General features: G+C 41.9%; 13 protein-coding genes across 17 annotated transcripts; 9 read left to right on the forward strand and 4 right to left on the reverse strand.

Moving 5' to 3' along the window:
* Positions 1-1,449: 1,449 nt before the first annotated feature.
* Positions 1,450-16,664, reverse strand: LOC308287632 (ephrin type-A receptor 2-like; the record flags this gene model as incomplete). The annotated part of the gene is made up of 17 exons (XM_080728864.1): positions 1,450-1,558; positions 2,569-2,724; positions 3,135-3,328; positions 3,653-3,802; positions 4,495-4,704; positions 4,889-4,950; positions 5,102-5,290; positions 5,703-5,828; positions 5,938-5,990; positions 6,253-6,355; positions 6,801-6,978; positions 7,331-7,458; positions 7,721-8,050; positions 8,199-8,354; positions 12,822-13,461; positions 15,248-15,315; positions 16,589-16,664. The coding sequence occupies 17 exons, from the start codon at positions 16,662-16,664 to the stop codon at positions 1,450-1,452; spliced, it is 2,928 nt and encodes a 975-aa protein (XP_080584990.1).
* An 11,918-nt stretch (positions 16,665-28,582) lies between these two features.
* On the forward strand, positions 28,583-37,800 carry h6pd (hexose-6-phosphate dehydrogenase (glucose 1-dehydrogenase)). Its single transcript, XM_080728867.1, has 5 exons — positions 28,583-28,715; positions 30,499-31,165; positions 31,941-32,058; positions 32,563-32,832; positions 32,985-37,800. Exons 2-5 carry the CDS (start codon positions 30,518-30,520, stop codon positions 34,331-34,333), a joined length of 2,385 nt encoding a protein of 794 aa, XP_080584993.1. The 5' UTR covers positions 28,583-28,715; positions 30,499-30,517; the 3' UTR covers positions 34,334-37,800.
* Positions 37,801-40,160: 2,360 nt separating this feature from the next.
* rbp7b (retinol binding protein 7b, cellular) lies at positions 40,161-44,393 on the forward strand. The gene is made up of 4 exons (XM_080728873.1): positions 40,161-40,386; positions 40,855-41,033; positions 41,125-41,226; positions 42,861-44,393. The coding sequence occupies exons 1-4, from the start codon at positions 40,314-40,316 to the stop codon at positions 42,912-42,914; spliced, it is 408 nt and encodes a 135-aa protein (XP_080584999.1). The 5' UTR covers positions 40,161-40,313; the 3' UTR covers positions 42,915-44,393.
* An 877-nt stretch (positions 44,394-45,270) lies between these two features.
* gnb1b (guanine nucleotide binding protein (G protein), beta polypeptide 1b) lies at positions 45,271-65,799 on the forward strand. The gene is made up of 11 exons (XM_080728870.1): positions 45,271-45,692; positions 54,651-54,759; positions 54,887-54,925; positions 55,021-55,127; positions 55,233-55,296; positions 59,826-59,988; positions 61,001-61,067; positions 61,158-61,359; positions 61,728-61,944; positions 63,045-63,160; positions 63,839-65,799. The coding sequence occupies exons 2-10, from the start codon at positions 54,703-54,705 to the stop codon at positions 63,149-63,151; spliced, it is 1,023 nt and encodes a 340-aa protein (XP_080584996.1). The 5' UTR covers positions 45,271-45,692; positions 54,651-54,702; the 3' UTR covers positions 63,152-63,160; positions 63,839-65,799.
* Positions 65,800-69,554: 3,755 nt separating this feature from the next.
* tardbpb (TAR DNA binding protein b) lies at positions 69,555-74,365 on the forward strand. 5 transcript variants are annotated; one of them, XR_013962146.1, is made up of 6 exons: positions 69,555-70,334; positions 71,046-71,209; positions 71,714-71,866; positions 72,009-72,179; positions 72,273-73,351; positions 74,028-74,365. XR_013962146.1 is itself a non-coding variant. In XM_080728869.1 (5 exons), the coding sequence occupies exons 1-5, from the start codon at positions 70,094-70,096 to the stop codon at positions 72,762-72,764; spliced, it is 1,221 nt and encodes a 406-aa protein (XP_080584995.1). In that variant the 5' UTR covers positions 69,555-70,093; the 3' UTR covers positions 72,765-73,979. The 5 variants fall into 5 exon arrangements, 1 of the variants encoding a protein (XP_080584995.1); XR_013962147.1 differs by having other exon boundaries at positions 71,714-71,854; positions 72,012-72,179; XR_013962148.1 differs by having other exon boundaries at positions 71,714-71,854; positions 74,028-74,364.
* Positions 74,366-75,384: 1,019 nt separating this feature from the next.
* cenps (centromere protein S) lies at positions 75,385-79,127 on the reverse strand (the record flags this gene model as incomplete). The annotated part of the gene is made up of 5 exons (XM_080728874.1): positions 79,001-79,127; positions 77,165-77,288; positions 76,200-76,233; positions 75,720-75,786; positions 75,385-75,501 (listed from the first exon to the last, which is right to left on the reverse strand). Exons 1-5 carry the CDS (start codon positions 79,028-79,030, stop codon positions 75,385-75,387), a joined length of 372 nt encoding a protein of 123 aa, XP_080585000.1. The 5' UTR covers positions 79,031-79,127.
* Positions 79,128-81,022: 1,895 nt separating this feature from the next.
* Positions 81,023-140,505, forward strand: dnah3 (dynein axonemal heavy chain 3; the record flags this gene model as incomplete). Its single annotated transcript, XM_080728202.1, has 59 exons — positions 81,023-81,087; positions 81,702-81,864; positions 83,287-83,458; positions 84,923-85,121; positions 85,461-85,586; positions 86,740-86,935; positions 87,564-87,743; positions 94,192-94,322; positions 94,430-94,535; positions 94,844-95,022; positions 95,350-95,534; positions 95,811-95,934; positions 97,285-97,438; positions 98,114-98,258; positions 98,556-98,767; positions 99,513-99,604; positions 99,749-99,863; positions 100,028-100,144; positions 101,247-101,426; positions 101,840-101,976; positions 102,231-102,432; positions 103,469-103,561; positions 103,701-103,811; positions 103,941-104,055; positions 104,853-105,051; positions 105,198-105,306; positions 105,729-105,842; positions 107,262-107,438; positions 107,877-107,968; positions 113,340-113,559; positions 113,910-114,044; positions 114,272-114,383; positions 115,889-116,130; positions 116,571-116,671; positions 117,444-117,549; positions 117,823-117,952; positions 118,559-118,795; positions 119,434-119,537; positions 120,275-120,569; positions 122,107-122,286; positions 122,903-123,026; positions 123,773-123,929; positions 124,046-124,189; positions 124,911-125,577; positions 125,925-126,090; positions 126,497-126,713; positions 127,127-127,309; positions 127,418-127,616; positions 127,996-128,509; positions 128,877-130,504; positions 130,805-131,030; positions 131,617-131,861; positions 132,875-132,991; positions 133,704-133,861; positions 134,303-134,470; positions 138,651-138,793; positions 139,231-139,435; positions 139,695-139,832; positions 140,152-140,505. The coding sequence occupies 59 exons, from the start codon at positions 81,023-81,025 to the stop codon at positions 140,503-140,505; spliced, it is 11,805 nt and encodes a 3,934-aa protein (XP_080584328.1).
* A 30,423-nt stretch (positions 140,506-170,928) lies between these two features.
* LOC308287082 (uncharacterized protein) lies at positions 170,929-219,173 on the forward strand (the record flags this gene model as incomplete). Its single annotated transcript, XM_080728203.1, has 15 exons — positions 170,929-171,075; positions 173,990-174,135; positions 174,238-174,319; positions 174,933-175,071; positions 175,361-175,563; positions 180,794-180,933; positions 183,252-183,393; positions 184,126-184,407; positions 187,765-188,299; positions 188,725-189,084; positions 189,697-190,674; positions 191,664-191,729; positions 207,675-207,857; positions 214,708-214,890; positions 218,158-219,173. The coding sequence occupies 15 exons, from the start codon at positions 170,929-170,931 to the stop codon at positions 219,171-219,173; spliced, it is 4,602 nt and encodes a 1,533-aa protein (XP_080584329.1).
* Positions 219,174-219,482: 309 nt separating this feature from the next.
* LOC308287083 (calglandulin-like) lies at positions 219,483-225,560 on the forward strand (the record flags this gene model as incomplete). The annotated part of the gene is made up of 5 exons (XM_080728204.1): positions 219,483-219,542; positions 221,577-221,751; positions 224,628-224,772; positions 224,888-224,988; positions 225,517-225,560. The coding sequence occupies 5 exons, from the start codon at positions 219,483-219,485 to the stop codon at positions 225,558-225,560; spliced, it is 525 nt and encodes a 174-aa protein (XP_080584330.1).
* Positions 225,561-229,420: 3,860 nt separating this feature from the next.
* Positions 229,421-234,311, forward strand: cUnh3orf18 (chromosome Un C3orf18 homolog). Its single transcript, XM_080728512.1, has 4 exons — positions 229,421-229,786; positions 230,194-230,219; positions 230,724-230,841; positions 234,109-234,311. Exons 1-4 carry the CDS (start codon positions 229,511-229,513, stop codon positions 234,187-234,189), a joined length of 501 nt encoding a protein of 166 aa, XP_080584638.1. The 5' UTR covers positions 229,421-229,510; the 3' UTR covers positions 234,190-234,311.
* Positions 234,312-240,640: 6,329 nt separating this feature from the next.
* LOC308287555 (uncharacterized protein) lies at positions 240,641-256,067 on the reverse strand. The gene is made up of 6 exons (XM_080728772.1): positions 255,779-256,067; positions 250,887-251,092; positions 248,797-248,877; positions 244,110-244,160; positions 243,237-243,275; positions 240,641-241,799 (listed from the first exon to the last, which is right to left on the reverse strand). The coding sequence occupies exons 2-6, from the start codon at positions 250,989-250,991 to the stop codon at positions 241,719-241,721; spliced, it is 357 nt and encodes a 118-aa protein (XP_080584898.1). The 5' UTR covers positions 250,992-251,092; positions 255,779-256,067; the 3' UTR covers positions 240,641-241,718.
* Positions 256,068-260,501: 4,434 nt separating this feature from the next.
* On the reverse strand, positions 260,502-281,252 carry mst1 (macrophage stimulating 1). Its single transcript, XM_080728710.1, has 18 exons — positions 280,952-281,252; positions 280,244-280,388; positions 278,627-278,742; positions 278,093-278,207; positions 277,622-277,758; positions 276,067-276,187; positions 274,277-274,395; positions 273,500-273,671; positions 272,631-272,761; positions 271,141-271,243; positions 270,302-270,438; positions 270,106-270,138; positions 269,837-269,951; positions 268,541-268,618; positions 267,534-267,680; positions 266,276-266,382; positions 264,426-264,565; positions 260,502-262,121 (listed from the first exon to the last, which is right to left on the reverse strand). Exons 1-18 carry the CDS (start codon positions 281,004-281,006, stop codon positions 261,939-261,941), a joined length of 2,154 nt encoding a protein of 717 aa, XP_080584836.1. The 5' UTR covers positions 281,007-281,252; the 3' UTR covers positions 260,502-261,938.
* Positions 281,253-281,968: 716 nt separating this feature from the next.
* On the forward strand, positions 281,969-287,512 carry abhd14b (abhydrolase domain containing 14B). Its single transcript, XM_080727914.1, has 4 exons — positions 281,969-282,051; positions 283,468-283,741; positions 284,563-284,804; positions 286,071-287,512. The coding sequence occupies exons 2-4, from the start codon at positions 283,522-283,524 to the stop codon at positions 286,248-286,250; spliced, it is 642 nt and encodes a 213-aa protein (XP_080584040.1). The 5' UTR covers positions 281,969-282,051; positions 283,468-283,521; the 3' UTR covers positions 286,251-287,512.
* The last annotated feature ends 846 nt before the right edge of the window (positions 287,513-288,358 follow it).

Here is a 288,358-nt window from a genome sequence, read left to right on the forward strand (position 1 = left end):
TGTCATTATTTATGAAGGAGCATAAATGACACAGAAGACAGCATGCTAGTTGACCATTGACAGAGGTGGACAAAGTACAGTGGTGTAAAAAGTACTCCAATCTTTTACTTAAGTAAAGGTATCAATATTGCAATATAGAAATACTCTGTTACACAAGTGCAAGTTCAGAATTCAAAATGTACATGAGTAAAAGTATGAAAGTGTTGGCCTCAGAATGTACTTAAAGTACCAAAAGTAAAAGTATGAAATGTTTGAAAATAGCATATCTACAAGCTCACAACGCGTTGCGATGCGAATTACAAAGTACATTTTAAGACGTTTTCGGAAATGTTCTGAAATTCTCAAAAATAGTGCTATTTTCACTATATTTGAAATAGGGTTTAAGTGGTTAATTCATAATAGTTTAGTAATTTTGAGTGCCAAGAGTCCATTCCTAGTAGAAATGTAGTAGTTAAAAGTTAATTATTTATATTTAATAAAATGTAGTAGAGTGTAAGTCATCAGCTTGCAAAAACGAAATAAAAATACTCAAAAACTTTACTTAATAAGTAAAGTACTGTCCAACTCTGAACATTGAATACAAGGAAACAACTCGGTGATAAGGCAACACTGATTTTTTTTATTCAAAAATACAAAATAAAATACAACTCCTTGAAAACATGTGCCGGATCAGTGTTATTTCTCATTTAACAAAAAATGACATAAATACAAAATAAAAATAAATATTAAATAATAACAATAATGACAATGACAGGATGTGAGACAGGATGTAAAGTAAACAAGCCGTAACAAAAAAACAACCTCTGGAAAATGCATTAGCAGATGAGGTCACAACAGACAAAACTACCAAATATTAACGAGAGTATCTGATCCTTTGCCCTGAGCGTAAAAATTACAACCTTAAAAGTGACTTTAATTTTTATCAAAATTGTGTACAAAATCCCACACATTTTAAGAGTTCCGGAAAACACAGGCGGAAAAAGTGAGTGCTTGAAGAAGTCGTCCATATTCCCGGAGGACCTTAAATATATTTTTCTTTTAAGACTTCCTGTTTCTGTCATAAATACAAAGCCAAGCAGCCTGACAGATTTTACACATACTTTTTCATTTTTAAGGCTTCTGTTTCCTGTGTTACAAGACCTCTTATGTTCAATAGTATAAAACTCTTATTTATTTTATTTTCTCTCTTTTTTTTTACAAACTAAATACAAATATCTCTCTGTGTCTGTTGTCATAAAGTACTTAATTCATTTCAGCGTAGGTTTGTTCTGAGTAAAGACTGGAGGGTCCTCTTCAGTTCAGTCATGCCACACTTTGCCAAATAAAGGCAGTATATAGTTCAGTTCAGTGGCAGTTTAAACCCCCCACTGGGTTCAGTCCTCTTGCTCGCTGAGTCAGTGAAATGGCATGGTCCAGTCAGTGCATTCTGGGCGGGTGGAATGCTTTAAGTCACACTGCAAACACACTGAGCGAGCCGCTCTCGTCTTTCAGACCCAGGATGCTGTAGGCTATTCTCTTCATGTGACCTGGCAACCGCACACCGACATTCCTGATGTCCCTGAGAAGAAGACAGAGTTCAACATTAACTGCTTGAACTGTAGCACTGCTAGCGTCCCCTCTTCTGTGCATGACATCATAGGCGAACATTCGGTGAAAGTAGCAGGTCGGCTATTTTCGTTGAAGAGATTTGGTGTGGTGGGAAAAAAGGAGGGGACAAGTTTAGAGCCCTGGTGGGGAAAAAGGAGGGGACAAGTTTAGAGCCTATAGGGTACCCCAGTCAACAAAGTATATATAGGGTTTAAGAGGTTAAGGGGGGGGGGGGGGGTGTAAGTGATACTTATGTGTTGAAATAAGTGTTAATAAGTGATAATAAATAGGTCTGTATTATAGTGTTCGTTTAGTAACAGGAGTCTTTCCGTCCCTCCAGTGGTTGAATAAACAGAAAGTACATTTTGATCTCAAGATACCAATTTAATCCAATCAGGAGACAGACATTGGAAGTGATGAAACAAATTGGCAGACAAATTGGAACAGTATACACACTATAAAAGTGATAGATGTTAAATTATCTTTCTGGGGTTCTCTCTACTGATTGGATAAAATTGGTATCCCTACCTGAAAATGTAAGGATTTGTATTTACTGAAGAGCTGGAGCAATGGGGAGACCCCTGCTACTGAACAAATACTCAGTAATGACTATTGGAATAGAGAGCTTAAACTTTTTAACAAACTTTTTTTTAAACATATACTATACATATTACTTACTTACACCCACTTTAAACCTGATACTGAACATGCACAATAGTCAAGACTCTTGGACTATATTTAGCCGAAGGAGACACGGCAATTGTGCTTGAGAAGGAAGGGCAGTGGAGAATGATAAGAATGACTTGGGCCTGAGGATAAGGAGGAGTGATGTAATCCCGCAGAAACACCGGATAACAAATGTTTAGCTGAGATTTCAATGCCCTCTCTGTCTTTTCCAAAGAGACTGGCAGTGAGCCAAATGAGTTAGGGCTGTGCGGTGCAGTGGTGGCATCTGTGCCCGGACATGTGTGGTGGACTTACTCATGCCTCATGGCCAGCACCTGCTCCATGGTCGTGATTCCTGCCCGGGCGAAGCTCTCTGTGTACTGGCTCATCTTGATGGACTCCAGCCACTCCGGCACCGACCGGAACATGGTGCCGTCGCAGCCGCTGGTGCTCGGCAAGCGGATGGAGACGCTGTGGGGGGACAGCAGATGTTCGGATTGGTCATTATTTACATTCACACAATTCTTCTCAAAGTGGGTTCCTTGAGGGGGTCCCTATAGCATACATTAGAAAATGACAAATCTACAGGGTTGTAGATGTGCTATTTTCTAAAAATCGAGAAGTGAAATTTACATATATATATTTAAAAAAAAATATATATATATATATATATATATATATATTTTTTTTTTTTCTTAAACAGCAGACATAAATCTTGAATCGCGGTCCCTGGCACAAAATATTTTCAGATGTGTGTCCGGCTGTCCCCAGCCTAATACGTTAATTTGGGGGTCCTTGACATGAAAAGGTTTGAGAGCCGCTGACAAATTGTCATAATTACGGTTTCAACAAAGGGCTTGTTTCCTTTCCGTTCGACATACCGTGGATCAAAGTCTGCGATGGTTTTCAAAGACTCTGGGCTTTGCAGCAGTTTGTCCAGAATGTTGACGATGTCTGGGAAGCGTGGTCGCTTGGAGCGGTCGTGCAGCCAGCACTGGAGCATCAGCTGGTAGAGAGCAGACGGACAGTCCATCGGAGCTGGAAGCCTGAAGGCCTCGTTGATGGCCTTCATTACCTGAGAAAGAGAACAACGGCATGGATGGTTGGTTGAAGGTTTGCTTCCAGACATGTTTATGTAATGACACTAGCGCTGAACAGGTTTAAACAGGTAAAAAACTATGAAAGAGCTATTTAAGACTGTGTTGACATGAAATGTTTTATTGGAGGACGATGATGGGAACTGGAGTGAATATAACACCCATGGCAATTCTCAAACTCTAGACGCCAACCAGGAGAAATGGCATATTGGAGGCCTTTCTGTTGATCTAAGCTTAAAGTCAACACAGTTTTTTTGTCTTGCCAGATGAGGAGTTCTAGGGGTTTGACAGGTGAAACATACCTCATGGTTACTCATATCCCAGTAGGGCCGTTCGCCAAAGGCCATGACCTCCCACATGACAATGCCGAAGCTCCACACATCACTGGCCGAGGTGAATTTTCTGTACGCTATAGCCTCCGGGGCAGTCCAGCGAATTGGGATTTTCCCTCCCTGACAAAGTAGAAACAAAAACAAATCATATTTAATGGGGGAAAGGGAGTGGAAATACAAGGCGCTGAAAGAGCAACAGTTTTAAATTGGACGCTTGAGAGTGATCTTGCCTTTAACAGTCTGCAATTTTCCAGTGGAATATAACCCAAGGGTTGATTTAAAAGACCCATTCCAGTCTAATTTAGGCGTCTTGCTAATTTGGATTTCTTGCCATTAGTAGAGATTGCCCCTGTCTTTAGGTAGCTCTCAGTCTACATATTTAAACGTAATTCACTGCCATTCATGTTGAACCGGTGTGTAAGATTTTACAGATGCTAGGTATAGGTAGTTCACCCTTTTGAAAATCTCTGTTCTGTTTATTTTGTTCTAAAATTACTGTATTACTTTAGTACAGGTCGTTCAAATTTTTCTCACTGACTATGTCAATACACCTGGCAAAATGATGTGCTGCATTTCAAACTAACATTTTAGTTTGAAGAGGTACAGTGACTAATACTACTAACGTTGACACAATATTTCATGTACTTTTTGTAATATTTAGAGTAGGCAAAATCTAACTATTCAAACACATTTTCTAAAAAATAAAGCAATTTGTTCAAGGTTTGTTTAAATTATATGGCTGATGCTGACGATGTACAATGAACGCCGTAAATGCCTCTTTTATGGTTCTGACAAGTGGCTGTGAGACTTACCCTGGTGGTGTAGGTGCCCTCTGGCTCATCCTCAAGGACGCGTGACAGTCCAAAGTCAGACACTTTGCACTCCAGGCTGCCGTTGACCAGGACGTTACGCGCAGCCAGATCACGGTGGACGTAGTTCATATCTGAGAGGTACTTCATACCAGCAGCTATTCCACGCAGCATGCCCACTAGCTGATAGGATGGAATCTCCCCGTCATGATCCTAGAGGAAATAAACATAAGTGTCTCGAATTTAGTTTTTTTAGTTAAGCTTATGTTGTTGCAAAAACAAAACGCTATCACAATATCTATGAACAATAAACCCAGTCATAACACGGAAACAGCGTCGGAGACTAATGAAGACCTACAATCCAACAATCCAACCTTAAGAAAACAAGTGCACTTACCCGTAGATATATGTCCAGAGCTCCGTTTTCCATGTACTCTGTCACAATCATGGCATGCTTGACTGTAAAAACAAAAACAAATAAACCATAAGTGAGTGAGTGAAAGAGTGGTCATTTTAATACATTTTAATAACAGATGAAGCAGTAAAAAAAGCAGCCAAAAAAATATAAAAATAGGACACTGATGTCTGTAGTGTTTCATTAACGACTTACATTTGGTGACGACTCCCTCTAGGCGGATGATGTTGGGGTGCGAGAACTGACCCATAATGCTCGCCTCGCTCAAAAAGTCCTGCCTCTGTTTCTCTGTGTAGCCGGCCTTCAGTGTTTTGATAGCTACGGCCGTCTCTCCTTTTCGCCCCGGAGCCTTCATCACCCCCTTGAACACCTCGCCAAACTCTCCTGTGGGGGCAGCCAGAAAGCAGAGGAAAATTAGAAACAATACCAGGATATCATATCATATCAATATCAATCTAAAGCAAGCACACGCTTAAACCACTTAAGCTTACTGCCGAAATGTGGAAACAGCCGATCTAAAAACTCACAATGTGACACATTGTGAGCTTGTCCCTATTTTCGTTTTCTTTGGGGGGGGGGGGGGGGGACACTTTTGACACTTATGGGCGGTTCAGACTACACAAATTCAGCATGATTTTAGGTGAGCATCATGAAATGATTTCATGGTGATCATCGTGAAAGACAAAAAAGGTGTGTAGTCTGATCCCGGCTTTACTGTCTGACGCCGTTAACGACATGCCCCAAAGGGCACACGCCATGTTGAAAGTGGTTTACGAAACATTTATTTCAGTCATACCTGCACCGATGACTTTTTGTTTGGTTATGGCACCGGGAGGAATCTCTGTGGCAAATTTAAGGATGGCAATGTTGGGATCCTCGTACATGTGTGGGTCGACATAAGTCTTGAGAGGCTTCAGTTGATCTAAGGAGGGAAGGTGATCAGAAAATTAGTCATGATATTAAGGCTGGTCTCAACAAGTTTTGAGTAAATACGTAATAGTTTGAGTCATATTCTCTACTGCGTTGTGTACCTGTGGAGAAGTAGGGATCTTCAGGCCCTCCTCTGCCATGCGAAATCAGTCTCCTGAAGAGGAAAACACATAATCACTATAGAGCCAAATAACACCAAGATTGTAATGGCAGGTCAGTCACTGCCCAAAGAACAGGGCTGTTTTCAGTGGCAGCACCGGCTATTACAGATAAACCCTCCATCAGACATCACAGCACAGCGTCCTTAATTTGATTACACTTGTGGCGTATAATCACAGAGTGGGCAGGTCTGCAGACTACGTTTATGGCAATCACATAAACCATAGAGGAGGGACACGAGGAGTGTTGTTACTAACCGTTTGCGCAGCAGCAGGAAAGCCACTACGACGACCAGCATGACTGCCCCTCCTACCACCGCCCCCATAACCACTATGGAATTGTTCCCGATTTGAGACTCCGCTGTAGAAAGAAAAAAGAAAAAGAGAAATGTCAGTATACCAAGAACATAGTACATGGACATAAAGTCAAATCCAAAGTTTTACACTTTTAAATACTTAAGCCCTATACTGTATACTCCATTGACCAGGGTCCCCCAGGGCCCTGTACTTGGTCCCCTCCTTTTACCTCTCTACACCGAGCCCTCTACACCAATCTCTTTGCCAAACATAGCTAATCTACAAGCTCATATAATGCGCCACAACACGCTGCGAGCTTGTAGATCTGCTATGTCCACCTAATGTTTGTCTATTTTCGCCAAATGTTCACCTACACAGTTTTATGACATGCCCAGAATGGGGACTCTAGGGTTAATGTGGTTAAACTAACACTCAGGATTCTTCTGTTTAGAACTGAAAATAGAATGAAAGACAAATGTTACGTCTTTTCTCTCTCTCTCTCTTCTTACCCATAGGTAAGGTCTGGAACTCATGCTCCAGGCTATAGCTCCCAGCGATGCCTTCAGCACTCAGCGCCTGGACCCTGAACATGTAGATGGTGTCGGGGTGGAGGTCATTAATCTGAACTGAACTTTTCTCCAGAACCAGAACGGTGTACGTGGTGACATCTCGCTCAGTGTTGTCGTCCTGAAACAAGAAACAAGGGCATGTTAACCACCTAAACCCTCCTATATACAGTACTTCTTTAACCGGAGTCAACCCAGGAGTCTATACCTGGTCCCCTCCTTTACCCCCCCCCCAAATACACCAAATCTCTCAGGCGAAAATAGATGATCTACGAGCTCACAGTTGTTGTGAGCTTGTAGATTGTCTATTTTCACAGAAGGTTCCCCTAGTATGCAATTCCCAGAATAGGGATTCGAGTGGGTTCAAGTGGATAAAATTGTGTGGATTTCATATTTTCTCTATTTTAGATCTTACTGTCAGTTGGGCGAAGGGGCAAGAGAGACCCGAGGAGGAAGAAGAAGAGGAGGATTACCTTTCTGCGGTACATTAACTCATAGCGGTGGCTGATGTGGGCAGGACTTCTGCGCGACAGCGCCCAAGATAGAGACAGACTAGTGGGGCTGCGCTCATCCAGGCGGATCAACGTCACTTTGGGCGCATCTGATGGTGGGTGGAGGAAGGAAGGCAAAATAATAGTTACTACCTAATAATAGCCCTTGGAAGATCATTTGGAAATGAGAGCCTATGGGATGCACAGGCTCTTCCTCCATCAAAGCCTTTCATGGTTAGTGTAATAAGCCCTTGAATTGTAGAACCCATGCTCTATTCACATTGCGAGAGATACTGTAAATAAAGGCTAATTTAAGGGTGTATGAGCCCTCATTATAGAATCACAGAACAAACTGTGCTCCAGTGTGCTAACCTGTATAGTGCAGAGCAGTGGTGATGGAGGCGGTGGGCTTCTGCGTGCTGTACTGGGACACGCCGCTCTGCGCCTCCACGGTGAAGGTGTAGTTGAGGTGAGAGTCCAGCTCGCTGGCGACGACCGTGGCGTCCCGCAGGCCGGACGCCTGCGGCTCAAAGCGGACCTTGTCACCGCAGGGGACGCAGGAGTCCTCGTCGCAGCGCTCACACAGCACACTGTAGGTGAGGTCACTGCGACCCCCTGTCACCAGCGGAGGGCTCCAGGACAGCTGCAGTCTGCCCTCAGCTAGGGTGGCGGAGGACAGGTCACGAGGGGCACTTGGTGGCGCTTTAGAGAGGAAGCGGAGACCACAGCTGTTAGTGGACGACTGCATGGGGAATCTTGTAAAAGTCACTAATGAGGTGACGGCTTTGGTTGATTAGGCTTGACTTATGGGCTGTCGAGGTAAATGAAGCTGTGTGAACGTGTTTCTTACCAGAACAGGCCGACGTAGGGCGGTCCGAGGCGGAGCGGTAGAATCCCTCCTTGCAGGGACAACTGACAGCGCTGGCTGCCGAGGCCTCCGTGTTGTCGGGACAAACTTGACACGACCCGCTCGATGTGGACGACTTGAAGTAGCCCGGTTTGCAAGCTGTGTGAAAGAGACAAGTACACAGGTTTGTTAGTTGAAGCGTGACATGTCAGGACATGCGGCGCACATACACACACCGCAGGAAGGAATGACTCATTCATCTGTGAAGAATTCAACTATATCTCAAATATCAGTCCTCTGGGCTTGGCAGGAAACATTTGTTGTGGGAAGTCTATAATCACAGAAGCTTTGTATCAATGGAAATGATATGGGATTTCCCTGGCGATTCGCCTCCACTTGTCCTCTTTGCCTGGAGGTCCTGTTCTCCAGTCCCGCCGATCGTGTTAACCGGATGACTTTGAAACAGTAAATCTATCAGGCAATCAGTGCCCTTCCATCCTTAACTCTCAGATGAAATACCCTGGCTTAAAATGTGTTTTCGCAAAAGGAAATAGCACCTTGGACACTGGAGCGGAGGTATTTCAATTGGCTGTTTCGGAAACAGAAACAAACGTTCCATTCCAGGGCGAGGAAGGTTAATGAACGTGTGGATTAGACAGAGACCAGGATGCAAAAACCACAAGTCTGTCTGGGGCTGTGCTTCCTTCTATTCTTCCTTCCTCCCATTCCGCCCACCAGTGGCGTGAATGACAACATGTGAGGACGAAGAGTTATAACAGTAAGAACCAGGAAGAGGACTCTGATGTTTGCTGGCTGGGATGATGGAGCACAGATGCACTTTAATATTTTCTCAGACGGAGCAACGTTGTCTTGAAAAAACATAGAACAATACGTCATCTTGAAAGATCTAGTCTCGCCTTCCATCTTAACGTCTCCCCGGGGGAGCGGTCTTTCATCTGGCCCCTGTGTGCTGGTGGCTGACTGTCCAACAGAGCTCCGCTAGGTGGTCGGTTACTTAACCACCATGGCAGAGGGACCTTTGCACCCCGGCCTATCTCCACACAATAGAGGGGAGGAGGGAGCAGGTTTGAGTTGGACTAGGATAGAGATGAATTGGCATAGAGGTACGTATGGGGGATGGGTAGAGGTCTGAAAGCGCCAACAGAAGTTCTCCCTGGGGAGTCACTTGCGGAGTGTGGGGGTGTATAGGGTCCTTTCGCATAAGAAAAGGGGGCCAGGCTATTTCATCTTGAGCTGAAGCAGCAGGACCTCTGTCACGTACCATAGAACCCCCGTCCCCATTCATCTATTGTTTCTGGGATTGGTGCCATAATATGTTGAATTAATCATTACAGCAAGCTAACTGCGGCATGTGTGTAGTGTGACGGCCCCAAGCTCTATTGATGTTTTTGTAATATAACTTTAAATATAATCAGTTCTTACAATCAGACAACTTGGGAAAAGTTTTGAATTAGTAATGATATTGTAATTGTATGTGATAGTTACTTTTAGTTGATGTACTGTGATAAAAGGTGTAAAAAAAAAAAAAAAGAAGAAAACTAAAACTTTGGAAATGTTTGGCCTGCAATGACATGACCAAAATCCTGAATAGGATGGGATGTGGTCAAATTACGGTAATATTTTTCAATTCAATTTATATCTAACGATATTTTTGCCAATATACAAATCTTTGTGAACTGAAACCTCTACAAATCAGAGGTTTCTGGAACAAATTCACAGAGTCTAAATCTTTGCACTCACATTTTGGGAATGTTGGCGGAAATAGTTTAATCGTCCCATGCCCCCTTTGAATTTGAAAGCCATGTGAATAGGACTTCTGTTCCACACTAGTGCATCTGTTAATTGAATCTGTTTTTTTGCTCTTTGTCTTCCCGCATTGTGCTAATGAGTGAGAACATGGATTAGGCAGCTCATTGCGTGTGTTTAACGACCGGATGAGAGAGCAAAGAGAAGTAAAGCGGGGCATGTCATTGGCTAACAGCTGTCCTGTTGGACTACTAATCCTCTTGACTAAATTACACTCCTCACCTAACTAAGCAGCCACGAAACTAACCACCCTCATGCGCCAACTGTCGACTCACTCCACACCCTCTGCACTCCAACCAAGAGCAACCTGCTTATTTGTGTCAGTCAGCGTTCCTCTTCAAATTCTTGTTCCCACAACATTTGGGTGCCAATTGGTTGGTGAAATCCATATCGAGACCAAGAGACTATATGTAGCAGACTACTTGCACTGGTGCACGTGTGATAAAACAAAACCCTGAATAACTCAAAACAACCGATAAAAGGCAGCTTCCTTCTTTTATAGAGTTGGAAAGAAATCTGATAAGAGGCCACGGAAAGTGCAGTGAAATAATAATGTTTTTACTTTAGTGGACAAAACATGTTTCCTGTATCCTCATAATAAGGTCATCCTCCAGACTAAGTTTTTCCTGACATGAATGTTTCCTCGTTTCCTATGTACAGCACGCTGGGAGCTTCCGTTTCAGGTGCATAGTTCGGGGTTTGCCCGTGGTCAGGAACTGGCCTGGAAACATTCCTGAGCTCTGCCTTCCTTCCCTGCCGCCCTGACTCCTCTCCGGGCCCTTTGAAGTCGTTCTCCTGCGGTGGAGAATCACTCCAGCAATCTTAAGACACAATATTCACTCTTTGAAGTGTGTTATTATCCGTGAGTGGTGCGGTGACTGTCCACCTGATCCGCTCACTTCATAGGAAAGGATTCCACGAACTTGAACAACCCAGCCATTCAAAGGTGACTTGGGCCGTCAAGGGACCCTACAGTCATAAACCACAAGCTTGACTCAGTCTAACCTAGGCGTGTCACGACCATCCCTGTAATCTGAGGTTTCCGTAGCCGTAGCAACTGACACACACACACAAATACTTTGTGCCGTGGGGAAGACACACCGGTCAGGTACACTTCCTCCCTCCTGGCGCTTATTTCACACCACTCCTTCCCCTCAGTCAATCAGTGCTGTAGGTGACGTGAGGGCGAAAGAATTCCTTTGAGAAATCCCCACGGCTCACTGAGCACTTTGCCCTTCTCTTCCTCCCCTCCAGTGGTGTAGAGTAACAAAGTACATTTAATAGTACTAAGTACATTTACTCAAGTACTGTTTTCAATCTCCACTACAACTCAAATATTGAACTTTTTTACTCCACTAGAATTATTTGACAGCTAGTTACTTTGCAGATTTAGATTATTAATACAAAACATGCAGTACATTAACCACTTAAGCGCTGTTTTGTACTTCAGCTATTCAAACGCAGATCTACAAGCTCACGACGCAAATCGCTTCGCGCCACCTTGTGAACTCGGGTATTTTTGAAAAAGTTTGACAATTTTAAAGTTATCGTGGTATATTTTGATGCCAATATGTTTGTACTTTTACTCAAGTAATATTTTGAATACAACAGGTCTTTTACTTTACTTTTAATTTTATTGAGTACTTCTTCCGTCACTGCCTCCTTTCCTAGTCTGTCTTTACCCTCCCTCCACTCCCACACTTCCTCCAGATAGCTCTGCACACCACCACACCCCGGAATGCCAGAGACAGGCCAACTTCCACACAAACAATGAGAGCAAATATGAATACCGTCCTTTACAGTACACAGTCCCTGCTGTGTTTTGTAAAGTCACACACACTTCCACACTCTCATAAAGGTCTCACTTGAGGGCAACACATGCTTGTGAAATGGTTGAGCAAGCGAGGGGACCCAAGAATGAGCACAGAGGGTGATCATTCTCGGGTCCCCTCGCTTGCTCCCATGTGTTTTGCCCGTACTTAATTTATTTGTTAGACCTGGGGCCGTTTCTGAAAATTCCATTTCAAAAATGTTCAAAAATAGCAGGTGTACAAGTCACTTCATGCAGCGCTGCGAGCTGGTAACCTGGTCAACGGTGTATATAGAGTTTAGACAAAATAAAAAAAAGCTTCTTAATTATTGGTGGTTAAAGTAATCAGATAGTTAACATTTGCATCCTTGTATCCCCAGATATGTGTCCCTCATATACTGTACATCTTTCCCTATCACCCCCCCAAGCTATTTTCCTCAGCCATAAAACAGTGTCCCTCCCAATGTCCCTACCCCACCTCATTCCTGAGTGCGCACTGCGAAATCCCAACTGTTAATTTAACTCGAAGAGTATGAAAGCGGTTCCTTACAGGAGCTGCTTTTACACTCTCTCAAGAGTTTCGCAGTGCAGAGAGACAAACAATGGAAAGAATGTATTGGCCAATAGGTAAGAAGATGATTCATTAGGAGTACATTACACCATTTCAAAATGCATCCCTCTGCCAGGACTGCCTGCTTCCATAGTGACCAAATCAAAACAAAAAGTTTTAAACCCCTCCCCTCATTTATACCTTTCTCTTTAATTACACAACAAATACGCTGCCTTGGTTTTTGTGCGACGTGTTTGAAAGGATCTCCAAACAAGCTAACTGCAATTAACATTCCTGTGCGCTCATTTCTATAAACCCAGCCAGAGTGGTGGTTATGTGTTATGCTTTCATAAATACCACTAGCAACTCTTAAAATACCAGCGTGCACAAACTCAGCCATTACATACTTCAAAGTTCTGACGCTGCTGCTGCTGCTTACCTTGGCAGGAGTCACCCGTGGATTCATAGCCGGCGCGGCACTGGCACTGGCCCACTGGAACCACCCACTCCCCGTCGGCTGTGCAGTAGATGCGCGGGGTGGCCTGGCTAACGGCGTTCTCCACGCACAAGCCTTCCACTTCCTTCAGGGCATCGGCCACCGTCTCCGGGAAGGTTGCCAGGCTCTGCACTGTGGACGGGCAGGTCTTGTAGTACACTCTGACGCCGAGCAGTGCCACACAGGCGCCCATGTCCTGGAATGCCAGATAGAACCCCTTTAGCGACAGGGGCCCCACGGTCCTCGTCTCCACGTTGATCTTGAGCGCGCCTCTGCCCCTGGTGATTTCGTCGGGGGCTATGGTGGCCACTTTGCGGAACTGGCCCTTGCGGAAGTTGGTGCCCACGTCCGCGTCGGCCTCCGAGATGAACAGGTTGAAGGTCTCTTTGCAGGCCAGCGAGGCGCCGTCAAAGGTGTTGCAGTCTCGCACGACAAACCGGAGCTCCACGGAAGCCCGCACTGTCCCCGGGCGTCGCTGTATGAACGTTGTACGCAGCCAGTTGTCCTGGTCAGTGGCGTCTATGTTACATACACTGTAGGTGTAGAAAAGTGAGCCGTTGACCACCGTCTGGACTATCTCCCACTGCAGGACAGACAGAGAGAGAAAGGAGGGGGGTTTCGTTAAGGGGGCAAGGGTCACGGTACAAAGTCATGATAATGAAAGACAAAAACCCAGGGTCTTTTTCCTGAGACTTAAGTGTAGGGTTGAGAGGTTTTGTTCTCAGCCCAACAAGTGGTTTTTATTGATGAGACAACTCTTTTTTTCATGCTGAGTGAGAGAGCCATAAACAGCAGAAGCTCGGCTGCTACCATTTTTCCGCACATTAACAGGGGAGTTGGCCTGGACGTGTGCAGCACTCGCAACGTGTGTGGCTTTCCCCTGACTGACGCGGGTGCATGTGTGCGAGACAGACATAACCAAAGAAAATAAATACCACGGTGGAATACCGACTGACATTAAATGCCACTTAAATGAGCTTTACGAGCTTAGAGCAGAGGCATGGTGGCGATATTGGCAGCAATTAAGTCTTTTTATGAGAAGGAAGTGATGACGAGTAGAAAGACTAAAGGCTTCCATTAACCATTACCAATTCATCTAACACCTCAGTTGGGATGAATGAAAAAGTTAGTTTCAGGGATTGAAACAAAGAACAGATTTACTTTACTGAACCTGGTACGTTTAGTTCAAACATATGATTTTTTGGGGAAAAGTAGTGGACTACTAGTGGACTACTTGTATAGTATAATGTTAAAATATGAAACGTTATGCAGTATGTCATGTTGCGATCTTGTAGATCTACTGTTTTTGCTATTTCTTTTGAAAACTAATGAAAACATTTTTAAAATGTTAAAAAGTGATGCCAGGTTGAAACTTAAGTGGTTAGAAATCGGGACACATCGGGCTGCAAAATTGCTAATACCAATGTCGTCAGAAAAGTCAAATAATTACCGATATCAAATATCAGCCTGGCCCTAATTCAAATCCACATGCGGTCTCCCCATAATGTATACAGTCAGTGTATGATGATCTCTAGTCTAGCCGATACAAGTTTGGAGATACTTTGCAAGTTTGGGAAGTTGGAAATGAAAACAGCAAACATCACATAAGAGCAGAGGAAATCCTATCCAATACAATAAGAGCTGCTGGATGTGTAAAACCAACAGCCACACACTCTTCCAGAGCTCAGCCTGGGCTCTGGAACTGGCCACTGGCCACGTCCTGTTGCTTTTTTTAGACGGAAAGCCACAGAACTATAGATAGAGGGATACTTCTCTCTCCCACACACAACCAGTCTTCCCTTTCTTTCTCTTTTCCTCATGTCTTGTGTCCTACCACAACAGTCCGGATCGTCTCACTCTTATAGATATACGTTCTTAGCAGGAGGGGGGGATTGTTCGGGTTTTGTGGCTTTGGGCTGGAATGATAACAACCTGTTGGGTGTTTGTGAAAATGCACTCCTGTATACGATACAGTGTGATGTAGCTTGAACGTTGACATTTCAATGGCATTCAGTTTAAAACCACTTTTAACCCTGGCGTCCCTATTTTGGGGGCGAAAACTTTCAAACATGTTCTACATGCCTTCAAAAATAGCAGATCTACAAGCCTGGAGTTGTATATCTCCTATTTTCTTTTCTTTCTTTCTTTCTTACACGTTTGAAAATAGTGCTTAATGAGAGGGCTGCCCTATAACACAAGAGTTGATGACAAATCCTGACTCAGCTGACAATTACCGTTCCATCCTTCCCAGAATGGAATGCAAAAACGAAACCGTTGCGCTGGCTGCCATAAGACACGAAGACAAAGACGGAAGGACTGTGAAATTCTAGTGGCTTTTTAAAAATGTGTGCTGAGGAATAAATACTGACCCCGTCCTCATATGGCGAGGTCAGCCACCCCAACTCTCCTCCGGAAGCTTTCATGTCCAGCAGTACTTCTATAGGAGGGAAAGAAAAATAATGTAAGAAAATGGAACAACATAATTATCTACCAGAATATAGGCCTTCAGGAGTGATTCTCAAAGTGAGGTACGGGGAACCCCAGGGGTCCTTGAAGGGGTTCCAGGGGGTCACCAACAACACAAGGACCTGTTTAACCACCTGTAACTAAACTTGCTAAACTTGTCACAAGTTGCAGAGAAATTGTGATATTGATCTACAATCTCACTGCAACACACTGTGATCTTGTAGATGTGCTTTTGAAACATTTCACATATCTTGAAAAAACACAGATCTAAACACTTTGGGGGACCCTGGCACAAAATCTTTTCAGATGGGGGTCTGCGATTAAATACATATCAATTTGGGGGTCCTTGACGCATGGAAATGTATGATTAGACACTGGTGTACAGAATATCATTTACTTTTAGTTCACAAAGAAAGATAGGGCATGAAAAAACAGTTACACACCATAGGTCTATAATTATCCAGTCGATTGTAAAGGCCTGTATAACGTGTGGGGTAACACTATAGAACTCTATAAGTCTATTCAAACAATAAATGACCATGGTTTTATTGCAGGAGGCAATACAATAAAAACGGGGATATCGTCTTTCTCCGGTGCCAACAACTTTTATGGGGGACACATGCTTTGCCTTGACATTTTAATCAAGCATGTCAGTCTGATTCAACGTTTTCATTGACCGTGTCCGGCTCCGGCCTGACTAATAACGGTTGAGAAATGCGGGGGCAGTTTAATTGTAGGACGGACGAAAGTGCATGAAACCTTTGTTCCACATCATATAAACTTGAAACGTAAACGTTTGTCAAGGTTTTGTCATCACATTGGCATTCTCACTCCTTCAGCACCTCACCCCGAGGCGTGTGAAGCAACACACCGGCAGGGACTCAAATCCCGGCACTAAATTGCTTTAAAAACAGCCAAAGATCCGTCCAAAAGTAAATTATACGGCTAGTTATAACGAAACACAAACATCCTTATACAATCGTTTCTATTTTGAATTAAGAAAACGTTTCAATTTAGTAGGATTGGAGTCATGATAAATAGCCTATACACAAATAAGTTCAAGATTACAATTAACTTGACTCACTTTTTAGCCTTAAAAACAAGTAAACTATAATCTAAATCACTTTAACAGTCTACATATTATAGCCTATAATATATAATCATCATGAAAAGAATGCGATGAAGTGTAGCCTACAATTCCCAGCAAAATAAAACAACATTAATAGGCTATAAAAATCACTTACGTTCTTTTGACTGGAAGCTGAGGGAGACGTGAGTAATAAATAAAAACAGGAATAAGTTGACACGAAGGAAATCCATGGTTTGTTCTTGAACGTTTAAAAAATCATCTATATTAGTAGAGGTAGTAGATCCGTTTAGCTCCGCGTGCGCTTATCCCAATGTCCCGCACCCAACTTCTTGTACTGACTGACTGTAGCGGGTCTGGGACGCACAGGACGCACCAGTGAAAGACCATTGAGAAACAGGTGGCGCACCACTCGCTCCGCCCCCAGAGCCTTTGGAATGCAATGATGTGCAAGTAGTGGGGGGTGGGGGGGAAGTCTGTGACCCTACCTGTTCTTTGAACGGATGTATATTGTCTTGTGTGAATGGACAGAGAATTAGAGATAGACAACAAGACACAGTTGAACAAGTGGGAAAAGTTTAACTCGCGATAATGAGAAGCTGTCAAGTACAGTGTTATTGGCACATGCCCCATGAAACATGCATTGTTGTCCTGCAATCATTTTTTTAAGTATTCAAATGACATAATATGCTTCAACTTCAATTTGGCAGGAGTAAAATACAGAAAGTATTTTTTTTCACCTTGCAAGCTTCCATAAATTGTAGTTTCACAAGATTATCATGACAGGACATAAAACATTGGCTACATAAAACATATTAGAAAATAGACATGAATCTATAAACTCACAAGTCACAACACATTGTGAAGGCACACATTGTGAGCTTGAAACCTTTTGAAAAAACGTGTGTGCTTTTGCCAATAGTTTTTTTTCTTTTACTCATAATTTGAAAACAGGACTCTTACTTGTAACAAGGTATTTTTATGTTGTGGTAATTCTACTTAAGTAAAACAACATAGTAGGCCTACTTTTTCCACCACAACCATAGCTATTTTTTTCTGGTTTGCATGTATATCATCAGTGAATATACAGTATAAGGAATTCTAGGCTTCTGTTGAGTGAAAGGGCCATTATCATTAGTAGTACTAGGAGGATATGAACTCACCATGACCTAACTGTTTCCTTTGTTTCCAATGTGTATTTAGATGTGTTTAGATGTAAATTCAAGATTGAAAGGGGGCTTTATTTGTCACTCTCTCATACAGGTACAAGCAGTGAAGTGTCTGTGTGGCATGCTCTGCAAACAACAATAAGATAATAGTGGATACAAGAATATATAGATACAAGTAGTGTACAGAATATGTATGGAGAATATAGTTTAACAGCCGAATAATATAAAATATGTATACATAGAAAATGTAAACATTTACATGCTTAAAGTGCATGCAAATACAAGACATGAAAAATTTAATATTTGCAGGGGTTTCTGTCCCAATAGGAAGGATAAATGATGTCTCTGTTGTGAGCGAGAAGGGAGTGTTTACAGATTGAAGGCAGCTTGTACCTCTATTTTAGACACAATCTAGATATGTTATCTGCATTGTGCCAGAATGGGATCACAGGAGATGTGGTGCACAGGCACTAAAAGCAATAATTATTCCATCAAGAAGACAGATCAGTAAACCATTTAGAATTTATCATGATAGATCTCATTATGTTATGGTGGTATTTGATGTTTAAACAATGGCCAAATTTGGCAAGCCTTGTTTAACTGTCTTCCAAGTAATTGGCTGCATCTTTCTAAATATCTGATCCAGGACTTATCTTTCCCACGGCTGGGAAAGGAGGGGTCAAGTGAGGGGGTAGGCTAGTATGAATATATGACTACTAATGAGACGGTCTTCATAAAGAACCCCGCAATTTGGGTATGAATATGTGAACACACAAAAAAGACCTGACAATAGCATCACCTAGCAACGCTTATCTGGAGGAATTTCAGAGTCAAGTCTTGTCTGCGGAGCAGCGTGTACTTGGAAAGGAGAGCCCCTCGAACCGAGAGCAGGCCAAGACAGCCGCCCACCCAGACAAAGACACCCCAAAAATCTACTGAAGACGAGGACATTGTCTTGTCCTACGGTACCATACATGGACATTAATCATACAACAGACACCGTGAATGATGTTGGTTAAAAAAAAATGGATTAACAAGTTAAGTGTGCTTTGGACTATGCCTTCTTGACCTACAACTGACAATCATTTCATTTTCTTACAAACACAAACAGCAGTTAGAAATATAAGCGGAATTGTATAGCAGCGTTTGCCTCCTCTTCAGTCAAATGTCTTCAGTCAAACTGTTTATTTTGCTATGTATTTTTTTATTTTTTTAAAGACATATGAGATTAAGTGGGCCAGTGCATTTCCTGCCACATTTCAACGATAGCAAAACAATATTTAATACTATAATTATTATGTCTCTTCTAAAGCAGTTTGGTATTTTTCAACTCTCTAAAACTGCTCGTGAACCACAGAGAAGCCTATATCCTCATCCTGTTAGAAGATGTAGCAATCCGCACTTTCAAAGCGTCCAACACACTTTGTTTTGAGTGTGTACTGGCACTTGATGGAATGTCCATCGAAGCATTCAAGAGCCCTCTGCTCTAATTGTGTTTATTGGGCTTCATGCACCCTGAGGTATGCTTGAAGGTGTTATACCCTACTTTCAAGCGCCTTGAAGCTTCAATTCTGAGGAGTGCTTTCTGTTGTCAGCCATTTCTTGGAGGTGTCAAAGGTTAACACCCTCTCTAACGCACAAGTATGCAAATGCTTTCATTACAATACAGGCTTCTTTTTTGATTCACCTATAGAGCACACATCCTGCCAGAGTGTGGACTGTGTGGCCATGGAGTGTCTGGGCCCTCTGGGTACCCAAACACCTCCTCTGTGCTGGTCCTCCGCTTCTTAGGGGAGTGACAACACAAAAGCACTCCACACACTGGGGACTGATCCCTGCAGTTTGAGGGTCAATGAGCAGCAGTGGCAGCCACGCCATGGTACGCGCACCCCCCCACGTTCCTTGCACCTCGTATGGTATCAACAAACAGAGAGGTGGAGCGCCATTGTTTGAGCGCCAGGGAGTTTTTGTGTAATGCCGACATGAAATGTGCCCACTGTTTTCTACTGTTCTCACGGTTAGGGCCCCAAAACCTTGTTAAGGAGTGATGAATGGCTGTCTATGTAAATACATTTGAATTGGGAGTCATGTGTCCGTAATTGAAGTTTACTCTGGTTCTTGTTCCTGTATCTACCTGTTATCTATTATCATAATGTGTAAATTGTGGTGTGAAATATGGAATAGGGATGTTATTACACTGCAGTTAGCACAATCAACTGTTAGTAAACTTAGACTGACATGTTTTGTTGTCTTATAGAGACTGGATCATATGACTATTGTCTATTTAACCTGGCTCCCTGTCTGCTAAAGAATACTACAATATACTACTGATAATTGTGTTTTAGGGACAAAATAAAGGTCTGATCTTCTGCTATGTTATGAACCATCCAGACCTCTCAGGTTGTCAAGGACATGTCTGCTTTACATCGTACAAAGAAGCAGCGTTCAACTTTTAAGCTCCACAGACATGTCTGGAACAAATTCCCAGAAAACGGTTCTATTAAATCAAAGCTGAAGACTTTTCTCTCTTTGTGGTTTTTGATACTTTTCTTGTGTAACACTGTCTGTAACTTGTATTATGTCCTTCCTTTTATAATTGTGTTTCTTTTTAATTACATTATTGTTGACATGTACATGTCAACAACAGTTTATTTGTCTAGCAAGTGCTATACAAATAAACTGACCCAATACAAATAAACTGCCATATAGCAGTTGTTCCTGAACTTTTCCATGCCCACCAAGGACCCCCCAATTTTGAAATGGCTTAAAATTTTAAATTCATGTTTTAATAACGGATGAAATACAGCACCAGTAAACTTGGTTTTGAAGTTCTCACGGATTCATCTGCATTCTACTCCTAACCATGATAGATTAGCTTTTCAGAATGAGGTAAGCAGACCATGTATTGTTCTGATTTGTCTGTTAGATGTCTCGTACCGGCGATGATTGTGGCTTGCTTGCCACCTCTCACAACACTACCTCTTACAATTGGAATTTGGGTGGGCATTTATGTCTTAGGTGGGACTTTTTGTGTGCATTCCATAACAAAAAGAAGATGAACATGTCCTGGCATGTTTTCGCCTTGTGAAGAAGGGAAATGTGAGAATGTGGTAAAAAACAAAGAACATTACTCATACGTGAGTTAAGTCCACTTATGACTTCACACTTTGAACTGTCATCCCCGTATCAGCCACTGACCTCAGGTGGATCGGTTGAAGATTGAATTTAAAAGACTGGGAGGTTGAGTAATGTCACACCAACATTATGCGGTATGTACTTGTATGAGTGACTGACAAACAGTCTACACCCCCTTTGACTCTTGAATCGTTGCATTTGAATCTCTGAAATGAATGCATAGTTCAGCATAAATTGGATTAAATTGGAGTCTTCCCTAAACAGTAAAATCCTCTAAAAATGTACCTGTAAAGGACCCATTGGGGTCAGAATTATTTTATTTTGTAGGGTTTTTGATTGATTGATTGATTGATTGATTGAAGAATAGTTCATTAGTCCAAAAATTTAAACAGCACAACGGTACAGTAAAGCTTGGAGGCTAAAAGGATAACAAAAACAAAAAAAACATGTTTTCATTGTGGTCCTATGTATTAAATTCATCAGGGATTCAAGTTTTTTCTCTCGATGCAATGGGAATTTATTAAGCAGAAGTATTCAGAAGACTTTGTTGTCGAAACATTGGTTTCTGCTTAATGAAGTCACATTGCATCGAGGTTACAAGTGTGTGACTGTTTCGTCTTTTAAACTAGATCATGGGTCTTCAACAGGGGGTTCGGAACCCTAGGGGGTCCTCAGAGTTACTACAGGAGGTCCTCCGAAATCTTTGAGTGAAAGAAACTTTTTTTCTCCTTTTTAATAACCATTTGAACCCTAGCGTCCATATTCTGAGAAATTTAGCCAAAAATAGCAGATCTACAAGCTCACAACGCCTCAAAGAGCTTTGGTGTAGAGGGGAAAAAGAGCAGACTGAAAGTACAGTGAAAGGTCAAGTTTATCAAGTATTGCCGGTTCAAGTGTTAAATATCTGAAAACACAAATTGACATGAATCCAAAATACACTGATGATTGTGCTGTCAAACAATGAAACTATATGGAATCTATGATAAGGTTGTCCCTGCTTCATCTCTCTCTCTCAAGTTGGGGTCCTTGTCCTGAAAACGTTGAAGACCCCTGAACACACACACACACACACACACACACACACACACACACACACACACACACACACACACGTTTCTATTATACACCAGCGTTGCACACCCATAATAGCGATCAACAAGCTCACAGTCACAGTGCTGTGACACGTGAGTTTGTAGAGCATCTATTTTTGGGTGAGCGACAGCATATACAATTAGTATAGTCTAAATCTAACATTTCTATAACCATAAAACTTTTATTTTATTGTGAGGACCAGGACCATGATCCACACAATATCAATTCTACTACTTGTGGGGACATTTGGCCCTAGTTATACAAGTACACACGTACGCACGAGCGCACACACATATGCACGAGCACACGCACACACGCACGCACGCACGCACGCACGCACGCACGCACGCACGCACACACACACACACACACACACACACACACACACACACACACACACACACACACAAAGGACGTTTTACTATTTACATTACACAGTGGCTGCCAACCTGGGAGGGCACTAAAGTGTGATTGCAGCCGTTACCACTATTGTTGTGTGGTGTGTGTGTGTGTGTGTGTGTGTGTGTGTGTGTGTGTGAGCTTATAATAGGCTACTTATTTGTTTTAATCTACAGATCCATTGAATCTACATGTATAATAAAATAATCTGTTGTAACCAGAGTAAAATAGTGCCATGATTTAGCGATTTATAGTCAAATTTATGTTTTTTTAAGGAGACTTTTGAACTATGTCATTAATATACCTTAGAGGAGTTGTGTGAAAAGAAAAAAAAAAGTTCCCCCTCTTCTGTGTTGCCTAAAACTGGAGGATTGATTTGGGGGTTTGTATTGTAAAGTACAACTTGATGACATCACACCGTTGTACTTTACAATACAATCAATCTTCCAGTTCTAGGCAACACAGAAGGGGGGGGGGGGCTTTTTTCTATTTCCACACAACTCCTCTAAGTTATATTAGTGACATAGTTCAATATTGAAAATGGGTGGTCTTCCCCTTTAAGGACATTATTTAAGGTGTAGCCTGCACAAAAATATTAATAACACATGAATAAACCGTTTAAACCTGAGGCCGATTCAAAAAATGCCTTTTAAATCCTGACCTAAGTTTTCTGGAAAACGTCAAATATTAATTCAAAAATTACAGTGTTGCTCTGTGTTGGCTACTGTATTTAGCAACAATACCCTAAAAGGGATTCCCGTCCTGTCCTAAGTGGGATAAATAAAGGTTGATGGAATTGCTGTTACATGAGTCATGACCTTCTTGTGTGGCAACTGTAGGTTTGCCCCAGAAGGGGTAACTTGCAGTGTGGTCCTCAAAAAAAATCTATGTTGCTATATACTGTACACAGAAACAACTACCCCAAAAGGGGTTCCCGTCCTGTCCTAAATGGGATAAATAAAGGTTGATGGAACTGCCGTTACATGAGTCTCTTGTGTAGCAACTGTATTTGTCCCAGAAGGTGTAACTTACAGTGTGGTCCTCAACAATGAGAGCCTGTTTGGCCAAAATGTATGGCACCTGCTCTGTTTGAGGAAGGCCTCCTGGCTGATGGCATGAGGCAGCTGATGAAGTGCAGAGCAAACACAGGCAAATGTTTAAGAATTTAAAGTCAATACCTTCCATCATAATCTGTAATTGGTTATGTATTCATGACACAGGTACAAAAGAATGTTACTTGTTGACATTATGAATTATGTCTATAATTGCCAACTGTTATTTCTCCGGCAATCTGGGAACCCATTCAGTTTAACAAAATGTCTTGAGAGATTATGTTTCAGGAAACAGGTGGGTCAGTTCAATTCAATTAGGTTGAAGTTGAAGTTTGAGTTGAGAATGTAGCTAGCATGGCGCAAGCTTTTACTGTGTATTTTACCAATAATTCCTCAGAAATTGCTATTTATTTTGTAGATGTATACGAACGAAGCTCTGTGATTGTATTGTGGTTTTAAACAGTTGCTTGGTTTTAGATGTAAATCTACGAAGCCACATAGTGTTTATAGTGTTTTATACTTGATATTGATGATATTGAATGTTTGTTTGTGCTCTTTTGATGAATTGAATACCTAGGACTCCAATGGAAACACTTTTTTTTAGTGCAGTCCTAGTTTTGACTGCACTTTGCATTTCTGTCTAATAAAGTATTCAATCAATCAAAGTTACAAGACTGTAGAACAATGCTGCTATCTAAAAATTGAAATATAAATCATGCTACTCTAAATGTATTTTCAATACAGCCATAGCGCACAGAGGCCAGCAGGTGTCCCTCGTGTTCAGAGTCAGACCCAGACCAATACAGTCCACACTGATTGATTGAAGACTTTAGGAAAGGGTAGGCTACAGTTTCATGACAGTAGGCTACAGTTCACTGGTACAAGGTCAACTAAAAGGAGATCCTAGTAAGCTTTTCGGCTCATTTACACAGGAAACCTTTATGTATCTCATCTCATATAACGTTGAATGACAGACGGGTAGAACACACCTGCCCCCAAGTGACAATTAAGTAGAAGACAAAACATTATCCAAGAAAGACTTACTGTTTAGTCGTCTTGCAAGCTTTGTTATGAATAGTCTAGCAAAGATTTTAATCATAGGCTATTTGTTTCGGTGCAATTATTACAGAATGCTGTGTTATTTAAAACATTTTCAGTGGAAACCACAGAGTTGGATGAAACTGAAGTAAATAATTTTTTATTTTATTGTTTGATATGAACGACCAGAGAGAGCGGGAAGACAATTTGCATCCGCTTAATTCATCTTTCGTATAAATTAGCTGACGAATTAGACTTAGAGCACATCCAGGAACTGTAGATTATTAAAGGATCCTTTATCAGACTGTTCAGACATTAAAAGTGCCCATGCCTGCCCTACCGCATGACCGAAACAGCCCGACAACCACAATATCCATGTTATGTCACGTGACTGACTTCCCTAGGAAGCGTAGTGACCAAAATATCGCACCGTGTAAAACGTCGGATCGTTCATTCAACCACAGGTTAGTAGATATTAAAACGTTTTTAAAAGATAGTTTTGTTTGTCAAAATATGACCGAATACCTGGAGAAAAATATTAGTTGATATGCTTATTGCCAAATGTGAAAGAAAGGGGCCCTAGCTGTCTGTTGAAAAGTTAATAGACATTTCAGATGTTGTGGAGTTTGACAGCTAGCAGGTGGACCAGTCCTATTGAATGCCACTATTGTGACAGTAAGTGATGGCCTTGCACATCAGAGCACATGGGTTTCAATGGGACCTTTACACAATGTCGCCCCTGTCACGCTATAAGCATGACACCAAACTGCTGTCTTCATATGACCGTGGTGACATTATTTTGGCTTGCAATGGGCACATTAATGACATTATTTTGGCTTGCACTGGGCACATAAATTTAAATATTACATTATTTCGATGACATGTGTTTTACAGCAGCATCTCTTGCACAGCTAGTCATGTGGTAAGCGGAAACATGTCTTAACATTTAGTCGAGACGTGGTTTTCTTTCTCTTCCATTTATTACCAAACCTCAAAGGTTATTTTTAATAGATTGTTGTGCCCATGGATCATTACCTTTTCTTAATTCTTGCTGATAAAGGGTTAGGGTTAGGGGTTTGAGGTAAATTGAATAGGTAAATAATAGTTGATTTACATTGTGAAAGTGAAAGTAGCAATGTCTACTCACTGAATTAATGGATGAATCATGCTGAGTTACAAACACAGGAATCCTGGAAATGTTAATAAAAGGAAGGCAAAGTAAAAATAAAAAATATGTTTGAAATGTCTCTTGTGATCTACACATACATCTGACACAATTCAATTCAATTCAAAGGAGCTTTATTGGCATGAGAAAACATACGTTTACATTGCCAAAGCAAGTGTTACAAGTAAAATAAAATCACACCCGTGTGAACTGAGCGGTGGTTGTGTGTGTGTGTGTGTGTGTGTGTGTGTGTGTGTGTGTGTGTGTGTGTGTGTGTGTGTGTGTGTGTGTGAGAGAGAGAGAGAGAGAGAATATTGCAGTTGATGCTCAGACTAGACTCAAGAGCACCCTCTATGGTCACTGAGTGGTAGTTCAGGCTACATACACACATACATACACGGATACACGGATACATACACGGATACACACACGGCCATGCTATGGAGCGGTCTACCACCGCTCAAAAACAGTTGAAAATGGGGAACATATCTACAGTTGGAGGGGGTACAGCATTGTGTAAACAGAGCTATGTTGCATTGTGACATTTTATATACTGTACATACAGGGTACACTTTTGGAACAAATAGCAGCATTATTTCTTCTCAAAATGCATTTAAAGGTAGCAGCTCTGTTTCATACAGTTTATGCATTAGGTCTAGATGTCAATCCATGGTTTGTAGTCCAACAGTTCACAAATCTTGCTGCTGTTTTCGCGCATTGTTGTATTTCTCCCAGTAGTTATGAGAGTTTTTCATCATAGGCCTAGTTTGTGAGATAAATGTGTTATCTCACATAAGTCACATTTATCGAGGACCCAGTTTATTTACTATATCAATAGAAAATAGTGGAATAACAGGCATTTGCTATACACTTTGTACCTAAGATATTATCTTTTCAAGTGATCTTTTGGGCAATATTGGCCTTTAATTGATTTTAGACAGAAAGCATACTGAATCAAACTCAGTCTATTGTGATTATGTGATCTAGGCACTACATCGTACCTAATGAATTAGATATTATCTACCTAGTTGTCATATTTATTTTCTTTTTGAGGAAATATATAGCCGTAGTCACATTGATCCTGTAGCCTAGTAAACTGACTCCTCCTACCTTCTGTTCGAATTTGAGAAAGGAGAGTCTGGTTTACGAGCTAGGCTATTGATCCTGTCCATTTAGTCTAGATCCTGAAATTCTTGCATCAGTATATCCAGCAGACACAGTTCAAACCCGGACATACTGTAGCTCTGTGACCTTTGTTGTTGACATTATCACTGTGTAAACTGTGTGCAACACTGGGAACCCAGATGTTACGCTGTTATTTGAAAAGCCCTTTACCTTAAATGATGAGCTGTTGCTGAATTTGAAAAGCCCCTTACTGTTGTGTAATCGATCAGCTGTTCCTGTATTTGAATAAAGACCCTTAACGTAATTGAAATTGATCAGCTTTTATTTGAAAAGCCCCTTACCGTAATTGATCAAAATAAAATAGTACACTTTTCAAATTCCATTTAAATGGCACATAAAAGTCTCTTAATAATGTACTTTAATTTAGCACACTTTCTGTTGCGATTTCGGTTGAACAACCATGTGGTCTGCATGGTTCTCAACCTATGGGCGGGACCACAGTTGAGAACCATTTTTGGGGGGTCCCCAGCCCCACTCCCCAGATGACAGTAAAGTGACAATTTAAGGAAAGACCATTACTGCAAAAGTAATCAACAAACTATACTATATAAGCTTGTCAAACATTGTCCAAATCGTCAAATAATTTAAGAAAAGGCGTTGTGGGTGTAGTGAGTTTATAGATCGTCCTCGTTTCAAATATGATTATTTTGGGGGCCACGGCCTGAAAAGGTTGAGAACCACTGCTTTAAAGAGTCTCCCTCTAAGGATGGCGAGTGATGTTTCAGTGGATTAGCGATACTCAAACCCAGTTCTGGCCCGTGGCACAATTTTGACTGACCCACCAATTAATCAATCAATAAATAAAAAATAAAAATAAATAAAAAATGTCTTAGACAGAATGTCTAATCTTTAGCCTAATTACATTACTATTACATGAATAATCATCCAGGAAGGGGAAACTGGATGCACTCTTTCAGAGCCTAAGCAAGCGCTGAAAAGTTGATGCAGAGAACCGACACGTAAAGGAGTAGTTCACCCACAAAATGACCTTTTTTCTATTTATTACTCACCCCATGGATACTTGAGATCAATAATATGTTTTGTTTTTTGTCACATTGCCAAGACAATAATTTGATTAAATTTACTACAATCAAATTTTTGTCTTACGAATGCCACAAAAAACGAAAACAAATATTGAATTCTAGTCTCCATGGGGTGAGTAATAAATAGAAAAAAAGTCATTTTGGGGTGAACTACTACTTTAAGCCCCAAAATGGACGGATGCTTTCGCTTTCATTTTACCATCTCATGCAAAAATTCGACTCGCCCCCGGCCCCTTGCCATTTTTGTAATGTGGCCCACAGGTCCCGCTATTTGAGTATACGCGTAGCGTACGAGCAGAACAAAATGACACCAACCAGTGTCACATGGCAAGTTCTGAAGATTATTACACACATAGAGAATATACTGTATATATGGTATTGGACAGCACGTGACATGACCAAAAGATATGAGACATGGACAAGAAAGAACAGAATGAATAGGAATAGAACAACATGTATCTCATATCATTGAGCACAGACCTCAGTCACCCTGATAAGCACTTAGAATATAGTAGTTGAGGCATTTAATTTAGTTTACTCGGTTCCACAGATAACAAATGCAAGGCCTTGTGAGCTTGTAGATCTGCTATTTTCGAATCTTTTCCCTCTTTCTTATATTATTTGACAATTTGGCCAATGTTTGACCAGTTTTTATAGTATATTTTGTTGACTACTTTTGATGCTACTACTTTCTTTAAAAAAATCTTTAAATCGTCACTTCACTGTCATCTGGGGACCCCCCCCCCCCCCCCCCCCCAAAATCACGTCGGGACGCCCCTGGGGGTCCCGACCCACAGGTTGAGTACCACTTGAGTAGAGAGCTGGTGTACTGATTTACTGGGTGGGAGTTCCTTCCAACTCAAATCCATTGATCTTCGGTCAGTCCAGAAACATAGATAAGTTGCTCTTCCAGTCCCGACAGTTTATTGTTAGGTTAACACTATAACACTATTCTGACAGCACTTGTGAGAGATTTCAAAGGAAGGGGGACAGAATCTATTGCTAAGTAAGTAAATCTAGTTTAGTTTTAAACACAGACTGTATAGCAACATATACATGCTGTTTGGAGGGTGTTTAATGTAAGTTTTATGGTTGCCCTGCTTTTCAGTAAATTGATTTTATAGTTTGTTTTCCACTCTGTGTGTTACCAATAAAAAACAAGTCAGGTGTAGTTTAATGTACAGTGTACCATTATAGCAACATTGGATTGGCTCACAGAATTGTTGGACTCATTTTCAGATAGCAGGTTTTCTCCTATATACTGTACCACCTGAACAACTAAAGCTGAAATAGAGGCTGTGCATGGAATATTTGTTTAGGTCTCTTTCTCCCAGCCTGTAAACGGTCATAGCCACTTTAAAAGAAAACTCCTAATTTCTATGCAGTGGTATAGAGTAGGTCAAACATTGGTTAAGAATTGATTGATTGATTGATTGATTGATTGATTGATTGATTATTTTATTAGACAAAAATGGAGAACAGTACAAGACAAGTATAGTCAATACAATGAAATGTAGTTCAGTACAAGTACAGTAAAACACCCTGCCTAAAAGGAACATACCAAATAAGACCTTTTTACTGTCTTTTTGGAGCTGTGTGAAACACAGGCTCCCTATACGTGGCTGTGTGGGTCTGTGTGTGTGTGTGTGTGTGTGTCTGTCTGTCTGTCTGTGTGTGTGTCTGTGTGTATGTAGCCTGAACTTCCTAAACTTCGGCACGCCACTAGTCCCACAGTTTTGCCACCAAACACTCGCGCCATATGTCAAATCGACCGTCTTACTCGGGAATCGTGGGCTATTACTTTTCTAAGAGAAAGGTTCTATAGTTTAATTGATATTAATTTATTAGTGAATTAATTTTCCCCATTGACTTAGAATGGGAATCGCAAAAACTCACATTCAATTATTTGTCTCTCGCAAACCACAGGGGCTACAGTTTCAAGACTTGGAGAGGAGGTTCATAATGATTTCAAGGATTAAATAAAAAATAATTGTGTCATTTGGCCTCATGGTGGCGCTATAACACCCCACTTTACGTTTTGGCCTGTAACTCTTGAACCGTAGGTCGGAAAATTAAAAATATTTTTTCCCTGGATTCCTTGGGTCATGAGGCATCTCCCCATATAGGCCACGCCCATTTGCGCCATGATAGATTTTCCGCCATCTTGAATTTTCTCCAAAACACACTTTTTGCTCCTTTTCCTACATATTTTCTTCAAATGTCACAAAAATCGGTACACATGATCCACACACACACACACACACACACACACACACACACACACACACACACACACACACACACACACAGCTCCACTTCACACGGGTGTGATTTTTACATTGGAAGCCCTCTGTATTTAATTCATGGACATAATAAATAGCAAGCAAATAAAACATTCAATAATAATCACAGTTATAAAAACAGTAAACACTATATGTACAGGATAGGGGAAACACAGGGGTGGGGCTAAGGTAAGGGGGGGGGGGGGGGGGTGCTCACTTCTCGCCTGTCTCTGAAATTACTCTTCTACTGTGACCTGTTTACCAGATCCAGTAATCACAAAATGTATGTCTCATATCAACACAGAAATTGTTGTTTTAAACATACAGTAGCAACCATTGTTCCTTCCTACATAGAGGATAAATGGGCTATTCTGTGCATTCTGTGTAAGGCCTCTATTGACTCAGTTTAATTTAATTTAGTTTAAGAGAAGAGATGATCCAATTGTTTGTATTTAAGAATGTTTTGAGACTTAACGTAAACTTTATTTTATTGTTATTTCTTTATAGGAGCTGAGCTCATCTGAGTATGTGGCATATTGTGAGGTTGTCTCTGCTCTTGGCCTCTCTGTGTGCCCCCATGTGCCATGGCAAGGAGAAGCAAGAGGGACGGAAAATGGGCCACGTTTCAGTAGTCATAGTCGGAGGAACAGGTGACTTGGCAAAGAAGTACCTGTGGAAGGGCTTCTTCCAGCTATACACCAAACAGATTAGTAGCGGGTACACTTTCTCCTTCTATGGTGGAGGACTGTCACCTGTGGAGAAAGGCACACCCACCTTTTTTGAGATTCTGAAGGGTGTGAACTGCACAAAGGAATTGTCCCCAGAGCGCTGTGCCCTGTTGAAAGGGCAGTTCCTGCATCTAGCACAGTACCATCAGCTGAAGACCATAGAAGACTACGAGGCTCTGTGTAACCATATGGAACAACAACTGCAGCAAGAGGGGATGAGAGAGGCCGGGAGGCTCTTCTACCTGTCAGTACCCGCCTTTGCATATGCAGACATTGCCGATAAGATCAATAATACTTGTAGACCGCCTGACGGGGCGTGGCTGAGGGTAGTGCTGGAGAAACCTTTTGGCCACGATCTCACCAGTGCACAAATACTAGCAACTCAACTTGGGACCTCCCTGACGGATGAGGAGATGTACAGAATTGACCACTACTTGGGGAAGCAGGTAATGAAACCCAACATCTCTCTACACTTGGCACAACACTCTGGGTCTGGGTACAGGGGGTCCCCAGCAAAATGTGTTAACAATTGTTAACACAGCATAAAAATTTAACAAAATATTTTCAAATAGGGGTCCGTTTTTGATTTTTGGCATGGAGTTAGGTATGGGCATATGGTTTCCAAAAAACATCGAAAATGAGTTGGGCTCGCCCCCTAGTGGCCTGTTTGCATAGCTCCCACCCGCCATCTTGGTCGCCATTGTGAAAATGATGCCTTTTCTGTTTTGTTTTTTTTTTCTTAAATTTTTAGTATGTTATTTAGCATATACCCAACAGTAACAGAATCCATTGAAAAATCTCTTATCAATTATTTGGGGTTTCAACCATACTATTCGATTCATTGCAAACAGACCACTAGGGGGCGATCCCAACTTATTTGCGATGGTTTTTGAAAACCTTATACCTATACCTAACAGCTAACACCATGCCAAAAATCAAAAACTACTCACCAAGTGCATAATTGTTATATGATTTTTTACATAATTATTAAATCCCAGGTTGTAGGCATTTTAAGCTCCCGGCAGCCATCGTGGACACCATCTTGAAAATGGTTATTTTTCCCTACATGTTATGTAGCATACCCAATTGTAACAGAACCTTATACCCTTACCTAACACCATGCATGCCAAAAATCAAAAACTACACAAACTTTAACAATTCCTCCCCAGCTAATAGTAAAGCATTTAATTGAATAATACATTTTGTTTTTTTTATTAAAAGGTTGTTTCAAAGATACTGCAGTTCAGAAAAGAGAATAATAAGTTTCTCAGTCCCATCTGGAACAAGCACCATATTGAGAGAGTGGAGATTGTATTGAAAGAGACACTGGATGCCAAAGGTGACCACAACATTCAAGTACATAACACTAAGAAATCGTCCTGTCACAATTATTACATAATTGTCTAATGGCAATTATTTTGTCATAATCGTTTCCATATAAAAAAAGAAAATCATATATTTTCAAACATTTTCAAAAATAGTGGAAATAGCAGATCGGCTATTTCCACTATCAATGTTCTTTTTTAAGTATAAAGTTGTCAAATATGTCACTAATTTCTGCCATGTGCAACTTCAAAGCCTACAAGCCAAACAGAAATGTAAATGTCAACGACAAAAACAAAATGTAATCATTAATCGCAATTATTTGAGTGACAATTAATTGTCATGTAAAATGTCATAATCGTGACAGCCCTACTAAGAAAGTAAAGGAACAGAACTCCACATTCATACATAATCTATCAGAATCATGCACATTGAGTAAAATATTTTATATACAGTCTTCAATTATTTATCACTTAATTATAATGTTGCGCTCTCTTGTCCTCCTCACCTGTCCCCAAAGGTCGTATTCCATTCTATGACCAGTATGGAGTGATCAGAGACGTGCTACAGAATCACCTGACTGAGGTCATGTCTCTGTTGACCATGAAGCTGCCAGGGAACCTTAGCGATGCTAAAGAGGTTCTCCGGAACAAGCTGCAGATCTTCAGTGTCTTGCAGCCCTTAGGAAAGAACCGGGCTGTTATAGGCCAGTACCAAGCGTACACCAAAGAGGTTCAGACTGAGCTGAATATGACAAAGGATTACTTTAGTTTCACTCCAACCTTTGCTGGTAAGTGTTAACGGTTTTATTAGTTATGTTTCATTTCAAATTGTACTGGTTTTTCTATTTTGCCACACTGTGAATCTGAAATATATATCCTGACCCATTGACTATTTATACACTTGTGCAGAAGTTAAGCGTGCTTTTCCCCCTTGTTTCAGCTGTTATGGTACACATTGATATGGCGGAGTATGAAGGAGTACCAATCATTCTGACATCAGGGAAGATGTTAGATGAGCGGGTCGGGTATGCACGCATTGTCTTCAAGAATTACATTTTTTGTGTGCAAAACCAAAACAGTATGCACTGTAAGCCCAAACAGGTCATTTTTTACTTTGGCCATGGCAGCCTTCAATATCCAGCCATTCTTGTCACAAAGAATCTTTTTAAGCCATCTCTAAAAGACAAGGAATGGAAGGACGTGACAAAGCATAAAAATGTCAGTGTTCTAGGCATGCCGATTTCAGACTATTACGTATTAGCTCCAGCAGAGCAGAAGGAAGCTTATCCAGAGCTCATCAGACAGATTTTCCAGGGACGAAAAGATAGCTTCATCAGTGCAGAGAACCTCCTGGCCTCCTGGGGCTTGTGGACGCCCCTTCTAAAGAGCCTGGCCAACTCTTACCCTCGCGTCTACCCTGGGGGTGACGACAACGGAAGCCTGTTGGACTTCTATGTGAGAGCAAAGGAGATTAGTTTTGTCAGCGAGGCTGTAGTAATGGCCACCCCCGACCACGTGGGTGGTATGGCAACAGACAGCTTCCAGGTGATGCAAGGTAAGTATCGCAGCAATGACATGGTGTCCGCCTGGGCTGAGGAGCTGGTCCAGAGGCTAGCCGCAGACCTCCAGGTGGCGGCGGAGGCAGCAGTGAGTGAGGGAGGCACATTCCACCTCGCCCTGTCTGGTGGCTCCTCTCCCCTCGCCCTGTTCTACAGGTTGAGCCAGCACCATTATTCCTTCCCCTGGAAGAATACCCATGTGTGGATGGTGGATGAGCGCTGTGTTCCCCTGACAGAGGCAGAGTCTAACTTCCGTAACTTGCATGAGCATCTGCTGCAGCACATCAGGATTCCCTATTACAACATCCACCCCATGCCTGTGCAGCTCCACCAGCGTCTGTGTGTGGAGGAAGATGGCGGGGCACTGCTCTACGAGAGAGAGATCACCCAGTTAGTTAACAGCTCCAGCTTCCACTTTGTGCTCTTGGGCGTCGGCTACGATTATCACACAGCCTCCCTGTTCCCTGGTGGTAAATTAGATGGCCACGGGGACAGTCTGGTGGCCCTCACCGAGAGCCCTGTTAAACCTCACCAACGCATGAGCCTGACTTTTAGGGCCATTAACAGAGCTCGTAAGGTCGCCGTGCTAGTGATGGGGAAAGGAAAGCACGAACTTGTCACCCAACTGAGCCGCGTAAAGGACGACCTTAACAAGTGGCCGGTTACCGGGGTGCGGCCAGATAACGGCAGGCTTCTTTGGTACATAGACTATGATGCACTTTTAGGGTAGGAACTGCACATCAGACTTTTAAATCAATGAAACCATAGCAACATGTCTATGATTTTACCTAAGTGCTGAATTTTGACCAAGAATGTATTCACGAACCAGAGCCGAGGTGGTTTGTCTCTGAACATTGCAAGGCAATGTAAAAAAAAAAAAAGATTTTCTCCCACTTGTTTGAATGTGTTTGTGTGAGAATGAGCAAGTCAAAGACACTGTCCTGAGAGTGCTGGTGCAAATAATATATGATTATATGAGAAATCTTTTACTGTACTTAGCTGCTTTACGAGTGGTGTTTTTATTGGACATTAGTGAGTGCAAGAAAGATTGACAATTCAAGGGGCATTATTTGAGTAATGTTGGTACTCTTTACAACTAAATTGACATAATTCAAATATATATTGCTGATACAACAGATTCCCTCATCAGTTATAAAGAAAATCCAAATGCTATTGGTGTTGACAACAGCTCCCCGCAGAATTTAATTGGGGGGGGAAGTAACATAACAATGTGTGCTATGGTGTTCTGATACCTCTATGATAATCTGTGGTGTCATTTACAAACACTTGAACCATATCCAATTTTATAAAAAACCATGAAAGGGAAATGGCTGTCTAAGCAAGCAATCACATATCACCACTGTGTTGTGAAAATGTGAGGATTTGTAATGCAATAATTTTAGGGCTACTCTGTGACATGTTACCCTATTAAACTTTGTCCCAGATGTGTGTGTTTGTGTGTGTGCGTGCGTGCGTGCGTGAATGAATACGTGCGTGCGTGTGTGTGTGTGGATTGCAAAGGACATTTTCTGATTATAGAATTGTATTCTGTCAACCAAATGATCTCAGGTGAATAAAATAAATCTAGTTATGCTGTAGTAAATAGTAAAGGACTATCTTTTAATTTAACTTTTGGTTTAATTTACCAAAAGTACAATTACAACATACTCATACCAATTAAGAGATTTGAGTGCCTAACCAGCATACAGGCTGAGATGAGATATTAACTGTTATGCTGCATGATGTGACCAAAAGGTTAATTTCCATTTTATTCTAACGTTGGTTTTGACCTACCAAAATATGTACATAGAAAATAAATGGTTAAATGATTGAAAGAATGAATATTCAGTTAATTTCTTGACATACAGTAAGACTAATACATAATATATAATTTCTTTCTTTATTTTTTAAGTTTGGGCTGGCCCTGGAATGTACATAATGCGACCGTAGGTCGCCATTTATTTAAATTGATGTCTGACATCATAGACCACATGAGACTGACACATTATGTCCATATATGGGCATCTGACATCATAGATGTCTGATGTCATAGACCACATGAGACTGACACAATATGTCCATATATGGGCATTCTCAATAGACCACATGAGACTGACACAATATGTCCATATATAGGCATTCCCAGATGATGCCCTGTTAGGGAAACCACACTAATACAATCCTTTTATGCCATATATGGAGATCCCTGATGTCATTCATTAACATTAAGCCTCATGTGGTCTATGACGTCGGTCATCTCCATATATGGCCAAGACACTTGCAAATTAATTCTGTCCTTGTCATATCTGGGAATGCCCATTTCAACGCATGCCAGTGCCACGTCCCCAGCCACCCACGGACATGCCTGCATTTTTTTGCCAAAGCGCCAACGCTCGCCCAGCAGTCTGCCGTCACCCAGGCGGATGCACGCAGCCACGCACACGCCCATGTGCACGCGCCGTCGCGCCCATGTGCGCTTCTGGCCCTTTAGGACATCTTACTAGTTAATATGTACATTCCAGGGCCAGCCCAAACCTTTTATTATCACCACACTTTGGAGGTATTACAGATCAATCGAATCAAGACAATGCTGAGGTAATATAAATTACATTTTATTTTATTTGCTTTGGGGGGCCCCTTGTGCCTATAGCCTCTCAAGCCATGGAGAACTATTCCACAATCTTCAAATGCTGTAATACACTATACAATACAAACTTTCGGGACCTTTTATGGATCGCAAGTAAATAGCCCTTTATTATTTCAAAAGATTTTCAAAAATGTCCAAATGATATAAACTCAGCACAAAAAGAAAGGAAACATGTTAATAATTAATTATATTTCCCCTTTAATAATACCAAATTGTATTGTGTTTTATATCATTTTTATCATTGATTCGTCACCTTTACAATGAGGTACAGCTTGTAAGCATCGGCCATTCGAGGCATGAGCTACACAGCCAAACGTTTGCAATGCAAAATTTTCCAACATTCGGTCCATTATTTCCCCCCTTATTATGCTTAATGGTATTGTGTTTGATATCATTGTTATTGTTGATTTGTCACCTTTACAACAAGGTACAGCTTGTAAGGATCTGGCATTCGTGGAATGAGCAACACAGGCAAACACCAGAATAACAGTATTGCAGGCCTGCCAGGCCATTTTGACCATTTTTTGGAGGGACGCTACCCACACGTTTGGCTGTGTTGCTCATCCTTAATTATGCCAAATGGTATTGTGTTTGATATCATTGTTATCGTTGATTTGTCACCTTTACAACGAGATACAGCTTGTAAGGATCTGGCATTCGTGGAATGCCGGAGAGACATCACATTTTTTGGGGGAGACTTGAGCTAAAAGGTTTGGGAACCACTGCAATAGGTACACAGTATGTAGTATGACGGAAGCATTTGATTTGAAAATGGTGTGAGTCAACAATCTTGAGAGACTATAGCAGGGCCCTAACCCTCCGCTCATGTCTCGGGCTGGCTCTGATCATTCTGTTTCTATGTTTGTGAATCTCATTTGGATGTAAAAGTCCATGATAAATGTTCTATATATCGTTGCTGTCGGGCAGAAACCTTTTTTATGTTTTTATTTGTAAATTAATGGCTTACTTCGTCATACAACAGTGTGCAAAACTATATCGAAAATAGGCGATCTGTAAACTTCTCTTGTACATCACCATTTTTTTTAAGTGGTTAAATCTGTCTGTGGGTTTCATAAATTCTTAACCAATGAACATTATTAGCAACTAGCAAGATCTTGTAACTAAATAACTACATTGGATCCATTGGAAAACAGGTTCCTTTTTACATTTCCTGAAAGGTTATGGTTTTGGACACGAAGGTTTCCACCCGACAGTGACAACATAAGAAATGTGTTTGCTGTTCAGTGAGCAGTGAGGTCCACTGCTGGTGATATCACGGACTAGATTCTTTGTTCCCTTTGTTCGTGTTCACATTATCAACCTTAATACTCAAATCAATATGATTCTGATTTGATTCTGATTCTGATATGACTTACATTGATAATGTATTTCTCTTGTGACCATACACCACTTTCAGGACTGTACAGATTTCACGTGTATAGTTTGTATTTCTTTTTGATGGATCTCTGAAAGTATATAAGCTATAGACTCCTGGAAATCTTTCTTGTGTGTTCATTAACAAATTATTAAACACCAGCACCAACGACCAATAGCCTACTGTGTTCTGTGATACTGCTAAATGTTCATTAGAACACTGTTTCTCAAACTTTCACATTTCAAGGTCCCCCCCCCCCCCCTAAAAGAACCCACAGAGTCCCTGGAATCCACTTTGGGAACCACTGCATTAGAAGATGATAACGTCATGAACCCTAGCATCCTTATTCTGGGCATGTCGTAATAGACAAACATTTGGCAAAAGAAAATAGGCAAACAATCTGTTTGACATACAACTAAGTAGGGTTTAAGAATTATACAGGTACTTTCCCTTTTGTAATCACTGAGTTTAGAGTTACCAGCTGCTGGTGGTGTTGAAAGCACATGAATGTTTCATGTGTGAGTATTGAGTGTCAGCCCAGGACAGCTGGAATGCTTTTACTGCTCGTTGTTTTCTGTGAAGCTGAGCCATGCAGGCAACCTTTTGGATGTCCAGATTCCTCCTTTCACCATGAAGAAAGCTGAGGAGACACCCACACTGATGTTAGTCCACCTAACGGATGGGAATGATGCTGCACAGGCTCAGCAAAGATCAGAAAAGTTTAGGCTGACTTTCAAGGAAACTCTTATTATTATTATTTAATAACATTAACACAGTCATTAAATGCAGGTGAAAAATTTCTGAAATCACAAAAAATTTAGTTTATTTATTTATATTCAAAATGAGTGGAAATAGCAGATCTACTAGCTCATAACATATCCCATCGAGACGAGCGTTGTGAGCTTGTAGATCGTCTATTTTCCCTATTTGTCATTCAATACTATATTGGGCTTAAGTGGTTAAAATGTTTATGCAATTCGTGGGTAGGTACTAAAATGTATGTCACCATTATTTAACATCTGTACACTTGTGCTTACAGAATACAGCGAATGTTGGAAATATTTCCAGTTTACCTGTACTGAGGACACAGGCCACTGTAAGGGCAAGGGACATGTAGTATAGATCTGGGGTCGTTTTGGCCTGTGAATAGACATACGGTAGACTCCTTGGTTATATGGTTTCTCTCTATTGCGGTCAGAAATTGTTTTAATCCAAAGATTATATTTACAGTCCTGACTGAAAATTGGACACCTGTGTGTATGATTGATTGATATGTTTATCTTACACATGCTGTCGCTGTCAGAGTCAAGATGATGGTACACAACCCCTGACCACATGACAGCAGCCCAAACACATGGTAGGCAGCCCTGAAGATCTGTGGAACCGGGTCTATCAGTGTAAATATTACTGAAAAGCCTGCAGAAGAGATGGTCATTTGGTTTGGGTTTTCATACTGTACAGTAAGTCATGTTTCTTAAATATCAAATGTTTGTTTGGGAAAAGCCATTACTGTACACTCAGTTATAGTATGTATTTTTCAGTGTGGGTTGTGATATACCTGAGGCTATTAAGGATAAGGCGATGAATGCTGAGAGGTTGTTCAGAAGTGGCTGTCTGCAGTATCTGGAGGATTTGGGCCTTAGAAAAGAAATATCCAATGTCATATCTGCTATTAGATGATCCAAATGAAGATGTCATGGACCTACAGTATAATTGAGTTACCTTGCCATGACATAGAACTGAGGGACCAGAATCACTGCCATGAAAATTACATGTACAATTTGACTGCAAAACAACCATATACACACAACTTATTACAAGATAAATACAATCAGAATGACATGAAGGAGCCTTTTAACTCATCACAAAACTGCAAAATAATAAACTATGATCAAGTCAATTCCTACAATTACGAAAGATTTAATCACAACAACACTTACAATCTTAACCTTTGATCCCTTGGTAAACTTCTGCTAGTATTATATGCCGTGTATACTAGCATGTAATGAAACATCATGTTTATTATCCAACTCCGTTCCAACAACCAGGTCCTGTCTGTGGTATTACCACCTGCTCCAAACATGCAGCAAGTGGAAGGATCATATTTCTGTTCACAGTGACGCAGAATACATTAACCACATGAACCCTTCCTATTCTGAAGAAAGCATAACAGATCTAATAACTCACAGTGCTGTCGCAACGCATTGTATAGCTTGTAGATTGCCTATTTTTGTCAACGAGATTTGTTGAAGAGGGAAAATAGGAGTGGACCTAGTATAGAGCCCTGGGGGACTCTGGTCAACTAGCTATAACTGTTTGATGTAAGCCTTTGGAGAATTTCCTTAAACTTCCAGTTTTTCTCTGTAAAATACAAGGTGTAGTGGAATTTTATATAATGTAACCCTAAATGGGAAATGTTTAATCAGTCAACATGCGTTGGTTGGATCATTCCATTTAGTGGTTCTATTCCCTGTAGGCTTAAAACATTATTTCCTCACATTGTGTAAAAGATCACGTTCCGCCCCCAGTGCTGCAACAACAACAGCATCACCCTTGCTCCATTTATTGGATTTCTAATCTCTTTAAAGTCTTTAAAATCTCTTCACTCAGAATATTTCTGTCAGTAGTATTTTTTTTGTCAGCAAGTCAAGATCGAATATAGAGTTTGTAGGAGTCAAATAACCCAACATGGCTATCAACTACAGTGGAACATGGGACATGGTCAGCAATGATAATTCTGAGGGATATATGAGTGCTCTTGGTAAGTGTCTTGGTGTTTGTTACAGATGATCCATCCATTATTATTTATCTTTTTATAATTAAAAAAAATGTTTTTGTAGTTTTAATTATTTGGGCTGGAGTGGGCCTATGATCACCAATCAAGTCTGCATGTTTTGTTTTGTTTTTCTGCTTAAACATAAAACTAATATTGGTCTCAAACAAAAGGGTGAAAAATTATCAATTAACCTGCATGTTTTGTTTTTCTACAAAAACTAAAGAACTACTATAGTCTCAAACAAAGGGGCGAGAAATTGTTTTGTAAAATCGTACATTTTAGTAATGGTGTGAAAAATTATGAAATGTCTGTTCCACTTGAGACCTGTTGCTTGCTGTCTGATGAAACCAATTTAAAATAGGATATTCAGTTAAAATATTCTACAAGTGCAAAGTACTGTACGTGCAAGAAAATAGTGAGAATATAACATGTATTTCTCTTATCCACACACAGGTATTGATTTTGCAACACGAAAGATTGCCAACATGATGAAGCCCCAGAAAGTGATTAAGCAAGATGGAGATTCTTTCACCATTAAAACGCTGAGTACTTTTAGAAACCTTCTGTGTTCATTTACAATTGGAAAAGAGTTTGAAGAAATTACCAAAGGAATAGACAACAGGTCATGCCAGGTAGAAATGTTTTCAACAGGCTATCACTACATACAGACTAATACCATAGAATAAAAACAAATGACTTATTGATCATTTCATTTTATACCAGACAGTGGTTAATTGGGACAATGACAAGCTGGTGTGCGTTCAGAAAGGAGAAAAGAAGAACAGAGGGTGGATCCACTGGATACAGGGAGATGAGCTTCATCTGGTATGACTTTATTCCTCAAAACAAATCCAATATTTAATGCCCCATAAGAGACCGAATCATTAGAGCAAGCAATTCAAAGATCAATCCTGCATAATGCTCCTCCACCAAACTGTTTCCTTAATAATGAAGTTTCAATCTTATAACCTTCATCAGAGTGACAAAGATCAATAGGTCACTCATACTACCTTGTACTGTGCCATATATTAAACCTATAACATCTGCAGAAACAGCTTCAGTAGAAATGTTATTGGGTGTGGGGCGGTATTGCATTCCTGAGATTTGTATACCAATGTAGTGTGACTGGATTCTTTCGTTGAAAGGAGTTTTAACACGTCTACTGGGTGTGACCATTCAGTGTTTAATTGGTAAATGTCAAGGTACCGGAACACTGATCCTGTCAGGGGTAGGGAATGGTGATAGAGTGGTAGTGTAGTCCTGACCCTGATACATCACTGATGCCATCACGCCATATATATTACAATAGCTTTACCAAATTGTAATATAGTTATACTGTGGGTTCAATGATGAATAGGAAAACTCTTTAGTTATTGCGCGATCAGTAAACAAATGACCAAACCAGTTGAACTCAAACCAAACCAGTTGAACTTCAGGCAAATGGTCACATTCAGGCAGGTTGGCATGGGTCATGCCAACTCGCAGCTCGCGGCTCGCAGCGTGGCACCGAGTGCCGCGCTGCGAGCTTGTAGATCTGCTATTTTTGATAAAAATTGTGAAAATGTGTGCAAGAAACCTATGTTTCCATGTCAGTGGCGCTCAAACTTTTTCATGTCGAGGACCCCCAAGATGATATGTATTTGGCCACGGACCTCCATCTCAAAATATTTAGTTCCAGGGACCCCCCCAGAAGCAAAATTTGAGTTACAAAGTTAAAAAATACATATATTCAAAGATTTGCACACATTTTCATGACTTTTCAAAAAAATAGCAGATCTACAAGCTCGCAGCGCGACACTCGGTGCCGCGCTGTGAGCTTGTATATCTGCTATTTTTCAATAGCTAAAGTTACTAGGGCCCCTCCACCTTGGGCCCTAGTAACTCAGTCCCACTTTCCTACCCCTTGTGACGCCCCTGCCGACAATTTCCCTGCAGGGTTATGGATTAATTCTCAAGGAAACATGATGACACAACAATAGAACAATAATAAATGTGCCCCCAAGGCATGCTGGTAAGTCTCTCCTCCGCCACATGACAGCCCAGGGCACTACAATATGTGTCGCCATAGGTTTTTCTTTTTCGTGGGTTTGACCTTTGGGTAAACTTGTCTCACCTCTCGCCTATTTGTGATGCATATGACTGTATATGTAGGCTACATGAGTACTTAAAGCTGCCTATTTCTAAACAAACTATTTGGTTCGCACCATATGTCTCATCTCAGGTACAGTGTGTTAATATTTAGATAAATGTTTTTGTTTCTTATTGATTGATCTCTCTTCCCACTGCTGCCCCTTCTTCTTCTTCCCTAAGTTCCCTTTCTTTTTTTATGTAAATAACAAAAACAATGGGGCTTGCACAAAAACTAATTTCACCCACTGTTTTACACCTGTAAATCTGTGACAACAAAGTTGCTTCTGATTCTGGTAGGCTGAATGCATTCTTTTTTTTTCTTGTTTCAGGAGATTACTTGTGAAGATCAAGTCTGCAAACAGGTTTTTAAAAGGAGTGCCTAATTTCCACTTTCCGGGGAACAAATCTGACTTGGAGGAAAGGACTTTCATATCATTCTGCTCTAAATATGGAAACAAACAGATCTTAAGCATGCACAATTTGTGCAGGCCTACTTCATGCCACCAAGGTCTGTGGCTCCCTCTAGGGTCGAGTCTCCAACCTCAGAGTTATGTATTAAGTTAATTCAACTGGGTGCCTTTGAAATAAATGGTGCATCAATATTTACTAACACCACATCAAAACAGCAACTTGAGTGGAATGCTTTTCTCTTCGCAGATGAGTATAGGCCTAAGCCTAGCTGGCTAAGTGGAATGTGTCTTTAACCCAGCATTATTTGAAAATTAAGACAATTATTTTCAGTGTTACTATCATCACCAGTAAGCCTGGAGAAACACAGCTAATGCATACTCTGGTCTGTGGTTCTCACATTTTTTAAATGTAAAATGTATTAGGTTACGGAAGCCCATAAATCTGAGTGTACAATTCCATGTGTACGCTTTCTGTGTTACAGACCTTAAAGGGTCCATTTGGTTCCTACTGTAAACTAGATATCATTATTAGTTGGGGAACCCTGGGAACCTTATCAAGGGCCCCATGGGGGTCCCTGGATCTCACTTAACCACTGCTCTATAGAGCAGGGGTCTTCAACAGGGGGTCCCCAGAGTTACAACAGGGGGTCCTCCACATCTTTGAGTGATAAAACCTTTTTCTAGTTTTTTATATTAACCACTTGCTTGAACCCTATAGCGTCCATATTCGGAGAACTTTAGCCAAAAATAGCAGATCTACAGATCTTGTAGATCTGCTATTTTTGGCAGAGCTTTGGTGTAGAGGGGAAAAAGAGCAGACTAAGTACAGAGTGAAAGGTCAAGTTTATTAAGTATTGACAGTTCAAGTGGTTAAAAATCTGAAAACACAAATTGACATGAATCCAAAATACACTGACGATTGTGCTGTCAAACAATGAAACTATATGGCACCTATGAACAGGTTGTGGGGGTCCCTGCTTCATCTCTCTCTCAACTAAGGGGTCCTTGGCCTGAAAACGTTGAAGACCCCTGCTCTAGACAGAGACATGTACTCTGTACTTCTACATGTTCACATTGATTTCCTCTGTGTGCTGTCTGGGTTTCTTGCGTTGCATATCAAAGGCCTGTAGCTGTAGGCTTGAGCTGAAGCTGGTCTCTGGTTGCTCTCAGTGGTTAATAGTTTAGGATGTGTTATATGCAAGTGCAAATCAATTAAACAATTACTATTGGAGCTGCTGTATTTGTATTTGATTTTATGCTTTTTTTGCTTTTGAATTTGATATTATCCTAGATAAAGTACTATGTTCTATATCTGTCTGTCTTTCAATGTTATATGAGATACTTAAAGTGTGGTTCCTGTGGAAATAAGCCTCGGCTTTCTAGGATCTCCTTTTAGTTGACCTTGTACCAGTGATTTGTACTGTCATGAATTTGTACTTGTTTCTATTGCAATCTTCTAATAAATTCTTCAATCAATCAATCAATCCTCAATATTGTTGCCCCAGTAAAGCTGTAACATGGGGTGTTGCTCTATACTGGAAACTTATGAATGACTAGGCAAACACTAATTACTCCAAGCCTAAATCACATGAGGTCCTTGAGTATCTACTTATTCTGGGTCATCATGTCAATTGTGATTCTTCCAGCTTTCCTGAATTCTCAAAGCAGATAATAAGAAATGGCTCAGAAACCTACTGACACATATTTCAAGACAGGTGGTTACCAGGGGGTTTCTATAGTGGAAGTGGGATTTTTAATTAGATTTGTAATACTGACATACTGACACTGACTGACATCTCTTGCATTAGCCTACTGCAATGTGAAAATTAATTAGATAATACTGTCTCACACACACACACACACACACACACACACACACACACACACACACACACCTGAATACTATATGCCTATATAATAGGCTATGTCATTTTATATAAAATGCCGTTTCATTTAATGAATGCTTAACACCTGAACACTATATAGACCTATGCATATACTTTTATATAAAATGTCGTTCCTTTTAATGAACGCTTACACATTGGGCCTAACTCCATATATGATTTTATGGTTGCTTGTAAACGAACAGCATTTTCTCTTTTCTATCGATCAAGTAGACTATAACAAAGCATTGAATCTAAAAAATAAAAATAGGAATAGCAAAACAGATATAAAAATATAGTTTGGGAGATAATGCACATTGGCATCTTCATCATTTTTGGATGTGCTCTTCTTCCCACCGCTGCTGCAGGCAGCGTGGGGTTTCCCACAGCTGATTGCAGGGAGGGTTACCGCGCCCATCTAGTCGTTCGTTCGTTCGATGGCCGGATGAGCGTTCCAAGAGCAAGGACACGGGTTAACAGTCTGACAAAAAGGAAACAACATCAGGCTCCCTCGGTTGAACCAAGTGCATCGTTGAATTCGGAAAAGTACAGTTTTGTCTCTCTTCGGCAGGCTGCCTCTTCCATTGCCCCATAGAAGCCGTTGTGGGTGTGATTCCCCCCTGCCTTGCCTGCCCTCCCCTCTCCGGTTGGTTGACTGAGGTTGTCAAAGCTCTCCAACCGTAGCTCCGCTCGCACCCCACACACACATACACACGCACACACATACACACTCAACTAGCTGGCTAGCTAGTTTCACAGCTAGCTGCTCGCTGACTGTTCGTTGATGCGTGCATTGGAGGGATACGCCGTTTTTTCCATTTTCACTAGTCAATGCAAAAGACATCAAGGCAAAGGCAAATTGAAACAGGTAAGTTGGAGAAGGAAACACGACGGACGTTTAGCCTTTCTTTTTTTACCCCCCGTAGTGAGAGTAGCTTGGCTGTGTGTGGGGATATTGTGTCAGAATATCAGTTGCCCGGGGGTGGGGTATCTGTCGTCAGCTAGCTTGTTAGTTAGCGAATTGTAGTTGGAGGAGGGGGGGGGGGATACCTGCTTAATCGGTGTGGGCAAATATAAAAGCAATAATATGGTTGCAAAGGGGGAAAACTAAACTGCGTTCTGTTGTGATTTGTTCTGGATGAACATCACTGTGAAACCAAAATGCTGCTTCCTTGCCCTATTTAATGAATGTCAGTGAGTGGTGCTGCTAGCTGAATGCCGCTTGATGTCAATGATGAGGGGCTGTTTGGCCTAAATCAGCTTGAACCAGCTAATGCTATGTGGCTAATAAGATTTCCCATTTACTGGTATTATGTTACGGGAGCTGCTAATGGAAAGTGGCATTTAGTGATTTCATTAAAGCTCGCAAGCTTAACATTGCGAGAAAGCCTGTATCTAAATGGAAAATGTTGATTTTAATATTCTAAGATAGGCTGGCTGCCAGTTGATGACACAGCCCCTTCATTGCCTGACTGGAGCAATAAACCCCCGATATAGGAGATGTAACGATGGTGCAAACGTTACTTTTAACAACAGTGACACTTATTTCTTAACGGCCGTATTATGAATGAAATGAATACATATAGCTGTAGATCGGTATTAAGAAAATGCTGTTGCAAGCCATTCTGTCTTGTGTCACCAATACAATACAACGGCACTTTTCAGTCAGCCTGGGCGTTCCAGTAAGTGAAAATGGTAAACGAAGCAGGTTATGCCAGTAAAGTGCCTTTTTGAAGAAGTAAGCTACCTCTCTAGTCTCCACCAAATGATGAAATGTACTACTCGTACCCTTTATACATTCCTTATTGCACTGCTTCTCAAAGTGGATTCCAGGGACCATCTTGGTTCCTTTAGGAGGGTCTAAATGGACCCTTACAAGTATGTAACTCTGACAGCAGTATACAAATGCAACCAAATGGTAAAATTTGTAATTGTATACAGTCAGAGTTAAGGAGAGACCTTGAAATGCAAAGGTTTGAGAAACACTGCCTTGGCTTATTGCAATCTGACTGCAAGTCAAGCTGGCCACCACCCGACCTTGCAGTTTCTCCAGTAGGGAGTAGCGGGGCTGTTAAGGAGAACAATACTTCAGTTCTGGAAAGAAGCACCACAATTTTACAGAGTGTACCTCTTGGGTCATTCTTTAGAAAAATCACATTAGACACTTAATTTTCAAAATGTCCGCCAGTTTTAAAGATGGCCGCCTTTTCGGATATGTTTTACAGTACGCCAGCCAGTTAATATCGAATTTTCATAATATTAGAGTTGTTTTGTAGGTTTTAAAACATCCTGAGTTCATTTATTACACTTTTAAAGCAGCCAGAATAACCTTTCTGACTTTTGGTTGGGGTCTTTCCTCACCTGGGACCCCCCAGACAGACCCCTGAGCCTATTTCAGTAATCGCTCTGCTCCTGCACCAGAACAATGTTAAATTAGATCTGAAATATGCTCTGAAATAAAAAATGACTAGTAGCAAATAACAGAGGTCTTCCACGGGGGGTCCGGGACCCCTGGGGGGGTCCTCAGAGCTATTACAGGGGGCCTGCCAAATCTCGATGAGATCTTTTTTTTTCTTTTTTTTTTTACATTTGAAACTTTGAATGTTTTTATGTATCCTGGTTTTATGTATTGTACTTTGATGGTTTATTAGTATTCTCAGTATTATTTATAATGTTTTTTGTGTTAAAACAGTTATGGTTGACAGCTGTTACTGCAGGGATTGCAATAATGAAGGTATTGCAACTTTTCACTTTGGGTGCAGAACAACATTTCCATTTATTGCACTGCACTCACACTGACAACACATACACACACACACACACACACACACACACACACACACACACACACACACACACACACACACACACACACACACACACACACACACACACACACATACACACACACACACACACATTTTAACCATTTATTTATGTCCACACAAAGGAGATGCATACAAGGACACAAATAGTATAGGTGCAGTAGAGTAACATTTACAAAATCATGGCATTATGTCTTCATGATACAATAGCAAGGCACTTGGTACTCTACGGGTATAAGTAACAGCGTCTCCGCCATATGTGGCGGCTGCCGATTATAGCGGAGGCGGAACAATACTTTGCCAGCCTTTTTGCCTCTTTTTTAGGCACTCCAAGTTGTTGAAACCCTCTAACAACCAGCCTGTGGGTATGTCCTAGGCTGCCAAATATGAAAACAAATAGTCTGCACCTGTACCCCAGCTCTGAGATCGTATTTAGGAGAGGTTGGTATTTAATGACCTTGGTCATGAAAGCTTCCTCTAGGCTAGGGTCAAAGGTGCAGGCCATCTCCAATACAGACACTTCCCTGGACTCTTCATCAACCACAACAACATCTGGTGTATTAGCTGTCAAAGATGCAAACATTTCCAAGTTATCACAGAGATGAAACATGGATGGAATGACACGGGAATGTTTGTACACACACACACACACACACACACACACACACACACACACACACACACACACACACACACACACACACACACACACACACACACACACACACACACCTCTTTGTTATTGTCACCCCAAAACCCTCACCTTATCCTCTTATAGAGCCCATGGTTAATTACGCCCAAAGAGATTCACTACACTACAGTAATTTCAGACATGCAAGATATATTCGTCTTCATCATCATCATCATCTTCAATGTCCAACCTAATAGTGTTGACACAGTCTCCACCATAGCATAGAGTGAAAGGCAGGTTATTTGAGCAGCTGCACCGTCCCTTACAACCTGCTTTGCAGACACATTTGATGGGCTCAAGTACTGCCTTTGGAGCAGGGAGAGCAAGAAAACTGAAACCTGGAATATACCCTCCACTCTCTGAATTCCATCTATTTTCTTCGATTGGTGGAAGCACAGGGAAATTTGTCAGGTATGATTTATCCTGCATTGTGACGGAGTTGGCACGGAGGTAATGTGGTAGCAGTGCAGCACGAGTTGGAGGTAGCATCTCACCCTCCAAGTTATTTGACAGAAATAGTTCCCATCTGAGTAATCCCAGGGTTGTTGGACCTTTTGAACTGTAAACATGGCATGCAAAATGTTCGGACTGCAATGTTGATGGAAGCTCACAATTTATAAGCTCAGGAGGAATGGCCAATGACCTTGCCAAGGTCCTTGAAGCGGTTAGTGGCTTGGTCATCATCATCATCATCATCATCATCATCATCATCAAGTAGGCATTGACCCATGTCTTTTTGGTGATTCCAACAAATGTTCTTCCCCAGTCAACACCTGAAAAACGCAAAGGAACCCTTGACATTTGTAACATCAACTTGAACTCACTCGAATATATCAATTTCCTTTTTTTGTACCGGAGGCAAGGACTTGATAAGGAATCGGGGTATCAGCCTCTTCATGTGTTTGCACTTCCTCAAAATCATGTCCCTTGATGAAGGTATCGTATTATGATGCCTACTTCGTCATACCTGACAAATTGCCCTGAGCTTCCATCAATTGAAAAAATAGATGGAATTCAGAGAGTGGAGGGTATGTTCCAGTCAGGTTTCTTGCCATCCCTGCTGCAAAGGCAAAGCTCATCAAATGTGTTTGCAAAGCAGGTTACAAGGGACGGTGCAGCTGCTCAAACAATAACCTGCCTTGCACTCTCCTCCCTGCAAATGATATAGTGGAAACTGTCAACATTATTAGGGAGGACATGTATAGTAGTGAATTTCTTTGGGTACAATTGACCGTGAGCTCTTTAAGAGGATAGGGTGCGGGTTTTGGGGTGACGATAACAAAGAGGTGTGTGTGTTGTGTTGTCAGTGTTAGTGCAATGCAATAAATGGACATGTTAGACTGTGCGCCCAAAGTGAGAAGTTGCAATACCTTAATTCTTGCAATACCTGTGAACCTGTCTGTCTAACACACACATGTTATAAATAATACTGAGAATACTAATAAAAACAGTTTCAAATGTAAAAATATATATACATATAAAAAAAAGGAACTTCCCCATCAAGATTCGGCAGGCCTCCTGTAGTAACTCTGAGGACCCCCTAGGGGTCCGGGACCCCTGTGGAAGACCCCTGGGTATTTGCTACTACTCATTTTTGCTTTCAGAGCCCAGTTACAACAACTTTAATGCTTCAGTTATGATCTAATTTAACATTGCTCTGGAGCAGGAGCAAAGCGACTACTCAGATAAGCTCAGGGGTCTGTTTGGGGGGTCCCAGGTGAGGAAAGACCCCAACCAAAAGTCAGAAAAGTTATTCTGGCTGCTTTAAAAGAGTAATAAATGAACTCACGATGTTTTAAAACCTACAAAACAACTCTAATATTATGAAAATCGGACATTAACTGGCTGGCGTACTGTTCAGAGGCAGCCATCTTGGAAACATGGCAGCCATTTTGATTTTTCAGTGTCTAACGTGTTTTATCATAGGAACAACCCCTAAGGAGTACTTGTGAAAAGTTTTAGGTTTCTTTCCACTTGTGAAGTATTTTAGTGCAAAAATGCATTTACCTGCCCCGCTAGAGGAAGGATTGGGACCGATCCTCCTCCTCTTCTAGATCACAGAGAGACAGCTATAACTGTACACATACGTTGTAATCAAATCAAAAAGGCACGGTTGACAGTTAACAAGATTGCAAGTATCTGAGTAATTGGATTACCCATAGGCAGGCAAACAAACAGCCCCGGAGTAGCCATAGTTAAACCCACCTCCTACCGACCGCCTTCACTTGAACGGTGTTAGCTACCTAGCAGCAGCAGTCAGTCGCGTAATTGCGGAAGAACAGCAGTCTTTCTGGAAATGTAACGTTAGCAAGCGATATGTGACAAGCGGCCCTCATTGACGTTCGGGCACGAGTTAATGTCGACAATGGAAGGGATTTGTTTGGGTTATAAGAGGGAAATTGCTCTATTTAAAGTGCTGAAATGTCTTGGCTATATGCCCTGCCTACAGGCCTACACACCGACCCAGCTTGCTAGCAGGCTAACTACCGGGCAGCAGTGTACAAGATGGCGTTAGCTGCATCTTCTCGGATTTCCATCAGTGCAAGTCAGATTAGTATTGCATTGCACGGCTTTCTGCCAATTTCGAAAATGATATACCCCGGATAGCATCACTAAACTACAACATTATTGCCCTATTTTATCCAGTTGTGGTAATGTAATATTTATGAGTGGTGTGATTGTAGTTGTAGAGTGGGAGAAAGGTGCTGAACCTTGCAATCTATTTAGGGTAGCAAACGGACCTACTGCTGCTACAGTTTTTTCCACAACAGATATTCAAACACGATGCAAACAGTCCCACGGTTGTAGGCAAATCATAGTACAACATGAACGCCCATGTTACTGTTAAGCAAACTAGTGGGAACTGGGAACCGAACAGCACAATAGTTATATCCTGTAACTATTATTATTATTATTATTGCAGTATTATTGCATTTTTATAAGATTGATCTTTAGTATCGGTGTCAACATGACTACTACACTGGGTACATGTGTGTTTAGCTGTCATGATGCTCACGAATGTGTATTGATTCTCTGCAAAAAGTGCAAATGCAATCTATACTGCAATTTGGAATGGTGATGGCACTGTTGCTTTCAAATTAAATTTGAGACTGACAGAAAGTGAGAGCAGTGAGAAAATCCAGGCACTTGCTTTAAGCACGTTAGATGTAACATAATTAAGCTTAATCTCATCCTATTATTTTATGAGTGGAATAGCATATTTCCGACTCGTGCACAGGGTTCGCCAGCTGTTTTTTTCATGTTGGTGGACATGGATATAGGATTAGAGACTTAACTGAAAGGGTTTTAGCTTTTAGGATTATGGACGTGCTCAGTGATGGTACTGGTTATGATCCTTTCTCTGATCCAGCTTTAGGCCGGTGAAACATAGATTTATCAGGGCAATATTTTAAACTAGACTCCCGTGATTAGAAAATGTTTTGCTCCACAATCAAATATTATATTAGGCTTACTGCCGGTTTCATAATCATGTTGTCATCTCTTTATACTGCAGATGTTGAGTAAGGGAAGGGTAGGCACACGTAACAATTACTATGATAATGCAGCGGCACAGGCTAAGCTGTCACCTGAGAAAATACATTTGTGTAGCTTTTTGAAGGCCTGCAAGACATACCATCAAAACCTTTATTTCAACTCGGAATACAATTGATGGCCGGGCCCTCATTTTCAATGTAGCCGAGATGCAATAATCAAGTCAGGAATATATACATTCATATAGGCCTACACTATACAGCAATATTAAAACAAATCGAAGACAGAATAGTCAGAAAACTAAAACTAATTAACTAAAACTAATTAAAGTTACAATCTAGAACAAGGGTGTTGGAAACCATTACAATTGATACTCCTCAGCTGGAAATGTAGGAACTGTCTTTAAGCTTCAGGAGGCAGCGCAGCAGGCAAGGGACTGCCCTCAAGAGACCTGAGAACAGTCAGTAAGCCACTACTTTAGGCTATTTGCCACAACGCAGTTTATCGTGCAGTCAGCTGACCCTGATCAGGCGCTTGGAAAGGAGAAGTGATGAGATGGAGGAACTCCAAACTAAGAATCCACAGACCTTCATAGGCAAACAATGTTTCTGAAAAGGGAAAGCTTAATGACAAGTTATTTACAGTATTTAGGCTACCCAAATATTCTTGATACATGAGGGGTTGTTTAAGGACTAACCCTAACAGATAGCCTATTTAACCACAGTTGGCCTATTACCACATGAACCCTAGCTTCTCTATTCTGGGGCAAGCATTAGCTGAATTTCTTTTCTTTCCTTTTTTTCCTCAAGATACTTTGTGTAGAAGGAAAAAAGTAGTATGTTGACCTCTGGGGTCTCCATTCAATAAAGTACATACATAGGATTTAAGTGGTTACATGAGTCTCTCTTTTCTAATTTAACTAAGCTAACAACACTGTAGAGCTCAAGAGCCTGATGCTTGATAGGAGAGTTTGGAGGGCAGTGATTCAAGAGTCCCGAGTTGGTGTTGGTTGGCTAGACCGCACTCTCTCATCGCAGGCCTAAACAAGTGAAATTCAAACTTGTTTTAAAGATCAGATCCTTACAAGGCAAGAATGACAGCATTCCATGAAATGTTTAAATGAGCATTTGTAAGAGGATAACCTGTTAAAAACGGACTCCTGAGTATGTTGTGGTCAGGTAGAGAAATTGTTTTCATTCTTGCCCTGACGCCTTGTGTGACATAGATGGAAGTATGCTGACTGAACTAAGCAGTTATGTAGGGGTGCAATAGTTGATTTATTTATTTTCACCCAAATTAAGCTTGTTGCAATTTTTGCACTCTATGACAAAGTGTAAAATAGGGCTTAAGTGGTTAATCAGACTAATCAATTTGTTTACACTGCCCTAATCTTTTTAAAAGACATACATTCGCTAGATGGATCCATCCAAGCAAAAGGTTGGTGCTGGAAGGACCAGGCAGACACATTGGTGTTGCAGGGATCATGCCAATGTCCTTAAGATCCCTAAACAGAGATGTGAACACTAGCATAGCATCGCTATTCTGCGCATGTCATAAACGGATGAACATTCTGCAAAATTGGTAAAAACGAATTATAATCTACAAGCTCACGTGTTCAGCTACGCTGTGAGCTATGGATTTGCTATTTTTGGTGTATAGGGAAAGACTCCTGGGGCACCCTGATCAACGAAGTGGTTAAATGAGTCATGATTAGTTGGACAATGCTGTCAAAGTTCTGCTTATTTATTTTACTGTAGATGTATTACTATTACTTTATTATTGTACGGATCAGTTTTATTCTGAACTTTGTGCAGTAGGTCAATGTTACCTGCACATTATGTTCAAGTGGCATTTGGTTAAAATTCACAATATCTGAAGGATTGTGGTCCCAGGAAAAAATGCAAGGCGCTCTTATGAAATCCAAGAGATCCAAACACCCAGAGTTAAATATTTTGACTATGCGACCAGATAAAAAAACGCTCTTAAACGTGAACGCACAATGCAGAATAAATGCTCAGTGTCTTGTCACACTGCAGGTGTTTACAGCAGGGGTCATCAATGTTTTCAGGACCCCTTAGTTGAGAGAGAGAGAGAGAGAGAGAGAGAGAGATGAAGAAGGTACCCCTACAACCTGTTCATAGATTCCGTATAGTATCATTGTTTGTTTGACAGCACAATCGTCAGTGTATTTTGGATTCATGTCAATTTGTGTTTTCAGATATTTAACCACTTGAACCGTCAATACTTAAATAAACTTGACCTTTCACTCTGTACTTAGTCTGCTCTTTTTCCCTTTTTAGCCGAAAATAGCCGATGCGAGGCGTTGAGAGCTTGTAGATCCGGTATTTTTGGCTAAAATTCTCAGAATATGGACACTAGGGTTCAAGTGGTTAATATAAAAAAGGAGAAAAAAAAACTTTCTATCACTCAAAGATTTCGAGGACCCCCTGTAGTAACTCTGAGTTTACATCATAGCGCTCCCATCGAAAGCAATTCGAAACATGCGTCAGGATAAATGACACACTGCGGTGGACAAAGCATTCTAGTATCATGGGCATGATTTGTCTCACTATCTAATAGATTAGTCTGATTAATGACGTAAGCCCTATTTTGGCCTCTGTCGTACAACTTGTCACAGATAAATAGCGAAAATAGCCGATCTACAAGCAAACCTTTTGATAGTAAATGGAGTATTCTATTAAAATGTATTATTTTATAACTTATAAGTTAAATTAACTGTTGCACCCCAATATAAAGAGACCGCTGGAAGAGCCAGGTATGGGAAGTAGATGTTGTCAATGCTCTCTTTCTCTTCCAGATCAACAAGTGTCCCGGCAGCTGGAGTAACGTAATTCTAAAAGCTGTGGAAAATGAGTGAACTGGACCAGTTGCGCCAAGAGGCGGAGCAGCTCAAAAATCAGATCAGAGTGAGTGACACATTTTTGTTTACCTCACCTTTACCATCAATAATCTAGGAAAGAAGAATGCTGCACACTAAAAACACGCTCTTCAAATTGATATCAGAAATTTAAATATATATATTTTTTTCTTCAGGATGCCAGGAAAGCATGTGCAGATGCCACACTATCACAGGTAACATCTTTATTAATAATTATAGATATCCATTGAAAAAACAATGGAGAACATTTAGTCTCGTACTGAACAACCTCTTGCATTTTTCTTCCTAGATCACAGCCAACATTGACCCTGTTGGCCGAATTCAGATGCGTACAAGACGAACACTGAGGGGACATCTGGCTAAAATCTATGCCATGCACTGGGGGACAGATTCGAGGTAAAGAATATGCTCAGCTAACTGTGTGTCTGTACATATTTCTATGAGAGCCGTGACTCAGTTATTTTTCTATCTGTTTTTTTTCTTTTTCTGTCATTCGTGTAGGCTCCTGGTCAGTGCCTCCCAAGATGGCAAACTCATTATTTGGGACAGCTATACCACAAACAAGGTACAGTTCTATAAGTAAAGTATTATCTCCCACTACTGCCAGATCTCAAAATCGACTTTTAACTCATTCGCTGCATTTTAAAATGCAAATTCTCCATATACTGCCATGTAATCCATAGTGAACGGATCATGCACGCCCATGCACAGATAATGCACCACGTGTGTGCATGCCGTTCACATGTAAACAAACATGGCTGCCATGTTTGAAAGATGTGGTTGGTCTGGGGGTCAAACATGCAATTTCGCAATCGCGATCATGCCTAGTAGATCCATCCATCCATCTTCAACCGCTTATCCGGAATCGGGTCGCGTGGGTAACAGTTCCAACTGAGACCTCCAGATTTCCTTATCCTGAGCAACTTCGTCCACTCCCTCAGGGAGTATACAGAGGCGTTCCCAAGCCAGTTTGGAGATATAATCCCTCCATCTGGTCTTTGGTCTGCCACGGGGTCTCCTCCCAGTGGGACGCGCATCGAGGACCTTCCTAGGAAGGCGCTCGGGGGCATCCGTACTAGATGCCCGAACCACCTAAGCTGACTCCTTTCCAAGTGTAGGAGCAGTGGTTCTACTCCAAGTCTCTCTCGGGTGACTGAACTTCTCACCCTATCTAAGGGAGATACCAGCCACCCGTCTGAGGAAACCCATTTCCGCACCCGCGACCTTATACTTTCGGTCATGACCCACACTTCATGACCATAGGTGAGAGTAGGAACGAAGATTGCTCGGTAGATAGAGAGCTTTGCCTTCCGAAGTAAATAATAAATAATAATAATATATTTAATGAAAATTCGGCCCCAACTCAGGAAACTCGGGCGTGGTGGTGTCAAACAACGGGAATAACTTGGGAAATTCGTGATAGTGCAGTCAATGAGTTGACCAAAAAAACGCTTGCAAAACGGTGCTTCCGGCCCTCCGTTGCCGAGTTAGCTGTAGCTTTATTTACACAGTAAGCAAAGGGAAACAGGATCAGGAAGTGGCTATTCGGCTATGTCCCGCCTCCGCCGGAAACGGATATGGTCCTTCCTTCAGGCTTCATGGTACTTTTGGTTAATTCTTAAATAAATGCACAACTCAGAAAACTCGGGTTTGACATGCAGGACCAACCCTTAAAACTCAGGATCTGGCAGGGAATGATTGATTGCACTTCATGAATGAAAGCAATTACATTATGAGAAATAAGCTCCAAATATAGATGCCAATATATTTAAATAATATAATTTGCTACAAGAGAAGAAACTTATTTGCAAGTTTGAAATGTGCTACAAAACAGCCAAAGGAAATAAGTTAACTCTTGAAATGCTGCAAAAGTGAACAAATGTTTTCTGGAGGACATCTTTAGGGACACATTCATGTGGTGCAAGTGTCACGTTCCTGTTCAGGGGTTTGAATCCTCTGCAGCAGGCAGCTTGGTCCATATGAGCCTATTCGGCCGTGTATGTGGATGGGAATGGAAACTGTTCTTGCTGCACCGCAGGCTTTGGCAGCGCCGGTCAGCAGGGGATGTTGAATGGTGAGGAGTAGGGTGAATGTCCTATGTACTGTATGCACCTCACTGGCAGCACTGACAGGATTATACAGAAATGTGTGTGGAATTGGCATATAGACTGTGAGAAAAGTTCAAAGTAGGGTGTACCGGTACCTCAACTGGTAGAGTGTCATGTGGGGGTTGTCTTTCCCCCAGTTGGGAAGAAAAGTTTGCAGGACAAGAAGCGAAGTGTGGTATCATTGTGGTATCGTGGACACGTTCGCGCACAAAACGCACGATATGTCTGGGGATCATAATCCAGGCGTGTAGAGACTGGATCAAAGTTTCCAAACGCAAAAATCGGATTGCAAAACGAGCTTTCCATTGCCGAGTAGCTTCCTCTTCTGTTACAATGTAAACCAATGGAGGAGGGACTATGGCCCAGGCTCAGAGCGGATACGGAAAGCTAGATCTGGTCCAGACCGGATACAGTTAGGAGGCGGGCCTAAAGAGCCAGAGTCAGCGAAAATCAGCGATAATACTTTTAATCCTTTCATAATGATTAAAGCTAATTAAATTTCCGGGATCGACGGGCATGGCACCGCGGTACAGCGGGAAATCTCCGGTTTCGACGGGGATCGCAGAGTATGAGTTAATTTGTAGCATTTCTGAATTTGCAAAACGTTTCATTAAATTCTTTTGTTAAATTTGCTTTAGCTTTCTTTCAATATTTTTTTTTGTGTTTCTGAATTGTAGCATGTTTCTCTTTCATTTATTTGCTTTCGTGATACAGACATTTCTGAACTTGGATTTGCTTTGTTTTAAAGTTATACGTTTCTTATATCGCAGCAGTCTTGCAGGTTGCTTTTGTTTGTGTAGGGTGAGCTCAATGGCTCTGGGGCCAATGCTTCGTTATCCCCCTGGGTCCTGTTGTTATGCTGTGTTGAAATCCCTATAGGGAAATCTTAGATCACCTCATATAAGAACTGTAAGAAAAATAAACACACCAACCCGGCGATTGTATTACTATCGCTATAAAGCATCGACTGAAGGTGGAATTGTACAAATGTACCCAAAGAGTAACACAATAAACGCTTTTCCCATGAACGCTAATGGGGACAGTGATTTCAGACCCGGAAGTGTCCCTGAAGTGTAGTTTCTGACTTTTAAAGCAGAATTAATAACATTTGCTCCAGAAACGGGCTATATCAAATATGAATGAATATCCTAAACGATGCAGAGCCACCCCCCTGACAGAAATGCCTAGATAATTTGTTTATTTTTGCAACACAGTTCTTATGACGTGATCCAAGATTCCCCTATGGGGTTTTCAACACAAAAAATATATTCAAATAGCCGTTGTATGTATGTTTTCATGCCAAGGACCCCTTAGCTGAGAGGGAGATAAAGCAGGGACCCCCACTACATATTGTATGAAATTGTGTTCCAGATTTTCATCGACTTCACTTGTTTTACAGCACTGTCATCAGACATTTAACCACTTAAATCATCGACACTTAAATTTGACCTTTCACTATGTACTTGGTCTGATCTTTTTTAACCTCTACACCCAACCTATCTGCCAACAAGCTCTCAACGCCTCGCAGTGCGTGATTCTCCTCAGATTCTCCTCAGAATAGGGATGTGAGGGTTCAAGTTGTTCATTTAAAAGAATGATCCTATCTCACAGCGATTTTGCGGCCCCCCTGTAGTAACTCTGAGGACCCCCTAGGGGTCCCAGACCCCCTGTTGAAGACCCCTGCCATATAACATTTAGCTGGGGACTCGCTGGAAACCCCTTAAGGATCCCTGGGGTTTTTCTGCACCCCACTTTGAGAACCAATGTTTAGAAGAGATCTTTTGGCTTTCTGCAATGACTTGATATAGTGGCGAGAGACGGAGAGTGATACACAGCAAAGGCCTTTCTTCTGATTATCGACATGTTTTTTTATGTAGTATGTGTGTTCTGCAAATGAATTGCACACTTAAAAACAGTCACAAGGCAAATCTCATGAGTGTATGCAACGTTGCATGTTTTCCAATTCCATACGTGTAAAATGTGGCATTAAACAAAATCTTAGTTTTGATGTGGCATTGGTTTTGAATTTGGAGGACATTTTTCTTAATATAATTGTGACTGACCTATATATATCTTGTCTCTTTTATACTTCATATACACGTACATACATACACGTACATACAAGGTTGCAATGTCAGGCACCGAAACTATCATCTACAAGCTAGAATACGTTGTGTGCTTCTAGATCTGTTTTTGGTGTGCAACACTGCACACTAACTATGTATAAACCAGCATTATTTACTTGTGGGCTCCGTGTTGTCCAAGTGTCAACTTCCCTTATGTTGGGGGTGTTTTTGATTTGCACTTTGTATTATTAATGTTGAAACTGGGGTGAAAATGGCAGTTCACAATGTGTTATACATTTCTTGTAACGCCATGCATTGTGACCTTGTAGATTATCTGCTTTTTGACCAAGAGATTTGGTGTAGAGGGAAAAGGGGAGGTGACCAAGACAAGTAGAGACTCCTGGGGGGCCCTAGTCAATGTATATACTCTAGGGTTTAAATTGTTAAATTGTCCATTCATAACTTTAACCATAACGTAATTATCATTAAATGACAACAATGACATAGTGAGCTGTCATATTTTGTCATCTTGTCAGAGCAGAGGATGAGAATATTCTGAATTGGTATCAGAAAATGTCCTTGATAACAATCCTGTACTAAGGGCAAATTGTTTGCATGCTTCAGGTACGTTAATCAGAGAAAGCTTCCCTGTGCTTTGTTTTAATCAGGCTTTAAAACCACTTGAACCCTAGCATCTGGGCATTTCATACACTGCAAATATTTGGCTAAAATGTTTATGGCAAGAGATTTGGTGTGTAGAGGGGAAAACGAATGACGGGCCGATATGAAGTATATAGGATTTAGGTGGTACATTTCATTTGCTCTACAAATGTATGATCAAAAGATGAATATGGATGTAAAAGTGAAAAAGGCATCATGTTTTTAACATTAAAATGCATATCTTGTGTGTTCTTTTTTAGGTCCATGCCATTCCTCTTCGTTCTTCCTGGGTCATGACTTGTGCATATGCACCTTCAGGAAATTATGTGGCCTGTGGAGGCTTAGACAATATCTGCTCCATTTACAATCTGAAAACTCGAGAGGGGAATGTACGCGTAAGCCGTGAGCTCGCTGGACATACAGGTATTTGACCCAATCATTTCCATTTTTACCATTTTAATTTTCACACCAGGAAATATATTGGTACACATTATTTCTGCTAGGTTTAGGATTCATAAAACATGTACGAACTAGTCTAATAGCATTATAATTGTCATTTATGTATGTCCTTATGGCCAGAGAGGTACTATATGCCTGAAAGGTGATGAGTGTAATGACTTGCTAGGTGTCTGCACATGGGTCTCATATAAACTTTTTTTTTTTTTTTTTTTTTTACATTTTTGTGTGTATTGCAGTATTTTACTCTTATGACGAGTTTCTCCAATGGGACACAAATGAAGTGAACCCTGAATTATTTCTGAAGTGATTTGATTGAATTAAGACCATCACCTGTCATGCCTAAATTAAAAACATTCTTAAAATATATTTCACAGTTCACACGAGTAACACAGGAATTATACCAGACCAGTTCAGTATAGGCGCAGAGATTAGACGTCAGACTAAATGTTTAAAATAAGAGTGTAACTGATCTGTAATATGCTGTTCTTTGAAGAATGGTTAGTTTTTACTGTTGCTACACTAAAACGTATAAATAAGTGTGAACCCATAGTCATATTGTATATTGTATTGCTGTTGAGATATTTGGCATAATTCGAGGTATGACATTTTGTCCATAATGTGCAGCCTTAGCGTTCATGTGCAGGTACGTGCATCCCCCTCCAGTAGCACCTAGACTTAATTTTATCCTGCAGGACACCCTGACTACTATAGCACAACAGCAGCAATAACTATTAGTTAAATGCAGCTAGATGAAAGTTAGTTTTGAATTGCTTTAATAGAATGCATTTGAAACATTTGTAAACTATTTCATCAGACTTGGTGAGTTTAAGGGCTTATATTGCAAATTCATGTTCTCTTCATCTTACAGTATATACAGTGAAGATGTACAGATAAAGCATGTTCTAAAAACAAAGTTGAGTTGGAATATATTACAATTATTTTTTAATGACCGCCAAATTCATTCTTTGAAAACCAGGTTACCTATCCTGTTGTCGCTTTGTTGATGACAACCAGATTGTTACAAGTTCTGGAGATACCACTTGGTAAATATAAGAATTACAATCCCACAGTCATACAAGTGGTACAAACTGGTATGCAGATCTGTCTCATTCAGATTTCTTCTTCTGTGACAGTGCACTTTGGGACATTGAGACTGGGCAGCAGACAACCACATTTGCTGGACACACGGGTGATGTCATGAGCCTGTCCCTGGCCCCTGACACAAGGTTATTCGTCTCTGGGGCTTGTGACGCCTCTGCGAAGCTCTGGGATGTCCGAGAGGGCATGTGCAGACAGACATTTACCGGTCATGAGTCCGATATCAATGCCATCTGTGTAAGTGGTTTACAATACCATATTGTTGCTGTCAGGCAGAAACCTTGTAGCATCTCCATATGATAGCTCTGATGTACAAGCTCAATGTGTCACATTGCCACGAGAGATTGTAGATTGTATATTTGAAAATATTCTGAAAGAGGTTGAGCCTCTGAGTTAATGAAAATATTGGACCAAAGAAAAGTATTAACAAGAACTTGTGACTTGTATCTCCTGAAAAGTAATAGTTTTGGGCATACAAGGTTGAAGGTTTCAGATTTACCCTTTCAGATAATTCCTTTCCCTATACAACTTCTATAGTGTTTTTCCACATTTGGTGATTACACATAGACGTATGGGCGTTTCAGTTTATTTTCTCTCATTTGCAGTTCTTCCCCAATGGCAATGCCTTTGCCACGGGCTCCGATGATGCCACCTGCCGGCTCTTTGATCTGCGCGCTGATCAGGAACTGATGATCTACTCGCACGACAACATCATCTGTGGCATCACCTCTGTTGCGTTCTCCAAGAGCGGTCGTCTTCTTCTGGCCGGCTACGATGACTTCAACTGTAATGTGTGGGACACACTAAAGGCTGACCGTGCAGGTTAGTTCTTGGAGGAAAATGTTCAACATGGCATCTGTATTTTGAGCATGTCATAATAGCCGGGTCATACATTTCAACCTTTGGCTGAGGTTGTAGATATGCAAGCTCACAACAAGATGTGTAGATGTGTGCTGTGAGTTTGTGGATGAAATATTTTTGTACAGCATGTTATACGTGTACTGGGCTTAACCACATGAATGCTAGAGTCTCATGTCTGAGAATGTTGGCCTTTAGCGCACAATGAATTTCACTTGCCTTTTACATGTAACTGGTATTGTTGACAATAAAGTTGAACCTGAACCAAGTACAGATGAACAGAGTATAGAGTTGTGTTAAAGGAAAACTTCTTTTTTTTACCACAAGGGTTCATATTTTAGATTGTAATTAGAGAAAAGATGAGTGTTCATTTACTGCTTTCTATCGTTTTAGCGATTTTAGTATTTTGATTTCAGTGGCTAAATATGTCTTTTTAGACAAAATAAGCCAGCAATTTCTTTTTTAGGCTACTATTTACACCAGCCCCCATAAGTCACATTCTGGCCATGAAAGATTGTGGCGCATCTTAGGAATGGGCTTATTGTGTCTATATATTTAGCCACTTGCAAAATCTAAATTGTTAAAATCACTAAAACAATAGAAAGAAGTAAATGAAAACATTTTAACACATCTTTTCTCTAATGACTATCTAAAATATGAAATATGAAAAAGTTGTCCTTTAAAGGAGTAGTTCATCCAAAATTACACACCCCATGAAGCTTTGGATTCATGGATACACGGAAAATAAGCACATGCCCTATAGATTACTACAGAGTGGTCAAATGAAAGTAAGTGTATATTCATACAGCAGTATGTGTAGACCACTGGCTTCGACTTGCAGGCTAGTAACACTGAACCAAAGGGACCTAACCAAATGGACCTCTACAGGTCCCCTTTGGTCCATTTGTACCCTCTGGGTTGAATTAACAGTGAAGCTTCTCCTAGAGATAAAAGTTGTATGTGTATGTGTCCATGGCTAATGCATTACAAACTTGGGGTCATTGAAATTAAACAGTTTGAGAATCATTTCTGTTGACCAAATAGCTGCTCTGGTCCTCTCCTAGGTGTGTTGGCTGGCCATGACAACCGTGTTAGCTGCCTGGGGGTTACTGATGATGGTATGGCAGTTGCAACAGGGTCCTGGGACAGTTTTCTGAAGATCTGGAATTGAAGCCTGAAGGTGATCCTCTTTCTTTTGCAATTCAGACTTTTACATTAGCCAACATTGTGTTGAGCGTCATTCCTATATTTCTCCAATTTTGTGTTTTATTATCACCATTTTTGCTGTATTGTCTTTTCAGTAGAAGCAGTCGTATTCAGTTTATAATTGTGTGTATAATCAAGATTTAAAGGAGAAAGTTGGTGTTCATTCGAATGGATAGGTGCAGAATGGGGATGCACTGAATAAGATCAATTTAAACTTGTATTCTAGAGAATCTTTTTCAAACAGGGTTTTCAATTTAAACACGACTAGGAATGGAAAAATATCACTTAGGACCAAATAGGTCAATATCTGATGATCTGCAAAGTGAAAAGTAGTCATCAGACGCCTGAAGCCAACAAATGGATTTAAATGTTTGTTTTTGTAAGCTAATTGTTGAGCTATTTGTTGGCTTACTATCAAACTGGTTGTTAATGGGACTACGCCGCCCCCACACACACCATTCATTTACTATAGCTGACGAGATACAATTCACTTTTCAGTTCCCATCTTGGTCAGTTGCACATTGATTAGCCTTAGTATTCTTTCCATGAGTGCAAATTAGTAAAAAAAGTAAAAGTAAAAAAAAAGTACGCTTGACAAAATGTGCCGTTCTGGTGAGTCAAATTCTGACATTGATCTGTCTTGGCTCCTCAGATGTTATTTTAACTCCAAAGTTGACTGGAAGACCATTACAACTTCAGAATGTTATATTTCACAGCATCCTCTTCAACACTGTTTAAACTGACTTGGACACCACATAAACGAAGGGAAACCAATGCCTTTCCTACACAAAGAAGAGCACAATTGTTTTATCACCTAGCTAAAAAGAGGATTTCCTGTGGTATCAAATCAGAAACTTGTGCATTCCTTCTTGGACCATTTTATGTTACCTTGAAAGAGAAAAACAACACTATCATCCCATGCAAATGTATGCGTCTTGAAAGCAAAATGTTGGAGTGTAATTGTACAAATTATTTAACTTTTTTTTTCTTTTTTCTTTTTTTTTAAAGAATTCTATTCTGATGGTTTGTTATTCTCGATGGCTCGATGGCTTTCTTTTCTTTTCTTGTCATATTTCCTCAGTTGTTTTAGACATGTTTGGAATTAAAGCTTGTCTTTCTAATCCAGTTTAATCATGTAAGAAAGATGAGAGAAAATAAACATGCAGAAGCAAAAGCTTGATCAGATTACACGAGCAGCTTTCGAAACTGTCCATGATGTATTTATATACTAGCTGTTTTTGTTTCATCACAGCTTTTTGCACATGAAGAAGCTTTGCCTCTCAACTAATACTATGTTAACTAACCAAGCACATGCTATAAGTTGTGATGAATGCTCATTCCAGTACAAAAGGAGTTGTTATGAGTACCTTTATCCAGTTAACCCCTTAATTCTTGTACATGCCTTTGACTTTGGGTGGGGAGGGATGGGGTAGAATACAGTCGGGTTGTGAGATGGTTGGGGCATGGCTGGATTTTATTATATGGATGGGGGAATTGTGTTTATTATCCACTTTGAGTGAGACACCTCGCCTGATTAAATAGACAGACACTTTCTTTGCTTGGGACTGCAGTTGCAACTCTGTGAATGAAATGTACAAATCAATGTCTGAAAATAATGGTCTGAAATTTTAAGTTAAGACATTCTCATTTTGTCTGCCATGAGTTACTTTAGATGTGCATGCTGTAGACTTGCTTTCAATGGTGCAAAGATCCTAGATCTGTTTTTCTCAAAAGGAGAGTAACCTATTGACTATAATTTGATCTCGATAGGAGCCAATTTTCTTTTGGCTCAACTCTGCATACATCATGTACTAATACTGGTAATGCTATGCACCAGAGTGAGCAAGAATGGAGAAAGGACTTAATATTGACTGCATACTTAGTGTAAATTATGCTTACCAGTTCTAATGATGCCAATTTTTTGTAATAATTATAACAATCATTGTGAGAAATCTATCCTTCTTAACCAGTCCTCTTCCTCCTTGAAATGTCCACACTCAATGGAACAAAAACATCTTCACATACTGTCCATATTAAACACTTTTTGTACAATTTTTTTCGTCTTAAATTAAGTCTGAAAGCATCTGAATGACAGAACATTTCACTGTATACAGAAGCACTTTGTTAACCATTTAAACCCCAGCATCCGTATTCTGGGGGAAACTTTCGCAGGAAAATAGACTATCGACAAGCTCGCAAAGCATTGCAATGTGACACTTTCTGAGCTTGTCGATCGGCTATCCTCAGCAAAGCTATTCAAATGTAGAGCGAAAACGGAAAAGTTACAAGTATAGAGCCCTGAGGGACTCCGGTCAACCAACATTGGGGTATAAGTGGTTAAAGTTGTGATATATTTTCACTTTTCCTTTTTTCTGCGATGATGTACAATAAATGTGATGTAATTGTGTGTGGCCACAAGTGAAAATGCAATTCAGTTGACAGATTCCCTTTTCTCTTTCCATTAATATGATAGAGCTCTGCACCCTTATGTACCTTTTCACTTTTTGTATTTTATTTCAGTCTGTTGGTGTTCCACGGTGAGCTGGATGCAAGATAGATACTGTACTAAATTGTACTGTTATTGAACATGTAATAAAAAGCTGTTTAAGATGTCTTATCCTTGTTGACTTGTTGAGTTGAACCAGAATACTTGTTGTTCGATGATGTCATGCTGTGCTAATGGCCGATCTACAATCTGAGGGTGTTACATAGTGAAGTGTGCGGAGCTTGTAGATCTGCTATTTTGTAGATCTGCTATTAGGGCTATTTACTAGACTAGAGGTTCGAGCCAGCTATGCAGCCTTCACACCTACGTTGTACTGCCGATATGCCTATATATGGAGATCTTGACATTCTCCCATGCCCCTCTTTTGTGCCCATTGTGAAGCTGACTGATTTGTTGGTGCCTGATGGCATGCAAGACTCGCTGAGGTTGGACAACGCGTTACTCCATATTCGTGCTTAGCTGCATGAGTCCAGTCCAGTACTCCTATTAGCCAATTTTTATTATCGGATGACGTGCCCATAACGGTGATATCAGGTTGAAAGTGGTTGAAGAGTCTTCACAACCTTCTATGTGACAAAATGTAGGCCACAAACATGGACAACATACTCTATAAGACCATGCACTTTTAAAAATGATTGAATTCAAGTGATTGCTTTAATAATTGGCGATTAAAAACAAATTATATGACTTGACTTGGTAACTATGGTTGTATATTATAAATTAGTAATTTGTAACTGCTCCACTTGATTTAAAATAAAGTAAGGCATGAGATGAGTCATGTTCTATGATGTGAATTACTGCCATCTACTGATATTGCAAACAATTACAACGCTGGCTGCAGGTCTCCAATGTCAACCTCTGCTTTCATTATGAAAACCCTTCATCCTGTTTACTCCCAATCACTAAATCCCTAATTGACTGATAATTCTAGAATCTAGTGTCTAGATCAGTGGTTTTCAACCATTTTCATGTCAAGGTCCATTATTTATTTGGGATTTGAGCCACGGTCTGGACCACCACTCTGACCCAAAACTTAAAATAATATATATATTTTTTTTATTGTTGGATAAGAATAGATATTGTCCACAGACCACAATTACATTGGTGTGGTACCAATAGGAGATAGAACAGGCAAATGTTGACCAAAATAAAACCAATTCTGCATTCTTTGTGTAGAAGACTTCTTGTAAATTAAGTAATGCAGAAGTTTAACAATGATTTAACTCATAACATCTTAGAGTTAAAATTCTATAAGGGTCCATTTGGTTACCAACTCGATCATTTAGCTGGGGACCACCTGGAACCAAGGACCAAGGTCACCAGACCACTTGTTGAAAACCACTGGTCTAGATTATTGACCCATGTGGATAAAATAATAGGAACCGCTCACCAAGCACATAAGCTGTGGTCAGCTAGATTGGTGTGGAAAATTGTTGAACTGACTGATAGTGGCCCATATGTGGCTTGAGCTGTAGGCTACTACTGATAAAGCAAATGTTGGAGTGTAATTGTACAAATTATTTAACTTTTTTCATATCAGTCTATTCTAACATGACATGCCCTGGCAGTTTGGCGTACAAGTCTCTCCTGCAAACCCTTCCTCACATTAATACTGTATAGCACTCACCAAAAACCAATATAACAATACATTAAATGACCTATAAATTAGAATAAAGTATCTATCACAATTATCACAAACAAAAGGAGACTGATTAAACAAATAAATGCAAACAACTATACACAATACGTAGGACCTGACATACACATTATATTACAATTTAGGCATTTAGCAAATGGCCTTAATTGTCCAGAGTGACTTATTAATAAACAAATCAAATGCAGAGAGACCGTGTAGTGTAGTGCATCGAGAAACTAGGATTGTGCAGGTGAACTTGGGTAGTAAACTGACACTGACTTTGTGTAACCAGGATTACAAAATTAAATTACCAAAAGTATTCTAAAATCAGTTGAGATTACATTCAGAAAATGTGTAAAAGTTACATTACGAGGAAGCTTGATTACATTTTTGATTACGTATTTAAAAATATAGTAGTTTTTAACCCCCATCCCAGAGAACACAGCAGGACAGTGAGAGGCTGAGTCTGGGTCCCTTTTCTCAATCCAGACCCCTGCTGCTACTATCCCAATCCACACCTGAGCTTCTGCCCCCCTCCCCCATGCCCCACCTGAGATCTATGTAGGTTGGAAGGATGCATGGTGGGTAGATGAATAATAGATAAAGGTACTAGGTAGGTAGCCTCTCTGTTGCTCAGCATGTGGTGGTGGAACATGGCATTCATTGTCGTAGGCTGGGGGGTGCGGTTCACTGGGGGAGGTGTTGGGGTAATTTTATTATGGGGAGAGAAAGGTGTTTATGCATCAGTAGAGGTGGGGTTGCCACTGACTGAAAAGGTGGCAGCAGAAACCTATTTTCATGGTAATGCCAAGGATTCATGAAAAGCCAAGCCTGTCTGACATGAGTGACACCCACAGGTTTTTCCTAAATTCTTCTGTGTTTGATTTTGTAGTAAATCCAAAATAAACCTTCTTTGGGAGCAAGGGGAAAGCTGGAGGGGATTATCTACAAGAAGCGTGGTCCACAATACTGTGTAACAACCGCGTAATATCATTTTATTCTATATTAAATAGATGAAATGTAAAAATAAAATGTAATGCTATTTTTGTAATTCCATGTTGCTTTGTAGCCTTGTAGGCCTATTCTTTTTTTTTTTTTAAATGATTGCAGTGTTGAGGAGCCAAAAATAATTGTGCTCTCTCTCCTTAACTGATACATAATGAGAAGGTCGCTGTTACATTAACAAGAAAGGATCTTAAAAACAAAAATAAATATTTAAACAATGTAAACCCGCCATCTTTTCTCCCCCAGCCAGCTGTCCGTAGCAGCAGCTGTTGTGTCCTCTCAAGCCAAGGCCTCGTTCCAAAAATAACAGATCTACAAGCTAACGACGGTAGCTTCGCTAACGCGAAACTACGCGCTGTTAGCTTGTAGATCTGTTCTTTTCGATGGCTTGTAAACGATACACCAGAACACCACGTCCGCTTGTAAAACGAGATGGTCCAAACCAGGGTTGCCATGTCCGCGCATTAGAAGTGACTTTAAGGGCTTGTTTTTGTGTGAAGTTGTTTTTATATTGATTGATTGAAGACTTTATTAGAAGTTTGCATAGGAAAAGGTACAGTTTCATGACGGTACAGTTCACTGGTACAAGGTCTACTAAAAGGAGATCCTAGAAAAGACTAAGCTTATTTCCATAGGAAACCATTGAAGTGCCTCATAACATTGAATGGCAGACGGATAGAACACAGTACTATGCAGTAGATATAGTCAGGAAAAAAAGTGGAAAACATTTGTACACCGTAAGGGGGCTGTATATGTCCCCCCTTTTCAACTTTTATTATATTATGACACTTGCTTTGGCAATGTATGTTTTCTCATGCCAATAATAAAGCTCCTTTGAATTTTGTGTGGGGTGCCTTCTGGTGTTGTATCTTATTTGGACTTTCTTTAATATTGATTAAACCAGTGGTTCTCAAACATTTTCACGCCAGGGACCCCCAAAATAATATGTATCTGTCAGGATCCCTATATTGAAAATATTTTGTGCCAAGGACACCACAATGTCCACACAAGATTTGTGTCGTTAAAATGTTAAAACATTTTTCTAGAAAAAAGCAGCTATTTTATTTGGTGTGACTGTGTGTGGTTGATTTTTTTGGGCTTGTTTTTGTAGACCTGGTTGCTTGTTTCTCACGCAGAATCGCGAACAACCTGGCAACGCTGGTCCAAACTTGCGATGACGTACTTCCTGCCTGGATGTTAGATAATGCCATTTTGATCGCGACAGACGCTAGAATTGTTTTTCCACTCTCAAGAAACATTCTTAGAACGCTCGCTTTTACAGCTAACAAAAATATACATATAGTTTTTGCGTCGACGCCGATGCGACCGCTATTCCGCACACTTTGTGTGTACTAATTTCCCATTTTTCCCAGTTTTTTCATTTGTTGGAGGAACAACTACGCAGTTTTCATTCAAAACATCGACGGAACAAAGGAAACAGCGCGAGGACAGAGAAGGAAGGCCGGCCACACTCCGCTGAGCGCTGGAACCGAACCTTATAAAACAAACGGGAAAAGAAAACCACAGCCTTTAATTACGCTTAAGTTACATTTTGGACGTTTTATTTATCCGCAGTTAGAGGGGACAACACATATAGCCCTTTGCTGAAAGGAGCAGTCCGTAGTCTTTGCTACCAACGTTAGCCTACAAAGAAAGCGTGGTTAGCAAGCTAGGAAGCTAACTGAACCGGAGTGACCGTTGTTTTGTTTTTGTTTTGATTCGTTCATTTTTTCCGTCGGTAATTAACAACGACGACAACAATGGCCGAAGTGTACATTCGCGTGGCGGAGGAGGAGAACGAGGAGCCCATGGAGATCCCGTCGGAGGACGACGGCACCATCCTGCTGTCCACGGTGTCCGCTCAGTTCCCCGGGGCCTGCGGCCTCCGCTTCCGCAGCCCCGTGTCCCAGTGCATGCGGGGCGTGCGCCTGGTGGAGGGGGTCCTGCACGCACCAGAGAACGGCTGGGGGAACCTGGTGTACGTGGTCAACTACCCGAAAGGTGTGTGTTACGGTTACCGGAGGACTCGGGGACACTTTGTTTTGTGGAGTGTATCGTTACACACTGATGGTCACTGACTGTAATGCATAATTTATGTCTTGCTCTCACCGCGTAAGGCCCGTTGATTCTCAACCTTATTAATGTCAAGGATTGATTAATTGAATACGCATTGACTTAACGGCTATTATAGTTAAAGATAATTGTGATTAAGGATAACACAAAATTCCCCAGGGGGCTTGTTTCTAATGTGGCCCATTGTACTCAATTCGTCAGTAATACATGCCATTTCCCCACTTGATTCGATTTTTGTCTTGAGATGATGTGGGTCTCAATCTACATGGGTACAATGGTTAATTAATAGCTAAACCTTCAATTGATTCTGCAAGGGGTAGGGAAATCGGTTGCCATAGCAGCACTGCAGCAAGAAACACAGAACCAAATAAAACAACAGATATTTGGAGTAAATAAGTAGTATTGTACAGTAGTAGGAATAATTGAGACTAGGCATGTATCAAATTTAGCTTGGGAGTGGGGAGCCCCTCAAGGACCCTTGGGGTCCACTCACTCCATTGAATTCCACGTGAGAAAACAGTACATTGTACTGAACTCCATTGAATTCCACGTGAGAAAACAGTACATTGTACTGTTTCTTATGCTACTTGTCAGTTAAAGACAGATTAACTGACTTATGTTGTGTTCATCCATCTCCAGATAACAAACGTAAAATGGAAGAGATCGACGCTTCATCAGCTGTGAAGATGAAGAGGGGAGACATGAAGACGTCTGACTTGATAGTATTGGGGCTGCCTTGGAAAACAACTGAGCAGGACTTGAAAGACTACTTTGCTACGTTTGGAGAGGTCATCATGGTCCAGGTAAGATACAAAACATGGAAAAAGAACAGGGTCACATTCCTAAACCTCGTTTGATGACTGGTGGAGTATTTTACTGACCGATGACCCTGCATCAAATTATTGGCTTAGGAATGTGGCGCAAACAAAAAAGGCTTCATCGGGTGTGTAATTGATAGAATATAAGTAATTTTTGGGGGGATGAATTGAATTACTCCTTTAACGCAAAGTAACAATGGGTGCTTGGCCAAATAAATACTTTAAAAAAAGTAGTGCCTGCACTTGGTTTAACCTTGAAGCCGATGTGCAGACTGCTGTTTTTTCTTTTAAAGAACATGGTTTACTCTTGGAGAGAAAACCAGTATAATTTATTAATCTTGCATGATTTTTAAAGCTGTACAGAGAAATGTAGCATCTTGGGTTTATTTTTTTCACCATGGTCCACATTATCAGTGGAAAACTGACCTAGCTTTTTATATGTACTTAGAAACAAGACAATTGTTGATCATGTCATTATCGCCCATGCAGGTAAAACGTGACGCGAAGACCGGAAACTCCAAAGGATTTGGCTTTGTGAGGTTCACTGAATATGAAGCTCAAGACAAGGTAGTCGCCCAGCGTCACATGATTGACGGAAGATGGTGCGACTGCAAACTCCCAAACTCAAAGGTTGGGTTCGAGGTTAATATCCCACCTTTATGCATGACAGAACAGAATATACAATATTATATACAATATATAATGGAGGTCTGAACTGAAAGGCCTGCATCAGTAATAAGCTTTATGCTGTTTTATAACCTTGGCTGCTTTTTTGCCCACACAGCAGGGCGTTGATGAGCCAATGAGGTGCAGGAAGGTGTTTGTTGGCCGCTGCACAGAAGATATGACCACAGATGACCTGCGACAGTTCTTTATGCAGTATGGCGAGGTTACTGATGTCTTTATCCCCAAGCCATTCCGTGCTTTTGCGTTTGTCACCTTCGGAGATGACCAGGTACTTAATCAATTTTATCGGACAAATGCAAATCTGAATTTTACAATCCCTTTTTATTCCTCATAGCTGACCCGCGTATGTCTTTCTTTGCAGGTTGCCCAGTCTCTCTGTGGAGAGGACCTAATTGTCAAGGGGGTCAGCGTGCACATTTCAAACGCTGAGCCTAAGCATGGCAATAGGGGGATGGATCGTGCAGGGCGGTTTGGGAATGGTTTTGCTCAAGGGTTTGGTGGTAGCCGTAGTGGGTTAGGGAGCAGCACGAACAGCAATCTGGCAAATTTTGGTTCTTTTAGCCTGAACCCTGCCATGATGGCTGCCGCTCAGGCTGCTCTGCAGAGCAGTTGGGGTATGATGGGGATGCTGGCCAGCCAGCAAGGGCAGACTTCCACCTCAGGAAGCACTGCCACTGGAACCAGTTCCAGTAGGGATCAGAGTGGGTTTTCCAGTTCAGCCAACAGCAACTATGGCACCAGCTCAGCCAGTCTAGGTTGGGGCACTGGATCAAACTCTACAACCAGTGGTAGTGGGTTTAGCTCAGGATTTGGGTCCAGTATGGAGTCAAAATCATCTGGGTGGGGTATGTGAGTTATATACTTTGTATGGTAAGTATTGTGAGAAAGATGAGTCTTTTACGAATTTATTTCTGGTGTTATGCGTATCTGAACAACTGAACACTTTTGTGAAAGATGTTTTGTACATTTGGGGAAAAAATGCTAAAGATTTAATTTAGAAAGTGAAGTGAGTTGTTTACAGGATGTCTGACTTTAAGTGCTATTTTAATGTCTCCTTTGTCAAGTTTTTATCTTGATTGATTTCAACTGGATTCTCTAATGCATGCATTGTGAAACGTGACATTTGGTCATTCTGAAAATGCATGAATAATGTTTGTGGGCCACTGTCATCCAACTGTCATCTACTTGGAATGCAATCTTGCATTGGAAAGAATCTGGTTGAAACGTAAATGTTTAAAGTGCAACTTTATTTGCCGTCAAGTTCCATGGAAAAGCCTTCACTAAAATTTCTTCTGCAGTTCACCTCTCTTCCATTTTCCTGGGAGGAAGCTACTCTTTGGCAGCATTGTTGTGGTGATATCAGTATCACAACTCCCTCTTCCCATCTGTAAATGCTATGCCATCAAACAACGGCTTCACTCCGCATGTTCTAAAGAGACGGTGGGTGTTTTCATTTTTATCCACTTTTAAATGGAAAGAACTGCGCAACTGACATTTTAAGAACTGATGAGTGCGATTGAGGATGGCTTGTGACGAAGAGTGGAGCGATGAGTGAGCGAACGGAGAGAGAAGAGTGCAAAAGGACTGGTTGTGCGATGAAAGGGCCCAATTTGACTGCTTTTGAGTGTGTGAATGGAAGCTGCGGATGCTACAAGCGCCTCCCCTAACATGGACATTCTTTAATTAGTACTTCAAGATTCTCCTTTTTTTATTTTCATCTTTGCAATTTTTCCTATCCTTTAGTATACCAAGTGCAAAAGTAGTATAAAAATCTTGTAGTGGAATGTTGTGATGAATATTTGTCTTGCTTATATAATCTGATCTGGATGCTGTATGGTGTGTGCTTTCTTGTTTATTGAACTGATCTGTAAGTGTGAACTTGATGTGGATGACACCTGCTGAAGACACTTGGGGGACGTGAGTGTTGGTGTGAGAACGTAGAGTGGTGTGGTTGTAAATGATGCTCAGTAGCTCTTGATGTTTTAAGAGGTGTTTAAAACATGTCAAATGAAGGGAGTTCTCTAATAAAGCTCATTTGAATTAGATATAATTAGTTGATGTTGATTTGTGTCGATTTTTGTTTATCAAAGAAATCTAATTTGATTCACATATTTAGGGACCTTGGGCTCTGCTGGTCGAGGTCTCCGTCTGAACCCTGACTGAAGTCACTGTTCTGAAGGACGAAGACTGAAGTTCCAACACTTGATTGTGTGGCCCTCAGACATGACTTGGGGTTGTACCTGTCTTTTTGCCACTTTTGATAGCTTATTTGAAGGTGGGTCTTTCTATTTGTAGTCCTAGGTACACCCAAGAGGCTGGATTTGGCAATGTGTTATTGATTACAATGTTTGATAATGTTAATGTGCGTGCACAGGTTGTATGCCATGAATGTAGGTTTTAAAGGAGTAGTTCACCTCCAAAATGACTTTTTTTCTATTGATTAGTCACGCCATGGAGACTTAAGTTCAATCATTTTAATTTTTTTGTTGCATTCCTAAGACAAAAATTTGATAACAATAAATTTACCCCCATTCGTTCCGGATGGGGACCCAAATCGATTCGGGTCCCCATCCGGAATCAATGGGGGTAAATGTACTCTAATCAATTTTTTGTCTTGTGACAAAAAACTAAATATTATTGAACTCAAGTCTCCATGGCGTGACTAATCAATAGAAAAGTCATTTTGGGGGTGAACTACTCCTTTAACGGCACTCTGCCTTTTTTAATTTAAAAAGAATTGCAGGCAAATTAACTTGAAAGAAATCTATTCAGAATCAGAACCCTATTCTGGCCGTGTTATATATGCTTTGATTGTAAAAACCCACGGTTCAAGAGAGTGGCATGTCTAGTTTCTGTTAGGTTTCCTAGCTTTTTGTTTGGTCGGCAGCATATTTGAACAGGAAACTCATATGAAGGTGTCAAGTATTTTCAGTTCAAATCTGATGCTGAGCCCAAATCTGCCAAGCTATGGGAAACAGTTGTGCCACCTTGTTGAAAATGGGGACGACAGTTGAGCACAAAGCCTATATGTGAACATTTTGACTGACATGCATTAGCTATTTTCGTTGTGGGGGGAAAAAAAAAGTATAGTCCCATGTTGGACCCAATCAAAGTAATGCGTAAAACCTTACTTGGTCAAGTTTTGCCGGATAGATTTATTCAATGTGAAGATGTACTGATCTATGGATAAGTACATCTGAACCGCTAATAGAAAGGAAAAGGAAATATTGTGCTTGTAAGGCAATGTCAGAATTCTAAATATCCTTGAACTGAAAGTTGACATGGACATTCTCAGGGGGCTGTTTGCCACGCAGTTTTATTTATATTTGCTGTAAATGGAGATTGTGCATCACAGGGTAAACAATACTGGAGGCCAAAGGCTCCTAGGCAGAGGTTATTGCAAACTTGTGAAAAATAGTATTTACAATATTTAGGTAAGTGTTTTTTCCGCCCCCAAACCGGAGGCCATCTCGCTATTCCATGCTTTCCTCAGTGTCTACATTCTTCCTTTTCACAGTAGTCTTCTTTAACTCCCTCTTCTCCTGATTCCTACTGGAAAGCTCTTCACTCTTCTCCTGTATGTACTTCTCCTGTTTTAAAAAATAAAGAGAAATCAAATACAAAATGGGTTGTCTGTATCAACATTATGTTTTGATGTGAAGGTGGAACAATTTTCATCCAAACTTATTGTTTCTGTGAATAAGTTGAAACTTAATGTATTGTTATGAAATTATAAACTAGCACTTAACACATGGGCATAGGCTAATCCCTGAAGACAATTCCAAATGATGGGAGATGCCTAACTCACCAGTGCTCTGCTGCGACGTGCTAGGAGCTTCACATCCTCCACATTTATTGTGGTTCTCTTTGCGTGGCTATGGTTTAAAAGTATAAATGACATTTCTTAAACATTACAGATCAAAACATTTTTTATAATGAAATTGCAAAATGGCTATCCAGGGCTTCTTTGGAGAAAATATAAAGGTGTTTTTGGTAAAATTGTAGACCATTCAGGCCCTGTGTTGTACTGAATTTTAATTTCACAGCAAATTTGTTCTCTTCACTGCACAAAATGTGTCGGGAGGGTAACAATTTGATGCAACAACTGACCATAAGAGTTAATGAGTTGTCAATATTGAAACGAACAATATGAACTCAAAGTAGCAATGTTAATTACGTTTTTCTGAATAGTCATAATTCACCAGGTCACAAATCTGTAACACCTGATTACCCATACCTACTAGGCCAGAGTAACAATGAAATTGCAATGCTGCAAACTAGTCCTTACCGAGCAAAAGCCTCCAAATCCTTTGCAAATACATCTAGAAAAACATAAGGAACAACATAGATGTTGACATTCAGTCAATGTGCAGCAGCCAGAGATACAGTATATTTATTCACAAAGTCATAACGGCACATCAATTTTAATATGCTTTGAAAAACTGTTAAACTGCAAAGCAGAAGGCTGGACCATAGTAGCCTTTTTCTTGTGGGTCTTTTGTCACTTGGATAGGATTGAATTCATCAAAACGGTTCCATTATTGAGATATGTCTTGCTATTTATTATTTGTATTGAAGTCTGAAGCCTCTCAAAACAAATCTTAACACATCAAAATCACAAAAGAACTTTTTGGTGTGCATATTCTTATGCTGTTCTCACTCAAATGTGTCATGATGGGCCAATGACCCAGCCTAAATTAAGTGAGATTATGAACATCACTGTGGTGTGGTTACATTTTGTGTGATTGTTTAGAGAGGAACCACTGCAATAAAAATGAATATAGGTAAATGCTGTATATATAAAAAAATATATAAGATTTTGAAGAATTAAATCCTAAAATAAAATGGACGCACATTTTTAAAAGGCTAATATGGTCCTAGAAAGCCTCTGATAACAACATAAATCTTATTTTCTGAGAGAGTACAGATGGAACCAGGGGTGTTGCACCAAATTCTGGGCCCTGGGTGCTTTAACCATTGAAAAATAGCAGATATAAAAGCTCACTGCGAGCTTGCAGATTTTTGAAAAAACGAAAAATGGCCACGGACCCCCATCTCAAAATATTCTCATATCTCATATATTCAAAGATTTGCACACATTTTCACGACTTTTTCAATAGCTAAAGTATAAAATAATTCCAAGCCCCTCCACCTTGGGCCCTAGTAACTCAGTCCCACTCCCCCCCCCAGTGAGTGTACAGAGTGTTGCATTTGCTTTGAGGAATTTGATTGTGTATCTTAGTTAACACTCACCACATTGCCTGAATGTAGTTTCAGCTATTGCTGCAATGACATGTCGACTGAACTCCTTCTGACTCTTCTCTCCGATCCCCTGACATATGCGTCCAACATTGTAATGAACCGCAGCCTTCAGTCTCTAAAAAGAAACACACACAAATAGTCGATATTATATACAAAAGTATATCTAGACTAGTGGTTTCATGTAACCAAGTGCATTTACTACAATAGTAGTGCCCTTGTACTGTACTTGTGTAGGCTTCCTATTTGAGTCATCCACTTTTCAGTGGGAAATATTTCACCTTTTGTGGTTTTGACAGGTTTTCCTATGGAAATAAGCTTAGTATTTTCTAGGATCTCCTATTAGTAGACCTTGTACCAGTGAACTGTACCGTCATGAAACTGTACCTTTTCCTATGCAAACTTCTAATAAAGTCTTCAATCAATCAATCAAAGTTAGGCTACCTGTTTATATACAGATTTAGATTATATTATAAATCAACTATTTAATGGTCTCTTTTATTGGTTAAACTTCTCACACTACCAGAGAATAATGAAGCCATTATAATAATATGCTATACCTATACCAGTTGCAACATTAGTGCACTGCAGCATTAATATGATGAACACATTTATGATCAATATAATGAGTTATTGTCTCCACCAGCCGAAGGCTGAGGGAGAGTATGTTTTCCCCTCCGTCCGTCCGTCCGTCCGTCCGTCCGTGCGTGCGTCTGTCCGTCCGTGCGTCCTCGCAGTTTGTGAGCAGCTAATCTCAGTCACCGTTGGCCCGATCGCTGCCAAACTGAGCACACACACTCCCTGGATGCCAATCTAGAACCTCTGCCCCACATTTTTCAAATCAGCCTCATGGTGGCGCTATAACAGGCCGATTTGTGTGGCCTGGTTGTTACCAGCTAATCTCCGGCGCCGTTGGCCCGATCGCTGCCAAACTGAGCACACACACTCCCTGGATGCTAATTCAGAACCTCTGCCCCACATTTTTTAAATCAGCCTCATGGTGGCGCTATAACAGGCCGATTTGTGTGGCCTGGTGGAGACCTGTGCTCGGAAGAGCACTGCTTCTAGTTACAGTCTGATTTTACTTTAGCTAAAGTATATTTTGACGTGTAAGATTTTGAGTGCAGGACCCTTGAGTGCAGGCTAATTGTAACAAAGGTATTTTTACACTGTGATGGTATCTCTACTTTTTAAATCAAAGATCTAAGTAGGTATCCTAGTAGCCCTGAAACATACACCAGTCGCTGATAACATGACGTTTACGACCGTCATGGATGAAGATTGACCTGGGTTTGCGGAGGCGAATTCGTCAGCCTATACAAACTACACAAACATTAAGATTTCACAAACAAAGTGTTTATAAAGTCTCAAACCTGTCTAAATACTGTCCGGCATTGTATAATTACCCAGAACCTCCGTGTTCTTTAATAAGAAGCCTTTTTATCCGATATTTGTCTGTTTCCCCATGTATTTCCGGACCCATTTTGCAAGGACACGCCCACATGTTGGCGCGCATGGGGAACACCAGGAAATGCGTGGGAAAACATAAAACGATCGGATAAAAAGGCTTCTTATTAAAGAACACGGAGGATCCGGGTAGTTATACAATGCCGGCCAGTATTTAGACAGGTTTGAGATTTTAAAAAGCACTTTGTTTCTGAAATCTGACTATTTGTGTAGTTAGTATAGGCTGCCGAATTCGCCTCCACCAACGCAGGTAAATCCTCATCCATGACGGTCGTAGGCTACGTCATCGACCGTGATGTTTCAGGGCTATTCTTCCACTATGAGTGTATCTTTGTGAGATAATAAAGACTTTAGTATTCTCACCTGGTGTGTTTCTTCCCTTTCCGTAGACATTTTGTTAATAAAGCAGTAAACAACCAACACTCGCTAAATATTACGTGAACTGCCTTGTTTCTAAAACATCCTCTCACTAAAACAAAAACAAGTTTAGCGGCTCAAATCTGTCATCCATGTTGTCGTCAAATCTGCATTTTAGTGACCAAAAATCACAGCACCACCTGCTGGGTTGGAGTGAAACAAAACGTCTTCAAAATTACATCACACTGCGAGAGAAGTGGGGCCTTTGAAAAGTGGGCACGTGGGAGGATACAGCCAGGTCGAGTTGTTAAAATAGTTATTTTATAAATAAACAAATAAAATCACAACAACAACAATAATAATAATAATAAAGACATGACATACATAATATAATGTGGAAAATTATAATAAAAGTAAAGGGTCTACATTCAAAACGTTTGCTGAGCCAGGTTTCGTCTATGTCAGGGATCTTCAATAGGGGGTCCGGGACCCCCAGAGTTACTACATGGGGTCTTCCAAATCTTTGAGTGATAGAAAGAGCTTTGGTGTAGAGGGGAAAAGAGCAGACTGACAGACTTAGTACAGAGTGAAAGGTCAAGTTTGACAGTTCAAGTGGTTAAATATCCGAAAACACAAATTGACATGACTCCAAAATAATGTTGATTGTGCTGTCAAACAATGAAATGTTAAGTTTGTGGGGGTCCCTGCTTCATCTCTCTCTCAAGGGGTCCTTGGCCTGAAAACGTTGAAGACCCATATATAGACTGTAAAAATATAGTGAAGACCCTTGGTCTATGTGAAAAGTTCATCTTGAATTTCAAGGAGGAAGTACTGCTTCTCCACATATCAAGTTGCTTGTTTACGAGATTGTTGCCATGGAAGTGAAGTTCCCGGATGGACAATACTCTGTCACTGTAGCAACTTTAATACAGCAACGTCCTGCGGTGGCAACATGCAGCTCTGTTGGCATTTACCTAGTGAAGTTGGTTAACTACCCGAGGGTCACTGTTATCACAGGAAAACCCGACTAAACGGTGGCAAAAACAACTACCACATGGCAAAAGTATTGACAACAGGAAAGACATCCAGCGCCCAAGTGAGTAAAACGTCTTTGGACAAAATGATAATATCCAAACAAGAGAACGTAGGTCCCATGCATAGGTCCCAGTCTCGCGCTTGTGCAGTGGCTGCATAATTAAACGAAATACTGTCACACAGCTGGTCTTCATCAGGGAATAACAAGAGAGGGCACTCACAGCGATGGCATTTATTTTATTATATATTTTTGTGTGTGGGAAAAAAAAACAATAGATACAGAAATGTTAATTAATTAATAAAACAAATAAGCAATTAAGCTAGAAGGATAAATGGAAAGAAGAAACAGTAGACCTAGCATGTGGATGGCTTTTTCATTAAGGCCAATAATATAGCCTACATTAATTATGTGATGATGTGGTAAATAGCCTACATTATTTATGTAAAATAAGTTAGTCTATAATATTTGTATGTATTTGGGATATTTAGCATTTTCTGCATTTACACTTGCACAGGCATTTTCTTAATTTGCTTAAAGTAGAACCAAATGGTCCATGTTATTTTGGCCATCAAAGATTTAGGCAACATTATGCTAATAAGTCTTTTATTGTCTCAATCTAATAGTGACTAATAATACGTTTGTTATTACATTTCTGCAATCAAGCAAAACTGTGAGCAACACCTTCAAGTATACAGAAAAAAACTGTAATTTCAGTTCCATCATGGATCATGATAAAATAGTAGGGCTGTAGGGATACCACACAACGCATTATCATCATTAGGCCTATAAATACTATGGACAAGGCATGGATGTTTTCCATTACATATTCCATATATTCCGTAGTCTTTCATGTGCAAGTGTGTAAGCTGGAAAAATACAGTATGACGATTACGTCACCATCAGTGTAATGTTTGATGGAGAAAGTGTCCTGCATGCCTCAGTGTTTGCTTCTGAATTGCAGATTGTTGATGATAATATCCAAAATATGAGGCATGCCAGAGAGCCTCCAGCTCTGCCAAAGACATGGAACGAGGAACCTTCAGAGTGCCTTTATCAAGTAAGATTGAGTTATGCCAGGTTACACTAAGATGATTTAAATGATATGATTCACAAATATCTGTCACCACCACAGCATGTCAACATATTTTCCTCTGTTTTTATTGGAATCACAGTGAAGACAGGCAAATTCTCTTCTCTTCTCTTCTCTTCTCTTCTCTTCTCTTCTCTTCTCTTCTCTTCTCTTTTCTCAGCAGTGATGTAAAGTAACTATGTACATTTACTTAATTACTGCACATAAGTACAATTTTAAGGTATTTGTACTTTACTTGAGTGTTTCCAATTTCCTATACTGTTACTTCTACTCCACTACATCTCAAATCCAAATATTGTACTTTTAATTACTTTGTAGATTTGGATTATTATTACAAAACATACATTATCCACTTCAACCCTATACATTTATTTCACAATGCATCACATTTTTATATATTTGAAAACGTCAAATTGGACATTCTGTATAACGAGTATACTTTCTACTTTTAGTACTTTATTAAGTACATTTTGATGCCAATACTTTCATACTTTTACTTGAGTGCATTTTGAATTCCGGACTTTTACTTGAGTAAAGAATTTGAGTACTTTTTCCACCACTGCTCTTCAGATTGTTTCTAGGCGTGGTCAACACCCACCAATCCTCCAGAACAACACCTGGACACTGGCGGTGCCATTCAAGGAGCAGCGGCATCATCGTACCCCAAGTGAGTCCATCGGCAACAGCTTCAGCCCCCAGGCGCAGGACCTGAAGATTCATAACCTTCAGCACAGATCCAACCATGTCCACGGATCCATTAGAAACGTGCCTCGACACTGTATCCTTTCAAACTTTTCCAGTTCTTGTAATCTGAGGATAATTTATTTAAATATTTAACCGTTTCCGCGGAGCACTTTTTCACTTTGAGGAAATGTGTCCACCAAAAGGGAGTTTAACTTAATTCAGTCTTTCAGCATCCCTGCCATCTAGGAGACAAAAGCTTCCTCCAGTAGGAAGGTAAACATGAAAAGAAAACGACCCATTTTGAACGCAATACCAAATAGCATTTTATTTTAATTGCTGCATCCCATTTGTGTTTGTGTTTTTTCTTTTAATTGAAGCACCTTGTATAAATGTATTTTTCAAGGGATTCAACCTCACCTGGGACAAAGCCCAATCCAGGAGACCCCATGAGACCCAGCAGCCCACCGTTGACCCCTGAAGAGCAGCTGGAAATCATGCGCAGACAGGAGAAGTTGGTGTGGACCACTGAGGAAGAACCTAGTGAGAGAGATCTGGAGGCAAGCATTAGATTTAATTACCCACATGAACCCAAGACTCGACGGCAGTGGCTCAGGGGTAGAGTGGCCGCTTGGCAACCTGAAGGTTCTCAGTTTGATCCCAGGCTCCCCCAGAGATACTGTCGAAAAGTCCTTGAGCAAGACGCTGAACCTCTAATTGCTCCCAATGGTCTTGGCGTGGGTCAGACGCATTTTAATGATTCATGGTCTGACGTCGATCCGGGCTGGACAAAAAATTGTCGGACACGGGTTCGGCACGGACTGGAAAAATTGGCCCAATCCCAACTCTAACACACTGACACACACACTCACACACACACACACACACACACACACACACACACACACACACACCCACACACACACACACACACACACACACCCACACACACACACACACACACACACACACACACACACACACACACACACACACACACACACACACACACACACACACAATTTAGGCATATTCAGGCTTATTCAGAGTGACTTAAAAGTGCAAGATCGGAATAAGCAGAGTAAGCATGAACTCTAACAACAAGTAAATAGACAAATAAGCAGAATGCAGAGAGAATAATGTATTGCCTCAAAGAAACTAGGATACACGGTAAACAACAAGAATCCATTCTCGTGAATAAAATATATTAAAATGCAAAAAAACACCTATTAAATAACAACTGCCACCATTTCATTTATTTAGATATTGACTGTATGGAGTCATACATGTACATAATACAACATGTATAGCCTGTCTCTATTGTAAAGCTTGGCCCCACCATGCTAAATGTGATCTCTTGTTGGCCCTGTAACAATGCGCAAGTTGCTTGCGCATGTGCTACACAAATGTCACCAAGACTAAATGCGAAAAGAGTTTCATAGTTTCAAAATGAGTTAACTTTTTTTTTTTACTTTCCTCACCCAGAGATATGTGCACTACATTGCCCATGGCATCCACACTTCCATGCTAGCCCCTCAGCCTCCACAGCAGAGCTTCTCACATCTGCTGCCTTCCATCTCGGAGGTGGACAGTACCAGGAGTGACCTGCTGGAGGAGGTCAGCCGTGACTATGACTTCAGTATGAAGAAGAGCATAGGTAACTAGAAAGATGCAATTGTAAATTGCAAGTGTCACAAGTGTTGCCGTGATGCAGGTCACACTTGCAAATATCTCTGTCAGTCCTTGTCCCTTTTATGCCCATATATGGAGATCCCTAATGTCATCAATATATCTGGGAATGCCCATATATGGACCTACTGTGTCAGTCTCATGTGGTCTATGATGTCATGTGTCTATGATGTCAGTCATCTCCATATTTGGGAAAAGTTAAAATTTTAATTAAAGTCAATGGAGAAAATTAATTAACGAATACATTTTTATTAATTAAATGATGTAACGTATCTCTTAGCAAAATGCAAGGAATCGATTCCCGATGAAGCCAGTCTATTTGACATATGGCCCAAGTGCGTGCCACCAAAACTGTGAGGAGTAGCGTGGCAAATATATATATATATATCTACGGGGGAAAGATGGATGGATGGATGGAATAAAGTCAGACAAGTACTATTGTCTGGTTTCCTTGCAGGGACAACCACACTAATGATCTTATGAATCACAGTACCGACTATGTAGTCTACTTGCCAGCCCATAGAGCCCCATTGTGAACCCGGACATGTTGAGTACACCAATGTTTTATGTTAGAAATGTTGAGTAAGGGTTGATTTCGATTATGAATTAAATTATAAATGTGGTTATTTATATGCTAATCTCTCGAGACAGCCTCAGAGAACGCTACAGAGACAGACCGATAGGTGTCGCCCTTTCTTCTTTGACGATGGGTTCCCAGATTGTTTATATGCTTATACATTATCTGCATTTCAAAAGCCAAATATAGACAATCCCACCCTAAAAAATCAACAAAAAAATAACAAAATCATCCCACTTTAAGTTGGTATATGGCCATTTCCGGTTTAAAATGGACATTTTGAATTTAGAAAATGTCAGAAATGGATTCAGCATCCTCAATAACCCCCAAAACCACTCCAATATGGTTCAAATCGGCCAATCCGTTTTTTTCATATTATCCATTATTATAGGTGATTACAATACTAATTAAAGCTAATTTTGCAAATTAAGAAAATTGCCCAACATATGCAAGTTAGCATTCGGCAGTTTCTACATGCTGGGGACCCTTACTCAACATTTCTAACATAAAACCTTGGTCTACTCAATATGCCAGGATTCACATTCTGGCAAGTGGACTAATGGAGTTATTTAAAGTATACATTTTAGACCAGTGCTACTTGAATCAAGTCAAGTGGAATTGTGTGGAATAGGCTTCCTAAAAGTCTTAAATCCATAGTCTCAAAGAACAATTTTAAATCTGTTCACAATGAATGAATACAGTACCTTTTCATCACTATGCCCTATTTGTAAACTAGATATCAGTTTTATATTACTGTTGTTTATGGAACCACAATGGAAATGGAAAAGAGTGAACTCCCATTGTTGACTGAGTATCACACCTCCACATTTTGGCATCCATCTCTCCTCCCTCCAGTGGACTACGTCCTGATGGACCCGTTGGAGCGCCAGCGTCTGTCCATCTCCTGCATTCCCATCAGGCCCTTTCCCAGGAGGGTGATCCGTGCGCCGGTGCCTTGGGCCGCCAGCTACATGGATGCTCGAGACTGGCAGAGCCTGCACCTGTTCACTGTCAACCACATGATGCAGCATCTGCAGGATGCCTGGCTCAACAGGTGACCATCCAACAAGAGACTAGTGCTGATCTCGTACAAATCACATTTAAACACATGAACATCCTAGTGTCCCTAATTCTGGGGTGAACATTCAGTGAAAATAGCCAATCTAGAAGCCCACAATGCGTCACAATGCAACACTTAGTGAGCTTCTAGATCTGTTATTCTTGTTGACAAATCTCTTATGGGGGTCCCTGGCCAAATGCATATCATTTTGGGGATCCTTGACATGAAACTGTTGTAATGCTGTATCATGTGCTTGCTTCTGGAGGCCAAGCATCTCAGCCACCACGCCACTGCTGGCTCTGCCACGTCTTCTAAATCTCCATCTTCTTTCAGTTTCTCCTCCTTGCGGTTCGTGCAACTGGGGGATCTTTTTTCATCCAACCTTCCCCTTCTTCCATCTGAGTTTGAAGAGCTGATCCGGAGTCAGTGCCAAGCCACCCGAGAGCAGTTGATCCACAAGTAAGTGTGCTCAGCGAGTAATTTAACAAACTATTAACAAACTAACTACTGTATTTAGTCTGTCAGTTAGTCCAGTGGTTCTCAGCCTGTGGGTCGGGACCCCCAGGGAGTCCCCACAGGATTTTGGGTGGGTCCCCAGATGACAGTGAAGTGACAATTTAAGGACTTTTAACACCTCAAAAAGAAACTTACTTATTTTACTGCATCAGAAGTACTCAACAAAATATACTATAAAAACTTTCAAAATTGTCAAATAATATAAGAAAGAGGCAAACATTGTGAAAATACGGATATTTTCACAATGTATATATCACTATTTATCTGTGGAACCGAAAATATAATGCCCCAACTCATACATTCCAAGTGCTTACCAGGGTGGGGTCTCCATTTCAAATATAATTATTTTGGGGGTCATAGCTTGAAAAGATTGAGAACCACTGAGTTAGTCAATGGCACTTTTGGGGCTTAGACCCTAGTGTCAACTAAGAGATCAAGAATGTGATTAATGTAAAGTTATCACAGAAGAGACATTACAGGACTGAGGAACGGCATGTCCAATATGCTGGGAGCAGCGTTACTCATTTGAAATCAATCCTCAATAATAGGGGAACCACCTCCCATTTACTTGTGCGTCCTATAATTAAAAAATAAATAAAAAGAAAGATGAACCCATCTCATTGTAATTAGTTATGGCCACCAATTTGTTGAATCCCTATTCACGATTAGATAAGCTTCTGCTTAGATGCCATTGTTATTGGTTTGTTCAGTCAAGCCAAGGAGACACAACCAATTGCCTGTATAGCTGTTGACCATATTCACACAGCAGCCATTTTGGTCTGACTGTCATGTCTTTCCCAAGTATGAGCAGAGATGGTACATGAAATCGAGATACAATAACTTTGAGTCATTTCCTGTATCCGTTTTCTACTCCCCTGTAGCAGTTTTCTACATCATCAAATAACACAGCATAGCAAGCTGCATAACCTGATTCTGTATCGCACTGGACGATAAAGACACAAGCCGTTGTTTATATACAGTACCACCATTGACCCTGTCCCACAATTCATCTTCGGCTTAGAGCACACACCATTGCTGAGCCCCATTGATTCCACAAACAAGCAATAAAAAAAGTTTTATTTTATTTCTGTCTCAGGTGGCTGCCACACTGTGCGTCCCTGTTTGTCACATACAAGGAGCTGTGGCTTCCCCTGGTGCCCCAGAGTGACAGAGTGGCGCCGGTCCGCGCCCAGGAGTTCTTTTCCTGCGTGGCTGCACTCATGTCTCTGCAGTTGCGTAGCATGGTCATAGCGTCACTAGAGGACCTGTTGCACTTCTTTAGCATACATCAGGTTTGGACTCAATGCTCACTTGTTTTGCTGTTGTGTGTCTTTGTCTGTGCACACTAGGGCATTCACCAAATATTCGAATATTCAAATATCAAAAAGTATCAAATATCAAAGTCGAATATTCGTTTTTTTTTTCTCTCTTTAAAAAAATATATAGTTTATAAAACCTGGCTAGATAGGAAGTCATAAGAATGAGTTGTTTATGCTCTATACCAGGGGTTCTCAAACCTTTTCAGGCCCTGACCCCCAAAATAAACATATTTGAACTGGGGACCCCCACCCTGACAAGCACTTGGAATTGTAGGTATTACATTTAATGTGACTCGGTTCCGCAGATAAATATTGTGAAAATAGCAGATCTACATGCTCACAACGCCTCGCAACGCGAGGCGTTGTGAGCATGTAGATCGTCTATTTTCACAATGTTCGCCTCTTGCTTACTTAATATTTGACAGTCTGGCCAGTCCTGTCGAATACTTTGAGGTCGAATAATTCGAATGCTAAAAATCACTATTCGTGAATGCCCTAGTGCACACTGCCAGAGGGCCAACTTTGTACCTCCATCCTTCTTTAATCCCATTCTTATTTTGTATTCATCAGACATAGAGCCTGCTCCTTCCATCTCTTTCAGGAAGGTAATGACTTTGGCGAGGTGTTTGATGACATGAGGTACGTGCAGCCCCAGGTGCTGCTGGTCAAGCTGGAGGTGGAGGAGCCACGCATCGTGTTCAACCCCAGTCTCCAGGAATGCTGGGAGCTCATACGCAGAGCCTTCCTGGAGATCATCAAGAGTGCCGAGATGCTCCCTCAGGTACATGGGTCAGCATCTGGCAACGTTTCAGCTCCTTCTTTATGCATCGGGAGCCCTTGCGGATGTCTTGCCGCATTTAGGACAGTTGTGTCCTGTAGGTGACGCAAAATGTTGTCATTATGGCAGTTAATTCTTCCCAATTTATTATTTAGGCATTTAGCAGATGCTCTTAATCCAGAGCAATGAGTACCGGTACATAAAATGCATAACAATTTTAATCGAGGAACAGTAAACCAAGAACCTACCAGTAAGACTCCCTAATCGGGAGATAAGCGACCGTAGGTCACTGAGATTCATGTTGATGGGATGAGTGTAGACATACTGTGTACCCATTTGCGTGATTTTAGGGCAAAAATTGTAGGAGCAGTGTCCAAAAATGTGTTTTGCAAGAATCGGCCTCATGGTGGCGCTAGAAGAGGGGCATGTGAGAAATGAGGGGTGGGGTCTCCGCGTTGCCTTGACGGACGAATAGGTACCGGCCCCGGCTCTCCCGGACGCTCCTAGCCCGAGTTACGGCATTTTATGTGAGCTGCAGTGGAGGGGGTCCTCCACTGGGGGCGCCACCACTTTTGCATCCGTTCTGGAGCACCAGGAGTCGGTGGTCCCCGGGAATTCCCCGTGAGCAGTAGGCCTGTGCAAAAAAATCGATTCACTATATTATCGTGATGTTAATGCTGGCGATTCAATTAATCAAGTTCAGAATCGATTTTCCCGATTTTATTTATTTATTAAAAAAAAAAAAAAAAAATCTTTTTTCTTTTTTAGGCGAAATTAGCCTGAAGGTGAAATAACCACTTTCAGTCAGAGTAAGCACAGGTCCTAAAGGAACAATTTTAGGCCACGAGGATGTCATGTTATGGCTAAAGCTAGCACAGTGCTGTAGGCCTGCAGCACAGCGATTTCTTTTCTGTGTTTTCTGGCATCTTGACCAGGAACATGTTGTTGTAATGTTGTAGCCTACCACTGGCACTTTGGCTGAAATAAATGCCAGAAAGATTGACTAACTTTATTTGGCTGCATTGATTTGAAGTATATGATTCAACTTTTAATGTTTTATATTGTTTAGAATTGTTTTAAAATGTTTCAATATAAAAAAGCTGTAATTTTGGGGAAAAAATCGCAATAATCGTGATTCGAATCGCAAATCGCAGGAAAACGTGATAATCGTGATATAATCGAATCGTCACCATATGAATCGAAATCGCATCGAATCGGGAAAAAGTGAATCGTCACAGGCCTAGTGAGCAGCCCCGTTGGGTTGGTCATTTGGTCATTTTTGCACATTTGGTCATTTTTTACATCTGGGGGTCCCCCAGGGACCTGGGGGTCCCTGGAGCTCTGGGGGTCCTTGGAGGTTGTAGTTTGGCAGGTAAGGAGTGTGTGTGCAAAATTTGGCATGGATCGGGGCAACGGTTGCGGAGATATGAGCAGGGCAAGAGTGTGACGTGTGAGGTGTGACAGACAGACTGACGGACTTACACTTTGTGACAGACAGACTGACGGACTTACACTTTGTGCAGGGTTTGATAGTAAATGCGACCTACGGTCGCAATCATCATCTGCTCATTTTGGATGCTGGGTTTACAAATAAACCTAGCTAGTCTACATAACATGCTATATAAATTACATTTTATCCTTTGCATTGATTGTCACAAGGTCCCCACACACTATTGTAAAAAAATAAAAAAATAACATCTGTAAATGTATTGGAAGAATTACTCACGTGTAAAGGCCTGTCCATATAGTCTCTCCAAAACCGAACTTTTCTTCTGAGAGTTACGACTTTCAGATTTCAGACGTGCAGATTTCCAAACTCTAATTCGGTGTAATGTTTTTCAGAAGTTAGGCCGGGGGCCAATTCTGAAATTGGCACAAATTGGTACCACCCAAGGTGACCGTAAGTTTTTTACATTTTCGTCTTCGTACATGTCTCTAGTTTACATTTTGGTATGATAACTCTTCCAATCGCCCAGCTTATTGACAGTTATCACTCCCTAAACAAACCAATATCCATATGAAACAGTGATGAGTATATAGTGTGGTACGATGTGTACTTCCGTAGGATTTTTGTGCTAAAATTGATGCAGATCCTGGTTCTATAGAGTCCAAACTATGACAAAATGATGGGTGTCAACTTTTCCGGACCCCCACCCCCTATCTGGGGGTCATCTAGTTTGGGGCCTGCCAGTACGCCAGCCAGTTAATGTCCAATTTTCTTAATATTAGGGTTGTTTTGTAGGTTTTAAAACATTCTGAGTTCATTTATTACAATTTTGAAGCAGCCAGAATAACCTTTCTGACATTTGGTTGGGATCTTTCCTCACCTGGGACCCCCCAGATGGACCCCTGTGCCTATCTCAGTACTCGCTCTGCTCCTGCTCCAGAACAATGTCATATTAGATCATAATTGAATAAATGTTTTTGTTGCTGGACTCTGAAAACAAAAATGAGTAGTAGCAAATACCAGGAGTCTTCCACAGGGGCTTCGGGACCCCTAGGGGGTCCTCAGAGTTACTACATAGTGTACTTCTAATGATTCTTTTGCGTAACTTTATTGCCAGACCCATGAAATGGGTAGGCCTACATAAGCAAATGTCGGTCTGTCTGTCCGGGTTTTCTATATAAAGGGTATATATGATGATGACATGATGATGACATGCCTACAAAAGGCATGATGTCATAAATGATGATGACAGACAGGGGGTCTGGCACAACCAGGTTGACCTGGTCTAGTTTTTTTTACTGCTTTGGCTTTTATAGGGACCAAACTGTCAGAAAATGATGGGTGTCAGATTTTCCCAACCCCTGCCCCTTTTCTGGGGGGTCATCTATTTTAGGACATTGCAGAACAGTATGCCAGCCAGTTAATGTCCAATTTTCATAATATTAGAGTTGTTTTGAAGGTTTTAAAACATTCTAAGTTCATATATTGCACTTTTGAAGCAGCCAGAATAACCTTTCTGACTTTTGGTGGGGGTCTTTCCTCACCTGGGACCCCCGGAATGACTCCTGAGCCTATCTCAGTACTCATTACAGTCCTTGCTCTGCTCCTGCTCCAGAACAGTGTCAAATTAGATCATAATTGAAGCATAAAAGCTTTTGTAGCTGGGCTCTGACAACAAAAATGAGTAGCTAATACCAGGGGTCTTCCACAGGGGGTCTGGGATCCCCAGGTGTCCTCAGAGTTACTACAGGGGGCCAGCCAAATCTCTGGTCACCCCAACCTCCCAGTCAGCCAAGACATCTGACTGGAAAATACCCTCCACTCTCTGAATAAACCCTTTTGCAAATCCCGCCCCATTCTGCCCTGTTACTATGATGGGACATTAACCCTGGGCAGATTGTTTTTTTATAGTGGAAGTGGATGGTTTTTTTTCCCCCTTCATAGCCTCATTACAGCTATATAAAGTACCAAAGGAAAAACACCTAGGTGATATTAATAAAAAGGGAAGACAAAGGTACAGTAGTTACATTGCAAAACAGGGGATTTACCCGAAAATATATGTTTTAATTTGTTTAATCCCAGTGGGACAGAATCCTCTTTGCAGATTCTTTTATAGTGGTAGTGGATGCGATTTTTTTTCCCTTCATAGCCTCATTACAGCTATATAAAGTACCACAAAAAACACATCTACGTGATATTAATAAAAAGGGAAGAAAAAGGTACAGTAATTACATAGCAAAACAGTAGTTTTCCCCCGAAAAATAAATGTTTTAATTAGTTTAATCCTCTGGATCAGAGATAGAAAGAGAAGCGCATTGCATCTTGGGTACTAGGAAGAGGACAGAGAGAATGTTTCTCCTCACATAATAGGCTGGCTTTTCGTAATTCTGCCCATTTAAATTATATGTACCCAATCGTGACTCTTAGACCATTGATAAGGTACATGTGAACTAGTTTGTTGAAGCTTATTCGTTATGATGAGCGAGATCGCTTGACGCTTGCCGTCGCTATCACCGTACCGGCCGATCTCCGTGTCGCGCACTGCGGACAGTTTTTGAAAGGCTGAAGCAACATTCTCCACTGCACAAACTCCACCCCCGATAGCAAAAAGTGAATGTTTTTTTCTGGTTGGCCAGTCAGGGAGTCTCAGGGACCAATCAGAAGGCTGACAAACGGTCTATTCCATCCATTTTCTTCAATTGGTGGAAGCTCAGGGCATTTTGTCAAGTATCATTTATACTGCATTGTGATGTAGCTGGCATGGAGGATATGTGGTAGCAGTGCAGCTCCAAGTTCTTTGACTGAAATCCCATCCCATTACCCTGCATTATCACAGATGCAGGGTTGTTGGACCAAAGTGTTCCAATGACTCCAATGTTGATGGAAATAAGTAAGCCTTGCCCAGCCCTGAGGCTCATAGGGCAGGAGTCTATGTCCTGTTTCAGTGAGGCAGCTTGATGGACAAGTACCCCTGGACAGTGGACATGATAATAGTTTGTCACAGGGACATACCACAATCCAGCCTTTCATGCTGAGGTCATACATTCAAGATGTATGACAAGATGACTGTGTGTGTGTGTGTGTGTGTGTGTGTGTGTGTGTGTGTGTGTGTGTGTGTGTGTGTGTGTGTGTGTGTGTGTGTGTGTGTGTGTGTGTGTGTGTGTGTGCGTGCGTGCGTGCGTGCGTGCGTGCGTGCGTGTGTGGACATGTTTTGCGTGCCCGCTCTGACATCACACTCTGGCTTCACTGTGATGGCACACTAACAGAATCCCTTTTATGACCATATGGAGTTCCTTGATGTCTTCAATATTAAGCCCATATCTAACAGGACTTCATATGGGAATGCCCATATATGGAGGCCACATTGGCCACATACCACACTAACAGAATCCATATATGGCCAAGACAGCTGGCCAAGACAGCCCATATCTGTGTGGCTGGTTCTACAGACAGGGATCTCCATGAAGGGTATGATGTCAGTTGTCATAACAAATAACTGAGTACGCATGTTTGGGCTCTCACAGCATATCTCAATATACAGTACATGGATCTGTACATCTGTACACCGATATACATCACTGGTCAGATGGCAAAGAATTGGCGCTGAGGCATCTAGTAAATAATACTGAGAATACTAATAAACCATCAGGTACACTACATAAACCCAGGATGCATAAAACTAACAGTTTCTAATATTAATCAAAAATAGTTAGCAAATTGCAGAACTGGTTGCAAGAATAGGGCCAAAACTGGAATAGTCATTTGGCTGGCCCCCTGTAGTAACTCTGAGGACACCTGGGGGTCCCAGACCCCCTATGGAAGACCCCTGGTATTAGCTACTCATTTTTGTTGTCAGAGCCCAGCTACAAAAGCTTTTATGCTTCAATTATGATCTAATTTGACACTGTTCTGGAGCAGAAGCAGAGCAAGGACTGTAATGAGTACTGAGATAGGCTCAGGAGTCATTCCGGGGATCCCAGGTGAGGAAAGACCCCCACCAAAAGTCAGAAAGGTTATTCTGGCTGCTTCAAAAGTGCAATAGATGAACTTAGAATGTTTTATAACCTTCAAAACAACTCTAATATTATGAAAATTGGACATTAACTGTCTGGCATACTGTTCTGCAATGTCCTAAAATAGATGACCCCCCAGAAAAGGGGCAGGGGTTGGGAAAATCTGACACCCATCATGTTCTGACAGTTTGGTCCCTATAAAAGCCAAAGCAGTAAAAAAATAAAGTTACGCAAAAAAATCATTAGAAGTACACTATGTAGTAACTCTGAGGACCCCCTAGGGGTCCCGAAGCCCCTGTGGAAGACTCCTGGTATTTGCTACTACTCATTTTTGTTTTCAGAGTCCAGCAACAAAAAGATTTATTCAATTATGATCTAATATGACATTGTTCTGGAGCAGGAGCAGAGCGAGTACTGAGATAGGCACAGGGGTCCATCTGGGGGGTCCCAGGTGAGGAAAGACCCCAACCAAATGTCAGAAAGGTTATTCTGGCTGCTTCAAAATCTATTTTAGCACAAAAATCCTACGGAAGTACACATCGTACCACACTATATACTCATCACTGTTTCATATGGATATTGGTTTGTTTAGGGAGTGATAACTGTCAATAAGCTGGGCGATTGGAAGAGTTATCATACCGAAATGTAAACTAGAGACATGTACGAAGACGAAAATGTAAAAAACTTACGGTCACCTTGGGTGGTACCAATTTGTGCCAATTTCAGAATTGGCCCCCGGCCTGTCGTGAGTGATGTCATTTTGTAGTCGAACCGGACCTTTCTGACGAAAAGTTTGGTTCGGAGAGACTGTGGACAGGCCTTAAGGATGGATGTTTTACTTTATTTCTTGAATCTGATTTATTGTTTTATTCATCAATCATATAGACTAGAGCTTTATGCCAGTGTTGTGCGATTCACCATGTGGCACGGCCCATGGCAAATTATTAATAAGCCAGGCTTAATTAATTCATAATGTTGTTTTGGTGTCCAGGTGGAGTGCAGCCTGTTCCCAGACATCCAGAACCTGTTCCTACACACTGTCAGACCTGATGAGTGTCTGGTTACTGAAATAATCAACAAAGCTGAAGACATTTTCCACAAGAACTCAGTGGGACCCAAAAAGTAGGAGGGCATTACTTGACGCTATATGACCAATTTTCATGTACAATGACAGGGGTGGTATTATGACTAAGACAATGCAGTAACAAGTGCTACATTCTTATGTTCAGGTATTTGAATGTCTATAAGAAATACAGCCATCTTCTGGATAACAAGGCTAAGCAGGACATAACAGCATTCCTAAAGGAGAAGCATTCCCTGGAAGGGTTTTCCAAGGTAAAATAATTTGTGTAGCTGATGCTCTTCTATTCACACAGCTAACCCCCTTGTACTTTGAAGTAATATTTTTAATGACAAACTAATTGTTTTGCACCTTTTGTACAAAACTTGCAACTCAAAGTGCTTTTTAGTAAAGAAATAACACACACACACGCACACACAGAAAACAAGACACATGAAATATAGCTAAAATTCTTAAAGCATTCTAAAACAAATTTTACTGTGGGTGGATATTGTTGCCTCGTATTGCCATTTTGCTTGTCTGTTTAATGGCTATTTTGGTGGTGTGTGAATGCGTTTTTCAGAAAATTGAAAGTTTCAAGAACTCGTGGAAGGAGATGGCTTCTCTGCATGTCACAGTGCCCTTGTCCATGTTCTGTCTGTATGCTGGCAAGCTGAACGACGACCTGTGTGAGCTCGCGGAGAAACTGAAAGACAGGATTGTCACATTCGAGGTGGACGAGAACCGAGAGCTCAGTAAGAGGTGAAGAGACTATCCTGAGTCTGAACTCTCTGCAACGTGACGTATGGAGGGAAACAGGAGGGGTGTTGTTAGTATACAATGATATTCTTCTACCCCCATTTTCTTTACAAAATGTTTAATGTTACTCCTATCATGATAGCTGCCCATTGAGTGTGACACCCAGCACATTTTACTCTTGAGTTATAGACACAGCTGATTATCATAATTATTTTGTGGCATGCTTGGCCATTGATGCAATGTGGTTAGCTTGAAAACTAGTCCTTGTCAGCAAGTGACCCGTCGTACGATGGAGTATAAATTAAGCTTGACTCTTTTGTACTTTCTCAGGCTTTGTCAGCGTTATGAGGAGATTGTGGAGGCCATCTCGAGAACCCCGACTTCTACAGAGGACCTGGTGTCTCTCAACCAGTACCTGAAACTGTCCAGCGAGGTGACTGTCCACAAGCTGAGAGACGAGATTGATGAGGCGGCCCATCGCCTCAGCTTCTTACTGGACTATTCTACCCTGCCTGGTGCGTTAAAAACCTTGACAAGCTCCAATCACATTATGTACTGTAAGGCTTGATTTATGCATTGTGCAATACGGGTGTTGTGCATCAAAAACAGCAGATCTACAGGCTAACAATGCATCACAGCAAGACCCGTTGCTAGCTTGTAGATAGGAGTTTCCTGACTGAACTCGGGCGTTAGTCATTCAGGAGAAATGCTGGTGCCGGTTAAAGTGTCAGATGAAAATCTTGGCTGATCTCTGTAATTTATTTTGTTTCTTCTTCCTATTCCCCACCCAGCCGATGACATGAGACTGAACAGTAAAGTATTCCAGTGGCCCGACCAGATCCTCACTGTGTTTGACCTCAACAAGAGCTGTCTGGCCACCAGCAAAGAACAAGCCGAGGACCAGCTCCTTAAAAGGTTACTGTGTGAACCCGCGAAGACATGACATCATAATGTCCTCCCAAGTGCCTCAGATTGATCCCTCTCCCTTATCTGCATGTTTTAGGGCAATATTTTAATTTAGAAAACAGATGCTTGTAACATGTATTTGATCAAATCTCACATGTGCACAAGTTGTGTTCTAAAAAAAGTGTCTGAATTTGTTCCTATTGGCCATTTTTAAGGTCATATTATTGTCACTTTTACGGTGCGTATTTCTCTCAGCAAATAATCACAACAGCATAGGTGAACAAATTCAGTCGTGGAAATTAGGCTAACTAAGTACATTAGGAAAGTTACCAAGTAGATTTACTCAAGTACTGTGCTAAACTATTATATAGCTTTTAGGTATTTTAAACTTTAAACTTCCACACTACTTCAATCTCAGAGGCAAATTTATATGTTTGCTCCACTACAGTTTGACAGCTTTAGTTACTAGTTACTTAGCAGACTTAGCCAATACAAAATATGCATTAATATCTTATTAAGGGTTTATTAAGTGACCCGTTTGTTTCATGTTATTGCTTCCTTTTAAGACCGGGAACGCATTTGTGTCACATAACCACTTTAACCATTCTTTTTTATACTTTGGCTATTAAAAAATAGCAGATATACAAGCTCATAGTGCAGCGCTGTGAGCTTGTAGATCTGCTATTTTTGAAAAAACTTAACTCAAAATATTTTGAGATGGGGTTCCGCGGTCAAATATACATATAATTCTAGGGGTTCTTGACATTAAAAATCACACCCAATGTGAAGAGAGCGGTGGTCGTGCTTGCATAACGTCTTCAATTGGTAATTGGTGATGTAATACAGGCTACACACACGCACATTGCTATGGCAAAACGCTGAGGAAAACACATTGCTATGGCAAAGCGCTGAGGAAAAGTGGCTACAGATAGGTCTAGGATGTAATTGGTGATGTAATATGGCTACACACACACACATATTGCTATGGCAAAACGCTGAGGAAAACACATTGATATGGCAAAACGCTGAGGAAAAGTGGCTACAGATAGTGGCTACAGATAATTGGTGATGTAATATGATGTAATATGGCTTGGCTACTCACACACACATATTGCTATGGCAAAACGCTGAGGAAAACACATTGCTATGGCAAAACGCTGAGGAAAAGTAGCTACAGACACACGCACAGCCACTCTTAGGAGCGGTTTACCACCGCTCAAAAACCTTGAGCACCACAGAGAAAAACACTAGGATTTAGAAGACATTTTTAGGTATTTTTCAGGTCTTATTGGTACAAAAGTACTTCTTCCACCACTCTGCCTGCCCTGAACGTGCTCTGTCCCCACTCCCCACCACCAGGACGGACCAGCTGGAGCAAGCGCTGCAGGACGTCAGCAAGGAGGTGGAAGCCTTCAAGAAGAAGGAAGTGATGCACCTGGAGGAGATGAAGAAGAACGTGGAGAAACTCAACCAGCTCACTGCCACCCTGGACGCTGCTGTCACACAGCTAGAAGTCAGAGCTCACATACTATGCAGCAATAGTGTCCAGAACACATGCTGTACAACAGTGGTTCTCAAAGTGGCATCAAGGGACCCCCAGGGGGGTCCCAGAGGGGGTTTTCCAGGTGGTCGTCAGCAAAATGAGTTTAACCACGTTTAATACTTAGGCTATTCATAAACAGACGATCTACAAGCTCACAATACCTTGCAATGCAAAGTGTTATGAACTTATAGAGCATAGGAAAACTTGTGGAAAAATGTGGAATCATTTTGGAAAACTTTAACAACACAAATATTCTGTTATGGGGGTCCCTGGAACAAAATCCTTTTTGGTCTGCTGCCAAATACATAGCAATTTGGGGGTCCTTGACATGAAAATGTTTCAGAACCACTGCTGTATACCACAGCACCTCCTGGCATAAAGTTGCTGTCAGGCAGATGTTTTTCTTTTTGTAAATTAACGCCCTACCTTGATCGTCAGTGTATCAAGAGTGTCGCACAAAAGTCGTGAAAATAGACTATCTACAAGCTCACAATGCGTCGCATCACAATGCGCTGTGAGCTTGTTGATTGGTTATTTTTCACTTTTTATCACATTCAAGGTTTACACCCGATGGCGACAATATGCTGTACCGTAATATACAGTATGATAAAGAATATCTTCTTGGTTGCTCCCTCCCTCCCGCAGGGCATCAACAGAGAGCAGTCTCTGCTGGAGAAGGAGCTGACTCAGTTCCCCATGCTGCAGAGTGTGATGGCCACCAAGCAGCCCTACGACCACCTCTGGACCACTGCACTCAGCTTCCAGGTCAAGTCAGAGCTCTGGATGAATGGTGGGTATATTTTAACCACTTTGAACCTGGCAGCACTATTTTGAGAAAGTTATTCTTTCAAAGATTTTCAAAGTAATAATGCAAAATAAAAAATAAACACATTTTCAAAGATAGCAGGAATAGTTGATCTACAAACTCAAATAAAAAGGTTATTTTCGCTATGAATACAGGTATGGACTGAGATTTTGACTTGGCTGTTGGTGTGCCTTGAGCACAAAACGTTTGAAAACCATTGGTTTAGAAGGAAGGAATAGACACACAGCTCCCTTGACCACGCTGTTCCCCCCACCCCAACAGGCCCTTTCTTGCACCTGACTGCCGAGAAAATCTCGGATGAGTTGGAGACCATGTGGAGGACCATGTACAAACTGACCAAGTCCTTCTCTGATGCCTCTGGGCCGTGCCGTGTGGCTGAGAGCTTCAAGATGAAGATAGACAAGTTCAAACAACACATGCCTCTCCTCACCACCATCTGTAACCCTGGCATTAAAGAGCGACACTGGGGGGAGGTCAGTGGAGAGAGTCACCGTTCAGCGTCATGCTCCATTTGTCAACAGATATACAATACATTAAATTAACCCTTTATGTTCTGAGGCCGATTGTACAAATGCCTTCTAAATCAATTTTGGGGCTTTTATGCCTGGAGTGAGAGATGGGGAGTGACACGCAGCAAAGGCCATCGGGAATGGGACTCGAACCCGCAAAACGCTGTCAGGCATTCTATGCGGTATGTGCCTGGACAGCTAGGCCAGCAGGCGCCCCAATTCAGTAGTTCTCACACTTTGTAGTTATGTTAAAAAATAGCAGATTTACAAGCTCGCAGCGTGGCACGAAGTGATGTGCTGTGAGCTTGTACATCTGCTTTTTTTTGGGCTAACCGCTCCTACACCTGGCTTTGTCCGCTTGTCCCGAGAAAATGGTCGCCCAGGGTCACATTGGCCACGTTTGCGGGACGCTTAATGAGATGAACTTCACACTGGGTGTGATTTTTAAATAACCAATGCTAAAATCGAAAATGACACGGAAGCTTTCCTGGTTTTAATGGGTTAAAAAGGAATAGCCATTGAAATAATTCTATGAATTCTACTCTTTATGCATCTTAATGATATTGCCTGCACGTTGAAAAGCCAACTGCTACACAGTATAATAAAGAAAATGGCAGTGTGTCTCCTGGTATAATTAATGCCTAGTCTTGATCCTCCTCCCATCAATGAAAAGTCGATGACCAACTGATGCCACAGGTCTTGTCCACAGATCAGCAGCATTGTGGGCTTTGATGTTAAACCAGATGTGGACACCTCACTGATGAACATGGTGGACCTGGGACTCTCCAAGTTCTCTGAGAAGTAAGACCCTTTAATCAGCAAAAAACGACAATCTATGCTCTAAAATTGGAGGGGTGAACAGTAACGTTGTGAGGAAAGTGAGACGACTCAGTCAGTGTCTGTTACGTGTGAATGGCGGTTTATATTAATTGTCCTCTGCTCCAGGCTGGAAGAGGTGGGAGCTTCAGCCTGTAAGGAGTACTCTCTGGAGAAGGCCATGGAGAAGATGAGGACAGAATGGGCTGAGCTTCGCTTCTCTTTCACCGCCTACAGAGACACAGTATGACAGCCTACTTACACATGAATGCATGCACACACACACACACACACACACACACACACACACACACACACACACACACACACACACACACTAAAGTTGATTTCAGCACACTGCGCAAAGTATTGACAAGGTATGATAATGTTCTGCACTTCTGCTTTTAGGGCACAAGCATCGTGTCAGCGGTGGATGACATCCAGTCGCTCCTGGATGACCATGTCATTAAGACTCAGACCATGCGAGGCTCTCCTTTCATCAAACCCATAGAGGCTGAATGCAAGGTAGGACATGACAACACGTATCATGTACTGTAAACTACTAGACCATGTAGGCACAAATACTGGACATGGATGGGATAAATGATGTACTGTATATGCTGCTGTATGCGGCTTTGTCCTTGGTGACTGTCTGCGCTATCTGTGTCATTTCATTTCCATACTACTTAGTAAGATTCTGACATGGCCCAGAAGCAGTGATTTCTTGCTGCATTTTGCTGCTGAATTGGTATCTGAACATGTGTGACATGGACCTTCATGGATACACCAAAGGCCATGCCTTTTTCAGACCACAGAGCTTCTAGCTGACTGCTGCTCTGTCTCACTAGCCTGGCTCCAGCCAATAGACCCGCCCACTCTCTGAGTGAACTGCATCTCTTGGTCTGGATGTGTCATATGACGTGTCTCTTGCTACCGAAAGCTTCTCAAACCGACCGAAACCGACCAATGAAATCAATGCAATGCGGAGGAGGGGCGCGTCTAACTTTTGAAAATCAACAGAAACAGTGGAGGGAGGGGTGGCTGCGTGGCTCACCAGAGTTCTTAATTGCTCCCTTTGAACTTCAAAAGGGCTCCGAACTGCAGTCATTGATTGAGCCATACAAGTGTCGAATAGCTTGTTAGTGATTCTATAATCAATGAAACATCAAAGACAATGACCTGTTTGGTGCATGTCATTGAGGGGAGGGGGAGGAGGGAATGTTTTGTGTGCAAAAGTCAAACACAACCCCTCCCACCAGATCTCTTGTGATTGGGAATTTCAAACTTTAAATCCCCTCCCCTTTTCAATCAAATAGAATGGCCACAACTTCAGACTCAAGCCCCAGCGTAGAGTCTGAAATCAGGCTACTGTCTCACCGCACAGTGGCAGCAGCGAAGTTGAACTTTTCTCAACTTTGCCACACCGCTTTTTACTGCCTCTGAAGCTGTCGGTCGCTCTCCATAGACAATGCATTGAACTGAAAACGGCAACTGCACACTGCTGGTGTGAATTAGGCATTAGACTGTACTAAGTCATTTTGATTTGTGAGATAGGGGCACATTCTCTACATGATTCTTTTAGACAAGGTCTTTCCTGATAACCACTCTCTTCCTCTCTCCCTCCAAGCAATGGGAAGACAAGCTGTTGACCATGCAGGACATCCTGGACGCCATGTTGAAGTGCCAAGCTACCTGGCTCTACCTGGAGCCCATTTTCAGCTCTGAGGACATCATCGCCCAGATGCCAGAGGAGGGCCGCAAGTTTGCCATTGTAGACAGTTACTGGAAGGACATCATTGGCGAAGCAGTGAGTCTATTGCAAGAGCAGCTTTCATGTTAGAGAAACAGGAATGTGATCTGGGAAAGTCACAGACCCAAAGGGGGGGATCTGTGACAGTTTAAGTGCATTTGAGCTAGGCACTGAACCCCTAGTAGCTAGAGTTGTTTTGTAGTCAACAGTAAAGCTGTGCTTGTGCATTTGTGTACCTGAATGAGTAAGAAAAATCTAACCCAAGTTTGAATTGAGCGGTGGTGCATGGTGGTGGTAAGCCTGAGCTACTCTGTTGCATTCCATTATGTTCTCCATAGATAACATTGGACTTGTGTTCACATTCATTGGCTTCAAACTGTCAGTGGTCATTGTGAATCTATGTGAATCTATGTGAATCTGTGTGCGTGCGTGCGTGCGTGCGTGCGTGCGTGCGTGCATATGTGTTTTAGCTCAAGGATACTCGGGTACTGGTGGCCACAGATCAACGCAACATGCTGGGACGGCTGCAGGAGTCCAACATGTTCCTGGAGGACATCCAGAAAGGCCTCAACACATACCTGGAGAAGAAGAGGCTCTACTTCCCCAGGTGAAACCTTCTGAAAATCATCAAGTCTGTATTAATGAGTGTTTCACCTTGTGTTATCAGCACTATTTTGAAGGTGATCTGCAAGAGGAAAAGCTTATATGGACTCTTACCTTTCATGCCAGTTATTGGCTTTTCAAATGGTTACAGGCTCAATGTTTCTAATTAAAGTACTTGCAAGAAGTGAACACAATTTATCATCTTTACCGATCAACATCCCTTAATTTCTTCAAAACGCCTCCGTCCTATTCTCCAAGGTTCTTCTTCCTGTCCAATGATGAGCTGCTGGAGATCCTCTCGGAGACCAAGGAGCCCATGCGGGTCCAGCCCCATCTGAAGAAGTGCTTTGAGGGCATCGCCAAGCTGGAGTTCACAGAGGACCTGGAGATCACCGGCATGATCAGCTCAGAGAAGGAGACTGTGCCTTTCACTGGAAAGATCTACCCAGCCAAAGCCAAGGTACAGACATACTGGACCATCACACAGACCTATGCAGCCATGCTGTGTCAAATTCATGGATAGTACCATACAAATATAGTTACATACGTATAAAATAATGCAAGATTTTCAATTTTTTGTTATTCATCACTCAAAATGTTAATATAGAGGGTATGCGCATGAATAAAGTGAATGGCATATCGAGTGGCAAATCGAGTGGCAAAGTGAGTGGCAAAGTGAGTTTAACATAGTTTAAAGCTATACTGTGTAAGATGCTCAACTAGTGGTCAGTAGCCCTATAGCAAACCGCGGTCGCGTCCGCGTCTTTCGGCCGTTTTTCGGCCGTTTTTCGTACCTTCACACCCCCGCGTCTGCCTCCACCTCGCCGAGAGCTATCTTTAGAGGGGTCCCTGGTTCCTGTGCGTTCAGGCATTCCGGAGAAACGGACTCCTTCACCCTGCCTGGTAGGCGAGATTACCTTTTGAGTATAGAGACACACGGGCGACTACAAATATGGCCGCCATAGCGACCCCACTTCAAGATGCGCTGTGATTGGCCGGCAGTGTATAACCTCGCTGTGATTGGCCGGTAGTGTGATGACGTAATTTTGCCGGGAAATCCCGCCCCTGTCACGGCTAAGTAGAAAACATATAAAGAGAAGGCTTCAGAAGCTGAAAATAACGGAGTGGGGGTTCTAAAACTTTAGCGATTTAACAGTTAGGACAATTTTAAGATTTGTTTTATAAAAAAAGTTACATGGTATAACTTTAATGCAATCAGTTAGCACTTTTCTGTTTGGATGTATTAGCTTTCAAGGCTAGAAAGTAGTTCTTTGCCATTCAGTAGGTGCCTGCATAACTTCCTGGAATGATGATGATGTCACACGCATACCCTCTAGAGTCTATACAGTACATATCGCTACAAATAAATTGGTTGCACTGGCAGGCACATGTCCTAAAATATATTTATAAATTCATAATAAGGTGTTTTTGAAATCTAATTTGATTTTGATCTGATTTAACTTTGTTGTTGCGGTCTGTTCCTGGTTGACTTTCAGGGTATGGTGGAGAAATGGCTGCTGCAGGTGGAGGGCATGATGCTTAGGAGTGTCCAACACGTAATCCATCAAGGACTGATTCAGTATGCTGAGGTACTTTCATCTCACCTTTATATGAGATAAAGTCAAGTCTGTCTCTTGTTCTACTTTGTTTGAGTTTCTGCAAGTATACAATGTATTAGAACATTTAAGAGGCATCACCTCTGGTGTGTGATGCCGGCATCCTCTGTAGGTGCCCAGGAAGAAGTGGGTGTTGCAGTGGCCAGGCCAGGTGGTCATCTGTGCTTCCTCCATCTTTTGGACCAGTGAAGTGTCCCAGGCCATCCAGAGCAACTCCCTACCAGTCAGTCTCTTCCCTGTCCTACTTCACACTAATTTACACAACAATACAGCCACTCTGCACCTCAATAACTGTTTGCGCATGACCTTACTGAACCTGTTATGTGTGGTGTTTGTCCATGTCCACTGAAAGGCTTATGTGGACCAGTGTAATGCCCAGATTGCTGACATTGTGGAGCTGGTGCGCGGGAAGCTTCCAGGAGGGGCGAGGATGACCCTCGGTGCGCTCACTGTGATCGACGTGCACGGTAATGTCTCTCAATGACAAGCACTTTGTATGCTCAGCCCGAGTGTGCAACGGTATACTAACAAAGGTTATGCCAGGTGCAAGGAGAAGACCAGGTACTAAAATCCACAAATGATAATGTGACATTCCAACCGGGGCTTTGTCCATGCCAGTAACTGAAAGGATAATTGATCAAAAACAAAACAATAATGTGCTTTGTTCGATTCTGGTCAGCAGGGGTCATCAATGTGTCCCTATACACGGACAAATGTGTCTGTGGCAAATTCTACATTTTTGTTTTGACATAATATCACATTGTTCTTATTTTGATCATAAAGACCCAATTACTGAATGCCAGTGTCCAGGTTTTCTTCAGAATATGTATGACACTGATTTACACTATGTATGACACTGATTTACTATGACACTATGGCACATTATGAGTCCACTAGTACAGTGGTTTCTCAAACTGTTTTATGTTCAAGGACCACCCTAACTCTGAGAGTGTACACATGGAATGGATTTGGTTCCATTTGTACACTCTCAGAGTTATAGACCTGGTAATGTTGTACTGTATGCTCATTTGCATGTCCGTGGCAACAATTTAATTTTGACCAAAATGTCCACCACAAGCCAGCAAGGCGATGACTCCTGCTGTTCGGAGACCGTTGTTGCATGTCTTTCTGCCCTCAGTTTACATTTTCTCTATTATCCTGTGAAGAAATAATATGAGTTTTTTCCACCTTTAATCTCGATCAAATACATTTTGTAACTTCTAATTTGAATCTGATCCATCTTCATTGTTTTTCTCCCACGAAGCTCGAGACGTGGTGGCCAAACTGGCGGAGGACCGCGTCTCCTCGCTCAACGACTTCACCTGGATCTCTCAGCTCCGATACTTCTGGGAGGACGGAGACGTGATGCTGCGCATGATCACCACCTGTCTGAAATACGGCTACGAGTATCTGGGCAACTCATCACGTCTGGTCATCACACCACTCACCGACCGCTGCTACAGGTTACTCATAGTGATTTAGTCAATTCCTAGTACTACTTCCACCACCCCCAATCATAATGTAAAAAAACGAAACAAAAAAGGTGTATTATAACAGTATCATAGTATCACTTAGTCAGTACAGTTAACACTGCAGATGTGTATTCCAGGACATTGATGGGAGCCCTGAAGCTAAACCTGGGAGGAGCTCCCGAGGGACCTGCAGGAACTGGCAAGACGGAGACCACAAAGGATCTGGCCAAAGCCCTGGCCAAACAGGTACCGAAACACAGCGTCAACCTCATAATTAACATCAATGTATTTATTAAGCAGTCCCACTAGGGTTTGGCTAGGTTTGTTTTGTGATTATTCTGGCTTAAAAGCATTTGCAGTGTCTTTTTTTGGGGGCCAAAATTACAATGCAGTATGCAACAATTTTGTCTTTTATGGCAAAATAGCAAACGTTCAATTATTGCATGGATTGCTTTAATTCATTCTTCACAAAACCTGTAGGAACTGATTAAGTTATATATTCATAATGTCAAAATACACAATTTGGCTTTAGGACACACAAATACGTTGAAAAAAGTATACATTTCTGTCAAAAACATCAACATGTATTGCTGTTTCCTTTGATAGCTAGTGTATGCATTTGAGTCGTTTTTACATTTGCTAATTTTTTCCCAATGTATTTTTATTAGTGTGTAGTGTTCAACTGCTCTGATGGTCTCAACTACAAAGCCATGAGTAAATTCTTCAAAGGACTGGCTCAGTCTGGTGCTTGGGCCTGCTTTGACGAGTTCAATCGAATCGAGGTGAGTCCCTCTGTTCACACAGCAAACAGATTTGCTGTTTAGTTGAGACGATAGGCAGCAGAATACTATCTTTTAACCTATGTCCTTTCAGTAATGGGACCAAAGCTTGAATCACAACGTTAGCCCACAACTTTTTTATTTTCATACAGTAGGCCAGGGGTTCTAAAACCTTTTTAGGCCGTGACGCCCAAAATAAACATATTTGAACTGGGGACCACCAACCTGACAAGCAGGTATTACATTTAATGTGACTCGGTTCCACAGATAAATATTGTGGAAATAGCAGATCTACATGCTCACAATGCCTTGCAGTGCGAGGCGTTGTGAGCATCTAGATCGTCTATTTTCACAATGTTCGCCTCTTGCTTACTTAATATTTGACAGTTTGGCCAGTTTAGCATTAAAACGGTCTTGAAAGTCCTTAAATTGTAACTTTATAAATGTGCAGATACCCTGTATACACTTATTCTGTGTGTTGGTTTGTTTACCATTGAGTGAAAATCCCCACCCCAAGTTTGAGAATCACTGCAGTAGACCTTTATTAATGAATCCCACAAGGGAATTCAGTTTCACCTTTATCCAGCTGATGACTGCTCAGGTGATCATGATGAGTGCTCAAGAGGAGCCATTAGTGGGTTAAGTGTCTTAAGGGCCATTTATAGTTACGTATGGTTGATTTTGTGAACGTTTTTGGGTGAGACAGTACGTACGGTAGTTATGTCGACATACATAGTTCCTCTATGCGTTATGTACGTGCCGACGCGCTCTCCGCTCCAATTCTGCTCCCGCTGGGGCTGCGCACCACATGGAGGGGATCTTCTGCACAGCACACACCGAAGCATTTTTAGCCAAAATATGTAGAACCACAGAATTTCTTGACCCGACGACCGACGTGATGTTTTTTAACAGTCTGGACTGGTTCTGCAGCTGCTGTCTGTCGGCCACATTATCGCGGTAAATGCAACTCCGCGAGGGTACAGATTTAACCACCCGGACTGATAATAACAAAACACAGTGCACTGCACCCATCTCGCTTTTGGAGGAGAGGCGACCCGACGACGTGATGTTATAAGTGGTAACAGTCTGGACTGCAGCTTCTGCTGTCTGTCGGCAAAGTTGTTTCGCGGATTCGCGGTAAATGTAAAACTCCGCGAGGGTACAGATTTAACCACATATGGATCAGGACCCGGAGTGATTATAACAAAACACACCCGTAACTGATGCTGCATGGATGTGTGTGTGTGTGTGCGCGTGTTGTGTGTCTGCCTCTCTGTGTGTGTGTGTGTGTGTTTGTGTGTGTGTGTGTGTGTGTGTGTGTGTGTGTGTGTGTGTGTGTGTGTGTGTGTGTGTGTGTGTGTGTGTGTGTGTGTGTGTGTGCGCGTGTGCGTGTGCGTGTGCGTGTCTGTGTGTGTGTCCTAGGTGGAGGTGTTGTCCGTGGTGGCCCAGCAGGTGCTGAGCATCCAGCAGGCCATCGGCAGGAACCTGAAGACCTTCCTGTTCGAGGGGATGGAGCTGTCACTCAACCCCACCTGCTCTGTCTTCATCACCATGAACCCGGGCTACGCTGGCCGGGCCGAGCTTCCTGACAACCTCAAGGTGCTGTAACCCAGTGTTAAAACCCTTCATGACCCGAGGAACCCATTCTACAGAATGTCCTCTAAATCCTAACAGTTTTCTGTAAAGTGGTTCTCAAACTTTTTTAAATCAAGGACCCCCCAGAATTATATGTATTTGGCCGCCGACCCCCCATCTCTAGATATTCCAGGAACCCCCCAGAAGCAACGATTTTAGTTACAAATGTTTGCTTTAAAATATATATATATTCAAAGTTTTGCACAAATTTACATGATTTTTCTATTTTTGAATAGCTAAAGTTTAAAATAATGGTTGAAGTCGTTGATAAGATGTAAAGTGATACAGATGTTTTCTTAAACAATCTGACTGAATATAGAGCAGAATGTATCTGATTTTATTCTTATTTTCTGACCATACAATAGGGTTGATAATAGAGCAAAACACAATGCTGTCTTGCAGGCTCTTTTCCGAACGGTGGCTATGATGGTGCCAGACTATGGCCTTATTGGAGAGATCTCACTATACTCTATGGGCTTCATTGAATCTCGCAGGTACTGTACATACAAAATGCATGTGACATTATGATGCAGTAATCACAAATCATGGACACTGTCTCCTAACCACTCAAACCCTACTGTATATAATTTGTTGACTGGCATCCCCCAGGGCTCTTTCCTTAGCTCCCTCCTTTTCCCCTCTACACCATATAACAAAACAATATAAAAATAGCTGATCTTCAAGCTGTGATATTTTAGATGTGCTATTTTCACAGATGTGCTAATTTCGCTTCAAGTGCTTAAGCTACAGCCTTATTCGGCTATTGGTTTGTCCCAGCCTCTGCCAGTTCAAACATAAGTAAGTAAGTACTTGAGGCTACTGGAGGATAATAGCAGTGCTATGCAAGCATCTATTTAGGCGAGAATTAAAAACCTATTCCAGTATGTTCAAACTTCTATTACTCAATTTCAGTTGCACATTGAGTTCATTCTTTTTGCTGCCTGGGGAAAAACCTCAAAGTGTTACCTTCAAATGATCATTTATTCCGAATTGTTTAAGAACAACAATCAATTTACTTTGGGTGTGCTGTTTATAGGCGTTTTATTTGCAAATTATACGGGATTGTTAACAAGTATAAGGGACAGTTTTCAGCAGCAGCAAATAACTTGGTGCTGCACATGATTTAGCATTTTGTCATGGCCATTGATAAATGACCACTGCTCATTCTTTCTGCCAAATGAAAAAGCTTACAGCACCTGGTATTCCCAGGCGGTCTCCCATCCAAGTACTAACCAGGCCCGACCCTGCTTAGTTTCCGAGATCGGACGAGATCGGGCGTGTTCAGGGTGGTATGGCCGTATAGTAAGCAACAGTAGCTGGGTCTGGTAGGTCTTATATAGATGACAGTGTCAGTGGCCCCACGAACCATTAATTAATGGGCCATTAATTTTTCCCATAAAGATCTAAAAAAAACATTTACATCAATTATTTTAAGGCATGAATCAAGCCATCCAGGCTACTGGTGAAGCATGACCATAACACATTTGATTCTGTGAAAAACCCAATTTGAAAACCACAAAACAACAGTATTTATTACATATAGTATATCATATCATATCATATCATATCATATCATATCATGAAATATTAAATGTTTTTATCTATATATTTTTTTCTTCTTCACAGAATCAAACGTTTTATGGTCATGGGCTTGATAAGAATTCATCCTGTTTCCACATTGTGTTTTCCAGCTCATATATGATAATAGCAGTGTTATAAAGCATGTAATTATAAAATATTTAGGCGAGAATTAAAAACCTTTTGTTCCAGTAAGTTCAAACTTGTATTACTCAATATCAGTTGCACATTGATTACTTTTGCTGGGGGAAAAAACCTCAAAGTGTTACCTTCAAAATGAGACCATGCCCATGCATTTATTCCCAATTTTTCAAGAACAACAATCAATTTACTTTGTGTATCCTGTTTATAGGCACTTTTTGCAAATTATACAGGATTGGTAAAAGGTATCCTATAAGGGATTTTTTTCAGCAGCAGCTAATAACTTAGTGCTGCACATGATACAATTTAGCATTTTGTCATGTCCTTTGATAAATGACCATTGCTCATTCAGTCTGCCAAATGAAAAAGCTTACAGCACCTGGTATTCCCAGGCGGTCTCCCATCCAAGTACTAACCAGGCCCGACCCTGCTTAGCTTCCGAGATCGGACGAGATCGGGCGTGTTCAGGGTGGTATGGCCGTAAGCAACAATGGCAGGGTCTGGTAGGTCTTATATAGATGACAGTGTCAGTGGCCCCACACGACGAAAGGAAGGAAGAATGCCTTGCTGTGGAATGTGTTTATTCTACTTAGGCTCAACTATAAACCGGTTAACAATTTTGGTAAGAATTCATCCTGTTGCCACATTGTGTTTTCCAGCTCATATATGTTAATAACAGTGTTATGCAGGCATCTATTTATAGAAAATATTTTGGCGAGTATTAAAAACCTTCTATTCCAGTAAATTCAAACTTGTATTACTCAATATCAGTTGCACATAGAGTTGATTACTTTTGCTGGGGAAAAACCTCAAAGTGTTACCTTCAAATGATCATTTATTCCCAATTGTTCAAGAACAACAATCAATTTACTTTGGGTGTGCTGTTTAAAGGCGTTTTATTTGCAAATTATACAGGATTGTTAACAAGTATAAGGGACAGTTTTCAGCAGCAGCAAATAACTTAGTGCTGCACATGATAAAATGTAGCATTTTGTCATGTCCTTTGATAAATGACCATTGCTCATTCAGTCTGCCAAATGAAAAAGCTTACAGCACCTGGTATTCCCAGGCGGTCTCCCATCCAAGTACTAACCAGGCCCGACCCTGCTTAGCTTCCGAGATCGGACGAGATCGGGCGTGTTCAGGGTGGTATGGCCGTAAGCAACAGCAGTAGGGTCTGGTAGGTATTATAACAGTGTCAGTGGCCCCATGCACAAAAAGAAGGAAGAATTCCCTGATGTGGAATGTGTTTATTCTACTACCTGTTAACAATCCGTGGTCCCGACGGCGGGACCTCTGCCGTTTTTTAATTTTTCCGACAGACAAATAAAAGTGTACACAAGTGTGTGTGTGTCACCTACCTAGGCAAGTTATATACCATTGAAAATGATGCGGACAATTCCAAGATAGCATCAAAACTGGCTCTACAATCAAATCAACAGCGTCTATTTTGTGGTTCCACTCAAAAAAGGGTCATTAATTTTTCCCATAAAGATCTAAAAAAAAAACATTTATATCAATTATTGCGACCGTCAGGTCGCAGTTACTACCAAAACCTCCACCGGCTGTCTGTCAGTCAGTCTGTCTGTCATGTCACACTTTTCCCCAACTCATATCTCCGCCACCGTTACCCCAATCCATGCCAAACTTTGCACACACACTCCTTGCCTGCCAATCCACAACCTCCACCCCACCAGGGACCCCCGGAGCTCCAGGGACCCCCAGGGACCCCCTTCCACCGCCGCCAAAAAGTGCAAAAATGACCAAATGACCACCCAAACGGGGCTGTTCACGGGGAATTCCTGGGGACCACCGACTCCTGGTGCTCCAGAATGGATGCCCCTAGTGGAGGACCCCCGCCACTGCAGCACACATAAAATGCCGTAACTCGGGCTAGGAGCGACCGGGAGAGCCGGGACCGGTACCCACGCGTCCGCCTCGGCGGCGCCAAGAGAGACGTCAACATGAATCTGTCCCATATAGCGCCACCATCAGGCCCATTTTTTCAAACACATTTTGTCTTTTGTCTTACTGGTTTCAAGGCTACTGGTAAAGCATGACCATAACACATTTGATTCTGTGAAAAACTCATTTTGAAAACCACAAAACAACAGTATTTATTACATATAGTATATCATATCATGAAATATTAAATGTTTTTAATATTCTATATATTCTTTTCTTCTTCACAGAATCAAAAGTTTTTTGGTCATGGGCTTGATAGGAATTCATCTTGTTTCCACATTGTGTTTTCCAGCTCATATATGATAATAGCAGTGTTATAAAGGCATGTAATTATAAACATATTTGGGCGAGAATTAAAAACCTTCTGTTCCAGTAAGTTCAAACTTGTATTACTCAATATCAGTTGCACATTGATTACTTTTGCTGGGGGAAAAAAACTCAAAGTGTTACTATTAGATAAATTATTAAAGATAAATATGGATCTATAAATCCATAGATAAAATAAGACAAAGAGCCAAAGGACTGATCTTAGATTGCTGTATTGAGGAGAGACAGACAAGGTAGACAGACAGTTCTAAATCTCTCCCCACCCTAACGGTAGGTCGAGCATTCTCTCTCTCCTCCCAGATGGAGGAGAACAGTATATAAAGAGTACAGTTATGACAGTAAGAAGTCGTGGAACTTATTGATTCGTTCCCATATCATAACAAGGAAGTAACAGGAAGAAAGTGACACGTAGTGTTGGTAATTTTCCACCACTCGTGACTTATATCATAGTATCACAGTATATCAAAACATGATTACAGTCGGGGCAACCAAAGTTACTATGACCCGTAATCTATTAGCCTGAGCTTTACAGTATCCACAAAATGTGGTCTCTATACTGTGAGTTCAGTTCATAATATATAATCCTTATATGGTCATATGAGCTTCATACACCAATAACATAATTATGTAACATAATTTATCCTAACAGTTACCTTCAAAATGAGACCATGCCCATGCATTTATTCTCAATTGTTCAAGAACAACAATCAATTTACTTTGGGTATGCTGTTTATAGGCGCTTTTTGCAAATTATACAGGATTGTTAAAAGGTAGCCTATAAGGGATTTTTTTCAGCAGCAGCTAATAACTTAGTGCTGACATTTTGCATTTTGTCATGGCCATTGATAAATGACCATTGCTCATTCAGTCTGCCAAATGAAAAAGCTTACAGCACCTGGTATTCCCAGGCGGTCTCCCATCCAAGTACTAACCAGGCCCGACCCTGCTTAGCTTCCGAGATCGGACGAGATCGGGCGTGTTCAGGGTGGTATGGCCCCCCCGCCCGCCCGCCTGCCCGCCCGCCTGCCCGCCTGCACACACACACACACACTCCCCCCCCCCCCCCCGTGTGTGTGTGTGTGTGGGTTTGTGTGTGATTGTGCATGGCCTGAACAACAGCGCCCCTCCCTTAACATGTGTGGTCACAAAAGGTACTGTAGGCTAAATAGATATAGATACACCATAAAAATGCTATTATACAGCATACGATTTGTGAAAGTGACAAACGGGCTTCACAGTTATGTCAGGTGTGTTCATATGCTGATGGTGATGCGATTTCAGATCAATTGCTCCAGCCACCGAGGAGAAACGCTGTTTCATGCAGACAGACACTCACTCAGACAGACATTCGCAAAATTATAGTATAGATGACAGTGTCAGTGTCAGTGTCAGAAACGAGGAAGAAGAAAAGTAAAAAAAAAAACATATATAACAAACAATATAAATAGTGTTGAGAAAGGGCAAAGCCACAAAAAAGTCACGACACAGCACAAATTGTAATACTTAAAGTACCCTACTATGATAATGGATTACAAATTTTTGCGCTTTTCTAAGCAAGTTGCGAACTCAAAGCTCTTGTGGTCAATGGTCCATTCATTCATACATTGGGTACTAGCGCCCTATCAATGCAGTGCCAAAAAGTTATACACATATACTATATCACAGGCACTTAGCCCCCAATCTAACTCTTGATGCTGAATGTCAAGCAGGGAGGCATTGGGAACAATTGTTATAGTCTTTAATATAACTTGGCTAGGGATTGAAGCCTGACTTCCCAATCTCATGGACACTCCAACCACAAGGTCACTGAGCTGTTATAACTCTAATGTCCTATTCCTCTCTGTTTGTCGGTAGCCTCGCCCAGAAGATCGTGGCCACCTACCGCCTGTGTTCTGAGCAGTTGTCTTCCCAGCACCACTATGACTATGGGATGCGCGCTGTGAAGTCCGTGCTGACCACGGCAGGCAACCTGAAGCTGAAGTACCCCGAGGAGAACGAGAGCGCGTTGCTGCTCAGGGCGCTCATGGACGTCAACATGGCCAAGTTTTTGGCACAGGACGTTCCGCTTTTTCAGGTAACACCGCCCTACGGTGGTGGAAAATGTACTCATATGTTTTACTTGAGTAAAAGTATTAATACTGCAATGTAGAAATACTCTGTTACAAGTAAAAGTCTTAATAATGAAAGAATTAAAAATGTACTTGAGTATTAAGTACAAAGGTATTGGTATCAAAATGTATATAGGCCCTATATACATTTTGATACCAATAATTTTGAAGTGGTTAATGTACCGGTATGTTTTGTAATAAAAATCTAAATCTACAAAGTATCTATAGTAACTAAAGTTTTCAAATAATTGTATGTACATATCAGTGGCTTTATGTTCAATCATTGTGTTTATTTTGTCTTTGCTGTTATCCACAGGGTATCATCTCTGACCTGTTTCCCGGAGTGGTCCTTCCTAAACCAGACTATGAGGTCCTCCTCAATGCAATTCATAAGAACATTGCCAAGCTCAAGCTCCAGCCGGTCCCGTGGTTCATTTCCAAGATCATCCAGGTACTAAGACACACGATCACTGTGTACTGTACTGATCACTGTGTACTGTACTGCTTATGGGATGAATTACCTTACTTAGTTTAGTTATGGTCTTGGGTGCCCCCCAGTGGGCAACGCCACTCTCTTTTGCAACCAGTTACTATATACTTCAGCTGCTGAACACTCTCTGCGTGGATATGGCAGCCTCATAAATACTGTAAGAGTCACATTCCTGTCTTTGTGTGCAGGTGTACGAGATGATGCTGGTGCGACATGGCTTCATGATAGTTGGAGAACCTCTTGGGGGAAAGACCTCTGCTTATAAAGTACTCGCCGGCGCCCTTCGAGACCTCTGTGAAGGTATGCCAACAAGAACTGTTGGCAAGTGACACCTTCGTGCAACAGATTATAAATGAACCACTTAAAGGGATATTACACTTTCAAAAAACTTTTTGTCATTGTATGGTCTAATCAGGCTTGTATGAACACCCTGAACAGTTTTTAATTTGCTTCATTCAGTATTTAGATATTTGATGTAAATGTTACCAGCTCCAACACGCCCAGGCCCTCTCCACATACACACCCATTGTAACTTCAAACTTCATTTTAACCATGATAGATTCATTAAAAACACCCATTATTTTTTCTGGTGACTCATAATACCCTCCTAATACGTGAGCAGACCGTGTTTTTTCAATAACCTTTTTCTTTTATTTTTAATAATTCTTTGGGAAAATGGAAAACATTAAATACAATAATATTTTATTGAAAATAAATGAAAAAGGTTATTGAAAAAACACGGTCTGCTCACGTATTAGGAGGGTATTATGAGTCACCAGAAAAAATTATGGGTGTTTTTAATGAATCTATCATGGTTAAAATGAAGTTTGAAGTTACAATGGGTGTGTATGTGGAGAGGGCCTGGGCGTGTTGGAGCTGGTAACATTTACATCAAATATCTAAATACTGAATGAAGCAAATTAAAAACTGTTCAGGGTGTTCATACAAGCCTGATTAGACCATACAATGACAAAAAGTTTTTTGAAAGTGGAATATCCCTTTAAGCCAGTTTTCATTGCTGTCGAGTAGAAACCTTTTATCTCCATATTTCAACTTTTTTTTATGTTTTCCCGTATAATTAACCGTAGATCATGCGTCAAGAGTGTCACACAAAGGTATTGAAAATAACTCACAATATGTTGCAAAGCGGCTATTTAATAATAAACGGCTAAATGATAATAAACAAGGAACGGTTTTGGACATACAAGGTTTCCACCCGAAAGCAACGATCTCACAGTGGAGTTCAGCATTGGATCAGCTATTTCATGCCCAAATTAGAGACACCAGGTTGAAAGTTGTCAAGCTTCAGACTCATTCCACTCATTCCTTCCTTCCAGGGGTGTTGCACCAAATACTGGGCCCTGGGTACTTTACTATTGAAAAATAGCAGATATACAAGCTCACAGCGTGTCACCGAGTGCCGCGCTGCAAGCTTGTAGATCTGCAATTTGATTTTTTTAATCGTGAACATTTGTGCATTTTTTTTGAAAAACCTATGTTTCTATGTCAGTGGTGCTCAAACTTTTTCATGTGAAGGACCCCCAAAATTATATGTATTTGGCCATGGACCCCCATCTCAAAATATTTAGTTTCAGGGAGACAGGGACCCCCCAAAATTTGAGTTACAAATGTTTGCTTAAAAAATACATATATTCAAAGATTTGCACACATTTTCACGAGCTTGTATATCTGCTATTTTTCAATAGCTAAAATATAAAATAATTCCAGGACCCTCCACCTTGGGCCCTAGTAACTCAGTCCCACTTTTCCCCCCCTTGTGACGCCCCTGCTTCCTTCCATCTCAGCTAGCCTGATGGAGGAGTTTGCGGTGGACTACTGCATCATCAACCCCAAGGCCATCACTATGGGTCAGCTGTACGGCTGCTCCGACCCGGTCAGTCACGAGTGGTCTGACGGCGTGCTGGCCACCTCCTTCAGGGAGCAGGCCACCTCCACCTCAGACAACCGCCAGTGGATCCTCTTCGACGGGCCCATCGACGCCGTCTGGATCGAGAACATGAACACTGTGCTGGACGACAACAAGAAGGTTGAACGAAACACCATGTTTACCATTTATCAGTGCTGGAAAAAGTACTCCCATGTTATACTGAAGTAATAGTATCAATACTGCTATGTTGAAATACTTGGTATCAAAATGTACTCAATGTACCAAAAGTAGAAAGTACTCAATTGAAGTATGTGTGATTGTATGTGTGATTGAAGTATGTTTTGTAATAATCAATAATCAAAATCTACAAAGTAACTAGTGACTAGTGACTAGTTTTCAAATAATTGGGTAAAAGTATAATATTTGCCTCTGAGATTGAATATTTGAAATACTCCAGTAAAGTAAAAAATACCTCAAAACTCTGCCATTTATGTCAGGAGGAATAACTTTGTCCTAATGTACTGTAATGTATTTGCTAATGTGTTTGTGTGCCATGTTTTAGTAACACTTTAACAATCTTTCTTGGCGTTCCTTGCTAGCTGTGCCTGATGAGTGGTGAGATCATTCAGATGAGCTCCAAGATGAGCTTGATCTTTGAGCCGGCTGACCTGGAGCAAGCCTCGCCAGCTACTGTCAGCAGGTACAGGAGTAGAAAGCACTGCCTTGTAATTTATTTATTACAATAGACCCTTTGCTAAGACCGGTTCCAAAATGCGTTTAAAAAAAATATTATTCAGCCAACATTCTGTCGTCCCGTTGGTCCGACTGGCCCCAGGGATGTTGGGATTTATGAGCGGACCCCGCCATGGATAATCAAACAATAATTAAGAATATGTGTACTATAATAACGCTATGGTGAAACGTTGCTGCTACAGGTATCCAGAGCAGGTATCCAGAGCAGTTGAAGGGGGTATTTGTCATTACTTTCCCCGACTCTAAACTGCACTGAGAAATGCAAGTTGTGGCTGTGTTATAAGACGCACGCACGCACGCACGCACGCACGCACGCACGCACGCACGCACACATACAGCTTAATGTTGGGGAAATTACACACATCACCTGCACAGGTGATGACAATAATACTAATGATTATAAAGACATGAATCGTAATAAAGACACTCGTATAAAGCAAATGTTAACCGTATTGACATCATGGTTACGTTGGCATGTTGCATAGTGAATCACTCTTTATTAGAGTTATGTATTTGTGATGGAGACAGTCAAGTGATTTCCAAAAGAAAGTGTTGGTGTCTGTTTTGAGATTAGCTCTACGCACCAGAATCACAAAGCAAAAAAATATCTACTTCTTTTATGTTTACAGGTACCTTTAGTGCAGATTTAGCATCTGTGACTGTATGTTTGAGTGTTGCGTTGGTCTGTTTGTTGAGGTATTAATATCTATGTGATGAAGGTGTGGTATGATCTACATGGAGCCTCACCAACTGGGCTGGACTCCTCTGAGAGACTCCTACATGGACACACTGCCTGAAAACCTGAATGCTGAACACAGAGAGCTGGTGAGCACGCACACACGCATGCACGCACACGCCTTGTCAACAGTACCGTTGGGATCACTTTCAGAGCGATTTGATGAACAATAAAAACACTGACAGCCAAAATCCCATTCAACATCATGTATGATAACAGATAACAGAACAGTTATTCATCACTGTGGATGCTCACATCATTGTGGTTAAAGTTATCTTTAATAATTATTATTCTTGCCCTTTTACTGCCAACAATGATATATGATTGAAGTAATAAATGATCATGTGTCTTCTGTGTTACAGATTGTGGACATGTTTAATTGGCTGGTTCAGCCCTGCCTGGACTTTGTTGCCAGCGAGTGTCGCTTCCTGGTGCAGACCTCCGCCATCCACCTGGCCTACAGTTTGATGAGGCTTTATTCCTGTCTGCTTGGTCAGTAAGACTGTACTATACATAAGTTAAAACCACTTAATCCACTTAAGACATTGTGCCGGGATTTCCCCCCTACAACATAATCATCAGGTCATCCCTTTCTCAAAAAAGTGTACAGAAAGTGTTAAAATTATGTTTTTATGTGGCCACACCCACCTGTTCATTAAGGTAAGTATGCCTGGTTGTCAGGTGGGTGGTGACCCAGCTGAAGTTAACCACACCCACAGTGTTGTTGTTTGGTAAAAAGGGGAAGGGATGATTTTACAATGTCATTAAATTAGTGTATTTCAATTGGGCCTTTTGACTCTGAGGCTTTCAGCTTTAGGAAGTAACCAAAATACACAGGGTATGACATATTTGCATATTATAACCACACCTGGGGGTCTATTAGAGTAATGTTAACTCCACAGACACATACAAAACAGAAAAGGCTCAAAACTATGGCACCACCTCTTTTAAAATCTACAAGCTCACAACACGTCACAATGCTATAGCGTTGTGACCTTATAGATTCATTATTTTGGCCAGGGACACCAGGGTAAAAGTTTAATTATCAGACATGGTTTGTCAGTGTGTCACCATGGCGATGTTCCTGTCCGTGTCTAGATGAAATCGCTGTGTCAGGAGACAGCGGTGGAGAGGCCATGTCCAGTCAACAAATCACCATGTGGCTGCAGGGCTTGTTCCTATTCGCTGTCGTGTGGACTCTAGGAGGGACCATCAGTGGAGACAGCCGTAAGAAGTTTGACACCTTCTACCGTACGCTGGTCATGGGCATGGACGACCAGCACCCTCGGCCGAAAAGTGTCAGACTGAGCAAGAGCAACGTCTTCCCCGACAGAGGTCTTCTTGTCTAATTCTAATCCTTTGTCTTCATAATAATTTCTTGCATGTAGCATTGGATGAAGCTTCTAGCCTGGAAAAACTAAGCCATGGGTCTTCAACAGTGGGTCCGGGACCTCTAGGGGGTCCCCAGAGTTACTACAGGGGGTCCTCCAAATCTTTGAGTGATAGAAACTTTTTTCTCTCCTTTTTTATATTAACCACTTGAACCCTAGCGTCCATATTCTGAGAACTTTAGCCAAAAATAGCAGATCTACGAGCTTGTAGTGCTTGTAGATCGGCTATTTTTGGCAACGAGCTTTGGTGTTGAGGGGAAAAAGAGCAGACTAAGTACAGAGTGAAAGGTCAAGTTTATTAAGTATTTACAGTTCAAGTGGTTAAATATCTGAAAACACAAATTGACATGAATCCAAAATACACTGATGATTGTGCTGTCAAACAATGAACTATATGGAATCTATGAACAGGTTGTGGGGGTTCCTGCTTCATCTCAATTAAGGGGTCCTTGGCCTGAAAACGTTGAAGACCCCTGAACTAAGCCAATATGGAAGCATCTCAAACTGGCATTCTATCTCCACTTGTTGCAAAAATTGAACACACTTTTACTTATCAGCAACTGTATCCATAATCTTCTGTAGGCACTGTCTATGAGTACTACTTTTACAAGCAAGGACGTGGACAGTGGAACACATGGACGGAATCAATCTCAAAGGAGGAGAGCATCATTCCGCCTGGAGCCAATGTAAGCTCGCTTCTGTTCCAGAAGTCATGGCTTCTATAGAGCAGTGGTGGTTCTCAACTCTTTTAATTCAAGGATAGTTTGGACAGTTTGATATACATTAGACCACTGGTTCCCAAGCACTGGGTCGGGACCCATTTGTGGGTCGTGGACACATTTGTATGTGTCCCTTATAATCTTTTGTTTCCTACAAAAAAAACTTTCCTATTTCGTTTTTAAAAAACTTTCCCAAATAATCTAAGATTTTCATGAATAAAATCAAATGTAAGTAATTTCATTAAAACATAAAATAAATCTAAGAAATTCCATAAATTTGAAAACAAATGTCCAAGAAGTAGTGAAAATAGTCGATCTACAAGCTCACAACGCGGTGCAAAGCGACGCGTTGTGAGTTTGTAAATCTGCTGTTTTCACTAGTTTGGGTCCCGGGCAAACGTCTAACTTCTCTTTTGGGTCTCGAGCTAAAACGTTTGGGAACCACTACATTAGACCATGGGCCCCATTTGATAAGATTATTTTATCCCTAGACCACCAGTCTACTGTATGTTGTTAAATTTTTCTGTCTTAATGTAACTCTTTGAGTGTACAAATGGAACCAAATGGACCCGTACGTACGTACGGTCAATGTCACTTGAGAAAAACTACGAAAAAACATTGTCATCGTGCAACATGTCACAATGAAACGTCAATTAATTAAGCTTGTCGCCATGATAATAATAATCCTTGTGTGTCCTCACCAGGTGTCAGATCTCATCATCCCCACCACAGAGACGGCGCGTCAGCTTTTCTTCCTACACACGTACCTGACACACGAGGTTCCCATGCTATTTGTGGGGCCAACCGGCACCGGGAAGTCAGTCATTAACAACAGCTTCTTGATGAAACTCCCCAAGGAGCGTTACAGCCCCATCTGCATCAACTTCTCCGCCCGCACCTCTGCTAACCACACCCAGGACATCATCATGGCCAAGCTGGACCGCAGGAGAAAGGGCATGTTTGGGCCTCCCATGGGAAAGAAATGCATCGTCTATGTCGGTAGGGATGATCATTTGCTTTGGATAAGGTGTACTGTACTACAGTACTGATACCTCATCCACCTAGCCCTTCTTGTCGTGCATGTGCAGTTGTCGCCGTAGACAGTCACACAGCACTGCTGTACAGACAGTTACTAAATGAATTGAATCATTTTGTTTATAAATGCCTCCTCATTGACCTCATATCACTTTATTAAAGAAAAACACATTATTTGATAACTTTTGCCCCTACGGTCGCCACTCGCCATTATGGTGTTTTACTTGTTCAAATAGGTGTATATTTGCTTGTTCACAGATGCTACTGTATATTAATTACTGTAGATAGATGTGTGGTTGATGTTTACTTACTCTCCGTATTACCTTGTACTTACAGAATGATTTTTTTTTTTTGTCTGTCTAACAGCTCATCAGCACTGCCCGCGACGTGAGCTACGTGATGCAAGCGATGGAATCTCATTAAAATAAATTTCTTTCAATGAGACCGTCCTGACCTACTGCGAGCGACAATGCGTCATGCCGCAACGTCGTCCACCCCTCCTTTTTTCGCTCGCAGTCTCTATTTGAGCGAGGTTTCGCAGCCATGTCCATAGAGGTAAATGGCCATGTCCCGCCCCCAAACACTTTTTATTATTTATTTTTTGATTGGTTCAGGCTACATCGCAAAGCAATGGACAATGCTCCATCTGAGTACGGTTTTTCACGTGACATCGCCGTCAGAACGCTCGCTCGCGGGCAGTGCGGATGAGCTGTTAGTCATGGGATGGTGTTTTAAAGCAAAAGCAGCCAATGTACACAGGTCACAACACGTTTCACCTATAGTTGACTAGGGTTCATGCCACTTACTCTGACCTTGTGCTTTGTAATTCAAGTCTGGATAATAATGTCTGCGAAATGCAATTGTAACATTGTGGTTGTAAGTTAACACGCTTATATTATATTGTCAGACCATTCTAAATGTTTTCAAATCCAGTCCTGGGTACCAAAACTACTGCTAGTTTATTGATACGCTGTTAGTCTCTGATTAGACTGCTAGAAGCTGTGCTCTGGGTCCTGAGACCCACAGAGGAGAACAACTGGACTAAGCAAAGGTTAAAGGTAGGGTAAGTGATTTCATTTAATTCAAATAATAACAAAATTAGTCTATGTTCTGATAGTACTACGTAGTTACCAGTGCTAGTGTTTGGTCCATATAAGGACTTCCGCCAATCAGGATAGAGTGGGGGCCTTCCTCCAATCAGGATAGAGTGGGGGTGGGAATTGGTGTGCAAGTAACTAGTACTACTATCAGAACATAGACCCATTTTGTTATTATTTGAATTAAATGAAATCACTTACCCTACCTTTAACAGATGATCTCTTAGAATAAAGTCCACACAGTTACTGTAAATAAATAAGCTTGAAGTACCAGCATGCAGACATTATACTTTCTTTTGCGTGAACTGTTGCTTGTCCTGCACCTGGGCATTTGGATGCATGCATGGTGCACTACCCTTTCATTTCATGCATACAGTAACAGGTGATCTCTCTCTCCCATGCAGATGACCTTAACATGCCAGCTAAAGAGATCTACGGGGCTCAGCCCCCCATTGAGCTGCTGAGACAGTGGATTGACCACCGCCACTGGTACGACAGGAAGGATAACTCCAAACTGCACATCGTGGACGTGCTGTTATTGTCTGCTATGGGGCCCCCTGGGGGTGGGAGGAATAATATTACAGGTATTGTTTAACCCAGTGGTTCCCAAACCTCATAGCCTGTGAACCAAAAGAGAAATTTGCCCTTTGTCTGGGACCTAAATTAGTGAAAATAGCTGATCTACAAGCTCACAACGCGTCGCTTCGTGCTGCGTTGTGAGCTTGTAGATTGGCTAGTTTCACTTATCAAACATTTGTTTTCTAATTTATGGAATTTCTTTGATTTTAGATTTATTTATTCATTAAATCACTTGGAAAAATCATTGCATTTATCATGAAAATCTTTGCTTTTTTGGGAATGTTTTTTGAAAATGTTTTGAAATAATAATAGTTAAAAACTAAATGTAGGAAACAAAAATTAAGGGACCCATAAAAATGTGTCCACGACCCACAAATGGGTCCTGACCCAGTGTTTGGGAAACAGTGGTTTAACCCCTTAAACCCCACACTTGGTTGACCTGTACCTCACTATACTAGTGAGGCATAGTTTTCGAATCTGCATCTTGATCGGCTAATTATCTGCGATGGTTTTACCCAGAATACAGATGCTGGGGTCTAAGTAGTTAAGGGTTTACTCTCCTGTAAGGTTAATGTTATTAAGATTAGTGTGACGTTACTGACAAACTGTTATGAATTCTAGGCCGCTTCACTCGTCACCTGAACATCGTCTCTATTGATTCCTTTGATGACGAAACACTGAGCAAAATATTCACCTCCATCACCGACTGGCACTTCAGCAAGGGCTTTGACGCTTCCTTCTACAGGTAACTCATTAACTGCTCTAATTGTCCAGATGTCACTCAAACATTTTATTTGTTTTGGTTCTTTTGAGGTTTCATCAAACTGCAACAATGTCTTTGGCTCTGGCTTTAAAATTTTGAAAATATTGCTTTTCCATTTTGGATGAGAGAGGATTGAAGCTTGTAAGTGTGTGACTTACTTATGGAGAATTGTTTCAAAAGTACTGGCTTGATGTGGTCAACAGCATTCATGTGCCATGGTTGTTTCATTTTCACCTCTTGTCAGCAAGACTTGTGGATATTTTTATAAGCTTGTACCATTGTGAAGAAATGAAGAAAATTGTCAGATTCCCATGAGAAAGGTATTAGCATGTTAAAGTTAGTGATATGTTTTTGTCATTACTATGTTTGTTCAGTAACTCGCCAGCTCTTTGGCAACGTGTTATCCAATCAGGATACAGGATAAACAATTGAGATTGGAAGTGATGAAGCGAAACATTTGCATACAAAATTGAAACAGTAACCCTATTAAATTTAACCTGATACTGTACATGACCTTTGTTCTCATTTCTGATTGGATAACATTGGTGTCCTGACATGAACAGTTATTTTCTCTTATCTAAAAAGCTGGAGAGACTAAAAACATCACTTGCACCACCTTTAAAACCAAACATCATGAGCCTGTTTGAATGTATAATTACAGTGACATTGATATTGGACCAGGAAGTGTGACCTTTTAGGTCAGAGAATGAATGTTTTTCTCTCTCTAGACTGGGTAAAATCATGGTGCAGGCCACCATGGCTGTCTATAAGGACACCATGGACAGTTTCCTCCCCACCCCGTCCAAGTCCCACTACATCTTCAACCTGAGGGACTTTGCCAGAGTGATCCGCGGTGTCCTTTTGGCTCCGCACACACACATGCAGGTGAGCTTGACCATAAGACAGAATAAATGTTGTGACCATTAGATTTCAATCAGCTTGATTTTGTGTTTGAAATGTGTTGATTGATTGTTTCGAGTTATTGTGCTTTGTGCGACCAGGAGGCAGACAAGTTGATCCGTCTGTGGATCCATGAGGTGTACCGTGTGTTCTATGACCGTCTCGTCAGTCCTGAGGACAGGGCAACTTTCTTCAACATCATCAAAGGGAGAACACTGTCTTTCTTTAAGGAGAGCATTGATAAGGTAAGATAATAAAAACACACGTTGGATTACTTTTGAGATATGTTCAGACTGGCAGCCCAAATGTGATTTCTGACAGTTTACAGTTTACAGTTTAGGCATTTAGCAGATGCTTTTAATGCTTTTAAAACATCACAATAATAAACAAGATAATATGTCAGTACATCAACAGCAATATAACAAATGCAAATGAATATCTATCTAGAAAACAATATAATCTGTCAAGAAAAAAAGGTTCTAAAAAAACTAAAAACAAATGCTAACTAGCTTCATGTATGGTCATGGTCATTGAGTGTTTCAGTAGTGGTAGAGGGTTTAGGTGGAGTCTGAAAAGGTGAGTCTTCAGTCCACGGCAAAAGACATATCCAGATTGGAATCAGATTGGGTTTATCAAGTCTTTAAGAAAGTGAAGTATGATTTATACCTCATCGTACGATGACGTCTAGATAGCCATTCTATTAGCTTGTAGGATAGGATACGCATTAGGCATAATACACTACTCACACCTATGTAATTATGTTGTTACCACAACCAATGCAGATAGCAGAAAGGTTGGCGATGTCTGAATACACAAATCCCACTTGCAAATAACAGTGTGGACAGTCAGTCTATAAAGATCAGATTGGGGAAACAAATTGGATTTTCCTGCAGTCTGAACAAAGCCTTGGACTGACTACTGCCTGTGGTTTTATTCCTATACTTGTCGCCCATCACGTTCGACCAGCTGCTGTGCCATCTCAGCCCAGATGGCAAGGTGGTGGACGAGAACATCCGCAGCTTGTTCTTTGGCGACTACGCCAAGCCCAACACCGACACCAAGGCCTATGATGAGATCACGGACCTGCGCGCCCTGCAGGAAGTGATGGAATTCTACCTGGACGAGTTCAACAACTGCAGCAAGGCACCCATGTCCCTGGTCATGTTCAAGTTCGCCATCGAGCACATTTCCCGCATCTGCCGCGTGCTGAAGCAAGACAACGGGCACCTGCTGCTGGTCGGCATCGGTGGCTCAGGCCGCCGGAGTGCCACCAAGCTGGGCACCTTCATCAACGACTACGACCTGTTCCAGATTGAGTTGACCAAGAGCTACGGCGTGGCGGAGTGGCGTGAGGACCTGAAGCGGGTGATGCTCAAAGCGGGCGTCGAGGGCAAGCGTCTGGTGTTCCTGTTCAGTGACAGTCAGATCAAGGACGAGGCGATGGTGGAGGACATCAACATGCTGCTGAACACGGGCGACGTGCCCAACATCTTCCCGGCCGATGAGCGTGCAGACATCATTGAGAAGGTGCAGAGCATCGCCCGGGTTGGGGGCAAGAAGATTGACGCCACCCCACTCTCCATGTACAGCTTCTTCATCGACCGCGTCAGGGCCAACCTTCACATTGTGCTTGGTGAGCATCTTAGATTTCTTTTTTTTTCTTTTTTTACATTTTGATCTTTTGCAGAAGAGAGAATGTACTACTACAACACAGTCAAGTTTTATTGACCACTTAAACCTTATTTACTTCATTGACCAGGGTTCCCCAGGGGTCTGTACTTGCCCCCCTCCTTTTACTTTCTACAGCAAATCTCTATGCTGAAAATAGCTGATCTACAAGCTTGTAGAACAGCTATTTACGTGGAATATTGGCCTATTATGACATGCCCAGAATTAGGACATTAGAGTTAAACCCATAGAGGGTTTACATAGTCCAGATTAAGCTATGTGTAATTTGGGAGGGCGATTGTCTGTCAACAGCCATGAGTCCCATCGGTGATGCGTTCAGGAACCGCCTCAGGATGTTCCCGTCCCTGATCAACTGCTGCACCATCGACTGGTTCCAGGCTTGGCCCAGTGATGCCCTGGAGATGGTGGCCCACAAGTTCTTAGAGGACGTGGAGCTGGAAAGTGATGTCAGGCTGGAGTAAGGATGGACATTTTTATACCTTAGTAGCATTTTAGAGCAGACATAGATTGCACTTTAGTGATCAAATCAGTTCGGCAAATGTTTTGTTTATTTTGGATTGCCATTGGCTGTAGGTATTGTAGCAGCTATTCTACCCGGGGTCCATGATTAACATTTCATTCTGACAGTGTGCATAACAGTAATAAAATAAATGGAGTGTAGGGGTCGAAAGAGAAATCAGAACTATGAACATGTATACATAGCATTAAAAAGTAGCAGGTATGAACTGCACATGAGATTAGACATAAAGCGCAAAAAATAGAGAGAAAAAAGTAGTGAGAGGGGGAGAGAGAAAGTGAGGAGAGAAAGTGAAAGGATCTTGATTTCATGTAACGTACTGCATATTTCTTCTTGTGATCCTCAGGGTGGTGGAAATGTGTAAGACATTCCACACGAGTGTCAGGGACATCTCTGAGAGGTATTACTGCAGACTGAGGAGACACAACTATGTGACCCCCACCTCCTACCTGGAGCTCATCCTCACCTTCAAGAGCCTGCTCAACACCAAGAGGAGTGAAGTCAACACCATGAGGAACCGCTACCTTGTTGGCCTACAGAAACTTGAGTTTGCTGCTTCTCAGGTGATGTAGCTTGACAAGCCTTTTCAATATAATCTAGGGCAGTGACTAATGCCTTGGATCCTTGACAGTGCGGGTAAGGAGTTTGTTGAAATCATGGCAGGTGCTGCTGGCTGCCAGCCATCAAAGGGTGAAAGTGATAAAGTGACAAGTGCCTTGCACATGAACATAATGTATAATAATACATCAATTTGCTCGAAATCACCACGACGTGTATAGGATGACTGCTATTCATTATATTATTTCATTATTAATAAAATTATAATATATGGTCTCCACTCGCAATGACCAAACTGTATATTTTGTAAAGATGGTGACACCTACACACATAGGCACAATGATCACAGACATTGACGTTAAACTCTATACTCAATGTCTTATTTGAATTACTGAACGATTCATTATGTTGTCCACAGGTGTCAGTGATGCAGCAGGAACTGACAGCTCTGCAGCCAGAGCTCATCCGGACCTCGGCCGAGACGGATGAGATGATGCTGAAGGTGGAGAAGGAGACGGTGGAGGTGGATGCCAAGAAGGAGCTGGTGTCTGCTGACGAAAAAGTGGCCAATGAAGCGGCTGCAGCGGCCAAAGCTATAAAGGTTAATTAGACATGGACGTTATTTCCGGATCAATAACATGCCGGCAGTGGTGGAAAATAAATTAAGTGCTTTTACTCAAGTACTGTACTGTGTGCTGGTTGTGTTCAGGATGAGTGTGAGGGCGATCTGGCCGAGGCCATGCCCGCTCTGGAGGCGGCCCTGGAGGCTCTGGATACCCTGAAACCTGCAGACATCACAGTGGTCAAGTCCATGACCAACCCCCCGGGTTTGGTCAAGCTAGTTATGGAGTCCATCTGTGTCATGAAGGGCATCAAACCCGAGAGAAAACCTGATCCCAGTGGCTCAGGTATGATCTTTTGAATATTGGAGAAGTAGGCCTATGCTCACATACAGTTGGGGCGCCCACTGACCTACCGGTCCAGGCGCATCCGCGCATACCACATAGGCTCAGTGTAGCCTGACAGCGTGTCGCTGGTTCGATTCCCGATCCTGACTACCATTGCTGCGTGTCACTCCCCATCTCTCTCCCCATTTCCTGTCAGTCTGTCCTATCAATAAAAGCCCAAAAATATATCTTTAAAAAAAAAGAAGAGCCGTAGAGACTCCTGTTACTGAACACGGAAACACAATTAGAATACAGAGCTATCACTTTTTTAAGAAATATTGAACTTATCTAACATCAACCTTGGCTCATCAAAAAGAAATGTGACATGTTTGTGTTTCAGGCAAGATGATTGAGGACTATTGGGGCCCCTCTAAGAAGCTCTTGGGAGACATGAAATTCTTGGAGGGTCTCAAGGCCTACGACAAAGACAACATCCCCGCTGCCTCCATCAAGAAAATCAGAGAGAAGTTCGTCGAGCACCCCGACTTTCAACCGTCCATCATCAAAACCGTGTCCTCCGCCTGTGAGGGTCTCTGTAAGTGGGTGAGAGCAATGGAGGTGTACGAACGGGTCGTCAAGGTCGTGGCACCCAAGAAGGAGAGGCTCAGGCAGGCCGAGGCTGAGCTCGCCGTCCAGATGGACATGTTGGCAGTGAAGAGAGCAGAGCTGAAGGAAGTGGAGGAGCGACTGCAGAGCCTGAATGACACCTTTGAGGCCATGAAGGACAAAAAGAGAGAGCTGGAGGGGAACATTGAAGTGTGCTCCCAGAAGCTGGTCAGAGCGGAGAAGCTGATTGGGGGGTTGGGTGGCGAGAAGGACAGGTGGACAAAGGCTGCAGAATTGCTTGGAATAAGGTATGTTGAAAAATCTACAATTATAGTGTTATTATTATTCATGTTTTGTTTAGTTTTTAAAGATTCCTGCCTTTATTGGATAGTACAGTTGAGAATGACAGGAAAGGGAAAGAGAGACACGCAGCAAAGGTTGTCGGACTCGAGAATCAGACTCGCAACTCTCTCTCAGGCTGAATTAGTGATGAAATAATATATATATATATATATATATATATATATATTTGTAATATATATATATATATATATATATATATATATATATATATATATATATATATATATATTTTTTTTTTATGGTTCCTGAACCACTGATTGGGAAACAGTGCTTTAACCTCATAGGCTCCATCTCTGTGTCTCCTGTCTGTAGATACGCCAACCTAACCGGTGACGTACTCCTCTCCTCTGGCATCGTGTCCTATCTCGGGGCCTTTGCAGTCGACTATCGCGTGGAGTGCCAGCGGGAGTGGCACATCCTATGCCAAGAGAAACAAATACCATGTTCGGAAGACTTCAGCCTCAGCAGCACCCTGGGAAACCAGGTGGCCGTCAGACAATGGCAGATTGCTGGGCTTCCCGTGGACTCCTTCTCCACAGACAATGGCATCATTGTGTCCAACTCCCGCCGTTGGCCGCTAATAATTGACCCCCAGCGTCAGGCCAACAAGTGGATCAGGAACATGGAGAAGGCCAACAAGCTAGTTGTCATCAAGCTCTCAGACAGCAACTACATGAGAACCCTGGAGAACTGCATCCAGTTTGGAACCCCGGTTCTCTTGGAGAATGTCGGGGAAGAACTGGATGCCGTGCTTGATCCTGTGCTGTTGAAGCAGACCTTCAAGCAGCAAGGTGTGGAGTGCATAAAGCTAGGGGAGAACGTTGTGGAGTACTCCAAAGACTTTGTGTTCTACATGACCACCGGCCTGCGGAACCCTCACTACCTCCCAGAAGTGGCCATCAAAGTTTGCCTGCTGAACTTCATGATCACCCCCCAGGGCTTGGAGGACCAGCTCCTGGGCATTGTAGCGGCCAAGGAGAAACCCGAGCTAGAAGAGAAGAAGAACCAGCTCATTCTGGAGAGTGCTGCCAACAACAAGCAGTTGAAGGAGATTGAAGATAAGATCCTCCAAGTGCTCTCCTCCTCTGAGGGGAACATACTAGAAGACGAGACAGCAATTAAGTTCCTATCCTCCTCCAAGGTCCTGTCCGAAGAGATCTCGGAGAAACAAAAAATCACCAGTGTCACTGAGGAGGAGATCGACGTCACCCGCATGGGTTACCGTCCTGTGGCTCAACACTCGTCCATCCTTTTCTTCTGCATTTCCGATTTGGCCAACATTGAGCCTATGTACCAGTACTCGCTCACCTGGTTTATCAACCTCTATCTGCAGTCCATCGCTCAGAGCTTGAAGAGCGACGACTTGGCTGAGAGGATTGGCAACGTTGTCGAGCACTTCACCCGCAGCATCTACAACAACATCTGCCGCTCGCTCTTTGAGAAGGACAAGGTGCTCTTTTCCCTGCTGCTAACCGTTGGCATCATGCAAGGCAAGGGCCAGGTGGACGACCTGGTTTGGCGCTTCCTGCTCACCGGTGGCATCGCTTTGGATAACCCTCACCCCAACCCTGCCCCGGAGTGGCTCTCCGACAAATCCTGGTCAGAGATCGTCAGGGCCTCCAACCTCATCAACCTGGGTGGGCTCTTCGCTCACGTCCGAGACAACATATCCACGTGGAAGAAGATATACGATTCGGGAAAGCCCCACGAGGAGCAGCTGCCAGACCAGTGGAGGACGCTGGTGGGGATGGACCGCTTGGTGGTGCTGAGGTGCTTCAGGCCGGACAAGCTAGTGCCGGCAGTGCAGGAATTCATAGTAGGCAACATGGGGCGTGCCTACATCGAGCCACCCACCTTTGACCTGGCAGGAAGTTATAATGACTCTAACTGCTGCTCTCCTCTGATCTTTGTGCTGTCTCCGGGATCTGATCCAACAGCAGGTGATGTGTCACACTAAACGTGTCTCTTAAATTGCATTGTACAGAGACTTTGACGCATTTTGTTGCTACCGGGCAGAAACCTTGTTTTTTCGTAAATTGATGCCCTACTTCATCCTACAACAAGAGTGTTGCACAATTGTAAAAATAGCAGATCTAGATTATTATTATTTAATTTTTTTCACTAATTTACTAAATAACAATAAAAAGGAAAGTTTCTGGACAAGGTTTCCATCTGACAGTGATGATTTGCCCTTGCAGAATTGCCTAAAAGTACGCCATTAACTAATTGTGTTCCTTCAGGCTTGCTGAAGTTTGCTGATGACCTGGATATGGGTGGCAGTAAGATCCAAACCATCTCCCTTGGCCAGGACCAGGGGCCCATAGCAGCCCGCATGATAGAGAGCGGCCTAAAAAAGGGCACCTGGGTGTTACTACAAAACTGCCACCTGGCCACCAGCTGGATGCCCAAACTAGAGAGGATCTGTGAGGAGACGATCACTCCAGAGAACACCCATCCCAGCTTCAGGTCAGTGATCAACTAGCCTCGGGATCCAGGCATTTCAAGACGAAAAGCCTGGGCTAGCCCCCCTGTAACTGTGGTTCACAACATTTTATTTGTACATAAATATATGTAGCCGTTCAGACATCTTATTTTACATCAGTATTGTTCATGTGAACTGGTTTGTTTAGGCTTATCCATTATAATTATACAATCGCTATGATTTATCACTCGTTTTCCACCGCGGATCACTTCCTCATTTACTCAAAGCGGACAGCTGCGGGAGTCATGTCACCCTCCACGTCCATTCCAGACATGAGACTATAGTGATCAACATATATAAAAAAAAAGGTTTTAATTGTGATGCCGATAAATAGGAACTTGAAGTATACTTCACTAGTTCCATTGATCAAGCTAGGACACATTTGATTGAGATTGATTATTAAAATAAACATGCTCTGAAAATGCACACGGCCCACCCTTCTGACCACAACTTTGCTGCTGCGTTTAGTAGTCAGATGGGTGGGCCCACAAACACCTTTGGCATTTTCAATCTTAATCTCTGATCCAGATAGAGAAGGTTGAGAACCACTGAAATAATGCCTCTTCTCAGATTATGGCTGACCAGTTATCCATCGGACAAGTTCCCAGTCAGTATCCTGCAGAATGGAGTGAAGATGACCAACGAGCCTCCCAGAGGAATGAGAGCCAACCTGCTGCGCTCCTATTTGAGCGACCCCATCTCCGACCCTGCCTTCTTCTGCAGTTCCAAGAAACAAGTCATATGGCAGAAGCTGCTGTTTGGGCTCACCTTCTTCCACGCTCTGGTGCAGGAGAGGAGGAACTTTGGACCTCTGGGTGAGGCAGATGTACTTCTATGGACCACATGTTCTCAAGGTGGGCTCTGGGGACCCTGGGGTTGTAGGTGGTGGTCCCCAGCTTAGTGATTCATAATTATGAACCAAATGGACAGTTATAGGGCCTGTAACTCAGAGGGTACAGAAGCATACATTTGTACACTCTCAGAGTTAGATTTGCACTGTGGATTTTACAGTCAAATCATATGAAATGGTGGTCCATGTCCTAATGAAACCAAACTGGGGGTCCTTTTAATCACTGCATTAGACCAAAGACCCCCATTCGATTTAAATGAATAATCTCTGGGACCCCATTCTACACTGTATAATGCTCTGAGTAAACTCTGTGTAAAAATGTTACCAAATGGAGACAGATGTTGGAGCTTAGCTCTTTCCAGGAGCACCGCTCAATTAGCTCCTTATACAGTGTATTGAGCTTATGATTTTCTGTGCAGCACTGTGAACCTCAGTTGTGAAATGTGCTATATAAATGAAGTGGATTGGATTGGATTTGATTCTAGGAGCGCTGCTCAAATATATATTCTTGTGGATCTGTGGGATAGTACTTCTGTGGCCTACTGGCAGTTGGCGCAAGAAATGTGTGTGCTGATCGGTTGAGAGGTTTGCGAGATTAGCTCCGGACACACAGACAAAGACACAGACTCTTAAACACAGCTAGACGGCTGCAGAAATATGCAGTAAAAAAAAATATTGTGTGGATCTTGTGATCCACATAGGAACGGAGTGGCTCCAATGTGGATCTTTAAGTACACGTGGCCAGCTTGTGACATCAGTCATCTATGACATACAGTAGGCCTATCTATGATATGAACCCCCATAACCTTCCCTCAAAAAGAAATGTGTCTCTCTCTGTCTAGCTAGCGGTTTGTGAGATTTGCTCCTGATACACAGACAGACACATAACACAGACGGACAGAGAGAAAGACCCTCTAATAGACTGCTAGACTCGTACAGAGTCACACCGTACCAAAGTGTTTTCTGTTTTGTGTGTAGGTTGGAATATCCCCTATGAGTTTAATGAGTCTGACCTGAGGATCAGTATGAGGCAGATTGTGATGTTCCTGGATGAGTATGATGACATTCCACTGGAGGCCCTCACTTACCTAACCGGTAAGCCTATCCTATTTCTTAACCACTTAAACCATGTCCCCCCAGAGCTCCATACTTGACCCCCTCCTTTTTTATCTCTACACCAAACCTCTTTGCTGATGGCAACCTATCACATTGAATTTGGATATTTGCCTATTTTTGCTATTTTTCAATTTTTGCTGAAAATTATCACATTCTGTGAATAGGGGACACTAGGGTTCACTTGACATTTTCTCAACCCGATATCCATAATGTTGGTCCTCCTTACTATTGCTCACTACAGAAGTACTGTACTATTTCTGACTACTGACTACTAAAATGAATCTGCTGTTGGTATATCGTCTGCGGATTTAGTCATAGTCATTCACTCACTGCACCAGTTAGAAGTTATCAACATTCAAATTTTGTTCCTTTTTCCAGGGACTATTGTCGGGTAGAATGTTCAAGTCACTCTGCTCTTTAAACGATCCAAACCAAAAAACCAACAACCGTATGACACAGTGAAATTAGAGTATATTCCATTAGCTATTCATAATCTCAGGTGTGCCTTGATATTTTGACTTGCTCTTTGGTCAATAAATTAAAGTATCTTGAATATTTACAAAACATCATCACAACCCTAACCCTAACCCTAACCCATACATACATACATACATACATACATACATACATACATACATACATACTGTACATACATACATAATTTTTCTTTCTCTCCTCAACTCTATCTTAGGTGAGTGCAATTATGGTGGCAGGGTAACAGATGACAAAGACAGGCGCCTGCTGTTGTCCCTGCTGTCAGTCTTCTACAGTCAGGAGCTGATTGAACAGGAGCGTTACTACCTGAGTGAGGAAGACATGTATTATGTCCCTCCTCACGGCCCCTACCAGGTAATATTATCAAGGCCCCAGTTGCTGCATACATAAAACATGCAGTGTTATCATCATTTCATAGTATGTAATACTGTAAGAGTATCCATAAATACTACTAATCAAGTAAAGTACATAAACTAAAAAAGAAAAATACTTATGAGAATAGTTCATCCCCAAAATGACTTTTCTTCAAACGATTACTCACCCCATGGAGACTTGGGTTCAATAATATTTTTGTTTGTTTGTTTTTATAGCATTTCTAAGACAATAATTAGATTTTTAATACATTTACCCCCATTGATTCCGGGTGGAGACACAAATGCATTTGTGGGGTAAAAGTAAATACTTTGTTATTGTCAACCACTGTTGACAACATGTAAACTTTGTGACTACATGGACAAGTTCTGACACTAATAATAATTGAATAATTTCCATTTATGTCTTTTTTTATTATTCCAGACTTATGTTGATTACATACGCAATCTGCCAATCAGCGCAGACCCCAGTGTGTTTGGGCTTCATAGCAATGCTGACATCACTAAAGAGACTCAAGAGACCAATCAGCTACTGGATGGAGTGCTGCTGACTCTGCCTAGACAGTCTACAGGCGGGGCTAAATCCCCTCAGGTTAGCATCTAATCTAACGGTCTGGAGGCTCGAAAACATGTTTTCACTTAACATATCGTTACCTCTGTCCGGAAGGACTTTAACTCCCATACCCTCGTGGCCCACCAGTGGTGGAAACCCAGTTCCCAAACTGGGTTTCAGGACCCCCATGGGGGTCTCCAAATTATTTTTGGCGGTCCCCAGATGATTAGGTTACCAATTATACTAACGCGGTGGTTCTCAACCTGTGGGTCGGGACCCCCAAGGGGGTCCCCAAATTATTTTGGGGGGTCCTCAGATGATTAACTTATTGTGCAACATTGTTTTCTGACTCTACAGTATACAAACCAACATACAGTATAAGTGTATCCTGGGTATCTGCTGCACATTTCTAAAGCTACAATTGAATGGCCTTTAAGACCTTTTTAACATCAAATTGGCCAAATTACCCAGGGGGCAAAGGAAGGTGTGCTGCATTTGCCCCGACATACAAAGTTGTCCACCAGAAATATTATCTATGACCCAGTAGGATCACAACCTATATGGACAACCCGGTCAATTTGTACAACAAAGTCCAATATGGCCGCCTTTAGTTTTAATGGGAGGGTGAATAGGGCAAAATTTTAAACTGAGGGATATTTCCACGAAACTTCACAGGTTGATCAATGGTATACATATGAACATTTTTTGTATTGCAAGTTTCCATGAAATCCAATATGGCCGCCACAATATGGCCGCCATAATGTAAGGACCCAGAAAATAGGTTTTGCCTCTAACTTCTGAACCAGATGAGCTAGAAACACAAACTTGGTGTCTATTTCATGGTGTCTGACCATGGGAGACTCAATGGAATAGCTAATTTTATTATTGGGTGTGTCTGGACCTTTATTGTGCATATTTGCAAGATGGTGGACTCCCAAAATAGAGCTTTAACATAATTTCTACCATGATTGTTGACTGCTTTTGCAAATACAAGCAATATGAATCCATTTGCTAAGATTTATGGCGCAGAAGGGACTTATACCTGTATTATTCTTGAGTTTGCATGTTGTCAAAATGGCTGTAAACGAGATATTATATTTCCTGTCCGATTCTACTGTATGTAGTTGTAGCAATGACTAAATGATAAAATCAGAGACCAAAACAATGTATCTTAATGCAACTGTCTTTTTGGGTCTTTCACACATAGACATGCACATGCTTTCCAACAACTTCAGCTTCAGGGAAATTATAATGAACACATGATTAAAACAGGCTGCATTATAATGCAAATAATTGCTAGTCACTATCACTGTCATGTGTACCTATCCTGCTGCATCTTGTCTCCAGTCCTTGGCAACGACACCCCAAGTAGCATGCAATTCCCTTCTTCGCACATGAACAGTTTTTCTGGCAGCCTTTGATACAGCTACATGATATTGCCTTGTCCATTGATATAGGCCAGGCTGGCTCTGTAGATGGACAGGGGACTGCCTTCCCATCACTGAGAGACCATCCATATTCAGTGAAGCAAGGGATGTCTGGCTTCGCGATGTGTGCAGTTTTATCTATTATGGCTGCTAGAGCAGCTCTTTTCAGGTGCAGGCCAAAGGCATTTTCTGTAGGTGGCAGCAGCTTCAACAGGGTTGATCGGTTATTTAGGAACTTGTACACTCTCAGCTTTGCCAGGTCAAAGTCCTCCGAATGGTCAGCTTTTGATGCATATACAGCTACTGTATTGTGAGGTCTCTAGCCTGATTCTTGACATCCTCTGAGAGGGAATAAGAGGAATTTTCACCAAACTCCTGAAGTGCAGGGAGATCTATACCCATGCCTTCTTTCCAGCATGATATAGGCACATCCTTTAACAGCAGACGTTGGTACCGTTCAACGATTGCTCCAAAGGCTTCACCTTTCTGAAAGGACCAATGTCATACACTTTTGCTGCACAATATACAGCTCCTGATCCTCAAGAGTTTTTTGCTGTCTCTGAAAACAAAGCAAACCTTCTAAGATTCCTCTGTGAAGAATGGTGTCAAAATGAGACACTTAAGTCTGCTCTTGGTACAACCCATCTTTACCTGAGTGGAGGATTTAAAGATGAGACAAGGAGTGTGGTGATCAAGGAGGGGTGTGTTGTTGATGTCCCTGCACTAGAGTCAACACAACAGGAGGCCGACACAAGGGTAATTCTACACACCATCTACAGTGTCCAGGCTCACAAAGTTGACAGAGTTGTCATCCATGCTAGTGACACAGACATCATCACCATGTGCCTATATCATGCTGCCACCCACTTCCTAGACCTTCCAGAGCTGTGGGTGAGAACAGAGCAGGATGCATATCTTCCTATCCATCACTTGGTCTCAGCCCTTGGACTCGCACAGTGTCGTGCCCTGCCCTTTATTCACAGCCTGAGTGGCAGAGATACCACCAGCTATCCCTTTTTCACTGGAAAGAAGGCATGGTTCAAGACCAGCATGGGTCTAGATCTCCCTGCACTTCAGGAGTTTGGTGAAAATTCCTCTTATTCCCTCTCAGAGGATGTCAAGAATCAGGCTAGAGACCTCACAATAGCTGTATATGCATCAAAAGCTGACCATTCGCAGGACTTTGACCTGGCAAAGCTGAGAGTGTACAAGTTCCTAAATAACCGATCAACCCTGTTGAAGCTGCTGCCACCTACAGAAAATGCCTTTGGCCTGCACCTGAAAAGAGCTGCTCTAGCAGCCATAATAGATAAAACTGCACACATCGCGAAGCCAGACATCCCTTGCTTCACTGAATATGGATGGTCTCTCAGTGATGGGAAGGCAGTCCCCTGTCCATCTACAGAGCCAGCCTGGCCTATATCAATGGACAAGGCAATATCATGTAGCTGTATCAAGACAAAGGCTGCCAGAAAAACTGTTCATGTGCGAAGAAGGGAATTGCATGCTACTTGGGGTGTCGTTGCCAAGGACTGGAGACAAGATGCAGCAGGATAGGTACACATGACAGTGATAGTGACTAGCAATTATTTGCATTATAATGCAGCCTGTTTTAATCATGTGTTCATTATAATTTCCCTGAAGCTGAAGTTGTTGGAAAGCATGTGCATGTCTATGTGTGAAAGACCCAAAAAGGCAGTTGCATTAATTTCATTGAGATAATCTCTCTCTTTTTTTCTTTTTTTTTTTAATTAAAAAATAATTTCTAAGATGCATTGTTTTGGTCTCTGATTTTATCTGAAGTCATTGCTACAACTACATACAGTATAGAATCGGACAGGAAATATAATATCTCGTTTACAGCCATTTTGACAACATGCAAACTCAAGAATAATACAGGTATAAGTCCCTTCTGTGCCATAAATCTTAGCAAATGGATTCATATTGCTTGTATTTGCAAAAGCAGTCAACAATCATGGTAGAAATTATGTTAAAGCTCTATTTTGGGAGTCCACCATCTTGCAAATATGCACAATAAAGGTCCAGACACACCCAATAATAAAATTAGCTATTCCAATGAGTCTCCCATGGTCAGACACCATGACATAGACACCAAGTTTGCGTTTCTAGCTCATCTGGTTCAGAAGTTAGGCAAAACCTATTTTCTGGGTCCTTACATTATGGCGGCCATATTGTGGCGGCCATATTGGATTTCATGGAAACTTGCAATACAAAAAATGTTCATATGTATACCATTGATCAACCTGTGAAGTTTCGTGGAAATATCCCTCAGTTTAACATTTTGCCCTATTCACCCCCCATTAAAACTAAAGGCGGCCATATTGGACTTTGTTGTACAAATTGACCGGGTTGTCCATATAGGTTGTGATCCTACTGGGTCATAGATAATATTTCTGGTGGACAACTTTGTATGTCGGGGCAAATGCAGGTTTCCTAAAAAAAGGCTGGTTTGCCCCCTGGGTAAATTGTCAAATATTACATAAGAAAGAGGCAAACATTGTGAAAAAGCTCATTGTGAAAAAGCAAAAAAAAAAAAGAAAAAGCTCACAACGCCTTGCACTGCAAGGCGTTGTGAGCCTGTAGATCGGCTATTTTCACAATATTTATCCGTGGAGCTGAGTCAAACTAAATGTAATGCCTACAATTCCAAGTGTTTGTCAGCGTGAGTGGGTCCACAGTTCAAATAAGATTATCTTGGGGGGGTCATGGCCTGAAGAATATGGGAACCTGTGTCATGGACCATTATGAATAAATCCTTTTGTGTCTTAAAGGAAGTGGTGGATGAGCTGTCAGAGGACATCCTGTCCAAGCTGCCGGCGGGTTTTGACCTGCAGATGGTGATGGACAAATACCCAGTGATATACCAGGAATCCATGAACACCGTCCTGAGGCAGGAGCTCATTCGCTTCAACAGGTGCTGACAGGGTTTCAATCACAGCTTTATTTTTTTTTATTGGAATTCCCATAGGCAAATCTTAGATTGCGTCATATACAGTATGAACTGTGTTCCAGAAATCAACAAATCACCCCCGAGACTTTACTCATATGGCGGTGGAAAAGTACTAATTTATCCAAAGATAATGGTTGAATGGGTGTTGTGAGCTTGTAGATATGTTGTACTGTACAGTATGTACAATAACTAATGAAAAAATCACAACTAGTGTGAAGTGATTTATGTGGTGCCCCTGGAAAGAGCTAAGCTTCAACAAAAACTATGAAAAAACTAATGAGCCTTAATGAGGACTAATTATATGAAGAGACGGTTGAAAATGAGTGAAGCGCTCCTTTAATAACACAGGTCTCTTGGTCATGATGAATATTCAGTGAGGTGTTTGTCTGCCCTCGCTCCAGGCTCACTCAGGTGGTGCGTGTCAGTCTGGTGAACATGCGCAAGGCTCTGAAGGGTCAGGTGGTGATGTCATCCGAACTTGAGAACGTCTTCAGCAGTATGCTGGTGGGCAAGGTGCCCGCGATGTGGGCAGCCAAGTCCTACCCCTCCCTCAAGCCGCTGGGGAGCTACGTGGCTGATCTCCTGGCCAGGCTGCAATTCCTACAGGTAATAATAATGTTACTGACCTGGCTGAACTTAATAGAACATACTGTATGATGAGTAATACAAGTAATAATTTAACTTAGTTGTGTGGCCACTTTAAATGTCTATTTAAAGAGGGTGGGGGATTGATAAAGTGTTAAATAGCTCTGTATCCTGATAGTAATTATTGCTTACAAACATGTCATGGGATCCTTGACATGAAAACATTTGACAACCACTCGCACTGGTATAAATACTGTATGTGCTTTGTATGTTTTTACAGGAATGGATAGACCATGGCCCACCTGCAGTCTTCTGGGTATCTGGCTTCTACTTCACCCAGTCCTTTCTTACTGGAGTGTCTCAGAACTTTGCCAGGAAGTACACCGTCCCCATTGACTACATTAGCTTTGAGTTTGAGGCAAGTAATAAACTGTATGACACTGGATCTCAAAGTGGGTTCCGGGTACCCTAGCAAAATGTGTTAATATAGCATCAAAAATAGGTTTATCCTTATTAAGCTTTCTTAACAATCACAAATCTTCTTTTATGGGGTCCCTGGCACAACGTTATCTTACAGACAGGATGATGTGTATTTGGTCTGCGGTCAAATATATCTCAATTTGAGCGTCCTTGACATGAAACAGTTTGAGAACCTCTGCTGTATGACTCCCCATTTCCTCTGTGTTTTCAATAATCCATTCATTTTTGCAACATTTATCCCATATTGAATGATGCAGGTGACCAAACAAGAGACCCATATGGATGAGAGACCTGAGGACGGGGCCTATATCAGGGGCCTGTTCATGGAGGGCGCACGCTGGGACAGAGAGAAGATGGTCATCGGAGAGTCTCTCCCCAAGATCCTCTTTCACGCTATGCCCATCATCTGGCTCAGACCTGGAGACGCGTCCAAGTTCAAGCATCAGAACATGTACGTGTGCCCAGTTTACAAAACCAGCGCCCGCAGAGGCACCCTGTCCACCACGGGTCACTCTACCAACTATGTCCTGTCCATTGAGCTGCCTTCGGACAGGCCACAGAAACACTGGATTAACCGAGGAGTGGCCTGTCTCTGCCAGCTAGATGACTAGGAACCCAGAAGTAGGGCTGGGCATCATTCACAGGCTGAATGCACAGCAGCCATATTAGAAAGACATTGGGCCTCTTCCTCTCTTCCATCACAGGTCTTACCAATTATACTAATCAAGCCTCTGTTCCATTCTGGTCAAACAGAGTCAGGGGTGCTGATATTGTAGACTCTGGTCTCTGGGTCTCAAAGTGTGGCTCTTCCAAATGGCCCCTTACCCGTGAGCGACTATGAGAATTATGGGTATCCTTGAAATTAAAATGTTTGAGAACCCCTGTACACTCTCAAATGGCTGCTTTGCATTGAGCCTATTAACCGTAAATGTATCAAAACCGATCTTTAGAACCAATGACCGACAATCTTGCTCATGTAAATCGTTTAAAATGTCTTACTGTATATATATAAACAAATCAACACGAATGGATCTTTTTTGGTAATCAGCTAAATCGATTTGTCTGATTAAACACTTAACTAAGGCCAAAGAAGACATGGCACCCTTTTCACATTGGCATATTATAGCGCCTATAACCTATAATAACCTACCTGACCTTGCGGAGACCTGTGCTCAGAAGAGCAAGTTTTCTAGTTTAATTTAATTTGAATAAAAAAAGGAAATGGGGGATTATATTTGGAAATTATATACTTTTATTTTTTGTAGATAAATTATGCTTTGTTTCGTTGTATCTCAGGTTCATGCATTAACATACAATTGATAAATGCATGTGTGAAGATAACAACGTCCACGTTTTAAAGACTCAAACATACCTGAGTTGCAACTGTACTGTACTGACTGTTTTTTTTCCTCCACACAAAATGTCTTCACCAAAAATACAAGCTCTACAGCTCGCATTGCGAGTTTGTACATTTGTTATTTTTGCTATTTGCTATTGTTCCCGCCAGAATATGTATGCTGGGTGGGGGCACGGTGGCGCAGTCGCCTCACAGCTAGAAGGTCCTGGATTTTATTCCCACCGGGGGATGCTGGGGGTGTGTTCTCTCCTCCGTGTCATCAGTGCCCACACCCTAGGTGGGGTTGGCGAAAAGGCCCTTTTGTGTGGAGTTTGCATGTTCTCCCCATGTCCCCTAGGGTAGGTACCCTCACAAAAAACATGCAGTAATCCTATAGTAGTCTCTAATGCCTCCCCCTGGCCAGCCAGGGCGCCTGATGGAGGGGAAAGTAACTGGTTGGAATAGCGTGTTCCTTCCCCACGTTACATCCAACCGGGGAAGCTCCCCCCTGTCAGGTGATAAGAAGCGGCTTTCTCACTCCTCATGCACTGAAGGAAGCATGGGCCCAGTTCGAGGCCCCCCCAGGTTGGCAGAGGGAGAGCAGCACCCAGGATTAAGGCATAGGCAATTGGCACTGGGTGAAAAATGGGTTACAAAATCGTGGGATAAAATTGTATAAAACAAGTATTTAAAAACTCACACCCAGTGTGAAGTGAGCGGTGCTATTTATTCATTCATTAAGCGCCCCACAAAGCTTGGCCAATGTGTGATAGGGCGGGACATACGTACAAACAGACAAAGCCAGATGTAGGAGAGGTTAGCACCGCTCAACAAGGAGGTCAGATTATGTGAAACTGGATTCTCTGCCAGCAAGCAGTGGGCAAAATCCAGGACATGCCTGCGCAAATCAGTGTTGATTGTAAATGTTTGTGTTTTAGGTGACGTCAGACCACAGCTTGGTTGGCCTACATATGGATGTTGAGCTCTCTATTGTGTACACTTTATTACAGTGCGATGCAGCAAGAGCGTGCACTGTGAGACCTTAACACATATCATGGATATTAAAGTGAAAGGTTATTTTCTGGGACATAACAATCTCCCACGGGAGATTCGCTCCTTTATGATAGAGTGCGATGTAGCCACAAATTACGAGTTTCTGCTCGCAAAGGTTGCTGATAAATTCTCCATCCTGAAGGGTATGGAATTTGCGATGTTCTACAAGGACAAGGATGGTGACCTAATCCATTTCTGTACAAGCGAGGAGCTGACTATGGGATACAGGGCTATGAGGGACCAAACCTTTAGAGTGTTCATCAAAGAGGTCAGACATTTTATCAGATTTTTAAGACAAATTAAATGAGCGCCTTTAGACGTCGACCTCGAGGACGACTAGTCAGACATTGAGACATTAACCGTGAAAACATGCAAGATCCTTTTGTGAGAACCCCCCCCAACCAACCTCAAAGTGAAGGTTGAGCCAAGTGAACACCTTCGACATTGACAAATATCCCCCCCGACCAGCAGAGCATATGACCCTTTCTGACAAGCAGCTGGAAGATGTCCAGAGAGAGTCCACCCACCCACCTTCTGGGCATCGTCTTGAGGGGAAACAAGCAAACCTTTGTAAAACCCCGTACTGCGAAGGCCATCACCCTGGAGGTAGAACCAAGACGTGAGACACCATGAAGGCAGCCACAGACCCTTACCAGATTCTGTTAAAGACTGAAGCCAATGAACCTGCTAAGTTCAATCCAATCCAAGTGGACTCCACTTCTGGCACTGAAAGTGAAGGCCTCAACAGGAGAGAGACATACACAGACCCTACTGTAGATCAGTGGTTCTCAAACTTTTCATTTCAAAGACCCCCATAACTCTGAGAGTGTACAAATGGGTCCTTTTGGTTCGGTTTACAGACCTGTGAGGGTCCACTTGGAACCCCTCAAGGAGCCCTTAGGGTCCCTGTTCTCCACTTTGAGAACCATTCCCCTAGATCCTTATTATTGTATGTATGTCAGTGCCCACGCCAATGTTTTGATAACATGATATCCACAACACAGCATAAGGTTAATGTTTCTCCAATTATTTTTTAAATACCTGAATATACATACACAACAGTATTTTTTTTTGTTAATGACAAGATATCCTCAACGCAACAATGGTTTTTGATTTTGTTTTATAAAAGAATATCCACGACAACACAACATACGGTAACATCAATGTCTTTTTTATTTTTGTCTTTTTTGATATTTGTTGGTCTTTTTTGCCTCTTTTTTTTAACCACATGAACTCTAGCATCCAGATTCATGTCATGATAGGTGAAAATAGGTGAGCATTTTGCAAAGAGAGCAGTTCTACAAGTGAACTTGTAGATCAGCTATTTTCACTATTGTACAAGGACCTGTATAGCATAGGGTTTAAGTGGTTAAAACAGAATAAACTTCAATGTCTTACGGCATCGCCCCTGAGGGGAGATCCGTATAGCACACCTGCCAGCAGGCCACTGACCTCAACTCCTGAATATTTTTTATTTTTCTCCCAATTTATTTATGAGTGTATATATATGTAGTGTATATACTGTAGTGACTAGAGTAGACAAGGGACTAAAGTGTAGTCCCTTGTCATTGAGGGAGCATGTTCACATCTCGGTCTCCTCCGATATGCGTGACGTCAAGGCCTCTTTTTGATCCTTTGTTCATTCTGTTTCGTTTACTTTTAAGTAATGTTCTCAAGTAGAAAACACAAGTTACAGGAGTGCTACTGGTATGCTTCAAATCACCAGTGCTCGTGGGAATAATATTCAGGAGGGAGGAAATAAATATGTTCAAAAGAAAAGGATTCCAGGTCCAGGCACTCAATGTACATTTTATTAGTATTATATTTGGGCTAGAGGCACAAACACGTGTCGGCTTGTCTCTATCCCAAATATAATAAAGCATTTTGCTTGTGAAATCCACCCAGATTCTTTATGTTTTATGGATTTCTTTCCCCTCTCTCCTGAATAATGTTCCAACGTGTTTACTGTTTTCCTTTGTAGTGTTAACTGTCTTGTCTCTCCACCCTGCACCTTTTCACCTGCAAACTGTTAGCTTCGGCCTATTCTGTGTTTATTGTCCTTAGTATTTAGCCTGGTAAACCATTCTGTTTGAGTGAATTCATGTGGCCGGGATGCAGGTTACTTAGCATTCACCCTGTGTCTAATTAGTCTTCCTGAGCATTATATAGGCTACTGGGTGTTTCTTGGATTGTCTATTATTTTTAGCCAGTTTTTTTGCCAGCCCTGTGAATGATAGTAACCCTGTTGGTGAGCCTGTAACCTGTTGATCGTCCTTCCTTGCCTGGTTAATAAACCAGACCGAACACAACAACACCCCCTGGTGGTAGTGGTGTTGTAGTACGGTCTGGCACCGATCCATTGAGATTCTATTTCCTCAACCAGCTTCAAGGGTTGGCCAATCAGGGTTGTATGCTTGGGGCACGTGGTTTCTGTAGGCTTGGGGCACGTGGTTTGGGGCAAACCCCAGAAATGAAAACTCTTCCTGAAATCCCAGACTCTCTTCCCAAAGCGAATTGTGTGATAGAGGCTGGCAACGCCAGGCAACGTCCTTCCCGTAGCAGCTCCACACTCCACAGTATTTTGTGTTTCCTGCCTGATAATCCATGCACTCTGTCAAGCTGGAGTAACTTTGTGTTCCACTCTGCGGCTGGCCCTCGGCCGCGCCACTCTAGCCTGGCTTCAGCCCGACTCGCTATTCAGGGTCTGGTGACACTTTAGAAAGGCAGGGTTTTCTCTGTTGAAAATCTAACCGGCAGTCTGGCCCAACCAGGACAATCTCACCCGAGAGTCACACTTTGGCCTCACCCCATCTCAGAAAACGGCTGCACTGAGAGTACTTTCAGACTGACTAAAGGCCTGTCAATACTTTGACCGAAACCGAACTTTTCGGTCAAAAGGTCCGGTTTGACTACAAAATGACGTCACTCGCGACTTCTGAAAAGCATTAGACCGAATTAGAGTTCGGAAATTTGCACGTCCGAAAGTCCAACTCACCGAACATTTCGGAGATACTATGGGAAGGCCTTTATGGGGTGAGTGTCAGGCTAGTTCCACTATAAACATCTGGCTGCATTGCAAAATCATGACATGAACAATGTGACCATGCGTATTGGACCCAGCAGGAAGAGATGCCACCTGTTTGCCACCCTTCTTGCACAAGTGACCCCACCCAAGGCCCCTATTTACCCTGAGCATTAACATTCAAGACCCTGATTCCTGTGACTCCTTTCTCGTCCAGTGTCAGGCGGTTTTCGAGGACCAAGACCCTGCTTTCTTCACAGAACATTCCCACCTGGTATCACAGTAGGCCACATGCTCCATCCCCTATAGGTTGAAAATGAATCTGTCTCATTGTTTGCTGCCTACACCAGGCAGGGAAAATAGTGTAGCGCTGTTTAAAACTATTTTTGAGCGGTACTAGCCGCTCCAATACCTGGCTTTGAGTGTATGACTATGGCTTTTCCCATGGTATCAAATACTGATGATGTAGGCTTTCCAAGGGTTTCCCCATGGTATCAAACACTGATATTTGACCCCCTGTACCATCATGTGGGTCTATATATCTTCATCGTCTTCATACTGTACTTGGTGTGCTACTCCAACCAATAGTGTTTCTTCAGGAACAGTATTTTCTAGTGTGATGGGTGTGATTTTTTGAGCGGTGGTAAACCGCTCCTATACGTGGCTGTGCGTGTGTCTGTAGCCTTTTTCCTCAGCGTTTTACCATAGCAAAATGTGTGTACGTAGCATCATGTTTGTCTAGTGATGTCATATGTTGTATGTCTGTAGTCTTTTTCCTCAGCGTTTTGCCGTAGCAAAATGTGTGTACGTAGAATCATGTTTGTCTAGTGATGTCATATGTCGTATGTCTGTAGCCTTTTTCCTCAGCGTTTTGCCATAGCAAAACATGTGTGTGTGTAGCATAGCCTGTACATCCTAGACTCAAATCCTAGTCTGAAGACGTTATGCAAGCACGACCACCGCTCACTTCACATTGGGTGTGATTTTTTCTTTTATTTATGTCATACAGACATAGTTTTATGGCCCTATCAGCTTAAACTGATATTACCGGTATTACATGGACAATAATATCAGTTTATTGTCCCTGTAGTGACCAGTTATACAGGAATAAACACTGAGTAGAAAATGTGTCTGCTTAAAGTTGTAACATATGCATGCCTTTATCTAATTAACCATCATAAACATACCCAATAGTTACACTGCGAATATCCTAATATCTGAATGGGCTGAAATATTCTTAATTTACCACAAAATAACCAAAACATGAAATGATCTAATTAGTGTGGTTGCCCAACAGGGCAACACATTATAGTCCTGGGGAAACTTTATTTACTAACTAGGGTAACTTTTCCGCTGCCATTGGAAATTGACAGACAGACTTCTGTCCGGGAGTGGGAATCAATAGGGAATCAATGGGAGTGGGAATCAATAGGGAATCAATTGGCCGAGCTTCACATGACAGTTAGCTTACTGCAGAATATAGTCACATCAGCAACCACACTTGTAATTTCCAATCTGTTCTAGTTATTACATTATTATGCACGATACAAAAACATCTACAGTAGCAGAAATGGATTCTAGATCAAAGAAAAAAAAGATTTTAGAGTGTCTCTGTCCATGGTGCTGAAGGGCAACTATTTTATTTATATATTTTTTTTATCTAGGCACCACAGGCTGTTAAAGGGGAAATCCAGACCATAACATATCCCCCCCTAAATGAGCCTTTTTGCATAGATGTTCCTACCTGGTTTTGTGGATTTCTGTTATTGTTGCTCCTCATCTGAGTTTTGACAACCATTCCTCACAGCTAAAATGGGGCTGGTGCGATTCTCCCAAAATCACTTATTTCGGGCGCTCCAAAGTTACTTTTTTTCTTTATGAATCGTATATTTATAGTTCCCTGAGACCACCCGAAGAGTTGTTAGTCCACCACATATTGACCCGGATGAGAAACGGGCTGTAAACAATGACGCAGTTTCCAAAGCGAGATTCTAGCGCATCACACGATTTCCGGTTACTATAGCGTAACTTCTTTAGCGCAAAGAAGGCTTTGTCCTGGAGTTATTACAGCCAGTATATACACAACAAGGCATTGTCGTATAAATAAATAAGTACCAGCAAAAGAATATTATCTAGTTAGTCTGTAATCTAGTAAGCTTCTAGAATAGCGTAGCTACATTTAGCGTAGCTACAATATTCTAGAAGCTTACTATGCTAGAAGCGTACGTTATCTGTTGATCAAAACAGGTTAAGATGAGATGTGGAACTTTTTGTGTTTTTGTTGTGTGTGACGTGACGTAAGCCCAGAGCTTGGTAAGCCCAGAGCTCGGTAAGCCTTTATAAAGTGATGTGCTAACCATTTCCTGTGAAAAGTTTTTTTAAACTCTTCTGTGAATTGTCATGGATGTCTATGTCAAAGCCTGACTTATGGGAAAGGGAGATTCCACAAGGAGCTTCACTGCATTGTTCTTTGCAAGGATTTAGTCAGAAGTTATGCATTACTGAAGTGGAAAGTTGTTATCCCTTCAACACGGACATCAAGCTAAAGTTAGGACTGATCTATATGACAGACCAAACCTTTAGACTGTACCTCAAAGAGATGAGCGGTTCTAAGGCCAGGTCTTATTACTTATTAAGAGACAAATGTGTCCAGTTAAGAATTCCATGGTTTTAAGCAAGATTATTTGAAACTCAGTTGTTCCCCCAACAGCAGCAAGTAATACAATGTTAAATTAAGGACACACCTGCGAAAATTGGCCGCTTTAGGCAATGGTTTGTGTTAGGTGTGATGTCAGACCAGAGCATATATAATGTTGTGCTAGGAATCTACTGTGTACAATTTCTTAACAGCTGCATGCGTTCAACTAGTGTCTAGATTCGAGTTAAAAACAGCAAGCTATCATGGACATACATGTGAAAGCTTTTCTTATGGGGCCTGAAGATGTCCCAAGGGAGATACGTTCCTTCACTGTTGAGAAAGATGCAGTCGGAAGGTTTGAGGATCTGAAGGAAGCTATTATTGACATTTTCTCCAACCTGAAACATTGTATCATCTTTGCGATGTTCTACAAGGATAGAGATGGAGAACTGATCTCCTTCTCTTCAGACGAGGAGCTGAGGATGGGACTATACTCTATGACGGACCCAATCTTTAGAGTGTACCTCAAAGAGCTGAGAAGTATTAAGTCCTGGACTTACTGTTCTCCTCAATACCCTTGAATGCAGAGTAACACGCTATTATTTCAGGCTGTTTGCACGAACGCTGACCTTTTTAAGGCTGTGCAGAGTGATATAGAATGGGGGGTCTCTCTCAACAATATAATAGACCTACAATTATAGTCATTGTATGATGCCGACTTCGAGGATGACTTAGAGCGAGAGACAGTAATAAAGACTTCAACATTGCAGACCTTGTGAAAACCCTAATTTTCACAAGGCCATCCATCACCGTGAAGGTTGAGCCAGAGGCTGATCTTTGCTGAAAAGCAAAACTGGAAGATGGCCACATCCTCTCCAACTATAACGTCCAGATTGAATCCACCTTCCCCCTTGTCCTGCATCACCTGAGCGGAGAGGCATGCAGACTGGAAGATGGTAACACCCTCTACAACTGTAATGTCCAGAGAAGAAAGAGTCAGTCCCCCTGCGTCATGTGAGGGAAGCCATTCAGATCTTTGGGAAAGCCTTCACTGACACGTCCATCACCCTGGATGTACAGTATCTACAGCGTGGGTCCTAGGCGGCAAGCGGTCTAAAATAGGGTCTGTGAGTCTGTCTCGGGCCAATCTCACGAACTGATGTACGGATAAGCACCACAACTCTTGAGCACGCTGCCGGTAGGTCACGGAATTACACAAATTATTTGAATATTTTGTAAATATTTGCAACTAATTCTCTATGCTGTAAGTCCATGTGCTGAAACCTTACCTGAATCTGCAGACTGACGTTATGGATGAATGACTTCGTAGACCTGCCTTCTGCAGTCTGAGATCCACATGGAGTCATGCTGAATTTAGACCTCATCTTTTTTTATAACATAATATCCAGAACAATTGTTTATTTTTTATGACAATATCCACAACGCAACCATAATATTCATTTTTTAATGTCTTTTTCCTGTTTAATTTTTTTTATGAGGATACACAAACAATGTCAATGTTATTTTTTATGAGAATATACACAAAAGCACAAGGTCAATGGGATTTTTTTCTAACTGAATATCCATAACACAATATGATGTCATATGTTTATGCAGTCCTTTTTTATTATATAATATAATATATATCCACGACACAAAATAATGTCAATACTTTACTGAAACTCTTTTTTACAGCATGGATCTATTATGGGGTCTCTGTGAATGGTGCCAAGTAGGCCACAGAAGTATCGCCACAATTTTATCGACTTTCATTTATTCTTATTTTAAACTTGACCTCAGTAGAAAGGAGCTCACCTCTGGTGCAGTATTGTGACTTTTTCAATTTCTTCGTAAACTCAGCCAGAAGGATGTGGAACTAGAGAGATGCATTTGGAAATTGCAAGTGTGGTTGCCTATTTATTGCCTAGATAGTCGGGGACGTCATGTGAAGCTCGACAAATCCTCACTAGCACCAATCCCCTAATGAACTCAACTACAATCAGAATCATTGAAATCACTTTCCATCAATTTCCAATGGCAACGGAAAGTTTATCCAGAATAAAGTTTCCCCAGAACTAACTACACTAATGAGGACTAGAAGTTCGCGGCCCTTTGGGCCGCTCACATCTAGAGATCACGCCTGCTTTGCAGCTGCGTTGCAGCAGTGATCCAACTGATACGGCCCTGCAACACCTACTGCGCGGGGGCCCAGTCCGGCCCTGCACCGCCTACTGTGTGGGGGCCCAGTCCGGCCGTGCAACGCCTACCGTGTGGGGGCCAAGTCCGGTCCTGCAACGCCTACTGTGTGGGGGCCCAGCCTTACACCGCCTACTGTGTAGGGGCCCAGTCCGTCCCTGCACCGCCTACTGTGTGGTGCCCCAGTCCGGCCCTGCACTGCCTACTGTGTGGTGGCCCAGTCCGGCCCTGCACTGCCTACTGTGTGGTGCCCCAGTCCGGCCCTGCAACGCCTACTGTGTGGTGGCCCAGTCCGGCCCTGCACCGCCTACTGTGTGGTGGCCCAGTCCAGCCCTGCACCGCCTACTGTGTGGGGGCCCAGTCCGGCCCTGCAACGCCTACTGTGTGGTGGCCCAGTCCGGCTCTGCACTGCCAGTCCGGCCCTGCACCACCTACTGTGTGGGGGCCCAGTTCGGCCGGTTCGAAGTGGAGTGGTGAATCTGAGCAGCTATAGCCTGTGTGTGTGTGTGTGTGTGTGTGTACTGTACTGTACTGTACTGTACTGTACTGTACTGTACTGTACCGTACCGTACCTTACTGTACTTTACCTTACGGTACTTTACCTTACTGTATTGTACCTTACTGTACAGTCCCTTACTGTAACTTACTGTACCATACCATACTGTACTGTTCCTCTATTGTACTTTATCTTACTGTACTGTACCTTACTGTCCCTTACTGTACTGTACCTTATTGTATTTTACTGAAACTTACTGTACCATACTGTACCTTACTGTACAGTACAGTATTTACTGTACTGTACCTTACTGTACTGTGCTGCACCCTTACTGTACTGTACCTTACTGTACTTTACTGTACTCTACTGTACCTTAATGTACTGTACTTTACTGTACTCTACTGTACCTTACTGTACTCTACCTTACTGTACTCTATTGAACCTTACTGTAATGTACTTTACTGTACTTTACTGTACCTTACTGTACTGTACCTTACTGTACTGTACTTTACTGTACTGTACCTTACTCTACTGTACCTTACTGCACTGTACTTTAATGTATTCTACTGTACCTTACTGTACTGTATTGTACTTTACTGTACTCTACTGTACCTACTGTACTCTACTGTACCTGACTGTACCTACTGTACTGTACCTTCCTGTGCTGTCTGTGTTCTAGATCTATGTTTTTGATTCTGTGTGCTATATCTATATTTTTACATTTGTGTGTGTGTGTGTGTGTGTGTGTGTGTGTGTGTGTGTGTGTGTGTGTGTGTGTGTGTGTGTGTGTGTGTGTGTGTGTGTGTGAGCGTGCCTATGGGGCTCTTAAGTCTGACATCATTTTGTCGGCAGAGGAGAACTTTTGGGGCCAAAAGGCCCCAGCGCCCATGAATCTTTTTACTATTTTCTAATTTGTCTTCTCTTTCTTGTTGACATGCAGGAAAGTGGTAGAATTATACTTTAGTCGTTATTTTTGTCTCGGATCTGTTGAAATAGCGAGGGACACATATTGACAATAAATCTGCGTGGAGGTCTGACAAAATGATGTCACGGCTTAAAGCCCCATTGTGTGGTGCCCCAGTCTGGCCCTGCACCGCCTACTGTGTGGTGGGCCAGTTCCGCCCTGCACCATCTACTGTGTGGTGGCCCAGTCTGGCCCTGAAGTGCCTATACTGTGTGGTGGCCCAGTCTGGCCCTGCCTGTATTGCCTGGACATTTCTCATGGTAAACTACGACCTTCGGTCGCAATGAAACTATGTATGGCACATTAGGAGTCCACTTGTAGGCCTACAGTGGTTCTCAAATGTTTTATTTTCAAGGACCCTATAACTCAAAGAATGTACAAGTCCACGGGTCCAAATGGACCCGTATAGGTCCATTTGGGCTAGCATGGCGATGACCCCTGGTTGTGGGGAAACAACAGTAATGGTACTGTTACAGTACTACTGCTGAATGAGCTGAATGTAGAGATGTCAGTACCCAATCAGCAATCTGAGTTCCCAGAGGTTCTTTTTCTCGCCACTAGGGGGGCGAGAAGAACCTCTGGGCCAAAACTATGATATTCCTGGGCAGGAAGTTGTCCCAGGCTCAGAATCTGAGCTGGGACAATACAGGAAGTAGAGCCCTGTGCAAACCTTCAAAACATCCAGAACAGAAACCAACCAGAAACACTACAACAATATGCAGCCCATGTTTCAAGGTGAATCCTACCAGACTACCCAATCAGTACTACTGTAACAGTACATCTATGATCATGTAAATCATCACCATGTAATAATAATAATAACTAGAGCTGCACTCTGTCGAGGTGCCAACTTGCGCCTCACGCTCAACCAGGCCACACTCACGTTCAAGCAGGCCATACGCTCAGGCAGGCCACACATGGCCTACTTGTGCGCAAGCAGAGCGTGCCACGAGGTGTGCGCTGCTGGCTTTATGTCCCTAATGTCTTTGCCCGTTAATGAAGACATTACCAAGAGCGCTCTTATACCGGTATACCAAACTCTGCTGAAATCATCACCAGGAATTGCTGTAGGGGGACACCTACATTGCTACGGTCTTCAAAAATCCCAGTCACCTACACACTGTACATACCAAACCGAAAACAGTACTTGCGCGCTCTTCTTGTACAAGTAACTAGAACTGCACTCCGTCGAGGTGCCAACTTGCGCCTCACATACAGCAGGCCACACATGGCCTACTTGTGCGCAAGCAGAGCGCGCCACGAGGTGTGCGCTGCTGGCCTCATTGGATGTTAAAGGGCAAGTTCACCTCTGGGACAACCAGATCTTATTTTATTGTTGTTCGGGACAAGATCAACACAATACCGAGTTATTTTTTTAGTTCAATCTGTGTTTGAGATATTTTAGTATTTCAGCATGAATGATGATGCATTTTGCATCATATGAGTCATCATGCTGCATGTATGTATGTATGTATGTATGTATGTACTGTATGTATGTATGTATGTATGTATGTATGTATGTATGTACGTACGTACGTACGTACGTACGTACGTATGTATGTCGGGGTCTCCTCTTGTTGAAGACCGTAGCCCAATCAGGGACCAGCATCTCTGGCAACGTCATCATTAATAGCCAATGAGGGACCAGCATTCCTGGTGATGCCACTGGTTATCTCTCTGATTGGGCTGCGGTCTTCAACAATAGGAGACACCGACATACATACATACCCAGCCGATTACAGTACTTCATGCGCGCTCTGCTTGCGCAAGTAATAATAATAATAATGTTGTTCACTCTTATTCACAATTTTTATCACTGTATTTTTGCATACAGAGAAATTTAAAATCTGCATTTAACCCATCCTGTTTTTCAGGAGCAGTGTGCAGCTATGAGGGCAGCGCCTCTGGGAGCAGTTATTAAAGGGTAAAACATATATGGGCATAAAAGGGATTCTGTTAGGGATCTCCATATATGGGCATGAAAGGGATTCTGTTAGGGATCTCCATATATGGGCATAAAAGGGATTGTATCCCAGATGATGCCCTGTTAGGAGATCCACACTAACAGAATTCATATATGGTCCTACCGACAGCTGCTATAAGCCAACCCTGGCGATAAGGTCTGAGTCGAAGAAATGCTTCTTTCCTGGCAAGAATTGCCCCTTTATACTGTAGGGCTCGTTTGTGTATTGTATGACATCACGCCACATCATCGGCTGAGGACTGTGTGATGTCATCATATCTCCATATATGGAGACATAAGTTGCTCATGCCCAAATATGGGCTGGTGAGGTCAGACTTAGTGTGATGCGTAGGTTATCTCCATATATTGAGATTCAACTTCAATGAGTAACCATGGCAAACTGTCAACTGCCCGTATGTCTTGATAATTGGTAAAACAAACTTTTGGCCTATTTGTGGAGATAAGCGACCAACGGTCGCTTATCTCCCGATTAGGGAGTCTTACTGGTTTATACTGATGCATTGTGAGCTTGTAGAGCTACACCATTTTATGATGGGATATAGGGTATATGGTCACACATTCGCAAACACGTATACTTCTAAGCCTGCGTGCACAAAGGGATCAAACTTCCGGGCCATGTGCATGATTGCGACCGTAGGTCGCACTTACTACAGAAAGCTCCACCAGGTGTCCGTGCGTCAGTCAGTCAGTCAGTCCGTCCGTCACACGTCAGACGTCACACTTTTGCCCTGCTCATATCTCCGCAACCGTTGCCCCGATCCATGCCAGATTTTGCACACACACTCCTTACCTGCCAAACTACAACCTCCAAGGACCCCCGGAGTTCCAGGGGGACCCCCAGGTCCCTGGGGGACCCCCAGGTGTAAAAAAAATACCAAATGTGCAAAAATGACCAAATGACCACCCCCACGGGGCTGCTCACGGGGAATTCCCGGGGACCACCCACTCCTGCTACTCCAGAACGGATGCAAAAGTGGTGGCGCCCCCAGTGGAGGACCCCCTCCACTGCAGCTCACATAAAATGCCCTAACTCGGCCTAGGAGCGTCCGGGAGAGCCGGGGCCGGTACCTATTCGTCCGCCAAGGCAACGCGGAGACCCCACCCCTCATTTCTCACATGGCCCTCTTCTAGCGAGACCTACGGTCGCTTATCTCCCGATTAGGGAGTCTTACTGGTGTATGACGTAAGACACCAGAGCTTGGTGGATTATATAAGGCACAACACAGCGCTCACCTTCCAATCAAGCAACTAAGGGAAAACTGTATAGGTAAGTTGAATATAGTACATATCATGGATATACACGTGAAAGCTTATCTTCAGGGGGCGGACACTACCACAAGGGAGATTCGGTGCTTTGTTGTTGAGAAGGATAATGTCAGATGTTTTGAGCACCTGAGGAGAACATGTATTATGGTTTTCTCCAACCTGAAGGAACAGATCATCTTTGCAATGTTTTACAAGGACAGAGATGGGGAAATGGTCTCCTTCTCTACAGATGATGAGCTGTGGATGGGACTGCACTGCATGTCTGACCCAATCTTTAGAATATACCTCAAGGAGATGAGAAGTATTAAGTCCTGGACCTTCTTTGAGTAAAGACCTTTAAGGGCTTGCAGGCAGCCTATATTAGCGTAATCTATCAGAATGAATTCTGCACCTCAAGATGAGAAGTATTAAGCCCTTGGACTTTCCAAGAGTAATAAAGACCTCTAAGGCCTAGCAGACGGCCTGTAATTGAGCAGCCTAGCGAAAACTGTATAGATAAGTGGAATATAGTAGCCTACATATCATGGACAAACACGCTTATCTTCAAGGGGCGGTCAATACCACAAGGGAGATTCTGTGCTTAGTTGTTGAGAAAGATAATGTCATGATGTTTTGAGCACACGAGGAGAACATGTATTCATGTTTTTTCCAACCTGAAGAATCAGATCATCTTTGCAACATTTCACAAGGACAGATGGAGAATAGAGGATGCTATTTCAGGATTCCTGTGGTATTCTTGTGGGATCGAAGTATGTTTTTTATTAATCCCGTGATTGGGATGGGACAGGAATGCAAAGTCAACTGGAGCGGACTGGAGCGGAAATCATGACAATGGACCAGTTTTTATATAAGAATCAAACAGCAGAAATAAACGCCACGACTCAGCTGGTCTTGCATGTCAAGGTACACACCCATTTCCTACTGAAGCCTGATTTTTTTCTTTCTCTCTGGCCCGGGATTGGGACTGGATGGGGACCACCAGTCGCTGATCTTTGCTGGCAAGCAACTGGAAGATGTCCACACAGTCCACACCCTCTCCGATTACAATGTTCCAGAAAGAATCCACCACAGAATGAGTTAAAAGAGTTTCTCTGCATTTAACATTTCTCAAGTGAAGTGACACCATTGATAATGTTAAAGCTAAAATACATTCCCCATTCCCCATTTTACAGTTGCTGGCAAGCAATGTAAGATGGCCACACCCTTTCAGACTAAAGTGTTCCGGTAAGAATTCATCCTCCACCTTGTCCTGCATCTGAGGGGAGGCATGCACAATTGCACATTGTGAACACTAACTGGCAAAACACAATGTTAATGAATCATTTTTTATTTATTTTTTCCCTGTTCCATTTTTTTAATAAGAAAGTAATGTCAATGTCTTTTTTAAACAGAATATCTATGAAACAACATAATGTCATTTGTTTTTGTTTTTAAATAACAGAACATCCACTTAACTAATCTGCTTTTCCCTCACATGAAGATCATCAAGCTGCAGAACCCGGCAGACTTGCATCCAGCTGCTACAACCCTGACTTTGAGAAACTAGCCTCCCCTTGAGAATCTAGCCTCCCCTTCTCAGTGCCAGCGGTCCCGCTAAGGTAGAGGACATGCATTTCTACTTTTCCAGTGCAGAGTATAATATAGTGTGTGTACAAGGCTGGCTTAATGCAAGGGCTTTAGGTGCTGCAGCACAGGGCACCAGGCTTGGTGGCATCAAATGACGGGGGGAAAGTTAGAAGCAAAGCACCACAAAGGTTTAATCTGGCACTGTCTGTGTATAGTGTTTATTTTCTGTTTGTCATGTGTACATTGAATGGGTATTACAGTAATATTTTCAGACTGGGTTTCTTGAAAAAAGCTATATAGGCCTATAGGTATGCAAAACTTGGGTTTGGTTAATAAGGCCATTTCAGAACTGATCCAATTGTTTGGGCCCATGCAGTCTACATAGTCTACTCTACAGTCAAGGTTTTGTGATTTCTCAGAGCAGAGATCGATATATTGTTATTTTTTTCCTTAATCCGTTGTTGAATGTCAAATGTAGGCTTATGGCACAGTTTCTTCTAACATTGGCTCCATCATTGTCTGTACTCTGGATAACCACTCTTTTTGGAGAACTCAGTTCCACCATCTGCTTGTTAGGTCTTTTTTGAGCCGCTCCTACATCTGACTGTCTGTCCCACATCTGTTTGTACGTATGACCAGGGTCACATTGGCCAAGCTTCACGGGACGCTTAATGAAATTAACTCATAAATAGCACCGCTCACTTCACACTGCGTGTGATTTTTATTTTGCCTATAGGAGGAGGGAGACATATCCTTCTCAAACATTCAGCAATATGTACACTAATCGGTTGTTGCGTTTATTTTTAGGGTGGGGTGGTGAAGGTAGATCTACCAATGACAGGAGCAAGTGGTTCAGCAGAGCATTTTAGTTTTACACCATGGACACATTGGCCCCAAAAGGACTTTGGATTTGCAACCGTAGTTACAGATTTGTATATGCTAAGAGAAACTGACTATTTTCTCTGTTATTGAATGTGATTTTTAATGTTTTATTGTCTCCGCCATGACGAAAGGCATGTCCTTGATACAGTAGACTATAGGTTTTACACCTTGTCCGTCTGTGATCAGCTAATCTCCAGCACTGTTTGCAGTGAAATTGTGCACACACTCCCTGGATGCAAGAGCTACCAAAGAGCGCCACCAGGAGGCAGATTTTTGCAAAACATATTTTTTGTCTGTACTCCTACAGATTTTGTCCAAACATCACTCATATCGGTACAGTATCTCTAAAACGAAACAGGTCTTTCATATTTCTTCACTGCTGTTTCACGTTACCATGGGCTCTTGATGAGAACGCCGTTCACGCCATGTAGCTTTCCATGTTTGTATCATAGAGGTATGGTTGATATTTACAGACGTTGAAGAACCTGTAATACGTATTTATTTTATTTATTTATTTTTGTATTTGGAAGTACTTTGAACACAGAAGCGTAGCCAGCGCTGTGCAACGCGGGCAGCTTGCCACCCAATTAAAGGAGTCGTTCAGACCAAAACACATATAGGGTTAAATCTGCCTTTTATCATACCCCTTCATACCTGCTTTAGTTGATTTATTTCATAGCTGCCCCTGTTGCTAGATTTCGTCTGCCCCTGTCGCTAGATTTCGCGGGCCCTCTCATAATTAACAGAGTAGTTAGTCTTTATTCTAGTGTGGTTATTTCTTTAGCTTCAAAGTTAGTATTCTTTTATTGGATTGTGTTTACACAACGTCCTGAGACAAACCAAACCGCTGTTTTGACCTGACAGGCACCCTTACCTGTCAAACGGCTTCTGGCCTGCACCAGAGCAGGGAGAGGAGAGCCTAGAAAGGGAGAGGAGGAGCAGAGGATCTTGTCTGTTTGACAGGTAAGGGTGCATGCCTGTGAGGTCAAAACAGCGGTTTGGTTGGTCTCAGGACGTTGTGTAAACACAATCCAATAAAAAAATACTAACTTTGAAGCTAAAGAAATAACCGCACTAGAATAAAGACTATGTACTCTGTTAGTTATGAGAGGGCCCGCGAAATCTAGCAACAGGGGCAGCTATGAAAAAAATGGACTAAAGCAGGTATGAAGGTGTATGATAAAAGGCAAATTTAACCCTATATGTGTTTTGGTCTGAACGACTCCTTTAAGCCCTTGCCCGCTAATCAGGATTTTTATTATAATCAGGATGATTAATTATTATTAGTGTGGTTGCCTATAGGGCAACCACCGCTCCAACTTTATGGAGGAATTTTAGCCAATGAGGGGCCAGCATCTCGGTGATGTCACCTTTATGCTGCTTCCTCATTGGCTAAAAGTTCCTCCCAGACGTCACCTTTATGCAGCTTCCTCATGCAATAAGTTCAGTAACCCTGTTGACGTGAATGGGAAAATGAAAAGAATTTCATCTTTCTAGTTATTATTTGGGGGCCCGCTTTAGCGAGCTAGTTGTCCCCAATTTGTATTTATTCTTCTTTATTCCGCCACTTCTTTTTGGCATCCTATACTTCCACATTCTTCGAGCTAGACATTTTGTTCAAAATTCAAGTTGTTCAGCCTTAAGCAGTTATTATTGCTTGTACTCTTCTCTTTACATATTTTGAGACCGAGGATGGTTGTCACACGTTTTACTCTGACGTGAATTGCTCATCAATAACACATCTGACTACCAGTCCCAGAAGAATGTAGACAACTAGCCCCACCTGATCGACCATGTGACACCATGTGGCATGGCTAGCTGCCACATGGCTAGCAAACAAATGACACATGGCCTAAAGATTTTGCTATTGACTTCCTCTTGCAAACAAGTGATTCGTTTTTAAATGTTTAATATCCTACACTTTTATTACAAAACCAACACAAAACATACATTTTACTCCGACCTCTAAAAAACAAAATATCTTCTCACATCACTTTGATGTCTTCAGCGCCCTCTTGTTTGGCTGTATTACGCAAAGCACTGTGACAACCAACCTGTGAAACAACCAGCCCCGGTCACCCCTACCTTTGGAGACTTGAAAAAACAGTTTCCCAGTGGATTCCTCTGGGAAATGAATTCTGTCTTATTAATATATTTATTTATATTACTGCTTGGGCTTGAGCTGAATCGAAAGTCTGTCTGAGGAGGGATGTGTACATTTCCTACTGTTCATAATATACGTTGTGCGTGTAAACTTAGTAATGTTATGGGTTGGGCGGCTGCATCCGCATTGGGTGGCTGCACAACAGAATAGTGAAGCTTTTGGTCATGCTTCGCTTCACATAACAATATACAATAGAAATAGTAAGATGGAATACATTTCCCAGTGGATTCCTCATCCCGACTCCCTGAATTTCCCATAATTGCACAATTCTAGTTATTGCCAGACCCATGAAATGGGTAGGCCTACATAAGCAAATGTCTGTCCGGGTTTTCTATATAAAGGGTATATATGATGATGACATGATGATGACATGCCTACAAAAGGTATGATGTCATAAATGATGATGACAGACAGGGGGTCTGGCACAACCAGGTTGACCTGGTCTAGTTATTATATTCAAATATTATTATTATTATTAGTGTGGTTGCCAGTAGTTCTATTCCGGCCATTAATTTAAGTAATAATGTGAGCAAGTACTGTGTTCGGTGTATGTGCATCCAATGGGAAACCCCTTGAAAAAACACAGGGTGACGTCACCAACAACAAGTGCAACCTGATATAAATAACAAGGCGCAAGTTGGCACCTCAACAGAGTGCCAACTTGCCCACCCACATACAGTATATACAGTACATACAGACAGCACCGAACAGCACCGATCATAGTACTTGCTCGCTCTGCTGGCGCACAAGTAGGCCATATATGGACACGAGTTCACAAGGAACAAGTTGGCACCTCGACAGAGTGCAGTCTAGTTATTATTACATGCACCAGCAGAGCGCGCAAGAACTGCATTCGGCGGCGTATGTATGTACTGTATGTCGGTGTCCTTCTTTGTTTAAGCCTGTAGCCCTATCAGGGACCAGCATTTCTGGCAACGTACTTTATTAGCAGTTTGCAAAACAGCACAGGAAAGTAAAGGATAATACAGTTCAATACAAGGGCTTTTTCTGAGCGGTGCTCCTGGAACACCACTCAAACATCTGGCTTTGTCCAGTCAAAAAACAATGGGAAAACACATTCAAAAATGTCCAGGCTTAAGTAAACTGATGAGCGGCTACATCAGGCCTACATCCTGACACAAACGCCTCAAAGTTTGTTGTTCAGTCAAGAACTGGGGCGAGAAACGTGTGCATTATTGGTCACTTACTCCCCTGCTGACTTTATTTTACCCTTACGCACATGTAAGCTGTGGGCATACAATGACATATTCAGAATACAACTGCACAAATCGTTTGCATTAGGCACCAGTTGGTGTTGTGTGACGTCAGACCAGAGCTCAGTCAGCCTTATATAAGATACAACACCGGGTCACACCCAGTGGACAATTTTTTACGTGTGTCAAAGACAATAGTTATTTACAGCCAGAATAGTTATTTACAGGCAAGTGTGAGAAAGATATCATGGACATACATGTGAAAGCTTATCTACTGGGGTCTGACGAGCACCCAAGGGAGATTCGGTGCTTTATTGTTGAGAAGGATAACGTCAGAAGTTGCGAAGACCTGAAGAGGAGAGTTATTCAGGTTTTCTCCAACTTGAAAGACCAGATTGTCTTCGCGATGTTCTACAGGGACAGAGACGGGGACTTGGTGTCCTTCTCTACAGACGACGAGCTGTGGATGGGACTTCACACTATGACGGACCAAACCTTTAGACTGTACCTCAAAGAGATGAGAAGTATCAAGTCTTGGACTTTCCAAGACTAATGCAGACATTTTAAGGCTGTGCACAGCTCTGTTATCTAGGAGGATGAGGTGAGCATTTAACCTTTCTCAACAATAAAGAATATTACAATCCTAAACATTTGTATAATATGATGTTGACTTTGAGGACATCCTAGAGAGACAGCAGATCTTGGTGAAAACCCTCACTGGCAAGAGCTGATCTGGGAAAGTGATGGGGAAGATGACCACACTCTCCCCAGCTAGAACGTCCAGAAGTAATCCACCCTCCACCTTGTCCTGCATCATCTGAGGGGATTCATATGATCTTTGTTGGACCTTTGAGAAAGGCCTCACTCGCAAGACCATCAACATCAAGTTTTCATTTTTTTTAAAGATCAGAATATCCACAGCAACAATATAATGTCGTTTTATTTTTATAACTGAATATCCACAACATAATTAATGTTTTTAGTTTTCTTTTTTTACGGAATATCCACAACACAACATGTCATGTTTTCTTTGGTATATCCACCACAACTCAACAGTCAACGTTTTATATTTATATTACTGAATATCCACTATAAAACATTGCCTGTTTTTCTTTTTCTTTTTTCTTTTTTTTTATAACAGATTTTCCATAACACCACGCTATAAATGTTTCTGCAATTCATTTTTATAACAGGAGAAAAATATCCACAACATAGCCTCTTGAAGATACTTGTATTACTTCAAAAATAATATAAGTAAAAATGGTGAGCTCAATGAGCATATCTCCGCCAGGCCAGATGGCCAAACCAGGGTTTTGTGAGTCATATTGTCACCATCAACAGATGGGTGAACCCAAACGTAGACTCAGAGATCGTGGGGAACCAGACAACGTGTCCGGTGAGTGAGTAGCAGCGGAGGTGAGACTAGCTCGCATGCAGGCATGCAAGCAAGGCAGGGATGTAGTTAGACAAGCAGGAAAGACAGAAGGTGGTCAGGGGAACAGGTATTGTAGGTGATCAATGGTTCTATGGTTCTATGAGAGGGTAAGGGTTACACTGGGAACAGACTAGACAGTAGGAATTAACTATCTGAAAAGACGTGTGATACTGCCACCGTAATAACAATTTGGACATGAGTGCAAGGAGAAAGGGTTGATATACCGAGAGGCACACAGACAGACGGGAGAGAAAAACACAAGGGACACATACTGGGTTGTAGACGTCATTTTGTTGTATTTGTGTGCCCCCTACGGCCAGAAGTGGCCGGCACCGGGGAGATCACTAGGTCCCGTCATGCATGTTGAGCTTATTTGTGTGAGTTTCAGATCAATACTATTTTTTAGTTTTGTTAGTTTCAGTCATTAGTGATTGATTGATGTCAACCTTCCTGGCTGCTTGGTGCTTAGAAACTGCGAACGCAAACACGACAGCGGCCTGTTTGTTTCAGACCCCTCTGAGACCAATGCTGAAATTGCATCTTTGACTTAGATCTGAATCTAATATCAATGACTACTGTGGGTGGAGTTTGCTTTGTCAAATCAGAGGTAAAATCAGAAATATGCACCCAAGCCGTACACTCTGCACTCACCTACTTAGACAAGGGGAAGAACAGATGTGTGCGGATGCTTTTTGTGGATTACAGCTCAGCCAGACTGGACACGAAGCTTAAAGATCTGGGCCTGCACCCGACCATGTGCAGCTGCATTTTGAACTTTCTAATGGGCCGTCGTCAGGTGGTGAGGATGGGTAACATTGCGTCGGACCCCCTAACCCTCAACACAGGAGGCCCACAGGGCTGTGTGCTGAGCCCTCTCCTCTACTCGCTGTACACATACGACTGTACAGCCACGCACAGCTCCAACATCATTATTAAATATGCTGACGATACGACAGTGATGGGCCGGATCAAGAATGATGATGAGACAGCCTACAGAGCCGAGGTTGGGACATTGATGCAGTGGTGCAAGGACAACAGCCTTGTGCTCAACGTCGGAAAAACAAAGGAGCGGATCGCGGACTTCAGGAGGACCGAGAGGGAGAACGCACCGATCCACATCAGCGGTGTTGCTGGGGATCCACATCTCCAGGGACCTGAAGTGGGCCAAACACACCACTCAAGTTGGGGAAAAGGCCCAACAGAGACTCTACTGCCTCCGTCGCCTGAAAAAGTTTAAAGTGGGCCCCGCATTCTCAGACCGTTCTATAACAGCACGATTGAGAGCATCCTGACCAGCGGCATCACTGCGTGGTTTGGGAACTGCACTGCTGCGGAACAACACTGCAGAGAGTGGTGAAAACAGCGTAGCGCATTGTGGGAGGGGAGCTTCCCCCCCTGCAGGGAATATATGAGAGACGCTGTGTGGCGAAGGCGAAGAGCATCATCAAGGATGTTCACACCCCAGCTACAGCCTGTTTGAAGCACTTCCGCACCCACGGCCGGGAAAACGGTACAGGAGTATCGGGAGCAGCACCACCAGACTTTTGAACAACAGTGATGAGACTGTTGAACAAGTCTGGTGACACTGCTCAGACTGAACTGTGTTGTAAAAGGACACATTTATTTTTTAATTTATTATGCACGTAGTCATATATTATTGCATTAATATGCAGATTGTCATTTATGCACTTTATGATCCCCTCTCTATGAGAACTTTGTATCTTTATCTTTTAACTGCATTTTCACCCACTTTACTTGTAATGTGATGTGACAATAAAGATTGAGTCTGATTCTGGTTCTGATTCTCTCACTCTGCCAATATACGAATCATTGAAGCTGCAGCCATGGCAGCATTAGATTCCTCTGTGGAAAGTGAGGTTAATTTGACTGTCCACTGACCTGTGAGTAATGCAACAGAAGTGCAAGGACTTGGATTTCAGATATAGGAGAATGTTTTTATTTTTAATTTTTTCAATGTTTGGACGCCGAGTCTTATTTGATACTGAGCTGGCCTTATTATTATTATAATTGTTATTATACTAGGCTATTACAACATTGTTTCTCATGTTTAAATAATTCCAGGCAAATGAAATACGGTCTATTGCTTCTGGCAGTCCATTTTGCTGGACCATTGTCACTGACTGTTGAATAATGTATGCACATTTAGAATGCCACGTAAGGCTTTCTTTAAATCATACTATTAGATTTTGTTGTTTTGTTTATGTTTTTGTTTGGTTTTATCCCACTCCTTGCATGTCAAGAATCGTTCTTTTGTTTTGTTTGATCCAGGTTGAACTAGGCCACTTGTTTTTTAGGTGACGGTTGATAGGTTACAAAGCCTGTCCGTTTATCCTCATCCCTCAGATGTCAATATGCGGTTGCCGTGTCAAACGTCCTCTCGCTCACTCTGAATGTCTGAATCGTCTCTTGGTCGCACACCACTCCTGCCACCTCACTCCGACAGCCGTAATCATCATCTAGATAAATACCAAACAAATGAATATCAACAGATCGTCTGTGAGCAAATCGGGAGGTTTAAGATTGGATCTTTGGATGGCTCACACTAGAGGATAATCTTGCCTGATAATCTGTCCCTATAACTCCTGAGTCCTTATATACTGTATATAGGCTACTGCATACAGTACCTCCCCTCACATGCAAAACAAGGTGGAGGGTGTATTCTTTGTGGACGTTATATTCAGATATACCACTTTTTAGACCACTGGTTTTCAATGTCACGTCCAGGGGACCACACGTGTCCAAATGGACCCTTATTTTGACCAATGTTTATACCCCAATTGGAATGATACCAGTTTCATTTCTTCCTATTTATCCATTATCCCCAACATAAATTCTCATCTAGGAGGTTTCCTGCTCTGGATAGGTCCTGAATGAAATCATTGATCCTTCCAAATGTGCTTTATTAATTCGATCGTTTCTACAGACATGACTTGTGGCGTATTTGTCTATTCTTTGGTCAAACAATTCATTTGACCACACCAGGCTGTGGTCCACCTCAGCTCGTAGGTGTGGTTGGATGGTGTTGAAGGCGCTGGAGAAGAACAAAGAACATGATTCTTACAGTGCCCCCAGTGTCCAGGTGGATATAGGCCCTATTTAGCAGGTAGATGATATCCTCTACTCCAATGTTCTCCAAGTACGCACAACTGTTTGTCAGAGCGACTGGCCTTAAGTCAATGATGGCCGAGGACATCCCTTCTTGGGTACTGGTACAAGGTCTCCAGTCTCAGGAAAGAGGGCCCGGAGTGGGGAAGCTACAGTAGATGCTCAGCGCACACTTTCATTACAGGGGTTGATGTCTGCATCACCCCACTGCCTTTGCACGTTGGTCGTGACGTCTCACTTGGTTGGTTGTGAGGATCATCGGTGAAGGGCCTACTGCTGCAGAGGAGCAATTGCTGTAGCTTTTTCCTTGTTTTAAATTTGTATTTCATTTAGAATCACCTTAATTCTAAGTTTACAGGTGTAAAACGGAGTTGAAATTCGTTTTTGTTGTTCTAAGAAATAGAAAGAAGGGGCGGGGTGCAGGGAGAGCAAGGGGGAAAGAATGACAAATAAAGACAAAGGTATCTATATATTTATAATTTATATTTTATATATTATTTACATGTAACAGATCGAGCACGAGCGCTCTGTATATCAATATCAGGTAGTTTTAATACATTTTTTGTTTTAGTGTTTAGTTTCTTCATGTCATGGGCGAGAGAAAAAAATGTCAGAAACAAGTTCGATCCCAGGAACTGTCAACTCAGAATATGAGTAGCACGGCTTGGGTACAAGTCGTGCGGTAAGTACTGGGAGCTGACGGTAGGTGTTGCGCTCCACCTCAGCAATCCATCTCCCAGGGGTCTAGCGAGTTGTGAAACGGATAGACTCCCGCACCCTTCTACCGACAATAAACCTCTCCGACATGCTTACTTTATAAGGTCTTCACCAACTGAGGCCAATGCTGTCTGTCTTTTACCCAATGCTGCATTTGGCCCAAGGTCCGGCCAAGCTCTTTCATTTCTTTCTCTACAAATTGTCTGTTGTCTCCATGTCTCTTTGGGCTTACCGCTTTTCTTTTTCCAGGTGGGTGCTTAAGATGTCTAGTTCTAATGTTCCTTTCCACGTGGGAGACCTGTGTTAGAATCTCAGACTTTACATTGGTGCCATGACCCAGAAAGAGGACAAGGCTATTATTCCCCAAACTGCTCCTATGTCTGGCTTTGTGTGTGTAAGCACGGATTTGTGCATGGGAGCATGGCTCTCAATTTATGGAAACTGTGTATGAGCACGGATCTCTGACTGACGTTGCGGACAGGACGGCAAATACAAGGAGATATGTACGTTTGTTGTGTTTGATACCATGCGCACAGGTGCGATCTTTTTAGGTACTAACCTCTACAATGCATGTCCACGTATGTGTGTATGTCCATGCAAAATCAACACCCCCTAAAATACTTATTACGTATCCGTATGTCCCTTTTCTGATTGGACAATATAACGATGAGACATCATGTGGTCTATCATCATCATCAGCACCACTGACCACTCACTTGATGTGAGGTGTGATTTTTGCTTTCCACCCAACACTAGGTGGCAAAATGGTTCCAGTAATATTGCTAGATATGCATACAACACACATATGGCTATTTTGCCCACTTTTCCATATGTATGTTGTCTCTTATCAATTATCACTATCATTATTTCTTTGTTATCTTAATATTTTGCCACTCAAATGGGTTACCTGACATTCCAACAGACCTGACGGACAGGAAAGCATCACAATATCTTTTACCAGTGATGAATTAGAATTTAGTTAGAACGCAGTCTATGCATTTCCTACCTGGCGCGTTCAAAAACTAGGGGGAAAATGTTGGTGTCATTATGCTCGTTACAAAGGATGAATAAAACAAAAAACAGAAAAAAGAAATATGGGGTTAATTAGACTGCATTTGATGGTTAATAACTTGCTATTAGAATATATTATAAGAATTACAATTTAAGCATTTAGCAGACGCTCTTAATCCAGTGCGATTTACAATAAGCAAGGTAATACATCAGTACATCATCATCAATACATCAAAAGGAAAGAAATAGGCAAATCTAAGAAAACATGTAGACCAAGCAACTATTCAGTAAAAACTTCATAACAAATTATAACATAATAACAATTTAAAATGCGATGTAAATTACATTATTGGTTATTGAGGGTAGGCAAGTGCTACGGTAAGTGCTATGGGCTAAGGTGGAGTCTAAATAGATGAGTCTTCAGACCACGGCGGAAGCTGCAATTCTAAGTGCAACTGGGAGTTTATTCCACAGTTTGGGGGCCAGGAGGGTGAAGAGTCTAGGGCTAGAGGATTGTTGTCCTGGGGTTTTTAGAGAAGGTTCTGTCTGCATCCCTGTGTTAGCTGACCTTAGTTCACAGGTGGGGTTGTAGGGTTCAATCAGGGTATGGAGGTGCCATACCTTTGGTGTCTTTGAAGGACAGCATCAGTGTTTTTGTTTTGTATTCGGTGCGGGCAGCAAGGGAGCCAATGGAGGGAGCGGAGAAGGGGGGAAACATGTGAACATTTTGGCTGGTTGAAGACCAATCGTGCTGCTTCAAGAATCAAAGTGATACCCATTTAAACCCAAGACTTCAACTGATATCTTTCACTAGTATATTTTTCACACCGGACCAACAAGCAACCTGGGCATGCAATGCCACATTCAGGATATGCCTGCGCAAATTGGCATTGTTAGTGTTATGTGTGATGTCAGATGCCAGCTCGGTCAGTCTTTATTATGTTCACTTACACAGTACTGATCATTAAAGCAAGAAATATTTAATAGCATATATCATGGACATAAACGTGAAAGCTTATCTCCTCGGGCCAGACGGCAAGAAAAGGGAAATTCGTCGTTTTATTGTCGAGAAAGATTATGTCAGATGCTGCGAGGAACTGAGGAGAAGAATTATTGGTGTTTTCTCCAACCTGAAAGACCAGATTATCTTTGCGATGTTCTACATTGACGCAGACGGTGACATGGTGTCCTTCTCTACCGATGATGAGCTATGGATGGCTATGCACTCAATGATGGACGGTACCTTTAGAGTGTACCTCAAAGAGATGAGGGGTATTAAGTCCTGGTCCTTTATAGATCAGTAAGACATGTTAAGGCTATGAACAGCCCATAATAATGGAATCTATGAGAGTTTCTCTATTTAGTCTGACTCAACAATACATTTTAATTAGAAAACCTACAATTCGAAACATATATCGACTTTGACGATAATATGGACTAAGTGATTCTCAACCTTTTTTGTTTCAAGGTCCCCCAGTTTGATATGCATTTGGCCAAGAACCCCCACGTGAAAATATTTTATCTCTGGGACCTTACGGTCCATTAGGTTCCATTTGTCCACTCAGAGTTATAGACCTTTAAGGGTCCATTTGGTTCCTAACTATCAATCAGTTAGCAGAGCACCACCGCCCAAAACCCCCTCAAGATGCCCTGGGGTCCCTGGACGCGACGTTGATAACCACTTATTTATAGAGAAGAGAGACAGCTGATCTTTGTGAAAACCCTCCCTAGCGTGCTCATCTTTGCTGGGAAGCAACTGGAAGATGGCCACACCCTCTCCGACTATATTGTCAGGACTAAATCCATTCTACATCTTGTACTGCATGCAGCTTAGAGTAGAGGCATGCAGACTAGAGTGATTTTCTTTTCAAGGACCCTTGTGAACATCTATAATCTCTGCATGGGACCCTCATCTCCACTGTAAAATCATCAGCACACACTCTGTGAGTTACAGGCACGTTAGCGTCCATTTGGAGTTGGGCCCTTAGCGGTCCCCGGACATGATGTTGAAAACCATTGGACTACGACAGTTATTCACAACCTTGTGGACCCCAATCTACCCCAATATCTGTGAAATATTTAGTGTTTATTTAACTCGGAGGGTGTACGCTCTCTGAGTTACAGAACCTGACCCCGACATTGAGAACCAGTGGTCTAAAAGATGGCCATACTTCTGACTATAACATGCACAGAAAATACACCCTCCACCTCGCCCTGGATGTTACAACCCTCACTGGAGCCCATCCCCTTTTCTTTAGAATAGTAGTAGGTCAGTAGGCCAGAGAGGCTTAGGCCTACTGTTGGTATCAGCCAGAGTATCCACAACAAAATCAATGTTAGTATTAGTTTGGTTGCTATAGGCAATTAGGCATCACAATATTGTTGTGGTTCTGAGATTTTTTTTTGCCAGCAAAGTGAACTTGCTTTTTTGTTAACCTTTGTACAGAAAAGTGAAGCTTTTGGTCATGCATCACTTGACATCACAATATATAACCGCTCCTAATTAACTCAGCACCGATCACTTCACACTGGGTGCAATTTTTTTTATTACTATTCTATTTTAAATAATAATAAAAATAGCAGAATATCCACAACACGTACATTTTGTTTTTATGTTGGCAAGCCTTCTACAGCCTTTCTATTTGTTGTCTGTCTGTCTGGTGTTAATATTGCAAACCACACTGGACCGATAACTGGAATTATCGCGCACACTTCGGCTCATGTAGAATCCCGCACTTTTTTTCCAGATTGAGACCTGACCTTAGCCTCAGAGGCCACCGCCACGAAACAACTCTTCTCGCTGGAGCTGACGGTTCCCTGGGATAAGAGGAGCTGGTGTCGGACGAAGGGGTGGAGGACCAGGTGTATGCCAGTGGAGGTGGGCAGACGGGGATTTACCAGTCACTCCTGAGGAAAGCCTATGGCACACTGGGCATAACAGCCAACCGAAGAAGAGCAGGCAACAACGTGGATGCAGCAGAAAAGGCCTCCAGATGGCTCTGGTCATTCGGGTCACCTGGAGGAGAGTGTCTGTTGCAAGACCCGAAACACCCAGTGACTCCAGGAAACAACACTGATGATGTGCATCAGCAAATGTATTGTTAACTTTACATAGATTCGATACTTTTTGAAGTATTTAACTTTTACTTTTTTAAATCAAAAGTCAATGGGACTTGGATGTCCAGTCTGTGCGGAGCCAATCTCGTCGCAAACCACTGGACCAATCAACACCAGAAATCTTGTGTTCACTGTCACTAGGCTCACATAGAATTCACCTACTTTTTACTTGAAGAAATATAAAACTTTTACTTTTATAAAACAGAACATTATTTCCAATTGGATCCAGTCATGTAGGCAAGTACATGCACACATGGTTGCTTGCAGGATTTTGTTTAATTTGATTTGACTGTGCCTTCCTATTCCTGTTTCTTCTACTGCAATCCTGCAATCAAGTGAGGGATGTGACAAAGAAAGTTGTCAGACTATCTGTGTTTCTCATTCTCAAAGTGGATCTAACATCTATTCTGGGGGTGCTGACCGCCATAAAAACACCAAAGAAGAAGAACGCTTTATCCAATCACCTCTCTTCTCTCGACCTCGACGCAGCAAAGACAGAGCAGCAAAGATCATAATTAATTTAAGAAGATATCCGATGACACAGCCACGCCCCCCAGGACGGTTGCCTCTGGTCAGATACTGCTCTGCCTCTGGTGGTTGCTAACCTCGCCCACCAGGCTTTAGGTGGTTGCCAATGCTGCCTCCCGCCCCGCCCCCAACCCATTCATTTCTCAGACCTACTTCTGGTCTCCTAAAGGGGCGGTGGCGACCACCACTCATCTACGTCACAGAAGTCAGGGGTTGATCTTGGGACGCAGTGCGTGCGCAGTGCACGGCTTCCGTTACCAACAGCACTAGAGAAAGAGAGCAGCTGGCTGGCTAGTACGCGCACCACTACACGGGCAGTATGGCGGACGGGGGCTGTGCGCTCGACTTGGAGGGCTTTGAGAAACAACTGCAGAGTTTGTTCATATCCTTTAAAAAGAGCTCGTCGTCGACCATCGACGCGCTGCAGGAGGACCGTGGTAAAACCTTCTGTTCGGACTTCAGCAAGGTAAGATAGAGAGAGAGAGAGAGAGCATGTATAACAATAACAACGAGAAAGACCCTAGCTAGCAAATTGCCCCTCCCCCAGCAGCTAACGTTAACCGTTAGTGTACTAAACCGTTTGCCCCCCCCCCCGTGCTTGTCAAATAAATAAAATGCGTACTTACTTCTTTCAACTTTTTCAGCTGAAAAGGTATTTTTCCATGGTTTGAGCGTACATCATCTTCTATTGAGCCACACGCTCGTGCGACGTCAACTATACTCATTTGGTCGTTTACTCTTTCACTGATGAGCTGTCCTGTGTATGTGTGGTGTTTTAGAACAACAATAACCAAATGAACGTTGAATATGTACCCGAACTGGTGTCAGTGGTGATTTTTTTTGTGTTTCGTGTTGTTAATTGACCATCTTTAGTTACTGTCCTAAATGTACTGTAATGAACCGCTAAAGCTAGCTGTTTGGTGTTTAGCTAGCTAGCCCAACATGAGCCTGGAATGGATCAGTTCAGTGGTTAGCTTAGCATTTTATTTGTATTTTGTACCACAAACAAACGTGACGTTTCTGGGCGGGTAGGGTTAAGGTTATTATATTAAAACGTTACATTAGATAAAAACAAATGTATAAAACGAGGCCTTACAAAAAAAAGCCGATAACTATTTGAAACTGTTGTTTGCAAATCACACAATACGAAAAAGCAATTTTCACCCACCACCACGCAAACCTAGTCGCTAGCAAGCAACTAAAATTGATTGAATACTTTATTAGCAGTTCGCATAGGAAAAGCACAGGACAGTACAGTTCTCAATGATACACGTCGGGTCTACTAATAGGATTTAAACCCAAGAAAGCACTTGGGCTTGTTTACATTTGAGGTCCTCACCGTCCTTTTGTACACAATTCATAGAGACGAACGATGCAAAAAAACTAAAACCAGTCAAATCATAAATACAAAATATTTACAGTGTCAGCATTTACTGCGTAGATGTATAATTTTATTAAAGGTACATTTTCAAACTATTTGGGATCTCGCCCAGTGACAAATATCCCATTTTATGAGATGGAAGCTGTTCTTAATAAAGCAGAGATGGGATTAACAGTAACGGGTTTTTACTGTAGCTGCCATGCTTATTCTATGTAACTGGAAGATGCATTATTATACCCGAATTTACAGAGTGGTTGAAACTTATGACAAACTGGTGCATTAGACTAGCAGTGGTTTTCAATCAGTGGTCTGAAGACCACCAGTGGTCTTAGAGAGGGTTCCGGGTGGTCCCCAGCTAAATGATGGACCAAATATGGATATTTTGGTTTCATTATATGCTCTCAAGAGTAAAATTATTGTTAAGCATCAGCATGACTTAATTTACAAGAAGTTTACACAATTACAGAATGTAGAAGAATTGTTATTTTTATCAACGTTTGCCTGTTGTCTCTCCTATGGTACCACATCAATACAGCATGCGAGAATTGTGGACTGTCTTAACCAAAGATAGCAAAATATAAAACGTTTTGGGTCTGAGAGTAGGGCTGTCACAATTATTACATAATCGTCTAATCGTGATTATTTGACATTATCGCAATTATTTTGTAATAGTCGTCATAATCGTGAATGTTGACAAATGTCTGAAATAGTGGAAATAGCAGATCTACAAGCTCACAACGCGTCGCATCGCAACGCGTCGCATCGCAACGCGTTGTGAGCTTGTAGATATCAAAGTTATTTTTTAAGTAGTAAGTTGTCAAATATGTCAGTAATTTCTTTGTATATTTAGGTTATGTGTCATATCTACCATGTACAACTTCAAAGCCTAAAAGCCAAACAGAAATGTAATTATCAATGACAAAAACACAATTAAATCGTTAATCGCCAATTATTTGAGTGACAATTAATCGTCATGTAAAATGTCATATCGTGACAGCCCTATCTGAGAGGCAAAAATCTCATCAAACTCAAATGCTGTAAAAATAACGGACCTTGTTATGAAATTAGTTGAATACTGCATTAGAGGGTGTGATTGCAAGAGTAAACGATAATCCAAAGGGGGCCGGCGGAATGTGGGAATTTCTTTTGGCTGATATTGGAGATCTGACATCATAGATGAGCTGGGGTTCTTGATGGACCAGAGTTAATGATAAGTGTGGGGTGCCAGGTTTGGGGGCTTGTGACAGCCTGTCAAGGGGGTCGTTTTCTGTGTTCCTGTTGTATTTTGTCATGTGTATTAGGTTTCATAGAGCAAATGACTAGTTCTTAGCTTAGTTTTAGTCTTTGCGTGCGCAAGACAAAAACGACTGGCCTCCTGCCGTGGTGTCGAGTGCAGTGACCAACAGAGTAACTTGTTTTGTTTTTTTGTCAGTGCTTTTGTTTTGTGGATGTTAATTAATCAAGATGAAACCTGTTCGCAGGCCTTGACATTAACTGGGTAGAGATTGTGTTCGGTGTGCCCGATCGGGCAAGTGCTCGTTTGATTGAGGACACAACATTTATAAACACTTGATATCTTTCTAAACTTCCTGAACTTGGCCTTCTGGTCTGTGGAATGTAAAATAAGAGCACTGTTTACCTAACAGGTTTAATGGTTTAATACCTATAATGTGCATTTTTCACTGTTGCTACTCTTACAAATATAAAATAATAACAAGCGTGAGTGAACCCATATTCATAGCTATGTAGGTGTTTGGAATAACAAAAAAATGGGTATGACAGCCCCAGAAAACGGTAATTAGAAATGTACAAATTTACCTATCATTTTAAAATGGACGATTTACCTGCAAGTAGGCATGACCTTTTGGACAAGGAGAACATGACCTGTTACTTGGCCGTCGGGCAAGTGTCTCTGAGACCTTGGTGTCAACCCCTGTGTTCCCTTACTCTAATAATCTTAACGATTAATTGTTTGATGTCTCTCTTCTCTTCACTCTAGCTGGTGGAGGAGTACACATGTCAGGAGCAGACTCCTCTGCCTCGACTCAAGATCCTTGAGATTGCTCTTTGCTACTTTGTTCGAGGCTCCCACTTATTTCGAGTAGGCTGTGATGATGTGCGCTCCATGCTCAGCAGTCTGGCCTTGTAAGTAACGCTGTTGGAGGTCTTTGTTAGGACTATTAATGGGAAACATAAATTCTGTTTCTTTCCCATATAGAGATTAATGGGATATCTGTTCATTTGTAGGAGTGTGTTTGAGCTATTGCTGTTCTTTGATGAGAAGGACTTCCATCAGGAGCCACTGAAACACTTCACTCTTGCGTTCCAGGTGAGGCTTCTATTTTCTGAACTTGCTTACATGTTTTTATCAAGGGCTTTGACAACAGCTGTCATTGTTTACCTTTAAATGCAACACCCCTGCTGCAGTATATCTTTTTTGTTACTTACCGTAAGTATAAGGGGTCCACCCTATGTGGTTACACCCCGCCATTCCGAAACACCGCTATTCCGAACGTTGACTTCTAACCCTAACCCTAACCCTTACCCTAACCCTAACCCTACCCCTACCCCTAACCCTAAACCTAAACCTAACCCTAACCCTGCTTCGGAATAGCGGTGTTTCGGAATGGCGGACTGTTGCCCCCTATGTTCCCCACAGGTTAACCTCCATAAGTTTTGCGCCTTCCCCTGGTTCCTGTGTATTTTTTTTTTCACACGTCTTTCACATGTCTTGTAAAAAAAAATGATGTGTTCGCAAGGCTTTTCTGAGCTTGTTCAATGTATTATGTAATATTTGCCTGGTTGCAACTTTTCGCAGGCATACATCTCTCCCTCTCCTGGGACCAATTGTCTCAGATTAAAAAAAAAACCTGATATTAGAATAAAAGTTATTTTGTGTATTATATTATTAGACCATCAATGACTTCCCTGCTGTCTTCCAGGAATGTCACGAGTGCCTTGTAAGGCATCAGAATGTTCACTTGATCCAGGTGAGCAGTTGCATACAGGATGGCGGGCCATGGGCAAACGCCACCTTGCAGTCCATCCTCAGTCCACTGTCCACAATACCACAGACTGAAGGTTTGTAATGGCGAAAACATCTTTTATATCCATCACACAAAGCATCAACAACCATATATATTTATTTAAATGTTGTTGTATTTTCAATGTGTGCAGATATTTCATCGTAAATGTGGGTTCTTAGGAAAAACAAAATGGCAATGTTCAATATTCTTTCCATCCTCTCATTCACTACCAACTAGCAGTGCCATATTTTATTTATTTACATTATGCAAGTTGTAAAGATGCTGACATCCATGTTGCTCTCCATAATGGAACTAAATAGACTCTCCTGTTTGACTCCCCGCAGTTGACAGATATATCAGCTCCCAGCTGCCGTTGCTGTTGGAGCTGCGGGTACGCTACCTGTTGACCCGTGAGATGGTCTTTGAGGCTATGGCCCTGGCCAAGTGCTGCTCGCAGCATCCTACAGCAGGGCAAGATCACTTCTTCCTCCAGGTGTACCTCACCTGTCTTCACAAAACCTCCCAGCATGACCGTCTGAACAAAGAGGTGGGTTGAGTCGAGTGACTAGGTTGGATAATGATGTGTACAATGAATGTTGTTGCTGTCGAGCAAAAACCAATATCTATATTTTTTTTGTCTTTTTGCGACCGTCAGGTCGCATTTACTACCAAAACATCCACCGGCTCTCCGTCCGTCAGTCAGTCCGTCCGTCACACGTCACACATCACACATCACACTTTTGCCCTGCTCATATCTCCGCAACCGTTGCCCCGATCCATGCCAAATTTTGCACACATACTCCTTGCCTGCCAAATCACAACCTCCACCCTTCAATTCACACATGACCCTCTTCTAGTGCCACCCTGAGGCCGATTCTTGCAAAACCCATTTTTGGACACAGCTCCTACAATTTTTGCCCTAAAATCATGCAAATCGGTACACAGTATGTCTACACTCATGTCATCAACACGGATCTGTCCCATATAGCGCCACCTTCAGGCTGAGTTTTTAAAAACACATTTTTGGACACTGCTCCTACAGATTTTGCCCTAAAATCACGCAAATCGGTACACAGTATGTCTACACTCATGTCATCAACATGGATCTGTCTCATAGCGCCACCATCAGGCCGATTTTTTTAAAACACATTTTTGGACACTGCTCCTACACATTTTGCCCTAAAATCATGCAAATCGGTACACAGTATGTCTACACTCATGTCATCAACATGGATCTGTCCCATATAGCGCCGTCTTCAGGCCGATTTTTTTAAACACATTTTTGGACACTGCTCCTAGACATTTTGCCCTAAAATCACGCAAATCGGTACACAGTATGTCTACACTCATCTCATCAATATGGATCTGTCCCATATAGTGCCACCTTCAGGCCGATTCTTTAAAACACATTTTTGGACACTACTCCTACACATTTTGCCCTAAAATCACGCTGCGACCTGACGGTCGCTTATCTCCCGATTAGGGAGTCTTACTGGTATAAATCCGTGCCATTGAACGAAATTTATGGCTGTGTGGGTTCTACAAATATTGAACCAATGAAAAATAATAAGCACTGGGATCCCCAAACCGTCGTTCAAACCACCCAACTCCAACTTTTTTTTCCTTTCTTCCATCCGGCTTTGCCATTCTAATCAAAGATGGACAAAACAATTACAGTGCATCCACATTAATCTGACAATGTATAAAGTCACCAACTCACCATACCAACTTTGATAAGGCAGTATTGTGTTTTTCTTTTTAATTTCCTGAAAAGTTAATATTTTCTGCCTGACAGCAGAGATGTGTATAGTTTTTTATTAATGCTGTTCAACGATTTCATTTTTTAATCGCGATTAATCACATGATTTGTGTAGTTAATCGCGCGATTAATCGCATAATAAAAACATATTTTTTATTGGCTCAAACTTGCATAATATGTGTTGTATTTGGCGCAGGATGCATCCAAATGTATTTAGTTATACTATACTTTTATATGTATCCATTACATTATAAACGCAATGTTATTTATTTAATTATCTTATAAATTATTACCCCATCTGCTGTACATAATTTAAGACGGTGCTTTTCAACCAGTGGTCCTTGAGGGGGTTCAGCTAAATGATGGCGAGTTGGTAACCAAATGGACCGTTATAGATCTTTAACTCTTATTTTTTCGGGTCTGGGAGTTTAAATCTCATCAAATGGTGGTCCGTGGCTCAAATGCTGAATAAATAACACACCATCCCAACCTAATTCATTCATTCTTTCAGCCCAGCTTCATTGTCTGTAGACACAAACACAGCCGTTAGCTTGCTGGGCGGAGCTCTGCTCTGGCTGGCTGTTATAGTGTTGACAGAGACACAGCAAGAGCTACGGAAGCCTCTTTTTTTGCGTTAATACAAAAATTAATGCCATTAATACGGTAATGCGTTTGTGCGATAATAACGCGAGCAGCATTAGTTTTATCTAGTAGACAGACGGAAAGCATGCAACACAGTTCTTCATTCTATATTATCTAAATAGTGTGATTATGATTTGTGTTACAAGTGCAATTTGAAAACATTGTCAACTTTTCTCTATCATGCTAGGCGTGTCACAATTATTACCTGATCGCAGTTATTTGAGATAATTATTTAGCATAATAATCACAATCAGAATTGTTTCCATTAATTTGTTGAAAAATTTCATATCTATTCTGTGCAATTTTAGTTTATGAAGCCTAAGAGACAAACAAATGTAAAATGTATTTATATGTTCTAGGGATGTCAAACGATTAATCGATTTTCAATTAATCGATCGATTAATCAATAATCAATTTTAATATTTCATAATCGATTTATTTTTATTTTTTTTAATACTATTTTTTGGCTTAGTTAGTTAGTTTCAACCAAAATATAGGCTAATAATAGTATTAATGATAATAGTAAATGGCCATTGATTTATTATTCACACCAGCACCAACTGTAAACTGTGTAGAGTGAAGGAGCACAGCAGAGTGGCAGCTGCCTGCTACACACTCCCCTCCCCCCCTGTCTCAGACACAGGTGTGATTGATTCAGGCTTGATTGTTTGGTAGCCATCATCAAAGAAAAGGGGAAAACAGCGCCCTCTGTATTGTAAGCATCACAGAATCTGTTCTTGAGAGATTAGGTAAACGGTACACTGACACACTAAAAAGAAAGATGAAGAGTAGTTGCGATTATCAAAACCTCCACAAACTGTGAGTCAGTCAGTCAGTCCGTCCGTCTGTCTGTCACACCTCACACGTCACACTATTGCCCTGCTCATATCTCCGCAACCGTTGCCCCGATCTATGCCAAATTTTGCACACACGCTCCTTGGCTGCCAAACTACAACCTCCAAGGACCCCCGGAGCTCCAGGGACTGGGGGACCCCCAGATGTAAAAAATGACCAAATGTGCAAAAATGACCAAATGACCACCCCAACGGGGCTGCTCACGGGGAATTCCCGGGGACCACCGACTCCTGCTGCTCCAGAACGGATGCAAAAGTGGTGGCGCCCCCAGTGGAGGACCCCCTCCACTGCAGCTCACATTAAATGCCGTAACTCAGGCTAGGAGGGTCCGGGAGAGCCGGGGCCGGTACCTATTCGTCCGCCAAGGCAACGCGGAGACCCCACCCCTCATTTCTCACATGGCCCTCTTCTAGCGCCACCATGAGGCCGATTCTTGCAAAACACATTTTTGGACACTGCTCCTACAGATTTTGCCCTAAAATCACACATATCGGTACACACTATGTCTACACTCATGTCATCAACATGGATCTGTCCCATATAGCGCCACCATCAGGCCGATTTTTTCAAACACATTTTTGGACACTGCTCCTACAGATTTTGCCCTAAAATCACGCTGCGACCTGACGGTCGCTTATCTCCCGATTAGGGAGTCTTACTGGTAGTTAGGCTACAAATTACCTGAAGAGCCATGTTGTACATATGTACAACATGGCTCTTGTGTTTACTTGCACATTATTTTTTTAATTAAAAATAATAATCGATTATCGATTAATAATCGATTATTGCTATAGAATAATCGATTTTGATAAAGGTCCATTTTTGACATCCCTAATATGTTCCAATGTTCAATCCCCAAAACAAATTCAATCACTAATCGCAAATATTTGTATCTAACATTTAATTTTCGGAATGTCTGAGTGAGTGTCTGTCTGTCTGAGTGTCTGAGTGTCTGTCACAGCGTTTCTCCTCAATGGCTGGAGCAATTGATCTGAAATCGCATCACCATAAGCATATGAACACACCTGACATAACTGTGAAGCCCGTTTGTCACTTTCACAAATCATATGCTGTATATTAGCATTTTTATGGTGTATCTACTATCTATTCTGCATCTAGCATGAGGCTTATCTATTCTGCATCTAGCATGAGGCAACATGTTTAACCAGCTGTGTGTGTGTGTGTGTGTGTGTGTGTGTGTGTGTGTGTGTGTGTGTGTGTGTGTGTGTGTGTGTGTGTGTGTGTGTGTGTGTGTGTGTGTGTGTGTGTGTGTGTGTGTGTGTGTGTGTGTGTGTGTGTGTGTGTGTGTGTGTGTGTGTGTGCACACGCGGGTGGGGGGGTTGTCTGGCCCTGTTATAGATGTTGTCCAAAAATCATGCAGATCGGTACACAGTATCTCTGTAGCCATTAAACGAAACGGGTATTTCTTACATTGATGCTCCTACATATTATCATGTAAGCACCAGTTAAAGTTACTTTCCATCCCTCATATACTGTGTGCACAGTGCACACCCCATAACCCACACACTGCACATCATTTCAGAGCTCATATCTTTGAACGGGTAAGGGCTAGTGACCATTAATTGACAACTTAAGTGAAGCGTAGTTGCTTATTTGGCCTTGCTTTCAACATTCTTTTAGAAAATAACTAATGTAATAGCGCTCAATAGGTGAAACTAGTCACTGCTTTTGGGCTTATTTTCATAGACCTGGTCGCTTGTTTCACTCACATAATCTGGCAACCGCAGGGCAGAGGCAGAGATCTTTTCTCTGTTCAGTGTTTTTTCCTGCTCTGACCAAAACAACACTCAGCTCTATTTACTATGTTGCTTTGGAGTTGATTAGTATAGGAAATTGAGAGTTGAGATTGTGAATATGGTATTTAGTTAAAATGTGCGACGGGAAAATGTCTCTGGCTTATTTAGGCTTTGTTTCTGCAGCTGCAGCAAACTAATGTCCACTATGCAGGAGTATCAAGTCGCCTCAATCCTACCGACCGATTGCAAAAGACTGAGCAGGTTCGGTTCTCGATCGACGGGTTCCGACAGCCCTATCAATGGTAAGCGCCTCTTGCCGAAAAGTTGCCGATGGCTCCCGGTCGGCAGCAGACGCTTTCCGCCGCCGCGGTTAAAACCTTGCTTAAGGTTGCCTAGTGCCTACACCTGATCTACACGCTCCCACATCGACAGCCTAAACCACACAGCCAGTGTCCATTGCATGTCTTGTTTGGAATGCTGACTGAATGCCTCCCCTGAGAGAAAATTCAAGCATCTTGTGAAGCTACTGTATTCTGTGTTCCTTTTTAGTATGGGTATTTATTGCAGTTCTTATTACCAGCACACTCAGAATGGTATGAGAGAGTATGGTAGTGATGGTTGGAGTGCTTGTGCTTTATTTATGCAGGACGGTGTAGAAAGACACAGCAGGGATCGAACAAAGGACTTGTAGTACTGTATTATCCAGTTTGCCAACGGTATTTGAATAATGTGATCACAACAGCTTTTTTTTCTCCCTAACTCAGGTGGCTGACCTTAAGGGCATGGATGCTGTTCAGATCATCTGTAATATGGAGAGCGAGGAAAGGGATGAATCAATAGTACTGACCGTCGCCAGAGCCTTCCTCTCCCAGCAGCTTTGTAGAGGAGACATGGACCATTTGTGGTAGGTTCTACTGTCAAAATCAGTCCACAAATAATACTAAAGGCCTAGTCACACTCAAATGTAATTCATTTGAATTACTATAAGCCTATCCACAGTAAACATGCTAATTCGCACCATCGAACAACAGCTACACTGATTCGACTGTTTTAGTTTAAAGACGAGCTGTGTGGAATTGTAATTTTCATTCCATCATTCTCTTAGACTGAAGTTTGTCCCAAATGCATATTCTTATCTCGTCTGTTTTATAAAACTCTGTAACACATAGACATGACAGTAAGCCTGATTTTGACTAGTTTATAAAATAACACGATGGTTCCCAAAGCCTGGGAACAAGGTCACATTACTTTTAGGGCAATGGCATGCCACAACAATTCCAGTTGCATTGCTATCTGTACATGGTATGGCACTGTTTGGCACAGAACGGTTTTAGACATGGCCATTCCTAGACTTTAGGCAAGGTTTCATAATTTTGCTCAAGTTCACACTATTTCTTTTTATCCTACCTTCCATATTAAACTGATACTATACTGATACTGTATATACTGAGTGAGCAAACACAACATTAAATTGCAACATTTCCTGATAATGACACTTTACCCTTGAGATTATACTGTCACTCCCTTTTCTGTGGAATTGCTTGACCTCCTACTTCCCAGTAACTGTCTTAAAGGAGTAGTTCACCCCCAAAATGACTTTTTTTCTATTGATTACTCATGCGAGTAAATTTACCCCCATTGATTCCGGATGGGGACCTGTTTCGAAACGGGTCCCCATCCGGAACGAATGGGGGTAAATTTATTGTTATCACATTTTTGTCTTAGGAATGCGACAAAAAACAAAAAATATTGAACTCTAGTCTCCATGGCGTGACTAATCAATAGAAAAAAAGTCATTTTGGGGGTGAACTACTCCTTTAATTGACTCGTCATCTTACCTACATTACCTTCACGGATCTCCAGTTGAAAACCTCTGGTTTGCTATAAGATTTTCGTATTGGATATACTAAGCATATTGAACATCAATTTCAAATCCTACACGTTTTACCCCATTGACCATTTAAGTGTGGGAGTGCTGATGTTTGGCAAAGGTCGAGGTGCCAACTTGCGCCTTATATCAGGTCTCACTTTATGGTGCATCACCCTACTTGAGCGCCAGCAAGTAGAGGAATGATGGCTGTCTCTGGGTATGTATGCACAGTATGTGGGCATCTCGGAAGTCATAACCAAACAACAAGTGTGACCTGACGCAAGTTGGCACCTCGACAGAGTAACAGATACAAAAAAGAAAAAAAAAAAAGAAGAAAAAAAAAAATATATATATATATATATATATATATATATCCCTAATTGCTACTCATTTCACTTTTCTTGTCTGTGCCATCTGTCTTGGTATAAGGCAGACACCTTGTTTCCAAAAAACTCTGGGTGATCTCCAAAATTACATTTATAGCACGATATTCACTCTAGTGAGGCAGGGAAATTATTTTTTATTATGCATTTGTGTGGCTTTTTTGTGCCCTGTGTGAGAGGTATATCAACTAGTAAGACGCCTCAGGGCGACAAGTGATGTGGACATAGGGATGTGGACATCAGGGATCTCCATATATGGGCATAAAAGGGATTTGTTCCCCCTGGCTTCACAGGGATCTCTCTAACAGGGCATCATTTATATTGATGACATGGGGATCTCCATATCTCCATATATGGGCATAAAAGGGATTCTGTTAGTGTGACATCACAGTGAAGCCAGAGCGTGATGTCAGAGCGGCAAACCCATTCTTTTAAGAGTGGTTCCCCTGACATCACGGTGACATCAGAGCCTGATGTCAGAGCGACAAACCCATAGACCGTAAAAATGTGTACACGTCCGGACGGACATGGACAAGCTGTGACGTTTCTTATAGTAAACTGTGACGGTCGCGATAAATGTCAAAGACAAGCAACTGAATTTCTTTCCAAATAAGACATTTGGAATAAGAATATACGTAGTTTCTCTGCTGTTTCCTGGTATCAGCGATCACAGAGGTGTAAACGGGGCGACAGGGTGTGCACCCTGGCCACAATAGGCGATATAAATGGCATGAACCTGCAGACACCGGAAGTGGCGGAAGTGCTGCGGTTAACGGAAGTTACGTCATGCTTTGCAGTCTTCCGGTGAAATTCTCCCGGCGGAAGTAGCACCGTTGCATGCCGTTTCAGCATATGGTCGTAACCAGGCTTTTCTCTTCGCAGATGAGTAAGCCTAGCTACGCGAGGCTAAAAGTTATGTTACTGCTCATAGAATTAATCTTTACGGTCTAATTGTCTTTTGTCCTACAGTGATCTAGTCTTCATATGGAGTAAACTCCATATGCGGTTGCAAACCCCCAAACAAGTTTTACTTGAGGAGATCCAACAGCTGATGCTGACTGCCACCAATGTCAATTCAATCTTCCCATTCATCAAAGTAATTCTGGAAGAGGTGAGTATTTTTCATGTAAGAAAGTAGCTACATTTTTGTGCAGGCTTGTTCTTCAACTTAACTCATCCAGAGCCCAGGACATTAACGGATTAGGGGGTCCAGAGTGCCCCCTCCCGGCCCCATTAACGGCCATTGTCTTATTTTGAAGGCCAGAAGTCTAGACCGGAAGTACTTCCGGTCTGACGTCATCGGATAGTGCGACGGAAACGATCATTGTTTACGTGGTGCCATGCTGGATTGCATAGGAGCGTTTATACATGTGTTTTATAAGCGAGCATCTGCCTCCATCTTCGCTTCTAAAGTGTTGTTTTGAGATAATGGACATTAAAGATGAGATCGGCCGTCCACCTCAATGTTATGGGATGACTATTGTGTGCTCGTGGAGCCGTGATGATGACAAATCAGCGCGGATTTCGTCTCCGGAGCGTCGGCCATTGTACTAGGTATTTTTTACTCGCCGTTACAGTAATATATTACTTTTCGCGCGACATCACGCATTCGGCACTATACGTACTCTAGTACTTATCGCGTGACATCACGCGAAAGGCACTAGATGAGTTAAGACAAGTTTTGAATTAATTTTCATATTTTAAAATGCCTGAATAATGAGTCAGATGGGGGAGAATTCTAACAATAATTAGTTTTGCAATAATGGAATACTTTAATCAGTGTTATTCTGCAGCTTTTGCATATTTAAAAGTTCACAATCGGTCTTGTTTTATCAATATTTAGTTGGACAAAGATGGGCACCAGTTTTGTGTGGAGCTGTGTACCAAGGCCCTTCAGTCCTGCCTTCCCACTGATGTCCCCACCAAGTCCCTGATCTACAAGACCATCGCTGGCTTATTTCCTAATGACCTGGAGATGTGCCAAGTCTGCGCTCTGCTGGTCTTCTTCCTAGAGCGCACAGTGGAGGCTTTCAAGATGGTGTTCAGCCTCTACGTAAACCCTGACCAGGACGACCATGCACAGGCCAGCCCCGTCAGCAACCAAGTTCGCTTTGAAACCCTCCAGGTATGGATGGTTTAATACAGAGGTCTTCACCCGGGTCCTCAGAGTTACTAAAGGGGGTCCTCCAAATCTTTGTGTGATAGTAACTTTTTTTCCTTTTTTTTTTTTATTAACCACTTGAACCCTAGCGCCAATATTCTGAGTACTTAAGCTAAAAATGGCAGATCTACAACCTCACAACTAGGCCTGGGGCGGTATGGACATTTTGTTACCGCGATTACCGTCTTCCCATTTACCGCCGGTACTGCGGTAATTACCGCACCCCCGTATCTATTAATTAAGGTTCGGCGATAAGCCAAAATATTGCAATCATCTTCCCAAAAGGAGGGGCGACACAGCCTGACTGCCCGAGTTATACTTCTCCGTACAGCACAGCGTGTCTGGCTTTCAAAGGAGCAGATCTACAAGCTCACAACACGTCGCATCCGCGATGCGTTCTGAGCTTTTAGATCTGCACTGTCGGGTTACCATAGTAACGTAGGCAAGCTACGTAGGCTAGCTACTTGGGCTATTCAGACACAAACAGCTGAAGGAAGGGTTGTCAGATCGTGTACAGTGATTCTGTAAACTCACGTCACGTCTCAAATCGCAGTGATTGAGTGCTGCTATATACAGGTTTTAGTTACAAGACTTGACAGAAAAGGTTATAAAATCGCCGACGCGCCGCTGGACGGAGCACAACGTGCGACGGAGAAAGTAAAATAGTTTCTCCACAGTGGAGAGGCGACACAGCCTGACTGCCCGAGTTATACTTCTCCGTACAGCACAGCGTGTCTGGCTTTCAAAGGAGCAGATCTACAAGCTCACAACACGTCGCATCCGCGATGCGTTCTGAGCTTTTAGATCTGCACTGTCGGGTTACCATAGTAACGTAGGCAAGCTACGTAGGCTAGCTACTTGGGCTATTCAGACACAAACAGCTGAAGGAAGGGTTGTCAGATCGTGTACAGTGATTCTGTAAACTCACGTCACGTCACGTCTCAACTCTCAAATCGCAGTGATTGAGTGCTGCTATATACAGGTTTTAGTTACAAGACTTGACAGAAAAGGTTATAAAATCGCCGACGCGCCGCTGGACGGAGCACAATGTGCGACGCGGTGGAGAAAGTAAAATAGTTTCATTTTCGGCTTTAGTCCACGCGGCCCGCGCTCCGCCAGTAATCCGTATGAATAAAAAAAGATATGCCACAACACAAGGTAGCCTATGTATTAACATCCTTGTGTCGAGTGGATTACAGAGAAAGAGTTGTGCTCCGTACTCTATCTATGCCCTGCGTGCAGCCGTGCACTGTGTACACTGCAGGTCTCTGTGTGTGAGTGACGTATGTGGCTTCCAACGTGTGGTACACGGCCCAGAGCAGAGCGGCATGGAGCGCATGCGGTCCTCGCTTCTCCCCCGTTTTAAAACTCGCTTGTTTTCCAATAAAAAATAGACCTTTTTTTTGTCTTTTTACCGCGGTAAGCACAATGACACCGCGGTAGACCTCGGTATACCGCGGTACGGCGGTACGGCGGTTACCGCCTCCAACCCTACTCACAACGCCTCGCAGCGTGTTGGCAAAGAGGTTTGGTGTAGAGGGGAAAAGGAGCAGATTAAGTACAGATTGAAAGGTCAAGTTTATTAAGTATTGACGATTCAAGTGGTTAAATATATATACAGGGGTTAAAGTTCTCAGTCCTGGGGACTGATTTCAGTCTTGAGGATTCCATAGGGGCTATTTCTGAGATCAGTGCAGATCTGCAAAGACATAAGGAGGAGGTGTAGCCATGAATGACAAAGCCATCAAAAAACTAGTCAAGTGATCTCCAAACTGAAAAGCTGAAAAGCTGTTAAAATGTCAAGATATCAGTATTTGAATTGGCCAGACTAGCATGGAATACGGCAGAACTTCAGAAGATACTTCTTTGAAATGAAGCATGGATTGGCACACAGATCAGTGAAGGCAGTTCAGAACTTCAGGGAAACATCCCAAATATTGGTGTGCGCTGCACACGCCATGTTTCTAAAATCACATATTGGAACATGGACTGAAAATATTCAGTCTTGGGATTTAGTTTGGCTTTAACCCCTGTATATACTTGGCCAATGTGCAGCGACAACTGGGCAAAAATCCTGTATCGTTTCCAGGTCGTCTTCAGTGGTGTGCGCTCTCTCCCTCCTCTTCTACAATAGCCCCTTTTCGACTGCGGCTTTAGCACCACACTACACGACACTACACCACACCACATAAACTGTTTAATACTTTTTAATACCACGTTTAGTACCACTTTCATAGCACTCTATCCAGGTCCTTGTAGTGGAAAACCTGGCACAAGTGGGCGGTGTGGACTGGTGTGGTGTTGGGCCATGTCAGTGGAAAAGGGGCTAATGACCCCCCTCTTCTGTAGCCATAGACAACCGTAGCGCACTCTTCACTACCAAATCAGGTTTCAATATGAATTATAAAATGTTGCAAAGATGGACAACTGTCATGGAAAAGCCTGTAGGACCCTGATGTAGTGAGAAGGGGAGAGACAAAATTCCTCATGTCATGTCTATTCATGGGTTGCATTTTGTAGTCCTAAACCGGCCATATTGAGGACCAACACGGGTGTTCAATTTGTCTGATTGGCATAGAACCAATGTTCTATGTTAATCAAAACACCTGTGTTGGTCCTCAAGATCAGGGGTTTTCAAAGTGGGTGACGGGGCACCCTGGGGTGCCGCGACGGTAGTCCAGGGGTGCCGCGAGATCATTTGGTAATATTTGGAATTTATTTGGTATATATTTAGTATAATTTTAAACTTGAAGTACAAAGTTATTTTCAGTCAGTTCTAACCAAAATGACTATTATATCAACGTTATCCTCACAACATAATCATTAAAATATCATTACTGTCAGGCAGATCTACAAGCACACAACGGGCGTTGTGTGCTTGTAGATCTGCTGTTTTCACTAGTTAGCACATTTTATAGATGATAAATACAAAATGAACGGTTTTGGACATACAAGGTTTCCATCCGACAACAATGATATGCTATAAATATAAGGTGCTGGGAGTGAAAATTATGATATAGGGGTGCCTCGGATTAAAAAAATATTTATGGGGTGCCCTGAGACAAAAAAGTTTGGCAACCCCTGCTCAAGATGGCTGGTGTAGGACTACAAATGCAACCCATGAATAACGTTCATGGGAACAATAGTTCCTATATCTCTTTTACAGTGTCATTTACTGTTTGCCTATGTCAGTGTTACAGTTTTTGTGTGATATATGCTAATCCCTGTGCATTATCAAGCTCTTGGTAGAAACGTTTACACTTAAGTGTAATTAGGAAACCCCCAAACAACGTTTCTTGTTTTTACCGCCTCTTTTTGTAGGTCCTGAAGACCGGCATGCACTTCGATCCTGAGTTCTGGAACCATAAAACTCTTCGAGCCAACTGTTTAGATCTGCTGAGTGAGACGACGGAGAGTTCTGTCATAGAAGAGATCATGGAGATGTGGGTTCCTGACTACTGCATGAAAGAGCCAGATTTCCACTTGAACACCTATTCAAGCAGCTTCCAGCCAAGAACAAAAGTGGCAGGGCCGAAGAGGCGTCGGACTGATGACGACAAGAATCACAAGACCGCCAAACGGTTTAAGGGCAGCTCTGAAGCTTCAGCTGTTGACCACTCTGCAAAGAAGAGAGGGAGGCCGCCAAAAAGTTCTATGAAGAAAGCTTCAACTGAATATCTCGGGCAGTGCTTTTGGCAGTTAGGCAAAACACAAGAGGATTCACGAGTGCACCACAGGCTTCTCATACGGCTCTCGGAGAAGAATCCCCCAAACCGGAACATGACTAACCTGCAGTGGATCCTAGAAGACCCAGACGTTCTTGAGCAGTGTGATCGCACAAAGTTAAGACCTAACCGTAAGTAAAATGATAATTCTACAATAAAAACAGGTGCTGGATGTGTTCAACCAATAACGTGAACTGGCATCTAAGTGAGAAGCTTGTATTTAGCTTGTGTTGTTTATTATTGGAGCGGTGAAACCGGCTTCCTATAAACGGCTATGTCCGTGGCTATGTGGGGTGGGTGGCCTGGCAATGCCTCTGCTGACCACACACACACGTTAAAGGAGGGGCGCTGTTGAGTAGGCCAGGCACACACACACACAGGCTATAGCTGCTCAAATTCACCGCTCCACTTCGAAACGAGGTTTGATTTTTATATAGCAAATGCATATTTTGGCTCTTACAGGTGACATTTTATGATTTCTGTCAACTGTTTTAATCCAATAACCCAATGATGACGGTAACATAATGTTACGATTTCTTGTTTTTTCTATTTTCAGTTTTCTTCTTCGTTGGTGATATGCCTTATTTGTATACATCTTTGAGTCCCGTGGCATCTAACAGTGCTTCTGCCAAGTCACAAAACCCACAGACCAGCGGGGCTCAGGATTCACACAAAGAAGACCCACTAAACATGATGCCAGCGGTGGTCCTGAACACACTACCACGACAAATGGTTCGCGATGCTCTCTGTCCACCGGCGCCTCAGCAGCAATGCAGCAGCGGGGAGGATGAGGACGACAGTGCTTATGATTCCAACACGTCCTGCTCAAAAGAGAAGAAAGACGAGCGGAAGAAAGGCAGAAAACTCAAGGAAGATGCCACTTCAAAGACACGGACGCTACAAGCCAACACCAATGGTAAATAACCAGGCCTTCACAACCCAGACCTTCTGAATCCCAGACCCAATTGACAATAATAAACGGGGACCGGAACTCATAATATGAGTTCAGGTCCCCGTTTTTATTATTGTCAATTGGGTCTGGGATTCAGATTCTATCACCACGGGACCTGCCGGGTCTTTTTCTTTATCATAACACCCAAGCGAACCAAGAAGACCCGTAATCGAACGCAGCTGTGTAAACCTTGATTTGTGCTTCGCCGCAGGACTGTGTTGCTAATTGAAAGTAGCTGCTCACAAGCTCATAACGCGACTTGTTGTGAGCTTGTAGGTCTGATATTTTCAGAGCGCAGCACCATTGTACAACGTATTTGCTGATCTGTCGGATAACTGCTGCGCGCAGCAGGCTGTCAGAAATTAACCCACACTTAAGATCATGATAAAAACTTAAAAATGTTTATATTAGGTCTTAATGGTTGTAAACTACATATTGCAAATGTGTCACTTAATCCGTATATAGGCTTAAATTATAAAATGGCCTAATAACAGCATTAAAATACTTTCATTTTGTATTATTTCATAATCCAAATGATGACAGTAACATACGTCATGAATTCTTATTTCTTCACAGTGTTCTTCCTCCTTGATGATACGCCTTATTTATATACATCTGTAAGTCCTGTGGCACCTAAGAGACCTGCTGCCAAGTCCCAACATCCACAGACCAGCAGGGCCCAAGATTCACACAGAGATCCATTAAACATGGAGCGAGTGGTCGTCCATACCAAACTCAATTCACACGAATGCCCACTAAACATGGAGCGACCGGTGCTCCACACCAAAGCCAATTCACTCAAAGACACACTACCGGTGGTCCATACCATACTCGATTCACAGAAAGACCAACTAACCATACTCGATTCACAGAAAGACCAACTACTAAACATGGAGCCAGCGGTCGTCCTTATCAAACTCGATTCACCCAAAGACCCACTGAACGTGGAGCAACCGGTGATTGTTGCCAAACTCGATTCACACACAGACCTACTAAACATGGGACGAGTGGTCGTCCATACCAAACTCGATTCACACACAGACCCACTAAACCTGGAGCCAACGGTGGTCCATACCAAACTCCATTCACACACAGACCCACTAAACCTGGAGCAAACGGTGGTCCATACCAAACTCGATTCACACACAGACCAATTAAACCTGGAGCCGACGGTGGTCCATACCAAACTTGATTCACACACAGACCCATTAAACCTGGAGCCAACGGTGGTCCATACCAAACTCGATTCACACACAGACCCACCTAACCTGGAACCAACGGTGGTCCATACCAAACTCCATTCACACAAAGAAGACCCACTGAAAATGATGCCAGCGGTGCACCTTACCTCACTTCCACTGGCCATGGTTCGCCCTGCTCCCGACCCCCCGGCACCTCAGCAGCAGCTGAGCAGCGTGGAGGAAGCGTATGAGGACAGCGTTTATGAATCTGACACTTGGGATCAAACAGACGGCGGCAGCGACGACTCTGATTGGATGGAGTACGGCTCCGCATCCAGAAGAAGAATCCAGAAGAAAAGCGGAACATTAAACGGTAAATGACCAAGGGCTGGGCCTCACCATACCTGGGTGATAAACCGTTCATCACATACTCATACCAATGTTATTACAATTGTAAAAAGATAACGGATTCTAAATACAGTTTATTTTCTAATGTTGATTACAGGAATATATTGGCCTGTCTATTTCTCTTTATTTTCGTCTGTTATTCTCCTTCTGCCTACATTTCTTTTGCCTTCGCTTTGGAACTGGAACACATACAATTTAAGCTTCTCAATTATCTTTATAGGGTTCTCTTCTGATTGAATAAAATGTGTATCCTGATAAGCCCATTCCCAAGATGCACTGCAATCTTTCATGGGCAGATGGGGCAGGTGTAAATAGTAACAAAGAAATTGCCGGCTTATTGTGTCTAAAAAGACATATTTAGCCACTTGTACGCATGCCCCCACCCACTGAAATCAAAATACTAATATCGGTAAAACAATAGAAAGCAGTAAATGAAAACATTTTAACGCTCATCTTTTCTTTTCTCTAATTACAATCTAAAATATGAACCCTTGTAAAAAAACAAAGTTGTCCTTTAAAATGTATTTTCCATTAGTTATAGAGCTGGCGAGATGGGGAGACCCCTGTAACTGAACAACTGCTCTGACAATGATTAATATCAGAATATACATATAGACAATTTATTTTAATGTGGAAATCTAACATGTTTACTACATGAGCTTTGTTTTAGATATGTCTGTGCATATTCTACAATTGATTTTAGTCTGGTGGATTGAGACCAGATTTTAGGTGAATCGCTCACTTTTTTCATAAAAGCCTGAAACTTACACTGTACAGTTTAAGCTCTGAACATTTTGAGATATGGAGCCATCGCAAAAACACTCCCTAGTAGCCATGGCAGCAATTTTACCATCCGCCATTACCAAATAATGCATTTTGCATCATAACTCCTGAACCATGTAATAATGAATTGAATTGTATATTTCTTTGTCTTTTGTTTCTCCTTTTCATTAGGATGGGGACCTGTTAAGATGGGCGAGTGGCCAAGGCTCCAAACATCGGACCAGTCCAGGCTTGAAGGTTTTTATATATTTATGTACCTATTTACACCCATAAAAAGTCGTTCAATATTCACAGTGAGTCTAGGCAGAGACAAGACAAAAAAAAAATCCAAAATTATAGTAAACGGAAATTAAGCTAACTAAGGATACACATTACACAACAACCAAGAATTTAAGAAACTTATATCAGGCTATGACTTGAAGGCCCTAGCAGCTCTCTTGTAGTTGTTACTTAGCCTCTAGCACAAGTCAAACTGAAGCTTTTCACCTGGAGCCTCCCTTTTATAACAGGTGGGATAAACCATAGCAATTAGTAATTGGCAATTCCTTAACACAAATATGGCTAATTAAGTTATTTTACAGAATTACTTATTTTAGCATCAAAATATTACTTTCTGGGTACCCATACATTCACAGGATGCTGAAAACCAACATTTACCTTAACTCATGAAACTAAACACACCCCTCCTCCTCCACATTACTTGGCACCTTCTATAACACCTTCTATGACTAGATAAAAGCGCCCTTCGGGCCTGTGTACTGTAGCAATGACAAATGTGTATGAATGCATGACGGTAGGCGTTAAAGTAGAGCGTTTATTCTATCGTATGTAATGTAAGAAATGTATGCTGAAAAACATGCTTAATTGCAACTTTGTGGTCGCTGGAATGAAAAGGACAGTGCTCACGCAGTTTTGAGAAGAGACTCATACAAAAGTGTGAGGAACAGCGTCAAGCAATGTTTTACACACACACACACACACACACACACACACACACACACACACACACACACACACAGTTTCTCTTTAGCTGGCTGGCAGAAATGATGCATGGGGGGTGAAGTCAGCAGCTGACTGTCTCTCTCACGTTAATAATAATCTTTATTGTCCCTGAAGGGAAATTTGTCTTCAGTCTGTTCAAACAAGAAACAACACATAGCCAAATAACAACACAAACATATAACATAGACAAATCATCAGTACCCCACTATACACAGAAAAAAAAAACCTCTTAGCGACGGGGGCGATTGTTTAGCAGATTGTTAAGTGCAGCAATGGCTGAGGGGACAAAACTATTTTAAACCGAACTTTGTGCCATGCCAAGGTTCTGTATCTTCGCCCAGATGGCATTAGGTCGAAGTGGCGATGCAGAGGAGGGTCAGTGTCGCTTGTTATTGAGAGTGCTAAGCGTGTAATGGCCTTATTGTTCATATCAGACGGTGTGGGAAGTCCAATTATATTGGAAGCAATGATCTTGGAAGCGATGCGGGTAATACTGTACTGAGTTTGTTTCTGTTTGGCATGGACAGTATGGTGAAGAAACATGCAGAGCAGTATAACAGAACAGGTTGTATAATGCTGTTGTACAGTAATAACAGAAGATGGGGGACAACGGATAGTGATCTTAGCTTAAGCTAAGATCTTTGCTGAAAACGTTTATGGATAGATGTAATGTGTTGATTAAACCTCAGTTTATTGTCCAAAGTGAGTCCAAGATATGTGAAGCTATCAACCTGTTTGACTGTTTTACCATGAATAAAGAGTGGGTTGAAAAACCAGCTATTTTGTTTTGTCCACGTTCAACTCTAGGTAGTTGTCAGTGCACCACTGTGTAAAATGAGAGATGGTGATACCATTGTTACTCACTGGATGAAGAGATAATAGAGTTGGACAGCCGGACCCTCAAATCAATCTGCACGTTGTTGTGTCCATGTATACACGTTCATGCATGCGCACCATAGGTGTTGCATATAGTCAACTACGGCTAACAGTCTTATTGTGCCTGCATGCCTAGTGTAACTGGTATCATAAATATCAATTGGATTTGTCTAAATGCGCTGTACACACGCAGTAAAAACAAAAGCCTGGTGTGTAGTCCGGGTGACACACACGCAGAGAGAGGGAGAGATTCAGCACGGAAATAATTGGTTGGATTTGTTGGGCATGTACACCGTCTCCCTCTCTCTCTGGCACACACCCACACACGGTAGAAAGTTGCAGTTGAAAGAAGTGATGTTGTCCATGGTGTACGCTTGTTTGCAATAAATGTGAAATATCTTAACTGCACACATACGTGCACAGAGAGAGAGAGATGGAGAGATTCAGGACGCCGTAGTTGTAAAATAATCATTTCACGTACACTGACTGAAGCAAGTGGAGTCTGTCTCGCTCTCTCACACACAAGCACGCACGCGCACATACATGTTCAGTTTGTACTAAGGCTGCAACGATTAATCGATTAAATCAATAAAAGAGTAAGAATGAATTTGTGCCAATTAATTCGATAATCAATTTTTATCGGCGACTAATCGCGTCTGTTTTTCACTTAAAACACTGTTTTTACAGCCCTAGCCGTGGCTAGGCTGAAGGGGAGCACACACGGCTGCACAGCGTCACGTCGTGGTATCGACGCACGTGAAGTGCCGCGCGGTAACCCCAACTGGATATGGCGCGCTGCCACACAGCACATCCAATTCCCCGGTGGGGAGAACCATGGGAGAACATGTTCACCGCGCGGCAACGCTGGAAAAATAGAACAGCAGCGTATCGGCAGGCGAGGCGGCAGACCCGCGGCTGCGCGCGTCTGACGGCGCCGGTGTGGGTTAGTTCATTGAAAATAATGGGGACGTATGTTTTGACGCGCAGCTTCCGCGCCGCCTCCGCGTCCAGTGTGTGTTCCCCCTAAGGAGGTGTGTGTGTGTGTGTGTGTGTGTGTGTGTGTGTGTGTGTGTGTGTGTGTGAACCTTCTCGCCTCCCTTACAATCTGCGCAAACGTGAAGTAAACAAAGATGGTGGGGCCCTGATAGGCTGTTACCGATTTTGCTCGCAACGCCGTAAAGAAATGATTACCTGCAATATCAGAACGATGGACTTTGCTTGGCTTGGGATTTATTCCACAGTGAAATGCCGGAGCATTTGAAGAGCAGGCACGTTGCATTTTTTTGCTTTTTTAATTACTTCATCTTCATCTTTATTGTCATTATTGTTAGTTAGAACATGCCTGAAACAATCTAAACATTTTTTAAAGATAATTGCTAAGTGCCATAATTCGATGAATCGTTCATGAAACTAATCGTTAGTTGCAGCCTTAGTGTGTACAGGACCCTTTCGCCTGCATGATAAGTTGATAACTTTGAATTATCCCATATATTATATATATTGTTATATTTGATATATTTGAGACATATTTCTTGGGTACTTTGTTTCCATAGTACTTTCCCCCAGTTGTTAAAGGTATCCACTGCCTATAAGAAACAATGTATTTACGTTCTCAGTGGCTTAATACAAAAGAGAATGTATCATGTGCTCATATTGGTCATTATCTTAACCAATAGACTATGGAGAAACCAGGGATAAATGTGCCCATTTTCAGCTTATCAGAATATAATTCATCCTCACGAATGCTCATTATAATACTGGAATGCAATGGTACATTTCTGTCTGTGTCTCATAGGAGGGCTGGGCACACTCTGAAACCCACCTGCCAGTGATTTAGACTAGATACAAATAAAATGAACCAAAAATTGATTTTAATTAACGCTTGAACAATGGCTTCCATTATAGCATGCTAACTTTCCATATAACTTTTCCTGCAGTTTCGATTATCTTGGATTCCCTGTCTATGTCACTGATTGGCGGGTTTCTGAACTGTCCACAGACCTCTGAGATGCATTGAATAGAAGGGGAAAAAAAGTAGATTGTGGAGGGATTTCACGTCTTGTGTACCATTTTCACCTGCCTCTCTTCATCTCTTCTTTCCCAGGAATGAGGTTACAGTCTTACCCGTTTGAGGCCTTCGCCTGTTCCGAGTGTCCGAACGCCTATACTTCGGAGGTCTTCCTCTTCAAACACCTAAGGAGGAGTCACAATATGCTCTACCACCAGATGCTGAGGGATGGAGAGATACCAATCAGCCAGAAACAAGACAGCCAGAAACAAGAAGACACTGATGGCGAGCCAACAACTTACAGTCATAGACTGTCTACCGTACCTATACCAATGCGGACTTACAAAACAAAGAAACCCCAGGGCCACAAATGTAGTTACTGTTTCAAGATTTTCAAAACGTTCTATCGCCTGAAGTCACACCAGATTATCCACACGGGAGAAAGGTCTTTCCAATGTGACCAATGTGACAAGAGTTTCAGTGTTTTAAGTAACCTCAGGAGACACAAGTCTGTCCACACTGGGATAAAACCATTCCAGTGTAAAGTGTGTGATAAGCGTTTCAGCCAATTAGGATCTTTGAAGATACACGAGCGTGGACACACTGGTATAAAACCTTTCCCATGTTTACTGTGTGACGCAAGTTTCACAAGCTCAACTAGTTTAAGGAGCCACCAGGGATCTAGACATGGGATCTAGACACGTGAATGGTGGTCATTCACACTCAGTCCAAACGTATGCAAGGACACCTATCCAACTTAACACTAGGCATCTTTGTGCAAGCATGGAAATGCAACATTTTGATTGATGTACAGTATGTTAATTCTTTTATTTTATTTTTGTATTTTTTTTTTTTAAGTTAAACTTGTACAATTTTGAATTCATGCTTGATGTTATGGTTTTGGTGTAGGAGTTCCCTAACTTTTGGACCCCTAAAGATTCATAGCAGCCCCCCTATTTCAAAATGGCTTAAAAAAAGACATTTAACGATTGTGATGCATAGTAAGCTTGTACTGTAGATTGGCTATTTTTTTTTATTTTTTATTTATAACTTTTAATTTGTTCAAATGTTTTTATTTTATTTTGTATTACGTTCTATAAAATCGCCTGCCAGGTTGAAAGTGGTTAAAACTAGCACAATTATGATTGGACTTACTCTAAACCGTTATTTATTTTTCCACTGCATTGAAAACATTTGTTTTACAGCGCCACAGATTTGGAGTAAAGGAAACCCTAACCTAACCCATTTATATTAAAGCTCTTATGACATGCTGTTTTTACTAAACATAAAAGTCTTTGTCCTGGTCCATAAACGTGTATTAAAATGTGTTAACTGAAAACTGAAGTCCAGTGAGCCATGGCAGGTTTTTTTTTCTTTCTGTGTTCTGAATCCTTTTGACTTATATACCTAGATTCCTGTAGGTGTCGTAGTTCAGGCACGTTATCTTTTAAAATGTAACAACCAAAATGGTAAATGGTGCATTAGAACGATACAAACACAGTGTAAAGTAACAGCAAAGGTGATACACCCTCTCCTGGACGATGACGCGTCAATGAACTCACTTTTCTGAGCCTAATTATTCAAAATCCTATTAGAGAAAAAACACTGAATGTTGAAAGTTCCTTTTTTGGTGTAATTTTGAAGTCAAAAGAACTTGAAGAAAAATAGACAATCTATTGAAATTTGATGTCATGAGACCTTTAAACGGCCGCTGACATTTAAAAAAAAGAAAAGAAATGCTTTTATTTCCTAAATTATGTAATTGTGGGGAGGCAATAAGCCAATCAAATGAATTTACTGTACTTAGTGTATTAATGGTCATCTGTTGTTGGGGGGCGAGGGGCAGTTGAGTAAGCCTGGCTATGCGCCGGGAGGAGTTTAGCGTGCATAACAAAATAAAACTAGAAATTGCAGTCATAAACATTATAAAGATTCTGCAACTTCATGACATATTTACCGCTAAAAATGTACAAGTTTTAAACAAACAAAGAATTCAGGTGTCTACCTTTCTCGGGGGGTGCTCCAGCAGTTTTTACCAGCTAATGGTGGCTATGTAATCGGTTGGAAGCACCGGAGCGATACAGCGCACTGGTAGTAGGCTAATGTTGACTTCTCCCCCCGATCTTATACAAATGAGCAGTTGGCTTGATGATTGGAACATAGACTCGGTGTTGTTTTTGGCAGGTGTATTAGATTTAGTCTTCGTCTTTTGGATGAAATGCTTATTGCGACCATAGGTCGGAGTTTAATATGTGAACCGTGACAGCTTGACCGTATACTCAGAGCAGGGATCTCCATATATGGGCATAAAAGGCTGACGCATCATTGTGGCATAACAGGTGACATCACAGTGATGTCAGATATTCAGCAGGGATCTCCAAATTCTCCATATATGGGCATAAGAGGGATTGTATGTATGATGTCAGACGACATAATCCATATATGGCCAAGACAGATGGCGGGACCTCGCATCGTACTGGTTAGATTGTCACATTTTAGTAATTTCTATTATTTATCAGTCTTAGTCAGTTTTAGTCAACAAAAACTCAAAAGGTTTTAGTCAGGTTTTAGTAATTGACTTTAGTCAAACAAATAAAATTAAAAAAATAATTTTATTAGGTCAATACAGGTATTGGATTTAAGATCCAATGCTAACAGTATTCTCATAAAATACATCCCGTTTTGAAGATTCACAATAGAGATTAACAAAATAGGCAACTTGTGTTACAACACCACAAAATACTAGAATATCCTAGATTCTTCTTTTTTTCCCAGTACCACCCAGAAATGTCTACAGTACCATGTCCCAGTACCACCCAGAAATGTACCTACCCCATCCTATTCATATGCACAGTTCACACAGTAGGCAAATGTAACATAACTAGAGGGTCGCGGCCCTTTGGGCCGCTCAAATCTAGTTAAAAAAAAAAAAAAAAAAAGTAAAAAAAAAGTAAAAAAAAAAAAAAAAAAAGTAAAAAAAAAAATGGGGGGGGAACTATTGTGGCGGAACTATTGTGCCGCAGCGCACGTTTCCGGTCGGACATATTTGACCGGCGGACTATTTTATACAGAGGCAAAATATGAGGCTAATAACGAATACAACTGTATACAGAGGTTTGGAAACGACATCTTGCAAAGGTGACATGGGTGTTTGAATTTTTAAGCTATATTTAATACATATGTAGTACATCTTGGCCAAGTGGTTTGGTATTTAAGTTAGCGATACATGACCCGGAAGTAGATCACTTACTCTGATGTAATATAAAGATATATAAGAATACAGTAGTTACTGTATGTACATTTATGGTACCACTAAACAGGCACTTGTCAACACAACAGACAGACGGAACACACGCATGTAGAGAGCGAGGGGGGTTTTAATTAACATAAAAACCTCACAGAGAAGTTAACATTACTGTAACAGATTTTCAAATAAGTGTTTCCTTTGTTTTCATGTATTTACATTGCAAGTAGGCCAGCATTGTTCAGAGACTAGGTCCCTTGTTAAACGGATTAACTGGTGTGATTTTGGTGTCGTTACCGAAAACGGCATCGCGTTTACACCTCGTATTGGCTTGTTTTGTCCTTACGGTTGGGGTGTTTAGATGACACATGAATTTACGCGAAATGCTGTAGTGTCATGTTCCCGGTCTGCATATACTGTCAATTTAGATTTACCCTTAAACTATAAAATATACAGTATAGAGTAGTGAAGTGTGATGTAATTTACACATCCTACCTGGTTCACGGTTTTCTTCCCCCATTCTGAATTCCCAGACCTTTTTTATAATATACGAAATATTTTCGTATAAGAAACTGTTCCAATTATAAACAAATCATCTCAGCGGTTTGACTCATATGGATATGAAGAATCAACTGATGGTGAGAAAACGCTAATGTTACTGTCGCCGAATTAGTTTCATTTTCACTAGAAACAGGCTTTATCAAATATAAGTGACTGACTCACTGACCACACAGAGCTACCCCGCCGATAATATCGCAAAGACCGTTTGTTTATTTTTGGACCGCAATGCTTATATGAGACGATTTTAAGATGACTCAATGTTATTCTCCATAGAGAATTACTTCCTTGGAACCGGGGGATGAGCGAGTCACGTCATGACTTCGTTACTCTATTGTTTTTAATGAGACATGCGTAATTACGCTCCCAAATATTATCATCTGTTTTCGCACTGCAGAGGCGTCAGTGGCAATGTGTGGCAGCATTGGCAGCTACCATACCTTGGCTCCTGGGGAAAATAATAAAATGTACTTAAAATGTACTCATGCCTGTTGCTAAGGATTGGCAACATGACTGGTGTCTTGCATGTGTGCCTTTTGCACGTGCAAGACACCAGTCTTGTTGGCATACCTTAGCTTTTGCTGAACTGACGCCACTGGCGGAGTCTCGTAACCCTCCACGTAACCCTTCACAATAGCCCTCGCCTCTCGGAGAGGCAAAAAAGGTGTGCTCCGGTGGTGAAAAATAAGCGAAATATAGCATCAGACACAATTCAAGCCAAAGACCCAGCCGCAGCCAGATCGGGTCCATTTTCCCCCGCTCCATTTTAGGGAGTTGGTCAAGTTGATTTTGTATTTACTATTTGGTATTTCAATTCCCCACGATCTGACTGCGTCCACGGGTGTCTCGCATTAACGACAAGTAGCACACTTTGTGTTGTGTTTTATTGTTAATCTTGACAAAGTCAACCAGTAGACTGCGGACCTGACATGCGCATTCATTCATACATGCATGGACTTAACTTCTTCGGTGCCATATGTAAAGTGGGACCTCTTATATTGCCGGTTCGCCACCAAAGGGTTAAAAGAAATAGTGTGCACGCTGGTGTACGAATTCATGCACAGATGATGCACTATGCATGTACACGCATTTAACAGCTTTCAAACAAAAAAATCCGCTTGGAAATCCGTTCAGGCATTCAGGAGATAGCAGCCCTTATGTTTTCTTCAAATGTAAACAAACATGGCTGCCATGTTTGAAAGATGGGGTTGGTATGGGGGTTAAACATGCAATTTTGCGATCGCGATCATGCCTAGTACATTGTTGGAGGTCCCAAAAATTCGGAACAAAAAAAATATATATATATATATATATTTTTTTTTAAAAAGTCGATTGGCAGGGAAGGCCATAGTTAAAAAGTCGATTTCATTATAGAAGTCGATTTTTTGGCAGGGTATGAGTTAACAGACATGCAGTCTGAAACGCAGTCTGACTGACAGAGACACACACACACGCACAACGTTCCTTGAGACGGGGAGGAGGGGGTTCTATGACCGACGTCATCGTATTTACCATACTGGTCCTTATTCTTTTATTTACACAGCTGCTAACTCAGGATTACTTCTTCCAGGTTACTGAACTTGCAAAGTCGTTTTCAAAAAAGTGTCGGACTGGGTCAGAAATATGCGTCTCTGTGTGTCAATATGTCCGTATCAGCAGTTTAGTTTAGCGGACACAGATGAATTTGTCCTCGTGTAAAAATAGTCTAGGTCTGCCCCATCCAGGACACTGACAGTCACCAACATAGGCAACTCAATTTGGTGAAACCTTTCATATGACATGACCGTGATGCCATAATGTTTTTTTCACTGCTGACCTCTTGCCAATGAACAAGATGGCCTACAGTGTGACCTTGGTTTGAGTATGTGGACAACTCACAATTGCCACACATTAGGCATGTATTTTATTGTAGCCAATAGTGACACCAGGCATCCAAAAGAATGGATGTGTCGATTCTTTTCTTTGAACGTCTCTTCTCTCTAGCTGGTGGAGGAGTACACATGTCACTGTCTGGCAGACACCTGCCTTGCGATTGCTCTTTGCTACTTTGTTCGAGGCTCCCACTTATTTTGAGTAGGCGGTGATGACGTGCGCTCCATGCTCAGCAGTCTGGCCTTGTAAGTAAACAAACCTGGCCTAAAACGGAATGCAAATTTCAATCATTCTATAAAATGTATTATTTTCTATAAATTAATAGTATATCTGTTCCCCTCATAGGAATGTGTTTGGGATATTGCTGTTGTTTGGCAAGGAGGACTTAAATCAGGATCCACTGAAACACTTCACTGATACATTACAGGTGAGGATTAAATCAATCTTATGAATTTTGCTTGCCGGTATTATTTCTGTGAAGGGCTTTGACAGCAGCTGTCACTGTTGCCCCTTAAATGCAACACCCCTATAGTCACCACCCCCATTCGCCCTAAAGGGAGAGGTTGCGCCATGTGGCCGACATCTGGCCAGTGATGTATATCGGACCAGTTACCCATATATGGAGACCCTTGGTACCCATATATGGAGATCCATGTACTGTATATGGAGATATGCTGTGAGGGCCCAAACATGCTTACTCAGTTATTCGTTATGTGAAAGTCCTATGATGTCTGACATCATACATACATACCTTTTATGCCCATACTTCGGTCGCAGTAATGCAACTTACTGTTGTATAGAACAATGGTTCCCAAACATTTCAGCTCGTGACCCAAAAGAGATTAGACTTTTGCCTGGGAGCTCACAACACGTCGCTTCCACACCCATATAACACAAGTGAAGGCTGGCTATAACAGAGAGGTCCTCTCTTACTTAGCCTTTTCACATGTACGTTGTAACCTTTTATTTATTGAATAATTAAAGGGCCATTTCACCTCTTGAGACAACCAGATCTTATTTTATTGTTGTCTGGGACACACTATCCTGTATTTTTTTGTTCAATCTGTGTTTTTAGATAGTTTAGCATTTCAAGTAAAATTGTGATGCGCCGACATCATGCGATCGATACCATTAAATCGACGTCGATACCCAACCCTAATCATCATACAAAAATGATTGACATTTGGAAGATCCAGAAGATTTCCCTAGTAACGCTATGAATTGTGGGTAATTCCTTTGCCAAAGGCTGCAAATGTGTGGGCCTACGGAAAGTCCGCTAAAAGGGGCGGTCCTCACTGACTTATTGATTTCAATTGGAACAGCCCTCAATGTGAATGCGCACCTAACTTAGGCCAGTGAGTCAACTAATTCAAGTTCTTAAGAATGTAAGGCACACCCCAAGCAGCTTACCCCTCCTCACAAGGAATGGCAGTGCACCAAAGCATTATGGTCATTGTAATAAGTCAGCAGTGCAGTCAAACCCTGTCAAAAACGATTTCAGAAAATGTATTCTCTGACCATAGGGACAAATTTCTAAATGTCCCATCGACTACAAATACAAATACTATTACCATTGAGCTCCTTTAATTGCATAGCACATGAGCACTTTGGTATTTGCACAGCGTAATTTGCACATTGAAGTTTGCACAGGAAAGAAACGCAGTCATGATTACATTTAACTGAACATTTTGAGTTGTAGTTCCACCTGTGGAGACAGAATGTTTGTTGATAATCCGGCACATGCAATATGTGTTATGTATGAGTCCTATATAGACAAAGTGAAATGTGTATGAGAGGTGCAATATGGTCAAGTGATGATTGAAAGATTTACCAATTTGTGTTGGTCTGTTGCCAGTGTAATTGGGCTTGAAGGAATGTTTGTTGATAATCCGGCACATGCAATATGTGTTATGTATGAGTGCTATATAGACAAAGTGAAATGTGTATGAGAGGTGCAATATGGTCAAGTGATGATTGAAAGTATATCAATTTGTGTTGCCAGTGTAATTGGGCTTGAAGAAGTCGGAATTGCAGGGGGTGTTTGTGAAATTTCTAAGGGTATTTTTGTAGTGTAATGTTGGAGTATCATTACTGGTGTACTAGTTCATGGAGTTTTAATGTTTTATTAGAGTTCATATTATATGTATTTGGATATATAAGTATTTGTTTAATGGTTAATCTACCCCTTGACTTGGTGGAGTCCAAAGTCCAGACTAATTGCTCCAGCAGAGTATAAAATGCCAGCAACAAACACATTCACTTCAGTTAGTGGTAGGATGACAGCCGGGCACCGTTGTGTCATCTGTGTTGGAGCTGCTTGTTTTTATGTCTTCGATATTTTTATGTCTGTGAATAAAGCACTTTTTGGTTGCACTTCGCAAGCGCCTCTGTACTGCTAAAAGCCGCATTCTCACACTGCCACAGCAGTACACCCTACCCCATACGGGGACGGGCCTCCATTCCGAAACACCACCATTCCGAAACACCACCATTCCGAAATTTAAATTATTTTAACTTTCACCCACCTCCACCCACTTTACCTCACCCACGTTCACCCCCCCCCCCCCCCACCTCCAACCACTTTCCCCCTCCTCCACTCACTTCCTCCCACCTCCACCCACTCTCACTCACCTCCACCCACCCACCTCCACCAACTTTAACCCAGCCACCTCTACCCAATTTCACACACCTCCACCCACTTTTACCCCCCCCCACCCACCTCTACCCACTTTCACCCAACTCCACCCACTTTCTCCCACATCCACCCACTTTGGCCCCCCCACCTCCACCCACTTTCAACCGACTCCAAGGGGCAGGAAAGTGGGTGGAGTTGGGTAAAAGTGGGTGGGCCTGGGTGAAAGTGGGTGGAGGTTGGGGGAAAGTGAATAGAGCTGGGTGAAAGTAGGTGGAGGTAGGTGGGGGTGGCTGAAACTGGTTGGATGTGGGTGCACCAAGCTGCAGAGATGCTTTGATGTTACGTTTGAATATGCCGCTTTACTGATTATCATTCATTGTACTCATGAAGCTGCCAGCTACCTCACTATCATTTGATAAAGCATGACTGATGATACAGGGTATAGAGTTGTATTGAAGATGAGAGATGTTGATGTGGTTGTTGTTTATTATTATGTTGGCAACCTACCATGAACACACAGCTGTCTGAGTACATTCCACAATCTCTTGTCACCTGCCACAGTTGACTGCAGTCAGAGCACGCTCTGCTGGAAAAAAAATATGTAAATTGCACAAATGCAAAAACCTAGCCAGGCACAAGAGTCTTCCTGCAGCCCTGTTAGTTTTGTCCATTCCTTTGCCATCGTCATTATAATTCACAAGGGGAAGCCATAGGGGACCTAGACAAGGGGGACTTGTTAGATGCTTTTCAAGTTTTGTCTGTACTCACCGTTTCACCTGCCTCTCCCCTTTTCTCTCTCTGCTCTCTCAGGAGTGAGGTCCCAGTCGTCCCAGGTTCAGGTCTTCCCCTGTTCTGAGTGTACGAACAGCGTCGGCTTCACGTCTCAGGCTTTCCTCTACACACACATGAAGTATTGCCACAATGACCTCTACCGTCAAATGCTGAAGGATGGACAGATCCAAGTCACCAACTCTGATAAGAGTTTCAGCCTGTTAGCAACCCCAGAGAGAGACGGCAGTGTAGACAGTGGAAAGAAACCTTACCAGTGTTTACTGTGTGACAAGAGATTCACTCAAAGTCATAGTCTAAAGGATCACTATTTTTGTGTCCACAAGGGAGAAAAACGTTTCCAGTGTGAACAGTGTAACAAGAGATTTACTCACAGAAGTAGTCTAAAGGATCACCACAAGATTGTCCACAATGGAGAAACCCCTTTCCACTGTGAACAGTGTGACAAGAGGTTTAGTCGGCTAAGTAATCTGAAGAGACACCTCCTTGGCCACGCCGGAGTAAAACCATTTCAGTGTAAATGGTGTGATAAGAGTTTCATCCATCCAAATGCTCTGAAGAGACACCACCGTGTTCACACTGGAATAAAACCTTACCAGTGTTTACTGTGTGACACGAGATTCACTGAGAATAGTAGTCTAAAGATTCACCACCGGAGTGTCCACAATGGAGAAACACCTTTCCACTGTGAACAGTGTGGCAAGAGGTTTAGTCGGCTAAGTAATCTGAAAACCCATGTAAAAAATGTATGTTTTGATTAATGCTTTACCTTCAAATTATACATATTTTTACTTACTTCACCAATGTGTGTCTTATTGATAATGCAATGTCTAAATATGTTACACTGCCTAATTGACTTGTGATGTGGTGACCGAATGTTGGGATGAAAAGCCAATATTTTCAAAATGTTATTTTATTTTCTACATTGAGAGTTTTATTGTGAGCATGCAGATCAGCTATTTTCACAATTTCTGCCTCTAATATTTGACAATTTAGCCTCTATATACTTAAAATGTATGTTGTAAGTTTGTACGTTTTTTGCATTTGTTGCATTCCTAAGACAAAACATGTATTATAGAAAATGTACCCCATTGATTCTGGATGGGGACCCACAAGCATTTGTGTGAGAATCAATAGGGGTAAATTTACTTGACCCTAAATTTACCCCCATTGACTCTGATCCAAATGCATTTGGGTGGGTCCCAGGGCCTTATTTGGGTCCCCATCCAGGCCCATGCATTTGGGTCCCCATCCAGAATCAATGGGGGTAAATTTACAATAATCTTTTTTGTCTTAGGAATGCGACAAATACAAAAATATATTATTAGTGAACTCAAGTGTCCATGGTGTGACTAATCAACAGAAACAAATCATTTTGGGGTGAACTACTCCTTTAACAGCAGTTAGCTGGCTGTGGTCTGCAACCACCCTCTTTTCGGAATCAAATTGTACCTAGCAATTTCTGCCCCTAGTGTGTCTATGCCCTTAAAAAGTCTTACATTCATAATACATTCATTGGCTCTTCATTAAAAAAAAAGCCTTAAAAGGTATCAAGGGTGCAAGTGATATTCTTCTATTTAAAATACGAAGAGTTAAATGGCTTTAGTTTCACTCAACAGACTCAATCCTCCACTGCACCAAGCTGCAGAGATGTTCTGATGCTTGTGTTTCAATATTCTGCTTTACTGATTATCATTCATTGTACTCATGAAGCTGCCAGCTACCTCACTATCGTAGAAAACACATGATAAAGCATGACTGACGATACAGGGTATCTTGTATTGAAAAGGGCAAATGTTGATTGGGTTGTTGTTTAAATGTTGATTGGGTTGTTGTTTATTAAAGGGGATACACCATGAATTTAACTTTTTTCTACTTTTTCAATTTTTTGGGTCCCCCTGTTGTGCCTCAACACTGTCTTTCACTTTAATTTCAGGGGTATTCTGAATAGGTGTGTCTGACCGGGCCTGTTCAGTTCTCCCCATGCTTATGTAAGCTAACCTCGAGTCACCAGGCTTTCTTGGGGGAAAGCCTGGTGTTCGTTTACAATGGGCCATTGATCTGTTCTAGGCGGAAACCACAGCAGAATAAGCGGTTTTGTTTTGTTTCCCCCCGTTTGCTTCCCCAATCCCTATTAAAATGCTCGAATAGCCTAGTGTAGTCTTGCCAGTCGCTACGAGTTGGACTAAAAGATGCATATACCAAACAGATTTTCCAAAAGCGAAACTACACCGCATCAAGGTGTTTATTAGGTAGGCCCTAAACGTTTGTCCTTGAGTGCAGGGGAATATTTTGGGTTAAAACTGAATCCGGTTTGATAGTTCCGCCCAAAGTGTAGTCCGTCTAGGACTGCAACATGACTTAAGTGGTTTCTGCTGCCGACCGGATCAAACCCCGAAAAGTGGGCTATATGTAAGCATGGGGAAAGTCCCGCCCCCTACTTATCAGGGTGGGGATTGACAGACAAACTCCCTTAATAGCGCCCCTTTGCCAACAGAGGGCATTTTGGTATTGCAGCTGAAAAGACTTTGAATGACAGGTTGTTTAGACTTAAACCTGTATAAAAATGTAGTATATATTATTTATAATTATAGTTATATTTTTGGAGCTGTGTGGAACACAAGCTCCCTATACGTGGCCGTGTGTGTGGGTCTGTCTGTCTGTCTGTCTGTCTGTCTCCGTGTCTGTCTGTCTGTAGCCTGCAGTAACCTTTTCTGACCACACATGTTAAGGGAGGGGCGCTGTTGCACACACACACACACACACACACACACACACACACAGCTCCACTTCGAACAGAGGTTCGATTTTATTTTATCATACATGGTGTAGCAAATCACCCAATTATTGGCAACTTACCGTGAGCACAGCTGTTGTCTTAATACGTCGCACAATCTCATGTCACCTGTGCTGTGGAGTGCCACAGCAGACTGAGCAGGTGCAGAGAGTAATGGAGTCGGAGCACGCTCTGATGGACAAACGTAAGTTACACAAACGTAAAAACCTAGCCAGGCCCAGGTGTCTTCCTGCTGCTGTTAGTTTTGTCCATTCCTTTGCCATCGTCCTTATAATTCACAGGGAAGCCATTGTGTTTGATAAACAGGGACATGTTAGGCAGATGATTTTCAAGTTTTGTCTGCACTCACCATTTCACATCTCTCTCTTTCCACTCTTTCTTTTCACTCTCTGCTCTCTCAGGAGTGCGGTCCCAGTCTTCCCAGGGTCCGGTCTTCTCCTGTTCTGAGTGTACGAACGGCGTCGGCTACACGTCTCAGGTTTTCCTCCACCAACACATGAAGAGGAGCCACAATGAGATCTACTGCCAAATGCTGAAGAATGGACAGATCCCAGTCACCAGCTCTGTAACAAGCCACGAACAAGGTGACACAGACAAACTGATTTTCAAAAGACAGAAGTCTTTCCACACTGGAATAAATCCATTCCAGTGTAAAGTGTGTGATAAGAGTTTTGTCCAGTTACAGCAGCTAAAGAGACACCACCGTGTTCACACTGGAGAAAAACCTTTCCAGTGTTTACTGTGTGACAGGAGATTCACTGAGAAAAGTAGTCTAAAGAATCACCACCAGAGTGTCCACAATGGAGAACGACCTTTCCACTGTGAACAGTGTGGAAAGCGGTTTAGTCGGCTAAGTAATCTGCACAGACACCAACGTGGCGGCCACACTGGAGAAAAACCTTTCCACTGTAAACAATGTGACAAGCGGTTTCGTCAGTTTATTAGCCTAAAGACACACCAGTGTGGAGACACTGGAGAAAGATCTTTCCACTGCGAACAGTGTGACAAGAGATTTATCCACTTGAGTAGCCTAAAGATACACCGGTGTAAACCTTTCCACTGCAAACAATGCGACGAGAGATTCAGTCAGCTCGATAGCCTTAACACCCACCGGTGTGTAGACACTGGAGAAAAATCTTTCCACTGTGAACAGTGTGGTAAGACGTTTAGTACCATATCCAGTCTGAGCAGACATAGCAGTGCCCACACTGGAGGAAAAACATTCCCCTGCCAACAATGTGGCAAGAGTTTTAGTAAGCTAAGTTGGCTGAAGAGACACCACCTTGTCCACACCGGGGAAAGACCATACCACTGCAAACAATGTGACAAGCGGTTTAATCGGCTAAGTACTCTGAAAATACACCACCGTAGCCACACCGGAGAAAAACCTTTTCACTGCAAACAATGTGACACGAGGTTTAGTGCGTTTCGTAGCCTAAAGAGACACCTGTTAGAGGTCTGCAAAGGGGGCTTACTCCCGCAGGACCTGCAGGTCCCGTCGCAAATAGTTGCGGCGCAGGCGGTCTTTTAATCACTGCGGGCGGGAGCAGGCGGTCAAAATAAAGCCAGCGGACCCCGCAAAATCCCGCACTCTCCCGCAATAAACGAGACATAGAGCTTGTATCTATACTTTAGCAAGATGTGAACATGTAGAGAACGTAATTCGCCCTGCTGAGCACGCACCTACAGTACGTGGACTGGAGTCTCTCTTTCTCTCTGTCTCTTTCTCTCTCTCTCCAACCAACTCTCTCGCTCTCTCCATCCGTCCGTGGCTCTGTCCCTCGCCCTCTCTCTCTCGCTCTTCCTCTCTTTCTCTAATTTGTTCATACGCTACCGTGAGCAGCTTGTCATGGCGACATTGTCACTAATAATTTAATATAACTATTTGTATATGTCCCTCCCTCCCATCGCAATATAAACACTTTCCCACATGTGTGTGCAACCCCTCACAAATGCTCCTCTCATCGCGCTCACTTATTTTGGAAGGAAGGCTGTTGGACGCGCGTAATTTTTTTTTTGCGGGCGGGAGTGGCGGACAGGAATTTACAGCGGGCGGTCAAAAATGAAATCATTGCGGACGCGGGCAGGAGTGGTCAGAAATCAAGCGGGGGCAGGCGGTAATGGGATTAAAAAATCAGTCCCGCGCAGACCTCTAACACCGGTGTCTCCACACTGGAGAAAATCCATGACACCAGAGTGGTCACAAAGACACACACACACACAAACACACACACACACACACACACACACACACACACACACACACACACACACACACACACAATCTACACGTGCACGTTATGTGCAAGCACACCTATTCTCCTTAAGCTTGGTGCAAGCATGCACAAGTCATGACAAAGGTAGCTTAATGAAAAATAGTGATGTTTTGATTAATGCTTTGTCTTCACATTATACATATTTTTATTTGCTTCACCATCTGATGTCTTATTGTTAAGGCGATAAGGTCTAAATATGTTACTCTGCCTAATTAATTGACTTGTGATGTGGTGACTCTTCTTTTTTTTCCTTTTTTTGTTGTTGTTGAAAGTTTTACTTTTGCACAAGACTGGATAGTAAGTCTGACTTTACTGCAAGTGTTTTTCTTTAAGATGGGACTAAAGTTGTGACATCCGGAGTTATTAGTCTTTTGTAGCCAGATGATCAGAGAGTGGAGAATCCCAGTGTTAACAGACCTACATCTACTGCTTTGAAAACCAATCCTTATTCTGTCCCAATATGAAGGACTTCCCTGATGAATTTGCATTGGTCCTGTGATGCTGCTGTTATACTTTTTTAAATCTCCAAATTGTTTCCACTCAGTTCTAATCCCTACATTGAATTTAGATACTAGTCTGGCTATGTTGGCCAGACTAAAACATGTTTTATTCTTTGTGTGTTAATAAATGGAGTAAGTTCTGAGTAGTTGGTTCCGTTATTGGAACATAACCTTTTGTCTTTGAGAGATGGCTGTCTGTGGTCTGCAACCGCCCTCTCCTTTTGGAATCGCCCGCCCCTAGTGTCTACTATCCTTGTCTCAATAAGTCTTACATTCACAATGCGTTCATCGGTGCTTCATTCAAAAAAGTATAAACTCATGCTCTGCCAAAAACTAATAATTAAAAACACCTAGTTAGATCCCTTACATCCCACTTAAAGCATATTTTTGGGAGTGATTTCTTCCCTTATAGTACAGTGTATAGTAAGTGAATGAGACCCAGAATTACCCTAGCTGTCAAACATTTTGCTAGGGATGTTGAATTTCAATCTTTGTTAGATATGTTACTAGACACCTTTACGAACACATTGGTGAAGAAATTGTTTGGTAAGGAATTTATTCCCATATTTGACAGATATTCTGCTAATTTTCCCTGACTATATGGGGAGACTATGTTTTGCACCCTGTCCGTCCGTTACCAGCTAATCTCTGGTGCCGTTGGCCCGGTCGCTGCCAAACTGCACCCACACTCCCTGGATGCCTATTCAGAACCTCTACCACACATTTTTCACATGGGCCTGATCTAGCACCACTGTGAGGCTGATTTTTGTACTCCTACAGATTTTGTTCAGTTTTTAACCAAATGGCTCAAATCATGAACACTGTGCAATTTCGATGAGGAAGAAATGCAACTTCAACATTTTCAAATCAGCCTTATATTGGCTCTATACTGATTCGTGTTTTTCCTATAACTCCACCGATCAGTGTAAAACTTGTATGTGCATTCCCTACAGGCCAAGGAAAAACCTTTGCCACAGATCTTATCAAGAAATCACACAAATCAGTACACAGTATCTCTATAGTGATCTGATCTAGACGGATTTGTCCGATATTTCATATTCTATCCTAATTGGCTAACATTGGCTTCCAAAGTTTGCAGGATTGGTCCATTTTAAACAAAATGCCTCAAATCATGCAGCCTGCCGTTTCCGAGAAATTTTGCACGTATGTTCTCAGTATGTTCTCACTAGGTTACGGTACAAATTCCACCCTTTTCACATTGGACTGTTACAGCGCCACCAGCAGGTCAACTTTTGCAAAACACATTTTTGAGTAATGAGCAAGTGCATTCTCCGGCACCGGCGTCAGACACGGCGTCACCGGTAACTGCCAACAATTGCCGCGGCAGGCACCGCCGCACAGACCGGCAGTGGACGAGCACCCGCGCTGCGTTGCCGGCAGCCGCGCTGAAACACCGGTAACTGCCGCGGCAGTGTCTTGGCAAAAACTCGATAGTCCGACGTCCAATTAGTCCGATGATGGTTAAGGTTAGGTTTGGGTCAGGTTTAGGCATAGTTTTACTGAGGTTAGGGTTAAGGTTAGGGTTGGTTGGGTACCGTCAGACTAATGGGAAGTCGGAACAACGCTACGCACCGGCCGACAGCAGCTACGGCAACTAATGAAGTGGCTGTTGTCGGCAGTTACCGGCAACGCCGCTGCCAGACAATGCACTCCCTCTCCCTCCATTTTTGGAATAAAATGCCTCAAATCATGCATGCAGCGTCTGGTTAGATGGATGGATAGATAGATGGATAGATGGATACCTTTATTACCCCAAGGGGGGAAATCAGTCACCCAGTGGCAGCAAAGCTGTTTAAGGTTACAGAGAAGTATGAAAAGAAAGAAATATAAGTACTTTTGTGTACAGTGGAAAAAAGAGGCACCAAAAAAAAAGAATATATACATAGTGTCAAAGCATTCAACGCTCATAAGTGTCAAGTTCTCACAACACAAATAGCAATACTTAAAGCAAAACTACTGTAATCAGTGCGGTACCAAACAAAGTGTCCAAACAGTCAATGTTAGTCAGTGCTACACAAGTATCTCACGCCATGTCAAACACAAGCAATAATGGTCAATACTACCAACACAACCCAATAGTGCAGAGCCAAACAAATAGTGTCCATTGGTCAGTGCTAAAAAACTAAAACACAAAGAGTGACGCAGAAAAATGCCACATGGACCCTCCCTGGAAAGGTCCTAGAGCAGAGTCCGTACAACTGTTGTTCCAGTTAAGTTAGGTTACAGTTGTCCTTGTCAAGTGACCGTTGTGTGTCTCATTTTATGACTTGAGAGCAACCGGCACAAAGGACTTTCCCAGTCTCTCGCATCTCCGTCCTGGGTAGAGGAACCGTCTTTTTCTCTCTTACTCCAGTAACCGAAGATCTCAGGGTGGAGGGGGTGGGAGTAGTTATTCAAGATGGTGTCCAGCTTCCTTTCCGTACGCCCCCTGGCTACTTCCTCCACCCCCTGCAAAGAGGACCCAACGATAGAGTCCGCCATCTTCACCAGTCTGAGGTTGAAGGTGTCACCTGCTCTGTTGTTGCCCCCCAGCAAGTTATTTAAAAAAAAAAGAACACTAGCCATAACAGATTGGTAGAACATCTGTATCATCCTGTTTCACACACCAACGATCTCGGTCTTCTCAGGAGGAACAGCATTGTCGGACCAGTCCAACGACCTGTTCAGGTGCACTCTTAAGAATTTGTAGTTGTCCACAAACTCCACCACCTCCCCATTTATGGTGCTACTCTCTTGGACATGCGGAAGTCCACCACCATCTCCTTGGTCCTACTAGCGTCAAGCCGGAGGTGGTTAGCCTCGCTCCGTGGCACAAAGTCCCTCACCACACCATCATGCTCAGCCGGGTTTTCACCAGAGATCTGGCTGACCACCACAGTGTCATCTAAGAACTTCTGTAGATGACAGGTCTTAGAGTTGAAGAAGAAATCAGATGTGTAGAGAGTGAACAGGAAAGTTGAGAGCATAGTGCCATAGGGGTAACCTGTATTGCTCACCAGAACATCACACCTACAGTTATGCAGCCTCATATACTGCAGTCTGTCCGAAAGTTAGTCCGTAATCCCTGCCACCAGGCCCTTGTCCACCCCCATCAGTGTGAGCTTCTCCGCAAGCAGAAAAGGCTGGATAGCGTTGAAGGCACCGATATTAAAAGCTAGATGCCTCATTCGCCTCTGCAGTTCATTGGACGTGCAAATGTCTATGGTTAAAGGCACTGGAGAAGTAAAACATAATTCTGACTGTGCAGCCCAGACCTTCGAGGTGGGTGAGGGCCTTGTTGAGCATGTAGGTGATGGCGTCGACAACCCCAATGTCAGCTGGTAAGTAAACTGAAGGGGGGTCCAAGTGTTCACTAACGCCGTTCTCAGTTGGTCGCTCAAAGGCCTTCATGACCTGTGATGTCAAGGCAACTGGCCTGTAGTCGTTGAGGACCAAGGGACGGATCTTCTTAGGCACCAGGACGATGCAGGAGGACTTCCACAGCTGTGGCACCCTACCCGTCCTCAGGGAGAGGTTCGAAGAGATGCGTGAACGGGACAGCAAGCCGGTATTGCCGTGCAAGGCCAAAGAAGACATGGCACCCTTTTCACATTGACCTATTGGCGCACCACCAGGAGGCCACAATAACCTATCTGACCGGGCAGGGACCTGTGCTCAGAAGAGCACTGCTTCTGGGGTGCCCGCTGGCCTACTGGCCCATGCGCATGCCGCTTAGGCATGGATGCCTGGCGTCGGCGCCGGTTCGATTGCATGACCCAAACAAGTCACCTTTTTTTGCATTGGAAGCACAGAAATCCTGAGAAATAAGCAAATATTCTGTGACTACTTGAAAGTATAAGGAAAAACGAAAAATAGCTAGCAGTGGTTAGTGGTTTGGTTAAATATTCTTGCAGTGAGTGGTGTAAGTGATATTGTTCTATTTTAAATACGACGTGTTAAATAGCTCTGTATAACCATAGTCATGGTCATCTCTCAATGGCATACTGCTCCCTTTTCAGAACAACATCACTGGCGATTTCACCACTCAACAGACTCCATCCACCTTTGCACTAAGCTGCAGAGATGCTCTGATGCTTACGTGTCATTATGCTGCTTTACTGATTATCCTTCATTGTACTTATATAAGCTGCCATAAGCTGCCAGCCACCTCACGATCATAGAAAACACAAGTGATAACGCATGACTGAAGATACAGGGCATAGTTGTATTGAAAAGGGGAAATGTTGATGGGGTTGTTGTTTATTAACTTATCACAAACTTGTTGGCAACTTACCATGAACACACAGCTGTCGTCTGAATACATCGCACAATCTCTTGTCACCTGTGCTGTGGCACTGCATGTGCCAGTGCCACAGCAGACTGCGCAGGTGCAGAGAGTAATGGAGTCGGAGCACGCTCTTCTGGACAAACGTAAGTTACACAAATGTAAAAACTTAGCCAGGCCCAGTCTATTCCTTTGCAATTGTCATTATAATTCACAGGGAAACCATTGTGTTTCCTAAACAGGGGACTTGTTAGATTTTCACATTTTGTCTGTACTCACCGTTTCACCTGCCTCTCTCCCTTTCTCTCTCTCTCTCTCTCGCTCTCGCTCTCTCTCTCTCTCTCTCTCTCTTTCTCTCTCTCTGCTCTCTCAGGAGTGAGGTCCCAGTCTTCCCAGGTTCAGGTCTTCTCCTGTACTGAGTGTACAATCGGCATCGGCTACACGACTCAGTTTTTCCTTAACCAACACATGAAGAGGAGCCACAATGAGCTCTACTGCCAAATGCTGAAGAATGGACAGATCCCAGTCACCAGCTCTGTAACAAGCCACGAACAAGGTGACACAGACAAACTGAAAGACAGTTACAATCGTTTCAATACCTTTCACCAGCGTGTCCACAAGGGAAAAAGGCATTTTCAATGTGACCAATGTGGCAAGAGTTTCAGGCATTTAAGTAAACTCAAGGAACACCAGTCGGTCCACACTGGAATAAAACCATTCCAGTGTAAATGGTGTGATAAGAGTTTCACCCAGGCAGGAACTCTAAATAGACACCTGCTTACACACACTGGAGAAAAACCTTACCAGTGTTTACTTTGTGACAAGCGATTCTATGAGCAAAGTAATCTAAGGAAGCACCACCAGATTGTCCACATTGGGATAAACCTATTCCAGTGTCAATATTGTGATAAGTCTTTCAACCGGTCAGGAAGTCTAGATAGACACCAGCTTGTACACACTGGAGAAAAACCTTACCAGTGTTCACTCTGTGACAAGCGATTCACTCAGAAACGTAATCTAAGTCATCACCACCAGAGTGAGCACAATGGAGAAAAAACATTCCAGTGTGAAACGCCTATCACACCATTTGATACGAGTTTCAGTCACTCAGAAACTCTAAAGAAACACCACCTTGTACACACTGGAGAACAATCTTTCCAGTGTTTATTGTGTGACATGAGATTCACTGAGGAAAAAGATCTAAAGAATCACAACCAGAGCGTCCACACTAGAGAAAAACCTTTCCAGTGTTCACTCTGTGACAAGCGATTCACTTCACAACGTAATCTAAGGAATCACCTCCAGAGTGTTCACAATGGCGAAAAACCATTCCAGTGTAAATGGTGTGATAAGTGTTTCAGTCAGTCAGGAACTCTAAAGAGGCACCACATTGTACACACTGGAGAAAAACGTTTCCAGTGTTTATTGTGTGACAGGAGATTCACTGAGGAAAAAAATCTAAGGAATCACAACCAGAGCGTCCACAATGGAGAAAAACCATTCCAGTGTAAATGGTGTGATAAGCGTTTCAGTCAGTCAGGAACTCTGACGAGACACCACCGTGTTCACACGGGAGAAAAACCTTTCCAGTGTTTATTGTGTGACATGAGATTCTCTGAGAGAAGTCATCTAAGGAATCACCAGCAGGGTGTCCACAATGCACAATCCACTGTAGTGTGGCAAGAGGTTTAGTCGCTGAAAGCAAGCCTGAGAAAAACCATTCCACTGCAAACGATGTGACAAGAGGTTTAGTGACTTTCTTAGCCTAAAGACACACCAGTGTCTCCAACCATGACACTGTAAACAGTGTGGTCACAAAGACGCTGACAGTCTGCAAATTTGCACTTCATGTGCAAGCACAGCTATCCCTCTTAACGCTTGGTGCAAGCATGGACAAGTCATGCCAAAGGTAGCATGATGGAAAAATTGATGTTTTGATTAATGCTTTGCCTTCACATTATACATTATACATCTTTGTATTTACTTGACCAATGTCTGATGTCTTATTTTTTATTGGATGTCTACTCTAAATATGTTACACTGTCTAATTCATTGACTTGTGTTGTGGTGACTCAATGTTGGGATGAAAAGCCAACATTTTATTTTATTTTTTAATTTATTTTATTTTCAAAGTTTTACTTTTCCACTAGACTAGATGTTAAGTCCGACTCTACTGCCACTACTGCAAGCGTGTTTTTCTTCACAACAGGGCTAGAGTTTTGATGTCCTACTTGATGTCAGCGTGGATAATAGAGCACAATGGAGTTTTTAGTCATGTGTAGCCAGATGATCAGAGAGCGGGGACTGGATAGGTTCTGGATTTGCATAGGTTCTGTGATGCTGTTATTATTTATTTTTTATCTCAAATTGTTTCCAGACAGTTTTAATCCCTACATTGAATTTAGACACTAGATTTGTTATGTCAGACTACTAGAGTGTGAGAGAAAGTGTTATTCTTTGAGTGTGTGTGTGTTAATAAATGGAGTAAGCTCTGAGTAGTTAACAGCAGTTGGCTCTGTTATTTGAACATAACCTTTTGTCATTGAGAGGTGTCTGTCTGTGGTCTGCAACCGCCCTCTCCTTTTGGAATCACATCATCAGGTACCTATGATTTCCGCCCCTAGTGTCTGCATGTCCTTAAACAAGCGTGACTGTCGCGAGTTCGAGTCCCGTTCCCAACGACCTTTGCTGCGTGTCTCTCCCCATCTCTTTCCCCATTTCCTGTCAGTCTACTGTCCTATCATTAAAGGCATAAAAGCCCCAAAACAAAATTACAAAAAATGTTTTAATTGTGATATTGTTCTATTTAAAGTATGAAGTGTTAAATAGCTATATTAGCAATTTCATCACTCAACCGACACAATCCACCAATGCACCAAGCTGCATAGAGTAGGGGGTAGAGAAACTGTCATTAGAACGCGAAGGGTTCTCAATTCGATCCCGGGCTCCCCCAGAGTTGGTGTCGAAGAGTCCTTGAGCAAGACTCTGAACCCCTAATTGCTCCCGGTGAGCAGGTTGGTGCCTTGCATGGTTTCCTCTGCCATCGGTGTATGAATGTGTGTGTGAATGGATGAATGTAATGCACAATCTCTGTAAAGCGACTTGGATAAAGGCCCTATATAAATGCACCATTTACCACTTATGTTCTGATGCTTACGTTTCAATATGCTGCTTTGCGGATTATCATTCATTGTACTCATGAAGCTGCCAGTTACCTACCTCACTATTAGAAAACACATGCGATAAATCATGACTGATGATACATTGTATACAGTTGTATTGAAAAGGGGAAATGTTGATGGGGTTTCGAAATTCCCATGCAAAGCTAGATCGTTTTGAATGAAAGCAGCTTCAGAGGTTGTTTACAATGAGAGGGAATGGGAACTACTCTCTCACTCTCACACACGCACGCACGCGCGCGTACATACGTACGTTGATCAACAGAGGAACCCAGAGTCAAAGCCAATGCTTTTGGCTCAGTCAACAGTGCCCCTCTGTGGTCAGAATGATAGATGATATTCTGTCAAGGTACGTCAATGGCATGGAGGGCTTACATAAATCTGTCAAGGTGTCCATGGCAGAAAATCAGAAAATCATAGAAATAAAAAGAAGGAAAAAAAAACAACAACATAGCAACATAAATAATACAACAAATATACAGTATGAAAATAAAATAAAAAGAGAAGTTGTGAGTGCAATACAGTGTATCCTTTGCCATCATTATAATTCACAGGGGAAGCCATTTTATTTGTTAGACGGATGACTTTCAAGTTTTGTCTGTACTCACAGTTTCACCTCTCTCTCTCTCTCTCGGCCATCTCAGGAGTGAGGTCCCAGTCTTCCCAGGTTCAGGTCTTCTGTTCTGAGTGTACAATCGGCGTCGGCTACACGTCTCCGGTTTTCCTCTACAAACACATGAAGAGGAGCCACAATGAGCTCTACTGCCAAATGCTGAAGAATGGTCAGATCCCAGTCACCAGCTCTGTAACAAGCCACAAAAAAGGTGACACAGACAAACTGACTCGCACAAGACAGAGACGCCACGTCTGTAAGCAGTGTGAAAAGGCTTTCCCCAAGTTAAGTTTACTGAAGACACACATGAGTGTCCACAAGGGAGAACAAAGACGCAAAGAAAGGAAACCCCGCCTCATCTGTAGTTACTGTTACGAGCTGTTCAATACGATAAAAAGCCTGATTAAACACCAGCGTGTCCACACGGCAGAAAAGTCTTACAAATGTGACCAATGTGACAAGAGTTTCAAATATAAAACTAACCTCAAGTCACACCAGTTGGTTCACAATGGAATAAAACCACACCTGTGTAAAAATAGCGATAGGCGTTTGAGCCAGTCAGGAAGTCGAAAGAGAGACCACCGTGTTCACACTGGAAAAAAACCTTTCCAGCGTGTGCACATGGGAGAAAAGTCTTACAAATGTGACCAATGTGACAAGAGTTTCAAACTTAAAAATAACCTCAGGACACATCGGTTGGTCCACTCTGGAATAAAACCATACAAGTGTAAATATTGTGATAGGAGTTTCAGTCAGTCAGGAAGTCGAATAAGACACCACCGTGTTCACACTGGAGAAAAACCGTACCAGTGTTTACTATGTGACAAGAGATTCACTGACAATAGTACTTTAAAGGATCACCAGATGTTCCACAGTGGAGAAAAACCTCACCACTGTGAACAGTGTGGCCAGAAGTTTATTCGGCCAAGTACTCTGAAAGCACATCAACGTGCTGTTCACACTGGAGAGAAATTCCACTGCAAAAAATGTGACAAAAGTTTTGTTCAGTTTCTTAGCCTAAAGAAACACCGGTGTCTCCACACTTGAGCAAAACCGTGATGCTGTAAACGGAGTGGTCACAAAGCCACTGACAATCTACAAATGTGCACTTCTTGTGCAAGCACAGCTATCCCTCTTAACGCTTGGTGCAAGCATGGACAAGTCATGCCAAAGGTAGCATGATGGACAAATTGTGATGTTGTGATTTAATGCTTTGCCTTCATGTTATACATCTTTTTTACATCTTTTTGGGATGAAAATCCAATATTTTCTCTTTTTATTTTACTTTTACACCAGACTAGATGTTAAGTCTGACGACTCTACTGCCACTACCGCGAGAGTGTTTTTCTTTACGACATGGCTAAAGTTATGACATCCTACTTCATGTCAGCCTTTGTTATAGAGCACAAGTCTTGTGTAGCCAGATGATCAGAGAGCGGAGTGGAGAATCTCACTGCTAACAAACCTACATCTACTGCTTTGAAATCCCAATATGAAGGACTCTCTGATGACTTTGCATTGGTTCTGTGAAGCTGTGATGATTTTTATTTTATTTTTTTTAAATCACTGAATTGTTTACGGTCAGTTCTATTCTTTGTGTGTGTGTTTTAATAAATGGAGTAAGCTCTGAGTATTTAACGGCTGTTGGCTCTGCTATTGGAACATAACCTCTGACCGTTGAGAGATGGCAGTCTGTGGTCTGCAACCACCCTCTCCTTTCCTGGATCTACCTGTGACCCATGGGCTTACTGGGTCGCCTCCCTCCATACATACATAACACATACATTCTAGCTGCCAGTGAGGATACAGTATACAGGAGAAAACATTGGCTGTCTGGGAAAAGACCCCCCCCCCCCCCACCCCCCCAATCCATTTGGCCTCAATTGATAAATACAGTAGGTAAGTACCTCAAAGTAATAAGCCATGGTATGTTCTCACTAATATATATTTTCATTGCACTATAGGGTTAGGGTTGATCAACTATAGTGCAACTTTGACAAGTTGGCATTTCAGTCTCTCTTGTAGGCTTGTACTGACCAATTGAATGTTATGTTGAAGTTATGGCCTTTACCAAACAATTAGTTAATCTGTAATAACTAAAATATAATCGGATACAACATGCATAAGGCTTTTTCTTTATGCGACTGGTGATCATGATAGGCATTGCTGATGCTGAAGATTACGACTGCTCAATTACTTTCCCCCACAAGGAATTCTAATGACAAATGTTTAAATTCTCCTGGTTCCCTGGCGCTCTGTAGGAAATAATTCTTGGCACCTAAACGCCGCCTTATTTGGTTGGCTGGCTAAATGGTATGGGATTCACTGGGGACCGAACAGCACCTGCTGAAAACATGGCTCATAGAGAGATAATTGCAAGTCCCATAGTTGCATGTGATGCTGAGGTCATGCAACAACCATCAAACGGTTTAATCATCCCTGACAGGACGGGCGTAGCTCCATAATTCTTTTTATGTATTTAGTTTTATTATTGCCCTACTTTGTTGAATGACAGTGTCAATCAAAAGTCATCAAATCATTGAAAAGTATTAGTAGTTTACAAGGGCTTGTGACTAAATAATAATCGATCCATTGGAACACGTTTATATTCCCTCAATTCCTGAAAAGTGACCGTTTGGTGAGATGAGTTTTCCACCAACAGCGACTTTATGTAATTTGATGCATTGTGCTTATATTTTGTGTTTCAGGTTACTTTGAGAATGATGTGTCACGTTTTATCGACAGCAGGAAAGGTTTGGAGCCAGACATTCCTCATTGCAATTCCATTTTCTGTCTGTACAGTGTGTTGGCTTGCTAGCTGAATATTCCTCGTGGGTGAACAGTAAGCCCAACCTCCAAACTCCATACAAGGGCTTGATACAGGCTAATCTCTGGGGAAAGGACAGCAGAGATCCTTGAAGATGTGGATTTAGTCTAAAGTATCAGTTGCCAGTAGCCTTACACACAGATCTCTCGCACAACGGTTTGTCTTGCTAGTAAAAAAAAAAGAAGAAATGGTGAGTAGCTTTCTTTTAAAAGACAAGATTTCCATTAATTTGTCATTTCAGAAAGGTAAAAGACGTGCATTGTTAAATTAATTATTTGGAGATAAGAATCATGATTTGTAATATTCATCCATGTAGGCCAGTGCTTCTCAAAGTGAGGTCTGGGGACCACCAGAGGATCTTGAAATGTTTCTAAGGGGTCCCCATCAAGAAAAGAAAAATGTTTATTACCTTTTTTTTTTTACTTACATCTATTCAAAAATAGCCAATCCACAATCTCATAACATGTTAACATGCGACACATTGTGAGCTTGTAGATCAACAAATCATATTTTGATTTGTTATTTTATTTATTCTTTAGATGAATTTGGGGGTCCTTGAGATTGAGAACCACTGATTGTAGTTTAATAATGGTATGTATATCTGATGTATTTCCATCATAAAGGCTAGCAAGCTGACACAAGAGCAGATAAAGGAGTATAAGGGAGTCTTTGAGATGTTTGATGAGGAGGGAAATGGAGACGTCAAGACGCAGGAGCTGGAGAGACTGATGAGCTTGATGGGAATCAATCTCACTAAAAGAGAGCTCATCCAGATGGCCAAGGACGTGGACAAAGATGGTAATTATGATATTATCTAGGAATGTTATACAGAATCCATCTAATATATATATATACATATGTATATATATATATATATATATATATATATATATATATATATATATATATATATATATATATATATATATATGTAACAGAGGTGAACCGAACCTCCCCACCTGGCTTCGAACCCGGGTCTCCCACGTGAAAGTCCAATATCTTAACCATCACTCCAAAGGGATATCCCTATGGAACGAGAGCAGATACTAGACTTTTGAGGCTTCAGGCTGGGGCTGCGACTCTCTCCGCCACACTCACCCCCCTTTGACCTCCTCCTACGGGGAAGCCCGGATCCGGGTCACGGCACCAATGTAACGGAGGTGATCCGAACCTCCCCACCCGGTTTCGAAGGGACATCCCTATGGAACGAGAGCAGATACTAGACTTTTGAGGCTTCAGGCTGGGGCTGCGACTCTCTCCGCCACACACACACACACACACACACATATATATATATATATATATATATATATATATATATATATATATATATATATATATAAAGGGGGAAAAAGGATAATGTGTAAAAAAGCAGCAGATGCCATTTGCCATACTGTAGCAACCCAAATCATCACTGACTGTAGAAAACTTCACACTGGACTTCAAGCAACTCTTACTTCAGAAGGTTGACATTTCTCTACTATAAATCTTGTGTAAATATTTTGAGATACAGTATGGATTTTAAATTTGTTATGAGCTATATGCCATATAAAATGAATTAATACAAAAAGGGTTTTGAATATATAGCCTGATGTATATCTATAATATTATGATCTGGATCCGGATCTTGAATAGTAAAATCAACAGGAAGTCGTCATTCCTATTTAAAATGAAAATAGTACCGGGTTTGGTAACGTGTTCTATATTAGTCAACTAGTTTATGGGCTAAAACGGCTCCTCCTGTCTCATCACTGTACAATGTAAGTCAAAGAGGAGCTTATTTTGAATTACATGTTACATCATGGCAAGATAACTACACAACCCAAACCTCTACCAAAGTATAGTCTTTAAGTTATTAATTTGTCTTCACATTTTGACATGGTGACAACTTTTGCCAAGACCACCTATTTTCAATATTGAAATATGTCATTAATATACCTTAGAGGAGTTGTGTGGAAATAGAAAATCGAACCTCTGTTCGAAGTAGAGGGGTGTGTGTGTGTGTGTGTGTGTGTGTGTGTGTGTGTGTGTGTGTGTGTGTGTGTGTGTGTGTGTGTGTGTGTGTGTGTGTGTGTGTGTGTGTGTGTGTGTGTGTGTGTGTGTGTGTGTGTGTGTGTGTGTGTGTGTGTGTGTGTGTGTGTGTGTGTGTGTGTGTGTGTGTGTGTGTGTGTGTGTGTGTGTGTGTGTGTGTGTGTGTGTGTGTGTGTGTGTGTGTGTGTGTGTGTGTGTGTGTGGGCCTGGCCTGGCCTGAACAACAGCGCCCTCGGGTGGTCACAAAAGGTCCTGTTCAAACTCAACGGGTTCTCACTTGACGGTGAGAACAGTTATCACTTGACGGTGAGGACAGTTCTCACTTGACGGTGAGGACACACATTGCTGCCTATGGGGAGCTCTGTTCCACACAGCTCCAAAAAAGGTTCCCCCCTTCTGTGTTGCCTAGAACTGGAGGATTGATTTTGGGGTTTGTATTGTAAAGTACAACGGTGTGATGTCATCACAGGTTGAAAGTGGTTAACAGGCTTTCCCCCCAAAAAGCTTTTTGAGTATTTGACATAATGTAGGCCACTAGGCCAATAATTTGTTCACGTCTAACTGCATTTAGAATAGAATAACTTCTACTTTGTGACATTCCTTACTGCTGTTATTAACTTTCACCTGTAGATGTCAGTGTTTCTTTGTCTGTCCATCTATTAATGTGCTTGATTCTCTTTACTCCACTTGTATTGCTCATGTGGCTAAGAAACCATAATTTCTACATTTATTTCTTGCTTGTCCAAATAGCGCAGAAGAAAAGATAAGTTGCAGGAGTTGTTTTCAGCAATGGGATGCTTAAGTGGATCCTTAAAGGAGTAGTTCATCCCAAAATGACTTTTTTTCTATTGATTACTCATGCCATGGAGACTAGAGTTCAATAATATTTTTTGTTTTTTGTCACATTCCTAAGACAAAAATTTGATTCGAGTAAATTTTCCCCCATTGATTCCGGATGGTGACCCGTTTCGAAACGGGTCACCATCCGGAATCAATGGGGGAAAATTTATTGTTATCACATTTTTGTCTTAGGAATGTGACAAAAACCAAAAAATATTATTGAACTGTACTCTCCATGGCATGAGTAATCAATAGAAAAAAAGTCATGTTGGGGGTGAACTACTCCTTTAAGTGAAACATGTATTAGGCCAGCTGTCAGTGGCCTCCATAGCCAAATCTAAGTGCCTGGATGTCTTGGGTCATTGGGTCTTGTAGCCTAGATATAATGTCAAAGCAACATTGTGTTGTGACAATGGGATCAGAGGATAATACCATCCAGGTTTTCTTCTCTCCCTGAAAGCTGTTTTAAAAGCAAAGTAAACGTTTAACTGTTTATTAGTACTTTTCTGGGATGCGTTGGTTTCACTTTAATAACTAAGGACAAATGGAGATGTGTAGTTTCCTAGATTATGTGTCATTGCGACCCTAGGTCGTGTTTAGTATGAAAACCTGGAGATCATGTGCGTGCGTCACGCCTCAGCCCCATCTATGATGTCAGACCTCGGTCATCTCCATATTTTGGAAAGTATGGCCAAAGGATAGTGAGTTGTAGCTACTTGATGGAAGGATATGTAAGAGAATTGGAAACTATTATTTGTTATAAAATGAAATGATATACCTGTATATATTTTTCCAATATTCAGGCAAAGGAACATTTAACTGTGACAGCTTCCTGGGCCTGATGGCGTTGTACCATGAAAGATCCAAGAACCAAGATGCTGAACTCCGTGCTGCTTTTAAAGTTTTTGACAAAGAGGCCAAAGGATACATTGAGTGGAACACTTTGAAGTAAGAACACTGGCTATGTGACGTTTTTTCCAAAGGTTCCAGTCCCAAATCTCTCCTCCATACAAGAGAAACCTTACATTTGTATCTGTTTTTTTTCTTTCATGCTCCGTTGCAGGTATGTATTAATGAATGCTGGAGAACCGCTTAATGAGATAGAAGCGGAGCAGATGATGAAAGAGGCAGATAAAGACGGCGATGGGACAATAGATTATGAAGGTATGAACACTCAAATCCAGCTTATTAACCAATGAACCCTGGCGCACCTTCTCTGCGATGCTGAACATTTGGCAGAAATAGCAGATCTACAAGCTGACATGTGTCATGACGTGTTGTGAGCTTGTTGGACTCTGGTCACCTAAGTGATTAAAGCCAACTACATATGTTTTTTTATGAAATATGTTCATACATACTACAACAAATGTTGGTCTGCTATATGCTTCAGTTGCTATCGTTCTTGGAAATGTATACTAGGTTATTATGCACATACAGTATAGGCACTATTTGTATTTAGACAATAAAACATTTCTCCCTACCAGAATACGTATTATGTTGAATTAATGTCATGTGATTCCATTTTAGATGCACATTTAGGTATCTCTACCTATAAATTAATGTGTGCTGTGTCATGAGAATCAACATTTCAGTCCTTAATTTTACATACCCGTATTAAAATATGATTTTAGAAGCTGGGTAACACAATTTTACTGGCAATTCTAACAGTCTATTTGCCACTTTCTGTTTCAGAATTTGTGGCCATGATGACTGGGGACTCATTCAAGATGAGCTGATGTTAACGTGAAAGGAGCAGCTCTTTCTTTGGCTAGTGGGCTGTTTTGCAGGTGGTTTAAACATCGGGCCTTTTTGACAAGGGGCTACTCCTTTTTGAGGCCTTTTTATTTCATATACATCTATTCTGTCAGAATTGTATTGTAAAATGCTCTTTCACTGAAGCAGCTAGTGATCTATAAAGTTCCAATGAAAGACTTTCTGTCAGTGTTTTTATTGAATACAAGGGAAGTGTGTGGCCAGTGGGCTCTATTTTGAAGTGAGCGGTACTGGCAGGGGCGAGCTTGTATACCTGCTATTTTTGAAAAAACGTGAAAATGTGTGCAAGAAACCTATGTCAAGGACCCCCAAGATGATATGTATTTGGCCACGGACCCCGATCTCAAAATATTTAATTCCAGGTACCCCCAGAAGCAGAATTTGAGTTAGAAATGTTCACTTAAAAAATACATATATTCAAAGATTTTCACACATTTTCACAACTTTTCAAAAATAGCAGATATACAAGCTCGCAGCGCTGTGAGCTTGTATATCTGCTATTTTTCAATAGATAAAGTTATTAGGGCCCCTCCACCTTGGGCCCCAGTAACTCAGTCCCACTTTCCTACCCCTTGTTGTGACGCCCCTGGGTAGGCCTACTGGCCCTGTGCAATTTGTATATGATGTTTGAGTCTCACTTAGATTTTATTGAGTATCCTTGATTATAAATGTGTCTGACAAATTGTGACCAGACATCTCAACAAAGATGGTGAAGGTAAAGTATGAACAAAATATATTTCACACCAAGTGTAGGCTAATAATTCAATCATCATTAATTAGAAAAGTGTTTTAGCCTGTTTTATCATGTAAAACGGGGAATGGCTAATACAAATGTCCAGTTGTCTTAAGTGCCCAGTTCAGTTCTTTAATTGGGCTGAATTCAGGAACAGTCCGTGCTGGATGGGATGGGAGCAGCTATCATAACGGGTTAAACTCTCAGACTCAGCCTCAGCCACCCGGATGCAGTCATCATTCGCATCATGGTCCTCCTAGAGTCCTGACAGCCAGCCAGGGCAGCATCTGCCGAGCAGAGCCATGAAAAATCCCATTTTCAATCCCCACTAAAACCACAACAGACAGCCGAGGGAGCCAACCGCACGGAACACCTTTAAGCCACTGCTCCAATCGCTAGTGAGTGGGGACGGGACGGGGGAGGGAGGGATTGGTAGGCTGGTTGCAGCAGCACTGCACTGTGGTAGGCTCGGTTTGCAGGCAAGCATCCTTGCTGTTGTTGTGTGTAACACAAGACCGTGCCGGAGCGAGGAGGAGAGCAGATTTTAGGAGAGAGGAGGAGGAGGCAACCGGAGAACAGGCAGGGACAGGGGATCTTTGTGCAGGCAGGCTCTGGCGGATAGGGTTGCATGCAATCATGTGTAAGAGCCAGGGAGGTCATCATCATCATCATGACTGAACATGGCTGTGTTTTATATGTAAACAACCGATCTGTGTAGCGCCTGCATTGCTGGGGGAAGCAGAGGAGGAGGGCTAGGGTAGGGGGACGAGGAGGGAGCGTTCCCTCTTCCCCACAAATATCACCCCTTCTCTCTCTCTGTCGTAATCTCCCTGCCTGTCTAGACTGTCTGTTAGCCTCCGATTCCTGTTTGAAGTTGACGTGATGAATTAAAGGTACGTATTTACCCGCTAATCTGAGAGGACGCACGGCTAGGGAGGAGCAATGTCACGTTGGCTTGACAGGATTATGTGACTGATTTACACACAAGTTCTGTTGCGCTGTCGGTGTCGCGCAACCGAAAATAACCGATCGTGACGCGCTGTGAGCTTGTAGATCGGATCGGGCTATTTATTTTCACCGCGGGACACCGTCGTGCGGCGACGTATGAATCAGACGTGATGCATGTTGACACGGGGGAACAAAACATGATGATGCATGCATCAGTAATTCTGAGGAATGTGGCCACACAACACTAGTATCCCACAGAGATGATGAACCGTCTTGTATGTTCTTTAATATTGTATGGATGGACTGAGTGGCTCAGTGACCGTCTTTGTACCGCTGGTCGTTCCCTCATTGGACAATGCTGGCAAGGATTAGAATCCATCGCCCGAGAGTTTTGATTGGCTGTCCGCTTCAGCTGCACATGTTCCTCATTATAAGGGTGCCAAAAAGCTAGGATGCTCTGTGGAAAGCAGAATCATGGATCTTTTGTTTTCTCTGTGGCACAAAATAATATAAGATATTTAAGCCACACACAAGATGTCCTAAATTGAGAGCAATAATATCAACAATAATATGTCCCTGGGCGATATGGACAAAATCAAATGTATTTGATCGACTAGTAGTGTGACAATAATATCAAATTGTGAAACATTTTTTTTACAGAAATCTTTTTCATTTGTCCAAGACCATAACTAGTCTCTCATTTTGATTTATTAAAAAAAAAAATCATTTCATTTTCCAAGACCATAGTCTCATAACACTATTAGGTTAATATTGAAATATTACCCAGCCCAGCATGCATAGGCCTATGAAATAACGTGTGTGTGTGTGTGTGTGTGTGTGTGTGTGTGTGTGTGTGTGTGTGTGTGTGTGTGTGTGTGTGTGTGTGTGTGTGTGTGTGTGTGTGTGTGTGTGTGTGTGTGTGTGTGTGTGTGTGTGTAAACTATGTAGGCTACAGTGTTACCTGTACGTGGGTGCAAGTTGTACATTGAAATGTGAACATGCATGTGCCACACTGGTTGATGTTACACATGGCTGGGTTGGTATTCCTTGAATTCTATGTTCTAAGTAACACTTTGCGTCAGTGCAGTGCGTCTGTTGCCCACATCCTGCCCATAACACCCACCACAACCATGGCTGGCACAACCACTTGTGTGTTTTGTTCAGAAACAGTGGGTGGGTGGGTTTCTCTGAATTACTTACTATCTTTTCTCTTTTGTTCATGGTTGTGAAATCTAGGCAAATCTTCAGTGCAGCTGAACAAATGGAACGAAGAAAGGACAATAATGAATTGTGAATTTTGATGGGTGTCATTTGCCTACAGTATACATTTTATCAAAGGCATTGTGGAGTAATAGGAAAATACACTCCAAGCTGAGAGTAAGGATCCATTCTACAGTGTTAGAGCTGGAACTCTCTAATAAATTGTTATTTTAACCAATCTGGATGGGCAGAGTGTATTAATACAATATACAGTAACTAGTAACGAGTCTCCCTACTCTTCCTCGACCCTGGTGTCGGGTAGATGGTTGTCAACCTTTTCAGGCAGTGTTCCCCCAAAATAATCGCATGTGAACTGGGGACCTGACTGGCTTAGTAGGAGTTGAGGCATTACGTTTATGTTTGACTCGGTTCCACAGATAAATATTGTGGAAATAATCGATTTACAAGCTCACAATGCCTCGCAATGCCCCCCCCCCCCCCCCCTTCCCCCCCCCCCAAATCATGTGGGGACCCCCATGTTGAGAACCAATGGTAGGACACCTACTGTTGACAAGTAGTTTGAAGCTCATACTGTATGTATGTGCACCTCTTGCATGAGTGGTAGAAATGTAGTCTTATGTGGAAGAGGAGACCGTTACGGATTGCTGAAGGTGAAAATAGACAATCTACAAGGTCACAATGCATTGCATCACGACACATTGTGAGCTTGTAGATCTGCTATTAACACTGTGTATTTTTTCTAAACATAATTGAGGCAGTCATTTTAAATAATCGTGATATTGATTTGAAGTCGTACTTCCCAGCCTTTTGATAATGTGTGTGTTTCTTACCACCAGGTTTTCCACACAGAGGATATACATATGGCCAAAGCATCTCCAATGCTTCAGCAGACTGTAGGCCAGAGGGAGAAAACCTGTGTCTGCCTGCCATGCGGCACATTACCGGAGAGTGAGGGACAGAAAAACTGCCGTCTAGGAGATTGAAAGCAAACCCGTCCAACTGCAACCCAACATGGCCGCGACTGCTGCCGACACCACCGCTGGCTTCCTTTCCACAACTGCCGCCGCCACTTCCTCCGCAGTCCCTTTCCTTTCCACAACCACCGACGCCAGAGCCAATGTCACCTCCAGGGCGACGACGTTAATGACAGTCACCATAACCACCACAAACGAGACCAGCTTCAATGCCACCAAGCTTCCGGCAGTGGTGGACGAGGGCTCGGGGATGGGGATCTCTGTGCTGGTTCCCTTTGGCATCATCACTGTGATTGGACTGGCGGTGGCCATTGTAAGACATCTGTCTATTGCATCTGTACATCCTGCGTTTGGATTCTGGGTGAAATCTGTGCCCCTGCTTTTGATAGCCACCCTCTGGTCATTATTTTATGGCCGGTGGGGATATGTTTTATCCCTCTTCTAGTTTGATATTTATATTTAATACATGCTGCCCAAAATCCCTATTTTGGGCAACATTTAGAAAATGTTCTACATTAAAACACAAATAAGAATAATTTGAAAATACTTAAAACAATCAGTCTGGCCACAGACTAAATATGGAGTCTGTGACCATTATGTAAAGTTAAAACAATTGCTTTTAGTCATTATGAGAGAACTAGTTATATTGATAAAATACCTGATCACGTTAAATAACGGAAATGTCCTCCATTTTTGTCTCCCTGTCCGTCTCTTTCTCAGATGCTGTATATTCGGAAACGGAAGCGGTGAGGTTTATTTTGTTTTTATGTTCACTAGATGCAGTAGAATCAGCCCTCTTAACATATCCCACTATTGAGTGAACGCTTGATTTATAATTCATTGGACAACTGTTGCACGCGGCAAAAACTGATGATTCCACAGTGAGCTTGTAGATCGTCTATTATTTGTCAGACGACCCTGTCACACATCGTAGTATAAATTACAATATTGTGATACTCCGTGTTCTATTGGTGATTTAATGTTTTGGGGCACGCTAATTTAATGACGTCACTAAACACCTACGCTACTGGAGTTGGCAGATCATTGATATGCATCCAGGCTCGTTCCTATGCTAATGCCCGATGGTGTGACTCCACAGCTTTTGTAAACGTTGAGGTGTGAACAATGTTTTACATCGATGCTTGTGCATGCTCCTGCTCAAAAAGATTCGGGATGGCGTGTACCCGCGTGACACGACCAATACAACACTGGCCATACTGCTCTTGACCTGCCCTGGCCTCTCTGTGCAGGCTGGAGAAGCTGAGGCACCAGCTCATGCCCATGTACAACTTTGACCCCGCGGAGGAACAGGATGACCTGCTGGAACAGGAACTGTTGGATCATAGCCTGGCTGGTCCCAACGCCAAGGTACCTTGTTCCTTCCAACACAACTAACCACTCTGTGGCACTTTTAATCCTTTATTAAGACCTGAGGCCGATTCTACGAATGCCTTCTAAATCACTAGATCTCAAACCTTTCTGTAATTCAAAAGTATTCAAAATGTATCAAAACACTTTTGTTTTTAAACAAATGTTCAAAAATAGCTTTGAACATTTCCACTCCATGTTCAAAGAAAGCATAAAAATACAGTAGCAATAAAATAAAGAAATAAAACCAACCTGTTTTACCAATTTAAAGCCTGCATCCCGTTAACCACCCCCCTCTCCACTCACCGAAAACCCACAAGCCCACGACAGGCCGCACTGCAACTCGTGAGTCTGCAGATCTTCCAACAGAAACATTGTGTACACTTAGCATGTTGTTATACACCTAACCATTCAAAACCAGCTCAGCGGCCTTGTGGCCAGCAACTCGCCTCAGATCATGGACAAGGAATTCCACTGCCCTGCGAGGGCTCTGACTTTAGTAAAAGCAAACTAAACTACTTAACTACTCACTGCTCACTGTTGTTGAAAGTCTATTCTCCCGGGTGGGAAGCCTCTCGGCACCCCACCTTCTCTGTAAAATACACTTTTTGGGCAGAAAATAGAATATGTCCAGTCCACCAGACGAATATTATTTTGTCTACTCCACAGTGCCCTCTACAGATCTCATCAATATATATTACCATTGACCATATATGTAGAAGGCACTGTGGAGTAAACAAAATAATTTCCGGCTGGGGGACGTATTTTGTTTTCCCCCAAAAAAGTGTAGAAAGCCCTCGCAGGGCAGTGGAATTCCTTGTCCACGATCTGAGGCAAGTTCCTGGCAGGGCAGTTAGAGAGAACTTGCTAAGGCGCTGGACCAGGGCTGGTCCCCCCCTGACATCAGTCGCCCGGTCGGGATTGGATTCCATGGCCGGGTCATACCAAAGACACTTGTACATCAAAACCCACCTCTTGCTACAGAAACGGGTCACTAGGCTCCTCTCCTGTGGGCCACATGGCTGGGAAGCATTCCTTAGCTCGATATTAGTACAGCTAACCGCTAAAATAAAGAAAACATGAGCAAATGAGATATATAAAGTATGCTGATAACAAATGCACAATATAATTTCCCCATGTCTTCTGATTGTTCCCTGACCAACCAACCAGCAGGCTTTTGGAAAGAAACACGTAATGCCCAGGCACTATTATACTGAACCTAAGATATTCCTTTTTACTACGACCAAGTTTCAAATACAAATTGAATACATTAAATATCAATACGAGGTAACTGAAAACATGCTTTTTTGCAATAGTAGTTGATGGAGATAGATAGCTTTTGTCCAACCTACCAATATAGGATAAACAGTGTGTGAGAAATAAAAGAGCATAAAATAATAATGATGATAATAAAAAGAAAAACTGTAATCAGGCATTAAAAGCAAGTATATGAAAGTGTGTTGGCAGTGAATTTGCTGTCCTGATCTCCTCAGACAGGTCATTCCAAAGCCCAGGAGGAGCCCTGGTGGCAAAGGCAGAAGCCTGTAGAATCCACACAATGTCCTGTTAATGCTGTATGTGTTTTCCTTTATTTTGAGTTTCATCTGCACATTTCATATACTATGCATGAATTTATGGTTCATATTATGTTATCATTATTTTTGCCATATTCTTTCTAGGATGTTGATGAATTGATCAACTCAATTGAGTTCATCAATATTTCACAGCTCTATTGCATAGTCTGTAGTTTTATTTTATCATTTAATATACATTTATTTTATCATTTAATTGTGAAACGCAAAGGGTTGATTTTTCCTGTCATAATTTCCCATTTTCTTTCATATTTCTTTTAAAGTTTTGACAATGGTAAAAAGCCAAACCTGGTAAAGTATGACTGTATGTGTGTGTGCGTGTGTATTTTTTTAATCTGTGTTCTGTGAACCTGTTCTTTCATATCGCTGATCCTTTATGTTTGGTATCATGGTCAGGGGCGTCACAAGGGGGGGAAAGTGGGACTGAGTTACTAGGGCCTAAGGTAGAGAGGAGCTTTAATTATTTTATACTTTAGCTATTGAAAAATAGCAGATCTACAAGCTCTGTGAACTTGTATATCTGCTATTTTTCAATAGTTAAAGCACAAAATAATGCGTTCCCATCCCCCATGAAGAACATTCATGGGGGGCCCGCAGTGAATCCTTGTACCCAGGGCTCAGAATTTGGTGCGACACCCCTGGTACCCCCAAAATACCTGTCCCGAGCCACACCGACATGCCACCAAAATACTGTAGACCTTAACATCCTGAACAAGGATAGTTGAAGTCAATGGTTCTCAAACGTTTTAATTACGAGGACCCCCCATAACACTGTAACTCTGAGTTATAGACCTGCAAGGCTCCATTTGGAACCCCTTCAAGGAATCCTGAGGGTCCCCACTTTGAGAACCACTGGTTTTACTTACGTCTTATATGGCTGACAGTTGAAAAACTGGTGAATTTAGCTCATCTTTAAAGGGGAAGACCACCCATTTTCAATATTGAACTACTACAACGGTGTGATGTCACCAAGTTGTACTTTACAATACAAACCCCAAAATCAATCCTCCAGTTCTAGGCAACACAGAAGGGGGGGAACCTTTTTTCTATTTCCACACAACTCCTCTAAGTTATATTAATGACATATTGAAAATGGGTGGTCTTCCCATTTAAGTCCACATAATATACTACATCATCTTTTAACATCTTTTCCTTTTTCCGTTTTGGACCTACCGTTGAGTACTTCTCCTTCAAATGATTCTGTTCTACTTATTTATCTGTTCTACGTATTTATCTGTATTCCATTCTAATCTCATTGTAATTACATTCTTTGATTCATTGCAAAAACAAAACAGAATAGAGAAATATTTCCCCTTTCTCTTTCTTCCTAACTTTAACCAAACATAATGTGGCGAAGGCAATTATTGAACTGAATCTACCGTGTCTATTGTATTGTAATGCATAAAGGGCTGTACATAAAGTACAATATCTCCTCCACCAGTTGTCCTTGTTTCTGCAACTAAAAAGTAAAACAAAAACTGAGAAATGGCAGATCTATTCGATTGCTGTACGATGAACAGTGAAAACAGCCAAAGTAAAAATGTGTAATGTAATGTGTAATGGCTGTCACTTACAGTTTTATTGTTTTTTTCCCCAAACCCCTCCCAAACCAACACCCCCCCCCCCCCCTCCCAAACCAACACCCCCCCCGCCCCCCCGCCCTTTTGGTCTGCAGACTCTCACAACCTCCCAAGGGACGACACAGCGGCCCAGTCGACTGGTCTTCACAGATGTAGCGAACGCTCTCAATGCTTAACAGAACTCTTCTCCCAGACATCAGTCTGGGCTTTATGGGGACGGTTGGATGGACGGTTACCCTCCCCATCATGGAGGTGTGTAAAGCTCAGGAAGTAAAAAATAATAATAATAAAAAAGGGAAAACTGGATAGTATCCAATCGATATCCAGTGGATACAAGTATGTTTTTGTGGGGGGTCTTAAATGGCTCTTCTCTCTTTTACCTTTTTTGAAATCGTAAAGAGTCTCCCACTAGGTTTCACAATCACTTCTGTCTAGAAATATTATGTCTTTGATGAATAGTAATTAAATATTTGGGGGTGATGTCCTGTTTGATCGAGCACTGTTAATCTTATGGCACACAAAGGCACTGTAATAGAGCCCGACCGATATAGTGGTCATCGTTTCACTTTTCTGACGACATCGTTACCGGCAGTTATGCAGTCACGGTGTCTTGATTCTTTTAGCCACTTTCCATCCCTATCTTTTGGTCTTGGGCATTCTTGGTGAAAGAAAAGATTCTAAAATGGCAGATCTCCAAGCTCACAACAACATCACTGAATAGATGTTTAAATAAGATAAATTACTTCTTGACAAAATATGTGTTAAAATGGGTAGTTGATCGTCTAGGACTGGGATTGGCATCGGACAAAAGTCTGTGGGATCAGTCGGGCTCTACACTGTAATGCCCTGTTTTTGTGGAATTAACCTTGGTGTCATTGCTGTTGAAATGTCTTGAGTGCTTGTCAGTCAAGTTCCTCTGCACTTTGATGTACTTCCATGTAAGAAATGGGACGATGAGATGGGATGATAATTATGAACATTTCATGTCACTATTATTGTGGCCAAAAGAAATGCGATTAACGATATTACCGTGATAATGAAAATATTTATAAAGCTCTTGAAATTCTACTTCACTTGCATCCCTATTCTGGGGGTTTTGTTTGCCAAAAAATAGTCAATCTACCAGCTCAGGTAGCTCAAGTAGATCGACTATGTTTGGTAAAGGGGTTTGGTGCAGAGAAAAAAAAGAGCGTACCAAGTGGTACTGGATATATGCAGCTCAGCAAAAGCTAATTGATTCCATTCATGAAAAATTAAAATCTCTGTGATACAATCTTTTTTTTCCTTTTTTTTTAAAATCACGGTAATAACAATTATGGTCCCATCCCTACTTCCATGTGTTTGACAAGAACATAGTATAAACTGTTTTGCATTGTTTTCTTGTGGCGTTAAGGCTCTGGGTACCGTTGAGCTTTAACACTGAACTTGTTTTATGGGTTCCATCTTGGAGAGAACCCTCACCCTGACCCTTCTAATCATCCTTTCTTTCTTCTCTGTTGAGGAATGAAACGGTGTTTGTTTCAATGACAAAAACCTATTTAAACTTTTATTTCCTTTGTTTTAAATTCAACACTAGGATGCAGTGTTTTTCCATAAGCAACTATGGGGAAAAAAAGAAGATTGTGTGAAATTTTTATTAAAAGAAAATTAGATAAAAGTTGCAGTTACACAAGTCGCACAGTAAAGAATTGTAACAACATCTATACCACGGTTTTCCAGGTGTATTTTGCCATCTTTCATAACCTGAATCCTATCACTCCGTTGTGAGAATGTGAAAATCTGACATAACACTCAAAGCTGGCTCTCAAAGGGGCTTGAATATCTCCGCTGGTCTACGTAAAACCACACATTCCAATGCATATTACGTAGACGGTGTTTCCCAAACCTTTCAGCTCCAGACCCCAAAGAGAAATTTGTTGTCTCCCTGGGACCCGAACTTACAAAAATGCATGTTCAAGCCCACAATGTGCCGCGATATGACGTGTTGTGAGCTTGTACATTGCCTATTGTCATTATTTAAGTAATAAAAAAAAGGAATGGGGGGGGGGATTACCAAAGGGATATGTAGGCCTACTCAAGACCCAATTAACATAATATTTTGAAATATGGCGATACCAAGATGTCTTCCCTCCTCACTAGTACAGAACAACAGGATTCAGGTTACGCTGGTCAAGTTGCCCTTGAAGTCTTTGAGGATGAGAGAAGGATCAGACATCATCATGCACCAAAAACAGCAGATCTGCAAGCTCACAACGCATCACGGATGCGACGCGTTGTGTGTTCAGATCTGCTATTTTCAGCACCCATCATATGACAAAGTATGATTCCGGCAATACAGAATCACTAAACGAGTTAGAAGAAGAAGCAACAGTGACAAAGATAATTTCTCAAGTTATACACGCTATATACTACTGAGATGTCGACTTTTTTTTAAAACAATGAAAATGGATCAAGTACATCAAAAATGTTACATCACTATCAGTAATAAGATCACTGAACAACATTTTCACCATATAAGACAGTGAATATCCAAACAAAGATAATGTTGTAAAACTACAAAGCTTGACTCAACTGTAGTAAAATTGAAAAAAAGCACCTTTTGTTTTTGGCTCATTTTCACTGAGTATGCTGTCATGAATGTGGTGAGGTGAGATGAGTGCAGTGGTGGAAAGTAACTCAGTACATTTACTCAGGTACTGTACCTAAGTACAATTTTGAGGTACTGCTACTTTACTGGAGTATTTCCAATGTTCAATACTTTTACTTCTACTCCACTGCATCTCAAGAGGCAAATATTGTACTTTTTTACTCCACTACAATTATTTGAAAACTTTAGTTACTGCTTACTTTGTAGATTTGAATTATTATTACAAATTAACATACATTAACCACTTCAGCCATATTTAAATTTCGGCTTTTTGAAAATATCCAATCTAGAAGCTCACAACGCGTCGGAGGCAACGAGCTTTTGAGCTGAACCGGGACATTCTGCACAATGAGTACTTTTACTTTTGGTACTTTAAGTTCATTTTGATGCCAATACTTAAGTGCTTTTAAGTACATTTTGAATTCCGGACTTTTACTTTTTATTGCAGTATTGATACTTATACTATAAAAAAAAAGAAATGTACTTTTTCCACCACTGGATGAGTGCACTACAAAAGGATTATGTTGTCGCTGTCGGGTGGAAACCTTGTATGTCCAAAAGCGTTACTTTTCAGGAAATTGAACCCGCGTTCCAACTTCCAATGGGTCCGATGTAGTTATTATTTAGTCACTACTAGCTCTTTTAATACGATTCACTGGTTCAACATTTATAAAACCCCACAGACACTTTCACGTTCACTTCCAAAACGTTTCAAAAATCACGAAAATAGACGATCTATATGAAATACAGGTGAATATATCTATATATGAATCTAAATATATATATATATATAAAAACACAGAGATACAAGGTTTCTGCCTGACAGCGACGACATCATTTCGACAACTATATTTCAAGATTATACAGGGGGCTGGTGATTTTCCGAGCCTTCCGGATGTTCTCGTGGGATCCTTTTACCCAGAAAGGAAGCCTACGAGTCGAGGTTAAAAGACAAAGTACAGTATAGAGCTAAAACCAAGCAAGCATTCCTCCTCACAGTGGCTGAGGGGGACCCGGGGCCTGTTGGGTTTCAGAGGTAGTCCAGTGGACAATGAGCTAACAGGAAAACAATATAGACTCAGGGCTTTGTTCAGACTGCAGACAAATCTGATCTGATCTGATCTTTTTTAGGACTGACGGTCCACCCTGCTATTTGCAAGTGATCAGATCGCAAAACTCCAAATAAAACTTCTGCCTCGATTAACATTGATCAATGATTATTTTTAAAGACGTGAAAATTGCAGCTCTACAAGCTTTAGATCGTCTGTTTTCGCATGCCACCCCATTGTACAATGAAATATAAAACAGGGTTGAGGGTCTATTCGATTTTTCTCTGTGTCGATTCATTGATATAAAAGAAATACAAAAAAACGATATATAAAAAAAAAATTAAGTCCGTTATTGGTTCGAAATGAGGCTGTCACTCGCCGGAAATGTCCAGACTGAGACATTTTAAAATTTGATTTGAAATGCATTTCAGGTCATTGTTAGGGGTCCATATGTTTTGTTTTTGCGGTTCAGACTTTGTTAAAAACAACAACAATCTGATTCCAATCTGGATAGGCCAAAAATCTGATTTGGGCTGCCAGTGTGAACAGAGCCATAATGTACAGTACATCAGTTGTGGTAGCATTTAAACAGTGCTGAAATGTGTGGAATTACTGGGAAATAACACCACAGCATTGAAGTCGTTCAACCAGTGAAAACACATTGTATACACCTGTGTTCATTATCTATTGATATGTATGCCAAACATGATATGCAGTTCACATAAGGCTATGTCACAGAAGGGGTAAAGCAACTGAGAATACATCTTGAGCTACTGCTGAAGGCACTAGCTAATCTTGGCAAATCTTGTTTCAAAGAAATTTGAAACTATCTTTTTCAGAGAATTGTTGCGATGTTATGTTTCAGTGTTTTCCACAGAATTCAGTGCTACCGCTCGTTTTATATCAGAGTGATACAGAGTGTACATACACGCTTACAATTTACAGTGTAAAAAAAAAAATCGAAAGAAAACATGTTAGGATAAAAATGTTATTGTACTAAAATCAATAAAAACAAAACCTCATCAAGTTATTGTAAACTATAGGCTCATATCTAGCCCAGGAAAATAAAACAAGTGTCATTCCAGGTTTTGACTCATACAGCTTGTAAAGAACTCCCACAGGCACTAGTACACAGTAAAACATATGGACTGTCAAGTTTAGGGTGCAACGGTTAATGGAAGTAATCAATTATAGGCTTGGAACTAATCGATAGGGCTCAAGTGGCTCATAAGACTAATCAATTTACTCCATTATAAGAAGTTAATTAGAACATTTTTTAATCAATTTGTTGATATATAAAACATATTTAATACAATCACACTTCCGAATCATATTCGATTAATCAATAAAGTAGTAAATTGTCAAAATGTGGGCGTAAGGGTTAATGTAACTTACATTCCCAGGGTTAATTGAACACTCCAGATTTGGTACTGTGTAGTAGATCTTTTCTAGGAGTCGGACATGCTGATTGTGTGTGCAGGAGTGTACAGTATGTGAGAGTGAGTGTACAGGTATTTTATTATGTTCATGTACGCAGGTATTTTTGTTTACCACGTTATATTGGTTAGTAGGCGCACATAAACTGAAGCTCTTTGCCTGTCTGTGATTGAATGTCCGCCAAGATGTGTGTGTGCGCGCGCGTGTGTGCCAAGTGTATCCTGTGTGTTATACTGAGGTAGAATCAGAATGACTGGGTGCAGAGCGTGAAGGTAACTGAGGCGTAGAGTGAGGTCTTTTGTGTGGTTTCATGCTGTGAATGTCAAACACAGAGATGCACAACAAACACAGGACAATAAATCAGAGTGAAAACATATGTTCCTGAATAGTTCTGTTATACCTGAGGTTACATGGTCGTGATGAAAGGTCATTTATCGGTAAAAGTCCTGAGTGTGGTCTGGTGAGCCGTCAAACACTAGTGCCAACTACATACTGTAAGGAGTAGTTCATTCCAAAAGGAGACACCCTCAACTCATTGCTGTCGGGCACAAACCTCTTATCTCCATATTTTGACTTTAATATACCAAATAATACCAAACTTCGTCATACTAGTGTCACACAAAAGTAGCAAAAACAGCCCATCTACAAGAACAAGGGGCTTGTGGATCTGCCACTTTTGAATTATGAAAATTAACATACTGTGTGAGGTTTCCACTCGACAGCAAAAGAATTGGTAAAAGTCACCACCCAGTAAAATCGGAATGTTAAGCTTAATTTATTCTGTGTCGCTTGCCAAACTGATCATCGAGCGAACTGAACTTCAAGCTATCTGATATTCAAGCAAGTGATCTTCAAGCTAAATTGAACTGACCTTCAAGCTAACAGTGTGGTTGCATAGTGATGAATAAGCTGTAAGGTCAGTTCACTTGAAGGTCAGATGTTGGTACCCTGAACTTTCAGAATATTCAAAACTTAAAAGTTAAATTAACACACTGGATTTTACTGTGACAGAATGACTGTCAGCTGTAAAATAGCACTCCCTTTGTTATATCAAGAATGTTGAATTATTATCTCAGTACGGTTACTCACACTTGCAATCGAGTCTAAAGATTTGCGTTGTTGAAATATTATGCAATTAAAAAAATAGCATTTTCCCTCCAAAATTGATGTGATTTTGGAATCAAACATTTCGAAATTATGTTCATAATGATGACATCAGCACGTTTGAAAGAAAAAAGAAAAAAAGAGAGAAAGGATAAAAGAAATATAACATTTGCTAAAAATATCACTGTCAAAAGTCTTGATCCCATGTAATAACTGGGAGCAAAACTCTTGATTTAGTACTTGTGGTTCAAGATGTCAGTTCTGTTTGGCAACTGTTTCTTCCCTCCACCCTCTTCCATCCATTCTGAAACCCAACCCATCCCCTTAACACACACACACACACACACACACACACACACACACACGCTCACACACACACACACACACACACACACACACACACACACGCTCACACACACACGCACGCACACCCTGAATAGCCACATCCATGATAGAGCAACATTAAAACAACAGAGGTATGCCTGCCCATCATTGAAAATAAACCCAAGATACAGTATGGCAATACAGCCGTGAAGAGCAGAAAGCATCTTCTGCAGTGAATCCTTCTGTATTCCCCTGGATCCTTAAAGGTGCCCTTCGCCCATTTTCAACCTCATCTTCATATAATTAGTCCTCACTAATGCTAATCATTCTGTCCTCTGTGTCTTGTAGGAGGGCTGACGTGGATGCTTCAGAAATGTGCCTACATCGAAAGATGGCTTTAGTAATACAAAATTCAGGTGTCTGCTTTTAAGCCAACTTAAAAGGTCTCCTTAGGCCTCCCAGTGGAGTTGTGTCCTTTTTCAAAGAAGCTGTACCCTCTTGATCCAACTCTCTCGGTGTCAGATTGGAGGAGTCGGGAGGTTGAATTTATATCCACTTTTCAGACTACCTGCTATAACTAGGCTCAATAGGTTTCGTTTTTTTTAAATGCAGTACAAGAACAATGGATTCTATTTCAGCATGTTTACTTTCCAGGAAAAGAGAGGTTATGGTCTCTATTAGCTTGGCATTTCCATCACTGATTGTCAATGGTAGACAGGTTTCTGAACTGTCCATATACATTAGCCCACCAATGAGATGCAGAGTGAGTAAACTGAAAAGAGGCCATCTAATAATGAGCATTTCTGAGGACTGGTTATTATGAAAATAATGATGAAAAGGGGCAAGCTGCTCCTTTAAGCGTGATTTATACTTGGTTGCGTGCCGGTGTCGTGCACCAAAAATAGTAGATCTACAAGCTCACGACACATCGCAGCACAATGTGTAGTGAGCTTGTGAGATCTGTCGTGAGATCGGCTGTGTGAGCTTGTGAGAAGTTTGGTTGTGAGGTCGGTTCTTTTCAGTGCAGACAGCACCATGCTCAACCAAGTATAAATCATGGGCATTAGAGCAGATCGGGGATCAGTTTGTACCCCTCCTCGTCAGAGGCCAAACTATGAGGTATAGGCAGAGGACCACTGTTTCTCTAGTCTTCCTCCTGTGCTGGAACCTGAGATGGTGAGGCTTCAGGGGACGAGGACCCCTCCTCAGCTGCTCGTGAAGGGCCCTGAAAATATATACATATTTTTAATTTGCATTTTTGAAGTACCGGCATGTTTAAAAGCAAGTACTCCTGTACTTGAAATGAACTACAAATTTGACAGAGCAACTTTCTTTTTTAGTGGAGTGATATTTGGCCAGTATACTTTTGACTCAAGTACTGGGGTTGAGTAACACATAGAAAGTGTTTGCAGCAATAACTCAATACCAGCATGAGTGTTAAGGTGTCAGTGAGTGACTGTGAAAGCAGGGAAACGTGTCCACCTGTCAGACACTTGAAATGTGGGGAACAGGACCGTTATGCCAGGAAACGGAGAAGACAGGGGAAGAGAGCAGTTAGATCAGGTTTCCCCTCTTCAGCTTGACTCATTCTTCCCCTTCGCGTGCGAGCATCTGAGAAAGGGAGTCTGCCTAACGGTTTCAGTTCTTGAAGCGTCTCAGACTTCTTTGATTGAAACAACTTTTAAGAAGAGAGGATGCGATAAGAAGACAGACGGAGAGGAGGGCATCGAGGAAACTGGCCCCTATGGCTTGAAAACGGTTGTGTAATATGCTGAGTCGCAAAGTGGAAAGTCGAAGGTTTCTTACCAAACAATGGGTTTATTTTCACTCCCCGCGATACCCAACCTCTTGGAACCCCAGAATGCCTGTTCTGAGTCTTTTTTGGTGAAGGGATTTGGTGGAGACAGAGAAAGCGGTCCGAGTACAGTTGTCACTCAAGTCCGTTTCACTAAGACTAGAGGGTTTAAGCAGGAATCTTCAACAGAGTTACTACATGGGGCCCGCCAAATCTAGGGCCATTCTTTTAAATTAACAACTTGAACCATCGCATCCCTATCCTAAGGTGAACTTTAGCCAAAAATAGCAGATCTACAAGCTCTCCGCGCCTCGTGCTGTGAAGCGTTGAGAGCTTGTAGATCGCCTATTTTTGGCAAATAGGTTTGTTGTAAATAGGTTTGAGGTAAAAAAAAAAAAAAAGATCAGACCAAGTGCAGAGTGAAAGGTCAAGTTTACAAAGTATAGCTGATTTAAGTGGTTAAATCTCTGAAAAAAGACATTAACACGAATCCAACATAGACCAATAACAGTGCTGTCAAACAAGTCTATGAAAATCTGCAACATAATTTTACACAATATGTAGAGGGGTCCCTGCTTTATCTCCCTCTCAGCTAAGGGGTCATTGGCCTGAAAAAGTTGAAGACCCCTGGTTTAAGGGGTTAAAATGAAATGTGCAGAAGGACATTTCGGGTGTAGAAAACTCATCACATCTGCAAAGATGCTTGGCTGAAGACAAATGTTCAGAACAGTTCACAGGTCTGCCTTACCTTTTGATGAGAATGACAATGTGTTTGTTTACCTTTTACATTTCAGACATCAAAGCGGACTAAAAATAAACTATGGATCAAGTGCGCAGACGCCAGATAGAAGCTTTTGTTTGTCTCACCTGGTGTCCTTCAACTGCCTCTAGGGCTACCTTCTGGGGCTGTGAAGAGAGGCCAATCTGAATTAATTGAACATAAATGGAAAATTGGCTGAACATCAGGACTTGTATGGATTTTCAGGCCCTGCCGTTTGTGCCGGAGGTGAAATCACCCACGTTGGACTGTGGGCCACAGACCGCTCTCGCCGCATGTCACTGATCGCATGATCCAAAGAAAAGCAATTCTATTCTCTAGGCTCCACAAGGTGAGGAACCTTTTCATATATACAACGACTTGGTTTAATGTTGAAAATAGGTGGCATTCCCCTTTAAAATGTCATAACAAATATATGTAGTTAGACACCAATTTATAAAATAAATTTAAACAAATATTAAAAAATAAAGAAAAGTAGTATACATATACACACAAACAAGTTTCTTAGTTGCCCACTGTATCGGTTGCTGTACCCAACACTGGTCGAACATATGTGTTAAGGTGTCCCTCACACATTTTATGTTCTACCAGAGTGTTGGGTACCGGTACATTCTGGTACCCAGTAGGCTCTATGCACTGCAGCCATATCGGAAAGAAATTGGGTCTCTTCCTTACTTCCTTCATAGTCGTTACCAATTAGACTAACAAAGGCTCTGTTCCATTCTGGTCAAACACAGGCAGGGTGCTGACCCCCATACCGCTCTCAGAGTTATGGGGGTCCTTGAAATCAAACGTTTGAGAACCACTGTGCTACATTAAATAGAACAGAGCCTTCGTTAGTATCATTGGCAACACCTATGAAGGAAGTAAGTAGGAGGCCCAATTTCTTTCCAATATAGCTGCTGTGCATAGAGCCTATACACTGAACATAAAATGTTAACGTGATTGAATTTGTCACATACCCATTTCCTTGGTCGCCCGCGTGGTCGTCTCCCCCCAACTGGCTCTAGTTTCTGAAGCAGAGCAGATGAATGTTTTTAAAGTGACATTGACCTTTGGAAGAACATTGGGCTGTACAGCTACCTGGGCATGATACAAGGGGAAATCTCGCTCTTTCGACGAGTCATTCTTTCCACTATAAGCCTCAGCAGGTTAGCTACTCACCCGCGTCACGGTTACTGAGGTTAGGTTTTGGTTTAGGTTTAGGCATAGAGGTTAACATTCACCCACGTAGGCAGGTTAGCTTTTCACCAGGTTAACATTCACCTGTGTCGAAAGAATGGACCATCGAACAGATGCTATGTAGAAATATCGACACGCTCCCATGATACAAGTCCAAATACTATCAGTCAGCTCCATCAGTTGCTTCATCTTTATTCTGTGCTCGGCTATTTTTGCTACTTTTTCCTCGACACTCTTGTACAATGATATAGGGCATTACTTCACGAAAAAAATATAAAACATTGAAACATGTAGATAGGAGGTATGTTAGGTACATGTTACAGCCACTGTCCTTGACTCAGTGTTGTTTTTGACATCAAATTTTGATTTAGTTTTAGTCAGTCTTTTTTAATAAAGTGTCATTTAGTTTTAGTCATAATTTAGTCACCTGAAAAGTTTTAGTTTTAGTCCAATTTTAGTCGACTAAATATAAGATTTTAGGGGACTAAATCTACAGTTGATTTAGTCAACTGAAATGTATTTAGGCAGGCCTTGATGGCATCGTAATGACTGATTTTACACCTGGTTGCATGCTGAAAATAGCAAATCTACAAGCTCACAACGCGTCTGAGCTTGTAGATCTGCTATTTTCAGCATGCAACACCTGAGAGCAACCAAACATAAAATTACTCTCCCTAAGGTTATAGTTTAGTTTTTAGTTTTTTGATAAAATTGACAATATATTTAGTCTTAGTTTTAGTCATCACAGCTTAGTTTTTATTATTGCGACCGAAGGTCGCAGTATACCATGAGAAATGTCGTAGCTTGTCCGTCCGTCCGTCTTTCAGTACAGGAAGTGATGTCATGTGTCTTTCCGTACAGGAGGTGATGTCACGTGACATCACCTCATCAAAGATCAAACCCTGGATATTCATACTGTCACTGTGACATCACAGGTGATATCACAGTGACAGTCCATATATGGGTATCCCTGATGTCATTGATATATATATATATCATTGGCCAGATGGCAAAGGCCTGGCCCATATCGGTGTGGCTGGTTCAGATGGGGATCTCCGTGTGGCTGGTTCAGATAGGGATCTCCATGTATGGGCATACAATATATTGTATGTATATGGATACATATTATTATTAACCCTTTCCAAGCCACGGGGAGCCCCTTAATGTTAAAACCGTAATATATCGGACATCTGAGCAAGGAGTCTCAGCCGCGCCGTACTTTCCCGGACTTTGTCATTAAAACCGGAATAAATGATTTTGATCCGAAAATCGGCGATCGTCTAACCTTCCCTAGTCACCGCTCGTCCATCGGTGGCTCGTGGCTGCTCTGACATGAAACAGAAGTGACTCTCATGGCCTTTCCTTCTTCAGCCTTCCTTCCTCCCACCCACTTGTTGTTTAGACGATAGCACTAGCAGAGCTGGAGTGCTAGGTACTAGGCTATCCAAAGTGGTCACATCGACTGTTCAGTCACTCCTGGACTATATGCATGGATCGTTATGCGCGCGGATCGCGCACGCGAAACGCACGGGGAGATCGATGCTCGGCCAAAACCACCACTCTATCCCAACGGAGATCGAGAAAATCACGGTGAGCTAATGCCCTGGGGAAAAGAAAAAAAAAACAACAACGGTGCGGTCCAAGAAGGAGGGGTGGCGGGCTCATGATTATAAACATAATATTATGTCTCAGATCACAATACAATAATAGAAATTTCACGGCTAATCTACCAACCACCATTCTATTTTGGCTGGCAAACTGTTAATAAAAAAAAACAGGAAAACTCAGAAAACTCGGGAGGGGGCAGCAAATGAGCCGATAATCGGGCTATTTAATTACCCCCCCGACAATCGGGCTGCCACCGACTGAAACGGGCCCGACAATCGGGCATGAACGTCGTCTAGCGTGAGGTCTCACAGATCCACTCGGTGCCCAGCCGAGTGGCTCGGAGGACGATCGGGGGTAGCCCGACTCTTTTCAAACATGTTTGATATTTTCCTGGATCAGTACTTGTCTGGAAGACTGGAAGGGCAGCAGGGGACTGAGAGAAAATAGGTACAGCAGCCGCTGATAGACGCAAGTCTCTGAGCATACATCTGACTGAGTGACAGATCCATCTCTTTTTTTTTCTCTCCACCTCTCCGGCCTCTGCCTCTCACACACACACACACACACACACACACACACACACACACACACACACACGCGCGCGCGCGCCCGCACACAGACACACTTTTCATAGCGTCCATCCGTCCATCAGGTTGTATCATTGTATCATCAAGCTCACAATGCAACAAATGGCAGGTATGTAGGCCTACCTATATATGGCAGAAATAAATGTATATAGGGTTGAAGTTATTTGTAATTATAATCAAAATCTACAAAGTAACTAATGAGCCAGTCTTTTGAACGGCTCTTTGAAAGGAACGGATCCCAGAGATCCGGTTCACTTCAAAGGACCATAAATCCCATCTCTAGGAGTCAAAGAAGTACACGCCCATCCTGATCTACAAGCTTACAACGTGGCACGGGACAGACACAGTTTGGTCTTGGAGATCTTGTTCTGGGTGCGCTACACAGTCATACGACTAATCATAAATCAGGCACCATCAGAAGGACGGAGCGGTGCTTTAGCGCAGGAGAGGGGATGTCAGAGTTGGATGTACATGAAACGTGTCAAAGTGAACTCATATCGTCAAAATAGGACACAACTCCATAGAAGCTTTTTTTTTCGTTGCGTGAGGCGGTGTTGTGTGTTGAGTCAGTGGATAACGCCATGTGTTTGTATGTGCGTGTGCGTGCGTGTTGCAAAGCACAGCTCTCAGAACACCCCCCGTGGCATCTTGTATTCATTATATTATTTATTATTGCTGTGTGCGAGCCCGACTCAATCGGGATAGAATCCTGTAGCGTGCGGAGCGCCCGACTGTTCAAAACGGCTAGTCTGAGTCCGTTTAGATTATCTGGTAAAATAATCTGAAAAAATGATCCTGTAGTGTTTAATTCTACCCGATTCAGTCGGGCCCGATTATCGGCTAGTGTATGGCCAGCTTTAAGGATATTATGTTATCAATATTAAGGACATATCTGGGAATGCCCATATTAGGTAATGTCCATATATGGGCATGTTTTTACATAACATTGTTGACTATCATGCAGGGGTCTCCATATATGAGTAACTGGTCCCATATACATCACTGGCCAGATATGTCACCCTGAGGTCGCATGTCACCCTGAGGTGTCTTACTAGTTTAGTTTTCGTCAGTGAAAAAAAAAAGGTTTTAGTCGACGAAATCAACACTGCCTTGACTAAAAGGTACTTGCCTCAAAGCTGGAGCCTGGAGCTAATGTCAGGATGGGTTAAATGCAGAGGACGAATTCTGGGTATGTGTAAACGTACTTGTCAATAAATACAATTAACTTAATTGTTAATTAACTTAAGTAAATAAATATAATACATGTAAATATACAAACATTTTGGGAAACTCCAATGGGCTGGCTCTATTCATGTTATATTACCCTTGATGTTAGAGTCACAGAAATCAATAAGGCGAGCAAAAGTATTGGCTTAATCTGCTTTGTTTAGATTCCTTTGTGTGCTAATAAATGTGATTTAGAGGCTTGTTTCGCCCATACAATAAGTTGATTGTATCCGAATACTCTAAGAGCCTCGCTCTCAGAGCACAGAAACAACACATGAATGAAAATTTGACTTATTATAAGGTTATGACTAAATTCACCATTGCTTAATTCATGTTCAAGATTTTAGGAAGCCTATCATATATATCACTAGTTTTCAAGTTTTGTAGTGTCCAAAACAATGCAGTAATTTCAAATACTTACAAAAAAGACAATTTATGTTCTGTAAGATCTGGTATAAGACCCTAACAGACTTTCCTTACAAATAATAATACAATACACAGCTGCATTCCTGTTTATTGTACTAAGGTTTCTACTTTATAATTGTGCAACTACATAGTAATTAACCTGTGGGTTGTTTCTCTGAAGAGCTGAGTGAAATTTCTGAAAGGAATGTTAATTCATAAAAACATGATCTTGTTGAAGAAAATGTGCACAATCTAACACACCAAGATGAGTTTGTTATAACTCTGATTAACCGAAAATATATCAAAACCGCTATTTAGAACCAATAACTGATTAATCTTGCTCATGTAGGTTTATCGAATAATCGAGAAGCAGTTTTGTTGTTATCAACGAATTGACACAAAATAATTCAAATTTATCCTTTTTTTTTTTTACATCAGAGTAAATCTGTTAGTCTAATCAAACACTTAACACCGTAATATTATTTGTTTTACAATGGTGGCGGGCACAAATAGCTGATCTAGAAGCTCACAATGGTACACATCTCGCTACGCTGTGAGCTTGTAGATCTACTATGTTCACTTATCACAAAAATGACTGATTTGGAGTCATATCGCCATCTTATGGGAATAATGTGGGAACCTTTGGTGTAGGGGGCCCCTTGTTCTTGCTCCCTCTTGGTCTTCCTCTGGGTCGTTTTGGAGGTAGGGGTCCAACAGGTTCCTGAAGAGAACAGAAAATAAAGCAAAACATATTTTAGATTTATTTTGGTTCTCAACCTGTGGGTCGGGACCCCCATAGGGATCCCCAAATTATTTTTGGGGGGTCCCCAGATGATTAATTTAATGTGCAACATAGTTTTCTCACTCAACAGTAAACAAACCAACATAAAGTTTAAATGTATAGAGGGTATCTGCACATTTCTAAAGTGTCAATTTAAGGACTTTCTAATACTTCTAAAATGACAAATTAAATATTGGCAAATTGTCAAATATTAGAGGCAGACATTGTGAAAATAGCTGATCTACGTTGTGAGCATGTAGATCTGCTATTTTCACAATATAGAACTGTGTTATACAAAATGTTATGCCTCAACTCTTAGTGCTTGTCAGGGTGGGGAGGGTCCCCAGTTAAAATATGATTATTTTGGGGGTCGCAGCCTGAAAAGGTTGAGAACCACTGCTTTATAAAATAATTAAAGATGCAGTAATTGATATTGTTTTGTTAAAATAAGTGTTAAATAGCTCTATTATGAATGTTATCATTGCTATAGAGTGCTCTTTCAGTAACAGGAGTATCCCTGACTGTTTCTCCAGCTCTTAGATAATAATGCATTTTCAGGTCAGGATCCCAATTTTATTGAATCAGGGTAGAGAAATTATAAAGGATAAATAACTGAAAGTGGAAGTGATGTCACAAAGAAATGAGCAGAACAGGAATACTATAAAATTGAAGCAGATAAATGGGTACTATCTAATGCAGGGGTTCCCAAACGTTTTTGGCTTAGGGCACCCCTATTCTTTCATCCGAGGCACCCCCTTATATTCATAATTTTCACTCCCATCACCTACATATTTTATTTATGGCATAATTCATCGATTATGTTGCAAGGAAAATGTTGAGATAATAGCCATTTTGGTTAGAACTGACTGAAAATAACTTAAAATCATACTAAATATATTGTGTCCAAATAAATTCCAAATATTATCAAATTATCTTGCGGCACACCTGGACTGCTGTCGCGGCACCCCAGGGTGCCCCGTCACCCACTTTGAAAACCCCTGATCTAATGGATGGATGGAATTGCTTACCCAAATTGCTTACCCTCCTGAAAATGTATTTTCTGTTCATTAAAGAGCCTTAGAGACAGAAAACCCTGTTATTGAATAGATATTCTATAGCAAATGATCAGAATATATGCCCTACTTAGAGCTTTAACTATTACACACACACACACACACACACACACACACACACACACACACACACACAGTCACACACACCTTTTTGTTTTGTCTCAAGCATAAAACATCACTTACACTACCTTTAACCACGTGAAGCCTATTTTTTCCAAAGAAATAGCTGATCCACAAGCTTGCAGATCTATTATCTTTGGCTAATGGATGCTGGGGGGGTTCCAAGTCGTTAATGAATTCAAGTCAAGGAAGGGGGAATAAGGAAGGAATTCAAAGCGCTCCCACCCAAGGGTGTCGCACCAAATCCTGGGCCCTGGGTGCTTTAAATATTGAAAAATAGCAGATATACTTGTTGATCTGCTATTTTTGAAAAACCGTGATAATTTGGGCAAGTCTTTGAATATTTCAAATCCTTCTAAGTTTAAAAAATATATATATGTTTCTATGTCAGTGGTGCTCAAACTTTTTCATGTGAAGGATCCACAAAATTATATATATTTGGCCACGGACCCCCATCTCAAAATATTTAGTTCCAGGGACCCCCCCAGAAGCAAATTTTGAGTTGCAAATGTTCCCTTTAAAAAATACATAGTATATTCAAAGATTTGCATACATTTTCATGACTTTTCAAAAATAGCAGATCTACAAGCTCACAGCGCGGAACTTGTGCGCACCACCAAGTGCCACGCTGTGAGCTTGTAGATCTGCTATTTTTCAAAGGCTAAAGTATAAAATAATTAATGCCCCTCCACATTGGGCCCTAGTGACTCAGTCCCACTTCCCTCCCTCCCCCCTTGTGACGCCCGTGCTCCCCACCTGCAGCTGCTTGCGTGGTCGGCCCCTGCCCCTGCGCTGAGGCTCTTCCGGGGTCTGTGCCGTGCCTGGCTGGGGAGATGGCTCCGTGGTCCCCGCGTCACTCATCCCTGTGTCTGTCCACCAGCTTCAAACAGTGCAGGCATTGAAGCCCAAGGCAGAGGCCTCCCTCCAGGGCCGAAGTAGATCAACGCTCTGTCGGAGGCTGACTGGATAAGAGAGGATAAGAATAATTGCAATGTCTTAGGGCAGTGGTTCTCAACCTGTGGGGTGGGACCCCCAGGGTGGTCCCCAAATTATTTTGGGGTGGTCCCCAGATGATTAACTTAATGTGCAACATTTTTTTCTCACTCAACAGTAAACAAACCAACAGAAAATGTAAGTGTATAGAGGGTATCTGCACATTTCTAAAGTGACAATTCAAGGACTTTTTAATACCTCTAGAGGCAGACATTGTGAAAATACATTTCTAAAGTGACAATTCAAGGACTTTTTAATACCTTAAATAAATAAATTGTGAAACACGTTGCGAGGCGTTGTGAGCATGTAGATCTGCTATTTTCACAATAGAACCGTTTTGTACAAAATGTAATGCCTCCTCAACTCTTAGTGCTCGTCAGGACGGGGGGTACCCCAGTTAAAATATGATTATTTTGGGGGTCGTGGCCAGAAAAGGTTGAAACGTACATGAAATTATATGAAACGTACATAAAATAAAATAAAAAGATAATACCAATAATTGTGATTAACGATATTATCGCGATAATCAAAATATACATACAACTTAAAACGCCACTTTTATTAACCACTTGAACCCCCAGCATCACTAATCTATGTTTTGGGGAACGTTTGCCAATAAGAGCGCACCAAATGCACTCTTTACAGGTCTGTTGGTTCAAATGGCACTGAATTCGCAGCACAACAAAAGCCAATTAATCCTTGTGTATGACTGAGGACCATTTCACCATGAATTATGAGCTCTGCGATACGATTATTGTGAGCGATAACGATTATCATCCCATCCCTACAATGTCTGCACTCCTTTGCGGTGTTTGTCACTGTATATTGTATATATATTGTGTATATACATGTAGTGAACTGTGTTAATCTGCATGTGATGTAAGTAGGGCTGTCACGATATGACATTTTACATGACGATTAATTGTCACTCAAATAATTGGCGATTAACGATTTAATTGTGTATTTGTCGTTGATAATTACATTTCTGTTTGGCTTTTAGGCTTTGAAGTTGCATATGGTAGATATGACACATAACCTAAATAGACAAATACATTACTGACATATTTGACAACTTACTACTTAAAAAATAACATTGATAGCGGAAATAGCCGATCTACGAGCTCACAACGCGTCGCGATGCGACGCGTTGTGAGCTTGTAGATCTGCTATTTCCACTATTTCTGACATTTTTCAACATTCATGATTATGACGAAATAATTGCGATAATGTCAAATAATCACGATTAGACGATTATGTAATAATTGTGACAGCCCTAGATGTAAGCATCAGGAGAAGTGGAGGCTGCGGGGAGGCTGCAGGGAGCGCCCCGGGGAGCAGTTGGGGCTTCTTAAGTGTCTTGCTCAGGGACACTTCGGCACGTAGACCGGGTCACAGAACTGGGGACCTTCTGTTTCCCAGGTGGAGGAAAAAATATATACATATCAGTGGTTCTCAAAGAGGGGTCCAAGGACCCTCTGGGTTCCCTGAGGGGGTCCCTTACAGTTCTGTAACTCTGAGAGTGTCCAAATGTGTACACTCTAAGAGTTATGGAGGTCGTTGAAATTAAACAGTTTGAGAGCCACTGCCCTATACACTTGAGTCCCCCGGGGGTCTATACTAGTCTCCCCTCCTGTTTTCCCTTAAATATCTTTGCTGGAAATAGCACGTAGATCAGCTATTATCACTGAATGTTGGGGTCTCTCTCTCTCTCTCTCTCTCTCTCTCTCTCTCTCTCTCTCTCTCTCTCTCTCTCTCTCTCTCTCTCACACAACAACTAGGGTTCAAGTGGTTAAGGTTTGGGCAAAGAGAAAGCAGAATAACGCAGAAACGTACACGTGATTGTTAAATGGACGCTGACTGAAACTCGATCGTAATGCTTCTATTTTGCCCAATTAACGCATGTTTGTACAGTATGACGTTAAGAATTTACAGGACCACGCCGGCCACCCCCCCTACCCCCTGAGCTATGCTCGATTTGTCATATAAAGGATGGTTCGAATTCACACGGGGTCCTTTTCGCAGTGCAAGCGTGAGAACTGCTTATATAGCCTTGGTGGCATATCCGTCATGGCAGGTTCATCCTATACAGACAGGGCTTTGGCAAACGCAGGGAAACATGAGAGTGGTTTGCAGTGAACTAAAAGTAGCACAGATATTCACAACTCAATATACCATCCAAAATGTACGCTTCTATACCTATCGTCTATCCGGTCTCTACTGGCTGGCATCAGCGTGGTGACCACCTGCACCACCAAGTACATTTACTCCAGTATACTGTGCTTGAGTACAGTTTTTGAGGTACTTCTACTTTACTTGAGTATTTACAATTTACAATACTTTATACTTGTACACCACCACCGCCTCTCAGAGGAAAACAATGTACGCTTTACTCCGCTACTATTATTATTACAAAACATACATGAACCTTTTTTAAGCGTTCTTTTATACTTTGGCTATTCGAAGATAGCCGATCTACAAGCTCACAACGCTTTGCATTGTGAGCTTGTGGATCGGCTATTTGCCAAAAATGTTTGATGACAAATTGAAGTGCTTTTACTTTGGTTACTTTAAGTATATTTTGATGCCAATACTTTTGCACTTAATACTCAAATAAAACTTTGAATAGGACTTTTACATGTAACAAACATTTCTACATTGTGGTATTGGTAGCCTACTTTTACTTAAGTAAAAACAAAAGAGAAGAGAAGTAGGCCCACTGTTTCCACCACTGTTGGGATTGTTACGTATTTCTACATGGATGTTTAGGCTACTGCAGGCTGTATGGCTGTAGGCTAGATGTTTAGTACGTTTCTTAACTTATGCCAGTAGGCTATTTGAATTTGGGAAGATTAAAAGCTGACATTTTCACATTGGTTTTCACAATTACACGTCCTAATAGAGAGCGTTAAAATATTTATTTGATAATATTTACTCAAATTAAGGGCTTAGGCTACTCGGATGCTGGTGCTGTTCCAAGTTCAACCTTCAATGGGGCATGTATATGTGCATATATTCTGATATGGGCATGTAGACCAGGCTATATAATTAGATCAATCAAAAAAAAGAAAGAAAAAAATATATATATAGAGAGTGGTGGGGGAAAGTCACAACATTCATCATCAATAGCCTAATTGTAGGCCTACTTTTACTCCACTACAATCATTTGCAAAATTTAGTTACTTTGTAGATTTTGATTATTAGCCTAGTACAAAACATACATAATCACTTCAGCGGCCAGCCACATTTCGGCCATTTGAAAATAGCCGACCTATAAGCTCACAAGCAATGAGACGCATTGTGAGCTTGTAGATCTGCTATTTTCAAAAGATTTGTAAAAGTGTAGAAACTTGAAATGGGACATTGTGCATAACGAGTACTTTTGGCACTTTAAGTACATTTTGATACCAATACTTTTGCACTTTATCAGTATCGCTCAAGTAAAATCTGAATTCTGGACTTCTATAGCCTTGTAACAGAGTGTTTAGCCTTGTAACAGAGTTTCTACGTTGCAGTATTGATACTTTTACTCAAGTAAAACATGCGAGTACTTTTTTTCCACCACTGTTTAGAACTTAATGTTCTTTTTTCCATATAGCCTTCACGAGAGAACTCAGCTACTTTTAGCAGTGCGTGGAGCGATCAATAGAAAGCTGGCCTATAGTTTCCACTTATAACTAAACGTATATCAGCTCTGCCGTGTGTAAACGACTCCATAATGACTATAACCCCCACGCAAGAGTCCAAACGATCATAGCAGTATAAGGCTAAAATGTACAGCTATAGATCTCCACATTCCCGGCGTTATTTCCATCACTGAGTGTGTAGCAGGCATTTAAATGCACTAGTCGGTGGTAACAGGCCCACCAGACTGTGTCTGTATTGACAACAAAAGCAGGAAAACAACATGTAATTTACAAGCAGTGGTGTAAAGTAACTAAGTATATTTACTTAAGTACAATTTTTAGGTATTTGTACTTTACTTGAGTATTTCCAATTTTTAATATGCCTACTTTTACTTCTACTCCACTATCTCAGGTCAAAATATTGTTCTTCATTTGTAAACTTTAGTTAGACTACTTACTTTGTAGATTGATTATTATTACAAAACATACATTAAACACTTATAGGCCTACATTTCGGCCATTTGAACATGATGTGAGATGTGCTATTTTCAAAAGATTTGTAGCCTATAGGCCTACATTTGGGAAGAAAGAAAAAATGCAAAGGAAAGAAAATCATTCTGCACAATGAGTAGGCCCTATACTTCTACTTTTGGTAGCCTACTTCAAGTACATTTTGATACCAATACCTTTGTACTTTTATAAAGTAGATTTTGTATTTCGGACTTTTACTTGTAACAGAGTAGTAATACACTTGAGTACTTTTTTTCCACCACTGCATTTAAATGCATTAGTCCGTGATAACAGGCCCACCAGTCCAGACTGTGTCTGTATTGTCAACAAAAGCAGAAAAAGTCCCGGAGAAGTGGGAGAACAACATGTAATTTACAGGTGTAAATCTTGTTTAAGATTGGTTCAACCATGCAGATCGCAAGACATCTCAATATAAACTCCCTTTTTAAAATGCATGAGACCAAGTTGAACAGACACGGGGACGGGGGGGCTCGAAACGAGAGAAAGATGTTTTCAACTTACCTTTGCCACAGCAGCACGACCTGTACTGGTTTGAATGGTAAAGCAAGCCTACTTGAGGAGAGTTTAGACTAGAATCTGTCTAGAAAATGTTTTTCTTTTTTTTAAACTGGTGCTGCAGTACAACTTCGACTGTCGAAGAATAGTCGATCGAGCTTCTTATTGGTTGGAATGATGACCGCGGCAATGCAGGCTGGTCTTCTTCTTCAATCGGGAATGTGTTTTGATCGGACAGACGGACAGACAGACAGACAGACAGACAGACAGACACGGCAGGCAGACGGACGCTGTGTTCAGGGTGGTGTACTGTAGTATAATGGGTGGGTGGGAGTGAAGCCGAGCGCTGTGCATTGCACACTTTCTCTATTAAAGCATGCATGCGTCGAGGAGAAGCAGAACTCACTGCAGGAGGAGGGGTGAAAAGACGGAACCCCGCCCCCACCCAGGGCGCCCCGGACCACCCACTGGAGAGCAGACAGACAGACAGACAGACAGACAGACAGACAGACAGACAGACAGCATCAAACATGGTGTAATTATCAGTGGTCCTCGCTTTGTTCAAGGCATGCCAAGTATTAAGGACCCCCACATTAACATTGTATTTCCATCTGAAAGTATTTTGTGCCAGGGACCACCTCCCTCAAATATTTCAAAAAATATTAAAAATGTAAAATACATTTTGAATATTCTTTTCATCTTTCATCTTTTAAAAATAGCAGATGTTTATTTGTTTAAACAAATAAATAAACAAATAAATGTATGGGGTTATACCAGGTTATATCAGTTTATCCACTATAGGGTTAAAGTGGATAAACTGAACTCTAATTTAGCTGGGGACCGCCTGGAACCTCCTCAAGGACCCTTGGGGGTCCCCGGGCCTGACCTTGAGAATCACTACTGTAAATGATTTTAGCCTATATTAGCTCTTAAACTCTCTGTTCTCTCTAACTCTCTGTCTGAACAGAGCGATAGAGAGAAGTAAAGTACTGAGATTTCTTTTTTAGAAAAGAAGTCATAGAATCGATAGAATACATGAGTAAAACATTAGACCAAACTCATATTACACTCATTATGCAGAACGGCCCATTTCACAACCACATTTATTACATCATAATTACTAATTAATGTGTTCATTACTTTAATGTTGCAGTTGGTAGCTACATGTGCCAGCTGATTTTAATGTGGTTAGGTTAATCTGTAAATAGCCTACATTCTTTGCATTAATAAATAATGTAATTCTGCAAAGTAGTCTACACTATAGTAACCAAAGCTGTGAAATTATTGTTGTGCATTAAAACACATTAGCTATGGTACAACTGTAGATGTAGTGGAGACCTATAAAGAGTCCAATAATGGAAATTCTCAAGAAAAGTAGCCTAAACGTACCTCAAAATGCGCTCAAGTAGAATAGGTAGGTTACAGTAGTCTACTTGAGTAATGTTCTATAGCTACCTTCCACCACTGCTAGTTGGTGGGATACTATTTATGATATTTAGATGGCCAAAATGATGTGCTGGAATTGGAATGTATAGCTGAGAAAAGGTGCAGGGTGTCTAGTAATTAAAACATGGCCAACCATTATTGTTAAAATTACATTTCTTTTTGAGTAACAAAAGCTACTGACCAATACCATATCTCTTCAGGCTGTACAGTTTAGACTAGCGTAATAATGAAGTACTGCTAATTATCATGCTCTATACCAACACAAAACTAAAGCAATGTGACCCAGATAGAGTGTTTTCTCTGTGTTCTACGACATTGTGAAGAATACTTTGGATCTTTTCCAGTTTCTATTGAAATAGATCAAAAATGTATTAAATAAATAAAATCTAGTGGCACATTCCATGGGTGGCTGGAGCTCATGGAGTCATTTCAGGTGAGCGTGCTGGAAAAAGACCAGAGCGCTCCACTTTTGCTCTATTTATAATCCAGCACAAGACGGTGTCGCAGACCGAAAAAAAGAAAGAAAAAAAAGCTGATTTACAAGCTCACAAGGCGTCGCAGAGAGTAGATCGTCTATTTCACAGCTTTCAATCAGGCTTCAAGAGTCAAATGTGTTTTATCCAGGAAAAAAGCACTGTACCATGTTTAACCAGCAGTTAAACGATCTAAATTGTTGGCCAAGTCAATTGCTTTGGTATAAGAATTATCATAAACAAAATTGAGAACTGTTGAAGGTAATTTCTTTGTAGAATTGTTCATTTAATAACCACTCTAGTTTCCAATAACTCTTCAACAATGACGGAGAACTAACGCATTGGTTTTAGTCATCTACTATAAATATTACTTGGTGAAAGTGAACAAATCATAACTGCCAACCGAACACTGAAGCTGGTGGTAGAATGATGATCATTTATGAACATGACAACACATGCAGTACTTTCCCCACGATCAGTGCCTATTTTGCACATTAAATGTGAAAAACATTGCTCATTAAATGTGAAAAAAATGTGCGCTGTAACCTAAATATCACCAAATATGTGTACAGGAAAAAGAAAGCGCTTAAATGTGTTGTGCAATTTACAGAGGCAGAAAGCGTGAGTGAGAGAAAGGGGGGGGGGGGAAGAGAGGGAGGAGGAAAAAAAGAGACCGTGAGAGAGAGAAAGAGAGAGAGAGGGAGGGTGGAGTGTGTGTGTGTGTGTGTGTGTGTGTGTGTGTGTGTGTGTGTGTTTGTGTGTTTGTGTGTGTGTGTGTGTGTGTGTGTGTGTGTGTGTGTGTGTGTGTGTGAGAGGGAGAGAGAGAGAGAGAGGGAGAGAGGGAGAGAGTGAGAGAGAGAGAGAGTGTTCTGTGCCCGACTGCAAACTGGTGTGTCTGAGATTCTGTTGGACTGTGATCTTGAGGTTTATTTAAGCTGAATTCCGTGGGCTCATCAGGACTGGGTTACAAAAACCCTCCTATAGAACTAGAAAGAATGTGCAGCGCATACAGTTCTGCATAAGGCACAAAGGCATGTCTTTAGAGATGGGGGCAGGCATCAAAAGACAGGCAGAGGAGGGATTTCTTTAGAGGCTGGGGGCAAAGAAGGTATTTTGGAGCTCCATTCAACGGCAGGGGAGAGGGGTGGTGTACAGTTTTTTTTTGTGGGTGAGAGGATATCTGCTGGGGGACATTAGGAAGTCAAGTTTGACAAAAGGAAACACATTTCATGGTGGTTCCCGCAAAGACACAAAGACGCAGGCACACACACACACACACACACACACACACACACACACACACACACACACACACACACACACACACGCAGATGTTGTATGTACATATAAAGTCAACGATTAAAGTATTAGGCCGGCGAAGAAAAGCAGTTGGATTTGTTTCTCAAACTTGTTTGACTAGCCCTTACCCGTTCAAAGATATGAGCTCCGAAATGATGTGCAGTGTGTGGGTTATGGGATGTGCACTGTGCACACAGTATATGAGGGATGGAAAGTAACTTTAACTCGTGCTTGCATGCTAATATGTAGGAGCATCAATGTAAGAAATACCCGTTCCATGTAACGGCTACAGAGATACTGTGTACCGATCTGCATGATTTTTGGACAACATCTGTAACAGGGCCAGAACCCCCCACCCCCCCCCGCCCGCCCGCCCGCCCGCCCGCCCGCCTGCACACACACACACTCCCCCCCCCCCCCCCCCCCCCCCGTGTGTGTGTGTGTGTGTGTGTGTGTGTGTGTGGGTTTGTGTGTGATTGTGTGTGATTGTGCATGGCCTGAACAACAGCGCCCCTCCCTTAACATGTGTGGTCACAAAAGGTACTGTAGGCTAAATAGATATAGATACACCATAAAAATGCTAATATACAGCATACGATTTGTGAAAGTGACAAACGGGCTTCACAGTTATGTCAGGTGTGTTCATATGCTGATGGTGATGCGATTTCAGATCAATTGCTCCAGCCACCGAGGAGAAACGCTGGGACAGACAGACAGACACTCACTCACTCACTCAGACATTCGCAAAATTATAGTATAGATTTGTTTTCTTTCAGGGCTGAGCATTTTGACCAACAGGAGTACAAGCTTCAGTCCAACGCAAACTAAAATCCATACACTCTCATAGAGGTTAAAGAAAGTCAACAGTAACGGCAAGGGCTCCTTAAATCAGGAGTCTTCAACGTTTTCAGGCCAAGGACCCCTTAGTCGAGAGAGAGATGAAGCAGGGACCCCCACAACCCATAGTTACCATATAGTTTCATCGTTTGACGGCACAATCATCACTGTATTTTGGATTCCTGTCAATTTGTTTTCAGATATTTAACCACTTGAGCCGTCAATACTTAATAAACGTAACCTTTCACTATGTACTTAGTCTGCTCTTTTCCCCTCTACACCAAAACCTCTTTGCCAAAAAATAGCCGATCTACAAGCTCACAATGCCTCGCGCAGATCTGCTATTTTAGATCTGCTATTTTAAGTTCTCTGAATATGGACAGGGTTCAAGTGGTTAATTAATATAAAAAAGGAGAAACAAAAAGTTTCTATCACATAAAGATTTGGAGGACCCCCTGTAGTAACTCTGAGGACCCCATAGGGGTCCCGGACCCCCTGTTGAAGACCCCTGCCTTAAAGCAACATTGAACTCCAGAGTTCAGACCGACCTCGCTGCTGTGGTGACCCTACCTAACCTGACGTTTAGTGTCACATTCATATGTATGCTCGTAATCATTACTGTCTGGTAGAAAAAACACAACATGTCTAAAACTGTTATTTGGAAAAAAATAACCTTTGTTCCAATGGATGTCGTTTTTTATTTAGTCACAAGCTCTTGTTAATACTTGTCATTGGCTCAGTATTCATAAAACCCACAGCACACACACTTAAAAAAACTTAAATTTTGAGTTTAAAACATTTTCCAAAGTAGTGAAAATAGCAAGACAACATGTTGCAAGCTTGTAGATCGCCTATTTTTGCTACTTTTGCGTGACAGTCTTGTACGACAAAGTAGGGCGCTAATTCATGGGGGGGAAAAAAACAGCGACGATATCTTATCTTATCTTATCTTATGCCTTTCACCTTAAAGTCGAGGTCACACAATTCAAAACTGTGTCACATGATTGACTTTATTAGTATGAGACTGGTGTAATCCAAATTACCTCCATGTATTACCTTTCTGTTTATTGAAGTAATCTTTCCCCAATCATTGCATTCATCCAAAATTAAGGGATACCGTAGTAGTGACATTTTCTAACTTAAAAACAAATATCTGCAAGATAATGGCTGGGATCCTGTACCGTTGCAACCCACAATTTCCTGCTTGAATAATAAATAAGAAGCATTCATTTCTTTGTGTGCGCATGCTGCTTATATGATTTACTTTCAAGATTAGAGATTGAAGAATTGCCGCTTATCCTATCATTGCAGCTATTTTACGTAGCTTTGGATACGTTTCAGTTCAAACAACTGAAACAATAACTGAGTGAATAACAATATGTTCAAAACATGAACTTTGCACTTTACTTTTACTGCACTTTGAGCATTTGCTGTGTGCTCAAACACACCAAGAGCATGTTATGTTTTAACATGAACTAGTATGGAAGTAATGCATAGAGTCAGGGTTCAATTTGCTGGGGGACATGGCCGGGATTCACACCTCTGCTTTTGATAGACGATCTACAAGCTCACAACTGAGTTTATAGACCGGTTTCTTGTTTACAAATATTGAGACTAAATGCACAGCTGAATGTATCATGTAATCAATTCGCACCAATCCCCAAACCTGTTGTTTTGGGGAGCGCCGCATGGTTTCTATTTATTGGCTAATTTTGGTACCGACCCATCAGTGTGACGTGGACCAGAAACCCGTCTATAGAGTCCGCTATTTGTCGTACAAAGAAGTATATGGGGCTTAACCACTTGAACCCCAGCCTCCATATTCTGGGGGGAACATTTGCCAAAAATAGCAGATCTATAAGCTGACAACAACGTGTTGAGCACTGTAGATCGGCTACCCTTTTTTATGAAGAGATTTGGTGTTGCCAGGAGGAAACCAAGTTATAACTCAAGTCTGTCTGTAAGAATAGAGGGTTTAAGTGGTTAAGTGATTAAGATGTATTTATTTGTTTTACAAATGGAACCTTGCATTGGGTCAGGCAGACAGCTGGTTATGAAGTTGTGGTTTGGGTGGATTAGGTCTCGGCAGGCCAGACATACTATGATCAAAGTCACAGTTGGGGGACGAGGTCCGTCCCCATCTCCATGACCTTTCTAATCCAGGACACATATTGAGAGACGCGGATGAAGATGTTGGGTTGTCCCGGGTGTCCGCAGCGCCTCATGGGGATGATGACTCCCTCCAGTACCCAGCAGTCACTGTTGGGACAAACCAGAGGTCCCCCATAGTCCCTCTGTGGGGGAGATACGGACACGGTTCAACTATTATATACCAGTGACTGGCCCATTATCGTTGCTGCGGGGTAGAAACCTTGCATCTACTTGTTTCATCTTCGTATGACTTTTCGTAAATGAATGCCCAACTTCGTCATACAAATGTGTGTGTGTGTGTGTGTGTGTGTGTGTGTGTGTGTGTGTGTGTGTGTGTTTCTAACCACATGAACTTTGGTGAAGATTGCAATCAGATTCAGTTTCATTGTCGCATCACAGTTTTACAGACCTGTGTAAAGAAGTTGGTGAAATTCGTTTAGCCTACAAGCTCACAATGCAAGATTGGCTATTTTTGGCAAAAAGTCATAAAAGGAGAGGGCCAACCAAGTACAGCGTACAGACCACTGGGGGACCAAAGTGTATAGGGTTTAGAGTGGTTAAGATGTCTGTTTATGACGTTCTACCACAACTCACAAACTATATAGTGTGCGTACTTTTGACTTGACTGTAACACCAAACTACAACAAACCTTAAAATCTTTATTTTATCTGGTCTGATTATTATTTTTCTGGCTTTTTCTGGCTTTTATTTTCTATTTTACGTTTTGAGATTGTGCCTTACAACTTTCCTAGGGTGGGGGCTTTTCTTTTTTTTTTTAAACAGGGTGGGGGCTTTTTGTATATCTTTGATATATCTAATATTAAGATGCTATGTATACTCACCCCTGGGCTTTGTCTAAAAACTGAATAAAAAGACTTTGAAAAGAAAGAGTGGTTAAGATATCCTGTTTGATGTATTAAATTAAATATTAAGTATCAGGGCGTGGGGCACCAAACGTGGTCGTAGCCCCAGGCACCACAAAGTGTTGATCCTGCCCTGCCTGTACAGTACCATTCTCTCTTGGTGTAAGAGAGAAAAGAAGACTCAACTGAACATATTTCTACATGCTGGCCACATGTACAGTACTGACCAGGACACTGACCAGAACATCATCAGTATCAAGTTAGTATCATGTCAATATCGTGTTAGTATCTTGGTCAGTATCATGTTAGTATCATGGTCAGTATTATGTGAGTATCATGGGCAGTATCAGGTCATGTTAATGATTATGGTACTGACTATGGTACTGACCATGGTGCTGACAATGGTTAATGACTATTGTGATGACAAACGTGACATGAACAACATTTTCAAAGTGGAACTTTTGGAAATGGTCCCTCCTGATCACTTCATCAGCAGGGATACTTCCTTCCAAAGTTTGTGGGCCCTGGGGTACAGTTAGGGTGACCAGATGTCCCCCTTTGCGAGGGACAGTCCCACATTTCCATGACTTTTCAGGCATCCCCCAAATTGAGACTCTGTCCCACATTGTGACTGGCAGGTGTTGATATAGGTGCGCTGATTGTTGCTGAAGCTCTTTAACATGAGCTCACAGCAAGCTAGACTGGACCACACTGGACTACTACCGGGTATATTAATGTTATAGGGCATTCCATTGTAATGTAAATCTCTCATTGTCTCTTTTACCTGCAAGATATGTTTTTAAGACTGTTATTAAAATAACAAGAGAAATATCCCCTATAGGGGGGTAAATAACAATTAATAGGCAGTATTAGGGCTATGGTCGAATATGACATCAAAGCATAAGCATTTATTAGCAACTTAAGTAATAATTTGCTATTAACTCCATGCCCGCCCGTCCCACATTGTCCCACACAAGTGGTACTTCTGTCCCTCAAATCAACAGTTTGGATCTGGTCACCCTAGGTACAGTAGGCAACCCGTCCTGGTGGAGACTTTTCTAGTTTGCCCCTTTTCCACTGACATGGCCCAACACCACACCACCCACTTGTGCCAGGTTTTCCACTGCAAGAACCTGGGTAGAGTGGTGTGAAAGTGGTACTAAACATGGTACTAAAAAGTATCCATAATATTGTTGCTATATGGACCTATAGAGTCTGAAATAAAGATTGATATGATATCCAATCCAATCCAGAGTAGGTCTGAGCTAGGCCAAACAGGGCCAAACACTTCATCACTCAATGACTTTTCATTTAGACCACAAGGATATAGTTGTAATACATGATAATAGATGCTATTGTGTTATAATCACAGTTATAATCCATTATAGTGCATTATAATTAAGATAGTAATACAAATTGACATTGTATTATAATCACAGTTAAAAGGGTCAATTTGTTTCTTACCAATAGGGATACTTTTGTGTAATGGAAAATGTAGATATTTTGATGTGGTGTGGTGCGGTGTAGTGTCATGTAGTGTGGCGCTAAAGCTGCAGTCGAAAAGTGGCTTTTGATTATGCCTACCTCGCACGCGCCCACCCCACCCTGGAAGGAGCTGGTGCACATCTCGTTCTCTCGGACGCGACCCCGGAAGTATTTGTTGCATTCCTTGTTGCTCAGAACGGGCATCTGGGCCACGTTGAGCACTGTTTCATCTCCAGTACCTGGAGAACAGAGAGCGGGAGAGAGAGTGGGACAGAGAGGATACTAGTTAAAGGAACACTTTACCCATTTCTGATTAAAAAGGGAACATTCCCTGCGTTGACGATGACACGACACCCGATGGCTGTGGGCAGTTCAGAAACCGGCCTACCAATGACATCATCAATAGGGATTCCAATCAAAAAGCATTTGTCATCCTGGAAAGTTATTACACTGAAATAGAAGCCATTGTTCTCGCATCAATTTAAAAACAAAACAAAACAAAAAAATTGTTAAAAGTGACCATACAAAAAAATTACCATGTCTACCGAATGATGTGACTGGTAGGCAGGTTTCTGAACTGTCCACTGCCCTCGTCTGGGACACAGAGTGAGAAGGCATCTAATAATGAGCATTAGTGAGGACCAATTATATGGAGACTGGCTGAAAATGGGTGACGTGCGTCTCTATTTTGAGCATGTCATTTATTTTCAAACATTTAGGCCAAGGGTCTTCAACAGGGGGTCCGGGACCCCTAGGGGGTCCTCAGAGTTACTATAGGGGGTCCTCCAAATCATAGAAACTTTTTTTTTCCTTTTTCATATTAACCACTTGAACCCTAGTGTCCTTATTCTGAGAACTTTAGCCAAAAATAGCACATCTACAAGCTCACAACGCCTTGCAGTGCGAGGCGTTGTGAGCTTGTAGATTGGCTATTTTTGGCAAAGAGGTTGGTGTAGAGGGATAAAAGAGCAGACTAAGTACATAGTGAAAGTTCAACTTTATTAAGTATTGACAGTTCAAGTGGTTAAATATCTGAAAACACAAATTGACATGAATCCAAAATATACTGATGATTGTGCTGTCAAACGATGAATCTATGGAAAGGTTGTGGGGGTCCCTGATTCATCTCTCTCTCAACTAAGGGGTCCTTGGCCTGAGAACGTTGAAGACCCCTGATTTAGGCTATATACTGTAGGTCTTTAAGAATTTGAACAGTCCTGTCATAGATGCAACAATAATGAAAGCCATTCACATATCTATACTATAATTTTGCGAATGTCTGAGTGAGTGTCTGTCTGTCTGTCTGAGTGAGTGTCTGTCTGTCTGTCTGAAACAGCGTTTCTCCTCAGTGGCTGGAGCAATTGATCTGAAATCGCATCACCATTAGCATATGAACACACCTGACATAACTGTGAAGCCCGTTTGTCACTTTCACAAATCGTATGCTGTATATTCGCATTTTTATGGTGTATCTATATCTATTTAGCCTACAGTACCTTTTGTGACCACACATGTTAAGGGAGGGGCGCTGTTGTTCAGGCCATGCACAAACACACACACACACACACACACACACACACACACACACACACACACACACACACACACACACACACACACACACACACACACACACGGGGGGGGGGGCAGTATCTCTGTAGCCATTAAACGAAACAGGTTTCTTACATTGATGCTCCTACAGTACATCATGCAAGCACCAGTTAAAGTTACTTTCCATCCCTCATATACTGTGTGCACAGTGCACATCCCATAACCCACACACTGCACATCATTTTGGAGCTCATATCTTTGAACGGGTAAGGGCTAGTTATGATAATGATGACGATGTAGATAATGATGATTATTATTATTATGCTTTTATACTGCAGTTTCATCAAGGACGAAATGCAGACAATTCAGGACCAAAGAATGATTTCCATTACACTTGCCTTTAGTCTCGCCCCATCCAGCAATCTCACAAAACGTTCCCTCTGGTACGATGTAGCGCTCAGGTGGAAGACAGATTTGAGAAACACGTTCGTTAATTTGGACGGCGCTATGGGAAAAAGTCATTGGAAAATGAAGGTGCTGGTAAGTGATAATGTTTTATAATTACAGTACTAAAATAAGTGTTAAATAGTTTCCAATAGTAATCATTGCTACACAGTGTTTGTAAGAGGAGTATTCCCATCTCTCATCAACAGCTCTTTAGTGAACAAAAATACATTTTCAGCTCGGGATACCAATCAGCCCACCAGAAATTGGAAGTGATGAAGCAAATAAACAAGCAGACAAAACTGAGACACCGAATTGGAGCTGATTAATTGGTTCTCTCCCCTGATTTGATGAAATTGGCAACCCAGCTGACCATTTTTGTCTCGCCCCCCACTGGAGGTAGACCAACAGTACCAGTAAGACTCCCTAATCGGGATATAAGCGACCGTCAGGTGGCATGTATGCACAAATTGGCCTTAGCAACCTGGTGGCGCTAGAAGAGGGGCATGTGAGAAATCAGGGGCGGAGGTTGTGGTTTGCCAGCCAAGGAGCCAAATCATGACTTGGTGACTTGGTAAAAAAAAAACATAGACATAGTATAGCATTGCATTTTGTATGGCTGAATTAAGCAACTTAAAAACTGTCTGGGGTGAAACGCAAAAGCCTGAATTGACAAACAAGTTTGAAAGTGAAATATCCCTTTAAGTCAGGGGTTCCCAGACTTTTTAGCTTGAGACCAAAAAAAGAAATTACGGTAGTCGTTTGCCCGGGACCCAAACTAATGAAGATAGCCGATCTACAAGCTCTCAACGTGTCGAATTGCGATGCGTTGAGAGCTTGTAGATTTTCAAATTTATGACATTTCTTGAATTTTTGGTATTTTTTCATGCAATGAAAACTGTAGATTTTCTTTGGGGAAAAATGTAAAATATTTTTAAAAATTAATACGTGAATGAGGAAATGGAAACATAAAGAGGATACTTGCGACCCATAACAATCAACTGGGTCCCGACCCATTGTTTGGGAAACAGTGCTTTAAGTGATAAAAAAAAAATATATATATATATATATATATATATATATATATATATATATATATCCTCCTCTTTTTTTGTTGTTTTGTTGTTTCTTTTAGTTTTTTACAAAACAAACCCTGGTTATGTACAGTACACAGTATGCATGACTGCCTGTGTTTGTGACAATAATACACACGTTTCCAGCTGCAGCATGACCAGCTGAGACTCTGAAGGTCCACAGATGATCTTGGTGAGAGGGATGTTCTGCACGTCTGGTTCTCCGGGTTGGGGGTCCTTGTACAACGTTCCCATCATCGCAGAGTACCCCGGGAGGTCCACGTAACTGTAGCCCGCACACGCAGGGGCGTCACAAGGGGGGGGGGGGGGGGGGGGGGGAGTGGGAATGAGTTACTAGGGCCCAAGGTGGAGGGGCCTTAATTATTTTATACTTTAGCTATTGAAGCAGCAGATATACAAGATCTTGAAAACTCATGAAAATGTGTGCACATCTTTGAATATATGTATTTTTTAAGCAAACATTTGTAACTCAAATTTTGCTTCTGGGGGGGGGGGGGGTCCCTGGAACTAAATATTTTGAGATGTGGGTCTGTGGCCAAATACATATCATTTTGGGGTCCTTCACGTGAAAAGGTTTGAGCACCACTGACATAGAAACAGAAGGATAGAAGGATTTGAAATATTCAAAGACTTGCACACATTTTCACGACTTTTCAAAAATAGCAGATCTACAAGCTCGCAGCGCGGCACTCGGTGCCGTGCTGTGAGCTTGTATATCTGCAATTTTTCAATAGTTAAAGTACCCAGGGCCCAGAATTTGTTCCGACACCCCTGCGCACACGCACACGTGTTATTCACAGCTGTGAATGTTGGCAAATTAACAAAATACCCAAACATTTTCTCTATTTCTAAATCAATCATGTTTACCATGCTTGCCCTGCCCTACTTAGACACTTGATGTACAAGTTCATGTGCAGAGTGACTGTGTCTGATAAGGATATAATTGCGGTTATATGTAACCCAAGACGCAGCTCTGTCCGGTTGACATCCAGACTATGGTGCCATTGGCGCACATGTTTATTTTAATTTTTGTACTTGTGTACTTTTTTATGTTTATGTATTTGTATGTTTTTATTCTCATATGGACCTGTATAATGTGTCTGAAATAAAGTTCTCATTCATTACCAGGAGGAGAAGCACTGCTTGGTGCTGATCACCCATCTAGGGTTGACCAGGGATCCTCCGCAAAAATGGTTTCCTTTCCTGCACACAGGGACACAGAGGCCATCATTATATCCAAGCAGTGGTGGAAAAAGTACTCAGATGTTTTACTTATTGTAAGTAAAAGTATCAATACTGCAATGTATAAATAATCTGTTAGGGTGCACACACACCAAAATATGGTCGCCAGCCGATAAACTCTTTTGGTGCGCGGCTGACTAAAAACGCAGAGAGCGCATTCTGTCCCAAAGCAGCAACGCGCCTGTCAGTCACTTCCAGAACCCTCCCCATTCCGCCTTTGACTCACCCGATTGCACAGAGGGGAAAAACCGGAGCTCCAGCATAAACGCAAGGTCGGCGGGCACGCAGATATCCTCCACTGACAAGAAAACGCCCCCTTGAAAAGCATTGGCGGAACGCAGATTCCACTCTCATAGGTATTTCGGTGTTTGTGCACCCTAACAAGTAAAAGTCCGGAATTCTAAATTGACTTAGTCTATTGACTTAGAAGTACAAAATTATTGGTATCAAAATGTACTTAAAGTAGTACTCGTTAATTATGCAGAATGGCCCGTTTCACAACATTTGCAAATAGCAGAATGTGGGGAATTCTACATTAGCCTACTGACAGTGTGCGCAAGAATAAGAATCAGCTTCACTGTCACATCAAAAAGGCTGATTCTGATTCTTGCACACATTGTCAGTAGGCTTTGTTTGCGAGATTAGCTCCAGACAGACACAGACTGCCTCTTATAGATGGCGAACCACTTGCAGAGCCTAATGATCATGATATTCTAGTGTATTTGGTGTACTCTTGTGTATTTGGTTGAAAATATAGTGATACGAGTTTGTTAACCAGGGTGTTCACAGAGTGACTACAGGGGAGCCACCAAATCTTTGAGTAATAGGACTGAAGAGAACTTAAGCCAAAAATAGCAGATCTACAAGCTCACAAGATCGTCTATTTCCTGAAAAGAAGTCAAGTCAAAGGTCAAGATTACTAAGTATTGACGGTTTATGTGGTTAAATGTAAACATACATCAAAAATATACATCAACACGAACCCAACATATACAGTACATACAATGATGACTGTTGTCAAAAAAGTCTTTGAATCTAATATAAAATCAAACCAAATTTCACACAATAGGCAGTGGGGGAGTCCCTGCTTCATCTCTCTCAGCTAGGGGGTCCTTGGCCTGAAAAACGTTGAAGACCCCTGCCCTAAAAGGATCCCAACCATGCTTCTCCCTTACTGACCTGTCTCTGAGGCTCACTGTCCACGGAGAGTTCCCAGGAACTCCGTTCACAATACGCGTGAATGTCGTGACCACGCGGTCGTCTCTCTTCCCGCACTCACTGAACTCTGGGTTCTCTGCGCTCCCCCGGCGCACACGATAAGACACAGAAATAAGAAATGTTCAGACGCATTAAAAAAAGAGAGAAAGAAAGAAAGAGAATCATAATGAGGTTCATTTTAGGTTGGAATTATTATTCATGGTTCGACTTGTATGCCTTCAGAAACAAACCTGCTGGTTCAATCATGGATACTTTCTCTCCAGCTGTTCCAAAACAAGAAACAGATGAATCGTTAAATTGCCTGTCATAACAGAAGAGCTTCTGATGGATTTGCACTTTCTAAAGGGAGGTATTTTGATGAGTGTAGAGTATTTGCATTGGGGTGGGGTGGTATATAGTAGGGGAGAGCAGTGTTCTATATTATACCACATTGCTTGATAGCGCAGTAGTCAAACTCGGTTTTGGGGTCAGTGGTGTAGCACCACGGTCCATGCTGGTCTCCATCTGGGTTACGGCAGTAATTCTCTGTCAGGTTGGCCTCAGGGTGGGTCCTTGGGTTGATCCTGGAACATCATACACTATAAGCTTTGAGTCTTTAAATAAATCACTAGAATCACTCCTCCATGACCGGAGCAATGTTTAGGTCAGCGGTTCTCAACCTTTTCTAGACCAGGTCCCACTATCGCGAAAGCGTTTGCGGCCCACTCAACTGACCACCACACGGCAGCTGATATGGGTGGCCCACAGGTTGGGAACCCCTGAGTTTAGGTCATGATCACGTAGCCGTTTTATTAGGCAGTGAAACGCACAATTGCATTTACGTCTAATTATAGTATAATAATACAAGCATAGAACAATTCAAAAATTTAATAATAAAATCTAGTAACAATGAATGAGTCATGAACGTAATATGAATAATAAATGAAAGTTTGTGTCTAGGTAGATCAGTCGCTAGATCACTCGCCTTTGGAGCACAAGGTTCTGACTAAGAAGTGCTAAGCATCGGGAGCTGATGGTAGGTGTTGAGCTCCACCTCAGCAGTCCATTTCCCAGGTGTCTAGCCAATTCGAAAAGAGCATAGGCGTTTTTGGGCCGATACAGACTAATAAGCCACTCCCACTTACCTATTTACTTGTTTTATTCACGTCAAACGATAATGGTTCATAATGTTTTTCATCAACTCAATGACCTCAATTAGCCCCATCTGATGAGCTGGTAGATCAAACAGAGGTTCAGGTTATGTGTAAGTAGTGTTGTCATCATACTTGGTTCTGTGAGGTGTGTTAACGTTCCATTTCTGGCAGGTGATTCCCTTCCTCGTCCTGCGAACCATGCCCTGGTAGTTCCTGCCGTGTTCATGGTAGCAGTCTAAAGAAAACAAAAGGAAAGTAAATAACAGTATGTGAAGCACTTAAGACTATTTAGACCAGCATTTTTACCTCAAGGACCCTTAAATTAATACTATATGTATTTGGAGGCAGACCCCCATCTGAAGATATTTTGTCCCAGGGACCCAATACAAGATGTATTTTTGTTTTATTTTTTAGTTAAATAAATAGCAGATCTACAAATCAATCTAAATATTCTTCTTTTATTGTGATAGCTTTTTTTTTTTGGACTGTTCACAACAGTACTTTTTTCTTTTTCTTACTTCTCTGTAACTAACTAACCTTAAAACTGCCGTGCTGCCTCTGGGCAACTGATTTTCCCCCATGGGACAATAAAGGTATCTATCTACAAACTCACAACGCGTTGCACCGTGATGTGTTGAGCTTGTTAATTGGCTATTTTCAAATAGACAAGGTATATAGAGTTAAAGTGGTTAACCTGATTTTAGCTGGGGGCCACTTGTACCTCCTCAAGGACCCCTGGGGGTCCCCGGACCTCACATTGAGAACCACTTATCTTTAGATGAGTCATATCACATTAGTACCAGTAAGACTCCCTAATCGGGAGATAAGCGACCGTAGGTCACATGTACACACAAAGAGGGCTGTAACTGCCATTGGTTCCTAGTTGTGTGGGCAATGTGTAGACATACTGTGTACCGATGTGCGTGATTTTAGGGCAAAATCTGTAGGAGCAGTGTCCAAAAATGTGTTTTGCAAGAATCGGCCTCATGGTGGCGCTAGAAGAGGGCCATGTGAGAAATGAGGGGTGGGGTCTCCGCGTTGCCTTGGCGGACGAATAGGTACCGGCCCCGGCTCTCCCGGACGCTCCTAGCCCGAGTTACGGCATTTTATGTGAGCTGCAGTGGAGGGGGTCCTCCACTGGGGGCGCCACCACTTTGGCATCCGTTCTGGAGCACCAGGAGTCGGTGGTCCCCGGGAATTCCCCGTGAGCAGCCATGTTGGAGTGGTCATTTGGTCATTTTTGCACATTTGGTATTTTTTTACATCTGGGAGTCCCCCAGGGACCTGGGGGTCCCTGGAGCTCCAGGGGTCCTTGGAGGTTGTAGTTTGGCAGCCAAGGAGCGTGTGTGCAAAATTTGGCATGGATCGGGGCAACGGTTGCGGAGATATGAGCAGGGCAATAGTGTGACGTGTGAGGTGTGACAGACAGACGGACTGACTGACGGACTGACTCACAGTTTGTGCAGGTTTTGATAGTAAGTGCGACCTACGGTCGCAATAATCTAGCACAGATACTCTCTTGTCCTCAGCTGACTTTAGGTTCAATGGACCAGTAATAAGCACAGAAGCCACTCAAATCCTCTCTTGTCCTGACCACAACCGAACAGCAGGGGGCGGCGTACCCTCAGCTTCGATGTCGTCTGCACAGCGTTTGATCTGCAAGCACAGAACCGTCCTCATCTCAGGCACAGACGTGAAGCACCAGGGAGCCTCCGATCCGTCGGGGTTACGGCAGTAGTTCTCCTCCAAGCCCCTGGGTGCAATAACGTGGAATACACTGTCAGTTATGGGCAATACGGATTATAGGGTCATCTGACTGCAATACAGTTAAACTATTTTAGAACATTTGAATCCTAGCATCCCTATTTTGGGCATGTCCTAATAATGGGTGAACGACCGTTGAGTGAAAGTAAGTAATCTAAAAGCTCACAATGAGTCAAGAAGATGCACTGTGAAGTGGTTTTAAGCGGTTTCAAAGTGTTTCCTTGATATCTTCCTGAAATTATGTTTATTTTTATTAAATCTTAAAAGACAGGAAACCATTTCTTATGACGATTGATTGCTAATTTACTATTTAAGTTTTCAGTGTCCCTGTGTCTCTGATTTGATAAGATGGAATATCTGTCACATGCCACATACAGTGTACTTGAATTCAACCATAAGAAAAAGTAGGATGCACAGCAAATGAAATGACAAACTATCTCACAACGCAAGATTTACAATCTCACAACACAGTGTGACATGTTGTACATTGTCTATTTTCCTTGTGCAATCCCATCATATGACAAAATATAAAAAAATAGGTCTTAAGTGGTCAATCGAAACACATCCTCTGTCTCATTAATGCGTCGAAAATGGCAGGCAGAAATAGCTCACAACGCGTTGCAGATTTGTGAGCTTATAGATCTGTTATTCATGGGTCACCATCCATGATGACACCATCATAAACTAGGCATTACTGTCATGCCTCAGTGACCCGTGTGTCACTTACTTGCATTCATATGTGTTTGGGTAGAAGGGGTGTTCATGAGGGTACTGGGCGTCCCACCGCTGGCAGGGTATCCCTGACGTGGTCTCGTTCACCCTCCCCCGGTAGTCCTCCCCGCGGCCGCGGAAACAGTTGGTGGTGTAGCTGGAGCGATGGCGCTTCTTAGGAACCACAGCTGGACACGAGAGGGAGCAGTGATGGATGAAGTTATACTCTTGAGTAAAACTAGAAAATTGGAAGTACTCCAGTAAAAATACCTAAAAACTGTACTTGGAAGTACTTGGAGTGCTGGAAGTGAGTTGAAGGGTAAAGTGTATACCAAATATGGATATAGGAAAACAGGTTGCATTCTCAGGCACTGACATGTCTTTCAGGGAACTTGATGAATTCCTCTACTGTATTTTGTGTCTATGTAATGGGTAAATGGTTCTTTCATGAGATAAAGACAAAGGACACACACTGGATGCCGGACCAAAACTTCAAACAGTAAAATCCTCGCACCAAAATTGGAATGTATTCTGTAACATTTGAGCTTTTCATCAGACATTACTCAGTGCCTATAGACCCATTTCTCAGAGCGGCAACCATAACTGCGGTGACCTATGTGTGTGTGAGGCTGTGCGCCGACAACGCAGCTACACAGCAGCGCTCTGGAAAAAGGTCTATAGCCAAGGAGAGACTCCACCTACACTTGTGTGACATGTCAGCATGACCCATTTGGTTCTATTTGTACACTCTTAGAGGTATGGGGTTTTTAAGTTTGAGAAGCCATTGTCTTACTGCACTTGCTGATCTCACAGTTCTCTCTCTCCACTTCAGGGTCTGTGGTGTAACACCAGGGTACCGGGGATGCATCTGGATTGCGGCAGTAGTTGTCATCCAAACTCTTATCTGGATACCTGGGGAAACAGATGGAAACAGTGGACATGTTTTACCTAATATACCAAGCTTTTTGAGCAAATGCACACCAATTATGGGCGAGGAAAAAACTCAGGGTAGAGCTGTATTCATACTGAAAATATATATACGTATATTCAGCGAAGATGTGATGGTGCAGAGGGGGAGAAACGAAGGGGGCCACATACAGACCCCAGGGGGACCCCTTTCAATAAAGTATATAGGGGTTAAGCGGTTAAGGGTAATACCTTAAAAATAAAAAAATAAAACTTTACAAACACAGCTTGCTTGAAGAAGTTTTTGGTCAACTTGGTACACTGAAAACAAATTAAAAAGAAAACACACAAAATATGCTAAAGCCTTCTGCCAATAAAGACAGCTCTATTATTTGTTTTCTGCCTGGCACCTCTGATCACCTGTTTCACATGAGAAACTATTATTTTATATGCTCTTTGTGATGAATGCTCTGTTCATTTCATTGACTTTATTTATCTTTACACCTGGCTGGTGTCAGCAGCCAAACAATGGATTGTCAATTAATTATCATGATTGGGTCGTGACAAGCACGGTTCGGTAATTCTGGGTCACTACTGAAAACGCTTGTGCACCCGTGGCCTTGTATACAAAATACAAGCACTAATATCTGGCATGTACTGTATACATAAACATGCTTGTTTCCAGTAAATCCACATTTCAGTAAATCCCAATTGAAATGTTGCCACTTAACCTAAACGTTGTTGTTCGTGGTCCCCCAGTGATCTATACTAAGTCTCCTCCTTTTGTCCATCAACACCAAATCTCTTTGCTGAAAATAGTTCTGAAAATAGATCGTACACTTATTTTCAAGGAATCTTTTGCAGAATATTTGCCTATTACGAAATTTACGACATTGTCCCAGAATATGGACTATAGCGTTCAACAATATACCTGTATATAAAAACAAACAAATTCAACTGCATATCTTGATATGTTTTGTTTGTATTGTTGTTCGTAGTTAGTTAAAGCAGGAGGAAAACAGATTTGGAGCAGGCACCATGGTAGGTCACTGCATGTGTTAAGACACTGTCACAGTATACTGTACAAATTGTAAATCCTACAGTATATAGCACAAACTGAATATCCTAAACAGTATACTGTACACACTGTATACTATAGCAATGGTTCCCAAATGTTTTAGCCTGTGACGCAAAAGAGAAATTAGACTTTTGCCCTGGGACCCAAACTAGTGAAAAAGGCAGATCTGCAAGCTCAGAACGCGTCGCTTCGCACCGCGTTGTGTGAGCATGAAGATCAGCTATTTTCACTACTACTTAATTATTATAATGTTTTATTAATGTAATTTCTTAGGTGTGTTACAAAAGATTTTCCATCTTTTTAAATATATATTTAATTTTTTGTAGGAAAATAAATGGCTTTTTTTACTCCAGTCAAGAAATCGCTCTGTGACCCGGTCCCGACCCACTGTTTGGGAAACAGTGTCCTACGGTATACAGTACAAACTGTAGCACTTCCTGAGCAGGGCCCAAATTAGGTTGTGAGAACGTTATCTGAAACAGAGCCGTAGCGTTGTAGAAACAAATCCAGAATAATGTGAAATGCGTCACACTGCACGCTAGGTAGGGTTCGCTTAGTTCCTGTTGTGGAGAAGAGCCAGTATTCAGAAATATAAGTACTTTTCGGGCTGGTAGATGTGCTGATGAGGATGCTGCTGGTCCCATCTCTGACACTCTCTGCCGCTCACAGTGTGGTCCACTTGTCCCCTGTAGTCCTCTCCATTACATGTAATACATACCTCTGTAAAGAAAATACTCCATTACATGTAATACATAGCCTTGTAAAGAAAATACTGCATTACATGTAATACCGGTACATACCTTTGTTAATTGTATAAATATTCATAATGTGTTATTACAATAATCATGATATATTACTGTAAAGCATTTTATAATGACTTAAAATAAGGTATAAGTACAAATGCAACGTAATCTGCTTATAGCACTGTATAAGCAATCATAAGTAGCTTAATGCAATCATAACACATAAAGCCTCTTATAATGACTCATACGGTCAAGTATCAATAATCACCTACTGACTTTTTCTTTAGGCCAGGATCATAGTGTATTATAATTCTCATACTTACATAAATTAAAAGTATTTTATAAGACTTCATAATCACTGGTGGGGACTTTGGTGTATGGCAAATCACAACCTCTGCCCCTGATTTCTCACATGGCCCTGTTCTAGCGCCACCATCAGGCCGATTTTAGCAAAACACATTTTTGGACACTGCTCCTAGCCTCCTACAGATTTTGGCCTAAAATCACACAAAGCGGTACACAGTATCTCTAAAGTCATGTCATCAACATGGATCTGTCCCATTTCCCATATTCCCTCCTGATTGCCTACGATTGCCTTCTAAAGTTTGTGTATGCGACCTGACGGTCGCTTATCTCCCGATTAGGGAGTCTTACTGGTTTATGCAAGAAGAAGACACTAAGTTTTTGCCTACATCTTCAGGAATGTAATTCCTTTAGGGGCACTCATTTTCAACATTGAACTATGTCATTAATATACCTTAGAACTGGAGGATTGATTGTGGGGTTTGGCTTAAAGTACACTTTGATGGTGTCATGTAGCCAAACCCCACAATCAATCCTCCAGGTATATTAATGACATAGTTCAATGTTGAAAATGAGTGGTATTCCCTTTTAAAGCACACAATGACCACTTACAGTATACTGACTTTTACACTATAATGCACTATACCAGTGATTATAATAGATTACATTATATAATTATTATAATGTAGGCTATTACAACTAAACATTGTGATCCTTGCAAAAACAAGTCTGTGAGTGTCCAGCAATTATGAAGTATTATAATACCTGACTTTATAAGTCATTATAGAATGTCACCATGTCACAACAACTATTTTTGGCGAATGTTCCTCCCAGAATGGGGATGCTGGGATTCAAGTGGTTAAATGCCAAGTATGAAGTTATTTTCAATCCGTCGTAATGAGACAAAAAAGTTTGATAACCACTGCACTAGACGCACCGCCATCTTATTGTAGTTTGGACATTGTTACAATTAGCTCTCTCCATCCAGAGAGAGGGAGACAATAAACACTGTACTCATACTGTAAACGTACAGATGTACGTAGATTTAAGACATACAGTAGCACAAGACGTAATGGACTTGAACAGTGAGGGCTGTACGACACGGTACCGTCTTTGCAGTGCGGGATGTTGCAGCTCTCATAGCGACGTTCCGGGTCGGTGGTGTAGCACCACGGCCCGATGCGATCCCCATCTGGGTTCCTGCAGTAGTTCAGTTCCAGACCGTTGCTAGCTGTGGGGGTCCACCTGGAACAGATGGAGAGGCAGCGCTTTAGCACACTCACACCGGGAGAGCATCTGTACCATAATCAATTAGCTATATAGCTATACAGTATATAGTGAAATAGTGAAAATAGCTGATCTACAAGCACGCAACGCCTCGCATCTCAAGGCGTTGTGTGCTTGTAGATCTGCTGTTTTCCCTACTTTTGTGCGACACTTTTGTATGATGAAGTAAGGCTTTAATTTACAATAAAACATACACATTTGAAACTTGGAGAATTCTGCCAGTGACAATATACAGTATAAGAGTTCAAGATTCTTGAACTACTGAATACAGAGCTCAGAAAGTTGGTCTCACCTGTGGTCGTGAGGGAACTTTGACCACCACTGTTGGCAGGTGTGTCCACTTCTGGTCGTGAAGACTTTGCCTCTGTAATCTTCCCCTTTGCCCACGATGCACTTCCGTACATACACTTCAGAATGAAAGAACACATAATTTCAGTCGAGTGAAAAAAAATCTAAACAACAGCAGTCAGCAAAAAATTAAACCAACATAGACAGGAAGAGCTAGATACTAAAATATATTAAAAAGGTAAAATACTAAAATACTAAGTAGGGTAGAAACTATTACAAACAGATACACAATGGAGCATGATCATGGATTTAAACTGTGCAAAACGATGACATAGTTACAAACTTTAAAATGTGTTGAAGGGCATTCCAGGAGTTGGGGGGCATCAAAAGAAAAAGAGGATTTGCTAAACTCAGTGTGTGCCCTGGGGATTTTAAGTAAAAGTAAGAGAAATCCACACTCAGACAGATCTGACACACAGCAAACAGGTCACACACTGCTGGAACCTTTTGTAAACATTTTGTGTTTGACTCATCTCACCCTTCTTCTCGTAAAGGTCGCAGTTAACATTGCGCTTGACCTCGGCGTTGCTGCCATCGCCCACCCAGGGCAGATGTTTACAGGTGATGAGAGGACGTGTCTCGTAGTTGAAGGCTCTAGGGTTGAAGGAGGTTTTCACAGTCATGTTTTCGCATACCAACAGAACATCATGGGTCTGTTTGAATGTATTCCACTCAGTAGAATGTAATGTGGGAACCCTGGCATCCTTTTTCTCGGCATGTCAAAATAGGCGAACATTAGGCCAAAACAGGTGAAGATTCACCGAAAATAGCCGATCTACAAGCTCACGGTGCATCATACCACAAAGCATTGTGAGGTTGTAGATTTGCTATCTTTGAATTGGTGTAGAGGTAAAAATCTGTGGACCAATTATAGACCTCTGGCAGACGGTTGATGAATTATATTGGGTTTAATACCAGTATGTTATGTTATCAGCCACTGGAGTAGTGTGCTGTGGTGGTGTTTACTTGCAGAAATGAATTGCCCTCTCATTGTATTTTGGTGTTTTTGTTTGTGTTTGGTAGACATGTAAGGAGGTTTGTGGGCAACCAAAACAAACACTGAAACACCAAAATACAGCGAGAGGACAGTGTGTTTCTGGAGGTAAACACCACCACACTATTCCCATGTCTCCCACTCCGACCACTGAACCTTTTGTCGTAGAGTCACAACATCTGGGAATGCAGCTTTACAAACTAAAATTCGGGGTAATGCTTTTCAGAAGTTGCGAGTGACGTCATTTTGTAGTTGAACTGACCTTTTCCGACAAAAGGTTTGGTGGTCGGAGACAGTGGACTGCCTTTAACATATCGTCGTTGTCGGGTGAAAACCTTGTATGTCCAAAACTGTTCGTTTTGCATTATCATTTTAAAAATGACTTAAACTAGTGTGTGCTTGTAGATCTGCTGTTTTCACTACTTTTGTGCGACGGGCCGGCCATGTATGATGAAGCAGGGCTTTACTTTGGGAAAGAACATACAAATTTGAAACTTGGAGATACGAGGTTTCTGCCCGACAGTGACGATATACAGTATATGCCTTCAAAGAACCATGGTCAGGGTTTCTCAAAGCAGGTGCAGTGGCATGCTATAGTGTGCCGTAACGCAAGTTGCCGCAGAATACTTTGATCATATTTGACTTTGTAAAAAGGACAAGAGTTGGAATGTACACGGTGTGTTCTTTTTCAGTCTACAACAAATCTCAAGGCCGATCTACAAGCTCACAACGGGTTACGTTGTGACATGTTAGTGAGCTTGTAGATCGGCTATCTATTTTTGGCGAATTTTCCCCTCAAACTAGGGATGCTGGGGTTAAATGTCAAATAGAAAGTTATATTCAATCGGTTCTACAATGGAAACCAACATTCTCTCAAGTTCTCCTCGTGACTTACTATGTCTTAGGGGGAAGATTTACACATTAATGTAAGGTGCACTTGCACTATAAAGTAACAATGTAATGCAGGGGTGCTGTGGATGAAAAACATGTTTGAGAACCACTGGCCTATAGGCCCCTGAGGGACCCTGGTCATCAAAGTACATATGGTCTTGTTGTGGCTAATGGCCTTTGGAGGAGCTCATAGGACACATCACATCCTACCTGCACTCTAATGACTGTGAGCATCTCGCAGCGCAGTCCTCCAGGCCCAGGCCTGAGAGCATGACCACCCGAGCAGAGTTCCAGGACGTGGGGACCAGCTCCCTCCCCTCGGAGCGCTGGAAGTCATTCAGTGCACTGCGATGCCCTAGAGCGTGTAATGGAACAAGACAAGTACACACTACTTATGGTCCTCTCACACAGGCACTGATCCATTTGTTGTTGGCAGGTGCTCCCATGCTGGGGATAAATTCATTTCTTTCCTTTTTGTACCTATTATTTTGTCCTTGCAAAATACACCTATACACTACTGTTGTTCAGTATATGCACAATTGGTACATCAACATTTGGGCATGAGCCTGCACACATATAACCTTTGGACCAAGGATTTGCAAACAGTTTGTTGAAGCTAGTATAGCCTACATAACGCCTGGCCCTTTACAGAATAACATCATTAATGATCTAATTACTGTCATACTTTAGATAAATACATGTGTCCTCCAAGTCCAACCTAATATTATTTCCCAAATAATCATAAAATGATGCTGGTTTACTTATTTGCTATCACAACATAACAATATAGGCTATAACACAACAAAAGGAGACAGTGTAATAGGCCCACGTTAAATCTCCTATTACACATAACTTGTCAGAGGGCTCACAATATAATATTTCAAAACTAGGCTACAATGAATTGTAAAACGTTATTACCCATTGCCAGTCCATTGAAAATTGCCACAATAGTACAGAAAAGTAAGTGTTTCATTGTTCCTCTTGTAAATGATCAATGTGGGAGAACCAAAAAAATCCAAGCGTTCCTCTGAAGTTTTGTTTTACAAAACAGACCCAGTCTGTCAGCTTAAGTCGGCATAATGAAACAGGACAAACCAAAAACAACAGTGGGAGGCGTGAAAAGCCACGAGGGAGGCGATGTCAGTGTTTAGATAATACGCCTATAAAAAAAACTAAAACACAAACCAGCCACAAAAACGAACATTGATCGTTCATTCATCAAACAGAGAGGACCTTATTCCGGAAAAACCCAACCAATCAATAAGTGCATTAATCATTAATGAAGAAGCAAATCACTAAATGTGTGTCAATTTTAACATTATTTCTCCCACACACATTCTATTCCTTACGATAACAAAACTGTCAAAACATAATGACAGCAGCACAAGCATACAGGCTACAAGTTGTTGTTTTTGTTCCTCAGATAGAAGAGCTCAGAGCTGCTGTCATTAGAATAAAAAAGGACAATACCGGTTGTAAACGCTAGAGGTCAGTATAATGCCTAATTGATATAGCCTACTCCGTCCATGGACTTTAAAAAGTGTAAAGACTCCCGAGTAATTTTGTCAGCAAGTGTATCAGGTTACCATGCGTCGAAGTGTGGTGTAGATTCGTGTAGGTCAGCATTCATCCCAATTTGATGTAATGCAATGTGAATCGCAGTCTCCAACTCACCAATCACCAACATAGGCCTAAAATCAAAACTGACTATTACATTTCTCATTTGACACATGATCGTTTTACAGTTTCAAGTTCTTTGCAGTAATTGCACTGTAATAAAATATTAAATAAGTTCCAACTCTCCAATCAATCACTAGCCTGCGGGTGAGGGAGGTTGTGATTGTGAAATAGTTTAGTAGCCTATTCGTAGTTTAAAGGCTTTTATTTTGAAGGAAAATATCTACTTCCTGCACTGAGTGACTTTAATAGTTGTACTTTCAGTTTCTGCTGTGTTAGACAAAGTGAAACCGTCTGCACTTCTCTTCTCCTGGTTTAAGCCTAGTACTTTAACATTCGAGGTAAGGGATGTCATCCTACTCCTACGCAGCGTACAACCAAACACTGTAGCCAAGGTTATCTTTAAAAAAAAGAAAGTCTGGTAAATAGGTTATATTGAAATGCAATATGGCTGGGAATGTCTTGCCTATAGTGATTGTCAAAAGTTCAGTGAATGTGATTTCACATATTCTTGTGTTTATCGTTGGATATTGTCAGCAGCGCACCAAATAAGCGCTTGTGGCTTCTTCCATTTCCATTTCACATCCACTTTCTTGTACGTTTCCTTTATAGACAGTTTACTACAGTTTATTGTTAATGTGCTAATTGCTAAATATGTGTACACATAACATCACGTGATGACAACAAAGTCATCATGTTCTGTGAATGTAGTCTAATTTTCCAAATTAAATGGTTTCCTGTGGAAATAAGCTTAGTCTTTTCATGGATCTCCTTTTAGTAGACCTTGTACCAGTGAACTGTACCGTCATGAAACTGTACCTTTTCCTATGCAAACTTCTAATAAAGACTTCAATCAATCAATCAATCAATCAATCAATCAATCAATCAATCAATCCAAACAGTGGCTAGGACCCATTCGTGTGTCACGTACCATACGGTGGGTCACACTTGAGTAAAAAAGATAATTTAAAAAATAAATATTTTATACGTGTTAAAAATACAAACAAAGAAATTCCATAAATAAAATATATTAATTATTAAAAAGTAGTGAAAATAGCTGATCTACAATCTCTAAACGCGGGGTGACCAGAGATGGGCACACAAAAAAAAGAAAAAAAAAACTATGTGAAATACTTATCAGGATACTGTCGCCACCACTCACCAGGAGGATAGTATCTTGGTGACAGTATAAGGCTTATTCACGGCCCGCCCACTCAGCAAATTTCTCAGCATCCCCCGGGTGCTGACATCAATTTAGAAGGGGACACTATAACAGAAATAGCTGGACTTAAAGCCAACAAATCATTATTTCGAACGGTAAAGTAAATTATAATGCTTTGTGCCTTTTACTATCTTGTGTTCTTGATCATGCTAGCCATATTTTATACTTTACTATTCGGAAATTGCATTAAATTTGCGATTTCTGTGTTAACTCTATAGGCTATAGTAGGATTTTCCCCTTCAAAATGTGACTTCAGCACCCGGGGGATGCTGAGTGGGTGGGCCGTGAATAAGGCTAATTCTGGTCAGACCTGACCAAGTAGGCTATTAGATGTATTTCTCAAAATACTTTTTTGTATTTTGTGCCCATCTTGTGCAAAGTGACCTGTAATTTTCACTAGTTTGGGTCCTGGGCGAAAGCCGAATGTGGAATGTTTAATTTATCTTTTATTTTGGGTCACAAGCTAAAAAGTTTGGGAACCACTGATCTAGTGCACAGTGCTTGGTGAAAAATCCCTTTATCTTCTTCTTCCTAGGACGGTAGGACTGTAGGAGTCGTATAGGACCGCGGAGGCGCGGACCATCCATCCATGATGTCAGCTGTCAGAATGACAGAGGGGACCATCACCGTGGAGTCTTGTAAATCTCCTCTGTTCTACAGAGAAGCCACCCCGGCCACAGTGGGCGCTGTTAAGCTATCAGTTCTGCTCCTGCACGGCATCCGCTTCTCATCAGAGAACTGGCTCAGCATCGGTACCATGGAGACCCTGGCCGCGGCTGGATGCCGGGCTGTGGCTGTTGACCTACCAGGTGTGTCTGTCTACACCAAGGTTCCTCAAAGTGTGTGCCGTGGCACTATACGGATGGGACCATATGAAAATGTCATATCACGATTATTGTGACAAAAGAAATCACGATTTACAATATTATCGCGATAATCAAAATGAATTATCCCGGGGCAGAACATTTGCCAAAAGATAGCCGGTCTATAAGCTCACAACGCATTGCATTGCGACGCATTGTGAGCTTGTAGATCGGCTCATCACGATAAACGATAATATCGCTTATCGTCCCATCCCTACGTGGCACCCGAGGGAGCGGTGACGCAAGTCAAGTGGTGCCGCAGAATACTTTGGAATTCATCCATATTTCAGTTTAACCACTTACTTACTATACTTTGTAAAACGGTTGCACTGTACTTGGTGCATTGTTTTTCCACCATACTGTATCTCGTTGTGATCTACAAGTTGCGACACGTTTTGTGAGCTTGTAGATCGGCTATTTTTGGTGAATGTTCCCCCCAAAATAGGGATGTTGGGGTTCAGTGGTTAAATGTTAAGTTAAAATGTCAATTTGTGGCAGATTTTCTCACAAGAGTCGTGACATGTTGTACCTCAGGGGGAAAGATTTACAAATTTACAAAGCTATTACATAAATGTAAGGTTCTATAAAGTAGTATGTAAATCAGATGGAAAGGTTATTTGCACGGGTGACCTGATCTTATAATGAGCGATTCTGATAATAAGGGTGCTTCATTAACCAAGGAGTTTACTATGTAGGTGCAATGTCTTCTTTTACCTCATCACCTCAGCTCTCCTTTATCTGCTGTCTCTTGTTGTCTTGTTCTGTAGGTCTTGGCCAGTCTAAGTCAGCAGAAGCCCCAGCAGCAGTGGGGGAGCTGGCTCCAGGCGGCTTCCTAAAGGAGGTGTGTGAGGGTTTGAGCCTGGGCCCGGTGGTGGTGATCAGTCCATCACTGAGCGGCATGTACTCCCTTCCATTCCTCTTCCAGCACCAGGCCCTGGTGCGGGCCTACGTCCCTATAGCTCCCATATGCACTGACAAATTCACTGCAGAGCAATACCAAAGTGTGAAGGTACGTAAAAGTATATGTTGCTGCTGTCGGTCAGAAAGCGCCTATCTCCAAATTCTATCTAACTTTTTGTTTAAAAATAAAATGAATGACCTATTTGCCATACTACAGCGTCACACAAAAGTATCAAAAGTAGCAGATCCACACGAAGCGATACTCTTTGAGCCTGTCGATCTACTACTTGAGCTATTTTTGAAATCCTGAGAAGTATGAGGTTTACACCCGACAGAGACGATATGCAAAGTGACTGACTACATACATTTTCCTTTTCTTTTTAAAAGTTATCCTTATGATTTAATGTAGTAGTTTAATGTCATTATTACAGTATAATAATGCAATTAAATAGCGATGATGATGACAGTATAAAAAAATCATGTGGATCTCAGGATCCACATGGGAATGGAATGTGGATTTCAGGCTTCATGTGGCCAGTATGTGACATTCGTCCATGACATATCTGTGACTTATCTCTCTTGACTCCAAATTTGGACAAGGTTTTAGCCCCGAGCATTGGCTTTAGTTATTTCAAAAAGTATAAGGTGCCCTCCAGACTAGGCGCGGTTGCCGTCGGGGCTGCTGCTAGGATCAGCGGTGGCCGCACCGCGGTGAGACACAAACACACTCGCTCAGTGAATAAACGCCGCACGGTATTTCACAAAGATGAATACAATTATCTCTCACCGCCCGCGTACGCATGCACAAACGAGCACACTCGCGGAGATTTCACAGGACTGCGCCCGCTCTCCTCGCCGCCCCAAAACTTCGCTGCACGGCCGAAAAAGCCGCCCGCCTCTCATTGAAAATGAATTGCTAGGAGGCGGTGACCGCGCCTAGTCTGGAACCTAAAGTGTATCATAATTTGAAACGTGGAGGTACTAGTTCTGTGGCCTAATGGCAGTGTAAACTTAGGTTTGTGAGATAAGCTCCAGACACGCGCACGCACGCGCACACACACACACACACACACACACTGACCCTTTCATAGGGCTAGCGTCTTGCTGAGCCATGGCGTAAAAAACATGTGACTATTCTAACAATGTGTTTCAATATCATGAATCTATGAAACCAATGTGTGCACGCTTGATCGGGTCGGGTCGGCGGTTGTCCCGAACCTTTTTAACCTACCTAACATGTTATGTACTCTTGTGTTGAAGCTAGATTATCATACGATGTACTGTAGAGGTAGACACATCATACACAGTACAAATCTAGTGTTTCTAGATTTTCTAATCTAAATGTTCCATTCTTTATGTGTGTGTGCCTGTTCAGGTCCCAGCGTTGATCGTGTATGGTGACCAGGACACCCAGCTCGGAGAGCTGTCACTCAGCAACCTGAGGAATCTGGCCAATCACAGCGTGGTGGTGATGAAGGGGGCGGGACACCCGTGTTACCTGGACGACCCGGACACTTGGCACAAGGCTCTCACAGACTTCCTGAACACGTTGTGAAGTTGAATGCCCGTTCTGCATACAGTATGTGCTGTATCGTTCTGCATACAGTATGTGCTGTATCGTTCTGCATACAGTATGTGCTGTATCGTTCTGCACTGTATGTATGGACTGTATCTTTCGGCATACTGTATACCAGTGGGTCCCAAACTCTACAGGTCCAGACTCGAAGGAGAGATGAGACGTTTGCCCCGGGACCCAAACTAGTGAAAATAGCAGATCTACAAGCACACAATATGTCGCTTTGCGCTGCATTGCGAGTTTGTAGATGGGCTATTTTTCACTACTTCTTAATTGTTTTTTATATGAATGGAATTTCTTAGATTTGTTTGTTTTGTTTTTAAAATGTATTTGCTTTTGAAATATATACTGTATTTTTAAATGTAGAAAACAGGATTTTTACTTGAGTAGTGACTAGTGATCCACAAAAATGTGTCCGTGACCCACAGATTCTTCATTTTGGTTCATATACCTAACCTCATATAACCTTGTGTGACCAGGTTTTTCCAAAGCCTACATGTTTTCATTCTGAACTGACCAGTGTGATATGGTCTAGGCCACGCGTACTCTAGAATTCTCATAGATTAAAGTTCTTAGTCGCCACAACTGATTTCAATCATTTGGATTCCATAGAAGTCAGCATGCCTATGGAAACTGGTTGTATTTGTGTAGAATAGCAGGAACATAGGTTTAGAACAATATTACAAAAAATATAATTGTTATCCTAAATATACCTAGCTCCGTTCGGAACCTCTTCTCTCCACCATAAAGCTGAGCTCTGAGATGTGGTTCCTCAAACAAGCGTTTGAATTGCTTTTCTTTTCAGCCTGTGCCCAGTCAACCCCCGTACTGCTCCCGTTTTGGCTGCATAGGGAACTCTGAGCTATCGTGGAGGATGAGATTCTTAACGGGGCTATAATATACAGTATCTACTAGTGTATGTTTTTTAATGTAAACATTAGAGATTAGATTAGAACAGGGGTTCTCAAACCTTTTTAGGCTGTGACCCCAAAAATAAACATATATGAACTGGGGACCTCCACCCTGACAAGCACTTGTAATTGTAGGTATTACATTGAATGTGACTCGGTTCCACAGATATTTTCACAATGCTCGCCTCTTGCTTACTTAATATTTAACAGTTTGGTATTAAAACGGTCTTGAAAATCCTTAAATTGACACTTAATAAATGTGCAGATACCCTGTATACACTTATGTTGGTTTGTTTACCGTTGAGTGAAAATTTTCTTTTATCATCCCACTTGGGACCCCAAGTTTGAGAACCACTGGATTAGAACATAGAAACAAGTGGGAAAACAAAACACCACACATTGAAATGAAGTGAAAAATATGAACATTATTTAATAACTGATTCTCTGTAATAAACAATTTGAAAATATTTTACAAGGAGTCACAGACACAATATTTTACAAATTTTGCCCTCTTCTTTTTCTTTTCTTTTTTTTAGCTTCATCTGTACAAAAGAATGGAGCAACACGGACCAATGCCCAGCAAGAAGGAGCGAAATCTTACACACACACACACACACACACACACACACACACACACACACACACACGTGCACGCACGCACGCGCGCGCACACACACACACACACACACACACACACACACACACACACACACACACACACACACACAAACATTCATACTCCCACACAAGAAATTAAAAAAAAGTAAATTAAACAACCGACTTCAGATCTCAAATTTATCAGCAGTACTGTATTCCTTTTTCTTTTTTACTAACTTAAAATTTGACAGATTTTTTTTTACTTTTTTTTTTTTTTTTTTTAAGTTTGTTTGTTTTTTCTTCTATTTACCACACATTTTGTCAAACATGGTCACATAGCACCGGACTACAGACTACAGAATCACATACACACGTCTTTCCCACAGAGACGCACCTACATGGACGCAGCAAGGACAGGAAGGGGAGGGGCTGCGTACAGGAGGCTACACGGTGAGCAGACCCCTCCCTCTCGTGAACAAGCTGCTCCATTTGCTTTTTTTCCCCCACAATTTTTTTGGCAAAAGTAAATTTCTCAAACCACAGAAAACAGAACTGTGTCCCTCCTCAGTTACAATCTGG

Source organism: Nannobrachium achirus (assembly GCF_963921795.1).
Source record: "Nannobrachium achirus genome assembly, chromosome: 6".
Classification (NCBI taxonomy): Eukaryota; Metazoa; Chordata; class Actinopteri; order Myctophiformes; family Myctophidae; genus Nannobrachium; species Nannobrachium achirus.

Coding starts and splice junctions, on each gene's coding strand:
- LOC308287555 (XM_080728772.1), bottom strand. CDS start 250,991: ATGAGTGACGCGGGGACCACGGAGCCATCTCCCCAGCCAGGCACGGCA. Junction 248,878..250,886: donor GACCACGCAAGCAGCTGCAG/GTGGGGAGCACG, acceptor TGTTCTCTTCAG/GAACCTGTTGGACCCCTACC. Junction 244,161..248,796: donor AGGGGCCCCCTACACCAAAG/GTTCCCACATTA, acceptor GCTCTGCTTCAG/AAACTAGAGCCAGTTGGGGG.
- abhd14b (XM_080727914.1), top strand. CDS start 283,522: ATGATGTCAGCTGTCAGAATGACAGAGGGGACCATCACCGTGGAGTCT. Junction 283,742..284,562: donor TGTGGCTGTTGACCTACCAG/GTGTGTCTGTCT, acceptor CTTGTTCTGTAG/GTCTTGGCCAGTCTAAGTCA. Junction 284,805..286,070: donor AGCAATACCAAAGTGTGAAG/GTACGTAAAAGT, acceptor GTGCCTGTTCAG/GTCCCAGCGTTGATCGTGTA.
- h6pd (XM_080728867.1), top strand. CDS start 30,518: ATGTGGCATATTGTGAGGTTGTCTCTGCTCTTGGCCTCTCTGTGTGCC. Junction 31,166..31,940: donor ACCACTACTTGGGGAAGCAG/GTAATGAAACCC, acceptor TTTTATTAAAAG/GTTGTTTCAAAGATACTGCA. Junction 32,059..32,562: donor AGAGACACTGGATGCCAAAG/GTGACCACAACA, acceptor CTGTCCCCAAAG/GTCGTATTCCATTCTATGAC.
- mst1 (XM_080728710.1), bottom strand. CDS start 281,006: ATGAAACACTTACTTTTCTGTACTATTGTGGCAATTTTCAATGGACTG. Junction 278,743..280,243: donor TCACAGTCATTAGAGTGCAG/GTAGGATGTGAT, acceptor CTTCAACCCTAG/AGCCTTCAACTACGAGACAC. Junction 264,566..266,275: donor TGGATGGGGCGAGACTAAAG/GCAAGTGTAATG, acceptor TCTGTTCTCCAG/GTACTGGAGATGAAACAGTG.
- rbp7b (XM_080728873.1), top strand. CDS start 40,314: ATGGCTATCAACTACAGTGGAACATGGGACATGGTCAGCAATGATAAT. Junction 41,034..41,124: donor TAGACAACAGGTCATGCCAG/GTAGAAATGTTT, acceptor ATTTTATACCAG/ACAGTGGTTAATTGGGACAA. Junction 41,227..42,860: donor AGGGAGATGAGCTTCATCTG/GTATGACTTTAT, acceptor TTCTTGTTTCAG/GAGATTACTTGTGAAGATCA.
- gnb1b (XM_080728870.1), top strand. CDS start 54,703: ATGAGTGAACTGGACCAGTTGCGCCAAGAGGCGGAGCAGCTCAAAAAT. Junction 54,926..55,020: donor CAGATGCCACACTATCACAG/GTAACATCTTTA, acceptor TTTTCTTCCTAG/ATCACAGCCAACATTGACCC. Junction 55,128..55,232: donor CACTGGGGGACAGATTCGAG/GTAAAGAATATG, acceptor TCATTCGTGTAG/GCTCCTGGTCAGTGCCTCCC.
- tardbpb (XM_080728869.1), top strand. CDS start 70,094: ATGGCCGAAGTGTACATTCGCGTGGCGGAGGAGGAGAACGAGGAGCCC. Junction 71,867..72,008: donor ACTCAAAGGTTGGGTTCGAG/GTTAATATCCCA, acceptor TTGCCCACACAG/CAGGGCGTTGATGAGCCAAT. Junction 72,180..72,272: donor TCACCTTCGGAGATGACCAG/GTACTTAATCAA, acceptor CTTTCTTTGCAG/GTTGCCCAGTCTCTCTGTGG.
- cUnh3orf18 (XM_080728512.1), top strand. CDS start 229,511: ATGGCCGCGACTGCTGCCGACACCACCGCTGGCTTCCTTTCCACAACT. Junction 229,787..230,193: donor TTGGACTGGCGGTGGCCATT/GTAAGACATCTG, acceptor TCTCTTTCTCAG/ATGCTGTATATTCGGAAACG. Junction 230,220..230,723: donor TATATTCGGAAACGGAAGCG/GTGAGGTTTATT, acceptor CTCTCTGTGCAG/GCTGGAGAAGCTGAGGCACC.